The sequence below is a fragment of the Ranitomeya variabilis genome, chromosome 1 (genome assembly GCF_051348905.1).
Source record: "Ranitomeya variabilis isolate aRanVar5 chromosome 1, aRanVar5.hap1, whole genome shotgun sequence".
Taxonomy (NCBI): Eukaryota; Metazoa; Chordata; class Amphibia; order Anura; family Dendrobatidae; genus Ranitomeya; species Ranitomeya variabilis.
The window spans coordinates 1,086,298,943-1,086,507,265 of record NC_135232.1 but is presented as its reverse complement, the minus strand read 5'-3'; the positions used below and the strand labels follow the sequence as shown (position 1 = coordinate 1,086,507,265).

General features: G+C 45.2%; 2 protein-coding genes across 4 annotated transcripts; one reads left to right on the top strand and one right to left on the bottom strand.

Moving 5' to 3' along the window:
• Positions 1 to 4,594: 4,594 nt before the first annotated feature.
• ADGRA3 (adhesion G protein-coupled receptor A3) lies at positions 4,595 to 76,041 on the bottom strand. The gene is made up of 19 exons (XM_077279972.1): positions 75,693 to 76,041; positions 50,114 to 50,185; positions 46,551 to 46,622; positions 42,321 to 42,392; positions 39,024 to 39,095; positions 38,444 to 38,604; positions 34,560 to 34,773; positions 31,710 to 31,874; positions 26,927 to 27,128; positions 25,438 to 25,587; positions 23,765 to 23,926; positions 23,062 to 23,265; positions 15,850 to 16,069; positions 14,604 to 14,812; positions 12,128 to 12,252; positions 11,082 to 11,205; positions 8,654 to 8,799; positions 6,239 to 6,334; positions 4,595 to 6,160 (listed from the first exon to the last, which is right to left on the bottom strand). The coding sequence occupies exons 1-19, from the start codon at positions 75,902 to 75,904 to the stop codon at positions 4,921 to 4,923; spliced, it is 3,918 nt and encodes a 1,305-aa protein (XP_077136087.1). The 5' UTR covers positions 75,905 to 76,041; the 3' UTR covers positions 4,595 to 4,920.
• On the top strand, positions 69,550 to 173,486 carry LOC143793210 (cytosolic beta-glucosidase-like). Of its 3 annotated transcripts, none has more exons than XM_077279973.1 (6): positions 69,550 to 69,656; positions 99,031 to 99,167; positions 132,295 to 132,522; positions 134,199 to 134,998; positions 145,362 to 145,485; positions 172,508 to 173,486. In XM_077279973.1, exons 2-6 carry the CDS (start codon positions 99,101 to 99,103, stop codon positions 172,705 to 172,707), a joined length of 1,419 nt encoding a protein of 472 aa, XP_077136088.1. In that variant the 5' UTR covers positions 69,550 to 69,656; positions 99,031 to 99,100; the 3' UTR covers positions 172,708 to 173,486. The 3 variants fall into 3 exon arrangements, with proteins under 3 accessions (XP_077136088.1, XP_077136090.1, XP_077136089.1); XM_077279975.1 differs by lacking the exon at positions 69,550 to 69,656 and adding an exon at positions 75,618 to 75,726; XM_077279974.1 differs by lacking the exon at positions 69,550 to 69,656 and adding an exon at positions 76,097 to 76,232.
• The last annotated feature ends 34,837 nt before the right edge of the window (positions 173,487 to 208,323 follow it).

Sequence of the window (208,323 nt, the reverse complement as noted above, 5' to 3'; positions counted from 1 at the left end):
TCTTGAGACATCCTGGTATATTCCGGAAACTTCTCCGGGTTGGCATTGAGCTCGCTGTATAGGGTGTGGTAGGCTCCACGGCTCTCCCGGACTTATATAATGGGGTGTCTCCAATAATGCTGACTCTGTGTTCTTCTCTGTCTTTCTCTATTTCTTTGTTGCTCACAAGCAAACGCATAGGCAAGAAACAGCTTTATACTTAAATCCAGGTTGAAATAAAAGCTCTCCATGTGAAGATCCATTGTGACACAGGATACAGGAGCAAAATCTGAAAATTTCAGCAGTCCTAGGGTCTATATAAAGATATCCCATAACACACGCCCACTGTTGTCCCATTGGCGGTGTCTGTTTATCTAGATTTCTCTCCTGTAAAATTTTCCACCATACACACAAAAAAGCGCAAACGCATGCAAACCGCATAAAAAAAAGGATGCAAACGCTGCATTTTTTTACCGCATGTGTAAGCTGATGCATCTAAAAACAGCTGCATTTGCATGCGGTTTATCGTGCGTTTGAGGTTGCAGAAGATACGCTGCGGATTCAACCGCGAATGTGAAACTAGCCTAAGCAAGATCTTCTAGGTTTAAAATAATAGGAATTCAAAGCGGGTGAAGGATTCATGTTTATAGGATGGTGAATATGTTGCTAATGCATTTGATGTGATTTATGCATTGATTTAATGGAAATGAAGAATTTGAGAATACATTGAAGCTACTCCAAATACATTTTTTTTTTATTTCATTGGCTACATAGATCAAGAGGATTGAGAGATCCTAAATCAGACACTACTGCACCAGTTGTGGACGTTGCTCACTTGCTTCATTTGATCAGAGTTCCAGTAGATACAGATGGAAACCTGGACAATGAGCTGATCCAAGGACGCTTGCTCCTTGATCTAAGGTCCCGTGCTGGTGTAGTGTAACCCGAAAGGTTGGAGAGCAGAGACGGAAGGGATTGGCCAGGGGTTTTGAACGCTGCCAGCATCTCAGATAGGTTGGAGGGCAGAGATGCACGCCAACTGCGCTAATTGGATGGAAAGCACCAAACTTGCCAAAGGACGGAATCCTGCTAACCAGAAGGCAAGAGCTGAAGTTTTACATTTGGATGGTTATCAAACCTTATAATAGATGTGTTTCAATTCTAAATTAGGAATACAGGACCTGAAGGGGGTAGTCGAGTGCAGAGCAGCCACGCAGCCAAAGAGGGAGACCCTGGGCGCCAGGATAGAACCCAAACGCAGAATTTTAACCCAGGGTTTGTGTCCCTGTAAAGCTCGCGCCCAGACTGGTTGGTGCGGGCCTGCGGGGGTGTGGCCCCACTGGACCACAGACCAGACTACCCTGGAGGGGGCGTAACAAAGTAGCTTCCTAGGTGTTCCCTGGAGCCTCTAGTGAGGTCAGACTTGTGCGGCAGGTAGATACCAGGTACCACTCCAGGGTGGTGTCTGGCTGTGACTGCTGATCCCACCGGGGGCTGGAACACAGGGCAGGCAGGCACAGCTGTGACACTGGCTGGCGGACAGGTACAGCAGAGGCCCTGTTGGGCAGACGGGCTTGACGGAGACACAGGCAGGCAGGCGGACACGGCTGGAACTCTGGCAGACAGGCGGGCATGGCTGGGACGCAGGCAGGTCAGACGGACAAGGCTGAGACTCTGGTAGGAACTGGTATACAGGCGGGTGTATGGAAACAGGTAAGAACCTGCTCAGACCGGAGGGTATATGGGAACAGGTAGAGACCTGTGTGGCAAGTTGCAACGCGGAGATAGAGCAAGACCGCAAGAGCGGATGCAAAGCAGAACCACAGGAGGCGGAGCGAATAGCAGAAGGCGGAGACAAGAACAGAAAGACAGGAGGCGGAGCCAAGAGCAGAAGCGCAGCTAAGAGCAGAGAAGACAGTGCTAGGTGCAGAGAAAGGCGGAGCTAAGAGCAGAGAAGGAGAAGGCAGAGCTAAGGAAGGAGCCGCTGGAGGCGGAGATGCTATAGGCAGAGCCAAGAGCCAGATCCGCAAGAGGCAAAGCCTAGAGCCAGAAGACACAGAGCCACAGGTTGGCGAGCAGAGAAGCACAGAGCCATGGGTTGTGGCGAGCAGAGCAGAGAGGGGCAGAGCCACAGGTAGTGGCGAGCAGAGCAGAGAGGTGCAGAGCCACTGGTAGTGGTAAGCAGAGCAGAGAGATAAGGCAGAGGTACACACAGCAGAGTGGGAATGACAACAGACAAAGAAGGAACAGGAACGGACATAGACCAAAGTACAGACAGGAACGGACACGGATACACAAACAGAACACAGATAAAGGCCTGAGTATTGCAGCCTTCAGAGACAGGACACGACGTGGCACCTCAGTAGCAAATACTAACTGAGGGAAATAGTTTGCTCAGGTGTCCTACAATGGGTGAGGATGCCTTAAGAATCAGAGGCCTCTAGGCCATTGGCCGGGGACACCATAGGGAGGTGCAATCTCAATAAGAATCCGGATTTGCCAGCTCCGCCCTCCTATGCACACAGCCAGGAAGTGTACACAGAGCAAGCGGCCATGAAACATATGGCTTGGAGCCGGCAGCAGACAGATCTCACAGCATGGCACAGGGTGAGTGAGTTGATGAAACAGGCAGCTGGGGGGGATGGAAGGCCATTCAGTGATGCTGGCAGGGTTGTTACAGTCCCCCAATGACGCGACCGAGAAAACAAGGCTGCTTTCTTTCACAAACATTACAACACCTGACAATGGGTTGTATCTGTAATTGCAACTCAGCCCCATTAAAGTGAATCAAGAAGAGCTCCGAAACCAGGTAGAACCCATGGTCAGGGGTGGTGATGTTCCTGATAGAAACTAGCCATGAAAGCTACAATGGATCACTGACTGTCACTTTAGTGCGAAATTGAAATTCATCTTCTGCCTTAACAAGCTCAGACTTCTCTCTGCCACAATGCATAGTCCTGCAGGCTCAGAAATTGAAGGGCAGCTGAACAGTTTGATGGAGAAAGTTTACCCTTAGATCACACTTTGCATGAGGATGGTGGATACAAACCACAGAGGACTATGGAAAATAATGATTACAGCTGCCTTTTACTTTCCAAGACAGTTTAGATAAAGAAAAAAAACTTGGACAGACATCTATTCAGAATGGAACACATCTAAGGCCCCTATACACCTTGACGGTCAGCAGATTCTGCGGGTTCAGATAAAATTTATCTAATAAATATTGGGGTCTCTTGACATCCACCCCGAGAGATGTCAGGCAAAAGAAGGATTGGGTAGTACCCCTGATATATGATTTAAGCGTTTCTGTATATGGGCGAGGTAGATGGCCAAACTATTGTACAGATGAAAGTTATCTAACGAATAGCTTAAGGTACCTTCACACTGAGCGACTTTAGAACGATAACGACAGCGATCGGTGACGTTGCAGCGTCCTGGATAGCGATCTCATTGTGTTTGACACGCAGCAGCGATCAGGATCCCGCTGTGAGATCACTGGTCGGAGCTAGAAGGCCAGAACTTTATTTCGTCGCTGGATCACCCGCTGACATCGCTGGATCGGTGTGTGTGACGCCGACCCAGCAATGTCTTCACTTGTAACCAGGGTAAACATCGGGTTACTAAGCGCAGGGCCGCGCTTAGTAACCCGATATTTACCCTGGTTACCATTGTAAATGTAAAAAAAAAAAAACACTACATACTCACATTCCGGTGTCTGTCGCGTCCCCCGGCGTCCGCATCCCTGCACTCCTCCTGCATCCTGTGTCAGCGCCGGCCGTAAAGCAGAGCACAGTGGTGACGTCACCACTCTGCTTTCCGGCGGCGCTTACACAGGATGCAGGAGGAGTGCAGGGAAGCGGACGCCGGGAGACGTGACAGGCACCGGAATGTGAGCACGTGGTTTTTTTTTTTACATTTACAATGGTAACCAGGGTAAACATCGGGTTACTAAGCGCGGCCCTGCGCTTAGTAACCCGATGTTTACCCTGGTTACCCGGGGACTTCGGCATCATTGGTCGCTGGAGAGCTGTCTGTGTGACAGCTCTCCAGCGACCACACAACGACGAAACAGCGACGCTGCAGCGATCGGCATCGTTGTCTATATCGCTGCAGCGTCGCTTAATGTGACGGTACCTTTAAGAATTAACACAATGTGCTTCTAGCATCTATCTCATCTATACTAGCTTAAAAGGGAATCTGTCAGCAGGCTTTTGCTATGTAATCTGAGAGCAGGATGATGTAGGGACAGAGATCCTGATTATAGGGATGTCATTTACTAGGCTGCGTTTTGCGGTTTCACACCTACACCACTAATTAGCAGTGTGCTTTCAATATACAGTGTATACAGAAAGCAGCCAATCAGTGGTGTGTGCGGGGTTACACAGGGCTCAGCCTTCAGAGCTCTGCTAGATCTGAAGCAGAGAAAACTGTGATTGCATCACAAGTGCTGCATCCAGTAAACTAAGTGACAAATCGCTGGAACTAGGGTTTTTATCCCATCCCTCATGCTGCTTTCAGATTACATAGCAAAATCCAGTTGACAGATTTACTTTAACGGAGGCGGACTCTATAATGGGAAAAATGTTTTGGTACAATAATATTAAAAGAATAAATGTGACAGTGACAAACGCTGTTTATTACAAGTTTAAATACAAATCCAATAGGAAACAAGGCATCCGGTATATGTCAAAAATACATAAAAGTTTTTTTTTCCTTTTTCTTTTCTTAAAAAAAATATTAAAAAAATATAAAAAAAAAAAAAAAAAAAAAAAAATCACACGTGGTCTCTTTTGACGTACAAAAGTCACTTGAAGTTTCCTTCATAGTTAGTGTTCTCCCATAATGTGTCTGTAAACAATCAGATTGGAAAAGTCTTTGAAGCAAATGGAATCGACCCTTTTACATGTGGGTTCCAGAAGGGTAAAAACCAGCATGGAGATACTACACAGTAGTTTCATGTTTCCATAGACCAGTTCTAACATTTCCATTGCTGTCCGTGTTTACCGGTGGCTCCTCGGTCGCTTCATTTTTAACTGGTTCATTTTGGACCGCCAAATTCAGACCGTATGATTTCTGCTGGCTTTCGAGCTCCACACCACTGGGTTCGGTCAAAATGTCTTTTTTGTGGATTGCGGACGGAGGCTTTTCCATATTTCTGCTGTACTTTGGAAGAGTGCTTCCAGCGTCGCTACTGTCTTGATGGCACTGGTTAAAATGGCGCTCTCTGTAGGCTAAGTAAGCCCTCCGGCTTCGCGAGTGACCTTCTGAGTAGCTCGGACGGCTTTTTGGGGCAGCATTCTGCACGCTGCCGTCGACACTGGTGGGAACATCATATGCATATTCCCTAAGCACAGTGAGCCTACTGGAACGGTGTTTACTTCTGTTTTTGTGATGTCTGGACGGGTGACCATTGGGGCGATATTGAACCTCCACGGGTGCAACGTGCATCTTAATATCATTATCCAAAGAGTGTTCGGTCAAGCTATTGTCAAGCTGGGGTGGTGTGGTGACTGGCAAGGGGTTGGTGTTGCATTGGGCTGCGGCTGCCTGCAAATTGGTCAACTTGCAGCCCTGCGAGGAGTTTTTCACGCTCGATGCGCTCTTATTGGTGCAGGAAGACTCGGCACTGCTGTTCGTACATTTCGGGGCATCACCGTTGATGCCAGGAGAGCTGGAAGGAGGGGCGTTAACTTGGACTGAATACGTGCTCCTACCTGGGCAGAAGGTGTTGACCAACGCTCGTCTCACGTCTTCCCTGTTCATACAGTGATGTACAGTCAAAAAGGCACCAAGGCTTAAACAAGTCACCCCGAAAAAGCAGCTGAACACCAGGTCCATTGGATAATACAAGGAAACGGATAGAGCACCGAAAATCCAAAGGGACACGTATAGGAACAGGGTAAGGCTGGCGCCAAGAAGTTGGGCTTGAAAAGTCTGCTCGTTCTCCAAGGCGGACGTAGACACTAAAGACACGGAAAGTGTATCTTGCTGGTTCGCTTCCCCGTTTTCGCTGGCCGCTAATCGTTGCTGCTCTTCGGTTTGCTCCTTCAACTCGAAAACTCTGTCGGGATGACGCTTCAGCTGAATGAATATACAGAGGAAGTACATGCAGTTTATAAAGACGATGAAAGTGGCCGGTCCGTAGAAGGCTCCAAGGCTCGGCTCCCATGCCATCCAGCAGCTGGAAAAGGAACACAAACCGCGTCAGCACCAGGTTGGAACAAGCACTTTCCCCCCACAACTAAGTACAAGTACTCACTAAGGGGCAGTGGGCTGGCTCCCGTAGTTTTTAATATTTGCCGCTGCTGTTATTCCGCACACAATTATAGGAATGCCGCCTCCAATAAGATAGAATCTAAAAAGTGCAAAAAAAAATAATAAATAAACAACAGATAAATGACTCCAACAAAGATATGAACGAAACACAATCCAACGCAAGGAGAAAGTCAATGTAAACAGCTGTTTCCTTAATGGTTTCCTACTTCTGTTGAATTGCTGACTTATTTGACTTCATTAGAACTTCCTCTGAGCAAACACGACGGTTTCATTCATCACTTTCACACATGGATATACAACCTCAAAAGTATTTTCCTTGGAGAGAGGCCAAAAGTTAAAGCCTAAGCGGAATAATAATAAAATAAATAATGCGCTGCCGCTAGGATTATAGTGCCACCTAGTGGATGGAGCTTTAGAACTACAAAAGGATTGTGTTGTGATTTCCACACATGGATATACCCTGAATGGCCACAAGTATCGGCACACACGTCTTTATGAATTCAGATTTGTCACTTGGTCCCATATCCCACCTTATGTATAACCTCTGGCCCCTAGCCCCCCCGATGTATAACCTCCGGCCCCTAGCCCCCCGATGTATAACCTATGGCCCCTAGCCCCCCCGATGTATAACCTCTGGCGCTTAGCCCCCCCGATGTATAACCTCCGGCCCCATGCCCCCCGATGTATAACCTCTGGCCCCTAGCCCCCTGATGTATAACCTCCAGCCCCTAGCCCCAATGTATAACCTCTGGCCCCTAGCCCCCTGATGTATAACCTTTGGCCCCTAGCCCCAAAGCATAACCTCCGTCCCTAGCCCCCTGAGGTATAACCTCTAGCCCCTAGCCCCGATGTATAACCTTCGGCCCCTAGCCCCGATGTATAACCTTCGGCCCCTAGCCCCCTGATGTATAACCTCTGGCCCCTAGCCTCCTGATGTATAACCTCCGGTCCCTATCCCCCCGATGTATAACCTCCGGTCCCTATCCCCCCGATGCATAACCTTCGGCCCCTAGACCACCGATGTATAACCTCTAGCCCCTAGCCCCGATGTATAACCTTCGGCCCCTAGCCCCCTGATGTATAACCTCTGGCCCCTAGCCCCCCGATGTGTAACCTCCGGTCCCTAGCCCCCCGATGTATAACCTCCGGTCCCTAGCCCCCCGATGTATAACCTCTGGCCCCTAGCCCCCCGATGTGTAACCTCCGGTCCCTAGCCCCCTGATGTATAACCTCTAGCCCCTAGCCCCCTGATGTATAACCTCCGGTCCCCAGCCCCCCGATGTATAACCTCCGGCCTCTTACCATGCAGTCTGCCTTTACAAACATGGGACAGAATGGCCGGTGGTACAGATCTCACTGATACCAGTGCAGTCCTATAATAGTAGCAACCTGTGTAACAAGGCCATTCATGACTTTCTTCCCTCCTAAATATTCCACCATCACCTGTGAGTGATATTGAAAGGTGGAAGAAACCGCAGCAACTCAGCTGCGAAAAGAACACAAAGTTACAAAGTGGGGTCACTGAGTAACAGAGGGCATAAATGTCCCCAACACTCTGCTGACTCCATAACTGCCTAGACCTCCTCTTGTATTAACATCACAACAAAACCTGTCCCTCCATTGGGAGCTTCCAGGCCGAGCAACTGAATGCAGCCTTACATCACCAAGCACAATGCAGAGCGGAGGAAGGAATCATGCAAAGTATGTTGCTACCAGATTCTGGAGCAGTGGAAACATGTTTTGTGACATGATGAATCTGGTAGTCTGATGGGCGATTCTGGGTTTGGCGAATGCCAGGAGAACAATTTCAGTTCAACAGTTTGACTATTCCACCAACGCATATGGTCTGGATATTAGCTACTGGCTAATGCAGGCAAACCACAGCTGTGAAAAAAGTTAGCTGAATGGCTGAGATGCACCGACAGTTCTACTCTGCTGTCCCGCCATGCTGTTATTTTAATGGATTTCTGCATAAAGTGAAGAATATTTCATATGGAGGATCAGTCTCTTATTTTTCCTGGCCAGGAGAAAATTACCTGCCTGACTGCACAGCGTACTTATCCATGGAGGAAGGACAGCTATTGGGTTGTTTTTCAAGGGTCGATCTAGGCCCCTTTGTTCCAGTGAAGGGAAATCTTAAGACTCCAGCATTACAAGACATTTTGGACAATTGTAGCTTTTCTGTTCCTTCTGACTGTGCCCAATGTATAAAGCAAGGTCCATAAAGTCATGGTTTGGGGGACGTTGTTGTGGAAGAACATGACCGGTCGTACAGAGCTGAAAACCTTCCCTAAGCTGATGTAGCTCCATATTAATGCCCATGAGTGCAGAATGGGATGTGATAAAAGCTCCTGTCGGTGTGATGTGTAGTGTCCCAGACTAAGACATTACTACAAACCTGAGCATTGGTCTAGGAGGAGGTGGGAGCTCGTCTGGATCCTGACAGCGCTTGGCTTTCTTGGTGACTTGCTTGTATATGTTGCGGGCAGTGACTCCCACCCACAGCACAGTGGCCAGTGTACAGTAATGCAGGAGAATCCCAATCTACAAAGCAATGGAAAATTACAAACAATTTAGATTGCAGATTCTTATTAAGTGAAAGCACATGTTCATCCATATGAGTTGTACCTCACTCTTATAAAGGTGGCGTTATAAGAGCCTCTGTTCCAGTCTCAAAGCACTGAAAGTGATACAGCTTTTGCTCAAGAATATCCCCATATTTCGCACCATTCATCTTCCCTTGAACTTAGACTATTTTCCCTGTCCCTGCTCCTGAAAAACATCCCTATAGCATGATGCTGCCACCACCATGTTTCACTGTGAAGATGGTGTTCTTGGGTGATGAGCTGGGTTGGTTTGGCACCAGACAGAATATTTACCTTGGTGGCCAAGAAGTTAAATTTTGGTCTTAGCCGACCATTGCACCTTCCTCCATACATTTGGGGAGTTTCCCCACATGTCTTTTGGCAAACTAAAAATGAGACTTACAATTCTAGTGTGCAAGTAAAGGCTTTTGTTTGCTCACTCATCCATAAAAGCCACCTCTATGGAGTGTTATTATTTATTATTATTTATTGTTATAGCGCCATTTATTCCATGGCGCTTTACATGTGATGAGGGGTGGACATAATAAAAACAAGTACAATAATCTTAAACAATACAAGTCATAACTGGTACAGGAGGAGAGAGGACCCTGCCCGCGAAGGCTCACAAATCTACAAGGGATGGGTGAGAATACAGTAGGTGAGGATAGAGCTGGTCATGCAGCGGTTTGGTTGATCGGTGGTTACTGCAGGTTGTAGGCTTGTCGGAAGAGATGGGTCTTCAGGCTCTTTTTGAAGGTTTCGATGATAGGCGAGAGTCTAATATGTTGTGGTAGAGAGTTCTAGAGTAGGGGTGATGCGTGAGAGAAATCTTGTATACGATTGTGGGAAGAGGAGATAAGAGGGGAGTAGAGAAGGAGATCTTGTGAGGATCGGAGGTTGCGTGTAGGTAAGTACCGGGAGACGAGGTCACAGATGTATGGAGGAGACAGGTTGTGGATGGCTTTGTACGTCATGGTTAGGGTTTTGTAGTGGAGTCTCTGGGCAATGGGGAGCCAGTGCAGGGATTGACAGAGGGAAGAGGCCGGGAAATAGTGGGGGGACAGGTGGATTAGTCGGACAGCTGAGTTTAGAATAGATTGGAGGGGTGCGAGAGTGTTAGAGGGGAGGCCACAGAGCAGGAGGTTGCAGTAGTCAAGGCGAGAGATGATGAGGGCATGGACTGGTGTTTTTGCAGATTCTTGGTTGAGGAATGTACGGATTCGTGAAATATTTTTGAGTTGAAGTCGGCAGGAAGTGGAAAGGGCTTGGATATGTGGTTTGAAGGAGAGATCAGCGTCAAGGATTACCCCGAGACAGCGAGCTTGTGGGACTGGGGAGAGTGGGCAGCCATTTACTGTAATGGATAGGTTCGTTGGGGGGGGTCGCGTGAGATGGGGGAAAGATGATGAATTCTGTTTTGTCCATGTTAAGTTTCAAAAATCTAGTGGAGAAGAAGGATGAAATAGCAGACAGACATTGAGGGATTCTGGTTAGTAGGGAGGTGATATCTGGTCCAGAGATGTAGATCTGTGTGTCATCAGCATAGAGGTGATACTGGAAGCCATGAGATTCTATGAGCTGTCCCAGGCCAAAGGTGTAAATGGAGAAGAGCAGGGCCCCTAGGACTGAACCTTGTGGGACTCCGACAGATAGGGGTGTACGGATTATTGTGGTTTTATTGTTGCAGTGTGGATTTTTAAACTACAAAAGAAAAGTTATGTACACTTCCAGTAGTATAGCCCTTTATGGAAAATGATGTAAAATATTCTTGATGTTTTAAAGTAAGGACATGTTCAGTATTTCTAGAGTAAAAAATACATAATCTGTGCTGCTGCTGGGCCTGACTCTAGAACAGGATCAGTCTCCTTCCCCCTCTGGCAGCTGACACTATATTCTATTCTTACTTCCCCAGTAGATGTTTTTTCAGCTGCAGAGGTTGTGCTATGCTTCTGACAAGAAGGACAGAAAGGGATTTCTATTGGCTGCTGTGCAGTGAACAGAAGATCTCTACGTAGAGACCTATAGAAAAGGTAAGTATGTGCAGCGGCCAATGATAAGGTGGACCTGCACATTGCTATATACTATGAATACCAGGAGTCAGACTACGTAAACTTTTGTCATAACCCTACACTAAATCATTTTACCCAACACTTGATTCTTTTATATCTATACAATGAATGTGATTTAATGGTCAGCCCCTTTATTAGTAGTATTTTGTTACATGGAGGGGTCCATACTCACAGCCTGACAAACATTGGCGTTCATAGTTTGGTTTATGCCTCCCACGTACACTGCGCAGGTCAGGAAGATGTGAAGACCAAGGTTTACCAACATGTGCCAGGTCTTAAGGCTGACGCGGATCAGGCTGAAAAATAAAATTCCAGAATGTCTAACAGTATCTAGTGCAGGTTAGATGATAACACGGGATCCTAAAGGATTTATGTCTGGTAGTAGAATGATACACTAGAATAAAACATAGGAAACATACCACTAGCGATACAGAGAAATGTTATTCACAGATTAAATAAACGGCCAATTTAGAAACTTCATATATACCGTTTTTTGTTTTTTTTAATAGGGATGAGGAACCATGCTTACAAGGACAGGGATAAGGAGCCATGCATACAAGGATGGTCATAAGAAGCCATGCAGACAAGGACGGGGATAAGGAGCCACGCAGACAAGGACGGGGATAAGGAGCCATGCAGACAAGGATGGGGATAAGGAGCCATGTAGACAATGATGGGAATAGGGAACCATGCATACAAGGATGGGAATAAGGAGCCACGCAGACAAGGCTAGGGGATAAGGAGCCATGCAGACAAGGATGGGAATAAGGAACCATACAGACAAGGATAGGGGATAAGGAACCATACAGACAAGGCTAGGGGATAAGGAACCATGCGGGATAAGGAACTATGCTTACAAGGACAGGGATGAGCCATGCAGACAAAGATGGGGATAAAGAGCCATGCCTACAAGAATAGGGATGGGGAGCCATGCATACAAGGATGAGGAACCATGCAGACAAGGTTGGGGGATGAGGAGCCATGTATACCAAGACAGGGATTAGGGGACACTGCATACCCGGCTTATACTCAAATGAATACGTTTTCCCAGTTTTTTGTGGCAAAATTAGGTGTCTCGGCTTATACTCGGGTCGACTTATACACGAGTATATATGGTCCATATTTATAGAAAAAATACATCTATAAAAATGGTAGCAAGTAACAGTGCACTTCTTCTGCCACGTTACACTGTGTAGCCGATGTACATGAGCCTTTTACCTGTGATAGTACAAATAACTGATGATCAGCACCAGCACACACAGGAGCAGCACCACCGCAGACGCATACACCACCGGATGTAGGAGAGTCACAGGATGCGTGTAGGTCTCTGCTCCAGTCAGATCCTGGACGGAAAAGAGAACATTAAGCGGTTAAAGGGTTTGTCCTCCTTTCAGAAAACTTTTTACCATATGCGCAGTTAGCTTAAAAAAACAAAACAAACCATGATTTATGTACCTTCCCTGGGTCCAATGCAGAGTCTCTACTGCTGCCCCCGGTCTCTGTTGTCTGGCTGCAGCGGTGAGGTCACGTCAACAGAGCTGCCGTCAACCACTGAATTTAGTCGCTGAGCTCAGCGATTGGCTGCACGGCCGTCAGCGATTGGCTGCACTGCTATGAATGTGAGGTCATCGTTACCGCCATATGGAAACCGGGGCTGCCGGGAAGACTCAGTACGGGACCAGGGAAGAGCAAGTAACGTGCAGTCTGTTTTTTTGCCCAGTGTTAAAACCTCCCCCGAGCGATGAAATGACGGTGGTAACGGTGCTCAGCAGGGTACTGTGAATGTATTTGGGAGATCCTATAAAACTGGGGTTAGCAGCTTACGGACATAGAAAGTCTATCAGCCGCACCCTGCCCTGCTCGGTCTCCAGGCACCGGCAAGGTCAAACAGCTGCAGCAATCGTTGGGTCTCGGCATTTAGTGCTGGTGCGCTTTACAGCACGATTATTAATAAGCTGCAATAATAAAGATTTCCAAAAGGTTTCTGGCAATATAGCAGTTCCATTTTCCAAATCCTTGAAAAACCTTTAACCTCTTAATGACTGAAGTTATTTTTGGTTTTGCATTTTCGTTTTTTGCTCCCATTCTTCCCAGAGCCTACTAGAAAATGGGAAAAAAAATCCAAGTGCGGTGAAATTGCAAAAAAAGTGCAACCCCACACTTGTTTTTTCGTTTGGCTTTTTCACTAGGTTCACAATCCTAAAACTGACTGTTATTATGATTTTCCAGGTCATTATGAGTTCATAGACACCAAACATGTCTAGGTTCTCTTTTATCTAAGTGGTGAAAAAAAATTCCAAACTTTGTTAAAAAAAAAAACATAAAAACAAAATTGCGCCATTTTCCGATACCCGTAGTGTCTCCATTTTTCATGATCTCTGGTCAGGTGAGGGGCTTATTTTTTGCGTGCCGAGCTGACGTTTTTAATGATATTATTTTCGTGCAGATGCGTTCTTTTGATCGCCCGTTATTACATTTTAATGCTATGTCTAAAAAAACGCAATTCTGGCATTTTGACTTTTTTTCTCGCGATGCCATTTAGCGATCAGGTTAATAATTTTTTTTTATTGATAGATCGGGCGATTCTGAACGCGGCGATACCAAATATGTGTATGTTTGATTTTTTTTTTTTTTTATTTTGAATGGGGCGAAAGGGGGGTGATTTGAACTTTTATATTTTTTTAAAAAACATTTTTTTCTACTTTTGGCATGCTTCAAAATTCATAATATCCATGTGAGACTAGAAGCTGCCATAACCAATCGGCTCTGCTACATATAGGGGCTGATCAGATCGCCTCTATGTAGCTGAATTACCCACTTGCTATGAGCGCCGACCACTGGGTGGTGCTCACAGCAACCGGCAGTGACAACCATAGAGGTCTCCAGGACCTCTGGTTGTTATGCCAACCCACCAGTGACTCGCGGGGGTTACTGGTGGGCGGTTTTCCAGCCCGATAGCTGGAAGCACGAGTTAAACGCAGCTGTCAACGGCATTTAACGGGTTAATAGCCACAGTTGGATCACAATTCCACCCGATTCCGGGCACATGTCAGCTGTTCAAAACAGCTGACATGTGCCGGGAAAGATGCGGGCTCACCGACAGAGCCAACATCAAAGGGAAGGAGTCCGATGTGGGCGGGCTATACTGGTAAGGGGTTAAATAGGACAGCACTATGTACACTGTACTGCAGAGTGATAAAACACAGCACATTTATGGCTTTCCTTTCCGCAGTGCAGCAGTCCTAGCTGCACCCAACACAAAGGTCAGTAATGAGGCAGAAATACTAGAACACTACAGGCCTCCACACTCGTCGCTCCGGTATTTGCCTGTGTCATATTGTTTTATAGATACCTGCTAAGGCTATGTTCACACCCAGCATTATTTTCTACAACCAGAACCTGATCTCTTGGCAGTAAAAAAAGCTGCAAACAAAATGCATGTCTAGTAGGGTTTTTGCTGTGTTTTTAAGTGCAGCATTTTTTCACTTTCTCATTGTTTTATAGGAGTGGATAGATGTTGCAAAAATGCTGGAAAATATCGACATGCAGATTTGAATATCGCTGAGGTTCTCAAATTCAAGTATTAAAAAAAAAAAAAAACAACAACGCAGAGTGTGAACCTAGCCTAACAAAGTTACCAGGCTTTGGGTGTGGATGTAGGACGTTGTGCAGCGGGCTGGGCTGAGGATCCTACCATTAGGACGGCGTAGTTGCTGAGCGTGTGGCACTGTATCGTGGTTATATTCTCGTCAGAGGCCAGGATACTGCAGCCTTCTGACTTCCATCCACCTTGTCCGTTAAGAAGATCAAAATCCCACTGAGCTGCCACAGGGTCCTTCCCATGAGCAATGCGACGGAGGGTGATGTTAATGGGGACACTGGGAGGGTTCTTGTTTGGGCCATCTAAAGAAAAAAACAAAACAAAATAAATAAAAACATATCATAGTGCCCAGAGTAATTATGGGCCGTTTACAATCCCTTGAGGCATATGGACCTTTAGATCGTGTAACAGAATGTAAAGTACGACGCGTTTCGCTATAGGTTGCTTCATCAGAGGACTGAGTTCATATCATCTGTCCTGTCAGTGGAAAAAGAAGTTATGGGAAGTTCTTAATTTCACGCTTCATCATTTTGGCCCCTGTTTGCACCATTTTGCAGCTTGGTAAAACCCAAACTATTTTTTTCCAGCATCACTATCACCTCGAACATTAGGGACCAGAAAAGAAAAGCAAACGCATTGCATATTATTTTATTTTTACCCTCTGATAGGACCAGTTATCCTGTCCTACGCACTGCTAAACGTTTAATGATGGGCGGCTGTTTAATAACCGGTTTACTCAGACAGACCAAAGCAAAGGATGAGCTCAGAGTGATCGGTCATAGTTTGCTCAGTGGATGGGCTGCCCGTTTTATTGGCAGCACAGGTCCTGTTCAAACAGGACGATGTGCTGCCGAGAACAATCATCTTTTGCGAAAACCAAAAAGTAACTTCCCCTGATGAACAAGTATTTTGCTTGTTGATCGGGAGATCAGCAGACTGTTCACACTGAAAAATGATTGTGAACGAGTGTTTTATTTCAGAATGCCTGTTCACGATAAACTTTCGGTGTAAATGCAGCATTAGTCTATGACCTGAAATGTGACGACCTGACACCAAACCAAACTTTTGGTGCAACTTACTGGTATAAACTAGATCTAGATCATTTGGAAATGTCGTAACTTTATCAAACAGCACGAGACATTCCTGTGAATGGGACAGAGTCTCTGTACAAAATACAGGAAACCCTTACACTGAGCAAATAATGGGACAGGGGAGCCTGAGGAGGCCGGGCTGCTGTCTACTGCCATGACCACCGGGAACCTGCAGCACCCCTTTATTACTTGGCTTTCTGGCATTAGGCTAAGACCTGCTACAGGAGATTTCGCTCTTTACCACAAACCTAGTTTGGCCAGAATGACGGGCGTCACCACGGAGCGCCTCTTCCCATCATCTGCGAGGTGTGTGACGTTCCCCGTGGCCGGGAAAAGCTTCCCGTTTCTGAATGCAATCAGCTGCAGCTTGTACACAAACTCATCTGCCGCTCGCTTCTCACGCTTATCTCTCTCTTTAGGTACAAACAATGCAGCGGGGAGCTGGATCGAAGCTTCCACAACCGTATTCTGGGGGGAAAAAAAAAAGACAAAAATGCTTGTTACCATTAGCAGTATATAGAGGCGAAAATGTACAAATAAGTGGATGTGAACAAGATCCTGCATGAGGAAAAGAGGCAATTAAATGTCTACACCATTCCTCATTTTCTGGGTCATCTGGCTTACAGAACAAGTCTGAGGTCTCTGGTACCGCAGTGAATCCTTACATTGCACGCTGTAAAAATTCTCCAGTGCCAGGAGCGACAAGCACGTGACTGTGATTTGTATACATGTGGTCACGTGCCGACTAGACGTGCATGGCCTTGCTCAATGCCAGTGTATACGTCTAGTTGGAATGTGGCCGGATTTATGCAAATCACGTACTTACGGTCACATGACCTCCCACTCCCGATACCAGAGAATCCTGACAGCGCACAGCGTGTGGGATGCAAGGATTCCCAGGTCTGCAGTCACAGAATAGTAACCTAAAGCTGGACCTTTATTTCTCAGGAACAGTTTGTTTATATAGTGTCCTCCGTTAAACCCATTGTTTACATTTTTCACTATTTTGGGAGGGTATCAGGTATGTATAAACTAGGAGTTAGACATACCGGTAACGGTATTTCCAGGAGTCCATTATGACAGCACCACAAGGAGGTTGCTCTTCATATCCTTGATAGGGACAGGAACACAGAAGAGGTTAAATAGCCCCTCCCCACCTCCACCCTTCAGTGATTTTACAAAGTACCACACCAGGATGGATACAACGCAATTTTATTGAACTTCCTCTCTATACATGTTTATATCACACATTAGACAAGAGTTCAAGGGAGGGTAAATAATGGGTGCTGTCATAATGGACTCCTGGAAATACCGTTACCGGTATGTCTAACTCCTAGTTTCCAGGTCGTCCCTTATGACAGCACCACAAGGAGAAATACCAAATAACTCTTACTTAGGGCGGGATTACAGCTTGGAGGACCTTCCTCCCAAAGCCGGTCTGTTGTTTTGACAGAACGTCTAGTTTGTAATGTCTACAAAAGGTATTTGAACTAGACCAAGTTGCCGCCCGGCAAATTTGGTCCATGGATGCACCCGCACTCTCAGCCCATGAAGCAGATATTGCTCTCAGAGAGTGGGCTTTTAGATGTTCTGGAGGGGATTCACCGGCTGAAGTATACGCAGCGGAAATAGTAGATTTAATCCATCTAGCTAGAGTCGCTTTTGAGGCTTTTTTGCCTCCATTTTTCCCCGACATCTGTATAAAGAGATTTGGATCAATTCTCCAGCCGTCTGTAAGTTTCAAATACTGCAAAACTGTTCTCTTAACATCCAGGGAATGGAGAGAACGTTCTTTTTCGTTGTTAAAGTTCTGACAGAACGTAGGCAAAATTATTTCCTGGCTTCTGTGAAAGTCCGTCACAACTTTTGGAAGAAACGAAGGATCCAACCTTAGAATGATGCAGTCTTCCTGTATCTTTAAATATGGATCTGTTATGGACAAGGCTTGAATTTCGCCTATTCGCCTTGCTGTCGTTATTGCGACCAGAAAGACAGTCTTGAATGTTACGGATTTTAGGTCTGACTGATCAAGCGGCTCGTAAGGAGCCTTCCGTAATTCATTAAGTACCAATGTGAGGTTCCATGAGGGTACTGAACTTCTTATTGTCGGTCTGATACGTTGCGTAGCTTTGATGTATCTCATTATCCAGGGATGGTTTGCTAATGGATAGTCATAAAAGGCACTTAACGCTGAGATTTGTACTTTTAGCGTACTCGGCCTCAAGCCCATATCAAAGCCTGTTTGGAGGAAATTTAAGATTTGAGAGATATCTGGTTCTTGTAGAACGGATATTGAAGTATTGGTATGAGTACAAAATTTCTTCCAAATTTTTTGGTATATAGCCGAGGTTACCGGCTTTCTGCTTTTCTTCATGGTTGAGATAACCGAGTCCGACAGTCCTTTTGATCTCAAGATTTCCCTCTCAAGATCCATGCTGAGAGTTGTAGCATCTTTAGATTTTGATGGACCAGCGGTCCCTGCGTCAGAAGATCCCGCCTCAGCGGTAGTAGCACTGGGTCTTCTATCGCCATCCACTTCAGCAGAGGAAACCAGCTCCTCTTGGGCCAATATGGCACTATTAGGATCACTACCGCTGGACTTTCCTGAATTTTTCTCAGAACTCTGGGAATTAGAGCTAGGGGAGGGAACGTGTATGCCAGTTCCATGTCCCAATGTTGAGCCAAGGCATCTATGCCAGTTGGATTGTCTTCTGGATTTAATGAGAAAAATTCTTTTGTTTTTGTATTGTCCTTTGTGGCAAATAAATCTACCTGCGGAGTGCCCCATTGTTGGATTAGCTGAGCAAAGACTTCTCCGTTTAGAGACCACTCTGTCAGTTGCAATTTCTCTCTGCTGAGAAAATCCGCTATTTGGTTTTGCGAGCCTTTTAGATGAACTGCTGTGATGGACTTCACAGTATCCTCTGCCCAGGAGAATATTGTCTCTGCTAGCGCCTGAAGTGGACGGTGCCTCGGTCCTCCCTGATGTAGGAGAAAGGCTACCGTGGTCGAGTTGTCTGAGAAGACTCGGATATGGTGTCCCTGCACTTCGTGTTGGCACCCCTTTAGTGCTTCCCAGACCGCTCTGAGTTCCCTGTAATTGGAGGAACTGTCGCGTACCGATGGTGGCCATGTCCCCTGAAGGTATCGTCCTTCTATGTGGGCTCCCCAGCCCTTTGAGCTTGCATCGGTCGTTATGTTTATGCATGGAGATATATTCCATGGTTTTCCTCTTTTGAGGTTTTTTATATCGATCCACCATGAGAGGGACTGTTTTACTTCGCTGGATAACCGCATCCTGTTGTCTAAGGAGTGTTCCTTTCCATTCCATACTGAAAGAATTTCTTTTTGGAGCGTTCTGGAGCGAAACTGACTCCACTGTACGCTGGGAATGCACGAGGTCATCAGCCCTAGGATCCTCATGGCTTTCCTGATGGAAATGTATTTCCGTTTTCTTATCGTTTGAAATTCTTTTTTGATTGACCGTTGTTTTTGGTCTGGTAGGAAGGAGTATTCCAGCTCGGAATTTAGGAGTACACCCAGAAATATTTTTTGTGTCTCTGGTTCGAGACTCGACTTTTTTAAATTTATTACCCACCCCAGATGTTTCAGGAGTGACATGGTAATTCTTAACGATTCTTCCATCTGTTGGGATGAATTTGCTACCAGCAACAGATCGTCCAGGTAGGGTGCAATGAGAATTTCTTTTTCCTTCAAGTGGGCCATGATCTCTGTCATGAGCTTTGTGAATATTCTTGGGGCAGAGGAGAGACCGAAAGGTAGACATTGAAACTGGAAATGCAGAATCCCCCTGCGACTTCTTATTGCAAATCTGAGGAATTTTTGATGTGATGGATGGATGGGAACATGATAGTACGCATGTTTGAGGTCTAGCGTGCACATTACCGAATTCTTTTTTATTAACGGTACGATTGACTTGAGAGATTCCATCTTGAAGCGTTTGTACGCCACCCATTTGTTTAATGGTTTTAGGTTTATTATTGTGCGGTATTCTCCGCTCGGTTTTTTTATGGAGAACAGACTGGAGTAATGCCCCTGGAAATGCTGATGATGGGGTACTGGTATTATGACGTGTAACTCTAAGAGTTCCTGTATGTCCGTTAGCAGTCTTTGATGTACTGCTGATGACTCCGTCTGTGTCAAACAGAATCTCTTGGGGGGTAGATGAGTAAACTCTATCTTGTACCCCTGTGCCACTGTCTGCAGAATCCACTGATTCTGAGTAATGTTCTGCCATCCCTCCAGGAAGTATTGTAGTCTTCCTCCTATATTGTTGGCGTCATTATTTGCTGGGTCCTGATGACTGGTCTCGAAAGAAATCTCTTCCTCTGCCCCCTTTAGGGTAGCTCCATCTGCCAGACTTCCCTTTTCCTCTGTAGTCTTGTCTTGGGTGAGAGCGAGTTCTACGAAAAAATTGTGTCTTCTTTGGCTTCTCTTCAGGGAAGCCTTTTTTCTTATCGGACGCCTTCTCGAGTAGCTCGTCAAGAACTGGACCGAATACGTGAGATCCTGAAAATGGAATCGAACACAGCTTGTTTTTGGATTGGGTATCTCCTGACCATGATCTCAGCCATTAGGCTCTTCTTGCTGCGTTTGACAGTGCATTGTTCCTGGCAGCAAAACGCACCGATTCCGCGGAAGCGTCCGCCATAAAATCAGTCGCCATTTTCAGCACTGAAAGAGATTTTAGGATCTCTTCTCTTGGGGTTCTGTCTGTAATATGACTCTCCAACTCGTCTACCCAAAGACTCATAGATCTTGCAACAGAGGTAGCCGCTATGTTCGTTTTCATAATGGCGGCCGATGACTCCCAGGCTTTTTTGAGAAGATCTTCTGACCTCTTATCCATCGGATCCTTTAATCCTGATGAGTCCTCGAAGGGGATAGCCGTTTTCTTTGTGACCTTAGCCACAGGAATATCAATTTTTGGAACCGATTCCCAGATCTTAGTTTCTTCTGGATCGAAGGGAAGACGGTACTTGAAGTCTCTCGGGACTACTAGTTTTTTTCCCACGTCTTCCCACTCTTCCATTATCATTGCTGTAATGTGGTTATTGACCGGAAAAACTCTATTTCTGCGAGTTCTTAGGCCTCCGAACATTTCGTCCTAAACCGATAGTGGTTCAGACGAGTCCTCTATCTTCATGGTGCTTCTAACTGCTTTGAGCAGTATGTCCGTATTTTCGGATGAAAACCGGTATCTCTTCCGTTCTTCTGGTGATACCGCCGACGGACCCTGTTCCTCTGAGCCTGGATCGGAATACCCCGAGACCTCTCCTTCCTCGGAACTTAGGTCCATGTCCCATCTGGGCCTTTTAGGCCTTGGAGACCGTGGAGACTGGGGTGGCACCATTGTAGACACCGTAGCTTGGACTTCGTCTCGAATCATGGTCTTTATATTATCTAGTAACGAAGCCTGTTCATCTTTTAGAAGTTTAGCGATGCATTTTTCGCATAACTTCTTTTTATAGCCATCTGGGAGCTTGACGGTGCATAACGGACATCTGATGGTCCTTTTCTTTACCGCCGGCCTTTCAGGGATGTCCTTATCCTGTAAATGTAAGGGAGACCCCTGTAGCTACGGATCTAAGGTAATGTAATGTCTCCCATACCACGTACTACTCACATGGTCCGTTGGCAGCTCTAAGGATTGGACGACTGGACGGCTAGCACCTTCCATTTTACTGAGTCAAGTGTGCTGTCAGTTATCTGTCATTAAGTAGTCAGTCTTACCCTGCTTCAAGACATCTGATTCGTCCTCCTTCCGAGCTCAGCTGCCGGCTTCCACGGTAATTCCAGGTGCCCAGCCGTACTGCGCATGCGTCCTCCGGAACGCACGCCGATCAGCCTGGGACCTGGATTCTGGCGCACCATCCGGCCGCCATTCTGTTCCGGTCACTGCTTTCCCCCCCAGGCTTTCCGGCGTATCCGGAAATGCTTCGGCGCCGCCGACCCCAGGAATCTGGCCACGCCCCCGGAAGTCGTCACTGACCAGGCGCCGGACCGGAAGTCCGGGGAACGACGCCAGCACCGGCCGCACGTGGATCCTGAGGGAGCGCCGGACACCGCAGCCGCTGTCTCAGAGCCCCTTTGTGAGGGGATGAGACAGGCCCTGGGAGCACACAGCTCAACCTCGTTGCGGAGGTACCTCCGTCGGTCTCCAGCAACTTCTGAGGAGTCTTCTCCGCAAGACCCTCGCGGCCAGAGCCCCCTAACAGGAGGATGGGAACGCAGTCAGGAGCGTCTGCTCCAAGACCTGACTCCGGTATCAGGTAAATCTTCTGGAGAACTCTCTCCTGCGTCTGTCCCTGATAGGGACAGGAAAAACACTGAAGGGTGGAGGTGGGGAGGGGCTATTTAACCTCTTCTGTGTTCCTGTCCCTATCAAGGATATGAAGAGCAACCTCCTTGTGGTGCTGTCATAAGGGACGACCTGGAAATAATGGTTAGAAAGTTTTTGTGGGCAGAGGGTGTCTGGCAGTAATTTTTTGGCATGGTCAACTGACCATTTCTATCAAAATTCGAATTTTTTTTTTGTACCTTATTTGTAACTGTATTGGGACAGAACATGCACATGTTTAAGCACGCAAAGGGGTTCTCCATTGAAAACAAGTTATCACCTAGGTATGGTACAGATGAGAACTTGTAGGTTGGTGGGGGGACGATCCCTGGTACAAGCACAAACTGGCAGAATTGGGGATTTTTATCCTATTCCAAAATGGAGCATCAAATCAGATACCCGACTGCAGCGCCATTCATTCTTTTATGGACTGCCAGAAAGAAAGCAGAGTACAGCAGTCTGCAGGCCGCCCATAGGGAATGAATGGAGACATGGTCAATCATGTACGCCGACGGCCAATCATGTGCGCCGACGGTCAGTCACGTGCGCCGACGGTCAGTCACGTGCGCCGACGGTCAGTCATGTGTGCCGACGGTCAATCATGTGCACTGCCGCTCCTTTCTAAACCGGGATAGAAGTGTCCCGTTCTGCTGATCGGTGCGGATCCCAGGAGTCGGGACACCCACCAATCAATAAGTTATCAGCTTTACTATGGATCGTTCATAAAAGTTTTGGGGTGAAAACTGTCCATTGTATATGTATGGCTGGCAGTTGTGCTAATCTACATTGTGACTACTGGTGCGTGCCACATACCCAGGAGAAAAGACAAGTGTTTTTTAATGAGCGCTATGTATAGTATTGCCTGCTACTAAAACAGGGCAGTCATCCCTATGAGCTGGGAAAAATAAAATTGCAAAAAACGTCCATTGGTTTTTATTTCTGACTTTTGAAAGACATTAAAAACAAACAAAAAATAATAATTTGACCCCATATGTGAACTGGTCATATGGTTTTCACAGAAGATTTGATATGTTTGGGATTGCATATTATTATTTGACATAGGCTCTGTATCAGTAAATTGGACTTTCCAGAAAGTTACCTTTAACGCCACCGCACTGAAGGTGCTGGACATGTTACACTTAAAGCTCAGCTGTTTATCCAGGCTTCCATCTGGGTCTCTTCTCCCTAAATCTGCCATCACCACGCGGTCGGATGCGGCCAGCTTCTGGAACACCGTGCAGGTCATGCCGGTGAAGAGGGCGGATTTTATCACATAGGCTTCTAGGGCGATGTTTGGGGAATACTGGAGATAAAAAGAACAAGTGAGAACAATTGCTCACTGTAAAGAATATAGATATTTGCTTTTCTTTGTACCTGTCTGCCTTGAACAGTGCAATCATCTTTGCTTTTCAATACTGTTAAAGGGGTAATCCCATCTTGTTTATTTATGGCTAATCCAAACCATAATAGATGCCGGTCCCATGGTAGCGAGATGGTCCGAACGCCCATTCAATTGTAAGGAAACTCCAACCACATCTCTACTGAGAGCGACATGCAACGGGTCTGCTCTTTATATAGAGGCAGATCCCACGGGTGGGAAACATTTATGGAAAATGCTGTGGATATGTCATAAATGTACAAGACGAGAATAGCCCTTTAAAAGGCAAAATACGTGCCGGCATCTGTCGGGTCCACAGACGGCTGAGGTTTGCCTAATGTGCTACACATAGCTGTTAAAACCCCCCAGTATCTTATAGAATTCGATGCAAAGAGGTCCTGCCCACTGGCACCTATGGTCTTACCGTGGAGTACACGGGCGCCCCATTGGCCAGTCGGTACATGGCAATCCGCTGTAAGCACTGCACTATACGTGTACAGGCCTTGGCATCTTTTTGGGCCTTCAGCAAGACTTGTTCATCTGCCAGCATGATGTTACTTGCTATATCAACCATGACGTCACCAAGCTGCAGCAGGGAAGAAATAAGAGATGTGCGTCGTACAAGAAACATTTACAATGGCGTATATCAGAGGTTATGTACACCATCACAGATGACATCTATGCTGCAAAAAAAGCAATTGTGCAAAAAGACTTCACAAAAAAGGGTCCTACTGTTTTGAGTCTACAGATGCTGTGCAGACTCATGTGTCTCCATAGTAACAGACAACAAGCAAGCCCTGTGTAGTCAGATTCTCTGGTCACACACTATTTTTCACCAATCCCGATTTTACCGAATACTCATTACTTTCACAAGCAGGAAGAGATAGACGGACAGATGAGAACGGGATTCCAGGTCCAGACTACACGGACAGGGTTGCTTGTTCTTCTGTCACCCAGCAGGCAATTCTGTAGTGCAGCTACAGACATAAAATGGCAGAAAATGCTTCAATGAAGGCTAAATATAAACTGGACCTATTTTTCAAACCTCCCTGAAGCAATAAACCATTGCAATAATGTACATAGCTGTCAAAGTGAAGCCTTCACTAAACCGCCGCCGAATTATTCACAGAGGATCGTTCTGACAAAGCAGAAAACATCTTACACTGATATGTCCATTAACAAGAGCTCAATAATTACATACAAGTCCACCTGGACCATGAATGAATACGACTGCCCCCATACAGCCTCCTGTTAGCAGTACACCCCGTGTGCACCATCGTCGGATGACGGTGACTTATGCCAGCAGAAACTATTCAATAAGCTGATGAATGGGTGTTCTATTCTTTCCTTGGCTGATCAGCGATGATCAAGGAGTCCATGATGGGTACTCAATGTCCTGTACTACAACTGTATGTCGGGTATTGGCTCATTTATATGAGCTTTCTATCATAATCTGGAGAATGAAATGTGCTAATTACCCTCACATAGTCATCTGGGCGGGTCCATTCCTGGGAATAGTCTTCAGGTCTATTAGATTAGATTGCTAATAGCAAAACGACTGTTTGTCCGACAGCTATCTCCCTAGACTCCTCCATACACGGGAAGGATCCAGCAGGCGCCCCTGTGTACTCCAAGGGAGATTGTCGCAGACGTCCGTAGACTGGCAGCAGCTAAACACCCTGAGAACCAGGGCTGTGGAGTCCGAGTCCACTTTGGTGGAGTCAAGTGTCGGAGTCATGGAAATTGAGGAGTCGGAGGTTTGACTTACAGGCTCCACAGCCCTGCTGAGAACAAAAGGATTGAAATTCCAATTCTCCTACTTTGTCAGGGAAGAGTCGGGAGACCACCCTACACAGCCCACGGGTCATCGATATCTTGCTGAACAGACGCAGCACAAGTGAATTCAGCATTGGGAGTAGTAATGGATTATTCTAGCTTATTCTTCTGCCCAGGTCCATATCTGACCATAGAAATCTAACATCACCCAATCTGCTGCTCCTCAGCTGGCAGCTCTAGAGGGTGGTCCGCTTGACACTCCCAGGGCTATGATATGTGTAGCAAAGGAAAGATGCACTACGTCTCATGCTTATGGCTTACCTCTTTGTATTTATCTGCAAAACGTCCAAATTTTTCAATCATTTCCGCCACGAAGATCACGTCCATCTTATCAGAGAAGTTGGCGGCCTCCACGGTGTAAGCCAGAAGTTGCTTAGCAGTTGCCACAGCATTTGTCAAGTTCAGAGGCATCTAAAAATGAGCAATCATTAAAAACAAAAAGTGATAAAGAAAGTCACAAAGACAATACAAGCTGAACACTGTACTGGGCTGTCAGACCTCCTTTCTGCAGGAGCACACTACTCCTCTGCCTCCCGGGGGGCGGTGCGCTCCTGAAGATTGACAGTTCAGACCCGCACATGGTCACACTACTGGTCTGGATTAAAGCGCTCGACAATGCTGCAAGCAGAAGCAGATTTGTGTCTGCAGCACCAGAGGAGCTCATGGAGGATCCAATGATCCGGCAAACCTCAGAGCATCACTTCCAAGAGCTGCGCTCACTGCCTGGAAACCGTCCGTGTCTGAGATAGACCGCCAGTAATCCAGGCAAAGAGCAGTAAACAATACAAAGAAAAACCCCATCATTCTTGAAAACGGAGAGGATTTTTAATAAGAGGCAGATTGCAAAGTTGACAGTTTTTACGAACACTTTGCAATTTTACCCATTTAAAAATTTGAGACAATCCCTTTAAGAAGTGGATAGAAGAACAAATCAAAAATATTCTTCTTTATTGTACAGGTAGCATCTGTGTGTTAATGATATCCATGAGATCGACAGCCGGCCACAGAACCGCTGCAGACATTCATGTTTGGAGATGAGAGGAGGGAAGCAGTGTTTAACTCCAAATCCCTGCTGCTGGGGACAGAGCATTTATTTATTTATTTTTTTTACACAGGTTAATGATGAATAAAAAACAGAAAACAAGGACATCCCTTTCTCCCAGCCCTGCAATTCCACTTCTGTTTTCATGGTCTCTGATTCTGTGAGACATGAGGCAATGTTGGAGATGCCCTTCATCTCCCCCCAGAATGTGCAGATTCATTGATTACATGGTGCACGGAGTTGTCAATTCCAATTATTATTGGAATGATAATTGTCAGAGTTAGGCTATGTTCACACACAGCTTATTGCTGCCAAATCCTGCAGCCCTGGCAGGAAAAATGCCCATTTTTCAGCATTTTTGCTCCACTTTTTGTTGCCTCTTTTGGGTGCATATTACATATGTGCTCTGACTTCAGTACATGTTTATTAAAAGTAGTTTTATTCACCAGAAACTGCATTTTTTTCCATCGTTATTTCCACTTTTGCATTGCTTTGTATATGTACAAAAAAAAAAAAAAAAAAGAAAAAACCCTGCAATTCTCAAATTTAGTCAGGGAGAAAAGAAAAAACAAGCGGTACTTTAAAAAGCAGCTTTACATTGCATAAACCCCCCACAGCAATAAGGCAGCATGTGAGAGTAGCCTTACAGGTCCTCGGTACTGAACATGACCCATCTACGAGGCAGCTCTCCGGTCATGTGATATCTACCTGGTTAAACATGTACAGCACTCGTGTCACATCATTAGCGTACTGGCATCTGGAGTAGTCATCCTCTGCCCAGAAGCCCCCGCGGTCACACCGCCGCCAGGCTCTGATGTCATCTTGCTGATTGCCAGGATAGATGCCACCTCCGGCGGAGTAGCGGGTGCACAGGAGATACGCCGTGATCCCTGCCAATGTCCTCGGCCACCTAGCCGGTTATACAAAGACATATCACTGTTACACTGCTGCGGGCGGTAAAAGGCAAAACAAGGCGTGAAAACAACAAACACAATTATCCATAAACTACGTATCAACTTTCTGTGCAACACAGACTAAAACTACAATCCCTATCATGTAACGCGTCGCCATTCAGTCCGGTGAATGGCCGCTGGGTCTGTCCCAGTTCACACACATTATATAACGTTACACCATTGTGTAAATACTGTACGCTCGGTTTCGGTCACATGGACCCTTTAAATGCTGCAGCCAATCACAGTCAGCAGCGGTGACCATTTATTGCCCAAGACCGGTGCGTGGGATTGGAGCAGCATTAGATGAGAAGTGGAAGGGAATGGTGAGACAAGTGTATTTTTTTTTTATTATTATTATTTTTTGGCTAGGGGGAGTGCAACAATTACCGTAATAAACAAATTTTGGAGGTTTTTTTTTTATTTTTTTATTTTTTTTAACAAACGGACATTCACGTTCGGACAAAAACAATACAATTTGCTTTTTCTTGATTTTTAACTGAGGAATGAAGGATATTTTAAACTTTCATATACATTTTTTTTTATATACATTTTTAGTCCTTTTAGGGAACTTGCGACCACATATTTGCTCTGACTACAACCGGCAACATTGCAGTATACAGGTGAATTAACATTCTCTGATGAGGCCCAGCCTTCAGCGGGCGCCTGGCTGCCATGATCACCCATCAGCTCCTTGTGATCTCCCTGGGAATCCCGCTCTTCAGAGACTGACAGCTGCATCTAGATCAGCTAACCAGCAGCGATCGGAGCTCGCTCTGGTAGCTGCCGTTATATGCAGCTGCTGGATGGGTAGCATGGCATGTGACCGAATTTTATGGTCGACAAAGGGATAATTCACTGTGTAGCATCAGCCTAGATGTAACCTTTCCCTGCAGCACTACCTGTCCAGTACTACTATTAGCATATGAAAGGTCTCTTCATGCCATGGTTTTCTTGTGCTTATAGGAATTGCACATTGTAGATCCTGGCTGAAGGCAACAAAACCACAGAGGTACACATATGGAAATGAGGAGAAAAGGAACATGTGGGAAACTACCTACAAGATCTGTTAAATATGAGATTTCCCCTTTTACTCTGATGAAAACTTTCACACCCTGGGCATTCACTCGAAGTTTCATCGAGTCGTCTCCTGGAATGGCTTCTAGTGAACGGCTATGCCTATTCAGATCATTTGTGGAATCTCCAGATATAAAAGAATTTGCGACCACTGGCATGTTTTACAGAAGCAGCGTAGTTACACATTTCCATAAGTGCTGAGCATGGCTGTGGAGTCGAAGCCCATTTTGGTGGAGTCGGTGTCATGGAAATTGAGGAGTCTGAGGTTTGGCTTACCAACTCCACAGCCCTGGTGCTGAGCCCTAGGCCACAACTGTGGCAAGTACCACTTGACTAAGCAAAGAGAAACAACTATTCATCATTACTTTAGCAAATGAAGGTCAATCAATCCAGAAAGTTGCTGGAACCTTGAAGGTATACTCAAGGAGATCAGTCACAAAAACCAATCAATCATTGTGATGCAATTGGCTCTCAGGAGGATCACCCCAAGAAAGGGATACAGAGATTCACTTGTGTTGCAAAAGATACATTCATCAAAAATACCAGCCTCAAAAACCCCAAACTGACAGCACGACAGACAAGTAGCAGACATTTTAACATCAACTGTCCAGACAAAGCTGCAAAAAGCAGGTCTTTATGCTTGAATGGTTGCAAATAAGCCGCTACTGAGGATCACAAAGAGGAGACTTGTATGGAAGAAGTAACACAAAGACTGAATTAGTGGAAATGTGTACTGTGGCTGGAGAAGTCAAAATTTTACATTTTGGTACCATCCACCATGTCTTTGTGAAATGCAGAACAGGTTGTTTCTACATGTGTGGTGCCCACCATGAAGCATGGATGGTGACGTGTGCTGGTGACTTGCCGGTGACACTGTTGGCGATTCCAACTTCAAGGCACACTTACCCAGCATTGCTACAACCGCTTTCTGCAACAACATGCCATCCCATCAGCCCTGCAATTCGTGGGACCATCATTTGTGATGCCTATGACAATGGCCCAAAACATGTCTCCAGGCTATGTAAGGGCTAAGTGCCCAAGAAAGAGAGAGTAGGATTGCTGCGTCAGATGACATGACCTCCACAACCAACTCATCTCACCCCAATGCAGATGGCTTGGGAAAATGTGGTCTCAAAGTGAAGACCGTGGAGCCAGCAACGCTCAGCACCTCTGGGAACTCCATGATTGTTGGAAGCCCTTCCAGCCGAAGATCTGATAAAGCTGTTTGAGGGACTTTCAAAAAGGTACAAAAAGAGGGGCACTCTGAGCAGTGAAAGATTCAACACATTCTGGTTTGTTCACGTGATTTTCTTTATTCCTTGTTTCCATAGGTGTTCCTTGGTGATTTTGCGGTCTTCAGTCTGCATCTACACTGTGCAAACTGAAACCTCATATTACCATACTACTCCTATTCCTTATGTTCAGCTGGGAATTGGTCAGAGGCCCATATTACTAGGTTCATTCTCCCCGAACTTCCCCATGATTTATGCTCTTTTTAGCGGATGGAGAATAAGTTGTAATTTAGGCCTCTCCCCATGAGTGCTGCATATGAGGCCGTGCGAGAAACTTCAGCTCAAGATGCGATGACGACTTTACAACAGTACTCACATACAGCAAGAAGCATAACCCGCATCCAAGATTGTGCCATTTCATATATACAGTATCTCACAAAAGTGAGTACACCCCTCACATTTTTATAAATTTTTTAGATGTTTTCATTGGACATCCCTTTGATACAATGTAACGTAGTCAGCGTACTGCTCGTGTAACAGTTTAAATATGGTGTGCCCTCTAAATAACAACATAGTCATAAAGGTCTAAACCGCTGGCAACAAAAGTGAGTACACCCCCTAATAGCAAATGGCCAAATTGTGCCCAATAAGTCACTTCCCCTCCCTGGTGTCATGTGACTCATTAGTGTTTCAAGGTCTCCGGTGTGAATGAGGAGCAGGTGCGGTAAATTTGGGGTTATCGCTCTCACTCTCTCATACTGGTCACTGGAAGTTCAACATGGCTCCTCATGACAAAGATCTCTCTGAAGATCAAAAAAAGAAAGAGGTATTGCTCTACATAGGGATGGCCGAGGCTATAAGATTACCAACACCTTGATACTGAGCTGCAGAAAGGTCGGCAAAACCATACAACCAAGACCGGTTCTACTCAGAACTGGACTCGCTATGGTCGCCCAAGGAAGTTGAGTGCACATGCTCAGCGTCACATCAAGAGGTCGTCATTTCTGCATTGCTGCAGAGGTTACAGGGGTGGAGGGGTCCGCCTGTCAGTACTCAGACCATACGCCGCACACTGCATCAAATTAGTCTGCATGTCTGTCTTCTCAGAAGGAAGCCTCTCCTAAAGATCATGCACAAGAAAGCCCGCAAACAGTTTGCTGCAGACAAAGGACATGGATTACTGAAACCATGTCCTGTGATCCGATGAGACCAAGATAAACTTATTTGATTCAGATAGTGCCCAGCGTGTGTGTTGCCAACCAGGTGAGGAGTACAAAGACAAGTGTGGCATTCCTACAGTCAAGCATGGTGGTGGGAGTGTCATGGTTTTGGGCTGCATAAGTGCTGCTGGCTGTGGAGAGACACAGTTCTTTGAGTGAACAATGAATGCCAACATGATGAAAACCCTAAACACACCCCTCCAAGACGACCACTGCCTTGCTAAAGAAACTGAGGGTAAAGGTGCTGGATCTGCCAATCGTGTTTTCATTCCTAAACCCTATTTGGCATCCTCAAAACAGAAGGTGGAGGAGCACAATGTCTCCAGCATCCACCAGCTCCATAATGTCATCATGTAGGCGTTTAAGAGAACTACAGTCGCAACCTGTGAAGCTCTAGTGACCTTCGTGCCCAAGAGAGTTAAGGCAGTGCTTGGAAGTAATGGTGGCCACACAAGATATTGACACTTTGGGGAGTACTCACTTCTGTTGCCAGCAGTTTAGACATTAATGGCTGTGTGTGGAGTTAGAGGGCGCCAAATTTACACTGCTATACAAGCTGTACACCGACTACTTTACATTGTACGGAAGTGTCAGATCTTCAGTGTTGTCCCATGAAAAGATGTAATTTTTAAGATAAAATGTGAGAGGTGTACTCACTTTTGTGATATACTTTATATATCACTGTGAAACATATCCTACCCACGTGATGCTAGTCAATGTCTGCAGCATGCACTCAATGGCTTTCCAACCATCCAGTAAAAACCCACGAGTTCACAGTTTCTGACTAGTAGACAGGACAAAATAAGTCTGCCCCTCTGATGAATACCCAGAGGGTCCGTAGCACCAGAAATGGTCAGTCTGGTGCAGATGCTCTTTGGGAACACGTTACAGCAGCCATTACGCTGATGAACCCCCTGTGTTATGGGTAAATATGTATCTGAAATACTCAGTGCCTGATTACAGATGAATAATGTTAAAACAGACCAAAAAACCCCAAAAAATGTTCACCCACCTGAAATCCCCTTTGTTGTTGATCACTCTGTCCATGGGGCAATACTGTGCTGAACTCTCCAGCACCACGATATCCACAGTCCTGCTGTTATTACCTCGCCTGCTCTGCACCCGGCAGCCCCAGTTCCCGGTTGATCCAGCTTGTATGTTGGAAATGGTCAGTGCACTAAAAAGAGGATCAAAGTGTCACACCCACATACAAAGGCAATACTATTATAATAAACTCATACCTTCCACTTCCATAAATTACCTACTGAAACTGCAGCATTTACGACACAAGATAAAAGACTTTAAAGAGGACCTATCACCAGACCAAAAATGGCCAGGTTGTGCACTTATTTTATTCCTGCTGTTAACCCAAAGTGTTCTGTATTTTTTATCTACGTTTCAGAGATATGGGCCTTTTTATTTAGTACTGATTTTCATTATCTGTACCATGGGGGCGTGGCTTGCAGGATCCTCGGGGGCATGGCTCGCAGGATCCTCGGGGGCGTGTCTTTAGGCTGCTCTGCATTATATTTCCCTGTAAGTCACGTCTCCTTAGTGAAGAGCATAATTATAACAAGTAAATAAAAAGGCTCATATTTCTGGAACAGTAAGGCTGAGTTCACACGTAGCAGAATTTCCGCGGAAATTTCCGCGGCAATTCTGCGCCTCCTGCCGCGGGTATATCGCATGCAGAATTTGCATGCATATACCCGCAGAAAACTAGCGTTTTGCAAGCATAATTAGCTTGCAGAGTGCTAGCGTTTTCCAAGCGATCTGTAGCATCGCTTGGAAAACTGTTTGACAGGTTGGTCACACTTGTCAAACATAGTGTTTGACAAGTGTGACCAACTTTTTACTATAGATGCAGCTTATGCAGCATCTATAGTAAAAGATAGAATGTTAAAAATAATAAAAAAATAAAAAAAAAGGTTATACTCACCTCAGCGGCTTCCGTTCCTAATGCTGTGTGTTCAGGACCTTCCATTGACGTAGCGGTCACGTGACGTAGCGGTCATGTGACCGCGACGTCATCGCAGGTCCTTCACACACACCTCGGAAGCCTCTGAGAAGGTCGGGCCGCCAGAAGGTGAGTATATCGCTATTTTTTATTTTAATTCTTTTTTTTTTACCACTTATATGGTGCCCAGTCTGTGGAGGAGAGTCTCCTCTCCTCCACCCTGGGTACCAACCGCACTTGATCTGCTTACTTCCCGCATGGTGTGCACAGCCCCGTGCGGGAAGTAAGCAGATCAATGCATTCCTATGTGTGCAGAATCGCCGCAATTCCGCAATTTTGATGAACATGCTGCGTTTTTTTCTGGATTGCGATTCCGCTCAGGAAAAAGATGCAGCATGTGCACAAAAAATGCGGATTGCAATCTGTAACATAGGATGCTTAATGTTAGCGTTTTTTTCGCGGTTTTATAGCGTTTTTATAGCGAAAAAAACGCAAAAAATCTGCCACGTGTGCACACAGCCTAAAGCAAATTTACAAAAAATAAAAGACAGCCATGCCTAAAAAAAACAAAAACAAAAAAAGCAAGTAAAAGGTAATAGTACATGTAAATAATACAGAGCACTTGGTTAATGCTATTTTGTTAAAAAAAACCCCATAAAAGTCATCCCACCACACCAAGGTGTACCCATCGGGACGGTTCTAACCGGTCTCTACTATTAAACTCTTACTATGTGTCAAATGATGTCAATGTGAATAAGGGCAGAGCAGGACAAGGCCCGGCTGAGACACCCATCCATGGGAAGCTATACAGATGAAATAATTAGCCAAAAAAGGGAGCCCTGCCTCCTGTATGTACAGGGCACAAGCGATAACGGCAAAACCAAAAAACTGAGCCGGACTATAAGGCCATGTGCACACGCTGCGGATTCCATTGCGGAATTTTCCGCAGCGGATTTGATTAAATCTGCAGTGCAAAAAGTACTGTGGATTTATCGCGTTTTTTTGTGTGGTTTCCACTGCGGTTTTAGACACCTGCGTTTTTTTTAAATAAAGCAGGTGCCAAACCGCTGCGGATTCCGCACAAAGAATTGACATGCTGCGGAAAATAAACCGCAGCGTTTCCGCACGTTTTTTTCCGCAGCATGTGCAGAGCGGTTTTTGTTTTCCATAGGTTAACATTGTACTGTACACCGCATGGAAAACTGCTGCGGATCCGCAGCAAAAACCGTAACGTGTGCACATACCCTAAGATGTTATGTGTGCAAAGTGCAAGAGCAAGTTCACACTGCTGCCATTTCACAGACAAAACCCAGGAAAAAAACCAAAAATGAGCACACACCCTACAGAAATTAATATAGGGTACTTAGTTAATGCTATTTTCATCAATTACATATATTATTTATTTTATTTTTCTATGGATTTTGTCTGTGACATTGCCGCAGTGTGAACGTGCTCTTACACTTATGACCTTAGTGTACCAGCTTATAGTCCAGCTCAGATTTTTTTTGTTTAGACGAAAAAATAAAAGAGGAAAAACTAGATGATAGGGGATCTCTTTTAAACTTGACAACCCCCCTTTTAATTTGTACCCATGGCACTAAATATTTCTGGTCATGCATGTGCTGAAAATCGTTAAACATGTATATAGGACATTAAATATCACCCCAAACAGGTCAGGACATTGGAGTGCAATGCATAAGATTCTCCAGGGTTTGGTAAATCGGGGCATATTTATGACCCAATATGCACAGTGAATATGAGGGCGCCCTTAGGCTACCGCTTGCTGTACAATGCCAAATTTCCTATAGGGATTTTATGATCTGTCCAATAAACAAGGTGTAGATTATCTGCCAAGCCACATAGGATACTGCTGTGCTGACGATATACCGGAGAACACGCGGGTACCTGGCAATCAGTGAACAGTTGTGGATCATGTTCTTCTGAACAAAAATCCCCTGCGACTCGTCCGTTTCCACAATCCTCCCATCCTGATACCACAACACCTGCATGTCCTGGTCTATGTAGGACGCCATGCACTGGAAAGGGAGGCTGTCCCCTTCAAACACAACCTGACGATGGGACGGGGTCATGTAAAATGATGGCAGCTCCAGAGGCGAATCTGAAAATAAAAGTGGAGAAAAGAAAATACAATTCAGAAGCAGAAAATCTAAATCTTATAAAGTTACCAAATATACAACATTATTAACTCAATTTCAAAAAACAACTTACAAAAAGTATCAATAGGCAGATTTTCACCCCTGCACACCTTATCAGGACATAGAAGTTTGGTCAATTCCCCTGCATTAGTAAATAATTACTGTATATGACCTATAAAATAATTCAGGAATATTTTCTCTGCACTGCATTGTTCCTCTATTCTGCTTTCCAGAAATGTATGAATGAGGTCTGTGAGAACTGTGTGTATGCTGCGTTACTGATTATTAGCACAGCTTCTATACTGGCTTTATTTCTCCTCTTTATCTACAGTCTGCTTCATTTGCCCTCCCTGAGACTTCAGTTGCTTTCCCCACTCTCCAGTGGAAATCTGTGTACAACCTTTCCCTTAAAGATAGGAGGGCATAGGGGCACAGGGCCCTATAACTCAGACAAGGATCACAATGCTGCTGACTGGTCGTTGGCTCTCGACCAGAGTGTGACAGCATCTACAGCGGCTAGCAAAAGTATTCACCCCCTTGGTATTTTTCATGTTTTGCTACCTCACAACATGGAATTTCACTGTTTTTTTTAGGGCTTGCATCCGAGAACATTTGTGCACAGCTATTCACCCTCTAAAGTCAGTACTTTGTAGAGCCTCCTTTTGAGGCAATTACCATTGAAGTCACTTTGGAGACGTCTCTATGAGCTTTCCACATCTTGCCACTGGGATTTTTGCTCATTCCTCAAGGCAAAACTGCTCCAGCTCCTTCAAGTTAGATTCTTTTCTCCTGTTAAACTGTAATCTTCAAATCTGATCACAGATTCTCAACTGGATTAAGGTCTGGGCTTTGACTAGGTCACTCCAAAACATTTACAAGTTTCTCCTTAAACCACTCGAGTGTCACTTTAGCAGTATGATTTGGGTCATTGTCTTGATGGAAGCTGAACCTCTGTCCCAGTCTCAAAACACTGACAAACAGGTTTTGCTCAAGAAAATCCCTGTATTACGCACCAACCATCTTTCTTTTGACTTGGACCATTTTCTCTGTTTCTGCTGCCGAAAATCATCCCCACAGCATGATGCTGCCACCACCATGTTTCACTGTGGGGATGGCGTTCTTGAGGTGACACACTTTGTTGGTTTGGTCTCTGTGCTGTCTATCTGAAGAATGCCATTCTTGCCAGGGCTGAGAGTTTTGGGGGGGTGGCTATCTCTGGCAGGTTTGTTGTGGTACCATATACGTTCCATTTTTTTTTTTTTTTAACCCAACCCTGACTTGTACTTCTCAACAACTTAGTCCCTGACTTGTTTGGAGATCTCCTTGGTCTTCATATTGTTGTTGGGTTACTGGTGCCTCTTGCTTAATGGTGTTGCAGCCTCAGTGGCCTTTTAGAATAAGTAAAGTGTAGATACCGACAGACATGTGACACTTAGATTGCACGCAGGTGGACGTCCTGTCACTAAGCATGGGACTTATGAAGGGAATTGCTTGCAGCAGAAATTGGGTGAATACATAGGTTTATATTTTTCTTACTTCACCACCACAGACTATTTGGTGCTGATGCATCATACACAAATCAGACCACAAAAATATTTAAACACAGATTGTAACGTCACAAAATACGGCCGTCTGACTATTCCCTAACACCGAGAGAAGAGAGGGGAGAGCAGTCACAAGCAGGAGCTTTGCTGGATTTGTATGATGTTTGTAGAGCACTCTGCTAGATAAAAGGACTTGCAGACACTCTGATGATAGAACACTTGTAATGAAGACTATATAGAAGGTTGCATTTAGCCAGGAAATATTTATGATCAATGAACTTTCACCTCCTAACCAGAACAGCAGTGTATATATCCCCCTGCGGGGACTGTTCATCATCAGGAGGCCATGTTTCCCTACAGTATGTGGCCCCCTGGAGCCGCTCTAGACGTCTCGTCTTCCGCCTGTGCTGATACACATCTCCAGCAAGTCATGCCTCGTCTTATTTACCCATCAAGTCCTGTCAATAGCAGACACATTAATCCACCCAGAGGAGGTGAAGTCATGCCTCAGCTTCGTGACAGGCGTGCACATGGGAGACACGGCGTGCACAGCTGAGCTGCCGAGGATCAGAAGAAAAAGAAGAGTGCTCGGCGGGAGAATCACGCACAGGATAATGTACTCTCAGTACAAGTAAGGACCTGGACGTGTGATCTCACCGGTACGGATCGGCTGCCAGGAAACATCAGGGCCGACGCGGTGGTGGATGAGAGAAGAGGTGAATGTGAGCAGCTGTGAAGGTGAACGCCACCAGTAATGGACCCGCACACGTCCTTCAGGGCATCCTCACAGCGAGCCGGCACCGCTCCCGACAGCTCTGCTCAGGAAATCTTATTTGTAAAATTCTAGAACTCCTAGAAAATAATAATAAACTGACAACTGGGCGTTACCAGCTCGGGGCGAGTCCCTACATTGTCCAATCAGAGTTGACGGTATCAGACTTTAAGCTTATAATAAGAGGGGACGTTACCGCCCAATTGTCATTTTATTCAGAGGAATTATAGAGGAGCAGCACGGTGCAGTTATCGGAAAAGATCCGGCCAGAACGGTCATTTCATGGAGAATAAATGTATTTACTAAAACGGACTGATCCGGAGCGGCGATGGGATCTCATTAACATGCTGAATAGGAACAAGTGATGCATGTACCTATCTGCACCTAAGAAATGTCTCCCCAGATCCAAAAAAAGAGGGCAGTCCTGTGCAAGCCATAACAATTACGTCTGAGAAAGGGGCGTCTTGTGACAGGTAATAAAAATGCCTTAAAGGGAACCTGTCACATTGCACGTGCAGTCAGATCTATGGAGAGCATGATGTAGAGGAGACGAGGAGCAGAATATTACATGGGTTTCTAGGTAGCAGATTCAGTATAACTTGTGTTTTAGATGTTGAAATCCCTGGTATTTGTATAATATATGAGTCCAGTGGGCGGTCCTACTCGGTGATTGATAGCGCTGCATACAGGGAACACTGCCAATCATTTACAAGGACCACCCACTGGACTCATGCATACAAACATCAGGGATTTCAATGATTAAAATAGAAGCTTTAATGAAATTTTTCCCACAAACATCCAGCCATACATTAATCTGATCTGCTCTCCAACATCCAAACGAGATACCATTTTTGGCATGACATGTTCCCTTTACAGAGACTTTCCAGTTCCCCCTTTACTAAAGCAGGATATGCACATTAGATTGGTATCATATGAATGAATTTGGGCTTCCCCAAACACAGGAACGCTTGGGCCTGCCGAAATCAGCGGCTCCAGCTGACGTTCTCACTGCCCGTGGCATGAAAAAAATCAGCTTCCCATGCACCGACTTCCTGCTGAGCTGTGATAGGCTCAGCAGGAAGCCAATCGGAAGAGAGTATTAGCCTGAGCCAATGACGAGACAGGAGGCGTGTCTCAGACTACCGCAGACTCCAGTAGGTGCTGTAGCTAAACTGTAGTCACATATCACAGCTCTGTACAATGGAGCGGAGCCAACAGGCGAGACCTGAAGAGAACAGGTACGGAGCCCCTATACCTACAGACTATGCATGTTTGTGAGAATACACAGATTTGTGCTATAATGGCTATTCCACCTACCGCAGGTCAGCTGTTCGGCTCTCACTGCTGGGATCGGCTGCCCTTGCAGAGACTTGGGGTAGGAACATTTGGTCTCCCGGACCGTTATATTCTTGGCTTTTATCCATCGCAGCATCCACAGTAGATTACAGTCACACAGAAGATAGTCTGTCTGAAATTCACTGTAAGGGAACAGAGAGCCATGTCGCTGAACGATTTTTATGGACACAACCTTAAAACTTTGCAATAATCCCACATATAGCCCTCACTGGGAAACTGGATGGAAAATTTTACAGGATCCAACACGCACGTACGGTATTTTTTTCCCCAATAGATCATGCACACATTATGGTCTATGGGCCATTTACGGGAAGCTTTTTTTTTTTTTTAATAAAGGGGATAAGAGTTGCGTCCTTGCCCTTACAATCCATGAGCCTTATTAGACCATTTGTCATCATCATGATGGACCGTCATCCGTATCACGGAGACTTTGTGAAGATATGTCGGGGTACGATGGCGGTGCGGGAATACTGGATACAGACCACCTTATCATATCTAGCATTTTTACAAATACTAATCCACGCAGACACAGGATACTTACAGTGACTTTAAGGCAAACAGGTTGGCAAATGTTCCTTGCGGCAATGACGAAAATAAATTCCCAGAGAGATTTCTAGGAAGGAAGATATAAAAACTTTCACTGCACGCAATGTAAATACCTGGTCAGATTACAGCTTAATAATCTACTACAAGGCAGGCGTCACAGCACAGGATAAGTACAGTTTACGGGCGTTTTATGTGTGATCATACAGCTAATGGAAGGAGGCAAAATAGTAACTCACCCTAATGCAGGTAGCAAAGCAATTCATTACCAGGAGTTGGCAATGCAGAACCCTGTAATTACTCAATGAGCTAGAAGAGACCTGTACATAGGAGGAAACGCTTCACCCCGTCCAGGAGATGTAGCACTAGATGTAACATGGAAGAGATAGAACTGTGGGTCTGCAGGGCCACGGCCCCTGAGCAACTCCATCCCATTCTTCTCATCTGGCCCATGAGCAACTCCATCCCATTCCTCTCATCTGACCCATGCGCTCCTCCTTCCCATTCTTCTCATCTGGCCCATGCGCTCCTCCATCCCATTCTTCTCATCTGACCCATGCGCTCCTCCTTCCCATTCTTCTCATCTGGCCCATGCGCTCCTCCATCCCATTCTTCTCACCTGGCCCATGCGCTCCTCCATCCCATTCTTCTCATCTGGCCCATGCGCTCCTCCATCCCATTCTTCTCATCTGGCCCATGCGCTCCTCCATCCCATTCTTCTCATCTGGCCCATGCGCTCCTCCATCCCATTCTTCTCATCTGGCCCATGCGCTCCTCCATCCCATTCTTCTCATCAGGCCCATGCGCTCCTCCTTCCCATTCTTCTCATCTGGCCCATGCGCTCCTCCATCCCATTCTTCTCACCTGGCCCATGCGCTCCTCCATCCCATTCTTCTCATCTGGCCCATGCGCTCCTCCATCCCATTCTTCTCATCTGGCCCATGCGCTCCTCCATTCCATTCTTCTCATCTGACCCATGCGTTCCTCCATTCCATTCTTCTCATCTGGCCCATGTGCTCCTCCATCCCATTCTTCTCATCTGGATTTAGCAGGTTTATAAGGGTCTCTATTACTAATAACTTGTAAAATATTCTAATGAAACCTTATAAGTCGGTGATGTGCCATGTAGACACTTTCTTTCCACAGTACCCGCAGTCAGTGGGGCATCAGCTATAACTGCTGCCTACGGGGGACTCCTGAAACCGATTTTCAAGGATGATTGCGAGTATTATTGGAAACCACACAAGTAGCACTTTCTTTCACAATCTTCTCGAATTTGGTACAACGTTGCTTTCTTGGACGCATTCATTCAGTAATAAGGATAAGATTATGCCATGTAAATCATTTTTCAATTGCTTAAACAGGGCAAACTTTTGTACCGATAGGGAATGTAGATTGTGAGCCCCATTGGGGACAGCGATGATGATGTCTGTAACATGCTGAGAAATTAATAGTACTATATAAACGAGTAAATTAACTAAAATTAACTCATCTGCTAAAAAAGGTGAGTGTTGGAGGGGGTAGGAGGAGAAAGCATTTCGGCTATCACCCACCCAATCACTGCAGAACACAGTCTTTGGCAGCAATTAATGACTGGCAGCAGAGTACATAGTCCTTTGTTGGATCCCATAACATGCCTATGTAATGTGTTTTGTTTTTAGGCATCTGTCAATCCATGATTCATTCTGGGATCATGGTAAGAATAAGTGTTTGGCCGGCTGCCTGGTAAACATCACTGTTTAGGAATGATCTATAACCACACTGGAGGAAAGCCTTGTTCTTTGTTTCCTATACAGAGCACTAGCATGTTTGGACCCTTTTTGCTTTCTTAAAGGGAGACTGTCACCCCCTCCAGCCGTTATAAACTAAAAGCGCCACCTTGTGCAGCAGTAATGCTGCAGTCTAACAAGGTGGCTCTTTTAGTTTTTGTTGCTGTTATTCCCACAATAAAGGTATTTATAATTTAGCTCAAATACCTGTCTTTGTACCTGGAGGCGGGTCTGAAGCCTCCTCTTTGAAGCGCCCAACTGCCGTCAGTCATCTCTTCTGGGGCGATTGTCGCCGCCCCCTCAGTGCTGTTATCGTCCGAAATCCGGCGCCTGAGCTCTGCCCTTCTGCCTGGCGCAGGCGCATAGAGCATTGGCCGTCCTAGCGCTGATGCCAAGTTCCATTCTGCGCCTGTGCGGCCACCCTGGTACTGAATCCCCACCCCGCACTGTGTTATGCATTATGCACTGTGCGGGGCTGGGGTTCCTGGGCATGCGCACTGCGCTTGTCAGACGCTCCCCCAGGTCCCCCTTTTTGTTCTGTGCAGCTGTTCCAAACGCCGGCAAGGATACCTGTATATTCCGGCAAGCTGGTGTGTGGTTTGTCTTGTTGTCTGTGTTTGTATGTTGTAAGGCAAATGCACACAAAGGGGGGAGCGTCTGACAAGCGCAGTGCGCATGCCCAGGAATCCCAGCCCCGCACTGTGCATAGTGCATAACACAGTGCGGGGCGGGGATTCAGTAACAGGGTGGCCGCACTGCCCGCACAGGCGCAGAACGGAACCCGGCATCAGCACTAGGACGGCCAATGCTCTATGCACCTGCGCCAGGCAGAAGAGCAGAGCGCAGGCGCCGGATTTCGGATGATAACAGCGCTGAGGGGGCGGCGACAATCGCCCCAGAAGAGATGACTGACGGCAGTTGGGCGCTTCAAAGAGGAGGCTTCAGACCCGCCTCCAGGTACAAAGAGAGGTATTTGAGCTAAATTATAAATACCTTTATTGTGGGAATAACAGCAACAAAAACTAAAAGAGCCACCTTGTTAGACTGCAGCATTACTGCTGCACAAGGTGGCGCTTTTAGTTTATAACGGCTGGAGGGGGTGACAGTGTCCCTTTAATACACTGAATGCACAGCTTCCATTTACTTACATGGTTAGGGATCACTATAGTTGAAATTAACACTGGTCAGACATTTGTGGCATATTTGTGACGCCACCAACTAACTAGATCGCTTGCCATCCAGGTCTCTATTCTGGCTCCACAAACCCCCGCGTCGGACTCGATGGCGTCACAGCCATTAATACCTGCCAGGACGGGTGATTATAGTGCGTCTGTCCTAACCATGTCGGCAGGTATCCGTGGCCGTGACGTCACGGGCCCCGCTATCCTCCTGGTGTGGAAGTGAACAGTCAGAATACCCTTTAGTTATATTGTCTGATGTCCTGTTAAATCATCCAAATATTTGTATTTCACAAGGATATATTATTATTATCTCTTCAGCTTTAATACATGTAATATAATACTTACAGTCTAACCAGGGCTGGGAGCCCCTTAAATATGTCCGCATTAAGGCATCCAATCCTATTATTGGCTAGATCTCTAAAATAAAGACAAGAGATTCGTTATTACCGTACACTTGTTATATCATCTATTATTAATTTATAATGCTATTTGCGGATTTTACATGGACTTTGCTATGTGGAGATTCCCTTTTTAGGGCTCGTGAACACTATTATGACACCTCCCTTGCAGTGACGGATAGGGGGCTCATCTCATGGACCCTCACCTGGGCTCGTGAACACTATTATGACACCTCCCTTCCAGTGACGGGTAGGGGCTCATCTCATGGACCCTCACCTTGGCTCATGAACACTACTGTTGCACCTCCCTTCCAGTGATGGGTAGGGGACTCATCTCATGGACCCTCACCTTGGCTCATGAACACTACTGTTGCACCTCCCTTCCAGTGATGGGTAGGGGACTCATCTCATGGACCCTCACCTGGGCTCGTGAACACTATTATGGCACCTCCCTTCCACTGACGGGTAGGGGGCTCATCTCATGGACCCTCACCTTGGCTCATGAACACTACTGTTGCACCTCCCTTCCAGTGATGGGTAGGGGGCTCATCTCATGGACCCTCACCTGGGCTCGTGAACACTATTATGACACCTCCCTTCCAGTGACGGGTAGGGGCTCATCTCATGGACCCCCACCTTGGCTCATGAACACTACTGTTGCACCTCCCTTCCAGTGATGGGTAGGGGGCTCATCTCATGGACCCTCACCTGGGCTCGTGAACACTATTATGGCACCTCCCTTCCACTGACGGGTAGGGGGCTCATCTCATGGACCCTCACCTGGGCTCGTGAACACTATTATGACACCTCCCTTCCACTGACGGGTAGGGGGCTCATCTCATGGACCCTCACCTTGGCTCGTGAACACTATTATGACACCTCCCTTGCAGTGACGGATAGGGGGCTCATCTCATGGACCCTCACCTGGGCTCGTAAACACTATTATGGCACCTCCCTTCCACTGACGGGTAGGGGGCTCATCTCATGGACCCTCACCTTGGCTCATGAACACTACTGTTGCACCTCCCTTCCAGTGATGGGTAGGGGGCTTATCTCATGGACCCTCACCTGGGCTCGTGAACACTATTATGACACCTCCCTTGCAGTGACGGATAGGGGGCTCATCTCATGGACCCTCACCTTGGCTCATGAACACTACTGTTGCACCTCCCTTCCAGTGATGGGTAGGGGGCTCATCTCATGGACCCTCACCTGGGCTCGTGAACACTATTATGGCACCTCCCTTCCAGTGATGGGTAGGGGGCTCATCTCATGGACCCTCACCTTGGCTCATGAACACTACTGTTGCACCTCCCTTCCAATGATGGGTAGGGGGCTCATCTCATGGACCCTCACCTGGGCTCGTGAACACTATTATGGCACCTCCCTTCCACTGACGGGTAGGGGGCTCATCTCATGGACCCTCACCTTGGCTCATGAACACTACTGTTGCACCTCCCTTCCAGTGATGGGTAGGGGGCTCATCTCATGGACCCTCACCTGGGCTCGTGAACACTATTATGGCACCTCCCTTCCACTGACTGGTAGGGGGCTCATCTCATGGACCCTCACCTTGGCTCATGAACACTACTGTTGCACCTCCGTTCCAGTGATGGGTAGGGGGCTCATCTCATGGACCCTCACCTGGCTCGTGAACACTATTATGGCACCTCCCTTCCACTGACGGGTAGGGGGCTCATCTCATGGACCCTCACCTGGGCTCGTGAACACTATTATGGCACCTCCCTTCCAGTGATGGGTAGGGGGCTCATCTCATGGACCCTCACCTTGGCTCATGAACACTACTGTTGCACCTCCCTTCCAGTGATGGGTAGGGGACTCATCTCATGGACCCTCACCTGGGCTTGTGAACACTATTATGGCACCTCCCTTCCACTGACGGGTAGGGGGCTCATCTCATGGACCCTCACCTTGGCTCATGAACACTACTGTTGCACCTCCCTTCCAGTGATGGGTAGGGGGCTCATCTCATGGACCCTCACCTGGGCTCGTGAACACTATTATGACACCTCCCTTGCAGTGACGGATAGGGGGCTCATCTCATGGACCCTCACCTGGGCTCGTGAACACTATTATGACACCTCCCTTCCAGTGACGGGTAGGGGGCTCATCTCATGGACCCTCACCTTGGCTCATGAACACTACTGTTGCACCTCCCTTCCAGTGATGGGTAGGGGGCTCATCTCATGGACCCTCACCTTGGCTCATGAACACTACTGTTGCACCTCCCTTCCAGTGATGGGTAGGGGGCTCATCTCATGGACCCTCACCTGGGCTCGTGAACACTATTATGGCACCTCCCTTCCACTGACGGGTAGGGGGCTCATCTCATGGACCCTCACCTTGGCTCATGAACACTACTGTTGCACCTCCCTTCCAGTGATGGGTAGGGGGCTCATCTCATGGACCCTCACCTGGGCTCGTGAACACTATTATGGCACCTCCCTTCCACTGACTGGTAGGGGGCTCATCTCATGGACCCTCACCTTGGCTCATGAACACTACTGTTGCACCTCCGTTCCAGTGATGGGTAGGGGGCTCATCTCATGGACCCTCACCTGGGCTCGTGAACACTATTATGACACCTCCCTTGCAGTGACGGATAGGGGGCTCATCTCATGGACCCTCACCTGGGCTCGTGAACACTATTATGACACCTCCCTTCCAGTGACGGGTAGGGGGCTCATCTCATGGACCCTCACCTTGGCTCATGAACACTACTGTTGCACCTCCCTTCCAGTGATGGGTAGGGGGCTCATCTCATGGACCCTCACCTGGGCTCGTGAACACTATTATGGCACCTCCCTTCCACTGACGGGTAGGGGGCTCATCTCATGGACCCTCACCTGGGCTCGTGAACACTATTATGGCACCTCCCTTCCAGTGACGGGTAGGGGGCTCATCTCATGGACCCTCACCTTGGCTCATGAACACTACTGTTGCACCTCCCTTCCAGTGATGGGTAGGGGGCTCATCTCATGGACCCTCACCTGGGCTCGTGAACACTATTATGGCACCTCCCTTCCACTGACGGGTAGGGGGCTCATCTCATGGACCCTCACCTTGGCTCGTGAACACTATTATGACACCTCCCTTGCAGTGACGGATAGGGGGCTCATCTCATGGACCCTTACCTGGGCTCGTGAACACTATTATGGCACCTCCCTTCCACTGACGGGTAGGGGGCTCATCTCATGGACCCTCACCTTGGCTCATGAACACTACTGTTGCACCTCCCTTCCAGTGATGGGTAGGGGGCTCATCTCATGGACCCTCACCTGGGCTCGTGAACACTATTATGACACCTCCCTTGCAGTGACGGATAGGGGGCTCATCTCATGGACCCTCACCTGGGCTCGTGAACACTATTATGACACCTCCCTTCCAGTGACGGGTAGGGGGCTCATCTCATGGACCCTCACCTTGGCTCATGAACACTACTGTTGCACCTCCCTTCCAGTGATGGGTAGGGGGCTCATCTCATGGACCCTCACCTGGGCTCGTGAACACTATTATGGCACCTCCCTTCCACTGACGGGTATGGGGCTCGTCTCATGGACCCTCACCTGGGCTCGTGAACACTACTGTGGCACCTCATTTCCAGTGACTGGTAGGGGCTCGTCTCATGGACCCTCACCTGGGCTTGTGAACACTACTGTGGCACCTCATTTCCAGTGACAGGTAGGGGGCTCATCTCATGGACCCTCACCTGGGCTCGTGAACACTATTATGACACCTCCCTTGCAGTGACGGGTAGGGGGCTCGTCTCATGGACCCTCACCTGGGCTCGTGAACACTATTATGACACCTCCCTTCCACTGACGGGTAGGGGGCTCATCTCATGGACCCTCACCTGGGCTCGTGAACACTATTATGGCACCTCCCTTCCAGAAACAGGTAGGGGGCTCATCTCATGGACCCTCACCTGGGCTCGTGAACACTATGACACCTCCCTTCCAGAAACAGGTAGGGGGCTCGTCTCATGGACCCTCACCTGGGCTCGTGAACACTATTATGACACCTCCCTTCCAGAAACAGGTAGGGGGCTCGTCTCATGGACCCTCACCTGTGTTATCCTTTCAGGTCTCTACGGACTTGTGTGCAGCACTCATTAATAAGACTTGTTGCATTTCTTTATATCTTAAAGCTAACTTACAGCCGTTTAAGAGTTGAAAGTCCCCAGAAGGCACCAGGTTCTATTGTGCTGATCAAGTTATTCCGAAGATCTCTGGAAATAGATAGCAAAAAGTTAGGCAACTTCCAAAACACGCTTCATTCATCATTTTCTACCATTTTGCTGTTGTAAAGTCTGTGCAGTTCCTTTATATAACAGGCTGTGCTGCTTCTGACATAAACCCAAGAGCATGCCACATTCATACGTATTGTCGAGGGGAGGAGAGGAGTCCGCAAATGACAGGATGCCAACATCGAGGAAGTCTCCCTCTGCCCTGGTCCAGCTTTAGGGAGTACTGAAGTGAACACCGGACCGAGGTAGGCAAATCTTCTTGCTCATCTCTAATGATAAATTACATGATAGTTTCTACAATCCAGGATCTAATAAAGCTGATAATCTGGGAATGGTTTTCAGTGTAGAAATAAAATACCATCGAATACATACAAGTGTTAATGAAGATGAAACTCACACTGTGGATTTCAACAGATTAATAACCAACATTACAGGAGTGGATTAAATAATACATGGTTGTAACCCAGCCTGGTGTTCAATCCTGTGACTATATCCAGCAGTAAATCCTTAGTGGAGGGTGCCCATTGTCACTGCTCACAGCTAAATATATCCAGCAATGGAATGCCACTTATATATATCCTCCGCCACCCGCCCGCATACGGGGAGATGTGGGCAGCCATGAGCCCGTCCTCATTGTCCCACAGGCCATGTAATCCGACACCAGCAGAAAAACAAACACGGGCTGACAACTTCCCTCAGAACAAAAGAAATAAACAGGATGAAGTCTCAGTTACCTCTGTGGCACCTATTAACTAAACACGTGCCGGTGCTATGTACATTGCTTCAGCAGATACCAGCATATCAGACATTGTGCATGAAGGGGAATGAGAGACCGGCAGATATCATCCATATAACACCCAGAGCAGGAGGCCGAGGGCAGAGTCTGATATTCAGAAATAGGGGTTACCCCGAGGGTCGTACGCCAGAACCTAAGGTGCGATCACACCGCACCATTATGGCTCCTGGGAACGATCTCTTCACGATACTCTCACAGTGCAAACCGGATGATGAGCACCAGACAAACAAACAAAATGCTCGTTTGTCTTGTGAAATTAGTTTATGGGCAGCACGTCGTCTACTCGCACCGGCAATCATATCGCCAGCTGGCTGACGTTGGGCATCGCACAGTGTAAATGGATTCTTACCGATTCTAGTGTCCAACCATTAAACACTGGATATAAGGACTGTGCCCCCCTTCTATGATCTCTACACTAAATGTTTAATCTTTGATAGGTTGCGGCCCCGGGTTAGTAGTGTTGATAGGTGGGGGGTCCTGATCCTGAGAGGGGCAGAGGCGGTCAGCATATCCATGGGCACAAGCCTGTACACCGCTCCGGATGCACACCGCGTACATGGTGACCCCCGCCGGTACTGAAGATCAGCTCCTGTTCTCATCTATAGGGACTGATCTGCACTGCACGCTGTACAGAGCTGTGCTCTTCTGGCCACGGTTTACAGCCATATAATGACAAGCTGTAAGTCAAGATCTCGGTTTTCTGGCAGTGAATGAGGACATTCCTTACATTGCCAATGCGTCCATCGGCTTTATAGAGTTGTCATACTGAAAAGTGATGGTGTTTGGCTTGGACACGTCCTCGCTGTATGATCAGTAGGGTGTGGACGACCCACTAATGTGGAGAATGAAGGTGCGGCGGTGTAAGTGTAGCATGGCGTCTCCTTCACATCGGTGACCCAACTACCGGCCGTGCAGGTAAAAGCTGGGAAAGCAATAAACAAGGCTCGTCCTCAGCATCTCCATCACTTTATAAGAGAGCAATGAAGCTCTAATCACAAAACTATTGCACAATGGATGGAGTTTCAGCACAAAGAAAAGGAAAGGAAATATTTTGGGCACGGTCATTGTGCCTGGGATCATCCTCTCTGATCGGCACCATGGTTGATAAGTGTATTGTGCCCAACATGCCGTCATTTCTGTAATAAATTAGATGGAAACCTCCTCTAATTTATAGAATTAGGACGCGTCACATGCTCGAATGTGAGAAGTGCAGATAGAAGACCGATAGAGAAAAAGGACCCGTCCCACCGGGAGAACGCAGACACTCGGGGTCATTTCACCAGTCCAGTGCCATAAAGTCCCATTCTGAGGGAATATATTTGCAGGGAGACTTCAGCGTTCCTCCATCATAAAACCGGGACTTCCAACTGTTTGTATCTCCTAAAGTACTGACAAAGTAAATGAGGCAGGTCAGGAAAAAGAGAAAAAAGAAAGGAAAACTCTGTGGGAGGGTGAGTATCCGATCCATGGGAACAGGATAGAAATAGCAAGGAGTCTTGTAAAATGTGTGGCGCGTTCTCAGACTTGTCCCCTCGAGAGTCAATTTCCTGCAGAGTAAAACACACGAAATACCACAACACTCGCCCTCCCCCAACACGCAGGGATCACCGGCAGCCGCCACTGCAATCAGGAGTCACATTCCCACAACACTTCATATAAAACACATTAAGAAAAACAACGAGCGGTGCTTGTACTCCGTGCTCATGTGTAAGAACGTCCGAGCCGCGGTCAGGCTGTGTGCTGCACAGAAGAAGGCTTACCCAGCTCGGGACCCCCGTTCATGATCAGGCATATTTTTCAGGATTTTTAGTAAATGCAGTTTAAAGAGCTGTAAATAATATTCTTGTCTGAAAATTCACGTAATTTTTGCAGCTATTTTTCATGATACACGGGGCTTCATTTTAAGATCAATGTCATATTCTCTCTTTTTTTCTGATATTGGTTAAAAAGAGAAATAAAATGAGAATCTGTTTTTCCCAATTTCTAATTTTTATGACCACTAAAATACATTAATCAACGTGCCACCCATTCTGTATCAATTGTTATATCCTGAACACTTATTTTTTCATGGGAACAGGGCCGGTAACAGCGATTTTGACTGACTGTTGCATTTTTTTAAAATTTATTTTTTTATTTATTCCTCATTTATTTTACACACCGTGTCCTCCATAAAGTCATAAAAGACCTTTGGGAGGAGGGGAAGTCATTTCAGTACTTTTATTTTGTTTCCCCTATAACTGGGGCTGGTACATTATTCCTCAGTTACAGGGGAATTACCTCTTTCCTCCCGTCCTTTGGATTATTTAATAATAGACTTTTATTCCATTAGATCGTGGGAGCTGGAATGTCTTTGTTTCCCTTAATGGGTTTGGATAATCCCTATAGAGGGGTTCTCCAAAAATACTAAAAACATGGCTGTTTCCTGTAAAGCCTATCTGTCCACAGGTTTTGTGCGGTAAAGCAGCTAAGACTCATTCATTTTAGTAGAGCTGAATCGCAACATGACCCATAGGCAGGAGTGGCGCTGTTTGTGGTAGAAATGCCGCCATGTTTATCCAATCCTGGAAAACATCATTCACACTAAATCACTATACAAAGATGGAGCAGTGTCGGTGAGATCTTCTAATGAACCATCAGGAGGTCCACCACTGGGACCATAACAGAAGGGAATACTTACAGCCTCTCCAGGAAGCTCAGCTCCTCAAAGGAAGCGTTCTTCAGCTCAGAGATCTTATTACTGTTCAGGATTCTGGAAGGACAAAGAAAGAACAAATTAGAATAGAGATGAGACCCATTATCTGCCACACACCTTGTAACCCAGAAGATCGACCATCGGGCTACATCCTGGGGGGTTACAGCATTACGTGGACTGTCTAGGGTCCGTACACCGGGCTTGTAGGCTCCATTACGAGATACTGTAGCTGTAGTAAAAAAAGGCCAGGACCAATCAAATATTACACAGTGATCTACCGTGGCTCAGAGAAAAAGCTAAACACGAGGTTCTTAGTTATACTGATCAGAATGTAGAAGCCCACGGCCACGTCACGGCGAACCTCCGAGAGGGGTCATCAGCTGTCAGGCATAATACCGCGCAGAAAGGGGGAGCCACAGTAATAATGGTCACCAACTCCAAGTGAATAGATCTTTAAAAAAAAAAAAAAAAAAGTCACCTCCCTTATGTGTCAGGCAAAAAGCTGGGAACATAATAGACGACCCTGCAAAAAGGGCCCCACCAGCTTTATAAAGGTCGCTAATCTGCAGTAGAGGAGTATCATTTGGACGCGCGTCGAGGTCTTTTTTTCTACAGCTACGGCAGGCTCCATTCTGATACTGATACTCCGGAACATGATAGAGCGCATGTTCGCTCTGCTGCCACCATTACAGTCTATGGCCCAGTCGATGAATGTGTCCCCGGACCCTACGGGGGGACAGAACGCAATGTGAAAGCACCCTTATAGGCAACACAGAGACTGATTTCTTCCAAAACAAGTCACTTTTACCTTTGAAGCCTCGGGTCCTTGTTTTGTCCTTTATGGTAAATTCAATCACATTGCAGCAGCACCATAGACAAAGTATCGGGATACTCGTCATAATCATTGTTTTCAGGTTTTTCATTCAGTCCCCTTGGTCTCGACATATAACAACTGGCCCCGGAGTATAATACTGTATTTGGCCCCAGAGCTTAACATCCCACCACCCCCGTTGCCATGCCTCCTTCCATTATTATCTTTACTACCATGTGGTTACACAGAGCTCAGATACCAGTGCGGTCCTGTAATAGAAGCCACCGGTGTAAAAAGTCAGCGCGTGACATTTCTTCCTCCTAAATATTCCACAATCGCCTCTGTGTGGAATTATAGAGAAGTGGAAGAAACTGCAGAAATTCTGCCAGGAAGGTAATAAAGTAATAAAAGGTCATGGGTTTCCATGGCCGAGCATCTGCATGCAACCTTACACCACCAAGCACAATGCCAAGCGTAGGATGGAGTGGTGTAAGGCCGCCACCATTGGACTCTGGAGCAGATGTGTGTTGTAGAGTGATGGCTCACACTTCTCTATCTACAAGTCTGATGGCCAAGTCTGGGTGTAACAATGCTCCTCTGGGTGAATGGGAAAAATTGCTCACAAACTTCTCCCAAAATTTTGTAGAAACCCTTCCCAGAAGAGAGGAGGCCGTAAACAGAAGGAGATGAAAGCTCCTGTGTGATGTCCTAGTACTGAGGTCTTATAGTGTACTAGATGGTGGCCCGATTCTAACGCATCGGGTATTCTAGAATATGTATGTATGTATGTATGTATGTATGTATGTATGTATGTATGTATGTATGTATGTATGTATGTATGTATGTATGTAGCACAGGCCACGTAGTATATAGGAGCCATGTAGTATATAGCAGACAAATACTACGTGGCCTGTGCTATATACTATGTGGCTGCTATATACATACAGACATACATATTGTAGAATACCCGCTGCGTTAATACAGGCCACGCAGTATATAACAGTGGCCACGCAGTATATAACAGCCCACGTACTATATAACACAGCCCACGCAGTATATAGCAGCCAAGCAGTATATAGCACAGCCCCCGCAGTATATAACACTGGCCACGTAATATATAGCACAGCCCACGTAGTATATAACACTGGCCACGTAATATATAACACTGGCCACGTAATATATAACACAGCCCACGCACTGTATAGCAGCCACGCAGTATATAGCACAGCCCCCGCAGTATATAACACAGCCCACGCAGTATATAACACTGCCCATGCAGTATATAACACTGGCCACGTAATATATAAACACAGCCCATGCAGTATACAGCAGCCACGCAGTATGTAACATTGCCAGGTTAGTATATAGCACAGAGATGTAGTATATAATAGAGCCCACGCAGTATGTAACACAGCCCACGTAGTATATAGCAATGTGGGCACTATATGCGTGGTTAAAAAGACTTAAAATAAAAAATAAACATATACTCACCTTCCGAAGGCCCCTTGAAGTCCTGGCGCCTGTGTGCGGTGCACGCGGCAGCTTCCGGTCCCAGGGTTGGTATGAGCGCAGGACCTGTGATGACGTCGCGGTCACATGACCGTGACGTCATGGAAGGTCCTTCTCGCATAGCATCCTTGGCACCGGAACCTGCCGCTTGCACTACAGAGGACAGCGGGCGACGTTGGAGGGTGAGAATAACGGTTTTTTTTTATTATTCTTATTTGTAACATTAGATCTTTTTACTAGTGATGCTGGACACGCAGCATCAATAGTAAAAATTTGGTTACACATGGTTAATAGCTGCGTAACCGGAGTGCTTTACACCGCGCTCCGGTAACGCTGGCATTAACCCTGTGTGAGGGCTGACTGGAGGGGAGTATGGAGCGGGCACTGACTGCGGGGAGGAAAGAGCGGCCATTTTGCCGCCGTACTGTGCCCGTCGCTGATTGGTCATGGCAATGGTCGTGGGCGTTTTGCCACGACCAATCAGCGACTTGGATTTCCATGACAGACAGAGGCCGCGACCAATGAATATTCGCGACAGACAGAAAGAAAGACAGAAGGACAGCAGAAAGACGGAAGTGACCCGTAGACAATTATATAGTAGATGTCTGTCCTTCTGTCTTTCTTTCTGTCTGTCGCGGATATTCATTGGTCGCGGCCTCTGTCTGTCACGGAAATCCAAGTCGCTGATTGGTCGTGGCAAAACGCCCACGACCATTGCCACGACCAATCAGCGACGGACACAGTCCGGCGGCAAAATAGCCGCTCTTTCCTCCCCCAGTCAGTGCCCGCTCCATACTCCCCTCCAGTCAGCCCTCACACAGGGTTAATGCCAGCGTTACCAGAGCGCGGTGTAAAGCACTCCGGTTACGCAGCTATTAACCCTGTGTGACCAAATTTTTACTATTGATGCTGCGTATGCAGCATCAATAGTAAAAAGATCTAATGTTACAAATAAGAATAATAAAAAAAAAAGGTTATTCTCACCCACCGATGTCGCACTCTGTCCTCGGCAGTGCAAGCGGCAGGTTCCGGTGCCAAGGATGCTATGCGAGAAGGACCTTCCATGACGTCACGGTCATGTGACCGCGACGTCATCACAGGTTCTGCGCTCATACCAACCCTGGGACCGGAAGCTGCCGCGTGCACCGCACACAGGTGCCAGAACTTTAAGGGGCCTTCGGAAGGTGAGTATATGCTTATTTTTTATTTTAAGTCTTTTTTAACCACGCATATAGTGCCCACATTGCTATATACTACATGGGCTGTGTTACATACTACATCTCTGTGCTATATACTAACCTGGCAATGTTATATATTGCGTGGCTGCTATATACTGCATGGGCTGTGTTATATATTACGTGGCCAGTGTTATATACTGCGGGGGCTGTGCTATATACTGCGTGGCTGCTATATACTGCGTAGGCTGTGTTATATAGTACGTGGGCTGTTATATACTGCGTGGCCTGTATTAACGCAGCGGGTATTCTACAATATGTACGTCTGTCTGTATGTATATAGCAGCCACATAGTATATAGCACAGGCCACGTAGTATTTGTCTGCTATATACTCCATGGCTCCTATATACTACGTGGCCTGTGCTATATACTATGTGGCTGCTATATACATACATATTCTAGAATACCCGATGCATTAGAATCGGGCCACCATCTAGTATATATATACTCAAATTTTTCGATTGGGAAAAAGGAGTACAGGCCTTTATAAGTTCCCGGTCTTGATGAGGGGCCGCGTAGGAGTCATACAATCCCAATTCATTTAGAGGGAGAGACTGGAGTAAGATTTCTGGCATGAGTAGCGCCATGGACCCTCACAACACAGCCAGGCTGTGGCGTCGCACCCCCAGTTATGTGAAATTGCCAAAAGTTTCAACATTTTTTTAGACTTTTCCAAGCAATTTACGACAGAATTCTGGTAAAAATTGCTTTGATGGACTAGGACCTAAGGTTTTGCTTTTATGTCTAAATCTGCACTACGGACAGACTGATCTTCCAAAACAGCACCATTCTGGTCCACAGGCTGTGTGCGGTATTGCGGCTCTGTACCGTTCACTTCTACAGAACTCAGCTGCAATACCAGACATGACCTGTACGCAGGTTTCACAACCCAACGAGACGTTTGTGACGCAGGTAATTGTGGGCTAGAAGTGGTTGTGTGAGCAGCTTTTATCACGGCCGTCACACAGGGAACCAGTTGGGACAAGTATTGTTTAGGCTGGGGGCCACCAGTGCAGCCGGGAGGCTCATGTTCTCCCCGATCACAAGGACTACAGAGCGGACACAAAGCCTCGCCGCCTTTCATCTGCTTTCTGAAAACATTTAAGCTTCAGCTCTGAAGGTTGGGAACGAACTAGGACGCTGATGGTGACGTCTTCGCTACGGGTGCTCACTTGTCTTGTTCCCTTTAAGATGGGGTTTCTAGTAAAAGCATAAAATGAGAAGTGGTTCCAAGATGGACAGATGATCTGGCAGGGATTGATCACCAGCCATAATCAGCTGCTGGGAGTTTCTCACAGGAAGAGGTTGACTATTCATCACTTCCCTGCTAACACCTGCAGAGCATGTCCTTTACTATAGGAGGGGCGGACATTAATGTTTACAGCACTCGTAAACCAGGCGAGCCCCACAACCAGCTCATCATAACAAAGGAAGTCTGACATGGAAAACTACACGCTAAAGGTTTCATCCTGCGATTTACCAAAAATGCAGAATCCTATAGGGAAGGCCCACTGGAGCAAGTGAGAAGCGTAGTGCAGCCAGAAACACCCAAGATTTTGTAATCTGCACAAACAAGTGATTTTTATTTAAAAAAAAAAAAAAAACACTTGGATTATGTGCGACTTTGCCCTAACATTAGATCTGTAGTGTCAGATAGGTGCCAGATTATTAAATATTCTGGATTACAGATAGTCCTACTAAATGGCTCTCATTAGTATGGGTGTAATCTGAAGCCGAAACACTGAAAGAACGGACATTCACTTTGCTGGCATCATTGTCATTTGTGACAAATCTGTGCAGAAAAAGAAAAAAACAAACAAACAAAAGAACCACGACAAATCTGCACCATGTGCACAGGAACTTATGGCTATGTTCACTCGTTGTGTTTTTTCAGCGTTTTTTAACGCAAATTTTCACCTGCATTTTACAGTACCAGCAAAGATTTCAGAGATTTCATGCACGCAGATTGTTTTTTTTTGTCCCCAGTATTTTGTGGGTTTTGCATCTTTCCGAGTTTTTCCAGCATATTTCACCAATTGAAAACGAGGTGTGGTGCAAAAAAACCGCAGGTATCAGTTTCTTTGCTGTGTTTCTGGTGGCATCAGATTTTTTTTTTTTTATGCAAAAAAAAAAAAAAAAACAAAACAAAGAAAAAAAAAACACAACAACAAAAACTAAGCAAAACCTTTTTTTCTGCATGTTTCTTACTGCCAACAGGTTTTGCCTGTGAAAAAAAAAGCATCAAAAACGTAACATGTGAATATAGCCTAACAGTAGTGGTCAAAATTCTGGAAACCTTAGGGAAAAAAGAAAAAAAAAAGTGCACTTTTGTCGTTGGATTGTTCACAACACCAATTTTTTTTTTTTATATTACCATATCACAAGAAAGTAATATTCAAAACCTATCGACAGTGAGTACTTCGGGTATGTAAACATGGGAATTTTTTGGAGTGAAAAACGACCCAATAAAAACCTCAATAACCTGGATGCTGTGCTCCGTTTTTGCCCCGTGTGCACATAGCCTAAGAGCTCATGCAGATATCAGTAATGTTCTCGTACAGCAAAATTGGTCAGAAGCTTGATTGAGTCAGTTTTTCTCTGAGAAAAACAAAAAGGTTTCTCCGCTTTCTCTTATCCATCAGTCCGGGAAAACTAACAGCACACAGATGTCTGATTTTTTTCATGAACGCTGCTCCCCCAGTAAGGCAGCAGGGATCTGGCTGTCAGTCAGAATGACATCGCAGTCACGCCCCATCAACAGAGTGGGAAAAGAAGTTGGCGCTCTGTCGACGTGATGTCAGCAGAGGCAGCTGAATCGCCGGCAGGAGCGGCCTGTGACCGCTCTGTCGGCGACGATCGGTGCAGGTGACAGCAACCAGGTAAGTAGCAACCACCTTCCTGTTGGTGCTTAGGCACATGGATAAGTCTTTGAGAGATAAATATGGCTTTCCTTTGTAGAACTCGAAGATTTTTTTAATCACCTGCACTAAACAGTCCTTATACTCAACTTCATACCAGGAATACATGGCTTACTTTCTATTTTTTATCAGCTTGAACCCGAGCCATGGCGACTTGATGGATGAACTCTCTTGTAGGAAGATCGATGATGTAGAAAGCTAGATGGTCTACCAGGGTCTTCTCCATTGGGTTGCTCTTCCCCTTCGCCGTGTTCCGTCTTCTCTTCCGACCATCATGTCCTCCTCCAGTAATGGCTCTATTTGGAGGATGTATCCAAAAGCAGGCAAGTCGCAGCTTGGTGATCCTTGCTTCCGGTGACATGCCTGGCTAGAGTTGTTTGCTCTTCTTGCCATCCATGGTATTGATAACATCCTTCTCCAGCATCACATTTCAAAGGCGTCCATTCTTTGTACACACTTTTTATCGACTCAGACAATTTTCTTCTGTTACCTGGACACAGTCTAGTAAATCTTCTATCACCAGTGACCGATTCTTCTTGCGTCTCTTTTTCTTCCATCAGAAGCGTAGCCTCGACCACGCACAATTATTATTCTACAACCCTCCGTGGGCGACCAGTCACCTCTTCTCTTGTACGTTCTACAGGCTCACTACACAAAGGAGAGGGAAAAAGCCACCAACCCTGTCTTTGCATTGTGCGATTGATGTTCTGCTGTCACCCGTGATCTGGGGACATGGGGTTTCGTTTTCTGGAATTCCTATCATTGATTTTGCCGCACTGCAGTCTACATGAAATGATCTTTCCAATGATGTAGAAATGTCTGATATTCTAAAAAAATAAAACTAAACTAAAAACGGAAGTTATGAGTGATCACATGAAAAAGATGCAGAATTTTTGCCCCGGTGTCAATTCTTTCAGCGTTTTTTTTACCCATTGAAGGCAATGAAAAAACCATAAAAAAGTAGCAAAAAAAGACAACCGGAATTTGTGAATAAATCTACCTTTATAGCATTATTATAACATTTCCACTGATTTTGATCTGAGACACGGATTCAAATTAGCCATGCACGAGCCATTAAATACATTGAATTTTTTAATATAAAGTGTCACTATTGGGAGAGATTTACCAATTGTCAGGAAAGCGAAAATGTAATTTCTTTTTTTATGGCTGAGCAAAGAGCTCTCCAAAAAAGTTACAACTCACATATCCAGATTCACTGCTGGAGAATGGACGGCGAGGGTCACCTGACCCAAAATGACAGCCTCTAGGCATGTATGGTCAGGTCAGAAGACCAGAGGTCGGTCCATGCTTTGGGGTCAAGAGCGAAACATGGACTTGTGAATCGGGACAGAAGCGTACAGTAATAAGTGAGACGTCGCGTGTTGTTGTAACTCCGTGACTATAGGGCACAACACTGGCGCACAGCTGTGGATTACAGCACCAGAGGCAGCAATGTGGTGGGGGAGCAGGCAGAGAATGGAACAGATTTACAGTCACATTGTCACAGTATACTTCCGTACAGCGCACAGTGTTACAGTATACTCCCGTACAGCAGTGTTACAGTATACTCCCGTACAGCGCACATTGTTACAGTATACTCCCGTACAGCACACATTGTTACAGTATACTCCCGTACAGCAGTGTTACAGTATACTCCCGTACAGCAGTGTTACAGTATACTCCCGTACAGCACATTGTTACAGTATACTCCCGTACAGCAGTGTTACAGTATACTCCCGTATAGTACACATTGTTACAGTATACTCCCGTACAGCGCAGTGTTACAGTATACTCCCGTACAGCGCAGTGTTACAGTATACTCCCGTACAGCGCAGTGTTACAGTATACTCCCGTATAGTACATATTGTTACAGTACACTCCCGTACAGTGCACATTGTTACAGTATACTCCCGTACAGCACACATTGTTACAGTATACTCCCGTACAGTGCACATTGTTACAGTATACTCCCGTACAGCAGTGTTACAGTTTACTCCCGCATAGCACAGTGTTACAGTATACTCCAGTATAGTACACATTGTTACAGTATACTCCCGTACAGCAGTGTTACAGTATACTCCCGTATAGTACACATTGTTACAGTATACTCCCGTACAGCGCACATTGTTACAGTATACTCCCGTACAGCACAGTGTTACAGTATACTCCCGTATAGTACACATTGTTACAGTATACTCCCGTACAGCACAGTGTTACAGTATACTCCCGTATAGTACACATTGTTACAGTATACTCCCGTACAGCAGTGTTACAGTATACTCCCGTATAGTACACATTGCTACAGTATACTCCCGTACAGCACAGTGTTACAGTATACTCCCGTATAGTACACATTGTTACAGTATACTCCCGTACAGCGCACATTGTTACAGTATACTCCCGTACAGCACACATTGTTACAGTATACTCCCGTACAGCACAGTGTTACAGTATACTCCCGTATAGCACAGTGTTACAGTATACTCCCGTATAGTACACATTGCTACAATATACTCCCGTACAGCAGTGTTACAGTATACTCCCGTATAGCGCACATTGTTACAGCATACTCCCGTATAGTACACATTGCTACAGTATACTCCCGTACAGCAGTGTTACAGTATACTCCCGTATAGTGCACATTGCTACAGTATACTCCCGTACAGCGCAGTGTTACTGTATACTCCCGTATAGTACACATTGTTACAGTATACTCCCGTACAGCAGTGTTACAGTATACTCCCGTACAGCAGTGTTACAGTATACTCCCGTACAGCAGTGTTACAGTATACTCCCGTATAGTACACATTGTTACAGTATACTCCCGTACAGCGCAGTGTTACAGTATACTCCCGTACAGCGCAGTGTTACAGTATACTCCCGTATAGTACATATTGTTACAGTACACTCCCGTACAGTGCACATTGTTACAGTATACTCCCGTACAGCACACATTGTTACAGTATACTCCCGTACAGTGCACATTGTTACAGTATACTCCCGTACAGCAGTGTTACAGTTTACTCCCGCATAGCACAGTGTTACAGTATACTCCAGTATAGTACACATTGTTACAGTATACTCCCGTACAGCACAGTGTTACAGTATACTCCCGTATAGTACACATTGTTACAGTATACTCCCGTACAGCGCACATTGTTACAGTATACTCCCGTACAGCACACATTGTTACAGTATACTCCCGTATAGTACACATTGTTACAGTATACTCCCGTACAGCACAGTGTTACAGTATACTCCCGTATAGTACACATTGTTACAGTATACTCCCGTACAGCAGTGTTACAGTATACTCCCGTATAGTACACATTGCTACAGTATACTCCCGTACAGCACAGTGTTACAGTATACTCCCGTATAGTACACATTGTTACAGTATACTCCCGTACAGCGCACATTGTTACAGTATACTCCCGTACAGCACACATTGTTACAGTATACTCCCGTATAGTACACATTGTTACAGTATACTCCCGTACAGCACAGTGTTACAGTATACTCCCGTATAGTACACATTGTTACAGTATACTCCCGTACAGCACAGTGTTACAGTATACTCCCGTATAGTACACATTGCTACAGTATACTCCCGTACAGCACAGTGTTACAGTATACTCCCGTATAGTACACATTGTTACAGTATATTCCCGTACAGCGCACATTGTTACAGTATACTCCCGTATAGTACACATTGTTACAGTATACTCCCGTATAGCACAGTGTTACAGTATACTCCCGTATAGTACACATTGCTACAATATACTCCCGTACAGCAGTGTTACAGTATACTCCCGTATAGCGCACATTGTTACAGCATACTCCCGTATAGTACACATTGCTACAGTATACTCCCGTACAGCAGTGTTACAGTATACTCCCGTATAGTACACATTGCTACAGTATACTCCCGTACAGCGCAGTGTTACTGTATACTCCCGTATAGTACACATTGTTACAGTATACTCCCGTACAGCACAGTGTTACAGTATACTCCCGTATAGTACACATTGTTACAGTATGCTCCAGTATAGCACACATTGTTACAGTATACTCCCGTACAGCGCACATTGTTACAGTATACTCCCGTACAGCACAGTGTTACAGTATACTCCCGTACAGCACACATTGTTACAGTATACTCCCGTACAGCACACATTGTTACAGTATACTCCTGTACAGCACACATTGTTACAGTATACTCCCGTACAGCGCACATTGTTACAGTATACTGCCGTACAGCACACATTGTTACAGTATACTCCCGTACAGCGCACATTGTTACAGTATACTCCCGCACAGCACACATTGTTACAGTATACTCCTGTACAGCGCACATTGTTACAGTATACTCCCGTACAGCGCACATTGTTACAGTATACTCCCGCACAGCACACATTGTTACAGTATACTCCCATACAGCACACATTGTTACAGTATACTCCTGTACAGCGCACATTGTTACAGTATACTCCCGTACAGCACACATTGTTACAGTATACTCCCGTACAGCGCACATTGTTACAGTATACTCCCGCACAGCACACATTGTTACAGTATACTCCTGTACAGCGCACATTGTTACAGTATACTCCTGTACAGCGCACATTGTTACAGTATACTCCTGTACAGCGCACATTGTTACAGTATACTCCCGTATAGCGCAGTGTTACAGTATACTCCCGTACAGCGCACATTGTTACAGTATACTCCTGTACAGCGCACATTGTTACAGTATACTCCTGTACAGCGCACATTGTTACAGTATACTCCTGTATAGCGCAGTGTTACAGTATACTCCCGTACAGCGCACAGTGGTACAGTATACTCCCGTACAGCGCACAGTGTTACAGTATACTCCCGTACAGCACACATTGTTACAGTATACTCTTGTACAGCATCTATTCACAGCAGAACAATACAATCCTCACTACACCAAGAGCAGCTCTGGAAATAACGAGTAATGGTGCTCTGTAGAGGTTACCATGCCCAGCAAGGTATAATGGTACATGAGATTACATGGAGAACAGTGGATTATGGAGCTGCAAATATCAGATTGTTCTGCACAAATAGAGAACAAGCCTTGATTAGAAACCTATGGACCTAGTCTAACCGGAACATGGGCTAATCTTCAAATGAGCAAGTGCAAAGGTTATTGTGGAGGGAGAGAGAACACACAGTCAGCTGGGACAATGGCCAGAGTGCTGGATCCTATTAGCGGCACAGAGGTGTCACCCGTCACTGCAAAACTGTCTGTGATGATAAAGAGACTCCTGGGAATTCTACTGCAAGGAACAGGAAGCACCAGTCAGAAATAACCCCAGTGGCAGCTGTGAAAACTGATAAACTGATTATGTATGTATATATACACTCACCGGCCACTTTATTAGGTACACCATGCTAGTAACGGGTTGGACCCCCTTTTGCCTTCAGAACTGCCTCAATTCTTCGTGGCATAGATTCAACAAGGTGCTGGAAGCATTCCTCAGAGATTTTGGTCCATATTGACATGATGGCATTACACAGTTGCCGCAGATTTGTCGGCTGCACATCCCAAAGATGCTCCATACAAGGCAGGATGGATCCATGCTTTCATGTTGTTTACGCCAAATTCTGACCCTACCATCCGAATGTCGCAGCAGAAATCGAGACTCATCAGACCAAGCAACGTTTTTCCAATCTTCTACTGTCCAATTTTGATGAGCTTGTACAAATTGTAGCCTCAGTTTCCTGTTCTTAGCTGAAAGGAGTGGTACCCGGTGTGGTCTTCTGCTGCTGTAGCCCATCTGCCTCAAAGTTCGACGCACTGTGCGTTCAGAGATGCTCTTAGGCCTACCTTGGTTGTAACGGGTGGCGATTTGAGTCACTGTTGCCTTTCTATCAGCTCGAACCAGTCTGCCCATTCTCCTCTGACCTCTGGCATCAACAAGGCATTTCCGCCCACAGAACTGCCGCTCACTGGATTTTTTTTCTTTTTCGGACCATTCTCTGTAAACCCTAGAGATGGTTGTGCGTGAAAATCCCAGTTGATCAGCAGTTTCTGAAATACTCAGACCAGCCCTTCTGGCACCAACAACCATGCCACGTTCAAAGGCACTCAAATCACCTTTCTTCCCCATACTGATGCTCGGTTTGAACTGCAGGAGATTGTCTTGACCATGTCTACATGCCTAAATGCACTGAGTTGCCGCCATGTGATTGGCTGATTAGAAATTAAGTGTTAACAAGAAGTTGGACAGGTGTACCTAATAAAGTGGCCGGTGAGTGTATATATATATATATATATATAACGCTGGGAGCGTCACTCTGTCCGAAGCCTCTATAGACTGCGCAAGCGCCGGCGCAGTCTGGACCGCACAGAGCGACGCTCCCAGGAGATCGCGGTATGCGTAAGCGCTGAACGCACACCGCGATCTCCACCGGACAAGCAGGGACGAGCCAGGAGGCGGAGGGTGAGTATACTTACCTGACCCGTTCCACCGACGCGCTTCCGGGCCGTGACTGTCCCCCTGCTCCCGGAATCGGCGCCTGCGCAGTCCGCGCTTTCCGGCGCCATTTTCTTGAAGACACATTGCAGTGTCTTCAAGAAAATGGCGCCGGAAAGCGCGGACTGCGCAGGCGCCGACTCCGGGAGCAGGACCAAGAAAATGGCCGCACCCAGCACAGCCGCCCACAGCAACGCACAGCCGCCGCACCCAGCACAGCCGACCATAGCCACGCACAGGCGCCCACAGCCACGCACAGGCGCCCACAGCCACGCACAGGCGCCCACAGCCACGCACAGCACAGCCGCCCACAGCCACGCACAGCCACCCATAGCACGCACAGCCGCCGCACCCAGCACAGCCGACCACAGCCACGCACAGCCGCCGCACCCAGCACAGCCGCCCACAGCCACGCACAGCCGCCCACAGCCACGCACAGCCGCCGCACCCAGCACAGCCGACCACAGCCACGCACAGCCGCCCACAGCCACGCACAGCCGCCGCACCCAGCACAGCCGCCCACAGCCACGCACAGCCGCCGCACCCAGCACAGCCGACCACAGCCACGCACAGCCGCCGCACCCAGCACAGCCGCCCACAGCCACGCACAGCCGCCGCACCCAGCACAGCCGACCACAGCCGCCGCACCCAGCACAGCCACGCACAGCCGCCGCACCCAGCACAGCCACCCACAGCCGCCGCACCCAGCACATCCGCCGCACCCAGCACAGCCACGCACAGCCGCCACAGCCACGCACAGCCGCCTACAGCCACGCACAGCCGCCGCACCCAGCACAGCCTCCCACAGCCACGCACAGCCGCCCACAGCCACGGACAGCCGCCGCACCCAGCACAGCCGCCGCACCCAGCACAGCCGCCGCACCCAGCACAGCCGCCGCACCCAGCACAGCCGCCCACAGCCACGCACAGCCGCCGCACCCAGCACAGCCGACCACAGCCACGCACAGCCGCCGCACCCAGCACAGCCGCCCACAGCCACGCACAGCCGCCCACAGCCACGCACAGCCGCCGCACCCAGCACAGCCGACCACAGCCACGCACAGCCGCCGCACCCAGCACAGCCGCCCACAGCCACGCACAGCCGCCCACAGCCACGCACAGCCGCCGCACCCAGCACAGCCGCCCACAGCCACGCACAGCCGCCGCACCCAGCACAGCCGACCACAGCCGCCGCACCCAGCACAGCCACGCACAGCCGCCGCACCCAGCACAGCCACCCACAGCCGCCGCACCCAGCACATCCGCCGCACCCAGCACAGCCATGCACAGCCGCCGCACCCAGCACAGCCTCCCACAGCCGCCCACAGCCACGCACAGCCGCCCACAGCCACGGACAGCCCCCGCACCCAGCACAGCCGCCCGCACTCAGCACAGCCGCCCGCACTCAGCACAGCCGCCCGCACTCAGCACAGCCGCCCGCACTCAGCACAGCCGCCCGCACTCAGCACAGCCGCCCGCACTCAGCACAGCCGCCCGCACTCAGCACAGCCGCCCGCACTCAGCACAGCCGCCCGCACTCAGCACAGCCGCCCGCACTCAGCACAGCCGCCCGCACTCAGCACAGCCGCCCGCACTCAGCACAGCCGCCCGCACTCAGCACAGCCGCCCGCACTGATGGGGGCGCAGGATGGAGCAGCACGTGATAGGATGGGGGCGCAGGATGGGAGCACATGACAGGATGGGGATGAGGATGGAGCAGCACATGACACGGTGGAGTGGCACATGACAGGATGGGGGCGCAGGATGGAGCAGCACATGACACGGTGGAGCAGCACATGACAGGATGGAGCAGCACATGACACGGTGGAGTAGCACATGACAGGATGGTGATGCAGGATGGAGCAGCACATGACACGGTGGAGCAGCACATGACAGGATGGGGGCACAGGATGGAGCAGCACATGACAGAATGGGGGCGCTGGATGGAGCAGCATATGACAGGATGGGAGCAGCACATACCAGGATGGAGACCATATTCCAATATAAATGCTCGCCACCCGGGCGTAGAACGGGTTCAATAGCTAGTATATATATATATACTGCAATTTGTGCCAACTTCCGTGGCTTTGTCCGGAGCTAATGTCCGGAGATAAGTGACGTCACCAGTGTCCTACACCCAGGCAGAGCACAGGGGCCCCAGGCAGAGCACAGGGGCCCCAGGCAGCATATGGGGGCGCAGGATGGAGCAGCATATGACAGGATGGGAGCAGCACATACCAGGATGGAGACCATATTCCAATATAAATGCTCGCCACCCGGGCGTAGAACGGGTTCAATAGCTAGTATATATATATATACTGCAATTTGTGCCAACTTCCGTGGCTTTGTCCGGAGCTAATGTCCGGAGATAAGTGACGTCACCAGTGTCCTACACCCAGGCAGAGCACAGGGGCCCCAGGCAGAGCACAGGGGCCCCAGGCAGCATATGGGGCCCCAGGCAGAGCACAGTGGTCCCAGGCAGAGCACAGGGGCCCCAGGCAGCCTATGGGGCCCCAGGCAGAGCACAGTGGCCCCAGGCAGAGCACAGGGGCCCCAGGCAGCATATGGGGCCCCAGGCAGAGCACAGGGGCCCCAGGCAGAGCACAGGGGCCCCAGGCAGAACACGGGGCCCCAGGCAGAGCACAGGGGCCCCAGGCAGAGCACAGGGGCCCCAGGCAGAGCACAGGGGCCCCAGGCACATATGGGGCCCCAGGCACATATGGGGCCCCAGGCACATATGGGGCCCCAGGCAGAGCACAGGGGCCCCAGGCAGCATATGGGGCCCAAGGCAGAGCACAGTGGCCCCAGGCAGAGCACAGAGCCCCAGGCAGAACATGGGGCCCCAGGCAGAGCACAGGGGCCCCAGGCAGAGCACAGGGGCCCCAGGCAGAGCACAGGGGCCCCAGGCAGAGCACAGGGGCCCCAGGCAGCATATGGGGCCCCAGGCAGAGCACAGTGGCCCCAGGCAGCATATGGGGCCCCAGGCAGAGCACAGTGGCCCCAGGCAGAGCACAGTGGCCCCAGGCAGAACATGGGGCCCCAGGCAGAGCACAGGGGCCCCAGGCAGAACATGGGGCCCCAGGCAGAGCACAGGGGCCCCAGGCAGCATATGGGGCCCCAGGCAGCATATGGGGCCCCAGGCAGAGCACAGTGGCCCCAGGCAGAGCACACACCAAATCGGAGGCCGAGGGGCCCCGCCAACCAAATCGAAGGCCGAGGGTCCCCGCCCACCAAATCGGAGGCCGAGGGTCCCCACCCACCAAATCGGAGGCCGAGGGTCCCCGCCCACCAAATCGGAGGCCGAGGGTCCCCGCCCACCAAATCGGAGGCCGAGGGTCCCCGCCCACCAAATCGGAGGCCGAGGGTCCCCGCCCACCAAATCGGAGGCCGACGGGCCCCGCCCACCAAATCGGAGGCCGACGGGCCCCGCCCACCAAATCGGAGGCCGAGGGTCCCCGCCCACCAAATTGGAGGCCGAGGGTCCCCGCCCACCAAATCGGAGGCTGAGGGTCCCCGCCCACCAAATCGAAGGCCGAGCGGCCCCGCCCACCAAAGTGGAGGCCGAGGGGCCCAGCCCCGCCCACCAAAGCGGAGGCCGAGGGGCCCCGCCCACCACATCGGAGGCCGAGGGGCCCCGCCCACCACATCGGAGGCCGAGGGTCCCCGCCCACCACATCGGAGGCCGAGGGTCCCCGCCCACCAAATCGGAGGACGAGGGGCCCCACCTGTGAAAATTTTACTGTGAAAATACCTGATGGGCACACAAGTATGCGCCAGTATGGGTACTAAGAGCTTTTCCACATAATAATGAAATATTTTAAAATGTCATAGAACATACCAATATACATAGCTATTGATACATATTATTTATTATTTACATTATTGTTCTTAAGCAAAGAACCGTTGTTGTGGCATTTGCCACAACACGCAAAGTTGTTGTCTGATGTCTTTCATCACTCCCCTCATAAGCATGTTCATGGATCCTGTGTAACTGTACCTTAAATAACAAGAATTGTCAAGAGCTGGTGAGTGCAGCCATTTTTTGTTCTTTCTTACTTTTATTTATTAATTGTATTATTCTTACATTTGAATAAATAAAGTATATATGGATTCTAGACTCCCGATTCTTTAGAATCGGGCTGCCATCTAGTATATATATATATATATATATATATATATATATATATATATATATATATATATATATATATATATATATATATATATATATACACATACATACATATACACACACACACACAGTATATATTACTAGATGGCGGCCCGATTCTAACACATCGGGTATTCTAGAACAGTGATTTTCAACCTTTTTTTGAGCCGCGGCACACTTTTTACACTTAAAAAATCCCGGGGCACACCACCAACCAAGATGGCACAAAATGACACTAAAACAGTACATATTCTACATATAGTTAATAATATAGATTCTAAATGTATTTATACTCACTCAGTGTGAAACCTGGGCCTGTTTCGATAAACACAAAAGGGATATCCTGGCAGGAATGGTGGAAAGACACACACGAAGCTCTTCCTCAACAGTTCTCATTCTCTCACTGTTTTTATTTTTTTTTTGTGCACATGCCCTAACCCTACCCCTAACCCTACCCCTACCCCTAGCCCTACCCCTAGTTCTAACCCTAGTTCTAACCCTAACCCTAGTGGAAAAAGAAAAAAAAATATTTTCTTTTTTTTATTATTGTCCCTACCTATGGGGGTGATAAGGGGGGGGGGTCATTTACTATTTTTTTTATTTTGATCACTGTGATAGGTTATATCTCAGTGATCAAAATATACCTGGAACGAATCTGCCAGCCGGCAGATTCGGCGGGTGCACTGAGCATGCGCCCGCCATTTTGGAAGATGGCGGCGCCCATGGAGAAGACGGACACCGGGAGGCCCGGTAAGTATGGGGGGGGGGATCTGAGCATGGGGGGTGGATCGGAGGATGGGGGGGGTGGCATCGGAGCACGGGGGGAGCGGACAGGACGATGGAGGGGAGCGGAGCACCGGACGGAGGACCGGAGAGGAGATCGGTGGTGGTGGGGGGTTACATAAGTGTTTCCAGCCATGGCCGATGATATTGCAGCATCGGCCATGGCTGGATTGTAATATTTCACCAGTTTTTTAGGTGAAATATTACAAATCGCTCTGATTGGCAGTTTCACTTTCAACAGCCAATCAGAGCGATCGTAGCCACGAGGGGGTGAAGCAACCCCCCCTTGGGTGAAGTACCACTCCCCCTGTCCCTGCAGATCGGGTGAAATTGGAGTTAACCCTTTCACCCGATCTGCAGGGATGCGATCATTCCATGACGCCACATAGGCGTCATGGGTCGGATTGGCACCGACTTTCATGACGCCTACGTGGCGTCAAAGGTCGAGAAGGGGTTAATGAGCTGTTGCTGACTTAATGATTATACACAGCATTATTGGCGGGCATTACTTTGGCGGCGGGCAAATGCGAGAGTCTCTCCGCTCTCAGGATGACGCGCCGGCCTCGGTGACGTTTATGTACATGCTCAGTAGTGACCAGTGCTGTGGGGTTGGAGATGAGATGAATCTGTGCTGCACGTTATGTACATGCTCAGTAGTGATCAGTGCTGTGGGGTCGGAGATGAGATGAATCTGTGCTGCACTTTATGTACATGCTCAGTAGTGACCAGTGCTGTGGAGTCGGAGATGAGATGAATCTGTGCTGCACTTTATGAACATTCTTAGTAGTGACCAGTACTGTGGGGTCGGAGATGAGATGAATCTGTGCTGCACTTTATGTACATGCCCAGCAATGACCAGTGCTGTGGAGTCAGAAATTAAATGAATCTGTGTTGCACTTTATGTACTTTCTTAGTAGTGACCAGTGCTGTAGAGTCGGAGATGAGATGAATCTGTGCTGCACTTTATGTACATGCTCAGTAGTGACCAGTGCTGTGGAGTCGGAGATGAGATGAATCTGTGCTGCACTTTATGAACATTCTTAGTAGTGACCAGTACTGTGGGGTCGGAGATGAGATGAATCTGTGCTGCACTTTATGTACATGCCCAGCAATGACCAGTGCTGTGGAGTCAGAAATTAAATGAATCTGTGTTGCACTTTATGTACTTTCTTAGTAGTGACCAGTGCTGTAGAGTCGGAGATGAGATGAATCTGTGCTGCACTTTATGTACATGCTCAGTAGTGACCAGTGCTGTGCAGTCGGAGATGAGATGAATCTGTGCTGCACTTTATGGACATGCTCAGTAGTGAGGCAGGGCTGTGGGGGTCGGAGGTTTGGCTTACCGACTGCACAGCCCTGGTGGAGACCCTTTTAAACATTCTATGTTATTGGATGTGTATTGTTGCCTTACGAACACTAGATACAAAGGGAGGAGGTCAGCAGCAGCATTTATTGGGTGCGGCTCATGTGACAAAGGTCTAGTGATCATTAATGATCTGAACGGAGTAAACAGAGTGAAGTCCAGGAGTGAAGCCGCAGGAGAAGCTGCGACGGTCACAACACTGGGACACTCAGCGCCTGACAGCACAATCTACAGGTAATCAGCGCCAATCATTACCAAAAAAACGGAATTCAAGATTATCAGCCCTACCCCACCGGAAAATCCAAGTGATCGCTCATAACACGATAAATGGAAGCTGCAGAGCGGCTGTACAGTACTGTGAGCGAGGAGGGAGCCGACGATGGAGGCTTCACTAATCCTCAGCAAAAACCTTAACATTATGAGGCTAAAATCTACAGCAAAAATTCAATATACAGGGCCAAAAGTGATTTGGAAAATGAGCCCTAAAATCTGTGAGGTTTGGCAAAATCTGATCCACCATCACTGTACTGTAGGTTTCTGTATTGAGTGGCCCCAGCCATGATCGGACTGGAAGTCTGCAGCACATCTTTAGGAACAGCAGCGCACACAAAGCGTAACGGCAGGAAATGAGGCAGCGTAAATAGTAGCTATATAATGCTACAGTATGGGAGGGCGCGCTGCTGTCTAATGAGGGTCTGTCTGCGGAGACACTGTACAATAATAAGGCTATGTGCACACGTAAGAAAAGAGGCGCAGAATTTTCTGCACAAAATCCGCATCTCCTGGCAGAATCCGCAGCTGCGGATTTGCCGCGATTCTTATGCGGATTTAGTGCAGTTTTAGTGCGGAATTGATTCGGATTTTCTGCAGTTTTTCCCAATACAGATTTCTATTATGGAGGGGTGCAGAAATGCTGCAGATCCGCACAAAAGAAGTGACATGCACTTCTTTGAAATAAGCAGCAATTCCGCACTGATTTTTCTGCACAGCTTTTTTTTCCCCATAGACTAACATTATACTGTAAATCACAGTGCGCATCTGCAGCGTTTCTGCGTGGAAAAAAATGCTGCGAATCCGCATCGTGTGCACACAGCCTTAGGGTATGTGCATACGATGCGGAAACCGCTGCGCATCCGCAGCTGCGAGTCCGCAGCAGTTTCCCATGAGTTTACATTAGAATGTAGACCTATGGGAAACAAAAAACGCTGTGCACATGCTGCAGAAAAAAACGCGTGGAAACGCAGCGGTTTACATTCTGCAGCATGTCACTTCTTTCTGCGGATTCTGCAGCGGTTTTACACCTGCTCCAATAGAAAACCGCAGTTGTAAAACCGCAGTGAAATACGCAGAAAAATCGCGGTAAATCCGCCGGAAAAACGCAGCGTTTTTGCCCTGCAGATTTATCAAATCCACTGCGGAAAAATCTGCAGTGGAACATTCTACGTGTGCACATACCCTTAGGTGACAGCGGCTCTAACACTGTTACAGATTATAACTGGGATCTAAGGGGAAACGTCTCTCCTTGTGGAGAGTGACATGCCCGATATGTCAGTGTAAGGAGACTTATAGGCCAATTCCTCTGGGAAATTAAATATGCATTTTGCATAGCGATTTACAGCGTATCACAGGACCAGACACAATCGTTATAAGGAGATCAATTCTATTGCAGTTTGAGCACAGATCTGCTGGCAATTTTTCCTATTGACTTCTATGGGGGAAGAAAGAGACAATTTTCAATCAAAATTCCGAGACATCAGTGGTCACGGATTTCTCTGAGGAATTGCCACAAGTTTGTAGATACATATCTTTATTTCCTTCTAAGGAAATCCGCAGGAAAATCTGCAAAGGCCCCAACAGCCCCCGATTCTGTGCAGATATTCCAGCAGGTTTCCTGCGGAGACGACCATCAGCAAATGCGATCTAAATGAGACCTGTCACTTAAGGGAAAAGGGGAGAATAAGCCGTCTTCTTGACTAGTCCATATAGCAGGATCGCCCCCTGCCCGATTTTACAGTATATTTTCATTTTCACTGACACGCCGCAGCATTTCAGAGTCAAATAGACCTGGCTGAGCTCATACAGCCTGTGTCTGATACATGACACCCATGGATTGGGCAGCAGACATCAGCTGTAAGGTTCCCTCTAAGTGCAGAATTCTAGTATTTCTGTACTAAAAAAAAAAAGAAAATAAAAAAAACCCGGGCCAAGTCTGTAGCAAGAAATCAATTGAAAAAGGAAAAACACAGTAAACAAGCAGGAAAAACGCAATAATCATAGCAGATTGTTATGGCATGTCAACCTCAGAAAAATCGCAACAGATAAAAAAGCACCTAAACAAATGCATGTAACAGATACAGCAAAACACAACGATGGCAGCGTGCAGCTATCTTGGTGCAGGTATATGGTGCAGCGGGACCCAGGTCTGATGACTTTCTGCCTGCAAATCCAGAAAGAATATCTGCAACGTATCCACTACAGGTGGCTGTACTCTAAAGGGTACTGTCACACAGTGGCACTTTGGTCGCTACAACGGCACGATCCGTGACATTCCAGCGATATAGTTACGATATCGCTGTGTCTGACACGCTACTGCGATCAGGGACCCCGCTGAGAATCGTATGTCGTAGCAGATCATTTGAAACTTTATTTAGTCAAGTGTCCCGCTGTGGCGGCATGATCGCAGCGTGTAACAAAGGTGTGCACGATATTCCCAATGTCCCGTATGACTTCTACATCGCAACTATGTCATGAAATTATCGCTCCAGCGCCGTGCATTGCAAAGTGTGACCGCAGTCTACGACGCTGGAGCGATAATCAAGCGACGCTGCAACGTCACGGATCGTGCCGTCGGAGCGATCAAAGTGCCACTGTGTGACAGTACCCTAAGGCCGTGTTCCCACGATGTGTTTGCATTGTGATTTTACCACTATACAGGAGTATACAGTACATACACACACACTATACAGCAGCCCAGGAGTATACAGTACATACACTATAGAGCGGCCAGGGAGTATACAGTATATACACACACTATAGAGCGGCCAGGGAGTATACAGTATATACACACACTATAGAGCAGCCCGGGAGTATACAGTATATATACACACACACACACACACTATAGAGAGGCCCGGGAGTATACGGTATATACACACTATAGAGCAGCCCGGGAGTATACTGTATATACACACTATACAGCAGCCCAGGAGTATACAGTACATACACACACACACACTATAGAGCGGCCAGGGAGTATACAGTATATACACACACTATAGAGCGGCCCGGGAGTATACAGTATATATATACACACACACACACACATACACACTATAAAGCAGCCCGGGAGTATACAATATATGCACACTATAGAGCAGCCCGGGAGTATACAGTATATATACACACACACACACACACACTATAGAGCGGCCCGGGAGTATACGGTATATACACACACACTATAGAGCGGCCAGGGAGTATACGGTATATACACACTATAGAGCAGCCCGGGAGTATACTGTATATGCACACTATAGAGCGGCCCAGGAGTGTATGGTACATACACACTATAGAGCGGCCCGGGAGTATACAGTATATACACACACACACACTATAGAGCGGCCTGGGAGTATACAGTATATGCACACAGTATAGAGCAGCCCGGGAGTATACGGTATACACACACTATAGAGCAGCCCGGGAGAATACGGTATACACACACTATAGAGCAGCCCGGGAGAATATGGTATATACACACTATAGAGCGGCCCGGAAGTATATGATATATACACACTACAGAGCGGCCCGGGATTATACAGTATATACACACACTATAGAGCAGCCCGGGAGTATATAGTATATACACACTACAGAGCAGCCCAGGAGTATACGGTATATATGTACACACTATAGAGCAGCCCGGGAGTATACGGTATATACACACTATAGAGCAGCCCAGGAGTATACGATATATACACACTATAGAGCAGCTCGTGAGTATACAGTATATACACACTATAGAGCAGCTCGGGAGCATACATATATACACACTATAGAGCGGCCCGGGAGTATACAGTATATGCACACACTATAGAGCAGCCCGGGAGTATACGGTATACACACACTATAGAGCAGCCCGGGAGTATACGATATATACACACTATAGAGCAGCTCGTGAGTATACAGTATATACACACTATAGAGCAGCTCGGGAGCATACATATATACACACTATAGAGCGGCCCGGGAGTATACAGTATATGCACACACTATAGAGCAGCCCGGGAGTATACGGTATATACACACTATAGAGCAGCCCAGGAGTATACGATATATACACACTATAGAGCAGCTCGTGAGTATACAGTATATACACACTATAGAGCAGCTCGGGAGCATACATATATACACACTATAGAGCGGCCCGGGAGTATACAGTATATGCACACACTATAGAGCAGCCCGGGAGTATACGGTATACACACACTATAGAGCAGCCCGGGAGAATACGGTATACACACACTATAGAGCAGCCCGGGAGAATATGGTATATACACACTATAGAGCGGCCCGGAAGTATATGATATATACACACTACAGAGCAGCCCAGGAGTATACGGTATATACGTACACACTATAGAGCAGCCCGGGAGTATACGGTATATACACACTATAGAGCAGCCCAGGAGTATACGATATATACACACTATAGAGCAGCTCGGGAGTATACAGTATATACACACTATAGAGCAGCCCGGGAGTATACAGTATATACACACACTATAGAGCAGCCTGGGAGTATACGGTATATACACACACTATACAGCGGCGAGGGAGTATATGGTAAACAGGGCTGTGGAGTCAGTAAGCCAAACCTCCGACTCCAAAATTTCCATAACACCGACTCAAACTCCACCAAAATGAGCTCCAACTCCACAGCCCTGAGGTAAATACAAATACTATAGAGCAGCCTGGGGGTATACAATATATACACACTATAGAGCAGACTGGGGGTATACGGTATACACACACTGTAGAGCAGGCCAGGAGTATAAGGTATACACACACACTATAGAGCGGCCCGGGAGTATACAATATATACACGCTGTGAAGCAGCCCAGGAGTATACGGTATATACACACACACACACACACTATAGAGCAGCCCAGGAGTATACGGTATATACACACCATGGTGCGAACTGGGTGTATATGGAATACACACACACACACACACTACAGAGAGGCCCAGGAGTGCATAGTATATACACACTATAGAGCAGCCCGGGACTATATGGTATACATACATTATGAGGCGACCCGGGAGTATACTGTATACACACACACTATAGAGCAGCCTGGGAGTATACAGTATGTACACACTACAGAGCTACCCGGCATAATACGGTATATACACACACTCTATAGAGCATACCTGGAGTATACACACTATAGAGTGGCCAGGGAGTATACAGTATACACACACAGTATAGAGCAGCCCGAAAGTATACATACGGTACATACCCACAAACAATATAGAGCGGCCTGGGGGTATACAGTATATACACACTATAAACAGCATTGGCGTATACAGTATATATATATATATATATATATATATATATATATATATATATATATATATATATATATATATATATATATATATACACACACACACACACGCAATATAGAGCAGCCAGGGAGTATACGGTATATACACATACTATAGAGCAGTATTGGGCATGCTGGTACTTGTGGTGCCGGATATACACAGCAGCTGATCACAGTATCAGGCATGCTGGTACTTGTGGTGCCAGATATACACAGCAGCTGAGGAGCAGCATTGGGCCTGCTGGTACTTGTAGTGCCGGATATACACAGCCGCTGAGGAGCAGTACCGGGCCTGCTGGCACTTGTGGTGCCGGATATACACAGCCGTTGATGAGCAGTACCGGGCCTGCTGGCACTTGTAGTGCCGGATATACACAGCAGTTGATGAGCAGTACCGGGCCTGCTGGTACTTGTGGTGCCGGATATACACAGCCGCTGAGGAGCAGTACCGGGCCTGCTGGTACTTGTAGTGCCGGATATACACAGCAGCTGATGAGCAGTACCGGGCCTGCTGGTACTTGTAGTGCCGGATATACACAGCCGCTGAGGAGCAGTACCGGGCCTGCTGGTACTTGTAGTGCCGGATATACACAGCAGCTGATGAGCAGTACCGGGCCTGCTGGTGCTTGTGGTGCCGGTGGGCGGGCTCGGTACTTACAGTGTGGAGGTCCGGTTGGGCAGAGCTCCCAGGGGTAAGGTCCTCCCGCTGTCCGGCCAGTTGCACACCACCTTCCCGCTGTCCCCTCCGGCTCCTGCCGTTCTCCCACCGGCTCCACGGGGTCTCCCGTCCTGCTTACACCCGGGGGGCAGCGCCCACTGTGCCGCTACCATGGAGAGGAGAGTGAGCACAGCCAGGCCCGGGGCCTCCATCCCAACAATGGCCACAGCCCGGGCCGGAGAGCGGTCTGCACAGCCCGGACCGAGCGGGCGCCCCCTGTCTGCGGAGCGGGGGGATCCAGGCCTCGTTTAGGCCGGCGAGTTCGGCTCCGGTTCTTGTGCGGGGTCCCGGCTCTCAGCTTGGGAGGTCCGGTCACATTATGGCCCCGGGCAGTAGTGAGGAGGAGGCCCCTTCTCTTCCATACACACAGCTGCTCCAGACTGTCCTCCCCCCAGTCTCCCGGGATGGTCTCCTCCTCCCCCTGTCTCCTCCTCTACGGGCACAGACATGTCAGCGGGAAGAGGGGGGTCCCGCACCAAGGTAGCAGCACAGAAAAGTACTATAGACTGGGAGCAGGGCGGGTGGGAATACTGGGCATTAGGGTTGAGCGAAACGGGTCGATCATTTTCAAAAGTCGCCGACTTTTGGCTAAGTCGGCGTCTCATGAAACCCGATCCGACCCCTGTGCTTGTCGGCCATGCGGTACGCGACTTTCGCGCCAAAGTCGCGTTTCAATGACGCGAAAAGCGCCATTTCTCAGCCAATGAAGGTGAACGCAGAGTGTGGGCAGCGTGATGACATAGATCCTGGTCCCCACCATCTTAGAGAAGGGCATTGCAGTGATTGGCTTGCTGTCTGCGGCGTCACAGGGGCTATAAAGGGGCGTTCCCGCCGACCGCCATCTTACTGCTGCTGATCTGAGCTTAGGGACAGGTTGCTGCCGCTTCGTCAGAAGCAGGGAGAGCGTTAGGCAGGGTCCACTAACCACCAAACCGCTTGTGCTGCAGCGATTTCCACTGTCCAACACCACCTTCGGTGTGCAGGGACTGTGGAAGCTATTTTTTTTTTTTTTTCCCCTCAGCGCTGTAGCTCATTGGGCTGCCCTAGAAGGCTCCGTGATAGCTGTATTGCTGTGTGTACGCCACTGTGGAAACCAACTGCTTTTTTCAAAGCACATATCCTCTTGTTCCTTCCTTTCTGCACAGCTATCTTTTTTGTTTGTCCACACTTTTTATTTAATTTGTGCATCAGTCCACTCCTATTGCTGCCTGCCATACCTGGCTTACATTACTGCAGGGAGATAGTAATTGTAGGACAGTTTTTTTTTTTTTTTTGTTTTTTTTTTGTGGGAGATTAAGATTGGCATTTCTGCTACAGTGCCATCCCTGTGTGTGCCATCTCTCACTGAGTGGGCCATAGAAAGCCTATTTATTTTTTCCGTGATTTGTGTTCTAAAATCTACCTCAACACAGAAACACTACATCAATCAGTGGGAGAAAAATATTGGCCTCAGTCAGGGCTTGTGTGCCACTGCTGTGTGTGCGCTATCTCTCATTCAGTGGGCTATAGCAAGCCTATATTTTTTTTTTTTTTTTTTTTTTAATATTATTTGGTTTCAAAAGTCTCCCTGAAAAAAAAAAAAAACCTAAAAAAACAGTGGGAGAGTAATATTGCCCTTTCAGCTTGTGTGCCAGTCTTGACTCCTGGGTGTGCCACCTCTCTCCCTCTCATTCAGTGGGCCATAGAAAGCCTATTTATTTTTTTTAAAAAATATTATTGGGTTTCTAAAGTCTCCCTGAAAAAACAAAAAATACATAAAAAAACAGTGGGAGAGTAATATTGCCCTTTCAGCTTGTGTGCCAGTCTTGACTCCTGGGTGTGCCACCTCTCTCCCTTTCATTCAGTGGGCCATAGAAAGCCTATTTATTTTTTCCGTGATTTGTGTTCTAAATTCTACCTCAACACAAAAACACTACATCAATCAGTGGGAGAAAAATATTGGCCTCAGTCAGGGCTTGTGTGCCACTGCTGTGTGTGCTATCTCTCATTCAGTGGGCTATAGCAAGCCTATTTTTTTTTTTTTTTTTTTTTTTTTTTTTAATATTATTTGGTTTCTAAAGTCTCCCTGAAAAAAAAAAAAAAACCTAAAAAAACAGTGGGAGAGTAATATTGCCCTTTCAGCTTGTGTGCCAGTCTTGACTCCTGGGTGTGCCACCTCTCTCCCTCTCATTCAGTGGGCCATAGAAAGCCTATTTATTTTTTTTTTTTAATATTATTTGGTTTCTAATTCTCCCTGAAAAAAAAAAAAAAACCTAAAAAAACAGTGGGAGAATAATATTGCCCTTTCAGCTTGTGTGCCAGTCTTGACTCCTGGGTGTGCCACCTCTCTCCCTCTCATTCAGCGGGCCATAGAAAGCCTATTTATTTTTTTTTAAAAATATTATTGGGTTTCTAAAGTCTCCCTGAAAAAACAAAAAATACATAAAAAAACAGTGGGAGAGTAATATTGCCCTTTCAGCTTGTGTGCCAGTCTTGACTCCTGGGTGTGCCACCTCTCTCCCTTTCATTCAGTGGGCCATAGAAAGCCTATTTATTTTTTTTTTTAAATATTATTGGGTTTCTAAAGTCTCCCTGAAAAAAAAAAAAAAACCTAAAAAAACAGTGGGAGAGTAATATTGCCCTTTCAGCTTGTGTGCCAGTCTTGACTCCTGGGTGTGCCACCTCTCTCCCTCTCATTCAGTGGGCCATAGAAAGCCTATTTATTTTTTTTTTAAAATATTATTGGGTTTCTAAAGTCTCCCTGAAAAAAAAAAAAAAAACCTAAAAAAACAGTGGGAGAGTAATATTGCCCTTTCAGCTTGTGTGCCAGTCTTGACTCCTGGGTGTGCCACCTCTCTCCCTCTCATTCAGTGGGCCATAGAAAGCCTATTTATTTTTTTTTTTAAATATTATTGGGTTTCTAAAGTCTCCCTGAAAAAACAAAAAATACATAAAAAAACAGTGGGAGAGTAATATTGCCCTTTCAGCTTGTGTGCCAGTCTTGACTCCTGGGTGTGCCACCTCTCTCCCTTTCATTCAGTGGGCCATAGAAAGCCTATTTATTTTTTCCGTGATTTGTGTTCTAAATTCTACCTCAACACAAAAACACTACATCAATCAGTGGGAGAAAAATATTGGCCTCAGTCAGGGCTTGTGTGCCACTGCTGTGTGTGCTATCTCTCATTCAGTGGGCTATAGCAAGCCTATTTTTTTTTTTTTTTTTTTTTTATATTATTTGGTTTCTAAAGTCTCCCTGAAAAAAAAAAAAAACCTAAAAAAACAGTGGGAGAGTAATATTGCCCTTTCAGCTTGTGTGCCAGTCTTGACTCCTGGGTGTGCCACCTCTCTCCCTCTCATTCAGTGGGCCATAGAAAGCCTATTTATTTTTTTTTTTAAATATTATTGGGTTTCTAAAGTCTCCCTGAAAAAACAAAAAATACATAAAAAAACAGTGGGAGAGTAATATTGCCCTTTCAGCTTGTGTGCCAGTCTTGACTCCTGGGTGTGCCACCTCTCTCCCTTTCATTCAGTGGGCCATAGAAAGCCTATTTATTTTTTTTTTAAAATATTATTGGGTTTCTAAAGTCTCCCTGAAAAAAAAAAAAAAACCTAAAAAAACAGTGGGAGAGTAATATTGCCCTTTCAGCTTGTGTGCCAGTCTTGACTCCTGGGTGTGCCACCTCTCTCCCTCTCATTCAGTGGGCCATAGAAAGCCTATTTATTTTTTTTTTAAAATATTATTGGGTTTCTAAAGTCTCCCTGAAAAAACAAAAAATACATAAAAAAACAGTGGGAGAGTAATATTGCCCTCTCAGCTTGTGTGCCAGTCTTGACTCCTGGGTGTGCCACCTCTCTCTCTCTAATTGTGGGCCATAGAAAGCCTTTTTTTTTTTTTTTTTTAATATTATTTGGTTTCTAAAGTCTCCCTGAGAAAAAAAAAAAAATAAATTAGGTGGGAGATTAATATTGACATTAGTGCTTGAGTGACAGTCCTGCGTGTGTGTCATCTCTGTGATTTTGTGCCACAGAAAACAGAGTGTGTAACATTGTGCCTGATTTTCCTTGTGGTCTCACCAACCTGTTAAGGGATATTGAAATCATACTGAAGTTATAGCTCACCGTGTAAGTTGTTTGACAGCAACAAATAAAGTTACTTTGGTTAAGATTTTAAAACAATGAGGAAGTCTGGTGCAAGAGGTCGTCGTGGGCGTTCATTGTCAGCTGGTAATGATGGTAGTGGTAGAGGAGCATCAGGTGGTCGTGGGGATAAAAATATTCCACCTAAGTCTGGAGCTGTGGAGCCAGTTTCGTCGTCAGGCTACACAAGGCCTCGAACGCTCTCTTTTCTGGGAGTAGGAAAACCGCTTTTAAAGGCGGAGCAGCAACAGCAAGTTTTGGCTTACATTGCAGACTCAGCCTCTAGCTCTTTTGCCTCCTCTTCCGAAACTGGTAAATGTAAAAGCAGCGCGTCGCTTGTGGATGTTCACGGTCAGGGACAAGTCGCTTCCTTGTCCTCCTCAGCAAAAACTACAACAAGAGAGAAGGATGCAGCAGGCGACACAACGGGTCACTCCATGGAGCTCTTTACACATACCGTCCCTGGCTTAGAAAGTGAAACATTTAACAGGCCATGCCCATTACAAGTATATTCTGACATGGAGTGCACTGATGCACAGCCACAGCCAGAGTACTATGCTGCTCCTTTGACTCAGACCACCACATTGCCCTCTCAGGGTACAGATCCACAATCAGACCCTGATGAGACTATGTTGCCCCGCCACGAACGCTATACCACCGACCGACACAGTGACACAGACGAAGTTGCACACGAGCTCGAAGAGGAGGTAATAGATGACCCAGTTATTGACCCCGATTGGCAGCCATTGGGGGAACAGGGTGCAGGCGGCAGTAGTTCAGAAGCGGAGGTGGAGGAGGGGCCGCAGCAGGCATCAACATCGCAACAGGTTACATCTGCCGGGCCCGTATCTGGCCCAAAACGCGTGTCAAAGCCAAAACCTGTTGGAGCACAGCGTTGCCATCCGGTTAAAGCTCAGTCTGCAATCCCTGAAAAGGGATCCGAGTCTAGGAAGAGTGCAGTCTGGCATTTTTTTAAACAACATCCAACTGATCAGCGCAAAGTCATCTGTCAAAAATGTTCAACTAGCTTAAGCAGAGGTCAGAATCTGAAAAGTCTAAATACTAGTTGCATGCATAGACACTTAACCACCATGCATTTTCAAGCCTGGACTAACTACCAAACGTCCCTCAAGGTTGTAGCACCCTCGGCCAATGAAGCTAGTCAGCAACGCAACATCCCTTCCGTCACTGTAAGGCCACCATTTTCCGCACCACAGGCAGTATCTGTGCAGGTTTCTTTGCCAGCCAAAAGCAGTCAGGGTCAGGGAATCACCAGTTTTGTAGGAGGAAATATTGCATCTAGGGCACCGGCGGAAACAATACCGTCTCCAACCGTCTCTCAGTCTGCCATGTACACCGGCACACCCGAAAGTTCCACGATCTCCAGCTCTCCAGTCCAGCTCACCCTACATGAGACTCTGGTTAGAAAAAGGAAGTACTTATCCTCGCATCCGCGTACACAGGGTTTTAACGCCCACATAGCTAGACTAATCTCGTTAGAGATGATGCCCTACCGGTTAGTTGAAAGCGAAGCTTTCAAAGCCCTGATGGAGTACGCTGAACCACGATACGAGCTACCCAGTCGACACTTTTTTTCCAGAAAAGCCATCCCAGCCCTGCACCAGCATGTTAAACAGCGCATCGTCCATGCACTCAGGCAATCTGTGAGTACAAAGGTGCACCTGACTACAGATGCATGGACCAGTAGGCATGGCCAGGGACGTTATGTGTCCATCACGGCACACTGGGTGAATGTGGTGGATGCAGGGTCCACAGGCGACATCAATTTAGGGACAGTTGTGCCTAGCCCACGGTCTAGGAAACAGTTGGCTGTAGGCGTTCGCACCCCCTCCTCCTCCTCCTCCTCGTCCTCCTGCAGAAGCTACAGCTCTTCCACAGAACGCAGTCTGCCAACCACTCCATCGGCAGATGACACTGTTGCACACCAGTTGTCCCATTATGGGCCAGCTACTGCCAAGCGTCAGCAGGCTGTATTGGCTATGAAGTGCTTGGGCGACAATAGACACACCGCGGAAGTTCTGTCCGAGTTCTTGCAACAAGAAACGCAGTCGTGGCTGGGCACAGTAGATCTTGAGGCAGGCAAGGTAGTGAGTGATAACGGAAGGAATTTCATGGCTGCCATCTCCCTTTCCCAACTGAAACACATTCCTTGCCTGGCTCACACCTTAAACCTGGTGGTGCAGTGCTTATTGAAAACTTATCCTGGGTTCTCCGACCTGCTCCTCAAAGTGCGTGCACTTTGCTCACATATCCGACGTTCGCCTGTACACGCCAGCCGTATGCAGACCTATCAGCGGTCTTTGAACCTTCCCCAGCATCGCCTAATCATAGACGTTGCAACAAGGTGGAACTCAACACTGCACATGCTTCAGAGACTGTGCGAACAGAGGCGTGCTGTTATTTATTTGTGGGAGGATACACGGGCAGGCAGTAGGATGGCAGACATGGAGTTGTCAGGTGTGCAGTGGTCTAAGATACAAGACATGTGTCAAGTCCTTCAGTGCTTTGAGGAATGCACACGGCTGGTTAGTGCAGACAACGCCGTAATAAGCATGAGCATCCCCCTAATGCGTCTGCTGATGCAAAGTTTGACGCACATAAAGGAGCAGGCGTCTGCACCAGAGGAAGAGGAAAGCCTTGATGACAGTCAGCCATTGTCTGGTCAGGGCAGTGTACAGGACGAGGTAGCGGGCGAAGAGGAGGTGGAGGACGAGGAGGATGATGGGGATGAGTATATTTTTAATGCCGAACCTTTCCCGGGGGCACAGGAATTTGGTTGCGTGTCACGGCCGGGTTCTGGTTTTTTGAGGGACACAAGTGACGTAGATTTGCCTGCAACTGCCCCTCAACCAATCACAACCGGAGATTTGACAACTGGAACTTTGGCCCACATGGCGGATTATGCCTTACGTATCCTAAAAAGGGACACACGCATTACGAAAATGATGAACGATGACGATTACTGGTTGGCCTGCCTCCTTGATCCACGCTATAAAGGCAAATTGCAAAATATTATGCCACATGAGAACTTGGAACTAATATTAGCAACCAAACAATCAACTCTTGTTGACCGTTTGCTTCAGGCATTCCCAGCACACAGCGCACGTGATCGTTCTCACACGAGCTCCAGGGGGCAGCAGACTAGGAGTGTTAGGGGTGCACACATCAGAAGTGGCATTGGACAGAGGGGTTTTCTGACCAGGTTGTGGAGTGATTTTGCTATGACCGCAGACAGGACAGGTACTGCTGCATCAATTGAAAGTGACAGGAGACAACATTTGTCCAGTATGGTTACTAACTATTTTTCATCCCTTATCGATGTTCTCCCTCAACCGTCATTCCCATTTGATTACTGGGCCTCCAAATTAGACACCTGGCCAGAATTGGCAGAATATGCATTGCAGGAGCTTGCTTGCCCGGCAGCAAGTGTCCTATCAGAAAGAGTATTCAGTGCTGCAGGTTCAATATTAACCGAAAAAAGGACTCGTCTGGCTACCCAAAATGTTGACGATCTAACATTCATTAAAATGAACCACAACTGGATTTCGAAATCTTTTGCCCCACCTTGCCCGGCCGACACCTAGCTTTCCTATGAAAAGCTCTTGCCTGTGAATTACTTTTCTAATGTCTAATTTGCTGCAGCTGATTGTACAGCATACGACATGTTTACACCTCCCTAAATGGCAAAACTCCCCACACGGGGCCGTGGTATCGCGACTTGGCGCAAGCACCCGTGAGACTGCTGTTTGTCTGAAGAGGTGGGTGTGCTCGCTTTTGGTTGACGGCATTGCTACTGGGTCCCTCATAGTACAATGTAGTGTCTCTGGCGGTGGTGGTGCGCACCCAACGTCAGACACACCGTTGTAACATGAGGGGCCCTGGGGCGGTCCCGCCGGCCTCAAGAGAGTTCCCCCCTACCCCAGCTCAAAATGTGCTCTACCACGTGCAAAATTATGTCGCACAGCTCCACCAATCTTTAGTCTATTCGCTGACATCATTCAATGTCTGGCACTGACAATACAAATTTGTAGACATCTATGATGCAACTTAAAGTAGTCTGTGTCTGTGTCCTATATTGGCACCATTAAATAGTTACTGCCAAATTACTATGTCAGAAACTCAGTAGATGAGCCCACCCCTGTACCTAAGTATGCCACCTTTTTTTTTTGTTTTGGTTGTTTTGCGAGACATTAACATCTATTTATATTTTGGGAGTACTGGGACAGACACTCCTTGCACTACTCCTCCACTCACCACCAAGCTGCCTGTGTATCCATGTAACCGCTGTAAAACTGCCATGAGCCTATTGTTTGTTATTTTAGGCCTTTGATAGCCTGTCTGCGGCCCCTACTTGCAATACTCCTCCACTGACCACCAAGCTGCCTGCCCGTGTATCCATGTAACCGCTGTGAAACTGCCATGAGCCTATTGTTTGTTATTTTAGGCCTTTGATAGCCTGTCTGCGGTCCCTACTTTAAATACTCCTCCACTGACCAGACCACTGCTGCCCGTGTACCCCTGGAACCAATTATAAAGTGCCTACAGCCAGCCCATTTTTTTATGTTAGGCCTTTGAAGCCTGTCTGCGGTCCCTACTTGCAATACTCCTCCACTGACCACAATGCTGCCTGGAGTGCCTGCCTGTGTATCCATGTAACCGATGTAAAACTGCCATGACTGCCTACTGTTTGTTATTTTAGGCCTTTGATAGCCTGTCTGCAGCCCCTACTTGCAATACTCCTCCACTGACCACCAAGCTGCCTGCCCGTGTATCCATGTAACCGCTGTGAAACTGCCATGAGCCTATTGTTTGTTATGTTAGGCCTTTGATAGCCTGTCTGCGGTCCCTACTTTAAATACTCCTCCACTGACCAGACCACTGCTGCCCGTGTACCCCTGGAACCAATTATAAAGTGCCTACAGCCAGCCCATTTTCTTATGTTAGGCCTTTGAAGCCTGTCTGCGGTCCCTACTTTAAATACTCCTCCACTGACCACCAAGCTGCCTGCCCGTGTATCCATGTAACCGCTGTAAAACTGCCATGAGCCTATTGTTTGTTATTTTAGGCCTTTGATAGCCTGTCTGCGGCCCCTACTTGCAATACTCCTCCACTGACCACAATGCTGCCTGGAGTGCCTGCCTGTGTATCCATGTAACCGATGTAAAACTGCCATGACTGCCTACTGTTTGTTATTTTAGGCCTTTGATAGCCTGTCTGCAGCCCCTACTTGCAATACTCCTCCACTGACCACCAAGCTGCCTGCCCGTGTATCCATGTAACCGCTGTGAAACTGCCATGAGCCTATTGTTTGTTATGTTAGGCCTTTGATAGCCTGTCTGCGGTCCCTACTTTAAATACTCCTCCACTGACCAGACCACTGCTGCCCGTGTACCCCTGGAACCAATTATAAAGTGCCTACAGCCAGCCCATTTTCTTATGTTAGGCCTTTGAAGCCTGTCTGCGGTCCCTACTTTAAATACTCCTCCACTGACCACCAAGCTGCCTGCCCGTGTATCCATGTAACCGCTGTAAAACTGCCATGAGCCTATTGTTTGTTATTTTAGGCCTTTGATAGCCTGTCTGCGGCCCCTACTTGCAATACTCCTCCACTGACCACAATGCTGCCTGGAGTGCCTGCCTGTGTATCCATGTAACCGATGTAAAACTGCCATGACTGCCTACTGTTTGTTATTTTAGGCCTTTGATAGCCTGTCTGCAGCCCCTACTTGCAATACTCCTCCACTGACCACCAAGCTGCCTGCCCGTGTATCCATGTAACCGCTGTGAAACTGCCATGAGCCTATTGTTTGTTATGTTAGGCCTTTGATAGCCTGTCTGCGGTCCCTACTTTAAATACTCCTCCACTGACCAGACCACTGCTGCCCGTGTACCCCTGGAACCAATTATAAAGTGCCTACAGCCAGCCCATTTTCTTATGTTAGGCCTTTGAAGCCTGTCTGCGGTCCCTACTTTAAATACTCCTCCACTGACCACCAAGCTGCCTGCCCGTGTATCCATGTAACCGCTGTAAAACTGCCATGAGCCTATTGTTTGTTATTTTAGGCCTTTGATAGCCTGTCTGCGGCCCCTACTTGCAATACTCCTCCACTGACCACAATGCTGCCTGGAGTGCCTGCCTGTGTATCCATGTAACCGATGTAAAACTGCCATGACTGCCTACTGTTTGTTATTTTAGGCCTTTGATAGCCTGTCTGCAGCCCCTACTTGCAATACTCCTCCACTGACCACCAAGCTGCCTGCCCGTGTATCCATGTAACCGCTGTGAAACTGCCATGAGCCTATTGTTTGTTATGTTAGGCCTTTGATAGCCTGTCTGCGGTCCCTACTTTAAATACTCCTCCACTGACCAGACCACTGCTGCCCGTGTACCCCTGGAACCAATTATAAAGTGCCTACAGCCAGCCCATTTTTTTATGTTAGGCCTTTGAAGCCTGTCTGCGGTCCCTACTTGCAATACTCCTCCACTGACCACAATGCTGCCTGGAGTGCCTGCCTGTGTATCCATGTAACCGATGTAAAACTGCCATGACTGCCTACTGTTTGTTATTTTAGGCCTTTGATAGCCTGTCTGCAGCCCCTACTTGCAATACTCCTCCACTGACCACCAAGCTGCCTGCCCGTGTATCCATGTAACCGCTGTGAAACTGCCATGAGCCTATTGTTTGTTATGTTAGGCCTTTGATAGCCTGTCTGCGGTCCCTACTTTAAATACTCCTCCACTGACCAGACCACTGCTGCCCGTGTACCCCTGGAACCAATTATAAAGTGCCTACAGCCAGCCCATTTTCTTATGTTAGGCCTTTGAAGCCTGTCTGCGGTCCCTACTTTAAATACTCCTCCACTGACCACCAAGCTGCCTGCCCGTGTATCCATGTAACCGCTGTAAAACTGCCATGAGCCTATTGTTTGTTATTTTAGGCCTTTGATAGCCTGTCTGCGGCCCCTACTTGCAATACTCCTCCACTGACCACAATGCTGCCTGGAGTGCCTGCCTGTGTATCCATGTAACCGATGTAAAACTGCCATGACTGCCTACTGTTTGTTATTTTAGGCCTTTGATAGCCTGTCTGCAGCCCCTACTTGCAATACTCCTCCACTGACCACCAAGCTGCCTGCCCGTGTATCCATGTAACCGCTGTGAAACTGCCATGAGCCTATTGTTTGTTATGTTAGGCCTTTGATAGCCTGTCTGCGGTCCCTACTTTAAATACTCCTCCACTGACCAGACCACTGCTGCCCGTGTACCCCTGGAACCAATTATAAAGTGCCTACAGCCAGCCCATTTTCTTATGTTAGGCCTTTGAAGCCTGTCTGCGGTCCCTACTTTAAATACTCCTCCACTGACCACCAAGCTGCCTGCCCGTGTATCCATGTAACCGCTGTAAAACTGCCATGAGCCTATTGTTTGTTATTTTAGGCCTTTGATAGCCTGTCTGCGGCCCCTACTTGCAATACTCCTCCACTGACCACAATGCTGCCTGGAGTGCCTGCCTGTGTATCCATGTAACCGATGTAAAACTGCCATGACTGCCTACTGTTTGTTATTTTAGGCCTTTGATAGCCTGTCTGCAGCCCCTACTTGCAATACTCCTCCACTGACCACCAAGCTGCCTGCCCGTGTATCCATGTAACCGCTGTGAAACTGCCATGAGCCTATTGTTTGTTATGTTAGGCCTTTGATAGCCTGTCTGCGGTCCCTACTTTAAATACTCCTCCACTGACCAGACCACTGCTGCCCGTGTACCCCTGGAACCAATTATAAAGTGCCTACAGCCAGCCCATTTTCTTATGTTAGGCCTTTGAAGCCTGTCTGCGGTCCCTACTTTAAATACTCCTCCACTGACCACCAAGCTGCCTGCCCGTGTATCCATGTAACCGCTGTAAAACTGCCATGAGCCTATTGTTTGTTATTTTAGGCCTTTGATAGCCTGTCTGCGGCCCCTACTTGCAATACTCCTCCACTGACCACAATGCTGCCTGGAGTGCCTGCCTGTGTATCCATGTAACCGATGTAAAACTGCCATGACTGCCTACTGTTTGTTATTTTAGGCCTTTGATAGCCTGTCTGCAGCCCCTACTTGCAATACTCCTCCACTGACCACCAAGCTGCCTGCCCGTGTATCCATGTAACCGCTGTGAAACTGCCATGAGCCTATTGTTTGTTATGTTAGGCCTTTGATAGCCTGTCTGCGGTCCCTACTTTAAATACTCCTCCACTGACCAGACCACTGCTGCCCGTGTACCCCTGGAACCAATTATAAAGTGCCTACAGCCAGCCCATTTTCTTATGTTAGGCCTTTGAAGCCTGTCTGCGGTCCCTACTTTAAATACTCCTCCACTGACCACCAAGCTGCCTGCCCGTGTATCCATGTAACCGCTGTAAAACTGCCATGAGCCTATTGTTTGTTATTTTAGGCCTTTGATAGCCTGTCTGCGGCCCCTACTTGCAATACTCCTCCACTGACCACAATGCTGCCTGGAGTGCCTGCCTGTGTATCCATGTAACCGATGTAAAACTGCCATGACTGCCTACTGTTTGTTATTTTAGGCCTTTGATAGCCTGTCTGCAGCCCCTACTTGCAATACTCCTCCACTGACCACCAAGCTGCCTGCCCGTGTATCCATGTAACCGCTGTGAAACTGCCATGAGCCTATTGTTTGTTATGTTAGGCCTTTGATAGCCTGTCTGCGGTCCCTACTTTAAATACTCCTCCACTGACCAGACCACTGCTGCCCGTGTACCCCTGGAACCAATTATAAAGTGCCTACAGCCAGCCCATTTTCTTATGTTAGGCCTTTGAAGCCTGTCTGCGGTCCCTACTTTAAATACTCCTCCACTGACCACCAAGCTGCCTGCCCGTGTATCCATGTAACCGCTGTAAAACTGCCATGAGCCTATTGTTTGTTATTTTAGGCCTTTGATAGCCTGTCTGCGGCCCCTACTTGCAATACTCCTCCACTGACCACAATGCTGCCTGGAGTGCCTGCCTGTGTATCCATGTAACCGATGTAAAACTGCCATGACTGCCTACTGTTTGTTATTTTAGGCCTTTGATAGCCTGTCTGCAGCCCCTACTTGCAATACTCCTCCACTGACCACACCAATGCTGCCCGTGTACCCCTGGAACCTATTTAAAAGTTCATAGAGCCTAGTTATATATTTTATTTACTATTAATAAGGCCATGATGGACTACGCTGTACCACGCTACAAGCTAACCAGTCGACACTTCTTTTGCGAGAAAAGCCATCCCAACCCTCCACCAGCATGTAGAAGACCGCATTGTCCATGCACTCTGGCAATCTGTGAGTACAAAGGTGCACCTGACAACAGACGCATGGACCTGTAGGCATGGCCACGGAAGATTACGTGTCCATTACGGCGCAATGGGTTAATGTGGTGGATGCATGGTCCACAGGGGACAGCCTACTAAGTCTGTCTGCAGTCCCTAATTCAAATTGTCCTCCACTGTCTAAATCGGAACTTCCACCTTCTGGCTTTCGGCCTATAGTATCAGAAATTAAACTGCATTTGGCCTTCAACTTTGGTTAGGGCCTACTAACGGCTTCTGCCCCTCCCTGGTGTTGCCCTCAACTAAATAAAGCTGAGCTTCAACCTTCCGGCTCTCATTATGTGGTTTAAAAAAAAAAAATGGTGGTTAGGGCCTACTAACGGCTTCTGCCCCTCCCTGGTGTTGTCCTCAACTAAATAAAGCTGAGCTTCAACCTTCCGGCTCTCATTATGTGGTTTAAAAAAAAAAAATGGTGGTTAGGGCCTACTAACGGCTTCTGCCCCTCCCTGGTGTTGCCCTCAACTAAATAAAGCTGAGCTTCAACCTTCTGCTCCAAATTACCATTTTAAAAAATGCAATAGGCTTTTCAGGCCTACTAAAGGTGTCTGTCTGTGTGCCCCTCCCTGGTGTTGTCCTCAACTAAATAAAGCTGAGCTTCAACCTTCCGGCTCTCATTATGTGGTTTTAAAAAAAAAAATGGTGGTTAGGGCCTACTAACGGCTTCTGCCCCTCCCTGGTGTTGTCCTCAACTAAATAAAGCTGAGCTTCAACCTTCCGGCTCTCATTATGTGGTTTTAAAAAAAAAAATGGTGGTTAGGGCCTACTAACGGCTTCTGCCCCTCCCTGGTGTTGTCCTCAACTAAATAAAGCTGAGCTTCAACCTTCCGGCTCTCATTATGTGGTTTTAAAAAAAAAATGGTGGTTAGGGCCTACTAACGGCTTCTGCCCCTCCCTGGTGTTGCCCTCAACTAAATAAAGCTGAGCTTCAACCTTCTGCTCCAAATTACCATTTTGAAAAATGCAATAGGCTTTTCAGGCCTACAAAAGGTGTCTGTCTGTGTGCCCCTCCCTGGTGTTGTCCTCAACTAAATAAAGCTGAGCTTCAACCTTCCGGCTCTCATTATGTGGTTTTAAAAAAAAAAATGGTGGTTAGGGCCTACTAACGGCTTCTGCCCCTCCCTGGTGTTGTCCTCAACTAAATAAAGCTGAGCTTCAACCTTCCGGCTCTCATTATGTGGTTTTAAAAAAAAAAATGGTGGTTAGGGCCTACTAACGGCTTCTGCCCCTCCCTGGTGTTGTCCTCAACTAAATAAAGCTGAGCTTCAACCTTCCGGCTCTCATTATGTGGTTTTAAAAAAAAAATGGTGGTTAGGGCCTACTAACGGCTTCTGCCCCTCCCTGGTGTTGCCCTCAACTAAATAAAGCTGAGCTTCAACCTTCTGCTCCAAATTACCATTTTGAAAAATGCAATAGGCTTTTCAGGCCTACTAAAGGTGTCTGTCTGTGTGCCCCTCCCTGGTGTTGTCCTCAACTAAATAAAGCTGAGCTTCAACCTTCCGGCTCTCATTATGTGGTTTAAAAAAAAAAAATGGTGGTTAGGGCCTACTAACGGCTTCTGCCCCTCCCTGGTGTTGTCCTCAACTAAATAAAGCTGAGCTTCAACCTTCCGGCTCTCATTATGTGGTTTTAAAAAAAAAATGGTGGTTAGGGCCTACTAACGGCTTCTGCCCCTCCCTGGTGTTGCCCTCAACTAAATAAAGCTGAGCTTCAACCTTCTGCTCCAAATTACCATTTTGAAAAATGCAATAGGCTTTTCAGGCCTACTAAAGGTGTCTGTCTGTGTGCCCCTCCCTGGTGTTGTCCTCAACTAAATAAAGCTGAGCTTCAACCTTCCGGCTCTCATTATGTGGTTTAAAAAAAAAAAATGGTGGTTAGGGCCTACTAACGGCTTCTGCCCCTCCCTGGTGTTGCCCTCAAGTAAATAAAGCTGAGCTTCAACCTTCTGCTCCAAATTACCATTTTAAAAAATGCAATAGGCTTTTCCGGCCTACTAAAGGTGTCTGCCCCTCCCTGGTGTTGTCCTCAACTGAACAAAGCTGAGCTTCCACATTCTGGCTTTCGCCCTATACTATCAGATATTAAACTGCATTTGGCCTACTAGTGTGGTTAGGCCCTTGAAACAGTGTCTGCTGCTCTTGGGTTTGCTACTCCACTGAACAAAGCAATGCCGCCTGTTTAGTCCTGTTACCAATTTTGAACTGCATGTAGCCTACTTTATTCTTTGGCCCTATATCTGTTTCCTCCTCATCCTGCCCATTGCCCAGCCACTGCTAAATGAGTCTGCTGGTACATTGACCTAGACCACTACATTCCCCTTGTACTCTACACAGCCAGAATCTGTCCCTGCTGAAAGTAAGGTTCCCCTTCCCGCATGTTATACCACCTTACACAGGGACAAAGAGGAAGGTGCAGATGAAAGTGCAGGTTCCTTCATCAGGTGGGGGGGCATACTCGTTGGCGACGTCACTGGCACAGGGCCCCTCAGAGTACGCAAAAGTGTCGCTGCTGGTGGGAGGCGCCCCCGCCATGCAAACACACCGCCGTACTTTGAGGGGCCCTGTGCCAGTGGCAATGCGAACGAGTGGGCCCCCCCCCTGCTTGCTCAGGATCACAGCACTTGCAACTTTTAAATACTTACCTTTCCCTGCAACACCGCCGTGACGTAGTCCGCATTTCCTGGGCCCACGAAAAACTTGAGCCAGCCCTACTCCCCCCACAACTTTCACCCAATTCCCTATGCCCAACTATTATTATACAGTTAATTAAGATTGGCAAGCTTCAGAAACAAGAATGGATGTTTTTGGCATTAAAATGGGCACTGTAGGTGTTTTCCTGGCCTCCACTCACTGCCGACTATGCTTCCCCATTGACTTGCATTGGGTTTCGTGTTTCGGTCGATCCCCGACTTTTAGCGATAATCGGCCGACTGCACTCGACTCGACTCTGGACAAAATCGGGTTTCCCAAAACCCTACTCGATCTTAAAAAAATGAAAGTCGCTCAACCCTACTGGGCATATCTATATATCTATAGTGTCCTGTATACTGTGTTATATGGTGTCCTGTATACTGTGTAATGGCGTCCTGTATACTGTGTAATGGCGTCTATAGTGTCCTGTATACTGTGTAATGGTGTCCTGTATACTAAGTTATATGGTGTCTGTAGTGTCCTGTATACGGTGTAATATGGTATCTGTAGTGCCCTGTATACTGTGTAATGTGTTATAAGGTGTCTATAGTGTCCTGTATACGGTGTTATATGGTGTCTATAGTGTCCTGTATACGGTGTAATGTGTTATATGGTGTCTGTAGTGTCCTGTATAATGTGATATCTATAGTGTCTTATATACTGTATAATGTGGTATATATAGTCTACTATATACTGTATAGTGTGGTATATGGTATCTATAGTGTTCTATATACTGTATAATGTGGTATATGGTATCTATAGGGTCTAATATATGGTGTAATGTGGTATATGTGTCTACAGTGCCCTATATTCACTGTAATGTGGTATACCTGGTATCTATAGTGTCCTATATACAATGTAATGTGATATCTGTAGTGTCTTATAGACGGTATCTACTGTGCCCTATATACAGTGTAGTGTGCTATATGGTATCTATAGTGCCCTATATATGGTGTAATGTGGTATATGGTATCTACAGTGTCCTATATAATGTACAATGTGATATCTATAGTGTCCTGTATACTGTATAATGTGGTATATGGTATCCACAGTGTCCTATATACGGTGTAATGTGATATATACGGGATGTACAGTGCCCTATATGCAGTGTAATGTGCTATATGGTATCTATAGTGTCCTGTGTATGGTGTAATGTGGTATATGGTATCTACAGTTTCCTATATACTGTATAATGTGATATCTATAGTGTCCTATATAGGGTAATTCCATGGTAACTTACGTTACATTCACAAGCCAAAAACTGGCTACAGACTGTTCTTTGAAGGCCGGCACAAAAAGAAGTGAGTGTATATTGTACATTAAACTATTCTCAATAGATTTCAGCACAGTTTGATTTTTCAACAATAAAATTAAGTACAAAATACATTGTTATTACTTGGTAACTTATGTAACAAAAAAGGGGGATCCAAGAAGTATCTTTTCTCCTTGTGGAGTGTGACATGTTAAGCATGTCGAGGTGAGGAGACTTAAAGCCGCAATGCTCCTCTGGAAATATGCAAATTGTCTCTTCAGAGAGGAAGAGGACTAGAACTCTAGTGCCACCTATTGGAAGTAGCAATCCTAACAGTCAATGTCGACCCTTTAACGAGCCTTGTCACATGACTTAGGATAATAGCCAAACCAGAATCTCAATTTGCATACACTGTGTTTCGGGGTACTGCACTGACGAGGGGCAGTACCCCGAAACACAGTGTCTGCAAATTGAGATTCTGGTTTGGCTATTATCCTAAGTCATGTGACAAGGCTTGTTAAAGACAAGTAACAAAAAAAGGAAAGGCAATTGTCCTTCATGAGTCTGCCAGACTTTCTGTTCTGGTAAACAAGGGTGAAGCACTATTTTTATTGTATTAAAACACCATAGTCCCAGCAACTTTAACCCCTTCACGACATGTGCCGTACTACTACATGCGCATGTCGTGTCTCCCCCTTTGATGCGGGCTCCGGCGGTGAGCCCACATCAAAGTCGCGACATGTCAGCTGTTTTTAAAGATGCTCAATAGGATTTAGGTCAGGGCTCATAGAAGGCCACTTCAGAATAGTCCAATGTTTTCCTCTTAGCCATTCTCGGGTGCTTTTAGCTGTGTGTTTTGGGTCATTATCCTCTTGCAAGACCCATGACCTGCGACTGAGACCAAGCTTTCTGTCAGTGGGCAGAACATTTCTCTCTAGAATCCCTTGATAGTCTTGAGATTTCATTGTACCCTGCACAGATTCTAGACACCTTGTGCCAGATGCAGCAAAGCAGCCACAGAACATAACAGAGCCTCCTCCATGTTTCACAGTAGGGACTGTGTTCTTTTCTTGATATGCTTAATTTTTCCATCTGTGAACATAGAGCTGATGTGCCTTGCCAAAAAGTTCCATTTTTTTCTCATCTGTCCATAGAACATTCTCCCAGAAGCTTTGTGGCTTGTCAACATGTAGTTTGTCAAATTCCAGTCTGGCTTTTTTAGAATTTGTTTTCAACAATGGTGTCCTCCTTGGTCATTTCCCATGAAGTCCACTTTGGCTCATACAATGATGGATGGTGCGATCTGACACTGATGTTCCTTGGGCTTGAAGTTCACCTTTAATCTGTTTAGAAGTTTTTCTGGACTCTTTGTTACCATTCGTATTATCCGTCTCTTTGATTTGTCACCAATTTTCCTCCTGCGGCCACATCCAGGGAGATTGGCTACAGTCCCATGGCTCTTAAATTTCTGAATAATATGTGCAGCTGTAGTCACAGGAACATCAATCTGCTTGAAGATGGTCTTATAACTTTTACCTTTAACATGTTTGTCTATAATTTTCTTTGTAATCTCCTGAGACAACTCTTTCCTTCACTTCCTCTGGTCCATGTTGAGTGTGATACACAACATGTCACCAAACAGCACAGTGAGTATCTGTAGCCCTATATACAGGCCACTCACTGATTACAAGATTGTAGACACCTGTGATGCTAGTTAGTGGGCACACCGTGATTTATCATGTCACTTTTGTCACATTATTTTCAGGGGTACCATCATTTCTGTCCAGGCCTATTTCATGAGTTTTATTTTTTTTTCTAATACTGTGGAAGCATGGTTGAAAAGCAATATCTGACTTTCATTTGTTAATTTTCATAGATCTTTTATTATTACTTTTGTCAGATTCAAGTTATTTCTGTGACCATTGTGGGTTTTTGTCATTAAACAAGGGGTACCAACAATTTTGACCACGTGGTGTAAATATACAGTGTCATGTGGTATATGGTATCTATAGTGTCCTATATAATACAGTATTTATGGTGTCCTGCATGCTGTGTAATGTGATATATATAAATATCTACTGTATCTATAGTGACCTATATTCTGTACAGTGTTATATATTATCCATAGTGCTGTATATACAGTGCATATATCATATATATGCCATAGTGTCCTAGTGTTAAGTGTATTATATAGCTCATACAGTTGTGGCCAAAAGTATTGACACCCCTGCAATTCTGTCAGATAATACTCAGTTTCTTCCTGAAAATGATTGCAAACACAAATTCTTTGGTATTATTATCTTCATTTAATTTGTCTTAAATGAAAAAACACAAAAGAGAATGAAGCAAAAACAAAACATTGATCATTTCACACAAAACTCCAAAAATGGGCCAGACAAAAGTATTGGCACCCTCAGCCTAATACTTGGTTGCACAACCTTTAGCCAAAATAACTGTGGCCAACCACTTCCGGTAACCATCAATGAGTTTCTTACAATGCTCTGCTGGAATTTTAGACCATTCTTCTTTGGCAAACTGCTCCAGGTCCCTGATATTTGAAGGGTGCCTTCTCCAAACTGCCATTTTTAGATCTCTCCACAGGTGTTCTATGGGATTCAGGTCTGGGCTCATTGCTGGCCACCTTAGAAGTCTCCAGTGCTTTCTCTCAAACCATTTTCTAGTGCTTTTTGAAGTGTGTTTTGGGTCATTGTCCTGCTGGAAGACCCATGACCTCTGAGGGAGACCCAGCTTTCTCACACTGGGTCTTCCAACAATCTTGATGGAGTTCCCAGAGATGCTTAGCACTTGTTGGCCCTTTTGCCTTCACTCTGCGGTCCAGCTCACCCCAAACCATCTCGATTGGGTTCAGGTCTGGTGACTGTGGAGGCCAAGTCATCTGACGTAGCACCCCATCACTCTCCTTCTTGGTCAAATAGCCCTTACACAGCCTGGAGGTGTGTTTGAGGTTATTGTCCTGTTGAAAAATAAATGTCCAACTAAACTGGATGGAATAGCTACTTTGAAGAACCTAGAATATAAGACATATTTTCAGTTGTTTCACACTTTTTTGTTAAGTATATAATTCCACATGTGTTAATTCATAGTTTTGATGCCTTCAGTGTGAATGTAATATAATATATAATATGATGGCTGCAATATACACTGCTCAAAAAAATAAAGGGAACACTTGAACAAAAGAATATAACTCCAGGTAAATCAAACGTCTGTGAAATTAAACTGTCCACTTAGGACGCAACACTGTTTGACAATCAATTTCACATGCTGTTGTGCAAATTCAATAGACAACAGATGGAAATTATTGGCAATTATCCAGACACCCTCAATAAAGTAGTGGTTCTGCAGGAGGGGACCACAGACCACATCTCAGTACCAATGCTTTCTGGCTGATGTTTTGGTCACTTTTGAATGTTAGTTGTGCTTTCACACTCGTGGTAGCATGAGACGGACTCTACAACCCACACAAGTGGCTCAGGTAGTGCAGCTCATCCAGGATGGCACATCAATGCGAGCTGTGGCAAGGTTTGCTGTGTCTGTCAGTGTAGTGTCCAGAGGCTGGAGGCACTACCAGGAGACAGGCCAGTACACCAGGAGACATGGAGGGGGCTGTAGGAGGGTAACAACCCTGCAGCAGGACCGCTACCTCGGCCTTTGTGCAAGGAGGAACAGGAGGAGCACTGCCAGAGCCCTGCAAAATGACCTCCAGCAGGCCACAAATGTGCTTGTGTTTGCACAAACAGTTAGAAACTGACTCCATGAGGATGGTCTGAGTGCCCGACGTCCACAGATGGGGGTTGTGCTCACAGCCCAACACCGTGCAGGACGATTGGCATTTGCCACAGAACACCAGGATTGGCAAATTTGCCACTGGTGGCCTGTGCTCTTCACAGATGAAAGCAGGTTCACACTGAGCACATGTGACAGACATGACAGAGTCTGGAGACACCATGGAGAGCGATCTGCTGCCTGCAACATCCTTCAGCATGACTGGTTTGGCAGTGGGTCAGTAATGGTTTGGGGTGGCATTTCTTTGGAGGGCCGCACAGCCCTCCATGCGCCAGAGGTAGCCTGGCTGCCATTAGGTACCGAGATGAGATCCTCAGACCCCTTGTGAGACCATATGCTGGTGCGTTTGGCCCTGGGTTCCTCCTAACGCAGGACAATGCCAGACCTCATGTGGCTGGAGTGTGTCAGCAGTTCCTGCAAGATGAAGGCATTGAAGCTATGGACTGGCCCACCCGTTCCCCAGACCTGAATCCGATTGAACACATCTGGGACATCATGTCTCGCTCTATCCACCAACGTCACGTTGCACCAGACTGTCCAGGAGTTGGCAGATGCTTTAGTCCAGGTCTGGGAGGAGATCCCTCAGGAGACCATCCGCCGCCTCATCAGGAGCATGCACAGGCGTTGTAGAGAGGTCATACAGGCACGTGGAGGCCACACACAATACTGAGCATCATTTCCTTGTCTTGAGGCATTTCCACTGAAATTGGATCAGCCTGTAACTTCATTTTCCACTTTGATTTTGAGCATCATTCCAAATCCAGACCTTCATGGGATATTAGTTGTGATTTACGTCGTTGATCATTTTTAGGTTTTATTGTTCTCAACACATTCCACTATGCAATGAATAAAGATTTACAACTGGAATATTTCATTCAGTGATATCTAGGATGTGGGATTTTAGTGTTCCCAAGGATCAGGAATACAGTATCGACCTGAGAGTGAATCCAATTGCTCTTTTATAGAACGACATAACAAACATAACAAAAGACCAATAAATGTCAAGTAATATTATTATGCTGTGGTGTATGTATGCGATTGTATGTAAATCCCCTTAGGCCCAGCTGAGCGCAGGTTCCACAGGAGTACCAATATGGCAGCCCCAGAGTATTCGGCAGACCCCTGACTGCTGTCGCACCCCATTGGCGTATCTGTTGGGTTGTTATAGCACAAATTAATGTTTTTCGTCCTGGCAGTCTTGAGCTTTCAGCCTTATGGGTGGGCCGACACAATTTCAGTCACCACTCAGAGCATAGTGAGCGACAGCTGTATCCGAGCCCCCGACACTGACTGACAGCCGGCTCTGCAGTGCAGCAGCTGTCAGTCGGTCGCAGCCGCCGCTCGCTGTGTACTGGGCTGCAGAACCCCCCAATGTCTGTTACACCACCATTCATGAGCAATGACCGGCTCGTCCTGCCACTAATCTCCTGCCAGCCATCGTTCAGCATCGGCTACAGCACCGAAAATTTACTGTTAGGATTTACCTACATATGAGGTTCCCAGGGAAGGATCACACCTCATTCCTTATTCCAGCTGTAGCCATTAATTAGCACGCCAGGCAGAACAAAGAAAATTACAAATTTTCATGTCTATTTTGCAAAAAACAAACAAACAAAAAAACCAATTTGCACCCGCACCCTATAGGATGCCATCAGTGCCATCGTTCTTTTTTTTTTTTTTTTCTGGACTTACTCTGAAAATCAAACCAGGATAGGACAATTCCCTTTTTTATACAGACACATGGGAAGCCTGATAGAATATATATTGTGTCCATGCAAACAACGTAGGCTGACGTCTGAATCAGGCCCAATGTGCAGAGAATCTGACTCCCCCATACACACAACACTGCTAGCTTCCAGATCAAGGGCGATGCTGCAATGGCGCCATCTGGTGGGCATCAGTGTCATCACATGGACGCTTAGTTTTACATTTCTGTACTTCAAGCTAAATGGTTATATAAAGTTTTTCTTTTTTACTTCTTTTTATGAAAGTGATCATATTTAATCATATAATTTTTATTTTCCAGATTGAGGATCAAGTTTGACAGCAGGACAGTATAATACCCATTAAATACATAAGGTGATCTATGAGAAGAAATGGACAGTTTCACGTTTCCCGATTCGTTTGCTTGGGGAGCAGCAACAGCGGCCTATCAGATTGAAGGTAAAACTGGAAACCATCCGCTATTATTAGTAGAAATATATTTATTGTTCTAAAAACCTGAAAATTCTGATCCACCGTTTCTTTTTTTCTTTTAATTTGATATCTGATGTGTATTGTACAGTCAGTCACCGACTTATTTCTTATTATGTATTTCTGATGGCTGAATCCATGTAGTACTACATCTTTCAGCAGACGGCGGTGTCCAGGTGACATCGGGAGATTGCACATAACCAGCATCATAGACATAAAATTGCTGGTAACAATAGAAACAAGAAGATCCGTATAGAATACAGTCCCCATAATAAATAAGCATTTATTGTTCTTATCACGTGTGCTGGTTAGTGGCTGGTGCACCCTTGGTGTGGCCACTCGTGTCACATGTCACCGCCTCCGGCACTGGTGAGTGACAGCACTGACTTACCTGGAGCGACCACTGTCAGCAGAGGAAGTTCAGTGCTGTCAATCAATAGTGAGGGAAGTGGGGACATGCGAAACTAGTGGGTGACAGAGTGCACTGAGCCTCTTGCCACACCCAGGGTGCACCCAGTTCTATGACTAGCATATGGGATTATGCTACCTACTTGTACAAACATGGGGGCCTTCAGTAGCCCCCTGCTGACAATGTCATTGAAACCGTTCATTCACATTGTGGGGGACTGACGGGCATTAGAAGGGACTCCTTCCACCATATTTGAAACTTCTTAAAGTGATTTTCTGAAGATGTTAACCCCGTACATTTATGTCAAAGGTGGTGTCCCTGCCTTTGATGCAGCTCGTATGCCGAGCCCCCACGTCTTTCCCCACACATGATGGCTGATTTAATCAGCCATCATGTGCCTTTAACAGCCCGCCGGTGGATCAGTGCTTTTCTCACCGACAGGTTTATTAAACTTGTACCAGTCGGAAGCATAATGACAGGCATGGGGGTCTTCACCAAACCCGTTTGTTACGGCAGCCTATTGGCACCCCATGATCATGTGACAGGCGCACTGATGGGTTGTCCTGACAGCCTGGAGTCTGCTGAAGACCAATCATTCCTATCCTCCTGTGAAAGCCGGCGTTCAAATCGTGCTTTCTGCTATAGTATACTTGGTGCTGATGCCTGCTACATATAGCGCAGGCGATCGGACAATTTCTGCTCCAAGTTCCCTGAGAGGGACTGTTCAATACAGTAAGGCTGTGCGCCCACGTTCAGGATTGTTTGGGAAATCGCTGAAATGGATGGAACCACACTCAAATGTAATGGGAATAGCATGGGGAAGACGCATGGATGCATCTCTGACTCCCAGATCACTGCTGAGAAGAGTGGGGGTCACACATTTACTCCACTTTTACGGACTGACAATAAAACATGCAAAAACCAAAGCTAGAGTGGATTTTACAGGAAATAATAGTAGGAAAGTTTCTACCTGGTATAATGACTAGTATATAAGGTAAAATTAAAAAAGAGAAAAAAAAGTCTCCTCCACCGCTTACTACCTGGGACATCTCCCACCTTACTTCCCCGTTGTTTATGACTATACAAGTAAATGTAAATTTTAACATTTTACTACCTTATGTGGACACGTGGTGTGTGACATGGTCAGAAACTTCCTATATAACTTATGAAGGAGGGACTGCAAAACTCACAAAGTCTATGCGGACAATGCAAGAACTACCAAAAATTAGAAGGAAGAGTGGCTCCGATACACCTTAAAATAGACTTAACCCCAAAACGGCCGCCGAAATGCCTTTTAACGGCGGCAGTTAAGTGTACTTAAACCACAGCGCCGCTTGTAATGGTACTGAGGTTTAAGTTATAGCGCCCCCAGAGTCAGAATTTCGGCTTCCAGGGGTAGGTGAGACCCTAGAGAACATGATTCGGGTCTGTTCGCCGTTACTAACAGTATGACGACAACCGCAAAAAAAAAAGACAGATTTTCCATGTAATTTCTCTCTCCTATGATGTGATTGCACATCAAAGGAGAAAGAAATAGGGTCCCCCGATCACCCCCCCCGTATCTCTGGAGTCCGTGCTGTCACCCCGTGATGTTCTCCGGGCCGCCGGCATCTTCTTCCGGGAGAAAATGGCGGGCGCATGCGCAGTTCGCCCGCCGAGATCTGCTGGCCGGCACCCAGCAACAATAGCAATTTTTTCCCATTGGTTCATTTTGATCACTGTGATATACGCTATCACAGAGGTCAAAATAAAAGAATAGAAAATAAAACCCCCTTTTATCACCCCCTTATTTAGGGAAAAATAATAGCATAAAAATATATCTTTATTTCTATTTTTCCATTAGGGTTAGAGTTGGGCTAAAGTGAGGGTTAGGGTTAGCGTTGGGGTTAGGGTTATGGATAGGGTTGAGATTAGGGTTACGGATGTGCTGGGGTTAGGGGTGTGTTGGGATTATGGTTGGGGATAGGATTATGGTTAGGGCTGGGATTAGGGTTAGGGGTGTGTTGGGATTATGGTTGGGGATAGGATTATGGTTAGGGCTGGGATTAGGGTTAGGGGTGTGTTGGGGTTAGGTTTGTGGTTATGGTTAGGGGTGTGTTGGGGTTAGGGTTATGATTAGGTGTACGGGTGTGTTGGGGTTAGGGTTGTGATTAGGATTACGGTTAGGGTTGGGATTAGGGCTAGAGGTGTGTTGGGGTTAGGGTTGTGGTTAAGGTTGGGATTAGGGTTAGGGGTTAGTGATGAGCGAGTGTACTCGTTGTTTGGGTTTTCCCAAGCATGCTCGGGTGACCTCCGAGTATTTGTTAGTGTTCGGAGATTAAGTTTTCATCGCCTTAGCTAAATGATTTACAGCTATTAGCCAGGCTGAGCACATGTGGGGGTTGCCTGGTTGTTAGGGAATCCTCATATGTAATCAAGCTGTCTAGTAGCTGTAGATCATTCAGCTGCCACCATGAAAACTTAATCTCCGAACACTAACAAATACTCGGAGATCACCCGAGCAACGAGTATTCTCGCTCATCACTATTAGGTGTGTGTTATGGGGTTAGGGTTGTAGTTGGGGTTGGGATTAGGGTTAGAGGTGTTTTGGGGTTAGGGTTGTAGTTAGGATTCTGGTTAGGGTTGGGATTAGGGTTAGGGGTGTGTTGGGGTTAGGGTTGGTGTTATAATTGGGGGATTTCCACTGTTTAAGTACATCAGGGGGTCTCCAAATGCGACATGGTGCAACCATTGATTCCATACAATTTTGCATTCAAAAAGTCAAATGGCGCTCCTTCCCTTCTGAGCTCTGCCATGCACCCAAACAGTGGTTTACCCCCGCATAGGGGGTATGAGCATACTCAGGACAAATTCACCAACAACATTGTGGGTCTAATTTCTCCTGTTACCCTTTGGAAAATAAAAATTTGGGGGCAAAAAGATCATTTTTTATTTTCTCGGATCTACGTTATAAACTTCTGTGAAGCAGTTGGGGGTTCAAAGTGCTCACCACACATCTAGATAAGTTCCTTGGGGGGTCTAGTTTCCAAAATGGTGTCAATTGTGGGGATTGCCACTGTTTAGGCACATCAGGGGCTCTGCAAAGGCGACATGGCGTCCGATCTCAATTCCAGCCAATTCTGTGTTGAAAAAAAAATCAAAAGGCACTCTTTCTCTTCCGAGCTCTGCTGTGCACCCAAACAGTGGTTTACCCCCACATATCGGGTATCGACATATTCAGGAGAAATTGCACAACAACTTTTTTGGTTCATTTTCTCTTTTTACACTTGTAAAAATAAAAAAAAATAGTTTTGAAGTAAAATGTTTGTGAAAAAAGTTAAATGTTCATTTTTTCTTTCCACATTGCTTCAGTTCCTGTGAAGCACGTAAAGGGTTAATAAACTTCTTGAATGTGGTTTTGAGCAAATTGAGGTGTGCAGTTTTTAGTTTTGTGTCACTTTTGGGTATTTTCTGTCATGTGCACCCCCTCAAAGTGACTTCAAATGTGATGTGGTCCCTTAAAAAAAGTGTTGTAAAAATGAGAAATTGACTTTTAACCCTTAACTCCCTAACAAAAAAAAATTTGTTTCCATAATTGTGCTGATGTAAAGTAGACATGTGGGAAAAGTTACTTATTAAGTATTTTGTGTGACATATCTGTCTAAGGGCATGAAAATTCAAAGTTTGAAAATGGCAACATTTTCCAAATTTTCTCCAAATTTCCGTTTTTTTCACAGATAAACGCAAGTCCTATCGAAGTGGGACTCCTAGACTCATAAAGCCTATGCACTAAGTGCAAGTGCTGCCAAAAATTAGAAGGATGGACTGCAATACACCCTGGAAGACCTGGAGAATAAGGCATCACATTCTTTTCCCATTTTTAACCCCTTTCCGACATCGAGTGTACATTTACGCTGATGTCGGACTCCCTCCCTTTCCTGGTACATATCAGCTGTTTTGAACAGCTGACATGTGCCCGGAATAGCCGCGGGTGGAATCGCTATCCGCCCGCGGGCCGCGGCTATTAACCCGTTAAATGCCGCTGTCAAACGCTGACAGCAGCATTTAAAGGGAACCTGTCAGCTCATTTTTTAGCTACAGTACAGACCAAAAGTTTGGACACACCTTCTCATTTAAAGATTTTTCTGTATTTTCATGACTATGAAAATTGTACATTCACACTGAAGGCATCAAAATATGTCTTATATTCTAGGTTCTTCAAAGTAGCCACCTTTTGCTTTGATGACTGCTTTGCACACTCTTGGCATTCTCTTGATGAGCTTCAAGAGGTAGTCACCTGGAATGGTTTTCACTTCACAGGTGTGCCCTGTCAGGTTTAATAAGTGGGATTTCTTGCCTTATAAATGGGGTTGGGACCATCAGTTGTGTTGTGCAGAAGTCTGGTGGATACACAGCTGATAGTCCTACTGAATAGACTGTTAGCTGCTTTTTTCTTGCTTAATACAAATTCTAAGTAAAGAAAAACGAGTGGCCATCATTACTTTAAGAAATGAAGGTCAGTCAGTCTGAAAAATTGGTAAAACTTTGAAAGTGTCCCCAAGTGCGGTGGCAAAAACCATCAAGCGCTACAAAGAAACTGGCTCACATGAGGACCGCCCCAGGAAAGGAAGACCAAGAGTCACCTCTGCTTCTGAGGATAAGTTTATCCGAGTCACCAGCCTCAGAAATCGCAGGTTAAAATCAGCTCAGATTAGAGACCAGGTCAATGCCACACAGAGTTCTAAGAGCAGACACATCTCTACAACAACTGTTAAGAGGAGACTTTGTGCAGCAGGCCTTCATGGTAAAATAGCTGCTAGGAAACCACTGCTAAGGACAGGCAACAAGCAGAAGAGACTGGTTTGGGCTAAAGAACACAAGGAATGGACATTAGACCAGTGGAAATCTGTGCTTTGGTCTGATGAGTCCAAATTTGAGATCTTTGGTTCCAACCACTGTGTCTTTGTGCGACGCAGAAAAGGTGAACGGATGGACTCTACATGCCTGGTTACCACCGTGAAGCATGGAGTAGGAGGTGTGATGGTGTGGGGGGTGCTTTGCTGGTGACACTGTTGGGGATTTATTCAAAATTGAAGGCATACTGAACTAGCATGGCTACCACAGCATCTTGCAGCGGCATGCTATTCCATCCGGTTTGCGTTTAGTTGGACCATCATTTATTTGTAAACAGAACAATGACCCCAAACACACCTCCAGGCTGTGTAAGGGCTATTTGACCAAGAAGGAGAGTGATGGGGTGCTACGCCAGATGACCTGGCCTCCAGAGTAACAGACCTGAACCCAATCGAGATGGTTTGGGTGAGCTGGACCGCAGAATGAAGGCAAAAGGGCCAACAAGTGCTAAGCATCTCTGGGAACTCCTTCAAGATTGTTGGAAGACCATTCCCGGTGACTACCTCTTGGGGACACTTTCAAAGTTTTCCAATTTTTCGGACTGACTGACCTTCATTTCTTAAAGTAATGATGGCCACTCGTTTTTCTTTACTTAGCTGCTTTTTTCTTGCCATAATACAAATTCTACAGTCTATTCAGTAGGACTATCAGCTGTGTATCCACCAGACTTCTGCACAACACAACTGATGGTCCCAACACCATTTATAAGGCAAGAAATCCCACTTATTAAACCTGACAGGGCACACCTGTGAAGTGAAAACCATTCCAGGTGACTACCTCTTGAAGCTAATCAAGAGAATGCCAAGAGTGTGCAAAGCAGTCATCAAAGCAAAAGGTGGCTACTTTGAAGAACCTAGAATATATGACATATTTTCAGTTGTTTCACACTTTTTTGTTAAGTATATAATTCCACATGTGTTAATTCATAGTTTTGATGCCTTCAGTGTGAATGTACAATTTTCATAGTCATGAAAATACAGAAAAATCTTTAAATGAGAAGGTGTGTCCAAACTTTTGGTCTGTACTGTATGAGCTGCGGCCACTGCCTTTCGGGGCTTGCATACAGCATTCTAGAATGCTGTAGATAAGCCCCGATCTACCCTGAAAGAGAAGAAAAACAAGTTAGATTATGGTCACCCGGGGGAGGTCCAGTCCGATGGGTTTCGCAGGTCCGGGTCCGGCACCTCCTATCTTCATGCAATGTCATCTTGCTTGCTTCTTGTCATGGCTCTTGTGTAGGCGTCCTGATTTGCCCTGTTGAGGGCAGCGTAAAGTACTGCAGTGCGCAGGCGCTGGGCCTCTGACCTTTCCCGGCGCCTGCGCACTGCAGTACTTGGCTCTGCCATCAACAGGGCAGATCAGTATGCTTGTGCAGGAGCCATGACAAGAAGCAAGGAAGAGGACGTCATCGCATTAAGATGGGAGGTCGCCGGACCCGGACCTGCGACTCCCATCGGACCGGACCGCCCACGGGTGAGTATAATATAACTTGTTTTTCTTTTCTTTCAGGCTAGATCGGGGCTTATCTACAGCATTCTAGAATGCTGTATGCTAGCCCCGAAAGGCAGTGGCCGCAGCTCATAGCTCAAAAATGGTGACAGGTTCCCTTAAACAAGTGCTTCCGGCAATCGCGCCAGAAATCTACCAACCGGTGACCCACGTCACGTGATTGCGGGTCCCCGGTGTGTTGGCATGACAACCGGAGGTCTCCTGGAGACCTCTAAGATTCAGTGCCGGCTTGCTGTTCGGCGCTCATAGCAAGTGAGTAATTCAGCTTTATAGAGGCGATCTGAACATTGTCTCTATAGCAGAGCCGATCGGGTTGTGGCAGCTTCTAGTCTACCATGGACGCTGTTTAATGTTTTAAAAAATATGAAAAAATTAGAAAAAAAAAAAAAGTTAAAATTACCCCCCTTTCGCGCTCATTCAAAATAAATATAAAAAAAAAAAAATCAAACCTGCACATATTTGGTATTGCCCCCTTCAGAATCGCCCGATCTATCAATGAAAAAAGGATTAACCTGATCACTAAATAGCGTAGCGAGAAAAAAAGTCAAAACGCCAGTTACGTTTTTTTAGTCGCCGCGACATTGCATTAAAATGCAATAACGGGCGATCAAAAAAACGTATCTGCACAAAAATGGTATTATTAAAAACGTCAGCTCGGCACGCAAAAAATAAGCCCTCACCCGACCCCAGATCACAAAAAATGGAGACGCTACGAGTATCAAAATAGTGCGTAATTTTTTTTTTTTTTTTTTTTAAGCAAAGTTTGGAATTTTTTTCACCACTTAGATAAAAAAGAACCCAGACATGTTTGGTGTCTATGAACTCGTAATAACCTGGAAAATCATAATGACTGGTCAGTTTTAGCATTTAGTGAACCTAGTAAAAAGGCCAAACAAAAAAACATGTGTGGGATTGCCTTTTTTTTGCAATTTCACCACACTTGGAATTTTTTTCCCGTTTTCTAGTACATGACATGGTAAAACCAATAGTGTCATTCAAAAGTACAACTCGTCCCGCAAAAAATAAGCTCCCACATGGCCATATTGAAGGAAAAGTAAAAAAAGTTATGGCTCTGGGAAGAAGGGGAGCGAAAAACGAAAACACAAAACCGGGAAAAAAGCTCTGGGAGTTAAAGGGTTATTGACGGGAAAAAATGAACTTTTTTGAATTTACCAAATGGCTGCAATGAAACAAAGAGTGAAAAATTTAAATGGGTCTGAATACTTTCTGTACCCACTGTAGGCCTGCCATCCTGGATTCCTTCCTGGTATATATGCCACAACCTGGGCCTCTCTCTGATATACAGTGAATACGGAAAATTTTCAGACCCATTTAAATTTTTCACTCTTTGTTTCATTGCAGCCATTTGGTAAATTCAAAAAAGTTCATTTTTTTCTCATTAATGTACAATCTGCACCCCATCTTGACTGAAAGAAAACAGAAATCTAGAAATGTTTGCAAATTTAATTAAAAAAACCCTGAAATATCACATGGTCATTAGTATCCAGACCCTTTGCTCAGACACTCCTAATTAAGTCACACGCTGTCCATTTCCTTGTGATCCTCCTTGAGATCGTTCTACTCCTTCACTGGAGTCCAGCTGTCTTTAATTAAACTGATAGGACTTGATTTGGAAAGGCGCACACCTGTCTATATAAGACCCCACAGCTCACAGTGCTTGTCAGACCAAATGAGAATCATGAGGTCAAAGGAGCTGGCCAAGGAGCTCAGAGACAGAATTGTTACAAGAGGAATCGGGTGCACTGCTATCACAAATATATCATCATATACATTGGGAAAATGGGGTGCAACACCTTGTCTGTATTGGATATGTACGAAAGAAGAGAAAAAAGACTAGACTAATAATGGTGTGCACATCCACATAGTAGAATATATGAAAAAAAACCTTTATTGCACCTCAAGACAAAACAACATTTATTGGTCATGTTATATGTATTTTACATATTTTTAAATGCTGTTTTGTCTTGAGGTGCAATGAAGGTTTTTTTCTTTTATTCTACTATGTGGATGTGCACACCATTATTAGTCTAGTCTTTTTTTCTCTTCTTTCGTACAGAGACAGAATTGTGGCAAGGCACAGATCTGGCCAAGGTTACCACAGAATTTCTGCAGTACTCAAGGTTCCTAAGAGCACGGTGGCCTCCATAATCCTTAAATGGAAGAAGATTGGGACAACCAGAAGTCTTCCTAGACCTGGCCGTCCAGCCAAACTGAGCAATCGTGGGAGAAGAGCCTTGGTGAGAGAGGTAAAGAAGAACCCCAAGATAACTGTGGCTGAGCTCCAGAGATGCCCTAGAGAGATGGGAAAAAATTCCACAAAGTCATCTATCACTGCAGCCCTCCACCAGTCGGGCCTTTATGACAGAGTGGCCCAACGGAAGCCTCTCCTCAGTGCAAGACATATGAAAGCCCTCTTAGAGTTTGCTAAAAAACACATGAAGGACTATCAGACTATGAGAAATAAAATTCTCTGGTCTCATGAGACGAAGATAGACCTTTTTGGTGATAATTCTAAGCAGTATGTGTGTAGAAAGCCAGGCACTGCTCATCACCTGCCCAATACAATCCCAACAGTGAAACATGGTGGTGGCAGCATCGTGCTATGGGGGTCTTTTTCAGCTGAAGGGACACGATGACTGGTTGTCATTGAAGGAAACATGAATGCGGCCAAGTACAGAGATATCCTGGATGAAAAACTATTCCTGAGTGCTCTGGACCTCAGACTTGGCCGAAGGTTCACCTTCCAACAAGACAATGATCCTAAGCACACAGCTAAAATAACAAAGGAGTGGCTTCAGAACAACTCTGTGACCATTCTTGACTGGCGCAGCCAGAGCCCTGACCTAAACCTAATTGATCATCTTTGGAGAGACCTGAAAATGGCTGTCCATCAACGTTCACCATCCACCCTGACGGAACTGGAGAGGATCTGCTAGGAAGAATGGCAGAGGATCCCCAAATCCAGGTGTGAAAAACTGGTTGCATCATTCCCAAGAAGACTCATGGCTGCACTAGCTCAAAAGGCGCTTCTACTCAATACTGAGCAAAAGGTCTGAATACTTATGACCATGTGATATTTCAGTTTTTCTTTTTTAATAAATTTGCAAAAATGTCTACATTTCTGTTTTATTTTTTTCAGTCAAGCTGGGGTATAGAGTGTACATTAATGAGAAAAAAATGAAATTTTTTGAATTTACGAAATGGCTGCGATGAAACAGAGTGAAAAATTTAAAGGGGTCTGAATACTTTCAGTACCCACTGTACACCTCAGCAAACATGTTGCTGAAGTGATCAGTGACCTGCCTAATTTTTGAAAGTCGGTCAAACTTGGGGTCATCTCGGGGGGGACATTGTGTATTATAATTGTATTGCAAAACTTTGTGTATTGCCTCAAAGCCTTTACAGTTCATAGCCATGCATAATACTGGAGGGCCGTATAAAACCTCAACACTCCAATATTGCTGAAGTTCTGGCTTCTTCACTAACACCATGTGAAGAACAAAGTCTCAAAACTTCATAATTTCTACTGTGTCTGCAGGGGTCCAGTTAGACAATGGTGAAGTGGGGTTTTGGGCCAAAAATTGTTGTGTGTACAAATTTGTCTCAGCCCCCATGAGGTTTATGTGGCTGGTAGTGTCAAACTTGATTCCGGATTGCACCACAAAATCAGGAATTTACTGCTTATAGTCTATATTCGCACTGGTTCATTCTCTGTCCTGGAGTGGCTGTGTGGCGATTAGGTATCACTCAAGGAAGAGGAGGAGGCAAAAGATAAAGGAAGGTGGGATCCTCTCCTTCACTATCAGTGTCGGAGAAAGGGAAAGCGTATGCCTCTTCGACTGAACACCATGATTGGGACGAGCGGGATATTTTTTCACATGTGTGGCGTGTGTGTGCAAAATAACCAAATATTATTAAGGTGTGTGTGAGTGTTTGTTGTAAACTTTTGTATATAGAAGAAAGAAAAAAAAATAGAAGAAATGAATCTAGAAACAAAAATAAAGTAAAAAGAATGTAAAAAAATTGGTATAATAAAAAACAAACTTACCATATATACTCGAGTATAAGCTGAGAATTTCAGCCCATTTTTTTAAGGCTGAAATTGCCCCTCTCGGTTTATACTCGAGTCATTCCCAGGGGTCGGCAGGGGAGGGGGAGCGGCATCTGTCTAATCATACTCGCCTGCTCCTGGCGCGGTCCCTACACTTCCCTGCTTCTCTGGGCGCTGACAGCTTATTCCAGCGTTGAGCGGTCACATGGTACCACTCATTACAGTAATGAATATGGACGTAACTCCACTCCCATAGGGGTGGAGCCACATATTCATTACTGTAATGAGCGGTACCGGTGACCGCTCAACACAGGAAGAAGCAGCCGGCGCCCGGAGAACCAGGAACGTGCAGGGACCGCGCCGGGAGCAGGTGAGTATAACTGGGGCAGTGCGTGATATTCACCTCTCCTGGTTCCACCGCCGGGCTCCGTCTTCTGCGTTCTCTGCAGTGACGCTCAGGTCAGAGAGCGCGATGACGCCGATTAGTGTGCGCGCCGCCCTCTGCCTTAACTTCAGTGCTGAAGACGCAGCAGCGCCCGGCGGTGGAAGGCGGAAAGGAGGTGACTATAACAAGTTCCGGGGGCCTGAGCGACGAGAGGTGAGTATGTGATTTTTTATTTTTTTTTAATCGCAGCAGCAGCATATGTCTCCATGGAGCATCTTATGGGGCCATAATCAGCATTTCCCCTGATGAAGACGCTTTAATAGCGTCGATACACATGGGGCTTTGGTTTTCTCCTTCCCCCCATGGCTAGCACTTGATTATCGGTTGCTGTATCTTCATTTGACCGTCCAGATTCCTATGGCTTTAGACCAATTACTTGATAGTGGCTACAGGTTCCCTTGGGGTGCCTTTTGCTATTTTTTGGACCTGATTTCTGCGCAGCTTGTTTGGTAAATATGCCTACATTGGCGTTTCTGTATTTAACACCTGGGTTATAGTTATTGTATCTATGTGTTACCTTGTATAGCTGGCAGCAGATAGGCAGGGGACTTGAGCTTCTTATTATTTACACCTATTATCTGGATAATCTATTTAATATAAAGTGCTTTTGTATTTCTCTATCTGCCTGGGGGGAATGAATGGCCCACCAGCCATTTTTCTTGGTTTTTAAAATGTTCTTAACGTAGTATGTCTTGCCTTGTTGTGCTTTTGTATTGGAATTAATAATAAACATTATATATTTTTTGAGGTTGATCCCAGTTGTATGCATGTTTTTTGCTTTACGTATACATAATCAGCATTTGTGGAGCATTATATGTGGCAAATGTGTCTATGGAGCATCTTATGGGGCCATAATCAGCATTTGTGGAGCATTATATGGGGCAAATGTCTGTAATGGAGCATCTTATGGGGCCATAATCAGCATTTGTGGAGCATTATATGGGGCAAGTGTCTGTAATGGAGCATCTTATGGGGCCATAATCAGCATTTGTGCAGCATTATATGGGGCAAATGTCTGTAATGGAGCATCTTATGGGGCCATAATCAGCATTTGTGGAGCATTATATGGGGCAAATGTCTGTAATGGAGCATCTTATGGGGTCATAATCAGCATTTGTGCAGCATTATATGGGGCATATTTTAATATGGAGCATTTTATGGGGCCCATCATGAACTGTATGGAGCATTATATGGGGCTCCTGATTCAATATGGATATTCAAAAACACTTAACCTACTGATGTCTCAATTAATTTTACTTTTATTGGTACCTATTTTAGTTTTTGACATTTACTGGTAGCTGCTGCATTTTCCACCCTAGGCTTATACTCGAGTCATTAAGTTTCCCCAGTTTTTTGGGCAAAATTAGGGGTCTCGGCTTATACTCGGGTCGGCTTATACTCGAGTATATACGGTACTAAATGAATGTCAGTAAAAAAAAAATTGAGTGCCCGCCACTATCTGACACTAATCCTGACTATATTCAGTAAAAAATACAGCAGTAGACGCTGATTACAACGGTATATTTTTACCGTCCCTTATCTAGCCCTATCAACTAATCTAAGTTATTTTTATTTGATTTTTTTTCACAAGAAAACTTCCAACAACCAGATGCGAATCAATGATATGCATCACTGATCAGGGCTCGGCAATTGTAGGACACACGCACAGATGTGGTTGAAAAGGTAGGGGGGAAATAATATACAGGAAAGAAAAATAAAAGTAATTGCCTAAAGCTGATCTGCGCTGAGTGGCTGCAGGATGAAAGCACGGAGGTGGTGCAGGGAAGGGGAAGAAAAGATGGACAAGAGAAAAAAGGTCTTGTCTAAATAGAGCACTGGTGCCGATCAGTGTTTTGCATCACTGATTAGCACTCGGCGGCTGCAGGATGCACAATAAAACTGACAAAAATGAGCAATCAAGTACTGATCAACACTTGCAGGCAGAAGGGGTGGGGTGGGGAAGTGGTTAGGGAGAGGGGTAAAGGGGGGGAGAGGGGGATTGGAGTGGATTAGGAAGAAGCAGGGGACAGGAACAGGTCGATAACGGATCGGGAATGTGATCTTTCTTCTAGTAGGAATAGCAGCAGTAATGGCACAGGCTTGGAAAAGCCTGTGGAACCAAAAAGCTCAGCAGATCTGCAGCAGAACGAAGCAGTGACTGCTCTGCAACGTCTCCAAGCAGGAATGAGGAAGTGCAGAGCGTTCGCTGCTCGCCGATTGATGCGATTGGACGTCATCACCGATCGCTCCAATTAGGGGCTGGGGCTGGTGACGCTGCTGTTACTAAGCTCCAGCCTCTGTATTGGCGGGGGTGATGGTGCAAGGCCCCATAGTGACAAATCCTGGTGCCTGCTAATAGAATTAGCAGCCATCTTAATGCGATCACTGTGCGCTCGGTCACGGTGACACATTTTCTCCTGGACATATCCATACGTCTGAGGTTTGGAACCCCTTCCCTTCCATGACTTATATATGCGTCTAAGGTCATGAAAGAGTTAATGGCGCTATATAAGCTAGCACAATTTCACATCTAAATTAATACATTTGACACCTCTGAAGTGTTCTTACTTGTTCCCACATACAGATGTCCTCAAACTAGGGCAGAATAATACCTACACAGTAATGCCTACTGCAGCTAAGCACCATCAGAGTGCCTAGAGGAAATTAGATAAAAGTAAGGAAAACAAAAAAGGCATAATCCAGTAAACCCTCTTTTCATGATGACACAATATATTATGTAAGAGGTCACCTATTGCCTATATAATGGATGTCAAAAGACACACCAAATGCTAAAGCAACAAACCAAAAAATATTGGTGCAAAGAAATGTCAAAATATACAAAAAATCTTTATTAAATATTAGAATTATAACACAAGGAATGCAGAAACGGTGGATAAAACAATTGTGCAGATAATATGTACCGTACGCCTAGAGACAGAGTGCACCTAACCACAAATCAGTAGGCAGGCAGAGCATGCACAGGATATTACCCGATATAGCATGCCACTACATTTTAGAGATCCCTCTATACTCCATAATTAAAATACAGGGACATAACCCAGCTATTGCAAGACACATAGTATAAATGTATATGAGGGATATCCTACCAGCTACTGACCAGGGGAAAGCGCCTCCACTCCAGACCCACCCCAACGCGCGTTTCGGCGATGTCCTTCCTCAGGGGGCGTGTCAAGTCATCCACTAAGTTCGGTTCTTATAGTGTCAGTAATTAAAAATAATTAATGCGCAGAGGTGTCGCGCAATCAGGGCATTAGACCGGCGCCGGAAAACATGGGCCCATGTGATCCGACCACGAGCCGCAACCCGGAAGTGCGACAACAACCCCATGCGCATGACCGGAAGTGTTAGTGCGGCCATGTTGGAAAAGGGAACACCGCAGTATATGTGGGAAAATGCACCTTCGCATGGACCAAGATAGTAGTGCGGCCATAGTACACACTGGCAAAGATGCCCAAGCATGTAAGTATAATAATGGTATACAATTATGTCATTCAATGCACGCAACTAAATGCATAACAAGATGTATAAGATCTTACTCAAAGAAATGTAACACAAGAGAAGATGATAGCTCATGGTATGCATTATAAACCATGATACATAATGCAAACTAATATAGAACAAGATATCAAAATACATGCACAACATGGTCATTAAATATACAAAACACATTATTGTTACATCATCATATACACATAGGAATATCTAAACAGTAAGTATGTCAATAAAAAAGAATGACAACAATATGTATATATGATCTAGATAATAAATATAATAAATAAAATACATGGCAAGAAAATATAAAGCACAGTGCCAAGTATATAACAATATAACCATGATGAGCATAGTGCGATGCATGCATAAAAACATAGCCACATGTGTGTGTGTGTGTGTGTATATATATATATATATATATATATATATATATATATATATATATATATATATACATACATGTATGCGCACATAAAGGATGACAGATAATATAACAGATCATAAAGTCCATATTAAAGAGGCAGCATAAAAAATTGGTCCCACGATGATCCTCCACTTCACCGGAATAGATTTTCAAGTAGATGACAAGGCAACGGGCATAATAGTGCTACCAAAATAAACAGAGATAAAAGAAAATAGAGAACAAGAATTAAAAAATATTAAAATGCCAACAGTACAGAAATCTGCACAATTAGCCAGCCCTTGGAAACAGCTGTAATTCACAAAAACGGGACAAAGGAGAGACATTCATTGAGGCCAAAAGGATGAACTGTGTTTAACCGCCAAATCCATTTGGTCTCCATCTGATTAAGCCGTTTAGATAAATTCCCCCCACGTATATTGATCTTAATACAATCAATGCCACGTACTCGAAGAAGAGCACTGTTACAGTTGTGCAATAACTTAAAGTGGCGTGGGATTGTTTTAAGGGTGGTTGGTTCCGTGTGAGTAGCCGCCGCCTCAATGCCCAAAACGTGTTCTCTGATACGAACTTTGAGTTGTCTCGATGTGAGGCCAATATATATAAGCCCACAGGGACATGTGGCGAAATATACCACATATCTTGTTGTACACGTTATATGATGGTTAATCTTGTACAGCTTAGTCCCATCAGAGTTCCTAAATGTATCAGCCCGATCCACGTTTGGGCAAGCGACGCAGCCACCACACGGAACACAACCCACCCGCCTAGGGAAACTATCCAAAAACGTCACTTTCTGATAATTATCATAGTGACTGGAGACCAGCAGGTTGCGTAGATTTTTACCCCGTCTATATGCCACCGATGGTTTATCCGGAATAATTTTGGCAAGGGTAGCATCCACTTTCAAAATCTACGCAACCTGCTGGTAGAATAGGTGATCAGTGGGAGTGTTGGATGTCAGACACTCACTGATCTTATATTGACGATCTATTCAACCATTAGGTCTTCAATATGTTAGTCCTGAAAAAAACGTTGAATACAGGATAGTCGATTAACAGTAACTTAAAGAGGACCTTTCACCAGTTTCAAAATGGTAAACTGGCCCCATAGAAAAGTTGCTGCAGAGCTAAATATAACTTATATTTTAGTGTCCGGAGACTTGTCTTTTGAAGCTTGTATTTTTTCCCCTGAATGAGGTTAACCAATCATGAGAAAGCAGCAACATATGGAAAAAAGAACAGTCCTCCACAACCGATTAGGGCAAGTTTGAAATATCTAATGTCATAAAGTTGGCATCTGTGTGTGGTCGCAAAATGTTGGGAGTATAATAGAGCCACAATAGTGCCGGGACTAAAGCAGGGCTGTATGTGATCTGAAAGTGTCTTAGTAGAACAGGGTTGGGTGTACAACAAAGCTCTGTGTGACTGTAAAGTGTCGGGCATAGAGCAGAGCTGTGTGTCAACACAAAGTGACGTGCGTACAGCAGGGCTTTGTGTCACCACAAAATTCCGGGAGTAGAGCAGGACTGTGTGTGACCACAAAGTACCAGGAGTAGAGCAGGTCTGTGTGTGACCACAAACTGCCGCGAGTAGAGCAGGGCTATGTGTGACCAAAAAGTGCCGGGAGTAGAGCAGGTCTGTGTGTGACCACAAACTGCCGCGAGTAGAGCAGGGCTATGTATGACCAAAAAGTGCCGGGAGTAGAACAGGTCTGTGTGTGACAACAAACTGCCGTAAGTAGAGCAGGGCTATGTGTGACCACAAAGTGCCGGGAGTAGAGCAGGGCTGTGTGTGACCACAAAATGCTGGGAGTAGAGCAGGGCTGTGTGTAACCACATAGTGCCGGGAGTAGAGCAGGGCTGTGTGTGATCGCAAAGTGCCAGGAGTAGAGCAGGACTGTGTGTGACCACAAAGTACCAGGAGTAGAGCAGGTCTGTGTGTGACCACAAACTGCCGCGAATAGAGCAGGGCTGTGTGTGACCAAAAAGTGCCGGGAGTAGAGCAGGTCTGTGTGTGACCACAAACTCCCACGAGTAGAGCAGGGCTATGTGTGACCAAAAAGTGCCGGGAGTAGAGCAGGTCTGTGTGTGACCACAAAATGCCGGGAGTAGAGCAGGTCTGTGTGTAACCACATAGTGCCGGGAGTAGAGCAGGGCTGTGTGTGACCGCAAAAGTGCTGGGAGTAGAGCAGGGCTGTGTGTGACCACATAGTGGCGGGAGTAGAGCAGGGCTGTGTGTGACCGCAAAGTGCCGGGAGTAGAGCAGGACTGTGTGTAACCACAAAGTATCAGGAGTAGAGCAGGGCTGTGTGTAACCACATAGTGTCGGGAGAAGAGCAGGGCTGTGTGTAACCACAAAGCGCCGGGAGTAGAGCAGGGCTGTGTGTGACCGCAAAGTGTCGGGAGTAGAGCAATGCTGTGTGTGACCACAAAGTGTCGGGAGTAGAGCAGGGCTGTGTGTGACCACAAAGTGCCGGGAGTAGAGCAATGCTGTGTGTGTCCACAAAGTGTCAGGAGTAGAGCAGGGCTGTGTGTAACCACAAAGTGCCGGGAGTAGAGCAGGGCCGTGTGTGACCACAAAGTGTCGGGAGTAGAGCAGGGCTGTGTGTGACCACAAAGTGCCGGGAGTAGAGGAGGGCTGTGTGTGACCGCAAAGTGCCGGGAGTAGAGCAGGGCTGTGTGTGACCACAAAGTGCCGGGAGTAGAGCAGGGCTGTGTGTGACCACAAAGTGCCGGGAGTAGAGCAATGCTGTGTGTGACCACAAAGTGTCGGGAGTAGAGCAGGGCTGTGTGTAACCACATAATGCCGGGAGTAGAGCAGGGCTGTGTGTAACCACATAGTGCCGGGAGTAGAGCAGGGCTGTGTGTGACCACAAAGTGTCGGGAGTAGAGCAGGGCTGTGTGTAACCACATAGTGCCGGGAGTAGAGCAGGGCTGTGTGTGACCACAAAGTGTCGGGAGTAGAGCAGGGCTGTGTGTGACCACAAAGTGCCGGGAGTAGAGCAGGGCTGTGTGTAACCACATAGTGCCGGGAGTAGAGCAGGGCTGTGTGTGACCGCAAAGTGCCGGGAGTAGAGCAGGGCTGTGTGTGACCACAAAGTGCCGGGAGTAGAGCAGGGCTGTGTGTAACCACATAGTGCCGGGAGTAGAGCAGGGCTGTGTGTGACCGCAAAGTGCCCGGAGTAGAGCAGGGCTGTGTGTGACCACAAAGTGCCGGGAGTAGAGCAGGGCTGTGTGTGACCACAAAGTGCCGGGAGTAGAGGAGGGCTGTGTGTGACTGCAAATTGTCAGGAGTAGAACAGGGCAGCTCTGTGTGGTAAAGCAGGGCTGTGTGTGATTGCAAAGTGCTGGGAAAAGAGTAGATGGGTGTTATTACATACACTTTTCAGCTTCTATCGTACAGCATTTAGTGTGGGAGATGGCAGTATAGCAGAGCTGAACTCCGTCACCGTACAAACACGTCTGCAGCTTTAGCTCTCCCCTCACAGTGCTATCTGCTTGTTGGGTTCTGGATTATAGGACTTCATTGTATGTGTGATAAAATATGTAGAAATAAAGGTAAAACGATATCTTCATTGTGTACACGGAACCCAGCACTAAGACATTGTATTGTAAAAATTCATGCCTCAAATATCATTAAATGTTCATTTTACTGAAGGTTAATATATTGAACCCAAGATGAAAATTGAAACAAACAAAAAAGGACATTTAAAAAAAGGAGGAACGTTGAATTAATTCAACCAAAAATCAATGTGGGAAAATTCACTTTCAAACCTTTTCTACTGAGAAATCAATAGAATAAATTCTGAAATATACCAATATTACGCACAACAAACTTTATAGATTATTAAAGCTATGGATTTTTATAACCTATTACAAAACTAATAAAAGAGGATTTATTTACACAGAAAATGCTAGAAAGAGACAAATCTAATTATTTGATTTCATTTGTATTTAATCCATGTCACCGCTTGTCAGAAGCACATTGTATTCCTATACACACGGTTTACATGTGGTAACCTATTTTGGCCACTAGAGGGAGACAACGTCACATAAAAGATGATTATGGTGGAAATCTGTAGCAGAACCGGATGATCCTGTTATTCTGGACTGACGCCGGAGTCAATGCTTTATGTAGACCTGGTAAATTATTAGCAAGTGTCGGATCTCACTTGTTTCACAGGGATTCTATAAATGCAGCAGCTGCCATTAGAAGCTTTCATGGGGAACAATATAGGCGTATTTTTCCTCCATTCTTAATATTTACTGTCTGAGCTAAACCCAGATAGTGACTATAGATTTGGTGTTGGGCTAAACCATACAAATGTGCAAAGCGATCCAACTGTACTAGTAATGAGAAATCTAATGTCGAGGACACATGCAAATCAACCAGAAAGTGCACTGGGGGCGTGTCATTAGTTTAAGTGCAGTGACACGCCCCCAGTGCACCTCCAGCTTGATTTGCATTTGGGTTCTGTGTTAGATTTATCATGAGTGGCACAACAGGTTTCTGCAAAAAAAGTCTCATTTGTATTGGGTAACAAGTTCCTACCCCTCCATACCACTGCTTCCATATGTGAAAACATGCTGACTAGGTCCCTTTGGGTGTGAATTTTTCCCAAAAAAATCCCCAGTACACTACTACACCACCATTAGCAACAACTGGACATTTAAAATCCGTGGTGCCAAGACAGAATAGTACTCCGACCCTCAGTGGTAAGGGCAGATTGAGGAGACAGGCTGGTCGGAACGTAGATGGGCATGTGGTCTGTACTGCCAGCAGACTGATATATAATGTTGGAAAAGAGCACTGCGGACTCGCATCTAAACAATAGGGGCAATAGGGGAAGGTCCATCGAAAAACTCAGGGAAGCCGAGGATTAGGGATTTGGCACTACTGGCCCTTTAAGAGGCTGGGAGACATGCGCGTGGCTTAGCAGATGGAGAAGACCAAGAAGAGCCAGCATGGCCTGGACCGACATGCCGTACTAAGCCACGGAGGAGAGGCTGAACGTGGCGTTACACTGGGTGGGATTTAACGTTGTTGAGTGGGCCCCTGGCTTATAGATTTAGAGAAACGCTATTTAACTTCAGCCGCAAATCATGCAGCCGCAGATGCTCCGATAAATCCCTGCGCGTCCGCTCAGAGTCATCACTACTGTGAGTGATTACAGCCGCTGCTCGCAGTATAGTGTACGGTGACTGTGGCCGCTCCCTGCACCGCTCCGATGACTGGACACAAGCGGCTGCAGGGAGAATAAAGCTTCATTTTCGCCCTGTATCCGCTGCTCCTTTGAGGCAGCCATACAGGATTTCAATGCTATTTACATGCAGATTAACCTGATATCTGCTGAATAAGGGTGTGTTTCCACGTTCAGGAAACACTGCGTGTTTGATGCTACGTAGAGCCGGAGAGTGAATCACGCAGCGTCCAGATGTTACAGCATAGTGGAGAGGATTTTATGAAATCCCGTCTCCACTATGCAGTAAAACATGCGAAAACGGACATGCGGCGCGTCTTTTCAGAACGCAGCATATCTGCTTACAGTGCGGCGACGCTCCATTGCCGCACCGTAAATTTCCCATAGACAATCTATGCTGTAGAAATACATGCAGCTGCCCGCTCCGCACCCGAGTGCCCGCGGCAGTGCCGGGGTTTAAGATGCGAGACTCGTCTGAGTTTCTCACTTGTGTGATCTATCTATCTATCTATCGTCTATCTATCTATCTATGTATCTATCTATTATCTATCTATCCTATCTATCTATCTATCTATCTATCTATCTATCTATCTATTATCTATCTATCTATCTATCTATCATCTATCTATCTATCTATGTATCTATCTATTATCTATCTATCTCTATCTATCTATCTATTATCTATCTATCTATCTATCTATGGTATCTATCTATCGATATATCTATGTATAAATACATCTATATATAGATATATCGATAGATAGATTAATAGATAGATGGATACGTTTGATATCTATCTCTCTATCGATCTAGCTGTGTGTGTATATTCTTCAATGGAGTATGTAAATGAAGAGGTTGGACAAGAAAGGACATCACAATTTTTTTTTTTTTTTGTATATCTTTACTGCGCTTACAAAAATACACACAATTCTGCATAAAAAAACCGCATCAAAAAACACATGAAAAATGCAGGTGACCTGCCAGTGACCTCAGGTGGAGATTTTACCTGCGTCAAATCCTGATGCAATCCTGACCAATAAATTTTACCAATAGAAATCTTCAGTAGAGAAATATATCAAAGTACTTGGCACGCCAAAAGAATGTATAGATTTTGTATTTTTTAGTTGTAGATAGTGATGAGCGAGTATAATCGTTGCTCGGGTTTTCCCCATCACGCTCGGGTGATCTCCGAGTATTTGTTAGTGTTTGGAGGTTTAGTTTTCTTCACCGGAGCTGAATGATTTACGGCTATTAACCAGCCTGAATACATGTGGGGATTCCCTAGCAACCAGGCAACCCCCACATGTACTCAGCCTGGCTAGTAGCTGTAAATCATTCAGCTGCAGAGATGAAAACTAAATCTCCGAGCACTTACAAATACTCGGAGGACACCCGAGCGTGCTGGGGAAAACCTGAGCAACGATTATACTCGTTCATCACTAGTTGTAGACAATTCAGAAATTCTATGTAACGTTTCCTCAACCCTGACCTGCCATCAGATTTCACAATGTAATTTGCATGCCTTGTTAAATGGATCTTTTAGACCTGAGGTGGCTGGTATATATACTTTGAAAATATGTCAGAACGGCTGTATGATCCTTTTGGAAAGTTTTTCCTATTGATATTAAAATGATGATATAGCTGGATTTTGAAACTTCTCATCCTAATATCAGGATGATAAACGTATTCTGAAATGACATTTCACCAGCATCAACAGGTCTAACAGATCTGTTAATGTGTGCAGTTTAAATCATGAAATCTGGTGACAGATCCGCTTTAGAAAGTTTGCCCATAAATGCAATAGATTCCTTTTGGGGAGCTTTTTTTTTTTTCTTTTGGTTCAAAATCTTTTTTTCGTGACAGGTTTTAATGAAAATTTTGGCTTCTGCAGCCTCTCTGTATCACTGTACATAGCAGACTGAAGAAAGACAATTTTATCTCACAGCCCGTACCTCCAGCCACTTTTTCTCTTCTCCTGAAACGATCTTTTTAGCTGATTTCTGACCAAGTCAATGGCCTCAGAGGTGTCCTTACCCTGTAAAGGGAATGACCTCTCATTCTGCTATTGCCTATAGATCGGGCACCACTGAAACAATGGGGAGTGCACAATGCATAGTAAAAAATGTAAATGATTAAGAGAAAAGAAGAAAACTATGCTAGAAAAGGGCAGATCCCAAGAAAGAAAAATAAAATTTTGACTTAGAGATCCTATAAGAATACTTAATTATACAAAAAACGCCAATTACTCTAAATTAAAAGCCGCAGAAATCAATGTGTCCAGCTAGGATAAAGGTATATGCTCAAGATAATGAGTGAATAGGCCCCATCACAGGCTACATGAGCACAGAGTTATGAAAGAATACTCATGGTGAATAGATACTGCCATGACTCTGGAGAGGATGGTTCTGCCTCCATCCTGGTCAGGTCAGGGTTAATTTTAGTTCGCCTCTCTTTGCTTCTGAGGTGGCTATTTTAATGTTGGCAGTTCCTGGATTGGTGTCGGTGATACTTCCATATACTCGGTTTGTGGTTGCTGACCCAGGTTACTTGTCCGTAAACGTTGTGCCTCTGTGCTTGTGTGCTTTGCTGTGTATGACCCGGATTGTTCCCTGACTTTTGCCTCTGTATCCTGCTTTGTACTGCCCTGTCCTTTCCGGTTATCTCACCCCTTGGCTAGTCTCCGTTTACTCTTTGTCTTATCCCAAGGCACTACGCTGTCGTCTGGCTTCTGACCCTCGGCTTTCCTTGACCACGTTTACTGTGTGCGCCTTACACTCCATGCACTCAGTTGCCTTCCCTGCACTCACGCGCGGTGACTCTGCCCTCTGGTCACGTGACTCCTCAGTGCCAGGTCCTATGCTCACTACTTACTTTCAGGTCCTCGTGCACAGCGTGCCTTGTTCCTGCACTCCCTGCGCTCGTTCCCGTGCCGTCTGATAGCGCCCCATAGGCAGCGCCAGTGACACCACTGGTGTCATCACAGATACCAATCCGGTGGATTGTGCAATGGATGAATTAGTGGAAAAAAGCCTCTGTGAGGGACAGAACAATCCCCACACGTTTCGCCAAGTCTCAGCTTCATCAGGGGGTCAGTTTTGACATGTCTTTATTGTGACTTTATATTTCCTACAAAAGGCTGGAATTTAAAGGCTTGTCAAGTATAAATAAATAATGACTATAAGCCAGAGATGTGATAGCATAACTTATACACATCTCCTAAATCCCTAAGCACCAGCTGTCCTGGGGTAAATTTTCTATACTCCTTGCAGAGTTGCATACACTTTGCCCCCATTATATATAGAGACAGACTGCCCCTACCTGCTTAGTAATATACTGTACCCACATAGACCTGTGCAGTAACCATACAATATCAAGCTTTACACCGAACGTGCCATACTTTACCCACAGAGCCAGATGGTGCCTATGTGAATCAATGCAGTGCTCACATAGTGTCAGATATAGACCATACAGTGTCGTAAGTTTGCAGACAGAAAGTGCACCCACTGCCCATTTTGTGCCTACTGTCCCCGTGTACACCCCGCCTTACACCCCGCTTTATTCAGCACTGGACCTTAGTCATGCTGCCCTCTGCTGGCCGCAGGTGGTACAATAAGTCATGTTTCATGGGCACTGCTCGCTTAACTATATGGAAGGTTTCCAAGTCCAGGGTCCATGCAGCTGTCGGAAACTTTAAGACTTGACACTTTGCAAAAGAGAACAGCAGAAAGCCAGAACATCGACACATATGATCCTCCTCATACAATCCGCCTGCGACGATCACAGACAGTAGCAATCCTTTGCTTTTCTGTTTTACTCCTCAAACCTTTCCTGCACGTAAAAGAAGCAATTAATTGAACAGATGTATAGATCGCTCATACAGGAAGCAGCATTTAGGGTAGAAGATTTTGAGAAAATCCTTCCAGTTCTGAATAAATGTATTTTACGTTTCCAGTGCATTTCCTCATGTTCCCATCAAGACTGCAGAGTAAGCAGACATATTAGAGAACTAATTGACGAGGACTGTGAGTCATTTCCATCTGCATGAACAATTGAGGATGGCCCTTAGGACTTCTCACCATATTGGGAACACTTAGCCCTCCATTCACTTACTGATTGAATCACTTTGCTTCTGCAGCTGTTCACAGCGCTGACCAGGAAACATGACAGAAGACGCCAGAGCCATTGCCAGCATGAGCACTCCATGTAGGTTGTTAGCGCACATGTTACAATAATATTTTTACAAAAAAGTCACAAGGTAATAAAAAAAATCTGTATATAATATCTGATTACAGAGCTATATAAAAATACATATTCTTATACCAGATCTAGTCCCTAATGGGCTACCATGCCCGAGGGTGGAGCTGGTTCCCCACCTTTTCAGGTTGCTCTCCTTCCCCACCTTCCTCTCCTTACAAGTCCAGTCTGCTACACATTTTCCTGAAGTTGGCACAACTTTTTCCCACTTTTGATTATCCCATCCCAGTTTGATTATTGTAACCAGACCTCTGGTTATCATAACCTACTCCTGATTATCACAAAACCTGATTATCCTAATCTCATCCCTGATTATCTGAACCTCACCTCTGATTATTCTATCTCTACCCGTTTATCACAAAACCACCTTTGATTACGCCAACCATGCTCCTGATTACCACAACCCCACTCCTCATTATCATAACCCACACATGATTATTCTATCCCGGGCTAGTCCGCGTCTGTCGGACGGGCTAGTCCGCGTTTGTCGGACGGGCTAGTCCGCGTCTGTCGGACGGGCTAGTCCGCGTCTGTCGGACGGGCTAGTCCGCGTCTGTCGGACGGGCTAGTCCGCGTCTGTCGGACGGGCTAGTCCGCGTCTGTCGGACGGGCTAGTCCGCGTCTGTCGGACGGGCTAGTCCGCGTCTGTCGGACGGGCTAGTCCGCGTCTGTCGGACGGGCTAGTCCGCGTCTGTCGGACGGGCTAGTCCGCGTCTGTCGGACGGGCTAGTCCGCGTCTGTCGGACGGGCTAGTCCGCGTCTGTCGGACGGGCTAGTCCGCGTCTGTCGGACGGGCTAGTCCGCGTGACCGCGTCTGTCGGACGGGCTAGTCCGCGTCTGTCGGACGGGCTAGTCCGCGTCTGTCGGACAGGAGTAGTTCGTGTCTGTCGGACTGCGCAGATGACTTATTTGTTTTTTTGTTCGTATTATATCCAGAATAGATCCTAATTGTTGCCTATTTTCTTTTTCTGTAAGGAACATACAAATTTTATAACTCATACACATTTTTAAATGCCTATAAGTAAGGACATGAAGTCCGAAACGCGTCAGCGTGCGGGGGATGTTTTGCCCCTTGACAATTAATGACAAATATGTTTTTAGCATTTTCCTAGCAATGGATTAAATAAAAGATAACAATTTTGAATTTTTGTGGATATCGCCTGGTGCTGGTTTTTCCTCTTTGCCTGCATTTACAAGTGGACTCCCGCCACACTGAACCTGGCACCCGTGGTCCTGTGATACTCTCATGAGCACTGAGTAAATCCTTTTCCTATGTTGATTTATTTTTCTGAGTTGTGTCACGCAAAATGGTTTTGTCATGTTTATACTGTTTTGGTTAAGGTGAAGGGTAAGAGGTTGCTTTCCTTTGTTTTTATATTATTTTTTTTTTTATCACAAAGTTAAAGAAAATACTCCTACTGGCATCATTGTATAGACACATCATCGTTATTTCTTTTAATTCACTGCTAAATGTGATGGCTATTTATAAAATGCATCTTTGAGCCAAATCCTCTAAAGCAAGAAGGCAATTTCTTGGAAACTGTCCCATTCTGATAGGACCAGGCAGAATGTGCGAGGGCTATAGCATTTTTTGGAGAGGGCTGGTTTTTATATACCGCTCTCGACATGCATCCTGATGCACAGGGCGCAGCCCGCAGCGTCCCGGTGCCTTTTTCCTGCATCTCTGGCTGTCTGTCACTATGCCTAGTGAATGGGGATGTGAGTTATTTTCTGTAAAAAGCGAATCTGTCGTCAGGTTTTTGTCATGAAATCCAAGAGCAGCATGGCGTAGATGCTGAGACCCAGAATCCATCGTTGTCACTTGCTGCTCTGCATGCTGTCGTTTTAATTACACCGTTTTCTCTGCTGCAGATTTGAGCCCTGTATAACCCCGCCCACACCTCTGATTGGCTGCTTTCTGTGGCGCAGCTGCCAATCGGAGGTGTGGGCGGAGTTATACAGACTCGGAGGACTAGGAAACATGTGACACCTAGTCCTGTAGTGATAATCTCCTGCTGATAAAATAATTATTTTATGCAAGAGCCAAGTAAGTGACACATCGCTGGAATCAAGGTCTCAGACGTAACATCATGGTGCTCTCATATTACATAGCAAAAACCTGCTGATAGATTTCCTTTAATATACACATCCATACTATTTCTCTTTACGTGTTTCTCTATTTGCCAACAGTTTTTGTTTTCCCATGATGAAAATGTTTTCTTTTACAACACATACACCCATAAAAATATTTCCACCATGTACTATAGAATTGGCATTTGAGAAAAGGTTAAAACAAGAATTGCTCTTGTTCTACCACTTTAACATTTGTATTAGATCATAATTAATTTTTTTTTTTTTTTAAATCTCCTTTTTTGTGACCTCCCTTTTTAATGAAACCTTGCCCACCAATCGGGGAAAGCATTATCTAACCATTAATGTATAGGCTCAAAGCCTGGGGGAAAGACAAGTGCAATCACAGCAAGAGCGAAAAAAAAAACCAACATTCCATAAGGAGCCGTATTTTACAGAAAACTGCACTTCTACTGATGAAGGTCATTTACAGCCTTTTAACAGGAATATCCCTCAGCTACTCATTTCATGTCTGTCCTGTCCAAAAATATCCTTTTCTAATCAACCGCTGCACACACAATTAGTTTTCTGACATATGTAAATCTTCCCTCTGCTGGGAAATAAATAATTTAAGAAACGATTGCGGATCTCATCAGTATTTAGTGCAGATTAAACCTTTCATTATTACAATTAAAGGCAAATTAAATGTAAAAAAAAGGTGATAGAGAAGAAAAAAACACCAAAATAATTCTCTTACCTATTGCTTATTTTTTGGGGAAGTTTTTGGAGGAGTTTTTTTCTTTTCTGAAATGTTTCCTGAAGAAGTTTTGAAACTTTTTTTTTATTTTTATTTTTACTGCCGCTTTTTGATTTGACAGTGCCACGTTTGGAGCGAATTTCATCAGGAGCCACTTCGAAGAAGTGATGTGCACTTTTTTTTTTTTTTCTTCGAACTATGTGTTTTTCAAAACTTCTTCCAGAGACAAAAAAAAAAAAAATCGAAATGTGATCAGCAAAGTGGGTTTCACATAGAGAAAGAAATGGGAAGGGTTTTTAAAAAAAAAATATTTCGGAACGCATTTGCGCCAATAACTCCTCATAAAAGTCTGTGTGAACAGAGCCTAAGTGGTAGAATTGGAAGCCCTAACATTTCTAAACCGTTACCAAATACATGCAAATGCCGGCAGTTTGCAAAAAGGTTTAAAAATCGTTTCATTTTGCCTGATCTAACGGAGTAATTGGAAATGTATTCGCCAAGAAAACCAGAGGATAAAACATGTTTTCTTTTTATATATTTTTATTTATTTTATTTTTTTATTCAATACATAATATTAAAAAAAACATTACAAAACATATCTACCCTATCCAAATATAAATTCTTCAAAACTGAAATTGCGACACCGTGAAGTAGATTTGGTGAAGTATGCAAGCTTATCTGGGAAAGGGAAGCCTTTCTTTCCCCAAAGGTAGAAGAATATGGGTTGGGTAGTCAGTTTATACAGTCCTCGATAGTGAAATTGTGTAACCATGAAGGAAAAGTTGTGAAATTCTGAATATCGGAGGATGGATAGACATGTTGGTGATATGGAAATGATGAAAAGGTGAGAGTGACGGTTCGCTCACACTGGTCAGTAGCCAGTGTATAACTGGGACAAGTGCTGTCCAGTGTTTCGGCAGATAGCATTCTACCACGGTTTCATATCTGACTGTGGCCTAGGGACGCTTTGAGTGACAGTTCAGCCGTCCTATGGGACTGTCGGTTTTGTGAGTGACGGTCCAGTCATCCAATCTGATCCTGGGACATGCTGGGTTGTTTGATTGACAGCCATGCTGCCCTCTCTGGTCTTGCCTGCAGGTGTTTCCCCAGGTGCCTCCCATCTTTAGTTATTTGCAAGCTATTTTGCTGGATTGCTGTTTGCAGTCCATGGTCAGTTGTAGCTTTGTATAGTTGGGTGGGGGCAGGCACATAGACGCCGGTGACTTTGACCCTTCTGGTGTGCATTCCCAAGGTATATGTTCCTACTATGGTAATACTTTTGCTATTTGGGCTATAATGGCCACATGATGTGATCGCCACATATACCTATCTAGATATTGCACTGTCAGCAAGATCTCCTCTTCTCTGTGGATGCACACTGGACTATATGATTAGACCATTAGGGTTACATATGCATTTATTTTGCTGCAGTATGTCATGACTGTACATTCATATTGATCTGTTATACATCCATGTCTTTTCCCTTACCTGTATTTAAGTTACTCCCATTTTGATATTTAATAAAGTATTTGTACATTTTATATTTCGGCTAGTAGATCGTTTTCATCTTCCTTTTGATAGGTGTGTGTGCTTGATCTGTGTCTGACTTCTTGATCTTGTTGCTGGCCTCAGATTTGCTGTCACTATTCCTGTGGATTATCCCTTCTGCTTTTGATGCTCTATGACTTCAGGTATCTGACCCCGGACATGGCCTCTGACTATCCATTTGTTGTACTCCCTTATCTTGACGTACCCTTCTGGCATTTGACCCCAGAATGTTGTCTTACCCGTCTGAGCTACGAGCCCTCCTGGTATCTGACTTTCTGACTACCCTGTCTTACGACTTGCCCATGGGTAGTGACTCTGCATCACACACTCACTCCAATGTTACACTATGGAGCAGGGGCTACTAGCATTTTTTTCTAAAATGCCAGAGTGGCTTATAGGCCGTGCAATGCTATATGCTTTCCATTGAGGAGGGGCAGCACCTGAAACACAAGTCTGCAAAGTGAGATTTTGGTTTGGCTTTTATCCTAAGTCATGTGGTAAGGCTCGTTGAATGGTCAGTATTGACTTTTAGAGTTCAAGTCATTCTTCCTCTCTTAAGAGGCAATCAGCATGGATGGTTAAATGTAAGAGGTATTTCCATCTCCCAGATCCTATCCCAATATGTAGAAGGTGTAATAATAATAATATTGGCAAATACCTCCAATTTTTAAATAGTTCTTCTGATTAACGATGTCACTTACTTCATGTACAGGGCATTGCAGTAGCTTAGGTTTCTATGGCTACAACCACTAGCAGCTAGCTAACTAACTGTCACTATATGAGTGATCATAACCATGGATACCTTGGATACTGAATTGCCCTGCCCATGAGGTAAGCAACATAGCTAATCAGGAGAACTATACTACATTTCTAATGGGAGGTATTTACTAATGTTATTATTACATCTACTAGGTATTGGGGGGGATCTTGGAGATGGGAATACCTCTGTTACTGCCGAGTAAGGGCCTTAATTACTTTTTTTTTTCTATCTTTCTGCCTTTCTCTTTATTTCAGCAGGCGTAACTTCTTATTCACAGATGTGCCTGTATGTGACCTTGCTTTAGACAATAGAATTGTATGTATTTTTTTTTTTTTTTGCATTTTTTTAAGGAAGTGTGTGTGTATATACTGTGTGTGTATATACAGTACAGACCAAAAGTTTGGACACACCTTCTCATTTAAAGATTTTTCTGTATTTTCATGACAATGAAAATTGTACATTCACACTGAAGGCATCAAAACTATGAATTAACACATGTGGAATTATATACTTAACAAAAAAGTGTGAAACAACTGAAAATATGTCTTATATTCTAGGTTCTTTAAAGTAGCCACCTTTTGCTTTGATGTCTGCCTTGCACACTCTTGGCATTCTCTTGATGAGCTTCAAGAGGTAGTCACGGGGAATGGTTTTCACTTCACAGGTGTGCCCTGTCAGGTTTAATAAGTGGGATTTCTTGCCTTATAAATGGGGTTGGGACCATCAGTTGTGTTGTGCAGAAGTCTGGTGGATACACTGCTGATAGTCCTACTGAATAGACTGATAGTATTTGTATTATGGCAAGAAAAAAGCAGCTAAGTAAAGAAAAATGAGTGGCCATCATTACTTTAAGAAATGAAGGTCAGTCAGTCTGAAAAATTGGGAAAACTTTGAAAGTGTCCCTAAGTGCAGTTGCAAAAACCATCAAGCCCTACAAAGAAACTGGCTCACATGAGGACCGCCCCAGGAAAGGAAGACAAAGAGTCACCTCTGCTTCTGAGGATAAGTGTATCCGAGTCACCAGCCTCAGAAATCGCAGGTTAACAGCAGCTCAGATTAGAGACCAGGTCAATGCCACACAGAGTTCTAGCAGCAGCCACATCTCTACAACAACTGTTAAGAGGAGACTTTGTGCAGCAGGCCTTCATGGTAAAATAGCTGCTAGGAAACCACTGCTAAGGACAGGCAACAAGCAGAAGAGACTTGTTTGGGCTAAAGAACACAAGGAATGGACATTAGACCAGTGGAAATCTGTGCTTTGGTCTGATGAGTCCAAATTTGAGACCCTTGGTTCCAACCACGGTGTCTTTTTGTGACGCAGAAAAGGTGAACGGATGGACTCTACATGCCTGGTTCCCACCGTGAAGCATGGAGGAGGAGGTGTGATGGTGTGGGGGTGCTTTGCTGGTGACACTGTTGGGGATTTATTCAAAAGTGAAGGCATACTGAACCAGCATGGCTACCACAGCATCTTGCAGCGGCATGCTATTCCATCCGGTTTGCGTTTAGTTGGACCATCATTTATTTTTCAACAGGACAGTGACCCCAAACACACCTCCAGGCTGTGTAAGGGCTATTTGACCAAGAAGGAGAGTGATGGGGTGCTACGCCAGATGACCTGGCCTCCACAGTCACCAGACCTGAACCTAATCGAGATGGTTTGGTGTGAGCTGGACCGCAGAGTGAAGGCAAAGGGGCCAACAAGTGCTAAGCATCTCTGGGAACTCCTTCAAGATTGTTGGAAGACCATTCCTGGTGACTACCTCTTGAAGCTCATCAAGAGAATGCCAAGAGTGTGCAAAGCAGTCATCAAAGCGAAAGGCGGCTCCTTTGAAGAACCTAGAATATAAGACATATTTTCAGTTGTTTCACACTTTTTTAAGTATATAATTCCACAGGTGTTAATTCATAGTTTTGATGCCTTCAGTGTGAATGTACAATTTTCACAGTCATGAAAATACAGAAAAATCTTCAAATGAGAAGGTGTCCAAATTTTTGGTCTGTACTATATATATATATATATATATATATATATATATATATATATATATATATATATATATATATATATATATATATATATATATTATGTGTGTGTGTGTATGTATGTATGTATATATATATATATATATATATATATGTGTACTGTATTTGCTCTATAATAAGTCCACCAAGAGGTCCTAAAATATCTCACAGGGTTATTTTTTTATGTGTTTTTTTTTTTTCCTGTTAACTGTATGACCCTGTTTCATGGAGAGAAAAAAAAAAGCTTGCTGCCATGGCGTAAATATTTAGAGGGGCTGATCTGGGTCTTCCGAGACCAGGCCCCCCGGCTATGCCAGGCAGAGACCCGACGATCATGTGATTGCAGAGTCTTTGTGACCAGTCTGTGTTTTCTGAGCACTAGATAAACTGAACACAGAAGAGGTGATGGACCCCTCAGGCCCCATTCACACATCTAAGTTTCACATATATCTTTTATCCGTTTCTTCTTGGATAGAGCACCCACCCATTGGAGTCTGTAGGCCTTTTTGCATGTTCATTTTTGGGTCTGCAAAAAAAAAAGACAACACAACCATGTCATTTCTGATGCATCCACATGCTGTTCTTTATCACTGACTAATGCTAGGAGAAGCTTAGGAAACATTATTTTTTTTTCTTATATGAGAAAAAACACGGAGGACAAATGGATTGTAAAAACAGACACAGGGAACATATATAAAATTGATATATATTTTAATATTTTTGTGGGAAAGGTTGTGTTTTATTCATTGAATTCCATGGTGTTTGTATGCATCAGTCCAGTGGGCGGTGCTATGCAGTGATTGGCAGTCTTCCTTGTGTGCAGGCAGAGCTGTCAGTCACTAGGAGGACCGCCCACTGGACTCCTATACATACAAACACCAGGGATTTCAGTGAATAATACCCAAGTTATACTGAATCTTTTCCCACAACTCTACCTATCATTCTCCCCCTCTACACTGTGCTGCCCACCGATCGGTGGCATGTACAGCTTGTCAGATTCTCTGTTGGTAGTGTCCTCCTGAATGCTGACCTGCCCGTGTCTGTCTACACTGAGGCCATATATTGGGAAGTAATCTTCTACTCGCTCTGCAGTCCTTCAGTTTCCGTTAACCATGTGTATAAAGTGTAAAGCCATCTGCGATGGTGTGTAACGACCATTGTGTGTTTAGAGTCCACACAAAGACCTATAATAAAGCACTGCCTGATTGCCTTTCGCCAGGAGGATGGGATGCCGATGGGAAAGGCCTGAATGTCTGGGATACGTTCACTCATCAGGGAGGAAATCGCGTTTTTCAGAACCAGACTGGAGATGTAGCTTGTGGCAGCTACGCACTGTGGGAAGAAGATGTGAAATGCATCAAACAGCTTGGACTGACTCATTACCGCTTCTCTCTTTCCTGGTCACGTCTGTTACCTGATGGGACGACAGGTTTTATCAACCAGAAAGGTAATTGTTTCTTACGGATACAAGGTTGAAGCTTTAATCAAGGTTATTGCTATTGTCTGGCATAATTAATTTTGGGTGTTCACCAGCATCAATCTATGTTCGGGTACATGCGGAAGAGCAAAGAAACGCTCTGCGGTATAGTTCCTGACTATTACTATCAGGTCCTAATTGGCATTTTATGTCATGGATTGACTTGGCCGAGCTGATATGTTGTCTATGTAGTCACCATGTACATTTACTAAATGTTATAAGGAGATTTACTATAAAATAGTAATAGTGATGATATAGTGCTGAGATTGTACATGCTCCGCTCATGTACTGAACCATTATATTCTTTAGGCCTTGAGATTCTTTCACATTGCGTTTAGGCATCCATTCAGTGGCCCTGACGGGGCTTACGTCCAGTCCCCCCGCAAAACGGGATTCTGGCCTATGCACCAACAGGGCCATAGACTATAATGGTGCCAGCAGGACGAACATGTACTCTGTCGTGCATTCTTTTCGGGCCTATACGCAATTTACTACATCTGAGTGTCCACCACCAGTAGACGTACAGTCTGGAAAATGATGCACGACAGAGCACGAGTGCGCTCTGTCCACACCATTAGAGTCTATGGCCTCATCGGCACATATGCCCGAATCCTGTTTGGCGGGTGGTTTGAACTCAAGCGCCGATGAGGCCAAGGATCGGGTGCCTGAAAGCAATGTGAAAAAGCCGCCAAACTTAGTGATTCTGTCAAGACCAACTGGGTATGAAGGCCTGCTGATTTTCTCCTGGCAGATGGTGTTGGGAAGAGAATCCTGCCGAATTTTAACACCCTATCTGTTCTTATGGGAGAGAAGCCACTAGAATAGATGACTGATTCCCTCTAAGGTGCTGCCAGACATCAGGGTACACACCTGGTCTGGTAGCTCAGTCCATATCTTCATAAAATCTGCAGCTCAGTCATTGAAAAAAAATCATGGTTTTTCATATGCAAATGAAGCCACAAGTGCTCTGGGCGTGACTAAGCATTTCCTAAGACTTTGCCTCTCCGCCTTGAGCCTCCCACTACTGCTTGCTGCTTGACTGACACGAAATTTCCTTTGCTAGTTCTTGAGCTGTCAGTCAAGACAGGGGCTTGAAATTGAGAGGCAGAGTCTTGGGTAGTGTTCTGTCACACCCATAGCACCTGTGGCCTTTTCCGCAATTTAATAAAAGCGTTTTTTTTTTATTATGAAGTCATTTTTATAAAGAAAGGAATGAATTGACTTATCTTTAGAAGAGATACCTGACCCTATTAGCGGTTTGTTGGGGAAGATGAACTCTGATGTCTTATTCTATTTGAGGTATGCATATACCTTGGATAAGAGTTGACAGAATCCGATGATTTCGACCAGATGATCTAATGTGTACAGGGGCCTCCTGACCTCCCAATATCATCTGTCTGAAGAAAATTGCAATTTAAATGCCCAATTATTTTATTTTCAAGTAAAATAAGCCGCCCTCTGCTGAAATCACGGCGATGCTGATCTGATCTGAACGTTCCTAAGTATGGGAGACAGGTGTCGTAGGTAAGAGGCAGTTCTTAGGACTCCCATACAGGGGCAGAGACTACCGATCTGGTCACTAAACTTATAAAAAGGTTACTATGGTGTACTACATTGTTTCTAACCTAATGCTGTCATCCAATCAGGGGTTGACTATTATAACAAGTTGATCGACAGTCTTCTTGCGATGAATGTAACTCCGCTGGTGACACTCTATCACTTTGATATGCCTCAAGCCATAGAAGACCAAGGTGGATGGTATTCGGAGAAGACAGCAGAAGTCTTCGAGCAATATGCAAAATTCTGCTACTCTACCTTTGGTGACAGGGTCAAATTGTGGATTACCATTAATGAGCCATATATTGTTGCCAAGCTTGGCTATGAGCAAGACCTAATTGCCCCGGGGAAAGGAGAACCAGGCTTTGGTGCATATCGGTCTGCTCACAACATGATAAAAGCCCATGCCAAGGCATGGCATGCATACAACAATGTTTTTAAAGAAAAGCAGAAAGGCCTTGTGTCCATTGCTCTGAATTCTGATTGGGCAGAGCCTTTCGATCCAAATTGTTCAGATGATAGAGAAGCGTGTGAGCGATATTTGAAGTTTTACCTCGATTGGTTTGCCAAACCAATCTTCGTAGATGGGGATTATCCTGCAGTGATGAAATCAGAGATTTCCAAAAAGAGTAAAGAAGGTTTAATGACCTCTCGACTCCCAGAATTCACAGACGGAGAAAAGAATATGATAAAAGGCACAGCCGATTTCTTCTGTCTAAACTACTATACTACTCGAAAAGTGAAACCTATCAGTTCAAATCAAAGTGGGCCAAGTTATGACTCTGACATGGGAGCAGAAGGAATTAAGGATCCACAATGGCCTATAGCAGGAGTGGAATGGCTGGCTGTTGTTCCTTCAGGTCTACGTAGACTGCTGGCTTATATAAAGGTATGTGGTGATATATAATAAAGTCTATCATATCCTTGTATGTTAACGGTGAAATAATGTGACTTATGTTCTTTGACCAGCCGATAGACATACAGTCCAGATTTCTGTTTGCTTCACGAATAGTTCCAGATTCTTTCTAATCAAGAACTGCAGTAGGCTCATGAGCAGTTTTTCTCAGTGTTCCTTGGTAAAGTTCCCTCTATTTAGGTCAATTACAGCCAAAGCTATGAAAATACTCTTTGCTACTAAAAACTCAGCATGAGCAAACTGTGAATACCCCCTAAAGAACTGGCCTGTACCCCCTGTGGACTATGTACCATAGATTTAGAGCCAAGATGGTACAGGTTTCAAATTCTAAAAGTTCCATGCACTAGTTAGCATGTCTCTATGGAAGCTTTACTGCAATTTTAGTCAAATAAGAGGGTGACCTCTTAGAGAACAAAATGATCTTTCTCTCCCTCGACGTAATTTATTGGAGAAGAGCCAGGGCGCTCCCATTACACTTTAGGCAATCGTCTCCGATGTCTGCTGATACGGCTGACATTAGTCTTGTGTGTATTGGCGCCTTAACTCCAATGTTCACATCAGATGGTAGTCTGGGTTGACTGATACTCATTTAATTGGCCACCTTAACTCTAAAACAGATTTGACTAGCTACATTAGGTGGGGCACATGATAACTTTAGCCATTTATTTTCTATATGAGACCAGTTTCACATGTCCAACATTCATGGTCTGACATTCACTGGCCTAATCAAACTCAACATCCTCATATGTTCCTATAAGGCTGTTGAGCGTGGGTCAGGAGACCCTCAGAAGGCCCGAATGATTGATTGAAATATCAGTCTGTCTTTTTCTGTATTTTTTTCCTATAATACGCTGTGTGCAGAAATATAAAGCAAGTAACTATTTTGACCATATCATAATTTTTATGCATATTCTTTAACTCCAAGTTATATAAACTAGAATTCTGATTGGTTCGGTCCTGAAACCTCCCTGGAGGCCCAGAAGTACAAGGTGTTCAGTGCTCAGAGGTGTGCCAAGGTATGGAAGGCTGTAACCAACCACCACTGAACAACATACTAAAGTTGAAATGTCAAGACTTGGCCAAGAAACGACTAGCCAAGCAGTGGAGTCTTTGCAATGGATCAGTGTCCTACATGAAAACCATGGTTTTCTTAAAGGTGAAGACTTTTTCCTGTACCACTGCTTGAAGAAATTGTCTTTTAAAAACAGGCAGTAGGTTTGGGATTTCATTTGGAGTCCATCTTCAGGTTGAAAAGGGCCAATTAGCATCTTTAATAACACCAGCTCAGACTAGCGCCCATCTCCACCTTTCTGGCATCTGAATCAAAGTGGAGGTCTGTAACCAATACTGATCCATCCACCAGTCCATCCATCTGGTACATCAGTAGTCACTCTCATCTGATCAGTCCATAACACCTTTAAAAAAAAATCTTTTCTCACGTATTTATTGGCCCAGTCTACACGTTTCCACTTGTCTTGTTCAGTGGAATGTCGGGTTTAAGCCTTCCTTACCTTGGCCATGTCTCTGAGCACTGAACACCTTGCACTTTTGGGCAATCCATGGAGGTTACAGTTCTGGAATAATGGCTTCCTGGTTGCTTCACCTTTAATCCTTAGCAAATCTTTGGTCTTTAATGTGCGTCTTCATTTCTCAACCTGTTTCCATCCTGTTGACTATTTGCAACACCACTTTTGATGGTTCCTGTGCTCACAACCCAATATTTTTTTGACTTTTCAGAGTCAGTTAAAACTCCTTTTTTTGCTCAATCTGCCGAAGGAAAACAAGCTGCCTATTAATTCTGCACACCTTCAAAGGGGTGCTGTGTCCTTAGCCCTCCGACTTCGAGTTGGAAAGTCTGTGTAAAAATGGTGATATGGTCACAACACTCACCTAATAATTGTTTAGATTGGTCATCCAGGTTCGAAATGCCGATTGCTGGAGGTCTTATGACTCCTCAATCAGCTGCTTTGTCGGGGAGCTGCAGTGACTTGATATGAAATGCAAAGTCTATACCGAGTGCCCATTGTCTCAATGGTGGCTCCTTAAACCTTACAATTTGCTTTTCCCTCATGTTAGCCAGAATCAAATCGTAGATATGAGACTTTTCATATATTTTATATTTAATTATGAAAAGAGCTATCAACTTCCACTCTCAACGAGACTGTAATGATCCAGAAGACAGACCAGATTCTCCATCATCTAATTACTACCCTGCCACCACATCTAGGATAAGGAGAATAAGAAAAATAATTATAATCTATGGAATGCAAGTTGCAAGCCCATCTACCATGACTTCTAGCGGCACCAGATGAGGACTGAACTTCGGGATTGTTAATGATGCTCTTCTATGTATCGCTGGTAATGATCCAGACTTCATTGTTGGAAAATTGTTACTCCTAATGTTTAAACGCTATTTCTGGAAGATGATGGCAAAAAAATAAAATGTTTCGCCATTTAAAACGTGGAGCGGAGAATGTCCAGAAAATAACAGGTTTCTAAGGTGTACATCAATAGCGGAGGCTATCTGAAGTACTATTAAAGCGTAATATTCAACTTTCCCTCTCGTAAAATAACATGTATTGCTAATAATTGTCCTGGTTTAATGATTCATATCTAAAACTGAACACTTCTAATTGGCAAGCGTGGCAGAAAAAAAGCTGATTATTGATCTGAACAGATATACTAGCGTTTTATACACCGAATGTCACTCGGATGGGCATCCTTTGTAAGAGATTGTTTTAATAACTTACTGTAGATGAAAAGCTACTAATCTGTTGGGAAACAGTATTAAAAACTAAAGGATATTAGACAATAGATATCTTTTATAGTAATACATGTCTGAAGGCAATCAGAAATGTTTAAAGGCAAAATATATATTTTTTGTATCCAAACGTGTAAAAAAAATTAAGGATGGGATGTCTATGTTCTTGTTATATCAAAAAAACTGACCTTCACATCCAAACATAATTCAGGTCTGAACAGGTGCTTACAAAGGGTCGCTAACTTATATACAATGAAACAGATACGGCAGCACTCTGTAGCGCTATAGCATGCTGACATAAAATATGAGAATTGAATTGCATTACTGCACTAGAAATATGAAAAATTAAGCATACTTAGTGCATAAATTGGCCAATTCATGTGTACCTGGCAGCCATGTTAAGGCGATTCTCGATGCCAGGACCTAATGCCAATCCTCTCTTAGATATTCTACATCTCTATGGGAACCCTCTCTTGGACTAAAGTCTGTATCTTCTTTTATAAGTGGATTTGTTAAAGAAAAGACCCACCAGAAAAAGTGGTTGACCCTTCTAGTATATAATAAAAGTGAGAAAACCTCTTTAAAGGGAATGTATCACTGGCCAACAGTGAAAATGTTTCTGAAATGAAAATAGCTGGTTTGTAATAATTTTAGCATCCTAAAAACGAATATGTTACTTAAAAATCATTATTAGCTCTTGTTGCTGAGATACAGGTCATTTAAGATTATTATGCAGGAAAATAGGGAAATTTTGAATTTTCAACAAATGTGTATTGGTAAACCTGATTACAGACCTGTTGAACCAATGTCAGCCATTTTATAAATTGTGTCTGCATAGTTTGTACTAATTGAAGTCTCTTTCTCTTGTTGCAGTAATTTTGTGGAGAGAATTTACACTTTGAAAATGCCTCGTAAATGTGCAAATATTGTTAACAATTTTTGTTACGTGTGTGGTTATGTGACATTTGCCAACCAAAGAAGACCAATTACTCCACTTGTGAAGACTGCTTACCATCATTACTTTGCTTATACGTGGCACTTAAATACGTGGCACTTATACGTGGCACTTAAATACGTGGCACTTATATACGTGGCATTTTGAGACCTATAATTTTTCCACATTTTGGTCCACAGAGTCATGTGAGGTCTTGTTTTTTGCGGGACGAGTTGACGTTTTTATTGGTAACATTTTCGGACACGTGACCATTTTTTATCACTTTTTATTCCGTTTTTTGTGAGGCAGAATAACCAAAAACCAGCTATTCATGAATTTCTTTATACCGTTCTGCGTTTGGTAAAATTGATAAAGCAGTTTTATTCGTCGGGTCAGTACGATTACAGCGATACCTCATTTATATCATTTTTTAATGTTTTGGCGCTTTTATACGATAAAAACTATTTTATAGAAAAAATAATTATTTTGGCATCGCTTTATTCTGAGGACTATAACTTTTTTATTTTTTTGCTGATGATGCTGTATGGCGGCTTGTTTTTTGCGGGACAAGATGACGTTTTCAGCGGTACCATGGTTATTTATATCCATCTTTTTGATCGCGTGTTATTCCACTTTTTGTTCGGCGGTATGGTAATAAAGCGTTGTTTTTTGCCTCGTTTTTTTTTTTTTTTTCTTACGGTGTTTACTGAAGGGGTTAACTAGTGGGACAGTTTTATAGGTTGGGTCGTTACGGACGCGGCGATACTAAATATGTGTACTGTACTGTGCAATTTATACTCTTGTAATGAATTCTTCTCGCTACCTACAGCACATACTTCCATGGCGTGTATCTAAAAAACGAGAGCTAATTAAACAATTCTGTGGGTATATTTGAGTTTCTCGACCCAAAATTAGTAATATTTGCCTATTTTCATCAAAGAAACATAAAAAAAGTTGTTTTTTGTTGGCCTGTGTTATCAGAACTCTCCTGACTATTATGACCTGTATTAAAAAAAAGTAGAAGTTCTGTTTTCACACTGGCCATTAGGGATATTTTCAACTCCTACTTCTGTCTGGAAATCCACACGCACATTAGTAGCAAGAGACTTGCTCAGACCCTATTTCTGTATTAAAGCATTTAATGAGCGTGTGCACAGGTTATTTTGAAATGACAGTGACCAGGAGGAGCTGTGTCAGTAACTATTATAATTAACTGGATTGTTACATGTGATTATATTCCTGCCTGTGGTGATAATGATACTTCTGAAAAGCTTCCTCTAAAGAACAGGAAGTATATGTTTAAAGGTACCCCAGTGTCCTGTGTAAAAATTGCAAAATGTCATTTAGAAAAAAATGATTCTCATTCTTTATCTATCTATCTATCTATCTATCTATCTATCTATCTATCTATCTATCTATCTATCTATCTATCTACCTATACATACACACAAGCACACACACACACACACACACACACATATATATATATATCACTGCTCAAGAAAGTAAAGGGAACACTAAAATCCCACATCCTAGATATCACTGAATGAAATATTCCAGTTGTAAATCTTTATTCATTACATAGTGGAATGTGTTGAGAACAATAAAACATAAAATTGATCAATGTAAATCAAAATGAATATCCCATGGAGGTCTGGATTTCGAATGATACTCAAAATCAAAGTGGAAAATCAAATTACAGGCTGATCCAACTTCAGTGGAAATGCCACAAGACAAGGAAATTATGTTCAGTTGTGTGTGTTGCCTCCATGTGCCTGTATGACCTCCCTACAATGCCTGGGCATGCTCCTGATGAGGCGGCGGATGGTCTCCTGAGGGATCTCCTCCCAGACCTGGACTAAAGCATCCGCCAACTCCTGGACAGTCTGTGTTGCAGTGTGACTTTGGTGGATGAAGCGAGACATGATGTCCCAGATGTGCTCAATCGGATTCAGGTCTGGGGAACGGGCGGGCCTGTCCATGGCTTCAATGCCTTCATCTTGCAGGAACTGCTGACACACTCCAGCCACATGAGGTCTGGCATTGTCCTGCATTAGGAGGAACCCAGGGCCAACTGCACCAGCATATGGTCTCACAAGGGGTCTGAGGATCTCACCTCGGTACCTAATGGCAGTCAGGATACCTTTGGCTAGTACATGGAGGGCTGTGTGGCCCTCCAAAGAAATGCCACCCCACACCATTACTGACCCACTGCCAAACCGGTCATGCTGAAGGATGTTGCAGGCAACAGATCGCTCTCCACGGCATCTCCAGACTCTGTCACATCTGTCTGGAGTTGGTTTTAACTGTTTGTTCCGACACATGCACATTTGTGGCCTGCTGGAGGTCATTTTGCAGGGCTCTGGCAGTGCTCCTCCTGTTCCTCCTTGCACAAAGGCAGGAGATAGCGGTCCTGCTGCTGGGTTGTTGCCCTCCTACGGCCCCTTCCATGTCTCCTGGTATACTGGCCTGTCTCCTGGTAGCACCTCCAGCCTCTGGACACTACGCTGACAGACACAGCAAACCTTCTTGCCACAGTTTGCATTGATGTGCCATCCTGGATGAGCTGCACTGCCTGAGCCACTTGTGTAGGGTGTAGAGTCCGTCTCATGGGTACCACGAGTGTGAAAGCATAACCAACATTCAAAGGTGACCAAAACATCAGCCAGAAAGCGTTGGTACTGAGATGTGGTCTGTGATCCCCACCTGCAGAACCACTCCTTTGAGTGTGTCTTGATAATTGCCAATAATTTCCATCTGTTTTCTATTCCATTTGCACAACAGCGTGTGAAATTGAATGTCAAACAGTGTTGCTTCCTAAGTGGACAGTTTGATTTCACAGAAGTTTGATTTACTTGGAGTTATATTCTATTGTTTAAGTGTTATATATATATATATATATATATATATATATATATAACGCAAAACAAACTTCTCATCTCTCATATCCTCCCTGTATCACAACCCTAAACAGCTTTTCAACACTTTCAATTTGCTACTCCCTCCCCTCTCATTTCTGCTTAAGACTTTGCCTCTTTATTTAAACAGAAGATCGATACGATCAGAGGAAGCTTTGGCCCACATCGCCCAGTGCCCCTCTTAGCTGCTCAACCCTGTTCCTCCAAAACCAGCTTCTCCACCATGACAGAAGATCAGCTTTCCACCCTCCTATCAAGATCACACCTCACCACTTGAAAGCTTGACCCGCTCCCGTCCCACCTCATCCCTAACCTTGCCATGGTCTTCATCCCAACCCTAACACTCCTCTTCAACCTCTCACAACAGGCATCTTCCCCTCATTCTTCAAACATGCCAAGATCACACCCATCCTCAAAAAGCCCTCCCTCGACCCATCCTCTCTGTCTAGCTATCGCCCGATATATCTTATCCCTTATGCCTCAAAACTACTGGAACAGCATGTCCATCTTGAACTGTCCTCCCACCTCTCGTCCTGCTACCTCTTTGACCGGTTACAATCTGGCTTCCGACCCCATCACCTGACTGAAACTGCCCTAACTAAAGTCACCAATGACCTACTAACTGCCAAGAGCAAGCGATACTACTGTCCTCCTTCTCCTGGACCTGTACTCTGCCTTTGACACTGTGGACCACTCCCTTCTGCTACAGGTCCTCTCATCTCTTGGCATCACAGACTTGGCCCTATCGTTGATCTTGTCATATCTAACAGACCGAACATTCAGTGTCTCCCTCTCCCACACCACCTCCTCATTTCGCCCTTTGTCTGTCGGTATTCCTCAAGGCTCTGTTCTAGGACCCCTACTCTTCTCCATCTACACCTGGGCCTGGGACAGCTCATAGAATCCCACAGTATGCAGTATCATCTCTACGCCGATGACACGCAGATCTACCTATCCGGACCTGACCTCACCTCCTTACTCACCAAAATCCCGCACTGTCTGTCTGCTATCTCGGCCTTCTTTTCTGCTCACTTTCTAAAACTGAACATGGACAAAACAGAATTTATCATCTTTCCCCAATCTCACTCTACCCCTCCACCAGACCTATCCATCAATGTCAGTGGCTGCTCACTTTCCCCAGTCCTGCATTCTCGGTGCCTCGGGGTGATCCTAAACTCTGCCCTCTCTTTCAAGCCACATATCCAAGCCCTTGCCTCCTCCTGCCGTCTCAAACTCAAAAATATTTCCCGGATCCGCGCATTCCTTGACCACGAAACCACAAAAACTCTAGTGCACGCCCTCATCATCTCCCGCCTTGACTACTGCAACCACCTACTCTGGCCTTTCCTCTAGCAGTCTGGCACCACTCCAATCCATCCTACACTCTGCTGCCCGACTAATCTACCTGTCTCCCCGCTATTCCCCAGCCTCTCCCCTATGCCAAGCCCTTCACTGGCTTCCTTTCGTCCAGAGACTCCAGTTCAAAACCCTTACTATGACATATAATAATGATAGAAAGAAATTACATACTGGGAATTGGAATCAAAACTTAGTGAACATGTATCCCCTTAAAAACAAAATTTTATTACAAAATATTTTAAAACACACCACCCAGTGCTTAATGGCAGAAAAAATCTGCCTAGATGATACAAAAAAGACCAAGGTCTAGCAAAAAGAGGGAGGAAGGCAAGGAGCAGGATAAATGCTACTCATCCATGGTATCTGGTATCTGACATCCTCTTTGACGGTCCTCCTGATGAACCGAACCACGGGGAAACACGTTGAGGCACAACGAATTTTGATAAGTAACACGCAATATTGCGGACACTATTGACATACCCTATAGTTTGACCCAATGTATCTTTATGGGCACTCTATAATGACTATTGATGTTGTCAGCTTCATTGATGGGCAGTTACTGGCTCTATGAATGATATCTGTACTTGGATTGGCTTGACAGCTTACAGGATATATTTTCTTGTGGTATGGGTAATAGTTTGTATTTATGCCAAAGTATTATGTGTATGTGGCATATCTGGTAGCATACCCACTGCAATCTAGCAGTTTATAGCGATTGGTGTATCGTAGGGGCTGGATCCCTGCAAGGAAATGATAGCATTTATCCTGCTCCTTGCCTTCCTCCCTCTTTTTGCTAATTTCATTATATTGTGTTTTTTTTAAATTTTTTTGACCATTTTTTTGTCTTTCTTCATCTCTGTTCTTATACATTATTGTTTTCTCACCTGCATAATAGGGTGAGTTAGGGCAGTGAGGGTTAGCCCACGTTGAGTGGGGGCGCCAAAAAATCGTTATTAGGGTGCCAACCTCCACAGCCAGGCAGGGGACAGGAAAGGTTACTGCAGGGTATACGCTAGACCTTGGTCTTTTTTTGTATCATCTAGGCAGATTTTTTCTGCCATTAAGCACTGGGTGGTGTGTTATAAAATATTTTGTAATAAAATTTAGTTTTAAAGGGGATACATGTTCACTAACTTACTATGACATACAAAGCCATGCAGAACCTGTCTCCTCCATACATCTGTGACATGGTCTCCCGGTACTTACCCACACGCAATCTTCGATCCTCTCATGATCTCCTTCTCTACTACCCTCTCATCTATTCTTCCCACAACCGCATCCAAGACTTCTCCCGTGCTTCCCCCATACTCTGGAACTCTCTACCCCAACACATCAGACTCTCGCCTACCATAGAAAGCTTCAAAAAGAACCTGAAGACTCATCTCTTCCAACAAGCCTACAGCGATCCTCAACCTACTGAACCACCGCACAACCAGCTCTACCCTCTCCTAGTGTATCCTCACCCATCCCCCCAGACTGTGAGCCCTCGTGGGCAGGGCCCTCTCTCCTTCTGTACCTGTTAGTGCCTTGTCCTTGTTTTTTGCTCATGTTTATTGTTTGTCTATATTTGCCCCCTTTTCACATGTAAAGCGCCATGGAATAAATGGCGCTATAAAAATGTATAATAATAATAATATATATATATATATATATATGTGTGTGTGTGTGTGTGTGTGTGTGTGTGTGTGTGTGTTATATATATAGAGAGAGAGAGAGAGATTGTGATATGAAAAAAAAATGTCATTAATTTCCAAAAAGAATTGTGCAAAGCCTGATTTAAACAATAGGATAATTTTTTTGCTGATGTTTTCCTTTCTGTCAACAGATTTCATAATGCAAACTGCATACAATATTGTATAGATAGATCTCTTAGGCTACGTTCACGTTAGCGTTCGGCGCCGCAGCGTCGCCGCATGCGTCATGCGCCCCTATATTTAACATGGGGGCGCATGGACATGCGTTGCACTTGCGTTTTGTGACGCATGCGTCACTGTGGTGCATGCATCAGGGCGCAGAGGACGCAGCAAGTTGCAGTTTTTTCTGCGCCCAAAACCATGCAAAAATAGACGCATGCGTCACAAAACGCTGCGTTGTGCATGCGTTTACATTTGCGTTGTGCGTTGCGTCGCCGACGCTGCGGCGCACAACGCAAATGTGAACGTAGCCTTAGACCTGATGAGGCTGGTGTACATGCTGTGAATATCCATCTAAGAGTAGCTGTACAATACTTTTTGATGTTATGAAACAGACAGAATGCTCATTTTAATATCAGATGTGGAAACTCTACAAATATACAGCCATCCTGACTGTATGTATCCTGGATTTTCACCATTGGCAACTAATGATTGTTATGTATCTTTCTAGGACACATTTGGTGACCCAGATATCTACATCACTGAGAATGGATTTGCTCAAAGTGACCCTCCTGTCCTCCAGGACATACACAGATGGGGATACTTTCAAGAAACTCTGGAGGAAGTTTTGAAAGGTGAAACTTTTTTTGTGTATGAATGTGTGTGTGTGTATGTATGTGTGTATATATATATATATATATATATATATATATATATATATATATATATATATATATATATATATATATATAGGCACATTTTTACTTTTTTCTATATTGTAATATGATGGCAGTTGAGGAGAACTTGCAGGTATGTTGTATGATAGCAGTAGAGGTGGTGTGCTTTTTGTAGTCTCTGTTATTAAATTTCTGCATTTCCCATCTGCAAAGAATTTAAAGCTTATGACAATTAATTTAGAACGCAGTTTTTCTCTCAGAACTCCTTTTATGGTTGTAATGACGCTATCTGCTTTCCCTCCTCCCAGTGTTGTATATTGCAATAGTCAGGGGTAGAAGGATGTGCACAGATTACAGTGGAAAGGGGAGAAAGTATCTCAGGGAGGGCAGAGATAAGAAATATAAGATAAGAAAAAAGGTAAATGCAGAATAGAAGCTGTCCTGACTAGGAGCAATGAAGATAGCAGCAAACTTAATACATACAGACCTCTCATCCAGCCTATATTTCTGGTAGAGACACTCCCACAGGAAATAAAAATGAAACTTGGATCACACTGCCTACTGCATTTCAGGAGGTCTAAAACTAAATGAAAGAATGAAGATTCAAAGTGTTCACACTCCTCGACAGCAAACAGATCTTGGAAATAGTGAAACAAAAAAGCTCCCAATTCACCATTTTTTTTAAAATGACTTTTACATTTTTGTCTTGTGGTATTCATTGGTGTTTTTTGCACCAAATTCTTCCAAATGGAGCATGTGGGTTAATGAATTTTGCACAAAATGAAACATGTTTTTTCTGTATGTTTTACCTTGCAGTGCAAAAAGTGACATAATCCTTTAAAATGTCACACATTAGTCTTCAACTGCTCAAAATACATGCATACTTGCAAATGATGACTTCAGCTCCAGCATCTGGATAGAGAAAACCACAGTGATAGTGGTAAACAAAAAAATACGATGAAACCAAGAAAAGACAGCTTAAAGGTTTGATCCAAAGGTCAAAGTAACTTTCATCTAAATCTCTATCTTTTTATTGCCACAATCTAAACCAATTTCTAATAAACTTTCGTTAAAAATTCCCTACCGGAACGGTAAGTACACTATATAACAGCTATTGTATTTTGTTCCCTAATTTCTCTCTGATAATGCTTCCTCTGAGAATCCAAGTGCATGCTCAAACAAAGCATCATCAGGAGGGCAGAGGCTGTGATCAATGCCACAATCTGTGCCCTCTCCCTTTATCATCAGTGACGCTCATTTCAGGAGCTGTGCTAGTCCCTGCGCTTTATGCAATGTGCACAATGACAGCTCTCTCTGTGTTGCTAGCTCAGATGAGCAGTAACAAGCTGGAAATAGAGCAGAGCACACTGTCAGAATACCTGGCAGAGACTAATTACGTCACTGGCGGGGGCGGCGTTCATCTCTGCTCATTGGGTATTCTGACACTGTACACTAACAGTACGCTCTGCTCTGTTGTTGGCTCGTTACTGCTGATCAGAGCCGGTGAGGAAGTGCGCTGTCATTGTGCACAGCATGCAGGGACTCAACAAGCCTCTGAAACAAGTGTATATTAGAGAATATCTTGTATAATGGCACAAAATAGATAGTGATTTAGATGAAAATTACTTTTTCATTTGGACTACCTTTTTTTTTTTTTAAAAAGGGCACAAATCAAAAAATGAATAAAGCAAAAACTAAGAAGTCACATTAGAACCATTTTTATTTCTGAAAAAAGGCACGAAGACAACAATGGAATCACGTCCAAAGTATTTTAATTTTTGTGAATGTTCAAATTTTTAAGCTCCATAAGGCTGGAAAATCCCTTAAAGGATTTAAAGGAGTTATTCCTAAGCACAGTTTAGTAAAAAACAACAAAAAACAAACATGATTTACTCATCGTCCCCGTGAGTTGTGTGGCAGCCAGTCAGTGAGCTCAGCGGCTCTGAATGGAGCGTCCCATTTACCTGGGCTTGGCCTCTGATCTCACTGGTTGATTGTCAGTGTGATGTCGATGCCGCGTCCAATGTTAGATATCCAGAGCCGTGATGGACAGTGAGTACAGCGCAGTTTGTTTTTTATACCAACCTGCGTCGGAGGACAAATATTTCCTGAAGGAGGAAAACCCCTTTAATTTCTCCAGTGCTTTATTGTATAGGCGTAATTTATATTATCCCTTTGATGATTTTGATACACTGTTGACCAAGTTTTCCCAACTACAAAGAATGGAGATGTTCGGGTTGGCGGAACGCACCGAATATATTTATTAGATGGGATTGGTGCGTTCGCAACCCGGGATCCACCGTGCAGGAAAGAATCTGCTGCTAAGTAAATGGCGGCACTATATGGCGGTATGAACCAGCTCTGTTAGCTTCACAGAGCGGCCGAGAAAGCAAAGCTCTGTGCCCTGTTAGACTTTCACAGAGGCACAGGCTAACTACCCAAATGAGAGCAGTCAGTGGTCATGCATGCACACAAAACTCCTCGCCGGAGGTGCCAGCATTCTAGGGGCTTATTTCAGCCAGGTCCCTGAATACACACAAACACAATCTCCTCGCCGGAGGTGCCAGCATTCTAGGGGCTTATTTCAGCCGGGTCCCTGAACACATACAAACATATGACCACACTGGCGCAAAGCACATAACTTAGGAAGATACTAGCGCATGGCTGTGCGGCCAAGCGAGCCTTAAATAGCTGCAGCACGTACAGGACCTTCCTAGAAGGACCAATAGATTTGGCTGCAGTACCTGAGCATGTGACCCTTGATCTCCACTGAGAGATCTTACCCTGGGCATGCTCAGTGTGTGCAAAGCAGGACATAGTCCCAGAAAAGCCTGCTCGCCGCAGATCAGTGCAGGGTACAATAGCAGAGCCTGGAGAGGCAGCAGTAACCCTTTGCACAGTATCGGTCTCAGTGAGACACTGGGACCGACGTCTCCGCTGAGCAGGCTCCACTGCGGCCGATGCAGAATGCGAGACCGCAGCAGACACGGATCGAAATTCTCCCTGTGCAGCAGAGGAAACTCGACTCCTAACATTACCCCCCTCCTAGGGCCCCCCTCCTTGAGCCTCGCTACACTCAAAAGCTGCAATGAGCAGCGGAGCCCGAATGTGCTCCACAGGCTCCCAGGTTCTATCCTCTAGACCGTGACCCTTCCAGTCCACCAGATAAAATTTCTTGCCACGTACCACCTTGCACCCCACGATAGCATTCACCTCAAACTCATCCGTGGATGAACCCGATGTCCCGGCAGATGACTCAGAAAACCGGGACAAATGAACGGGCTTTAAGAGGGAAACGTGAAAAGTATCGGTGATACCAAGGCGTGGAGGAATAGCCAAACGGTAGACCACAGGGTTGACCTGTTCCAGAACCTTGAACAGGCCAATGTAGCGAGGCGCAAACTTAGTGGACTCAACTCGCAGCCTGATGTTACGGGCGGAGAGCCACACTAAGTCGCCAGGAGCAAAGGTCGGAGCGGGGCGCCGATGTGTGTCAGCCGAAACCCTCATTCTCTCCTTGGAGGCCCGGATGGCATCCTGTGTGCGGTCCCAGATGTCACGTGCCTCCACCGCCCAGTCTGCCACCCTAGAATCGATGGATGACATGGGCATGGGCACAGGGACACGCGGATGCTGGCCATAATTAAGGGGAAAAGGAGTCTGACCAGTGGAATCGGCTACGGCGTTGTTCAAGGCAAATTCCGCCCAAGGTAGCAAAGATGCCCAGTCATCCTGCCTAGCAGAGACAAAATGTCGCAAGTATGTCACCAGAGTCTGGTTGGTTCTCTCTACCAACCCATTCATCTCGGGATGATATGCGGAGGAGAGATTCAGCTCTATGCTGAGTAAACGGCAGAGCTCTCTCCAAAACCGAGACGCAAACTGGGGACCCTGGTCGCTGGCAATTTTATCAGGCATTCCATGTAAGCGGAAAATATGTTTTATGAACAACGCCGCCAAGGCCCGTGCAGAAGGTAACCGTGGAAGCGGCACCAAATGCACCATCTTAGAAAAATGATCGGTGACTACCCAGATAACGGTGCAGCTATGAGACTTGGGTAAGCCCACCACGAAGTACATCCCGACCATCTCCCAGGGCCTGTCTGCCACCGGCAGGGGGTAAAGTAACCCAGCAGGCCGTTGCCGAAGAGACCGATTCTGGGCGCAGGAGACACACGCCCGAATATAGTTCCCGACGTCACGGGCCATATGCGGCCACCAGTATGTCCTCGCCAAAAGCTCAGATGTCCTCTTGGTCCCAAAATGTCCACCCACTCTGGATGAGTGAGCCCAAGAGAGAACCTCCGGTCGCAAATTCGCTTGTACGAAAGTCTTGCCCGGGGGCACTGACTCAAGCGAAACCGGAGCCACAGTTCTCAGGCTCTCAGAAGGGACAATAAGCCGAGGCTCCTCCTCCTCCTCCTCAGATGACACTACGGAGCGGGAGAGAGCGTCGGTACAAATGTTCTTCTCCCCGGAGAGAAAATGGAGAGTAAAATGGAACCGGGAGAAGAACAGGGACCATCTAGCCTGGCGAGAATTCAGCCGCTGGGCCGTCAGTATATATACCAAGTTCTTGTGGTCAGTGAACACTTGGAAGGGAAAGCGAGCTCCCTCCAAGAGGTGTCTCCACTCTGAAAAAGCCAACTTCATGGCTAGCAACTCCCTGTCCCCGATGGAATAATTCCTCTCCGCTGGTGTGAAGGTCTTGGAGAAGAAGAAGCAAGGATGCTTCCGACCTTGAGCATCCTTTTGGAAAAGGACTGCTCCAGCACCAACGGATGAGGCATCCACCTCCAAGATAAATGGCTTATCTACATCGGGGCGATGTAGGATGGGAGCGCTAGCGAAGTGTGACTTAATCAAGAGAAAGGCCTTGGAGACCTCCTCTGACCACAACTTGGGATTTGCTCCCTTCTTGGTGAGGGCAACCAAGGGAGCTACCAAAGTTGAGAAGTGTGGAATGAACTGGCGATAGTAATTAATGAACCCCATAAAGCGCTGCACCGCTTTAAGAGAATGGGGTTCCTGCCAGTCCATCACAGCCTGTAGCTTGGCAGGATCCATAGCCAAACCCTGGGCAGAGATGATATAACCAAGGAAAGGCAAGGACTCCTGCTCAAACTCACACTTCTCCAACTTGGCGTAGAGGGAGTTTGCCCGTAAGAGGTCGAAGACTTTGCGAACATCTCTCCGATGGGAGTCAATATCTGGAGAGTAGATGAGAATATCATCCAGATAGACTACTAGGTGGTGAGCATATCCCGGAAAATGTCATTCACAAAGTCTTGGAAAACGGCTGGAGCATTACAGAGCCCGAAGGGCATCACCAGATATTCATAGTGCCCATCCCTGGTGTTAAAAGCCATCTTCCATTCGTCCCCCTCACGGATGCGAATCAGATTGTAGGCACCCCGCAGATCCAATTTTGTAAATATCCTTGCTCCCCGTATCCTATCAAAAAGCTCAGATATCAGGGGTAATGGGTACTTGTTCTTAACGGTGATGTCGTTAAGACCCCTGTAGTCTATGCATGGACGTAAGTCTCCAGTCTTCTTCTGTACGAAGAAGAACCCAGCCCCTGCAGGTGACACTGACTTCCTAATGAATCCTCTTGCCAGATTCTCTTGGATGTACTGGGACATTGCCTCCATCTCCGGGAGAGATAACGGATAGACTCGACCCCGGGGAGGCTCAGCACCAGGCAAGAGGTCAATAGGACAGTCATAGGGGCGATGTGGCGGAAGGGTCTCCGCAGCCCTTTTGGAGAACACGTCTGCATAGGGCCAATAGTGCTTGGGGAGAGAGGAAAGATCTGCGGGTACCTGTGTTGTAGCAACCTGAACGCACTCCCTCTGACATCTACCCTCGCACGATTTACTCCATCCCAAAATTCTCCCTGAGGACCACTCTATATGAGGAGAATGATAGCGTAGCCATGGTATCCCCAACAGGACCTCATCAATTCCCTCAGGAATGACTAATAGGGAGATAATCTCCTGATGTGATGGAGACACAGAAAGCGTGATAGGAATGGTTTGGTGGGTAATCTGAGAGGGTAGTGTCGACCCATTTACCACTCGAACGGTTACTGGTTTGGCGAGCATAACCAAGGGTATTGCGTGATGCTGGGCGAAAGCGGATGACAATAAAATTCCCCTCCGCCCCAGAGTCCACGCATAGCTCTACCGTAAGAGTGGATGGGCCAAAGGTAATTGTCCCCTTGAAGGACAACTTTGAGGCAAACGTCGCCGTGTCTAGTGTACCTCCTCCAACTGCCACTAGACGCTGACGTTTCCCCGACCGCTGAGTACACTTGGAGGCAAGATGTCCTGACTGCCGGCAAACATGACAGACCTTATGTGCACGAGCGGACTGGGACTTGGGTCCCGCTCATGTCACCTCTATGGCCTCATGTGACTCGGACGCCTGGACTGGAGATTCCAGATGTCTGGCGAAGGTGGGAGCCAGCCGAAACCTCTGCCTACACTGGGCTCACTCCAACCTTCGCTCGTGAAAACGAAGGTCTATGCGAGTTGATACAGCTATGAGCTCCTCCAGTGTGGCGGGAATCTCCCTAGTAGCCAAAGCATCCTTCACATGGTCAGCCAGCCCCCTCCAAAATACGGGAATGAGGGTTTTATCTGGCCATTCCAACTCAGACGCTAATGTCCGGAAGTGAACCGCAAAATGGCTGACCATGGTTGAACCCTGAGTCAAAGCCAGCAGTTGGAGCGCTGTATCATGGGTGACTTGAGGTCCTACAAAGAACTGTTTCAGAGTGTCCAGAAACCGAGGAACACTCCGCACCACATGATCGTTGCGCTCCCACAGCGGCGTACCCACTCCAACGCCCTGTCCGACAAGAGAGAGATTATGAATCCCACCTTTGCCCGCTCTGTGGGAAAACGAGAAGCCAGGAGCTCGAGGTGTATACCACACTGGCTCACGAAACCCCTACAGGACTTACTGTCCCCAAAGTATCTCTCAGGCAATGGGAGGTGAAATAAGGTCGGAACAGAGGTGGCAGTGGGTAAAGCTGCTGCAGCCATGCTAGAGGCCTGAACAGCTATTGCGGTAACATCCACCGCCGAGGTTGCACGCTCAAGAGACGCCAACCGGCCCTCCAGCAGCTGGATGTACCCCTGCAATCGCTGTTCATCCGCCATTACTGAGCCAGATCCTGGCGCTAGTATACTGTTAGGGTTGGCGGAACGCACCGAATATATTTATTAGATGGGATTGGTGCGTTCGCAACCCGGGATCCACAGTGCAGGAAAGAACGTGCTGCGAAGTAAATGGTGGCACTATATGGCGGTATGAACCAGCTCTGTTAGCTTCACAGAGCGTCAGAGAAAGCAAAGCTCTGTGCCCTGTTAGACTTTCACAGTGGCACAGGCTAACTACCCAAATGAGAGCAGTCAGTGGTCATGCATGCACACAAAACTCCTCGCCGGAGGTGCCAGCATTCAGGGGCTTATTTCAGCCAGGTCCCTGAATGCACACAAACACAATCTCCTCGCCGGAGGTGCCAGCATTCTAGGGGCTTATTTCAGCCGGGTCCCTGAACACATACAAACACATGACCACACTGGCGCAAAGCACATAACTTAGGAAGATACTAGCGCATGGCCGTGCGGCCATGCGAGCCTTAAATAGCTGCAGCACGTACAGGACCTTCCTAGAAGGACCAATAGATTTGGCTGCAGTACCTGAGCATGTGACCCTTGATCTCCACTGAGAGATCTTACCCTGGGCATGCTCAGTGTGTGCAAAGCAGGACTTAGTCCCAGTAAAGCCTGCTCGCCGCAGATCAGTGCAGGGTACAATAGCAGAGCCTGGAGAGGTAGCAGTAACCCTTTGCACAGTATCTGTCTCAGTGAGACACTGGGACCGACGTCTCCGCTGAGCAGGCTCCACTGCGGCCGATGCAGAATGCGAGACCGCAGCAGACACGGATCGAAATTCCCCCTGTGCAGCAGAGGAAACTCTACTCCTAACAGGAGACATCTGCAATTTTATATCATATGTACACTTCAACTGTGAGGGACAGAATCTAAAAATAAAAACCAGAAAATCACTTTGCATAGTTTTTAAATAATTAAATTGCATTTTATTGTATGAAATAAGTATTTGATCACCTACCAACCAGCAAGAATGTGTCTCTCACAGATCTGTTAGTTTTCCTTTAAGAAGCCCTCCTACTCTGTGCTGATTACCTGTAATAAATTGTACCTGTTTGAACCAGGGCTGTGGAGTCAGAGTCGTGGAGTCGGAGTTAGTTTTGGTTGGAGTCGGTAGAAATGTCTCCAGCTTTAAAAAAAAATGTATTAATATTTCATAATTGAACTTTCATATGAATTTTATAAATGTTACTCAAATATATATGTTCTATCAAACTATGAACAACAGTAATAAGCAGTTCTGCTGGAGATAGACATTTCTTACTTCTTGTGTGTCACTGTTCTCCACTGCCCTTATCTAATCTTATACTTGGTTAACCTCATGGTGCCCCAACCCCCCTACTTACAATGTATGAAACTGAAAGTGAAAATGTGTTGCAAATTCTTAGTAGTAAAGCTCCTCCTCTAGACTAGATGTTTACTAGGTGTGCGTCTTCCAAGCATCTCACAGCTGCTACTCAGAAGAGGAAGACTGTAAGAAGTATTATCCTTTCAACAAACTTTGCATCAGTTAACTGTGAGTACATGAGGAATAACAGTATTACTGACCACTATATCAGTTGTACGACCTGGCAATAATTTTGTACGATTGTTTTTAGGAAAAACAATTGTCATTTGGATTGTGAATGCAGAATTAAATCCTGAGAATGTCAAAGAAGCGTCACATTAAATCAGCTGTATTTGAACATTTCACCATCACTCAAGATAGAAAACATTATGTCTGTCAGTATATGACAAATGATCCAGACAAAAACAAATGCTGTGAAGCCAAGATCAGTACATATTCAGGCAAAGATAAAAATGCTCCTACCAGAGCTTCTAATCTAAAGAGACATTTACAGCGCTTTCATCCAGAGGTACTGAAAGCAGTGGATGAGAAAGACTGCATCCAAACCAGTGAACCAGTGCCCAGCTCTTCCAGCCAAACAAAGGAGCAGAGAACTTTACAGCCATCAGTTGCAAGATATTTTGTCAGTGACAGTTACTGTGACAATGACAGTAGATACATTTAAAAAACAGATCATAGAGCTTGTTGTAAAGGATAGTGTGCCTATTTCATTATTTTCACGACTAGCTTTTATGTGTCTGAATGGGGAAATGGCCCGCAAGCTTGGTGTTTCTCTGGAGAGAGAGAGTATTAGAAAATTAGTAATCGAAGAAGCTTTTAAACAAAAGGAAGAACTTAAAAAAACTCTCAAGGGATGCTTTCTGTTTCTTAAAATGGATGCCTGCACACGTCACAGAGTGAACTATTTTGCCATCAATGTCCGATTTGTTTGTGATAAAAATGAAATAGTTACCAAGACATTGGCAGTAAAAGACACCAAAGCTCATCACACCAGTGAGTTTCTCCAGGTCTTGGTGGAAAAGGTTCTGCAAGACTATGAACTTAAAAAAGAGAAAGTTCTTTCTGTCGTAACTGACAATGCTTCAAATATGATAAGTACTATTAAGCTAATGAATGAGAGTAATGATGGTGACCAGCAGCTAGAAGAACATTCTGGGTCCACAGACACAGAAATGTTTGAAATGGAGGAACACAGTATTGTAACTGAGGAGCAAACTGAAGTTGCTTCAGATGAACAGCAACATGATGGTTTAGATGATCTTGTTGAAACTGTCAATACGTTCTTTCATTCATCACATGCGCTGTGTTGTGCATACGCTACAGCTGGCTATAAGAGACAGTCTGCAAGAAGGACATGCTGCTGCACTGATTGGCAAGGTGAGAAAATTGGCTACTGTTGCCAGAACCCCTAAAATTGACTCAATTTTGAAGAGACGTGCTGGAAAAGGGGCAATTATTGATCAAGCCACACGATGGGGCAGTACTTACTTAATGATTCAGCGCTTGGTTGAACTGAAAACCTTTCTTGTAGACATGGCTAACCCTCAACTGACGCTAAATGAAAGTCAGTGGAATCAGGTGACTGAGCTGGAAAAATTGCTAGAGCACCCATTTACAGTAACTAAAAAATTACAAGCAGAGGACTTAATTCCAGGTATTTTCTTAAAGGAGTGGAAGAACCTGATGTTTCGCCTGTCCCAAAGAGGAGGGTTAATTGCAAGTGGCATTGCTACATCAATGAAACAGAGAGAGGAGCTACTATTACAAAATAACATTCTTTTGGCAGCTGTTTATGTAGACCCAATGCATCGGATTCTTCTAGATGATCAACAGCTAACTAAAGGAAAAGAAGCTCTGTTTGAAATAGCAGTAAGGATGAAAGGGTTTCAGAACAGTCAGGAGGAACAAGAAGAATTTGGTTATCCTGCCACATCTTCACCCTCATCAACTGATGAAGAATTTAATTTAGAAAAATATTTGGATCACAAGGACCGTGCAAAGCGTTCCCGCATAGAAGAATCATCCCCATCAAAGAACACAGCCAGTACATTTCAGCAGAATTTTTCATGTGCACTAAAAGAAATTGAGAAATTTGACCGTTCATCAAAAATAACAGTGCAACAAGCGATTCCTCTGTATCCTGACATTGTCAGAGATGTTGCCCGAGTGGTTACTACTTTGCCACCAACCCAAGTTAGTGTAGAGAGGTTGTTCTCTGCTCTCAAAATAATTACCGTATATACTCGAGTATAAGCTGAGATTTTCAGCCCACTTTTTTGGGCTGAAAGTGACCCTCTCGGCTTATACTCGAGTCAGTGTCGGTGAGGGGGAGGGGCGGCTGTGATATACTCACCTGTTCCTGACACTGTCCCTGCATGTCCGAAGGTCTCCGGGAGCCGGCGGTATCTTCCTGTGTTCAGCGGTCACGTGGTACCGCTCATTTAAAGTAATGAATATGCACGCATATTCATTACTTTAATCAGCGGTACCACGTGACCGCTGAACACAGGAAGATACCGCCGGCTCCCGGAGACCTTCGGACATGCAGGGACAGCGTCAGGAGCAGGTGAGTATATAAGGGGAGGGGGAGCATTGCGCGATAGTCACCTGTCCTCCATTCCATCGCTGCGCGCTGCTCTGTCTTCCCATCCTCTGGCTGTGACTGTACAGGTCAGAGGGCGCGATGACGCGATTAGTGTGCGCGCCGCCATCTGCCTGAACAGTCAGTGCAGAAGATGGAAGACAGAGCAGCACGCAGCGATGGAACGTGGAAGGTGACTATCGCTGGTGCCGGGGGCCTGAGCGAAGAGAGGTGAGTATGTGATTTTTTTTATTTTAATCACAGCTAATGGGGCAAATGTATGGAGCATCTCATGGGGCAAATGTATGGAGCATCTCATGGGGCAAATGTATGGAGCATCTCATGGGGCAAATGTATGGAGCATCTCATGGGGCAAATGTATGGAGCATCTCATGGGGCAAATGTATGGAGCATCTCATGGGGCAAATGTATGGAGCATCTCATGGGGCAAATGTATGGAGCATCTCATGGGGCAAATGTATGGAGCATCTCATGGGGCAAATGTATGGAGCATCTCATGGGGCAAATGTATGGAGCATCTCATGGGGCAAATGTATGGAGCATCTCATGGGGCAAATGTATGGAGCATCTCATGGGGCAAATGTATGGAGCATCTCATGGGGCAAATGTATGGAGCATCTCATGGGGCAAATGTATGGAGCATCTCATGGGGCAAATGTATGGAGCATCTCATGGGGCAAATGTATGGAGCATCTCATGGGGCAAATGTATGGAGCATCTCATGGGGCAAATGTATGGAGCATCTCATGGGGCAAATGTATGGAACATCTCATGGGGCAAATGTATGGAACATCTCATGGGGCAAATGTATGGGGCAAATGTATGGAGCATCTTATGGGGCAAATGTATGGAGCATCTTATGGGGCATATGTGAGGAGCATCTTATGGGGCATAATGTGTGGAGCATCGTATGGGGCCATAATGTGTGGAGCATCGTATGGGGCCATAATATGTGGAGCATCTTATGGGGCCATCAACCTTTATGCAGCACTATATTGGGCAAATGTTTCTATGGAGCATCTTATGGGGCCATTATTAACCTTTGTGCAGCAATATACGGGGTATATTTTAATATGGAGCATTATATGGGGCTCCTGATTTAATATGGTTATTCAAAAACACTTAACCTACTGATGTCTCAATTAATTTTACTTTTATTGGTATCTATTTTTACTTTTGATATTCACCGGTAGCTGCTGCATTTCCCACCCTAGGCTTATACTCGAGTCAATAAGTTTTCCCAGTTTTTTGTGGCAAAATTAGGGGGGGGTCGGCTTATACTCGGGTCGGCTTATACTGGAGTATATACGGTAGATCAGATTTGAGTGCATCCATGAAGGAGGATCTGACAGAGGCAATACTTTTTCTGAGGACAAATTTATAGATTTTTTCTTATTAACTGCATAACAGTGTTTATTGCATATTTACTTACAAGAGTTTAGAAAAGTTTATAAAAGTTATTTGCTATATTCTAATTGTATTCTAATAAATATAGTTTTTGCTCTAAGTGGTCTGATTACTTATATGATGGTGAGAAACTGAATAAGCACGATGTTAATATTTTACAACAGTAAATTTATTGTTACGAATTGGCCATTTATGAAGGAGTCGGAGTCGGAACCTGATAAAATCCAGGAGTCGGAGTCGCAACTGTGGCTTACCGACTCCACAGCCCTGGTTTGAACTCGTTACCTGTATAAAAGACACCTGTCCACACAATCAATGACACTCCAACCTTTACATCATGGCCAATACCAAAGAGCTGTGTAATGACACCAGGAACAAAATTGTAGCACTGCACAAGACTGGGTTGGGCTACCGTACAATAGGCACGCAGTTTGGTGAGAAGGCAACAACTGTTGGCACAATTGTTAGAAAATGGAAGAAACGCCAGATGACTGTCAAACTTCCTCGGTCTGGGGCTCCATGCAAGATCTTGCCTCTTGGGGTAAGGATGATTCTGAGAAAGGTCAAGAATCAGCCCAGAAGTACATGGGAGGACCTGATCAATTACTTGAAGAGAGCTGGGACCACATTCTCAAACATTGCTGTTAGTAACTCACTATGCTGTCATGGATTAAAATCCCGCAGAGAATGCAAGCTCCCCATGCTGACACCAGCACGTGCCCAGACCCATTTGAAGTTTGCCAATGACCATCTGGATGACCCAGAGGAGGTATGGGAGAATGTCAGATGAGTTCAAAATAGAGCTTTTTTGTACTTTTTAGTATCAACTCCACTCACCGTGTTTAGAGAAAGAAGGATGAGTACAACTCCTTGAACACCGTCCCAACCATGAAGCATGGTGGGGGAAACTTCATACTTTGGGAGTGCTTTTCTGCAAAGGGGACAGGACAACTCCACTCTATTGAAGGGAGGATTAATGCGGTCATGTATCACAAGGTTTTGGCCAGCAATTTCCTTCCCTCAGTTAGAGTATTGAAGATGCGTCGTGGCTCGATCTTCCAGCATGACAATGTCCCGAAACACACAGTCCGGGCAACTAAGGAGTGGCTCCGTAAGAAAAGTTTCAAGGTCTTGGAGTGGCCCAGCCAGACTCCAGTCCTGAACCCAATATAAAATCTTTGGAGTAAGCTGAAGCTCAATCTTGCCCTGAGACAGCCCTGAAACCTGAATGATCTGGAGAAGATCTTTATGGAGGAGTAGGCCAAAATCCCTGCTGCAGTGTGTGCCAACTTGGTGAAGAACTACAGGAAACGTTTGACCTCTGTAATTGCAAACAAAGGTTTCTGTATCAAATATTAAGTTCTGTTTTTCGTGTCAATAAAATGCTTATTTCATGCAATAAAATGCAAATTAATTTAAAAATCATACAATGTGATTTTCTGGTTTTTAGTTTTAGATTCTGTCTCTCACAGGTCAAATGTACCTACGATAAAAATTACAGACCTCTCCATTCCTCGTAGGTGAGAAAAGTTGCAAAATCAGCAGTGTATCAAATACTTATTTTCCCCATTGTAGTAACCAGAAATGGTGATGTGGTGATTATCTCCCATCATGTCCCTGGTGCTGGCTCGGCACAGACTGGAGATGGCAGTGTTCTCACACGTCTCCAATACTATATAGAAATGATTAAACCCAGCGTCTTTGATATTCCTATACAATTCTTCCGTCTTCTAGATGCTAGGCATGTACACCTGTTCAAAAGTTGTTCTAGGAAACTGAGATTAAGTCGATAATGTCTTTACTTAAATAAAAAGCCTTTTCTACAACTTTCCATTCATTAACATAGCCAATGTATATAAATGGCGGTAATAAATGTGGGGTGAGAGCTCCTCTGCATGCAGCAAGGACAGCAGCCCGTCTCTCATAGAATCACTTGATATCCCGGAGATGCATGGAGCGATCGGCACAAACCCTGGCTGCAGTCACACACAAACACACATTTTATTATTTCTGCGGAATAGATGGGATACAAAAAAAGAGACATTTCAAGTTCCCTCAATGCCCTGAGTCACAAGTAGCTCCATCACTCACACCTCAGAACCAAAATGCAATAAGCTCAGAATTTGGGGACTTTGAATTGTGGCCAATGATGATTTAACTAATGCAATGCAGTGCCAGGAGAGGTGCTACTAGTCTATGTTCTTTGACCCTAATATTATATTTACCGTCTCCCATCTTCAGCTCTTCTCAGTGCTGTTCCAATCACTCTCCGCCATTTTGTGACCACAAGTCGGAGGTAATGATCACAACCTCTCAGTGTAAGTCTATCCTTGTTTTGGCCTCGGTCTTACTCTCACAGACTTACATTGAGATATAACTAAAGGTACCGTCACATTAAGCGACGCTGCAGCGATATAGACAACGATGCCGATCGCTGCAGCGTCGCTGTGTGGTCGCTGGAGAGCTGTCACACAGACCGCTCTCCAGCGACCAACGATGCCGAAGTCCCCAGGTAACCAGGGTAAACATCAGGTTACTAAGCGCAGGGCCGCGCTTAATAACCCGATGTTTACCCTGGTTACAATTGTAAATGTAAAAAAAAAAACCACTACATACTCACATTCCGGTGCCTGTCACGTCCCCCGGCGTCCGCTTCCCTGCACTCCTCCTGCATCCTATGTAAGCACCGCCGGAAAGCAGAACGGTGACGTCACCACTGTGCCCTGCTTTACGGCTGGCCGGCGCTGACATAGGATGCAGGAGGAGCGCAGGGAAGCGGACGCCGGGGGACGTGACAGGCACCGGAATGTGAGTATGTAGTTTTTTTGTTTTTTTTTTACATTTACAATGGTAACCAGGGTAAACATCGGGTTACTAAGCGCGGCCCTGCACTTAGTAACCCGATATTTACCCTGGTTACCAATGTAAAACATTGCTGGCATCGTTGCTTTTGCTGTCAAACACAACGATACACGCCGATCTGACGACCAAATAAAGTTCTGGCCTTCTAGCTCCGACCAGCGATATCACAGCAGGATCCAGATCGCTGCTGCCTGTCAAACACAACGATATCGCTATCCAGGACGCTGCAACGTCACGGATTGCTATCGTTGTCGTTCTAAAGTCGCTCAGTGTGAAGGTACCTTTACCGATTGCCCAGCAAACACTGGAGTGATATGGCAGGTTGCAAACTGCTGGAGACCAACCAGAGCAGCGCTGATAACAGATGAAGATGGTGGCTGGAAGTAGGGGCAAGGGACTTAGATTAGTGGCACCACTCCAGCACTGCAATAATAAAAAACACTGGAGTTGTGCTTTCAGTATTTATGCACCTACACGTCACTCCATGAAATGGGGGAAAATGGTCACATTTTTGTTCTCACAGTTGAACTTCCGATCATGAGAAATATTTACTAAACGCTGGTGGTCATAACTATGTGACACAGCTCAGACTAGGAGGCTTTTATTACAAGCTGTCAGCGCAAAAAAAGGTGCCACAGCCAGAGCTGGCGCTTGCAACTTTGCTTGGTGGAATCTATAGTAAGCGGTTGACTGTTTTTTTCGTCTTATGCCCTATAAGAGCTCTGTCCTTTGCTGCAGTCCTCCAGTTTTGTCTGTGACATAAACACTATGTAACACACATGCCTGCACCCCTGCACAGTTCTCCTTCTCCCTCCATGACATACTGTACTTACTGATGCGGCCGGGTGGTCACCTCCCTGTCACCTGGCACATGTCCCTGCGCACTGATTCCGGCGGCACACCTAGTGCACTCACGCTCCCCTGCTCCTAAATGGGCAGCTCACGCAGATTGCTAAGCTGCCCCCAGTCAATAGCTGGGAGGCATCTTATGTGGCCAGTGCCTGAACCTGAACCCTTGGTCCTTGTGCGGCCGAGCCTGAACATGTTCCCCTGGTCCTTATGCAGCCAGTGCCTAAACCCGAAACCCTGGTCCTTGTACGGCCAGTGCCTGAACCAGAACACCTGGTCATTGTGCGGACAGTGCCTGAAGCTGCTCAACCTTGTCCTTGTACGTCCGGTGGCTGAAACTTCTCTCCTGGTCTGTGTGGCCAGTGCCTGAAACCCGATTCCCTGGTCCTTGTGCAGTCAGTGCCTGAACCTGCTCCCCCAGGTCTTGTGCGGCTGGTGCCTGAACCCGAACCCTGGTCATTGTGCTTCCAGTGTCAGAACCTGCTCCCCCAGTCCTTGTGCGGTCGGTGCTTGAACCCGAAACCCTGGTCCTTGTGTGGCCAGTCCCTAAACTCTGAAGCCACTCTGGCGGTCCCTGAAGTCTGAAGCTGCTCCGTTGGAAACTGTGTCAGTTCCTGAGACCTGTGTGTCTGAAAATGTACCTATTCCAGTACTCCAAGTCAGTATCCATCCTGCCCGAGGAGTAGTCTGATCGGAGCCCGTGACCAGTCCATGTCGGCGAACCTGGTGAGTGGTATCTGGCGGCTACATGCAGCGCAAGTTTGACTCCACCATCAGGGGCTCCAGTGAACACCAGTTAGCCGCTTGGGTAAGCCCATCCCTGTGGCACAGTGGATCTATGAATCACCTGCACCACCTGGTGTGTAACACTGACTAGTAGAGGGAGCAGAGGGAATATGCAAATAGGCCGGGGTCAGAAGCAGAGACCATATTAAAAGGACATAGTTGTTACCAAATATATAGTCGGGGATAGCCGAAGCCAAGTCTAGGAGGTCAGGCTGTATAAAAGCTCAGAGTGTGGTCAGGCAGTACAGTGGTGAGACCGGTAATGGCACCCAATGGTTAATCAGAGGAACAATTAGTAGAAAGTCTTATTACTTCCAATAGAGTAGTTTTAATCCAAAGCATACCATAATGGTATAATTAGTAACAAAATATAGCGCCAGGACCAACGATGGGCACTAAACCCATCCATTGACTGGTGTGTCGACCCTTGACATCAGCTGAAGCTTTATAAGTCCTGTGCACTCACCACCAAGCTTCTGTGTTGGCACCACTGAGGAGATCTTTTTTGACCCCTCCTGGCTGAGAGAATAAGCAAAATAAGCTTTTGATAGTTCCTTAATTGAAAAACGTCTACAGCAGAAGTTTAGGGTGTTGGAAAGGGAGCAATAGTCTCCAACGCTAAATTGACGAACAATCTATATGAAATAACGCTATTAGTTGTCATTTCGCCCCAGCCTAAGCCCTCATTCAGATGTCCGTCTGTCCTGTACATGATCTGCCTGTGTATTTTTGTCAGCTTTTTGATTAACACATCATAAAAAAAAATGTGCCATCAGATGTACAGAGGTGTTTTACAGCCAGTGCATGTTAGAATGCCCTTCGGGTCATTATGGGTCCCTGTGACTCGGCTATGTGCCTTCGCGTTATCGTTAAGCAATGACTGTGATGTACATGAAGCCCAATCGAAAATGAAAGATAACTTAACTGCACCAAAAAAAGTACATGGTCTGTCAAATTTACACTATTTACGCTTTTTATTGGTATCATAAAATATAAAATTGCGTTTTTTGCGCAAAAAAGTATGACCGTTATAGCAAATAGAATCATCTTTCGAAAATCTCAATCACAAAATGCATTTTTTTTTTCCTTTGGTGCGATATTACAAAATGTAGAAGGTCAATTCTGTCAAGTTTGTCTTCTGCAGTTTTTTGACATTTATGATAAAAATGGAAAAACTCATCAAAAACTTGCTTAATTTCCACTTTGTGGTTTCCGGCAATAATCTGCATTTTTCATGCAGAAAAAGAAAAAGATGCATTCAAAAATGTCCATGTGAATACCTTTAGTCTGGCCTTTATATTCCCCATTCTTTTAGAAGCCACTTCAAGCTTTGCCCAAAATTTCCATCTAAAACAACGTAGGGAATTTTTCCCAAAAAAGCTGTGTGAAACCGCATGTTGGGTGTCACATGTAGGGTCACTAATACGGATGGCACAAAAACCTACATTTGAAATGTTATTTTTGTTCCAATTCATCAATTCATCATTTTAATACACAATAGACCCCATAAACGTGCGAGATAAATGATCAAATTGATCTGATTATGTCCGTTCTGCTGACTTGACCAGTTTTAATAAATACTTTTTTTCACAATTTTTACATTTTTGCATTTAGCTGTCCCTCTGTTATTTTTACAGGAAGCAAAAAAAAAAACCCAAAATAATTAATAAAAAGTGGAGATGATGAAAATGATTTTCAGGACCTTGGTCCAATGGCCATATTTGAACACTGCAAACTCCCTCCTTCCAGGGATCTGATCTTCAGCCACGGACTAAAGTTGTAGACGCTGGAGCAGAGCCTTGCAAATCTTTTTGCTCAACTCAAAAGGAGCGACGTAGTGACCCAGTGGTCCTCACTGTATCCTTACAGCGCTGGGTCCAAATCCCACCAAGGACAACATCTGCAAGGAGATTGGATGTTCGCCCTGTATTTGCGTGGGTTTCCTACTGTAACGGAGTACCACCCCCACCCTGATTTCATAGACCATACTTCATTAACATTTCCTACCCTGCTTCTGGTGGGGGCATTGTGTTAATTTGTGGCTCTCTGTAGGGGGCTTCTCAGAATGGCTGGGACTGGACATCTGGAGCCTCTTTTGTACTTTCAGCTCCAGGTAACAAATGTTTGAGGGTGGGTGTGAGCCCCTCCACCCATCCAAGGGGCTGAACCCTAGAGGGTGGAACAATAAGCCCATGGATATACTATCATTCTTCTGGGACCTGTGTGGTGTGAGGAGCTAGGATCTGCTGCTGCGGCCAGATCCTGGTGCCTGTCTATGAACTAGTGTTTTGTTTTCCCTGGAGTCGGATTACCGGGTGTCGCCCTGGATTTGTTATTTTGTTGCGGCCTTATTGTAAGTTGAAGAACCTGATCACTGTTTGCCGGAATATTCTCTCAGTTGCAATAAAGGTCTCTTGGATTATTCATCGGTCTGCTGTCCCTGCTTGCTCTGTCGAATACCCCGTCACAAACTGGTGGCAAGCAGCGGGATCAGAGCAGAGGGAATGGAGATCAGCGGCCCAGCAGCAAATGGGACCAGAACCTCAGGATACAGGAACTGGACTGTGATGAACCTACAGACAAAGGCCCGTGAATTAGGGGTCAGTTACAAAGGACTGTACGAGGATCAGCTGATTGAGGCTTTGGAAGGAGCTAGCCTTCAAGATGGAACTGGAGAGGGACTCCCAGAGCAATTGGAGGAAAGACGGGACCTGGAGGTAAATACTCTGAAAAGTCAGTGGGTTGTGTGGTATGAGGAGGAGATGGCCTTGCTGGGAGAAGCCACCATAGAAGATAAACGGGAGGCTATTCGGAGAGCTCATGAAAGGCAGCTCTCTGAGGAAGCAGCTAGAGCCCACAGGCAGACCTCCACCATAACTCCCACCACGAGGGAACCTCCAAGAGTGTCCCGCAAGGACTTTAAGCCATTTAACAAGGCTGCAGGGGACATTGAGGGATTCTTCCAGGTCTTTGAACATCAATGTCGATTAATGGAAGTCCCGGAAAGGGAGTGAGTCAGACATCTAGTGGGGCTTTTAGACGGTGGAGCTGCCGAAGCCTACAGATCTATGGACCCTCAGTGGAGCAGTGAGTATGAGGAGGTAAAAGAGGCCATTCTTGAACATTATGCTGTAACTCCAGACACTTGCAGAGCACAGTTCCGCTCCTTAGCCTGTTAGGGGGAAGTGTCTTTCAAGATATATGCCCACAGGCTCAAACAAGTGTGTCACCGCTGGCTGGAGGGAGAGGTGGCGTTGACTTAGGAGGCCTTCTTCCAGGTCATCCTAAAAGAACAGTTCTACACCAAATGCCCCGCTGAGATCCAGGAATGGGTGCATGAGAGGAGACCAGCGACAGTGGAGCAAGCTGCTGCTTTAGCTGATGAGGTTCTCACCATCAAGCCTCAGTGGAAAAATTTACTAGTGGATGGAGTAAAAGCTACCAACACCCCACCACCAGTGGTCTCTTGTCCTTCAGTCCCCAAAGTTTGCTGTCCCACTAGACCACTACCTCATGTTGATACCCATGTGACTCACCTTAAAGCTAGTCCTGCCCCTTCCTCTGAAATGCTACAAGGAGAGAAAGTCGTAGAGCGCAGGTGTTATGGATGTGGGCATCCTGGGCATCTGCAGGCCACCTGCCCAGCTATACATTGGAGAAATCGGTCTCAACCCCAACAACCACCGCATGCACAGTCACATAGATATCAGCCTCCAGGTTCCCTTACCTCCATCCCCAGAGTGCACATGGGAAGGAGTGCGATACAGCGCAGATGTTACCGATGTGGGTAGGCTGGGCATCTGCAAGACGCCTGCCCTCAGGGTCAATTGAGGAATGACCCTGCACCAAATCGGCCTATCAATTAGTTACAGCCAAATACAATGGAGGAAGAGGTGCCACCGCTACAAATTGATTTGCCTATTAGCTCAGAAACCCATGTTCGACCATTAGGGGTTTATGGGGTGTGGGCCACAGCCACAAGTTCCTTTAATCCTCAAAGAAAGCATGTACTGGAGGTCATGCTGGACGGTCGGAGAGTTATTGGCTTTTGTGACTCTGGGGCATTTCTCACCATAGCTGATCCCAGAGTGGTTCGGCCAGAGGCAATACAGCATGGACCTGGGATTACCATTGAATTAGCTGGAGGCCAATGGAAGAATATCCCAAAAGCAAGCGTAGAACTGGACTTTGGCTTTTGGGTCAAGCAATGCGTGGTTGGGGTGATGAGGGGCCTGCCTGCAGATATTGTCTTAGGAAATGATGTGGGAGAGCTACAATGTCGATTTGTGGGTGCCAGAAGCAGAGTTTAACCCCTTCATGACCTTGGGATTTTCTGTTTTTCCGTGTTCATTTTTCGCTCCCCTCCTTCCCAGAGCCATAACTTTTTTATTTTTCCGTCAATATGGCCATGTGAGAGCTTATTTTTTGCGGGACGAGTTGTGCTTTTGAACGACATCATTGGTTTTAGCATGTCATGCACTAGAAAACGGGAAAAAAATTCCAAGTGCGGTGAAATTGCAAAAAAAGTGCAGTCCCACACTTGTTTTTTGTTTGGCTTTTTTGCTAGGTTCACTAAATGCTAAAACTGACCTGCCATTATGATTCTCCAGGTCATTACGAGTTCATAGCCACCTAACATGACTAGGTTATTTTTTATCTTAGTGGTGAAAAAAAAATTCCAAACTTTGCTAAAAAAAAAAAAAATGCGCCATTTTCCGATACCCGTAGCGACTCCATTTTTCATGATCTGGGGTCGGGTTAGGGCTTATTTTCTGCGTGCCGAGCTGGCGTTTTTAATGATACCATTTCGGTGTAGGTAAGTTCTTTTGATCGCCCGTTATTGCATTTTAATGCAATGTCACGGAGACCAAAAAAACCTAATTCTGGCATTTCGAATTTTTTTCTCGCTACGCTGTTTAGCGATCAGGTTAATGCTTTTTTTTTATTGATAGATCGGGCGATTCTGAACGCGACGATACCAAATGTGTGTAGGTTTGATTTTTTTTTTTTGTTATTGATTTATTTTGAATGGGACGAAAGGGGGGTGATTTAAACTTTTATATTTCTTTTATTTTTTTCACATTTTTTTTTTACTTTTTATTTTTTTATTTTTGCCATGCTTCAATTGCCTCCATAGGAGGCTAGAAGCTGGCACAACGCGATCGGCTCTGTTACATAGCAGCGATCATCAGATCGCTGCTATGCAGCAGAAATGCAGGTGTGCTATGAGCGCCGACCACAGGGTGGCACTCACAGCTACCGGGGATCCAGTAACCATAGAGGTCTCAAGGACCTCTATGGTTACAATGCAGAAGCATCGCCGACCCCCGATCATGTGACGGGGGTCGGCGATGCGCTCCTTTCCGGCCGCCCGGCTGGAAGCGCCGGTTATATGCCGCTGTCTGCGTTTGACAGCGGCATTTAACTAGTTAATAGGCGCGGGCGGAACGCGATTCTGCCCGCGCCTATTGTGGGCACATGTCTGCTGTTCAAAACAGCTGACATGTCCCAGCTTTGATGCGGGCTCACCGCCGGAGCCCTGCATCAAAGCGGGGTATCTGACCTCGGACGTACTATCCCGTCTGAGGTCAGAAAGGGGTTAAGTCAAAGAAGATGTAAAATGGAGCCCGCCTTTAAGTCTACAGCTGCACCATACAATAAAGATGAGGCAGTCGACACAAACGCTAATGGATTGTCCAGGCAGGAGGAGTCATGAGTCATGTTGGCCATGTCTAAGTGTACTTGACAAGCGACCTGTTAAGGTAACTAGTCTGTACACAATCTGAGAGGGGAAGGGGTTGTAACGGAGTACCACCCCCGCCCTGATTTCATAGACCATACTTCATTAACATTTCCTACCCTGCTTCTGGTGGGGGGCATTGTGTTCATTTGTTGCTCTCTGCAGGGGGCTTCTCAGACTGGCTGGGACTGGACATCTGGAGCCTCTTTTGTACTTTCAGCTCCAGGTAACAAATGTTTGAGGGTGGGTGTGAGCCCCTCCACCCATCCAAGGGGCTGAACCCTAGAGGGTGGAACAATAAGCCCATGGATATACTATCATTCTTCTGGGACCTGTGTGGTGTGAGGAGCTAGGATCTGCTGCTGCGGCCAGATCCTGGTGCCTGTCTATGAACTAGTGTTTTGTTTTCCCTGGAGTCGGATTATCGGGTGTCGCCCTGGATTTGTTATTTTGTTGCGGTCTTATTGTAAGTTGAAGAACCTGATCACTGTTTGCCGGAATATTGTCTCAGTTGCAATAAAGGTCTCTTGGATTATTCATCGGTCTGCTGTCCCTGCTTGCTCTGTCGCACACCCCGTCACACCTACGGGTTCTCTGGTTTCCAAACACATACTGATAGAGAATTTAGATTGTGAGCCCCAGTAGGGGACAGTAATGATGATGATGTCTGAAAAGCACAGAGGAATTAATAGCTCGATCTCAAGCCTTGGCGACTTAATGGACGAATGATCTGTAGGAAGATCGATCTTGTGCAAGCCTAGATAGGTCCACCAGGGTCTTCTCTGCCATTATCTTGATAGTATCAAGCCGTCAGGTTGATGGTCTTCCTCTTTGCTTTGTTCCTTCTATTTTTCCTAAATAAATGTAACTCTAATAATACATTATTTACAGGTTTCAAGGAGGAACAAAAGAGGAACCCGGAATGCAGAACTCTTAAGAAAAGATGCCCTAGATGTGGCATTATAACAGACCTGTTAGGAATAGCAGATAGATCCATTGCAACTGTGACATGGGAAGGGTAGACTACCCCTTTAATTTATAAGAGTGCATCCTATCCTTTGAAATGATTCTTGGGGCAGGTGACAGGGTAACTGCATTGTCACAGCCAGATGATGTCTTTTTATTGAATGGGATCTTTGAGCACCTTCAGAGCAGTGATCTCTGCGTCTTCTGAATCCTGGTGTAATTATAGCTGGGGGTCTTGTAAAACGTTCAAAAGGGTTAAGTAATGTGTAGCTGGTGAGAGGCATTACGAAGGGTGCGATACGTCTTGCCTGCTCTTTTCTTCTTAATAAAGTCTTCAGGTACGAGTGAATGTTCTTGAAACTTAAGAAGAGCGCGCTTATCGCATTTGTTCCAGTTTCCTTGGATCCACAGTCGTTCCATTCTGTCTGTTATCTTAAAATTCCACTCAGTTTTAAGGAGAAGTTGAGCGCACAAAGGTTGCTTTTTACTTTACTTTCACTGCTTCAGTGCTTCATAAATCATATTGGCATATCACACTATTACATTTCTTTGCCTTTTTTTCTGGGTTTCTTTGGATGGATTATAAAAGTTCTACTTGGATGTGTGTTTTTTTTCTACAGTGTTTGGAAATGTAGAGGATTTGTACTTTTATTTGTGGGATAAACAGTTTACTTGACAAGAATTCACATAAAGTTACAGTTTTATTTGTGTCTTACATCACTTTGCATTTAGTATGCAACTTTCTGAAGACATTGTATCCCTTATCTTGTACAATAATTCCTTAGCTACCGACAGTAAGATATGCCTGATTTCCATTAAGGTTTTTCCCACTAAATATTTTTATCACCTGTCCAAAGTATGATCACAGGGAGGTCTGATTGCTGGAAATACCACCAGTCCCAAGAGCAAAGGTCCTAACCACTACTTCATTCACTTCTATGGGACTGACAGCAATTATGCCAATCCAGTAGATGAAAATGGAATAATGGTCACAGATGTGCACTGCTCCGTTCACAAAGGTGATTTTTTTTTGGCCCCCCAAGATATCCTTCTGTCCCATAAAAGTGAATGCAGCAGTGGTTAAAAATGTGCAATACGGCTTCATTCACAAACATGATTTTGGACCCCCAAGACATCTCTCTGTCCTATAGAAGAGAAAAGAAAGGTGGTCGCACATGCACAGTACTTCCCCATTCACGCAAGTGATTTTGGGACCACCAAAGTTTCCATAGGTCCCATAGAAGTGAATGGAGTGGTGGTCACACATGCACTCTATTGCTCCATTCACATATGGGATTTTTTTTGGGACCACCAAGATGAAAAGAGCAGTGGTTGCACAAGCGCAGTACCTCCCCATTCACACAGGTGATTTTGGGACCACCCAAGAAGTGAATGGAGTGGTGGTCACACATGCACACTACTGCTCCATTCACACAGGTGATTTTGGGACCACCCATAGAAGGTGAATGGAATCATGCCCCAAGAATCATTTCAAAGGATAGGATGCACTCTTATAAATTAAAGGGGTAGTCTACCCTTCCCATGTCACAGTTGCAATGGATCTATCTGCTACATTCACACAGGAGATTTTCGGACCCCAAGAATTCTATTTGTCAAAAGAAATTGAAAGAAGGGTGGACACGCCTGCACCCTACCACTCCATTTACAAAGGTGATTTGGGGACCCCAGAGATTTCCATAAGTTCCATAGAGGTGAATGGAGTGGTGGTAAAACATGTACACTACAATTCTATTCATCAGTTTCATAGAGGTGAATGGAGTGGTTGTGCACACCACTTCTCAAGGGAAGGGATTTTTGCTTCATTTCAAAATCTTGGCTTTGTGTTAATTGATAGAACCTGTCATGTTCTAAATGTAAAGATCGAAAATCACCTCTGATCATTTGATGATCACAGCTGCCTATGGCTGATTATAAGAACGCTCATGTGCTTGTGAAACTGTAACCAAGATAAAAAGTCCTCCAGCTGTATTCCAGATAATAGTTTAGAAGGCAGACATCCTCCAGTGTGTACAAAGTTGTATATTCTTTTCCTACGCGTTTGACTGAAGCTCAGTCCTTATTCATGGATCCTACATTCATGAGCTACAGTCTGAAAAGTGTGTGTTATACACTAGGGGATGTCTACCTTGTAAATGTGGAATAAGTTTACCATTTAATCTGGAATACGACTGGAAGATTTTTGGTCTTGGTCTTTGTCGTACCATGTCGGGCAGGAGTAGCTTCCTCTGTGCTGAGGTCTGTAACCTCATTAAGCTTGAGCTGATTTTTTCTACACCACTTGTGGTACTGTGCCAAGTAGTCCAGAGCTGCCCACCATATAATTTTATCAACAGTCCAAATGATAGCAGGCACTCACATCCAGTAGTATAAAAAGGCAAAAAATAGTTGAAACCGCACAAAAATTAAAGAAGCAGAAAAAAAATATCCGAAATATGGTCCTTAATCAAGCCAGCTCAGCAAAATATTTCTTTTTTACCTCTTTAGTTTTTGTGCTGTTGTGTCCAACAATTTTTTTTGTGCCTTTTATGCTACTGAATCAATAAAAAGCAATTATTTTAAGAAGAGATGAGTGCCGACTATCGTTTGGACCGTTGCTACAGCTGGTACAAACAACTGAAGCTGCGGCCCAAGTTCATTCAAGGGATTTCACCAGAAAACTGTCGTAAACACTTTTGGAAAGTGTTGACATTTTTGCGCAGTGCAAATTAACGCAATTTTTTTTTTTTTTTACTTTTGAGTTTTTTCAGACAGCTGCACCAAAATGGGAGGTGCCATGCGGGATTCATGAAAAGCTGCACCATTTAGTACGCCAGAAATATTACTCCAGTCCACAGAGGCTCATGGAATTTATGAAGTGGCGCGTTCCTCTTAATGAATTTGGCACATCTTTCTCCTGCACGTCCCTCATTAAGACTGATGTACAAAATGCCAGTGTTAGCGAATCGGGATCTATGTGTTTCACCTAACCAAGCTGGGTGGCCAAAAACTAGACTGCACAACAAGTTTGCCATAGAGTGCCTGCAGTTTTTGGAGTGCGGTTCTCAGCCACGCAGCACACTACATGTATGGACGGCCTTCATAAATTAAAGATTATATTGAATAGTTAATTGAAGCCATTGAATTTTACTACTGGCATCTACTGATATATGTTACATGATAAGACATTGCTTTAAATGTTCATTAGATCTAACACTTTGCATCTCTTTCCTTGGCAGCGATCCGACAAGATGGGGTGAAGGTGAAAGGTTACTTTGCTTGGTCCCTGATTGACAACTTTGAGTGGATGTTTGGCTACAGCGTTCGGTTTGGATTGTTCCATGTGGATTTTAATCAGCCGAATCTTCCAAGAACGCCGTACTATTCAGCTATTGAGTATGCCAAAGTGGTCAAAGGAAATGAATTGGTTAATAAGTAGATATTATGCCAGCTTCCTCTTACTGCAATGTGCAATGTTTTTATCATTTTTTGGCATATTAAAAAAACACCCTACTACATTTGTGTGATCTGAGAAATACATTCTTAATTAAAAAAAATAACATGTTACTTCGCATAGTAGCAAATATATCAAAGATTATGGAAATCCTGCATTTTCTGGCCTGTAGGCCATAAACCTGTCCAACAGGAAATCAGTGACCGCCTTGGGAATCCTGACCTTATTGTGATAGGTGTTGTTACCAAGACTTCTGTGGAGAGGGATCAGATTGATAATACTAGCAAACCCGCTACGTCTTAGACTAGATGTAACCATACTCATTCAATAGCTGTAATTTGGCCGACAGCTATTACTCCCTTCTTCCCTTTACTTGTACACAGTCATATGGCCCAAATACGGCAAATTCAGATTCGGCCACCAAATCCGATCCTCAACCCTACTCTGCAGTGCCATAGGCTGATCGCCTCCATGCCACGCCACATTGATGAAGTAATTGATGCAAAAGGAGCCCCGACCAAGTATTGAGTGCATTTACTGATTATACATTTCAGATTTTAAAATCATTTTTCAAGCTGGTGTTATAAACTATTCTAATTTACTGAGATAATGACTTTTGGGTTTTCATTGGCTGTAAGCCATAATCATCAGCATTAACAGAAATAAACACTTGAAATAGATCACTCTGTTTGTAATGACTCTATATATGAGTTTCACTTTCTGTATTGAAGAACTGAAATAAATTAACTTTTTGATGATATTCTAATTTTGTGAGAAGCTCCTGTATCTCACCACAGAGAAGATTGCAACACTAAGGTTCCCCATTATGAGTCAGAGCAAGGAGTTTCTCAGTAAAGCCCCCTTACACATTAGACTAACGTTGTCCGACAATGTATGGGGACCTCATGACTCTCCCCAGCAGATGAAAGAAGAGATAAGGATCCGGCATGTCTGATTTCAGATTGCCGATCTATTTGTTCTCAATTAGATAGTTTGCCACCGATGATGTCTGGCAGCTGATCTCTCATAGAGAACACAAAATCGCTCACCTAAGCAAGTGCTCCTATATATGGGAGAGATGACCGAGATAGTTGCTTGTCAAAGCATCGATCGGCCAAACAATCATTCGGCCGACAGCTATCCAGTGGTTATGGGCCCGTTGGACTAAAGTTGGCTGATCCCACCAAATATCGAACAGTTGAGCCTACAGTCTAATGTATATGGACTCGTGAGAGTTGTCGATCGGCCATGTCTGATTTCAGACTACTGATTGTTCTCCCTACTGGTATGTCAATTGGGGGCTTTCTCATAAAGAATACTGGAGCACTCGGCTGAGCAAGCGCTCCTGTGTATGGGAGATATGTCTGAGATTATTGTTGGCTGAATGATCAGTCAAAAGAATTGTTCAGCCCATAGCCAGCAAATGTGTATGTTTAGCACTGAGGTAGCTCTTGCTCTTTCATCCTGTGTCTGCTTTTTATTACTTGGTTGGCCATTTGACAGCTTCTAAAAGTCCCCATACACTTATCATGAAAGTTGGCTATTTGATGTGATGGTGGGCCTTCGGACAGATGATTTTGGGGGAAAGAAGGATCCTACTTTTGGAATTTCAATGGTTTCTCCTCTCATCCCCTTGAAACACATGAATCCTTAGCCAAGCCAAGTGCTTATGTAGATGCCTGCTGTCTTAACATTTGGCGGATGATGTCTCATGATTCTGGGCAGCTTGATATTATATTTTCTCTTCAGTGTCCTCTGCTGGGAGAATACATGGCTGGATAAAACCTTCTCTGGAGTTCCAGGAATTTGACACGTGATGGTCCCTGCTGGTCCTGCAGCAATAATGTACATCCTTCATGTGACCACCATGACTGGTGTCAGCACCGGCAGTGCTGGAGCGTTGGAGGATTTAACACATGAGTAAGTGTTTCTTGTTCTTAGGCTACTTGCTCCAGACAGACTCTTTTTACTGCCTTAGTTTTCCTTTACTTTCATTGACACCGTAACCAAGCCAATAATTTATTATACTTCTTATAGAAAGAACACTATGGAAGAAAACCCGCTCTAAAATTCATAGATCTTTATGCCCGCATTTGATGCAGCAGAGAAATCTGCAGGTCACAGCGAAACACTAGAAAGTCCTGATCTCGCTTCTTTTGGTTTATTTCATTGTCTTCTGTGCAAACATAGCATAAGGAAATGTGATTGCCCGGGGAAGGTCACTATGTGGAGGCCCTAATTTTAATCAATGTTTACCACTGGTGTAAAGGTGGTCTCACATGGCAGGAGACCCCACTATGAGAATAACTACTAAAAGAAGAAAAAAAGATAACAATTGTCTATAAACCTCCTGATGATTAGATTGCTTGAGATTCCCTCAAGATGCTTAAAGCTTTTCTATCACTAGCAATACACCTTGATCTCCCCTCCCCCCTATCTTCTGATAGTTCTAGGAAGAATGATGAAGGGCGTATTAGGAAGAAAATAAAGAGATATGGTATATAGAAAAAAACATAAAGACTTCCAATATTTTTCCAGGTTATGGTGATGCCAATTATCATACAATTATATGTGTATGAACTCATGTATGATGACTCAGTGTGATGGTAAATCCAGCATTTACCCCTCGTACATAACTGGTGTATACCGTACTGTTTATTGAACCAAATATTGTGGTTCACGAAGTTATGTAGCGGACTGGGTGGTGGAAGCACTGTGCCAAAGCCCAAGGAAGACCTGTAGGGGCGTGACTAGGAGCCTCACCTAATCTTACCACGGACATGCAGCAGCTAACGACACCGCAGTCCATGGAGTGACAACAGAGGTGATCCAGGTGCTACTCCAGGACTGAGAGTGCTACATTCCAGGTGTGGGGGAATGTCCAATAGATGCAGGCAGGTGGAGAAGGGGACAGGAACTGCAGGTGCAAGCAGGACAGTCTGAAGGAGAGATAATCACTGGCGGGTGCAGCTGGCTCTGCTGCCGTTGATGTGAGCACTGGCGGGTGCAGCTGGCTCTGCTGCCGTTGATGTGAGCACTGGCGGGTGCAGCCGGCTCTGCTGCCATTGATGTGAGCACTGGCGGGTGCAGCTGGCTCTGCTGCCGTGGATTTGAGCACCGGCGAGTGCAGCTGGCTCTGCTGCCATTGAGGGAAGCACTGGCGGGTGCAGCTGGCTGTGCTGCCATGGAGGTGAACACTGGCGGGTGCTGCTGGCTCTGCTGTTGTTGAGGTGAGCACTGGCTGGTGCAGCTGGCTCTGCTGCCATGGAGGTGAGCATAGGTGGGTGCAGCTGGCTCTGCTGCTGTTGAGGTGAGCACTGGCGGGTGCAGCTGGCTCTGCTGCCTATGAGGTGAGCACTGGCAGGTGCAGCTGGCTCTGCTGCCATGGAGATGAGCACTGGCGGGTGCAGCTGGCTCTGCTGCCATGGAGGTGAGCACAGGCGGGTGCAGCTGGCTCTGCTGCCGTTGAGGTGAGCACTGGTGGGTGCAGCACCTCAATATTTAGTTTCAGTTTTCCTAAGCTTCCGATGTTATGTGCAGGGCTTTACAAAGGTTTCCGGTGAACGTAGAATTTGCATGGCAAGACTTCCGGGGCTGATATACTTATTTTCAAAATCCAAGTCAAAATGGCTGTGTAATGCTATCTTCCCTGTTGACATTATAACTAGCTCTAGCTGGACTCATGAAATGTTCCTTTTAATAACGGACAAGTCAGACATTCTGGTGTGAATTTTCAAAATAAGTACACTAGATTTGTGAAATTTGGCGGCAGATCTTCTTTAGTGCTATAACGGGATTGTCTTGTTTTGATAGATCATGTACAAAAAAACAGTTCAGGTGTAGGCACCACTGCCAGGACTTCCACTATCCAGCTGTGGTCCTTGAGAGAAATTGTAGTGCAGAAATAAGACATTACATGGATCCATCTGGAATCAGTGGACCGTTCATACAATGTACTGCCACGTCCATCACTCTTCGCCCTTGGTCAGGCTGTATATGACGTCTTATACAATAAGGTGGGCATATGAGTAAGGTTAATTTAAAGTAGATTTCTTCTGGTCTGGATGATGTTGCTGAAGGGGGTGAGACATTATTTTAAGTGATGAGCGAGTGTACTCGTTGCTCGGGTTTTCCTGAGCAGTCATAAATACTCGGTCACCCGAGTGTGCTCAGGAAAACCCGAGCAACGAGTACACTCGCTCATCACTAATTATTTTTTTTTCTTAAAAAGAACTTGTCACATGATTCATATAGCCCTAACAACGGGCAGCATGATTCGGAGACTGGCTGCTTCATAACAAATGTATATATTTTACTGTAAAACACTGCAGCATTTCAGAGACCACATACTTCACCACTGGGCACGAGGACAATGCAACTAGTCATCCAACACCTTCTACCCAGCCTGCTCTGCTTGATTGGCATGTCTCTCCCTATGTGCGATACCTATCAAATAAGCTGGGCGGTGCGAAAGCTGGTCTCTGATCTATGGAGCCTGTGGTTCGGGCAGTATGAATCAAGAGACAGGTTCCCTTTAGGACCAGAAGATTGGATATACATTCATTGATATTGCTATTTGCTAATGTCTCATTCTAATGTGAGGTCTACAGGTATTTCTATAGCCGAAATCTAAAGTTAAGGCGACAGACAATGCTGAAAAGTCCAATGGTTTCCAATCCAGCTATTTCATAACTGAATCCCTGCAGTGTTTGCTGCAGAAAAATGTATATACCGAATGTCATATATGTAATAATCTATGGATGAAGGAATCTTCTCTGGCAAATAGTTGATGACTAAATTATCAGAAGACAGATGTTTAATGGGGGTCTACAGTAGTCTGAAATCCACTACTCACCTCTTGCTGGACTGCTGCTCTTACAGTTCATTATGGCTGCTGTATATTCACTAGTGTTGAGCCACCCCCCTAGTGTTCGAGTGCGGTTCGTCAAATTGGGGCGTGTTCGACGAATGTTCGAAACCAATGGCAGGCAAACACATAGAAAACACATAGAAAACACCTTAAAAGGTGTCCAAAAGCTGACAAACTGCTCAGAAGACACAACAAACACACGGAAAAGTCACAAGTATATATAGTCATGCGAAAAGAAAAGAGGTGGAGGAGTAAAAGGAGGAGGAGACACAGATATAGGCATGTCATGCCCTTCTAAAATCAAGAAAGGCTGGAGTAAAAATCTAAAATCAGTCTACCAACACCCAGACGTAGTGACAAAAAAAATTTAAAAAAGTATTATCTTTAGGTAGAATGGCGGGTCCATTCAGAACTCTTTCCTTAGAAGACGTAATGGTATCCCCATTGGGAGTCGTGCCAAAAAAGGAACCCAATACATTCAGACTAATCCACCATTTGCCATATAGAAGGGGCTGGTCAGTAAGCGACAACATCGACGCGGAACCAAGTACAGTGCTATGTACTGTACCTCCTTTGACGAGGCAATCAGGCGGGTCAAGAAGTTGGTAAGGGGAACCCTAATGGCCAAAACAGACATTGAGGGTGCGTTCCGGTTACTACCTGTGCCTCCGAATAGTGTCCTCCCATTGGGCTGCTTCTGTGAAGGAGCATACTACATAGATCGCTGTTTGCCCAAGGTGTGCTCCATATCCTGCTTACTATTTGAGGCATTTAGTTGCTTCCTCGAATGGGTCGTCATGGACGTTTCTAAGGGGGCACATATTATCCATTACCTCGACGACTTCTTATGCCTGGGCCCAAAAGATTCACCACAGTGTGAATACACGTGGTAGTCCACCTGTGAGAAGGAGAGGGCTGGAGGGAGAGTGGACTCCCCAGAGCCGAGGGGTTAGACTAAGAAAGAAAGAAGGCGGTGTAGCTTGCTTCATGGGTGGGGTACTCTGCTGAGTAGCAGAACCTGCTACTAGGCCCAAAGTATTGCCTGGGCTAGATGCAGTTAAAAAATAGTACTTGGATAAACAGGAGGTGTAGCTTCATGGGGGGTACTCTGCCGAGTAGCACAAAATGCAACTAGGCCCAAAACGATTTCCTGGGCTAGATGCAGTTAAAAATTAGTAATTAGATAAACAGGTTGTGTAGCTTGCTTCATGGATGGGCTACTCTGCTGAGTAGCAGAAACTGCTACTGGGCCCAAAGTGTTGCCTGGGCTAGATGCAGTTAAAAAATAGTACTTAGGTAAACAGGCTGGGTAGCTTGATTCATGGGTGGGGTACTCTGCTGAGTAGCAGAAACTGCTATTAGGCCCAAAAGGATTTCCTGGGCTAGATGCAGTTAAAAGTTAGTTATTCGATAAACAGGCAGTGTAGCTTGCTTCATGGGTGGGGTACTCTGCTGAGTAGCAGAAACTGCTACTATGCCCAAAAGGATTTCCTGGGCTAGATGCAGTTAAAAATTATTAGATAAACAGGTGGTGTAGCTTGCTTCATGGGTGGGCTACTCTGCTGACTAGTAGACACTGAAGCTTTGGAGCAGACCTCTGAATCTCAGGCCATAGTATGAGTAAACAGCTCTGCAGACTCAACCATCTGTGTTACCCCAAGCCATAGCGTATGTAGTTTCTAAAGTTTAAAAGGTGGGGGAGCGACCCACCCACCTGGATGACACAGGGGTAGAAAAGTCCTTGCGGATCCAGGATTTGTTCATCTTGATGAACATTAGTCTGTCTACATTGTCACTGGACAGCCGCCTGCGCTTATCTGTCAGCACACCACCACCAGTGCTGAACACATGTTCAGAGAGAACGCTGGCTGCGGGGCACTACAAGATCTCAAAGGCGTGAGTGGCGAGCTCAGGCCATTTTTCCAGATTGGAAGCCCAAAATGAGCAAGGGTCCAGTTCCACAGTCATGGCATCAATGTTAACTTGAAGATACTCCTGTACCATCCTCTCTAGGCATTGGCTATGCGTGAGACTTCTTGTCTCCTGTGGCCTTGCAAAGGATGGTCTAAAAAATTCTTGAAACGTTTGGAAAAAATTGCTGTTACCACTAGATACGATGTTACTGTTACTTCATTTTAAGACGAAAGAAAATATGCGGCACTCACCCAGCTTGCATGAAAAAGTTGCCTTTAATATCCATGGACTCGTAGAAGCGCAGATCTTGTGAAACGGCCGCCGTCCCCTCCACACTCCCCGCACCCTCACCGTCATCTGCCAATCCTAATGAAATGTTTGTAACCGGATTCCTGATACAGTAAAGGCAACTTTTTCACGCAAGCTGGGTGAGTGCCGCATATTTTCTTTCCTCTTGAAATGAAGACTGAATGATCACTTGTTTATATGCAGAGCACCAACAACCAGTGGGGCATACTACAGCATGTCAATAGGAAAATCAAACAAAAAAAGGGTATCCTCTATTCAGGACTGTACTTGTGCCATTCATCATTTTATTTCTAAAGGTTTGATAGATGTTACTGTTACGGTTTAAGTGATGACTCAACAGTCCCATGGTTGGCAAGTTAGAACTCAGAGATTCACTACGTGCACCACTGGTGTTTTGTGGAAAAGCAGATGTAAGATTCTGTAACAGTCTCTGCTGATAGTCCTGCATGCGTGAATCCCTTTCTATGGCAGGAATTATTTAGCCAAATTTACTTTTGTACCAGGGATCTAAGAGTGTGGCAACCCAGTAGTCGGCATTACTTCGGATTCTGACAATCCGAGGGTCATGTTGCAGGTAGTGCAGCAAGAAGGCACTCGTGTCTTGCGCATCCAGGAGGACCAAGTCCTTGTTGTCTTGGTGGCGGCGAGGTGAGAATCATTCTTCCTTCCTCTGCCCTCTCCCCCCAACCTCGCACAACAGAAATTTGATCAAGGTCTCCCTCATCTGATGAGTCTTCCATGCCCAGCGCCAGTTCGTCCTCCACCTCTTCCTCGACTCCTGCACTTTCCTCAACAGTTTGGCAGCTACTGTGCACCCTCGGTAATCCCTCTCACCCACCCTCCAATGCCAGCCGCCTTGGTGCTGTTGACCCTCTGGACCTTGGAGATATTATCACTTTCACATATGACTACTCCTGTTCCTCCCCCTCCTCTTGTCCCACCACCTGACTCCCAATATTGTTTAAGGTGTGCTCCAGCATGTAAATGACCGGAATAGTCTTGGTGATAATGGCATCATCAGCACTAACCAACTTCAACGCTATTTCAAAACTGTGCAGAAGGGTGCATAGGTCCCTGATCTGAGACCACTCCTGCAGCATGATTTGGCCCAGGCTATACTTCATAACATATTGCACCAGGGCTCGTCGGTGCTGCCACAGTTGCTGCAACATGTGCTGAGTTGAATTCCACCGTGTGGGCGCATAGCATTTCAGCCGGAGAACTGGCAGGCCCAATGACTTCTGTAGAGATGTAAGTCATTGAGCTGCGAGATGCGAAAGGCAAAGTGAGCACACAGCGACCGTGCTCTCTGCAGAAGCCCGTCTAGTCCGGGATAGTGGGATAAAAATTGCTGGACAACCAGGTTCAAAACATGAGCCATACAAGGCACGTGTGTGACATTGCCCCTGCGAAGGGCCGCTTCCAGGTTTGCAGCATTGTCGCACACAGCCTCCCTTGGCTGCATGGAGACAACCATTGAGGTAACTCGGTCTCCAGAGCTGACCACAACTCCTCAGCTGTGTGACTCACATTTCCCAGACATTTCAAGGTAAACACTGCCTGATGCCGTTGAGTCCTTGTGACCGCATAGTAAGGAGGTGTGCAGGATTCCTTCTGCGCAGTTAGAATGCGGATGGCATTACCAGACAGGCTTTGGGTACAGGTGGAGGACCGAGAGGAGGTTGAGGAGACAGAAGCAGTGGAGGAACTTATAGATACAGAGGATCGATGCACAACTCGTGGGGAAGGCAAGACTTGGACAGCAACCCCTTCTCCTGATGTCACCATAGTTACCCAGTGCCCAGTCACCGACATGTAACGCCCCTGTCCATGTCTACTCATCCAAGTGTCTATGGTAAAAATGCACCCTGGCACACACATAGTTTCTCAAGGAAGCGGTGATGTTGTGTGCAACATGCTGGTGTAGCGCAGGCACAGCTTTCTTTGAGAAGTAGTGGCGACTGGGCATTTGGTACTGGGGCACTGCGACGGACATAAGGTCTCGAAAATCCTCTGTGTCCACCAGGCAGAAAGGCAGCATTTCTGTAGCCAACAGCTTGCAGATGGTGAAATTCAACCTCTTAGCTTTGTCATGGCTATGGGGGAAATGATCTTTTACTTGTCCACATCTGAGGGACCAAGGGCTGGCTGCCGTGCTTAGATGGGGTTGAGTAGGGTGTCCCTGGCAAACTGCTGGTCTGTGAGGAAGGTGCAGGTGGAGATATGTTGCCTTGAGAAAAATGTGGTGGTCTCGATGTCGGAGAGAGAGATTCTGGGCATCAGTGCAGATCATTTCCTCGTCTGGATTCACAGAAGCTCTGGAGCAGACCTATGATTCCCAGGCTAAAGTATGAGTAAACAGCTCTGCAGACTCAACCATCTGTGTTACCCCATGCTCAGACTGGCGGCTGGAGACTTGGGAGCTGTGAGGAAGCAAGTGCGATTGGGGTGACACTTCTGAGGACTGGAGTATTTGTGATGTTGAGGTGGAGGAGAGCCCACTTGAACGAGCACTTGATATCCATTCAACCACCTGCTGTTTTTGTGCCTCATCTGGAATTTGTAGCGATGCTCGTAAGAAAGGGATCTGTTATGACCTGGTGGTTAAGAAGCAACATGGGACAAGCTCTGAGGAGGTGGTATCTGTACTGACCACAGTTCCTAATCCTAACACCAACACTAGAAGTAGCCGTGGGATGTTCCTGTCACTCCCTAGACACCTCGTCACAGCCTGAGAACTAACTACCCCTAAAGATGGAAACAGAAAGCTATCTTGCCTCAGAGAAAACCCCCAAAGGAAAGATAGCCCCCCACAAATATTGACTGTGAGTGGAAAGGGAAATTACATACACAGAGTCACACATACACAAGCTGCCTTGTCTCCACCACGATCCCGTCCTTACTCTGTGTGACGTCACAACAGCTCCGCCCCCTAGTCACCGCCGCGTCCTTAGCGTTGCTTCCGGCCGGGGCACGCGAGGCGCTGGTGATCTCCTGCGCTCTCACTAGAACGCGCTCCTGGTATCCCCCTGCAGCATCTATTGCCGGACCTAACCAGCGCTATCACTCTCAGAAGCATTGACCCTAGCAGTACCTGGTGAGTGAACGGACCACTTTATCCCTTTGCTATCGCCAGCTGTACATGTTCCAGGACAAACTATCTATGACCTGATAGATTGCTTATACCATCGTTCTATCCTTCTCCATATTAACACCGACTAAACTACACTGCGGCTAGCTAGCACCACCAGTGCAGCCACCAGACGCCCATATAAGCAGTGAGTAGTCTGAATTTATATTAATAATAAGTTGAAGGTATATGTTTATACTTTTTAATACGCAACATACTATTTGTCCTTAGAAACATTCTTTAATGAAGGAGGATTGGCAGTCCTTACATAGGGACACTTTTTACAGTACAACTTACAAAAGCCTCTTTTAATAAGTAAGTGTGCACATAATACCCTCTATTATCGCATTTGTATTATTCTATTAACATTCCATTGACTGTACTACATTCCTTTCAGCATAATCAGGTTCTACCCCGCTCCTAAGGGAACCCTCGGCTCCTATACCCATTATCCAATTCTTTATCAAGTAAGTCTAGTTTTTATCTGCTTGTTCTATTTGCTTTTGGGAAGCGCAGTGGTTCCTATTTTCTTTCATTACCCGGTTAATCTTTTTAACAGGATTGGCGCAGAACCTGTTGTAACCACTCGCAGCTCCCTCAGCATTCTAGTCTACCCTTTCAGGTGAATAGGCGCCAGTATACACACTCTATATATTTAGTCTATTAACAATGATAAACAGTTTTAATGTGCAAATCAAGTTAAACTTTTGGTGAACGAACAGTTATCGAACAGAAACTCGAACAGCCGAATTTTAAGCAAATTGTTCGAGTTCATCGAATGACTCGAACACCGCCCAAAACAGCTCGTATTATTGAAATCCACCGCACTCCCTGTGTGGAATATCTTAGAAACAAAAGGATTTTTTTATATTTGCTAATTTATTCAAGTGAAAAACAGAAAATCAAATGTGACAGATCAAATAGTAGGCAGTATAAGCGACTGAGTGATTTTGACGTTTCGACCCTCCCGGGTCTTACTCTAAAGTCGCACTTAATCCAGGATTTATGAGTGGCTCTTATGGTAGTGAGGATGTTATCCCTGTAGTGTCAAGGGGCAGGTACAGTCTTTTTGATACCAAGTATGGCCTGATAGTCGATTTCTCTCTGAGTATGACCTTGCTGAGGAATAGCAGCGGTGCATCAGCGTCTTGCTGCTGTTTGCATACGTGATTCAAATAGAGAGTTGGTATGTCACTGGAGACAACCTTTCTTGCAGGTGCCAATGTATCAGCCTTAAATTGCTGGTAAGTTGTATGTGGTTTAATGGATTTGCCAGTTCTGGATAAAGCCTTGTAGTGGGGTAACAGCGGCGCAACTGCGTCTTGCTGGTGGACATGTAGGCTTAGTACCCTTAGTGGATGGGGGATAGCGCTCCTGCGTCCTGTGGGAATTGGCGAACAGTTCGACTTGAACACCGCTCATCTCTAATATTCACACAAGTCCATCACATACTTGGATACTAGATAGTGACATGATTTGCATTACAAGGTGAACTTACGAAAAAAAATGTGTCCACAGCAAAATGGTCCCATCATGGTTCTGGGTTTTACTACTTAAGACAGCAGAAATTTGTGTTGTTTTTTACCTCACCCAATTCCCATTGACCCTTGCGTCTATGGTATACAGTTCCTCTACAGTCTGGAGTTTTGCACAGGTTATCACCAAAAACCACAGGGGATGGAACCAATTAGTGTCAGGCCCTCTCTTTGCTTGGGCCCCACAACATGCTCTTGGCTTGTCTCTATGATATACAGGTCCTTCTCAAAAAATTAGCATATAGTGTTAAATTTCATTATTTACCATAATGTAATGATTACAATTAAACTTTCATATATTATAGATTCATTATCCACCAACTGAAATTTGTCAGGTCTTTTATTGTTTTAATACTGATGATTTTGGCCTACAACTCCTGATAACCCAAAAAACCTGTCTTAATAAATTAGCATATCAAGAAAAGGTTCTCTAAACGACCTATTACCCTAATCTTCTGAATCAACTAATTAACTCTAAACACATGCAAAAGATACCTGAGGCTTTTAAAAACTCCCTGCCTGGTTCATTACTCAAAACCCCCATCATGGGTAAGACTAGCGACCTGACAGATGTCAAGAAGGCCATCATTGACACCCTCAAGCAAGAGGGTAAGACCCAGAAAGAAATTTCTCAACAAATAGGCTGTTCCCAGAGTGCTGTATCAAGGCACCTCAATGGTAAGTCTGTTGGAAGGAAACAATGTGGCAGAAAACGCTGTACAACGAGAAGAGGTGACCGGACCCTGAGGAAGATTGTGGAGAAGGACCGATTCCAGACCTTGGGGAACCTGAGGAAGCAGTGGACTGAGTCTGGTGTGGAAACATCCAGAGCCACCGTGCACAGGCGTGTGCAGGAAATGGGCTACAGGTGCCGCATTCCCCAGGTAAAGCCACTTTTGAACCATAAACAGCGGCAGAAGCGCCTGACCTGGGCTACAGAGAAGCAGCACTGGACTGTTGCTAAGTGGTCCCAAGTACTTTTTTCTGATGAAAGCAAATTTTGCATGTAATTCGGAAATCAAGGTGCCAGAGTCTGGAGGAAGACTGGGGAGAAGGAAATGCCAAAATGCCTGAAGTCCAGTGTCAAGTACCCACAGTCAGTGATGGTGTGGGGTGCCACGTCAGCTGCTGGTGTTGGTCCACTGTGTTTCATCAAGGGCAGGGTCAATGCAGCTAGCTATCAGGAGATTTTGGAGCACTTCATGCTTCCATCGGCTGAAATGCTTTATGGAGATGAAGATTTCATTTTTCAGCACGACCTGGCACCTGCTCACAGTGCCAAAACCACTGGTAAATGGTTTACTGACCATGGTATTACTGTGCTCAATTGGCCTGTCAACTCTCCTGACCTGAACCCCATAGAGAATCTGTGGGATATTGTGAAGAGAAAGTTGAGAGACGCAAGACCCAACACTCTGGATGAGCTTAAGGCCGCTATTGAAGCATCCTGGGCCTCCATAACATCTCAGCAGTGTCACAGGCTGATTGCCTCCATGCCACGCCGCATTGAAGCAGTCATTTCTGCCAAAGGATTCCCGACCAAGTATTGAGTGCATAACTGAACATTATTATTTGATGGTTTTTTTGTTTGTTATTAAAAAACACTTTTATTTGATTGGACGGTTGAAATATGCTAATTTATTGAGACAGGTTTTTTGGGTTATCAGGAGTTGTAGGCCAAAATCATCAGTATTAAAACAATAAAAGACCTGACAAATTTCAGTTGGTGGATAATGAATCTATAATATATGAAAGTTTAATTGTAATCATTACATTATGGTAAATAATGAAATTTAACACTATATGCTAATTTTTTGAGAAGGACCTGTATATGATCTGGACCAAATATTTACAAATTTTCAGCTGTATGACCAGTGTAAAATACATTATTTTTCTGTAGAACCACTTAAGTGAACATTGCGGAATTAAGGAAAAAAACACTGGCCATTATATGACTTGTCTCCTGCATTTTCACCAGTTTTCCCTCTGCAGGCTCCCTCTCTGATTTACAATCCTCTCTGAGCTGCTATGATATTTCCCATACACAGCATACTGCTCTTCATTCATTAGTTTGCACAAAGATAAATGGCAGCAGCATGGAGGACGTTATACAGCAGTAGTGATCATTATAGATATGAATCCAGCTCTGGGATGAGGTAAAAGACTTGCTAGAAAGCTCAGCACCTTCTTTCTGTATCTCCCACTGCCTCTTTTCTGCTGTTTTTCAGAGCAAATAATAAATTAACGGGGCAGAGGTGAGCATAAGAAATGTCATATAAGTTTGGAAGGAAGCTGATTTCTGTAATAAGTAGCCATTTAAACCAATCCCCATTAATTATTTGATTGTAGGATTTATACTTTTGGGATACCAGTCTGCTGAGATACTGAAAGAAAATGACCATCTGTAACACTGTAAGTTGCTTAATGCCAGCTTTTCCTCCCAAAGATGTATAATACAAAGGGCAATACAGTAATTAGTTCAATATAAATTAATGTTGCCGTAAGGTTAAAATAATAAAAACCAACAGTCTCTACAGTATTTCAATTAATGTTATTCTTAATTAATCAAATTACAGTTGAAAAGGAACTAGATTATCTATTGTTAAACAAATAAGGGTCTGATGCCTCAGTGACAGGATAAAGGTCTTGATCGCAGATATGTGTACATAGAGTCATTGCTGCACTATAAGATGCCATTATAATATTTAAAGGGGATATTCGGGACTTATAAAAAAAAGACATGCAGTTGCCAACAGTCAACTACCTGCCTGTTGTACCCAGTGCTGGTCATTGACTGCTCCTGCCAGAGATTCAGTTGTTTCCTGTCAACAGAGCAGCAGTTTGTCTTCCTGTTGACAGGGCAGGACTACTGGTGTCACGCTAATTGACAACCAGCTTCCCCCAAATAGGCAGCAGGTGCCAACTGTCAATCAGCATGACACTAGTAGTCCCGCCCCGTCAAGAGGAAGAGAACCTGCTGCTCTGTTGACCGCAAACAGTTGAATCTCTGGCAGGAGCTGTCAATGATCGGTGTCAGATACGACATGCGGGTAGTTGCCTCTGTTAGAAATTAAAGCAAATCTTTCAGCAGGGTTTCACACCCCAAACTATTTATGCATACAGCTCTTTCAAAGAAAAGTCCAGCAACACCTTTATATGGCCAATCTCTTCTTCCATTACTGAGGAATTGGTGTTAAATTATTGTGCAGATGAGGCCGAAGACTTATTGTAAATCTGAAGCCCCAGTCACTCCAGTTCTATTCTCCACACAGCGCCATCTCCATGTGCTTGACTGATCTTTGCTATGTTATTTCAGGCAAAGGAGCTGTCACAATAGATGTTGGTCCCCACTGATCAGAATATGACACAACACTCAAAGATGGAAATACCCTGTTAATGACGGGGTTAATATTAGTGATGGGCAAACCTGTGAAAGTTTGGGTCTGGCAGGTTTGGCTAAGCATCTAAAGAAGTTTAGCTCGGGTACCAGAACGGTACCCTAACCCACACTCCATTCAGCTGAATGGGGGGCCTGAACATCTGTTGTTTGCCACACTGTCATCTGCTTGACAGCACAGAAAACACAGGCTCTTATTGGCGGTACCACCGGTCAGAGAGCTACAGTTCTCATGCTGTCAGATGGCAGCCTGAGCCAGCACTGTGACCATCGGTAAAAAGGTTACCGCTGGTCCCAGGCATTAGCTGATGAGAATACTACTCTCATCAGCGTATGCCTGCTCGCTGATAACAGCGAGAACAGGCGCCGCAGATGGGAGCATTCATTAGCTGCCGCCTGTGCTATAAATAAATAAATGTAAAAAAATGATGTGGGGCCTCTTCTATTTTTGATAACCAGGGCAGGCAAAACCAACAGCTGCAGATTGCAGCCCTCAACTGCCAGCTTTTTCATGGCTGGCTATCAAGAATAAAGGGGTCTCACGCCTTTTTTTTAATTATTTAAAAAAAAACAGTGGGGTCTCCCCCATTTTGACAACCAGCCAAGCTAAAGCAGACAGTTGGGGGCTGGTATTCTCAGACTGGTAAAGGGCCATGAATATTTGCTTTCCTCATCCTAAAAATAGCAGCCCGCTGCTGCCCCACAAAAGGTGCATCTATTAGATACGCCAATTCTGGCATTTTGCCCGGCTCTTCCCACTTGCCCTGGTGCGGTGGCAAATGGGGTAATATTTGTGTGGTTGATGTCAGGTTTTTTATCCTGGATAAGTCTGTGTTCAGGTCTGTGCATCTCTAATTATTATGCTACAATGTTTCTCTCATGCTTCCTCTGTTTTCTTGAGGGGAATGGGTCCTAAAATGCCTATCTCACACAGAAGTACAACATAATCATAATTCAGCAGTGCAGCATATCATGAGATATTAGGCAAGTTACTAAACAATGAATATTTCACATTGATAACATACAGTTGTGTGAAAAATTGTTTCCCCCCTTCCGTATTTCCTATTCTTTTGCATGTTTGTCATGCTTAATTGTTTCAGATTACCAAACAAATTTAAATATTAGACAAAGATAGCACAAGTAAATACAAAATTATGTCTAACTTTTGAGGAGCTTTTAGTCTACTTCACTTTGTCAGGAAGGTTTTATTTAAGTGATTTCTTGATTAAGAACAAGTGTGGCAGTAATCAGGCCTGGGTGTGGCTAGGGAATTTAAACTCATTTTCCCAAAGATGTGATAAACCACAGTTAATTTATTTTTTAGGGGTGAGAGGGGCAATCAATTTTTCACGCAGGGTTTTGATTTCTTTTCACTTAATAAGAAAAGGCCTTCAATTAAAAACTGCATTTTGTGTTTACTTGTGTTATCTTTAACCCCTTAGTGACAGAGCCAATTTGGTACTTAATGACCGAGCCAATTTTTACAATTCTGACCAGTGTCACTTTATGAGGTTATAACTCTGGAACGCTTTATCGGATCCCGCTGATTCTGAGATTGTTTTTTCGTGACATGTTGTACTTCAAGTTAGTGGTAACATTTCTTCGATATTACTTGCGATTATTTATGAAAAAAATGGAAATATGGCGAAAATTTTTAAAATTTTGCAATTTTCAAACTTTGTATTTTTATGCCCTTAAATCAGAGAGATATGTCACAAAAAATAGTTAATAAATAACATTTCTCACATGTCTACTTTACATCAGCACAATTTTGGAAACAATTTTTTTTTTTGTTAGGGAGTTATAAGGGTTAAAAGTTGACCAGCAATTTCTCATTTTTACAACACCATGTTTTTTTTAGGGACCACATCACCTTTGAAGTGATTTTGAGGGGTCTATATGATAGAAAATAACCAAGTGTGACACCATTCTAAAAACTGCACCCCTCAAGCTGCTCAAAACCACATTCAAGAAGTTTATTAACCCTTTACGTACTTCACAGGAACTAAAACAATGTGGAAGAAAAAAATTAACATTTTACTTTTTTTTGCATTTTACTTCAGAACCATTTTTTTTAATTTTCACAAGTGTAAAAACAGAAATTTAACCACAAATTTTGTTGTGCAATTTTTCCTGAGTACGCCGATACCCCATATGTGGAGGTAAACCACTGTTTGGGCGCACCGCAGAGCTTGGAAGTGAAGGAGCACCGTTTGACTGTTTCAATGCAGAATTGGCTGGAATTGAGATCGGACGCCATGTCGCGTTTGGAGAGCCCCTAATGTGCCTAAACAGTGGAAACCCCCCACAAGTGACACCATTTTGGAAACTAGACCCCCCAAGGAACTTATCTAGATGTGTGGTGAGCACTTTGAACCCCCAAGTGCTACACAGAAGTTTATAACGTAGAGCCGTGAAAATAAAAAATCTCATTTTTTCTACAAAAATGATTTTTTCGCCCACAAATTCTTATTTTCACAAGGGTAACAGGAGAAATTAGACCACAAAAGTTGTTGTGCAATTTCTCCTGAGTACGTCGATACCCCATATGTGGAGGTAAACCACTGTTTGGGCGCACCGCAGAGCTTGGAAGTGAAGGAGCACCGTTTGACTTTTTCAATGCAGAATTGGCTGGAATTGAGATCGGATGCCATGTCGCGTTTGGAGAGTCCCTGATGTGCCTAAACAGTGGAAACCCCCCACAAGTGATACCATTTTGGAAACTAGACCCCCCAAGGAACTTATCTAGATGTGTGGTGAGCACTTTAAACCCCCAGGTGCTTCACAGAAGTTTATAACGTAGAGCCGTGAAAATAAAAAAATCGCATTTTTCCTACAAAAATGATCTTTTTGCCTCCAAATTTTTATTTTACCAAGGGTAACAGGAGAAAATGGACCCCAGAAGCTGTTGTACAATTTGTCTTGAGTACGCCGACACCCCATATGTGGGGGTAAACCACTGTTTGGGCGCATGGCTGAGCTCGGAAGCAAAGGAGCGCCATTTGACTTTTCAATGCAAAATTGACTGGAATTGAGATCGGACGCCATGTCGCGTTTGGAGAGCCCCTGATGTGCCTAAACAGCAGAAACCCCCCAAAAGTGACCCCATTTTGGAAACTAGACCCCCCATGGAACTTATCTAGATGTGTAGTGAGAACTTTGAATGCCCAAGTGCATCACAGAAGTTTATAATGCAGAGTCGTGAAAATAAAAAATATATATTTTTTAACAATAAAGATTTTTTAGCCCCCAAGTTTTTATTTTCACAAGGGTAACAAGAGAAATTGGACCCCAAAAGTTGTTGTCCAATTTGTCCTGAGTATGCTGGTACCCCATATGTGGGGGTAAACCACTGTTTGGGCGCATGGCAGAGCTCGGAAGGGAAGGAGTGCCATTTTGGAATGCAGACTTTGATAGAATTGTCTGCGGGCGTTATGTTGCCTTTGCAGACCCCTAATGTACCTAAACAGTAGAAACCCCCAACAAGTGACCCCATTTTGGAAAATAGACCCCCCAAGGAACTTATCTAGATATGTGGTGAGAACTTTGAATGCCCAAGTGCTTCACAGAAGTTTATAATGCAGAGTAGTGAAAATAAAAAATATTTTTTTTCCCACAAAAAAGATTTTTTTAGCCCCCAAATTTTTATTTTCACAAGGGTAACAAGAGAAATTGGACCCCAAAAGTTGTTGTCCAATTTGTCCTGAGTATGCTGGTACCCCATATGTGGGGGTAAACCACTGTTTGGGCGCACGGCAGAGCTCGGAAGGGAAGGGGCGCCATTTTGCAATGCAGACTTTGATAGAATTGTCTGCGGGCGTTATGTTGCGTTTGCAGACCCCTAATGTACCTAAACAGTAGAAACCCCCACAAGTGACCAAATTTTGGAAACTAGACCCCCTAAGGAACTTATCTAGATATGTGGTGAGAACTTTGAAAGCTCAAGTGCTTCACAGAAATTTATAATGCAGAGTAGTGAAAATAAAAAAATATATTTTTTTCCAACAAAAAAGATTTTTAGCCCCCAAGTTTTTATTTTCACAAGGGTAACAGGAGAAATTGGACCCCAAAAGTTGTTGTCCAATTTATCCCGAGTACGCTGATGCCCCATATGTGGGGGTAAACCACTGTTTGGGCGCACGGCAGAGCTCAGAAGGGAGGGAGTACCATTTGACTTTTTTAGCGCAAAATTGGCTGTCGTGTTTGGAGACCCCCTGATGTACCTAAACAGTGGAAACCCCCCAATTCTAACTCCAACCCTAACCCCAACACAGCCCTAACCCTAATCTCAACCCGATCCATAATCCTAATCACAACCCTAACGATAATCACAACCCTAACCCAAAAACAGCCCTAATCTCAACCCTAACCATAACCCTAATCAAAACCCTAAATCCAACACACCCCTAACCCTAATCCCAACCCTAACCCTAATCCCAACCCTAATCCCAAACGTAACACTAATCCCAACCCTAATCCAAACCCTAACCCTAATCCCAACTCTAACCCTAACTTTAGCCCCAACCCTAACTTTAGCCCCAAACCTAACCATAACTTTAGCCCCCGTCGTCACAAAAAAAGTTCAATGTAACCTTTTTTTTGTACGTCGCGTCCGCCATTTCCGCGGATGCGTGGCCGTAACTCTGCCCCCTCCTCCCCAGGACATAGACTGGGCAGCGGATGCGTTGAAAAACTGCATCCGCTGCCCACGTTGTGCACAATTTTCACAACGTGCGTCGGTACATGTGTCCCCATGCGACGCTAGTGCCACCATTGTGCTAAGTCGCCGTATGGGACTACTACTCCCATCCGGTATTAGGATGGGAGAGTTGTCCCTGTGTCCGGCGACTTAGCACAATTGTAAAGTTACACAAAACACCTACACACAATACACATACATGACACACAGTACATACAACATATAACACAGAGTATATACTCACCAACAGCACACTTGTAGGCGAAGCCCTCGATCCTCCAGGAAAAAATCCAAAAATAATAAACCAAATTCATACTCCCTGTCCGCAGAATCCATAAAACGAGTGTCCCACGCCGATCGGCTGCTCTCCGGCGATACACTGCCAGGAGCGAAGCTCCTAGCAGTGTATCGCGTACTGTTCCGGAGTTCAATTACTCCGGCGTCTCGGTTAACAGCAGTACAGCTGCGTTGAACTTTCCCACGCAGCACTGCCGTTAAGCGAGAGTGCCGGGGTCAATGACCGCCGGTAAACTCGCTCGCGCATGCGCAGTGACACACCGACAGGAACTATGGCTCCTGTCAGTGTGTTGCTGCAGCCGTGGAGAGCAGACATATCTCTGGATGTGTCTGTTCTCCATGGAAAATCTTGATACGTGGCACTTAAATATGTGGCAATTAAATACGTGACACGTGGCACTTATACGTGATACGTGTCACTTAAATACGTGGCACTGAAATACGTGATACGTGGCACTTTGATACGTGGCACGTGTCACTTAAATACGTGGCACGTGGCACTGAAATATGTGGCACGTGGCACTTTGATACGTGGCACGTGTCTCTTAAATACGTGGCACTGAAAGATGTGGCACGTGGCACTTTGATACGTGGCACGTGGCACTTTGATACGTGGCACGTGGCACTGAAATATGTGGCACGTGGCACTTTGATACGTGGCACGTGGCACTTTGATACGTGGCACGTGGCACTTTGATACGTGGCACTGAAATATGTGGCACGTGGCACTTTGATACGTGGCACGTGGCACTTTGATACGTGGCACGTGGCACTTTGATACGTGGCACGTGGCACTTTGATACGTGGCACTGAAATATGTGGCACGTGGCACTTTGATACGTGGCACGTGTCACTTAAATACGTGGCACGTGGCACTGAAATATGTGGGACACGTCGCACAAAAAAGTTACATGTAGTTTTTTTTGTGTCGACGGTCCGCCGAAGCACGACGCATCCGTCGCACGACGGATGCGACATGTGGCAATCCGTCGCAATGCGTCGCTAATGCAAGCCAATGGAGAAAAAACGCATCCTGCAAGCACTTTTGCAGGATGCGTTTTTTCTCCAACGACGCATTGCGACGGAAGCCAAAAAAACGCTAGTGTGAAAGTAGCCTAACCCTAACCCTAGCCCTAACCCTAACCCTAAATTTAGCCCCAACCCTAACCCTAACTCTAACCCTAACCCTAACTCTAACCCTAACCCTAACCCTAATTTTAGCCCCAACTTGTCTTCTCCTGCCGGCCGGCAGATGGCAGCAGATGGCGGGCGCACTGCGCATGCGCCCGCCATGATGAAAAAGCCGGCTGGCAGGAGAAGACAGAAGAGGACCCAGGGACCCCGGGTGAGTATGATAGGGTCCCCGAATCCCCCTATTTCTCTGTCCTCTGATGTGCGATCACATCAGAGGACAGAGAAATAACTGATCGCTTTTTTTTTTTTTTTTTTTTTGCGGTCGCCGGTAAACTGTTAATTACCGGCGATCGCAAAGCAGGGGTCGGTGCAAATCGACCCCGATCATGTTCTTTGGGGTCTCGGCTACCCCCGGCAGCCGAGACCCCAAAGAACATCCGGGTGCCGGGCGGCGGGCGCACTGCGCGTGCGCCCGCCATTTTTTCCCGGAAAAAAGATGGCGGCGCCCATGGGGAGACACGAGGAGCACCGGGGGAGGTAGGTAAGTATTGGGGGGCTATTGGGGGCCATCGGGGACCACATTTCTCTGTCCTCCGATGTGCGATCACATCGGAGGACAGAGAAATTAAACGGCAAATCGCGTTTTTTTTTTTTTTGTTGCGACCGCCGGTAAACGGTTAATTACCGGCGATCGCAACTCGGGGGTCGGTAAAAACCCCCCGAATCATGTTCTCTGGGGTCTCGGCTACCCTCGGCAACCGAGACCCCAGAGAAAATCCGACTCTGGGGGGCGCTATTCACTTTTTCCACAGCGCCGTTAATTAACGGCGCTGTGGTTTAAGTACCCTTAGCGGCCGCCGTTAAAAGGCGTATCGGCGGTCGTTAAGGGGTTAACCCAACACAACTAACTTACAAAGTGGTTTCTCCAAATTCAACACAAAATGACATTTTTCATGAATACTGCAGTCATAGAATTATTCAACTCCTTCATGATAATCATCTTTACTACCTAGTAGAGCTTGTCATGAAGGGTTTTTATAATTACTTAATAAGCTATTATGACCTGCTGTAAATGTGATGCATAAACAGATACCAGTTTCTGGATGTATGCCCATTCCTTATAGGCTCCCGTTTACTAATATTCTTGGGTTTCTATGCTGCAATTGTCTTCATCAGATCTCATCAAATAGTTTCTATGTGGATCAACTTAGGGAAGTGTGATGCCCCAGGGTCCTGGTTGTCACATAGGAATTGCTTTCCTCACAGGGAGAGTGATGTCACGCTTGGAAGCAACGGATGATTCCTTTTAACAGGTAATTAGCACATACAACACCGTTCTGACTCCAGGCCAGAAGGGGGAGTTCTACACCCGACTTCAGGGTAACTGCTCTCTCTGGTCGGGAGGAGGAGTTAGTTGCTAGGCAGTTAGGAAGAGTTGAACAGTTTCTTCTTTTAACTTTTTGAATAACTCTAGATAGTCATATTTATATCATGCAGTCAAACATTACAGTCAACAAACCCCTATCCAGTTCAGGTATTTGATGCTATTTTTTTTCAAGCACACCTGATACAATTTCTGAAGCCCTAGATTAGTTCCATCAATTGTGCTTGAGACAATATATGAAATGTAAAAGGGTATGTGCACTGACTTACCCTCATCGTTTGGAAAGCGTTGGCAGCGTTTTCCCTGAATCAGCTTTTCTAATGTCTTTTGGATGTGTTTTGCAGTGGTTTTATTTCTTGCATTTATTTCTTTTAATTTCATTTACAGCATAGTTGTGGTTTCCCGATATCTTTCAAAACCCTAATGCGGTTAAAAAAAAAAGTCTTTTTAACATTGCTGTGCATGTTTCCTTTTTTTGGAGCATTTTTTTGTGTTATTTAATTGTCAAGTGCACATACCGTTATGAGAGATTCTGAGACATCCGTAGTAAGTAAAAGTGGCATTTTGGATTGAATTTGGAGAAATTACTTTTTATATTAATCATATTGAACTATTTATTATTATTATTATTATTATTTATTTATTTATATAGCACCATTGATTACATTGTGCTGTACATGAGAAGGGGTTACATACAAATTACAGATATCACGGTAAGCAAACTAACAATTACAGATTGATACAGAGGGGAGAGGACCCTGCTCGCGGGCTCACATTCTACAGGATGGCGGGGATGGAGACAATAGGTTGAGGGTTGTAGGAGCTCCGGTGGTGGTGAGGCGGTAGCTTCTGTAGTGGTGAGGAGGCAGTAGGGTCAGTGCAGACTGTAGGCTTTCCTGAAGAGGTGGGTTTTCAGGTTCCTGCTGAAGGATCCGAATGTCATTGATAGTCGGATGTGTTGGGGCAAAGAATTCCAGAGGATGGGGGATATTCTGGAGAAGTCTTGGTGGCAGTTGGATGAGGAGCGGATAAGTGTGGAGGAGAGAAGGAGGTCTTGGGAGGACCGGAGATTACGTGGGGGAAGATATCGGGAGATTAGTTCAGAGATATATGGAGGAGACAGGTTATGGATGGCTTTGTAGGTCTGTATTAGTAATTTGAACTGGATACGCTGAGGGAATGGGAGCCAGTGAAGAGATCTGCAGAGGGGGGAAGCGGAGGAGTAGCAAAAAGAGAGCTGAATTAGTCGGGCAGCAGAGTTAAGGATGGACTGGAGAGAGGTGCAAGGGTGTTAGCAGGGAGGCCCCAGAATAGGATGTTGCAGTAGTCAAGGCGGGAGATGATGAGGGCATGCACAAGCATTTTAGTAGATTGACGGTTGAGGAAAGGATGGATTCTGGAGATATTTTTGAGCTGAAGGAGACAGGAGGTGGAAAGAGCTTGGATGTGCGGTTTGCAGGACAGGGCAGAGTCAAGGGTTACTCCGAGGCAGTGGACTTCCGGTATGGGGGAAAGCGTGATGTCATTAATTGCGATAGATAGGTCAGGTATGGAAGATCTATGAGATGGAGGAAAGATGATGAGTTCAGATTTGTCCACATTGAGTTTGAGGAAGCGAGAGAAGAAGGAAGATATGGCTGATAGACGCTCCGGGATTCTGGACAGCAGAGAGGTGACGTCTGGGCCAGAAAGGTAGATCTGAGTGTCATCAGCATAAAGGTGGTACCGGAATCCATGGGACTTTATGAGTTGTCCCAGGCCAAGTGTATAGATTGAGAAGAGTAAGGGTCCTAGAACAGAGCCTTGGGGGACTCCAACAGAGAGAGGGTGGGATGAGGAGGTAGTGCGGGAGTGGGAGACACTGAATGTGCGGTTGGAAAGGTATGAGGAGTTCCAGGATAGGGCGAGGTCTTTGATGCCAAAGGAGTAGAGGATCTGTAGTAGGAGGCAGTGGTCAACTGTGTCAAAAGCAGAGGACTTTTAAATTGTTCTTGTTTTATTGGTTAATTACAAACACCAGATGGTTTATACATTTTACTTGAATAATTTTGATTGTAACTAGATCCTACAAAATGTAATATCACAATATTCAAAGGCACGTTAGATTGGTGGATCCAAGTGCCAATTTTTCACCTGGCCCAGGAAGCGTGTCCCTGACTGTACTTTACTACAGTCCACTGTCTACATCACTGCTTCTCAACTCCAGTCCTCAAGACCCACCAACAGGTCATGTTTTCAGGATTTCCTTAGTATTGCACAGGTGATAATTTAATTACCTGCTCAAGCATTAATTCCATCACCTGGGCAATACTAAGAAAATCCTGAAAACATGACCTGTTGGTGGGTCTTGAGGATTGGAGTTGAGAAACACTGGTCTACATCAAACACTTCTATGATTTCCCTCATCGCTCAGAGGTAGGTGAGATCTCACCAGCTAGACTCCTGCTTCTCCTTATATGAATTAAAGCACAATATGACATAGCGGATAGAACAGCTTTTACATTTGTCTCCATTTTTTTAAGTTAAAATTTTCACATGACCGAAAAATAAAGAAGATGCTTCAACTGTCGTACCGGATAAGGATGCTGACTCCTGGTTTTAACTATAAAAAGATGAAGACACATTAGGGAACACATGCAGAAGTACCACTTGGTAATATAACAAAAGTCAGGCAGAGGCCAGGACAGTAGGTGTTGTAGTCAGCACAGACGAAGGTTAAGGAAACGAGCAGATCAGCAAAGTCAGGAACACGCTGCAGCTCGGATACATCTTAACAGATTGGGAACAAAGAGTAATGAAATGGCTTTGGAGTGACACACTGGTCCGGGAAGGGTTGCTTGGATGAAAAATGATAAAAATAGCAAGTGTCGAGCAGCAATTTTAGGCAGCCGGTGCATCCATTACAGAGGGGCCCATTACTTTCTGCTTTATATGATAAGTTGCAACCTTTTATCATCACACAGCTTTCACTAGTAAATGATCATGAATTAAATCAGGTTATCATATTCACTAATTTATCTTTTTTTCTGAACGATTGTATGTGTGCAGTCGCCTATAATATTGTTCTTCCTGTATTGGCTATGCATCTTTTGTGGCTGCTCAACTGTTGTCATCGCCTCTGCTGCATCTCCTGTGCAGAGGATCGGACACTAGATTTCAGAATACAAACAGCATACATTATTAAATAGATCTCTTGGACCTGATGGAGTTGGTGTGCTCATGAAAAACAATCAATGGCAGAATGGCTGTATAATGCTGATATTAAGATGAGTTTTTTATGAGTTCTGGCCAGCTCTTCACGTCACCGTTCCAGGTGATTGACAGGTCTCTCGCTATGGGATTGACTTGTTAATCACCTGCAGTGGCGCTGAGACAGAATGGACGGTGGCCGTGACAGACTAGTCTGCTCTCAGGCTGTGTTCCCATGCCGGATCTTTAAAGTATATGTTCTTATAAACACTAGAGCGTTTTAGAAATAAAATATACCTGGCTGCAATTGTGCAGTTAGACTCTGATTCATGCTGCCTGCGTTTTGGGCAGCACGAATTAGGTGACAGGTTCCCTTTTTAAGGAGTATTCCATCATAAACAAGTTATCACCTATTTATAGGCATTAAGTGTTAGATCCCTTGACTTCCATGGACCTCTCCTGACTGTGGTCTTGAAGGGCCATTGTCATGCTCCTGAATTCGATCCTTTGAGTTTCTGTTCTGTGGTTGGCTTCCCTTTTTGTTGAGCCACAGGAGACATGTCTTTTCTCAGGGTGTTTGGGTTTTGCTTTTCTGGCTGGTGTCTTCTTAGCTTAACACAGGTGTTTTCATTTGTGTGCCTATCACCTTTTGGATGCAACTTTAAATTCTGTCCCCCTTGCTGGAATTTCCTTGTGATAGATTCATTTGGATGTTCTGACATTCTATTGATGTTTGGAGCAAGTTTGTGAGATTCCAGCTAAAGTTTTCACTTTGCTGTTTTTTTGCTATACTCTGCACTTATCTTCTATTTATCTTTAGAAAGTAGGCTGTATATTTGTTAAAAGTACTAGCCTTATTTTTTGTTTGGTATCTTGATAAATTTACTTTACTCACTCTGGGATCTTTCCTTTGTTCAGCTCACTTCTCCTCTTTTAGGTAATCACACTCTGCTCTGCCCTCTGGTTCTTTAGGAGGAAGGTGAAGTAACTCTTCAGCCATTTAAGCAGTTTAGGCCAGAGTTGCCATCTTCTAGTTTGTGGTTAGGTTTATCTCTGCACCAACAGGTACCACTAAGAACTGCAGAGCCAGGGTATCTTGTCTGTACAGGAACTGGCATGGTCAGTAGCATTTCTTAATGTATAACCTATTTTCTTGAGTGAGTTGCTATACAGGCATAACTATACTAGGAGCTGTTAGGGGCATTCTCGGTGAACAGCCATCTAGTGGGGTGCCATTGCATTATCTTAGGGTGCCAACATCCACGGTCAGGTAAGGACAGACCAGGGTCAGAGTAGGGCTTTTACAAGTCTAAACGGGAATCTGTCAGATTTTGGTATTTGTCCCCCTAATTTGTACGCTACCAGTGTGCTTGAGTAGTTATAACAGCCATATGTGTCCTGTAGCACTGTGCTTGACTATCTTTGGCAGTGTCGTAGATTTGGAGCAGCAGTGAAGATTTGTAAACTTCCACTGCATTTAACTCTTTATGGCCATAATTTTATACCCAGGGAACAAAGGGAGACACAAGCCTGCATTCCTGGCAATTGTAGGAAATTCTAGGTCATTACTTTCTCAATTTGGTACATTTTCCACAAAATGAAAACAGAACAAAAAGTAGCATCCCATTTGGGGAACCTCCATGGCCACTTTACTCCAGTAATAAGTAGGGGTGATGCAACACTAAGGCTATGTGCACACGTCAGGATTTTATGCAGAAATTTCCTGAACAAAACCGGACTTTTTCCGCAGGAAATCTGCATGCGTTTTTCTCGCGGTTTTTGTGTGGATTTTTCGCGTTTTTTTCGGAGCTTCAAAATGCAATAAATAGCGGGAAATACGCAAAAATCCGCAAAATTAACGAACATGCTGAGTATTTTTCCGTGATGCGTTTTTATCGCGGAAAGAAAAGCAACATGCAGAAGAAAATTGCGGAATGCATTAAAAATGATGGGATGCTTAATGTATGCGTTTTGTAAGCATTTTTGCCTCAGAAAACCGCCGAAAAAATACGTGGAAAATCTGGAACGTGTGCACATAGCCTTATACTAAGTCTTAGGCATCAATTCCAGCATGTATTAAGTTCCCTTTCGGTGTGTCAGGGCCGTGTTAAACACTTCCTTACATTGGACGTACCATTATGTCCTATTTTGCAGTGCGTTCCCGCAAGTGGGAATATCGGTACATCCTAGCAATCGTGTAGGCACAGGAGCAGTTCCCAATCGATCTCCACCTCTGGCTGCTCCCATCGCCTCTGTTTAACCCTCTAAATGCTGCGTTCAATAGCGATTGCAGTGTTAAGAATGGAGGAAGAGTAAGGGGGCTCACTGTTACACTAGTTAACCTCTTCAGTGATCACCTTAAAAAAAATGGCAAAAAACTATGCTTTTTTTCATCATATCGCCTAACAAAATATGGAATAAATTGCAGTCAAATGTAAATAAAAATGGTATAGCTGAATATACCATTTTGTCCCACAAGAAACAAGCTACCATTCAGCTCTATCAGTGGAGAAATAAAAAGTCTATAACTCTCAGGATATAGTGATGCAAAAACAATTATTTTTTCTAAAAAATGTTTTTTGTGTAAAAGCGGCAATACATTAAAATTTTTTATGTAACTGGTATTGATGTAATCGTACTGACCCAAAGAATAAACCTGCCTTATCAGTTTTACCACATTTCGAACAGCATAAAAAAACAAACCAAACAACAATTCCTGATGTGCTGGTTTTTGTTCATTCTGCCTCCCAAAAATCATAATTTAAGTAATGATAAAATGTTATGTGCCCGAAAATGATACCAATAAAGACGTCAACTCCTCCCGAAAAAAAAACAACCATCAGATGACTCTGTTGGCAGAAATATGGAAAAATTATAGCGCTCAAAATATGGCGATATATAAACATTTTTTGTAAAAGAAAAAAGTGTTATTTTAGTGTGTGATAGCAGCCAAACCTAAGAAACGGTATAAATCTGATATTGCTATAATCACATCGGCCGAAGAGTAAAGTCCTCTGATCAATTATACCACATGAGGAATGGTTTAAAAAAAAACCATAGAACAAATTCTTTACTTGCTGTTTTTTTTGTTCACTCTGCTCCCCAAAGATCGCAGTACAACTTGACACACATTTATCCTGCGCTCTACGCTGAGCGCTCACACTGGGATTTCTATGTGAATCTCTAAAATATATAATTCAGACTGAACCTACGACAGAAAAATACCTATAATGAGGCAGATGGAGACACTGGATGCTGTCTGGCCTGTGATCCAACAGTAAAGGTCTTTCTAAACGTGCATAAAAGCATGGTTGGTCACAGTTTTGTGCACCTCTGAAAAGAATGACACCGCTGAACAGAGGCTAGATGGAGTCCAAAGTAACTGCTGCCTCATTGTAGTGAATGTATGCCTCTGGGGTTTCATTTGAATCACATTTGAAACCCCAATAGAAGTGCTCAGCGTAGAGCACCTGATAAATGTGATCCAAAATGTTATGTAAAATGTTCCCAATAAAAGCTTTAACTCAATCCGCAAAAAAAGCAAGTCCCCACTCAGGTCTGTCGTCTGTCAGCACAAAGGCTCTGGAAAACCGCTATAGCTTCTCACTCCCCAAAATAAATCCAAAGAATTCTGCACTCCCAAATCCAAATGCCTTTCTCCCTTCTGGGCCCCAGTGTGCCTAAACTACATTTAGCGTCCACATGTTTGACATATCTGTAGCAATGAGTGCCCACCTAATTTATAGGTGCGTATCTCCAGAAGCATGAGCTGGGCATAATATAGTGGTCACTACAATGTGCAGGCACTACCATACAGATTTGCAATTTTCACTCAGCAACATCCATTGCTGATTGTTTCTGGAAAACACCTATAGAGTTAAAATCATCACAACATCTGTAGATAAATTCCAAGCAAGGTGTAATTTCCAAAATGGGGTAACTTGAGGGGGAATTCTGCTCTTCTGGCACTTAGAGGCTCTGAATATAGAATCTGCAAGTTATTTTATGAAAATGTGTTCTCCAAGAGTCAAATAGCGCTCTATCCCTTCCTGAGTCTCACCGTTGCTAAGCAATACTGTACAGCAATGGGGTATTACCATGTTCATCAGAAATTATGCAACAAATTTTACTGCCTTTTTTACCCATTTCCCTGGGTGAAAATGTAGAATCTCAGGCTAAAACAAAATTTTTTTTGACAGCTCAATGATATAACATTTTGGGGGACACATAATGTCAATATGATCACTGCACCCCTAGATGAATTAATTGAGAAGTTTAATTTGTAAAATGGGGTTACTTATGAGGGGTTCTGCTGTTCTGGCATCTCAGGTGACTTTTCCAGTTCGTAATCGCACCCGTAAACTAGAACATCAAAATGTGCACTACAAGATGGCGCTCCTTCCCTGCAGAACTGAGCTTTCACTGTGCCTGAAAAGTAGTTTCCAATTATGAAGGAAATCATATACACCAGACCACAAGAACACCTCAGTTAAGATCTCAAGGGTGCTAGGATGTAATTCACCAGTTCAGCGCACAAAAGATAGAAAAATCCTATAGAAACGAGCACTACAAGAACCAAGTATAACAAATGAAAAAACTTTATTTGAACAAAGATAAAATTACAAAGTATGAAGACATAATAGGGCTAACAGGAGAATGACAAAGATTTGCCGGTATTCAGTATCAAAACTAGTGTAAAGAGGTATAAGCCTATTGGTCAGCTCAAAAAGTGCAGATGTATTTCAAAGGGAATTTTTGAAATGCAGGTTAAAATTTGTATTTTTTCCTTGCACATTGCTTTAATTCTGGTGAATCACCTAAAGGGTTAACAAACTTCTTGAATGTGGTTTTAAGCATCTTGAGGGGTACAGTTTTTTTTTAAATTGTGTAAATTTTGGGTATTTTCTGTTGCATAGACCTCTGTCAGTTCAAATTGGTTTTGTTGGAAAAATTAAAGCATAATGATTTCCTTTTAACCCTTCTAAATTCCTAACAAAAAAATTTCAAAAATTATGCTACGTAGGCATGTGGTAATTGCTATTTATCATCTATTTTGTGTGATGTGACTATTTGTTTTAAGTGCCTAAAAATTAAAAGTTTAAAAATTGCTACATTTTTTTTATTTTTTGGTCACATTTTTAATATTTTCTTAAATAAACGAAAATTATATCAACCAAAATTTACCACTAATATGAAGTACAAAATCTCATGCAAAAACAATCTCAGAATCACTTGGATATGTTGGAGCATTCCAGAGTTATTACCTCCAGAGTTATTACCAGTGACACTGGTTTGATCATGAAGGTGAAAACGGGGTTGGTGGTGAAGGCCCATTTCATCAAACAGGCCAGTTTAATGATGTAAAACTGTATGAAACTGTGATTACTCATTTATGAGTTGCGCAAATTTTTTGTACTTTTATTTTTTACAGCAGTCCCTTCCAGCCTTGCCAACCTTTTCAAGAGTATTTGGAGTTTGGCAGAGAGCTTATGCGAAATATCAATTCTTACAATTTCCTTGGTAACTTTCCGTTCATATTGAATGACAACATTGTTGTGGCAGGATTGTAATTAAGTAGCCAATCCAATTACCACTGTCTGAGTTGTTTTCCTTTCCCCTTTACTTTTTTTTCCCATTCTGTAAAATATTAAGAAATCTTATGTAGTACAATGTTCCTCTGGACGATCACTTTCCTACTTTGACAGAAAATCATTTTTAATGCAACTCTTTGCCATCCACCGGCCTCAAAAGAAATATTGCAGAATAAAATTTCCTTAGAGGAGTTACTGTCATTGTGCATTGACAGCATCTAAAGTAACGCCCTTCCTAAGTGCAGCGCAATTACCTATTCAAGCATGGACTTCTGGAAAGCCAAGGATGGATATGTTTGTCAAACCTTATTAAGTTAGTCAATTAGATTTAGGATGAATGACATAAAAACAGTAGGTTGCCTTTCGATCTTTGTACTCTGATTTAGTGATTTTTCTGTTTATTGCAGTTTGCTTGAAACATACAAACCTGGAATTATTTGTTTGCCTGTGATACCTCTCTTCACAGTTGGGTAAAGGAGTGATTGCAGGTGGAAAATAAACAAATTTAAAGGGTCTTTGTAACCAGTAGCAAATGCTCTTTTATTATGACTAACTAGCTGAAGAGCCTGGCGTTGCCCGGGCTTAGTAACTAACTGTGGTTAGTTATAACAAATTATAATGATTATATTGCACATAAAAACATTTCACACCATATATTCAACACTACAGATTTTCATTTTCCCCCTTACATCTCTCATTTTCCCCCCTCACACCTGTCATTTTGACCTCACACCTGTCATTTTCCAATCACTCCACTATTTTCCCCTCACTTCTCTCATTTTCCATTCACACCTCTTCATTCTCACCTCATACCTCTCATTTTCCCCTCACTCCTCTCATTTTCCCCTCACTCCTCTCATTTTCACCTCACTCCTCTCATTTTCACCTCACACGTGCACAGCAACTTCCTTTTATGAGCACAGCAGTGTAATCCATGAGGCTTCTCCCTTTCCCTTGATGTCATGCCTCACAGGAGCAACTCCATTCTAGACATGGCGGAGCTATATGTGGCCTGTGCCTGACGCGTACTGATACTCTGAAGGTGGCGGCCCTGATTGTAGATCACAGTGGCTGGGACGTCGCAGCCGGTGAGTTTTGCAAGATGGCTTTTGAGGTGAATGTGTCTCTGCCCGTGTGCATGAGCAACGTGGGCCGTGTGGACGGGGCTTTGTGTGTGGAGTGAGTGTGGCTATGTGGAGTGGGCGGGGCTTGATAAATACATGCACACAAACATACATACACTCAGCTTTATATATATATATATATATATATATATATATTCTATATTACTAATATTTTTCATCATCAGAATTACAGTGAAGAGATTACTGATCGAATAGCTATGGCTGATGGACCGGTGCCATCTTGTTCCCTTTCACATGATCAGTTGTAATGTAAAGTTTAACTGTAGTGTTTTGTGTGACCAGCAGTGTCCGCGGGTCTGCAGCTCGCAGTGGTGGCAAGGGTTGGCAAGCCTGGGCCTTTTTTGACATTGCAAAGGATGAGCCAACACACATAATCTGCCAACTTTGCAAAAAAATTGAGTAGAGGTAAAAAGTGAAATAAGTGAAAATGCGGACCACAACAACCATCAGCCACCCCATCAATCGCATCTGCTGCTTCCTGTATTACTGTGACAACTATGGAGATGCAGGTATTCGACTGCAGAATCTCGGGTTCTTTACCCGCTCTAGTCACACTGTCTGAGAGCCTGACATCAGCTGTAATGGAAGCTGACATGCCTGCTGTTTTTGACCGATCTCAGAGAACAAGCACACCACAACCTTCTCAATCCACCATAACATCTCTGCCTGCACCTCTCTCACGGTCCAGCAGTTTGTCCGGTTCACTGTTTTTCACCCTCTCTCAGCACTGCAGCCCAGCCCATGGTACCGCAGTTGTGGGCACGTAAGAGATTGTTTTCTCCTACGCATGACAAAGCTAAGAGGTTGAACTCCACCATCTCCAATCTGTTGGCCACGGAAAGGCTGCCTTTCCGTCTGGTAGATATAGATGGTTTCTGAAAGCTGATGGCCGTCGCAGTTCCCCAATACCAATTGCCCAGTTTCCATTATTTGTCTAAGAAAGCTGTGCCTGCGTTACACCAGCATGTCGCAAACAACATCACACGTTCCTTGAATAAATCTATGTCTGCTAGGGTGCATTTCACCACAGACACTTGGATGAGTAAATATGGTCAAGGGTGTTACATCTCGCTGACTGGACACTGGGTGACTCTGGTGGCTGTAAGGGCAGACGCTGCTCCACAAGTCTTGGAATCCCCAAGGCTTGCAGGACAAACATCTACATTTAACATTTCCTCCACTGCTTTTGTCTCCTCCTGTAGGACCTTCACCCGCACTCTCAATCTCTGCCTTAATGAGATGCACATTCCAACAGTGCAGAGCGAATCCCCACCACATCCATACTGCGCAGCCAGGGCTCACCGCAATCAGGCAGTGGTAAAATTGATATGCCTTGGAGATCCCAGTCATACATCTGAAGAGTTGTGAACAGCTCTCCAGGCTGAGTTTGATCAGTGTCTGTCTCCACTGAACCTGCATCCAGGGAAGGCCGTGTCCGATAATGGTGTGAACCTGGTGGCGGCGGCCCTACGGCGAGGCAAATTCACACACGTGCCTTGCATGGATCACGTCCTCAACCTGGTGGTACAGTGTTTTCTCCGCCACTATCCTGGCCTGGGTGAGCTGCTCCAGAAAGCTTGAAAGCTGTGTGCTCATTTCCGCCGTTCCAACCTCTCAGGTCATAGACTTGCATCAATACAGAGGTCTTTGTCCAGGCGAGTTAACAGGTTAATATGCAATGTGCCGACATGGTGGAAGTCCACTCTGCACATGTTGCAGCGACTGTGGCAGCTGCAACAAGCCCTGATGCAGTATGCTATGTCATATAGCCTGGGCTAACACAGTACGGATGTAGCGCATATCAAGTTTACAGAGTGGGCACAGATTAAGAACCTCTGCATCCTTCTGTACAGTTTTGAAATGGCTACTAAGATGGTTAGCGCTGATGATGCAGCAGCAGTAGTGTAAGTGGAAGAAGCAATTTCTGTGAGTCCTTTAACAGTTTTTTTAGACCAGCTCGTGCACCAGCACAGCAGAATCCAAGTTTTACATGTGGCGAATGAACGGAGAGGATGCTGCAGGAGTGTATAGAACAGAATATCAACACCATCAGGGTGGGTTTGGACACTTTCACATTTTAGTCTTCCAAAATAGATGAGTAGCCTGAGCTCGCTTCACATGCCTTGGAGGTTTTATTATGCCCTCAGCCATCGTTCTCTCAGAATGTGTCTTCAGTGCTGCTGGCAGTATCCTGTCTAATAAGCTCAGCTGGCTGTTCCCTGAAAGTGTAGACCGCCTAACTTTCATCAAGATGAACAAGTCTTGGATCTCCAAAGACTTTTGCACCCTAATCGCAGACTGTACAGGTCATATTGCATTTTTTAGTGTGCTGCATTAGTGTCACATAACTGCACTATGTGATATCGTTAGTGTGTCTTCTGTGCCTGATGTGGCTGCTGCTGTTGATGTTATCACAAATTTGTGGAAATGTGATCAGTCATGGTTCGTCTACATCTGCTGGGTTAGCTGTAGTGGAAGAAGTGTCAGTTCTAATTATGCTATTTCTATTCTCATGAAATTGGTGCCACTTCTGTGGTGTTAGACACTAACTCATTTAGAAATTGATGGCAGCGGAACATCTTCAAAAAGTTGGGACAGAATTAGTAAAACGATGGGAAACTAAGTGGTGTCAGTTAAAATGAACCCTCTATCTGTTTTTCAATAAGTCACATGACTGTGTATAAAAAGAGCATGTTAGAGAGGCAGAGTCTCTCAGAAGCAAATATGGTCAGAGTTTCATCAATCTGTGAACAACCGAACCTAAAAATTGTGAAACAGTTTCAGAAAAATGTTTCTCAATGTTAAATTGCAAGGACTTTAAATATCCCACTATCTCTAGTACATTATATTATCAAGAGATTTTGGAGAAATCCATGTGCACAAGGGAGAATACCGATGATTCATAGTGGATGCTTGTGATCTACAGCCCCTCAGGTGCCATTACATTAAAAAAAAGCATCATTTGATTGTGCGAATAACTCCAGGAATTCTTCTAGAAATGATTGTG

Excerpts from the sequence above, each read along its gene's own strand:
- ADGRA3 (XM_077279972.1), bottom strand. The coding sequence starts at position 75,904 with ATGGAGGCCCCGGGCCTGGCTGTGCTCACTCTCCTCTCCATGGTAGCG. Across the intron at positions 39,096-42,320 it reads CTCCCAGCCCTGGTTAGACT|AAATCTCTCTGGGAATTTAT; the intron begins GTAAGTATTATA and ends CTTCCTTCCTAG. Across the intron at positions 16,070-23,061 it reads TCAGTGCGGTGGCGTTAAAG|AATACGGTTGTGGAAGCTTC; the intron begins GTAACTTTCTGG and ends TTTTCCCCCCAG.
- LOC143793210 (XM_077279973.1), top strand. The coding sequence starts at position 99,101 with ATGGACAGTTTCACGTTTCCCGATTCGTTTGCTTGGGGAGCAGCAACA. Across the intron at positions 99,168-132,294 it reads AGCGGCCTATCAGATTGAAG|GAGGATGGGATGCCGATGGG; the intron begins GTAAAACTGGAA and ends GCCTTTCGCCAG. Across the intron at positions 145,486-172,507 it reads TCTGGAGGAAGTTTTGAAAG|CGATCCGACAAGATGGGGTG; the intron begins GTGAAACTTTTT and ends TTTCCTTGGCAG.